At 39.4% G+C, this 288,358-nt stretch overlaps 5 protein-coding genes across 7 annotated transcripts in view; 2 read left to right on the top strand and 3 right to left on the bottom strand.

Annotated features, from left to right (window-relative positions):
- Nucleotides 1-48,278: 48,278 nt before the first annotated feature.
- On the bottom strand, nucleotides 48,279-63,259 carry LOC130095524 (uncharacterized). The gene is made up of 13 exons (XM_056262279.1): nucleotides 63,142-63,259; nucleotides 62,849-63,011; nucleotides 62,534-62,726; nucleotides 62,101-62,208; nucleotides 61,492-61,599; nucleotides 60,883-60,990; nucleotides 60,274-60,381; nucleotides 59,665-59,772; nucleotides 59,134-59,202; nucleotides 56,584-58,558; nucleotides 56,415-56,483; nucleotides 51,401-51,529; nucleotides 48,279-48,624 (listed from the first exon to the last, which is right to left on the bottom strand). Exons 1-13 carry the CDS (start codon nucleotides 63,242-63,244, stop codon nucleotides 48,404-48,406), a joined length of 3,462 nt encoding a protein of 1,153 aa, XP_056118254.1. The 5' UTR covers nucleotides 63,245-63,259; the 3' UTR covers nucleotides 48,279-48,403.
- A 45,798-nt stretch (nucleotides 63,260-109,057) lies between these two features.
- Nucleotides 109,058-280,163, bottom strand: pou4f4 (POU class 4 homeobox 4). Its single transcript, XM_056262275.1, has 3 exons — nucleotides 280,160-280,163; nucleotides 111,543-111,808; nucleotides 109,058-111,086 (listed from the first exon to the last, which is right to left on the bottom strand). The coding sequence occupies exons 2-3, from the start codon at nucleotides 111,660-111,662 to the stop codon at nucleotides 110,178-110,180; spliced, it is 1,029 nt and encodes a 342-aa protein (XP_056118250.1). The 5' UTR covers nucleotides 111,663-111,808; nucleotides 280,160-280,163; the 3' UTR covers nucleotides 109,058-110,177.
- On the top strand, nucleotides 194,855-215,483 carry klf5l (Kruppel like factor 5 like). The gene is made up of 4 exons (XM_056262274.1): nucleotides 194,855-195,177; nucleotides 201,585-202,371; nucleotides 202,492-202,551; nucleotides 214,237-215,483. Exons 1-4 carry the CDS (start codon nucleotides 194,995-194,997, stop codon nucleotides 214,413-214,415), a joined length of 1,209 nt encoding a protein of 402 aa, XP_056118249.1. The 5' UTR covers nucleotides 194,855-194,994; the 3' UTR covers nucleotides 214,416-215,483.
- On the bottom strand, nucleotides 222,323-265,109 carry klf8 (Kruppel like factor 8). 3 transcript variants are annotated; one of them, XM_056262276.1, is made up of 6 exons: nucleotides 264,783-265,109; nucleotides 246,818-246,922; nucleotides 232,373-232,829; nucleotides 227,219-227,330; nucleotides 225,465-225,607; nucleotides 222,323-222,517 (listed from the first exon to the last, which is right to left on the bottom strand). In XM_056262276.1, exons 1-6 carry the CDS (start codon nucleotides 264,807-264,809, stop codon nucleotides 222,336-222,338), a joined length of 1,026 nt encoding a protein of 341 aa, XP_056118251.1. In that variant the 5' UTR covers nucleotides 264,810-265,109; the 3' UTR covers nucleotides 222,323-222,335. The 3 variants fall into 3 exon arrangements, with proteins under 3 accessions (XP_056118251.1, XP_056118252.1, XP_056118253.1); XM_056262277.1 differs by lacking the exon at nucleotides 264,783-265,109 and adding an exon at nucleotides 256,861-256,941; XM_056262278.1 differs by lacking the exon at nucleotides 264,783-265,109 and adding an exon at nucleotides 256,845-256,868.
- Nucleotides 280,164-286,030: 5,867 nt separating the features above from the next.
- rbm41 (RNA binding motif protein 41) overlaps nucleotides 286,031-288,358 on the top strand; it is a 17,817-nt gene continuing 15,489 nt past the window's right edge. Inside the window, exons 1-2 of the mRNA XM_056262334.1 lie at nucleotides 286,031-286,151; nucleotides 286,796-286,912. Coding sequence (XP_056118309.1) covers nucleotides 286,144-286,151; nucleotides 286,796-286,912 — 125 coding nt within the window. The 5' untranslated portion in view covers nucleotides 286,031-286,143. The remainder of the gene's footprint in view (nucleotides 286,152-286,795; nucleotides 286,913-288,358) is intronic.

Raw genomic sequence — 288,358 nt, 5'->3', positions numbered from 1 at the left:
CCACAGTGAAATTGTCTAAGGGGACGACATGCCCACTAGTGCCCCACATTGGGCTCATCTGAATGGATTCCCACCGTGGGACTGGCAACCACATATCGCTATGACCAATGGGCAAGTGCAGTTCTTTGATTCTTAATATTCCTAGCAATCCAAGGCCTAGCCAGCATGTATGGCCTCGCAATCCACTTTTCCTGTTCTATCCGCTTCTCTACTGCTCATGTCTTCCACTCACTGTTTCGCTGAATAAAAAGCTTTGAAGAGGAAAAAAGATAGAGAGGGTGGAAAAGAGAGGGAGGATCGATGCCCCCTCTGAAAGATGCAGGGCCGAACCGGGCTGCATTGTGAGTCAGGCCCCTCGTCGATCGATAGCGCAACTCGAAGTCAGGAGAAGGCTGAAATCCCTGGTTGAACGAAGCACAGTTAAAAACACCAGAGGAAAAGCAGGAATGTTGAGAGGAAAGGCAATTGACAGGCAGATTGATTGATAGATAATATAAATTCAGATTTTGGGGCAGCGAGCAGCACATGGTGCTTGGTGTAAATGTTAACATTTGTGTAGTGAGTCTGCACTTGGGTGTTCTTGATACGTTTGTGCATATATTAAACTGGCGATTAAAGGTAGATGCCACACCAACAGATACCGAATGACTGATTCAGATTGTTTCAGTGAAGATTTGGCCACCAGCGCAGTGTAGCAACAGCGATGGGGTAGAATAATAATAGCCAGAGCAAGACGGCAGCCCGCCTAGTGGATTATGACTTCATCTACTGCTAATGAGGGAAAGACTGCTCTTTGTTCTTCTTCAAATCAATAGACAGATCATAATAAGACCTGGCTCATTTAAAGCTTTCCAACAGGATCAGAGCAGCGTGACTTTTATGAGGACAGACCCAAGCTGTTCCACATTATCTCAGATAAGAAGGCCTGAGCAGACCTATGGGTATTGGGGTTCTTTTGTGTCTCCAATCATTTGCCGCCCTATCAGGGCACAAGAATGTGGACAAATTATAGTACAAAGATTCAATTACCCAGGAACCTTTAGAGACATTTTAGCACGTTGGAGTCTTAACGTAACATTTTTTGATTTTACAGTCTGATCTTGCTTACCCTTGAGTTTTCAAATCGAGTCTTCATGAGTTTATTTCTTTCATGTTGGATTCATTCCGATTCTACTGAAAAACGTTTGTGTGACTCCATGTACGCATCATACGCTAGGCCCCGCCCACACTATTTCATCGAACAATGTACATTAGTCTTTGAATTAGCATCTGCACCTCCCTGTGCCTGAACAAACACTTCCTCGTGCAACCCTGCCTGACTCTCCAATAGACCCGTCAATGCTTCCCCATCTCTGGGGCACTGTTCCTTGATAACCCATTAATCTGGCCAGGCATCCGAGAGCCTGGGCAAACACCATCTCTATATGGTAAACACCCTCCCCTCTCCCCCTCTGTTGCCCAGGTGGCTGGGCACGGGAGCCTGGCGCCGTGGGGTTAAATTCTTTCAGATCATGTACACATAATAGGCCCGGTTAATATTCATGACAGGGGCCAGGTACAGGGAAGGTTAAATTTGACTTACTTTTCAAAAGCGCATTACTAATGCATGATGCCAATAAGAATATTCAAAGAGGCTGGGTGACCAAAGGTTGATGAGATCCTTACCTCTCCACTGACATTTTAAACACATTACCATGTGGGCGCCCTGCCTCTCAATTGTGGGGAGAGAATAAATTGCTGGCTAATCATGGCTAACCCCCGGCCTGTCCGAGCACAGACCTGCATGATGATGTTACTGGTGAGAGGGCCACTTAAGGGTTATGTGGGTATTATTGTGGAATCTGGGTAACTGGAGAGGAATAATCTCTTATGATGAGCAAACTGATTCGTCTTGAACGTTCCTCCAGATAAGAGTCAAAGTCAAAACCATAATATGGCAACGTTGTTTACAATCTGTTGTGGCCACCAGCATTAAAAGCACCACAGTTATGTTAATCTCATGTACAGTAGCTAGGCTTTTGAGTATCATCATGCAATCTTGCTTAAGGGGTCATGTGACACCTTTTTCACATGACATTTAGGGACAAGTAGATCTTAAATTGAATACAAGTCTGAAGGGAAAGCAGGATATACTGCGTTCTCATGGATATCTTGTTTACTTTGTACCAAGTATCCAAGTAAGTAGTCTTATGTAGCCAGACTTTTGCCTGATGAGATGTCCGAAATCGCATACTCTCTTGAGTAGGTACTTATTTTGAATAAGTAATTAAAACATACCTTCTATATAGTATGAATGTAATCTGGACGTACTACATTCGCTATGTTGTCATTATCATGTGACCTACCAGCGTCAGTTGCGTCGCTTCACTGCCATTCACAACTCCTATTCCGTGGTCTTATGGGATAGTAAAGTGTCCATTTGCACAATTTAGAATCTCGCCGGAAGAAGTAGGCCATCAGGGTACTTTTACCCTACTCTTTTATGAGTACTGTGAATTCGGACATACTTTTTTTGTCACATACTCTTTTTTGCCTACCATATAGTTGAGAAGAATGCAATTTTTGCAGCCACGGTCTGGGTTCTATAGCCACTGCAATTGGCCATGGACCACCTATTTAGACAGGAAGATGCCATCTGACTGACATGTAAAGTGACTAATCAGAGTTCGTTTTGCTCAGTGTCAAGTTTAGGGATGGGTTAATATCGCTACAATGACCGGCTTGCATACATTCATTCAAATTCGGCATAAAAGTTAAAGCAAATGATGCTGCAACAATCTGCATTAAAACATTTAATTATTTAGTCGGAGATGTCTGTAAAGTTGAATGAATAAGCACCAGTTATTTCTAGTGTGAACTCCAGTCTATCCTGGTACACGTCTGTTTGGAGCATGTCTCCGGTCAATGCCACAACTCGATCTTCCAGTGAAAACGAACATACGCTACTTCCTTTTAATTGCAACTTTGATTGCATTGAATGCTCAGGCGTGTGCCCGACAATGTTAGCTAGATCTAAATTCGGAGGATTATTTATATTATTGTTATATCGTGACCTAAAACTGCTCAGGGCATTATAGAACATTACGACTTTGTGTAAAGCTTGCTTTTGAACTATGTATTGTGGTCGAAAGTGGACAAACAAGACGGATTAAAACACCCAGTGTAAACAGATATTTGTCTCCCTCGTCCACCTGGTATTAAGATGCATTTTGGTTGATATGATCACAAGTGGATGAGGGAGACGTTTTAATCCGTCTTGTTTGTCCACTTTCGACCGCTTCTGTCCTGATTACTTCGAGGGGAGGGTCTATGAGCGGGTCCCTTTGCTTCCGTCAAGTTTAAATGCCGTCTGTCAAGCGCGCTTCCCAATAACACGTCCTGCAATGAATACGCATTAGGTCAGTATGCGGAGAGTAGGCGGTCTTTGGTGGCTGTTAGAACTCATTCAAACACATGAGCATTTCCACTAAGAGAGCAATCTGGTTGAATGCGTTTTCGACTACCTCTGGAAGTGGTCGGAAGTGGACAAGCTCAAAACGTTTTACATCCCGTTTCCCCTTGTATTTGGTGTCGTCCACTTGTGATCTGATCAACCAAAGCGCATCTTAAAACCAGGTGGAAACAGGACCTGTGAGCGTGGTATCTGAGGTTGACACTTCTAATAACTGAGTATCTTTCAGACGTTTCAGATTGACCTGGGTTGGGCAGCATTCAGAATTGAATATTTTGGCGTTGTTTCAAATCATCATTTAAAATTTGAAACTGTGAAGAAATTGAATGGGAATTTAAGAAAGTTAACATAGCATTCTGGGAAATTAAGTGTTCTTACACTCTGTTCTATAAATGAGGTACACATTTATAAAGGGGACATTTCAAACTCAATTACCATTTTGTCTGGCCTGTTAAACCTTCAAGACTTTTTAATCTTCATAAAATTTTCAGACAAGTCTTTGTCATTTGTTCTAAGCCATTAATTCTTGACAAACCCTCATTTTTATAGATAATAAATTGTGGGGAGAAAATAAATTGCTGGCCAATCATGACTAACCCCCGGGCCTTTCTGAGCACAGACCTGCATGATGATTGGCCACTTAAGGGTTGTGTGGGTATTGTTATGGAATCTAACAAACCCTAAGTTTTAGATTTAAAAAAATCACACTGAATTCCAGTTGTTTTATTTCTTTTTACTTTCTTTCTGTGAATGAATATTCATGATTTCTGTTTGCTTCCTCAGTTCATATTCAAGAATAAAATGTTTAGAAGCAATCATAGCAAAAACAGTATCATATTAATATGAATATGTTTTCCGATAGACCAATAGAAACAACGTGCAACATGATTTTAAGAAGTTGAAATTAATTCAACTCTTGTCAGTTTTGTTTGTAATATACATAAGCCTGTGGGTTTTTTTTCAGCTTATTTTGCATAGTCCTCTTCGAGGGAGACGGTTAATGTGGGAAGACCTCTCTCAGGGTGGACTCTTGATGTCTTGGCGGTGAGCAATGTGTTTCTTCTCATTCTGAAGAACTGAAAAGCCATTGTCCTGCTTGGAAAGCAAAGCCATATCATAAATTATATAAAATATTTCAGTCACTCTGGATGTGAATGAGGTAACAATGAATACATTAAATATAACAGACATTTTTCATTGAAGAAATTCTTTTGTCTTGATGCTGCTGTATCAAACCTTCCCCCATAGTCCAGAATGGCTGTATACCAGAGGTAGTCTCTCATGGCTTGTCACAGGTTGGTCACCCGCAGGCATCTGATGGACAAAGCGATGTGTTAGATAACAAACAGAGGGCAAACTTTCATCTTTCAGACCTAATCAGTGTCAGCGGCAGCTGAAATGGAGCTGTCTGTCACCCTGAGGCACAACAGAGCTACAGTCAGGAGGTAAAGGAGCAGCACTGGGGGCTTCAGGTGACACGCATGCATTACTGGCACTCGCAATGCCCTGTTTGCTCCAGTTGTTTTTTTCTTATCTGTTACCAACAGCACAGGTATACAGCACACACACATTTATCTCACAATCCTGAATATAATCTAAACCTGGAGTCTAAAAAGTTGAATTTTATCAAATTCTCCATCAAAGCTTAAACATCATGCTAACACTTGTTTAGCTGGTTGTGAGTAAGATAGACTCACTTTCTAATAAGGTTTTGTTTTTCTTCACCATCTTCTCTGATCAAAGTCAAGTTTGCAGGGTTATTTATTAGACACCACATTTGGCAAGGGGCGTGTTGTCCTTTCTTAAAACATGTTGATGTGTCTCGCTTTCCTTCTTTGGCTTTTTGTTACTAAAAGACTGACAGTCCAGGGGCCTGATGTATAAATATGATGTATTTTCCACACACATATTGGATTTATAAAAAATAAACTTCGCATAAATATGTGTGCACAGTCCGCACACTCCAGACCAAGCGTACGCATACTTTTACCGAGGTGAGCGAAGTAATGGAGAAAACAGACTGATTTTAAACTCTGTTTTCATTTTGATACACATTTATATTCCGCTCTTCTTTAATGAAGTTAAGTACTTAAATTAGGCTACATAAAGTCATTATCCAAAAGTTAAACAAAAATGTTGAAGTTAGAATTGAATTTCGATATTTGTAGTGAATACACTGCTTTTGAACACCTTTCCAATGGCATGCTACCTTATAATGTTTTAATGACAGCAAAGTGTGCTATGCGCATGATAGACTTATGTCCTAAGAAAACATTTCTCGCAAGAACAATGATCAATGATGTACAATTTCATTTGGTGGTAAAACGGTCCATTGGCCGGTATGTATAGTATTTATAGTCCGTATCTCATATTTCCCTAATAGGAATATGCATATGGAAATAATATGCAGATGAGGATATGCATAGTAAAAATAGGCTCCATATATGGTGATGTCGGGGAGGAGATGTGATGGAGATACATATACGCACAAACTTCTGCTGACTGGGTTTTATAAACGCATCCTTTTATAAATTTGAAAACTTTTGTGTGAATCCAAAATATATAGCTTTAGTGCGTAGGCACACTTTTAGGATGAAATCCATAAAGTTTTATACATGAGGCCCCAGGTTTTTAGGCCTTTAAAAAAATTACTAGTGGATGAATTTTTCATCTAATCTCTTTCTGTAAATGATATTATCTAAGTCTTTCCAGACCTTACTCCCAATGGATGTCTCCTCAGACCTGGGCCCTGGTTCCTTCTTAAACGGTGGTAAATGGCTCTAGGCACAAATAATGCATAAACAGCTGTTTTGCCCAAGTAAGTTATCCTCTTAAAAGATTTAGAAGCCTCTCCCGCACTCTCTCCCACTCACTCTCTCTCTCTCTCTCTCAGTTAATTCATCAATTTCTTATGATAGCAACAGTTCGGAGCAGCGCAAGTGTTTAAGTACCAATTAGGGGCCTGGTTCCCTTGGTCCTATTTGCCACACCTCTTCTCCTCCCCAATCTCTATTCCTCCTTCCTCCTCCCACCTTCCTCACTGTCCATGTCCCTTCACACCTCTTTCTGCCCCCACTGACCGCACATCCATCAAACCCCCTCCCGTCTTCTAAGATGCCTTCTACTTAAATTATGAGGTTCGTCATATTTTCTTTATTAAGTTTTTAGTACCCTAAATTATTTATCCTTGATAATCACTGATCATAAGATTGAAATAAGAGCACATCAATCAAAAGGAGTTTTAGTAAAAGCTCTCTTTCCCTCGGCCAGGGACAGTGTCTCCACCCTGAGCAAACATCATGCCAAATGGTGGTGTCCTGAGCTGGCACACCCCAATCTAAGATGAACCCACTGGACTCAGTCAGCTCAGTCTGAAACTCTAAACAGGACATTCACTTCAACCTTAAACACACAGACATATGCACACACACATATACACATCTTGTAATAAACAGGCCAGAGACAGATGGTGTTCATCTCTCTCATGTCGGAAGATCTTAAGTTGTATCCCTTGAGGTAGAGCTCGACAGCCGTATCTGGGTTTATAATTAGCCTGTAACTGATTGGTCATCACTTTTAATTCTGATGTCTTGCCACTTCTTGGAAAGAGGTTCAAACTTGAGATTTGAGAGTCCTCATGATTGAGAAAAGGGCTGGACACATATTCTGTAGTACCATATTCTTGTACAGTGGGGTTTCTTTTCATACAAGGCCAGGCCGAAGCATAGGCAACTCTGACTCCTGAAGAAAGGAATAAAACAGATGGTAACAGCCTAAGAAAGCACTTGAGAGAAAAACCTTTTGGGACATAGTCTGAATTCATAACTTTTGCATGTGGGGCATGTGACATTCTAGGAAGGAATACAGTCTTAGTATGTGCAATGAATTTGCAAACATTTGATTGTCTAAGTGTTTCTGCAGATTTCTTTGAGTTGTCTTTTCAGGGGTTTAAGTACAGCTACAGTTCTCACATTTCATTCTGTTCTTGTGGATTTTTCTGGCAGTCATTTAAAAATTGATGATCCTGGACAAGCCCCTAATTTATGTTACAGCCCAGGATTATTTCAATGTCTAGGAGTTTACAGAGTCGAGCTCTAAACATACTTTAATAGACATACTGTAGGTAATGCTCATACAGGATCTTGGTTCTTTCAATTGCGTGTAAAATTTTGTGACATTAGGTCAGGAATCAAAAAGCAGAAGGAAACACCTGCTTTTAGATCCCTGACCTAATACCACACAATTACCCACAAGAGCACCAGTATCATATGCAATGGCATATACACTCACCGGCCACTTTATTAGGTACACCTGTCCAACTGCTCGTTAACACTTAATTTCTAAGCAGCCAATCACATGGCGGCAACTCAGTGCATTTAGGCATGTAGACATGGTCAAGACAATCTCCTGCAGTTCAAACCGAGCATCAGTATGGGGAAGAAAGTTGATTTGAGTGACTTTGAACGTGGCATGATTGTTGGTGCCAGAAGGGCTGGTCTGAGTATTTCAGAAACTGCTAATCTACTGGGATTTTCACGCACAACCATCTCTAGGGTTTACAGAGAATGGTCCGAAAAAGAAAAAACATCCAGTGAGCGGCAGTTCTGTGGGCGGAAATGCCTTGTTGATGCCAGAGGTCAGAGGAGAATGGCCAGACTGGTTCGAGCTGATAGAAGGGCAACAGTGACTGAAATAACCACTCGTTACAACCGAGGTATGCAGCAAAGCATTTGTGAAGCCACAACACCCACAACCTTGAGGCGGATGGGCTACAACAGCAGAAGACTCCACCGGGTACCACTCATCTCCACTACAAATAGGAAAAAGAGGCTACAATTTGCAAGAGCTCACCAAAATTGAACAGTTGAAGACTGGAAAAATGTTGCCTGGTCTGATGAGTCTCGATTTCTGTTGAGACATTCAGATGTTAGAGTCAGAATTTGGCGTAAACAGAATGAGAACATGGAACCATCATGCCTTGTTACCACTGTGCAGGCTGGTGGTGGTGGTGTAATGGTGTGGGGGATGTTTTCCTGGCACACTTTAGGCCCCTTAGTGCCAATTGGGCATCGTTTAAATGCCACGGCCTACCTGAGCATTGTTTCTGACCATGTCCATCCCTTTATGGCCACCATGTACCCATCCTCTGATGGCTACTTCCACCATGTCACAAAGCTCTAATCATTTCAAATTGGTTTCTTGAACATGACAATGAGTTCACTGTACTAAAATGGCCTCCACAGTCACCAGATCTCAACCCAATAGAGCATCTTTGGGATGTGGTGGAACGGGAGATTCGCATCATGGATGTGCAGCCGACAAATCTGCGGCAACTGTGTGATGCCATCATGTCAATATGGACCAAACTCCCTGAGGAATGCTTCCAGCACCTTGTTGAATCTATGCCACGAAGAATTGAGGCAGTTCTGAAGGCAAAAGGGGGTCCAACCCGTTACTAGCATGGGGTACCTAATAAAGTGGCCGGTGAGTGTATATATACTGTCCTCCATAAGTTTCTCAGTTACAGCTAGGGCCTATGTTTCCCGCCACAAGTTCTCTGCCCCCTTCTTAAAAAATTTGTCTTCTTATATTTCTTTATGATTATTTCATTTTCCCTCACTTTGATCTGAGTTGCATGCCAAGGGACACCATTTTTTACACGTTCAATGATGTTTTGGAGCCAACTAACTTTTTCTGTTTTCTATTTCTCTAACCCTCCCACCTCCTCTTTTCCTGAATGGCAGGAGAGAGGGGCTTTATTCTGATTTGACACCACTAGTCGGGTATGTTTTTTTTTGCTGACGTTCCACATCAGAATTGCACTCTGAAGAGGAATAAAAGATCATCTTTGAGAGTCTCCCAAGATTCCGAGCGCCCTTTCAAGATGCGCTTCTCGATTCATTTACTTGCCTTTCATGTTAAAAATTCGGTTTCATTATGGCAATTAGCTACTTTATCTCCATGCCAATTATTGCATTAAAATAACCACCCTTCTCATCTTAACTACCATCTTTTTTTCTTGGTTTTCTCTAATTGATTCTTCTGGATAGCACTGTTTCCCTATTGCTTTGTATGGTGATTTGTTCTTCCTCGGTTGAGGAGCATTTGCTTGCTCATTAATGGTAGCTTGTTAAATTTCAGGATTGTGGTTGCACCATGAAATTTCCACTACTGCCAAATCAGTAGTGCAGTCATGTTAAGTAATTTGTCAAACATGCCAGAAAATGGGCTGTACCACGGAGCAATGACACAAATAAACTCCTGTCCTTTGTTGCATGCTTCATGCCTGGTTCGAAAGACAGTCTTTCATAAAAAGAAAGAATGAAAGAAAGACAGAAAGAAAGAGCAAAAATATGATGTGTGTGTGTGTGTGTTGCATGCATGATTTATGAGGTCCACGGAGAAAGGGAGCGTGGAGAAAGAGAAACAGAGGAGGAGACAGCTTCAAAGGGGAACGCTGTTGATTTTCTGCTCCGTCCAGAGATCCGGGAGGTCGGGCAGAAGGGGAGCCCAGGGGAAAGGCTCCTTGGTGGTTCATTCGTCTCTCTCGCACCCCCAGCCCCCACCGCCCCCGATATCCAGAGATTCCTGCACCCCCCTGATCTGTGCCCTGCGGCAGCCAGGGTCAGCCTCTGGCTCCCTCTAATGAAGCCCCCGGCCCCCTTGCCTGCAGACTGAGTGGCATGTGTTCGTTTCACCTCCTACTCGACACATCCCTGTGCACCTTCTGAAGCCAAGCGCATCGAACTCTACACACACGTACACACCAACTACCAAAGCCTTTGATTTGGACTTCTCCAAACAGACATAACCATTTCCAATCCACCTTCAGTCACAATGCCCCGTTGTATGCCAGTTCAGGCAGCTGAGTTAATAGAAAATAATTTGGAGATGATTGTTGGTACCTTCTTTTCATTTACTATAGCTTTTAATAACATGATTGTCACTTTGATTGATCCTATTCACTTGGAATTATGTCTTTGCACAGTGAAGAAACCAGGATTATTGGCTCCATTACACATGGAACAGTTTCTATTCATTTAAAAAATTGCTGTGACATTTGATAACTGAAGTCGTTTTAAGACTTTAACTCTTATCTTTGCACGTTTTAATATGACCATCCTTCCCTTGCTTTCTCACTAAAAAGAAAATTGGAAGAAAAAGCTTCTGGGAGGCTTAGGGGCGGCTTTGGCGGCTAATTAAATTAGCAGCTAAATTAAAACTTGATTATTCCCATGGTGTATGGTGCAAATATATTTACATACTACCATTTTTTTTTTCAACAAGACTGTCTTTTTCCTGGGGTTCTTTTTTGCCTTGCAAAGAATGTTCTTCAAGGCCATGTCTTGAGGGGATCGTCTGGAGGACGGAGATCTTTAACTCGCTGCTAATTGCATTAATCTAAACACTTTCAAAGTGCTTCTGATGAGGCTAATTCTGTCTCAAGCTCCTCTCTTTTTGCCACAGTTCCTTGAAAGGGGACAGTGCTTACGGAGACACAAGCAGCAAAGTCTTTCAAAGGGAATTTAAACGACCCTCCTGCCGCTGTCTGACGGAAGATGTCTCTTGGGACTGGAGTATGGCTGTGCATTTTGACAATGCTGTTGTTGTGGATTTATCCTTTAGTGTTAAGGATTTAATACAGTTTGGAACTGACATTTTAACAGTTATTTGTTGTTGTGGCCGATGGGTTGGATGAGCAGTTAACACTGCAGCTGGTGTAGATTCAGAACTGAAGTTCAGGTGATACAGTATCTAATCAAGGGTTATTGATGTGGTCAGTGGTGTGAGAATAACAGTATAGCTGGCATAATAGATACCATTCCTTTACACAGCTTTTTCCATTTTTCATGGTTTTAAAGTCATTTTTGACTTTTCAAATCCATGTGGCATCAGGAATATTCTGGGTTTATGGTATAGAATTACCACAGAAAGTTGTGACTTATACCTCAGTTTGTAAAAATAAATAAAAAAACAAATGATGTGATCAGTTTTTCAGTTGCAATGGAAGCAAATCAATTAATCTTGATTTATTATAGATGTGGGCAACGGTTCCTTTTGAATTTTAATTGGATTGTTGTCCGTATCTAACTTGCTGATTAAAGGATATTTAATTTACACTAAACCGAAGCAAAACTTCTAGTCTATAAAAAGTATGTCACAAATAAGAACCTTTTTTCACATGCCTTTCTGGAGATTGTTCATTAGGAGCATAGGGTAAGTGATGCATCGTCAAAGGTTAAAAAATCCTCCTGTTTTTTCTTGGCCTTGGACCCATTTATGTCACAAGCATTTTTCATTATGAATCTATCACTGCACTTTTGTGTGGACAGCAGGCAGTGACTTGGAAAACATAACCCTCCATTCATAATTTACTAGTATAGCATAGGACCAGTTCCATTAATGGTGTATTCTGGTACTGAGGTTCTGGACATAGAAGCATTTATAGAGCGTGGACTTCTGGGAGCCCAGGGCTCTTTGTCTTTCTGTTGCTCCCAATGCCAGGAATCAGATGAAGGCTTCCAAGGGCACTTTGTTTTGTTTAGTATTTTCATGTTCTATCCGTTAAAGTAATGGTCGTTCATGGTCATTCACGTTATTATGTTTTCTATGGCCTTGATATTTTATGTAAGGCCTGTTTTTGTTTGATTTGAAATGTTGTCCTGCAGTACCTTAAAAAAATGTCAATGTATGTTTATGGTTGTGTACACATGTACTTGAATACTTTGGCTTTGTAAGTAAGGCTAGGTATGACTGACTACCTCACAATACGATACTACATGATGGCGCTTTTCACACTTGAAATAGTTAACCCAGGGTTATTCCAGCCCCGCGGGTAAAAGGAATCATTGGTTATCTTGCCTCATGTTTCACATTGTGGTGTTCATAAGCTGCCGTTTCACTCCTAAACCCTGGGTTAATGTTCTTATTTGCATATTTGCGATGTCTGTGTCATTGATTGAACAAATGCAGTACGTGACCTGTTTACATAAACGCTCTAGAATCGCGTATCCATGTATTGCCGACTGTACTATCAAATTTATACTGAATGGACTTTTCGGACTATAAAAGTAAGAATGAAACGATCTCTTCTTTACTCTAATTGTCACGTTTTCTGTCACCATATGACAATTTTGTCACCCCACTGAAATGACTGTTTATATAGAGTACAACACACAGCGTTACCATGACTGTCCAAAGCACATGAATATGAGCCACTCGATTGGCTGTCAATTGCCTAGCATCTAGCTGTAACTTTCTAGCACCACTGCATCGTTTCACACTGTACATGTTTGGCACCGAAATGCAGGGTTTTAACACTGTGGTCCTAACACTGCTCCGGGGCAGGCTTTCATAATTGTGGTGATATAGGCCAATGTATAGTTCACCAATTTGCCTGCTCCATGTATCATGACAATAACCACATGTAAAAAACAGTGCTAACCCTGCTTCTAAAATACAAGTGTGAAATGTTCCTTTACCCAAAGATGAAAGATTGGTTTAGAACGACGACAGGGTTAACCCAGGGTTAAGCGTAGTGTGAAAAGCCCTGATGTGTCACAATTCAATACAATGTGATGCATCACAATATTGTGACACTGTCACACATGACACATGTTTTAACCACTCTATATATTCTGATGATTTTATGTATATTAGAGTTTTAATAGGTTTACATGTAGTAAACCTATTAACTGCAAGCTTCTGTAAGAGTGTATTGCTGATCGCTAATCGATTGCTCCTGTCTGCCTCGCTGCCTGCTGTGTCTTTGTTTGCTTCAAGGTTTGCTCCGAGGTTGTAAGCTCCACCTGAGTGGATCATTTACTATCAAGTTGTTTATACTACTAAATACAGCTTACCCAACATCTCAGATTAACCTTACATCTCTAGCTTCCATTATTGGTAACACAGCACGCTAGTACCTCGCTAACGTTAGCCTGCTAATGCGCCACCCGTGCGCTCATTTATTTAATTATTTTCTCGCGCGCGCCCGCGCCTTTGAGTTCATAAAGCCCAGGTAAGTAAGAATCAGTCAACAAACACGGTGAGTAATGTCTTCTTGTCCTGTTATTGTCACCTGTGTCACGTGTCATATGTTTAGTATAGCCTTCTCCGATGGCAATATAGGATTTATATGTGATAAATGCAAGGAGACAGTCAGGCTGACGGAGAAGATTTCAGAACTAGAGACACGCAGCCAAACTTTGAGGATGGTAAGAATGCTAGATCTTTAGATACTGTTTTGGATGCGCCTAGCATAGTGAACTCTTTACATGATTCGGTTCCGGCTGAAGTAGAGCCCGTGCAGCAGGGCAGATGGGTGACAGTGAGAGATCGTTCTAGTCGCGGATCAAAGAACCACTCTTCCGTTCCGATTCACATAACAAACCGATTTGCCCCACTCAGTGAAACACCCACTGAGAATTCTGTTGATTGTGCTCTGGTAATTGGTGATTCGATCACACGGAACGTGAAAATAGAGATACCAGCCACCATAGTCACATGTTTGCCGGGAGCCAGAGCGCCTGACATCAAAGAAAATTTAAAAGTGCTGGCTAATGCTAATCGTAAATTCTCTAAGATCATTATTCATGTTGGGACAAATGATGTTCGACTCCGCCAGTCGGAGATCACCAAAATTAATAATAAAGAGGTGTGTGAACTCGCAAGTACGATGTCAGGCACTGTAATTTGCTCTGGCCCCCTTCCTGTACGCAGGAGTGATGAGATAGTTAGCAGATTGGCCTCACTCAATGGTTGGCTGTCGAAGTGGTGTCCGCAGAATAATATAGAATTCATAGACAATTGGAAAAGTTTTTGGGGCAAGCCTGACCTGTTGAAAAGAGATGGTATCCATCCCTCCTGGGCTGGTGCTGCTCTTCTCTCTAGTAATTTGGCTCATAGTCTTAGAGATAAAACATGACAATCTGGGGCTCAGGTCAGGAAGCAGACAGACTGGCTAAACTGACCGTCTGCTAGCGGCTTCGCGTAACCAAGGTCAGATAAATCCCATAACATAGAGCCTCTTTCACCTAGATATCATCATATAGAGACTGTGTCTGTTCCCCGAATTTGGAAATCCAAAAAACGTCAGGGTAAAAATTTAATTGATGTTCAACAAATAAAAAACAGATATAATACAGATGAGCACATGATAAAGCTTGGGTTGCTGAATATTCGATCCCTTATTTCAAAATCTCTCATAGTTAATGATATGATTTCAGATTATAATCTAGATGTGCTGTGTTTGACAGAAACCTGGCTTAAACCAAACGATTACATTATTTTAAATGAGTCAACCCCACAAGATTACAGTTATAAACATGAACCTCGTCTGAAAGGCAAAGGGGGAGGTGTTGCTGTAATTTATAGTAATATTTTCAAAACCACTAAGAAATCTAGTTTTAAATATACTTCTTTTGAAGTCTTTTTAATGTAAAAATATATAGTGTAAACGATAAATCACATTTGAGAATTATGCTGGCTACTGTATACAGGCCACCAGGGCACCATAAAGATTTTATCAAAGAATTTACGGACTTTCTATCAGAATTAGTATTGGCTGCCGATAAAGTACTAATTGTTGGTGATTTTAATATACATGTAGATAATGAAAAAGATGCATTGGGATTGGCATTTAAAGACATTGTAAACTCAAGTTAGACAACACGTGTCAGGAACTACTAATTGTCGTAATCATACTCTAATATTATCACATGGAATAGATGTTGATGCTGTTGAAATTCTGCAGCAGAGCGATGACATCTCAGATCACTATCTAGTCTCATGTAAATTACATTTAGCCAAGGCTGCAAAGCCGACTGTTATAAATATGTTAGACCTATAACTTCTGCCACTAAAGATTGCTTTATCAATAATCTTCCTAATCAGTTTCATCATCTCAGCATCCTGGATAGCTTAGAAGAACTTGATATTGCAACAGAAACTTTTAACTCTCTCTTTTCCAGCACTTTAGACGCAGTTGCCCCGTTGCGCTTAAAGAAGATTAAAGAAAATAGTCCAACGCCGTGGTACAACGAGCACACTCAGGCCCTTAAGAGAGCAGCCAGAAAAAAGGAGCGCAACTGGAAGAAAACGTCTCAGGTTACGACTGTAACCGTAGTTCCCTGAGAAAGGGAACGAGACGATGCGTCACTTGACGCTTTGGGAACGCCCCCAGCGTGCATGCGTCTGAGCATCAATGTCAACTAGTCCAATGGAAAGAATGAGCGTCACGGGCGGGTGACGTCATGACCAGGAAGGGATAAAGGCTCACCCGGTGAAACGCGGCATTAGCTTCAAAAAGTCGAAGCAAGCCGATCACAGGGAAGCAGGAAGTATGGCAGGGTGACGCATCGTCTCGTTCCCTTTCTCAGGGAACTACGGTTACAGTCGTAACCTGAGACGTTCCCTTTCGAGGGAACTCTCGATGCGTCACTTGACGCTTTGGGAACGAGAATACCCAAAACGCCAGAATTCCAAGTACCTGAGTGTCAGTCTGTTGAAACTAAGCACTAAGCACCTGAGAACCTGGGGCAGCATCCAGGTCTAAGCTGTAAAACCTAACGAATGTGAGCGGTGAGGACCAGCCTGCCACATCACAAACGTCTTGAAGAGAAACTCCAAATAGTAAGGCTTTAGAGGCCGCCATACCCCTCGTAGAATGAGCTCTGACCGCCAAAGGACACGGCAGGTCAGAGTACTCGTATGCAAGTGAAATAGCCTCAACTATCCACTTACTAACCGTCTGTTTAGAAGCAGGAAGACCCTTCTTAGGTGATCCAAAGCAAATAAATAACTGGTCGGACTTCCTCATTGACGATGTCCGATGAACATAAGTATCCAGTGCTCGCACTGGACACAAGAGGTTCAGCCTTTCCTGGTCCGCAGATGTAAAAGGAGGAGGACAGAAAGCCTGCAGCACAATAGGCCTCGGAGTCAAGGTCGGCACCTTAGGGACGTATCCCTGTTTTGGATATAAGAATGCCTTGACCATCCCCGGTGCAAACTCAAGGCAAGTGGGGGAAACCGAAAGGGCCTGAAGGTCTCCAACTCTCTTAAGGGACGAAATAGCTAGCAGAAAGATAGTCTTAAAGGTAAGAAACTTCTCTGAAACCGAATCTAAGGGCTCGAATGGAGCCCTAGACAGGCCTTCTAGTACTAAAGCAAGATCCCAAGCTGGCACCCTAGTGCGAGTTGCAGGCCTTAGCCTCAAAGTGCCACGAAGAAAACGTGTAATCAGGGGGTCTCGACCCAACGATGTACCCCCCACCAGGGCGTGGTAAGCCGCAATGGCCGCCACGTAGACCTTGAGCGTGGAAGGACATAGACCTGACGTAAAGCGCTCCTGCAGGAACTCGAGTACTGTGTTCACAGAACAGTTAACTGGATCCCACTGATGTCGGTGACACCATACAGAAAAAACTCTCCATTTAAGCGCATATAGTTTCCTAGTAGCTGGAGCTCTGGAGCTTAGAATGGTCTCAGCAGCCTCAGCTGAGAGACCACTCTCTATGAGTTGGGCCCCCTCAGAGGCCAAACCCACAGGTTCCAAATTTCTGGTCGAGGGTGAAATATTGTGCCCCCGGCCTGAGACAGAAGGTCTCTCCTGATCGGGATCTCCAAGGGAGGACCGTCTAAGAGATGGATCAGGTCCGCAAACCAGATCCGACTCGGCCAGCGTGGTGCTACTAGCAGTAGGCTTATTCCGTACTGGCGGACTCGTTCCAGAACTCCTGGGAGCAGAGCAACAGGGGGAAATGCGTACAGACGTAGCCTCGGGGGGCTGGGTGAGTAAGGGAGAACCAAAGTGGACAGTGCGTCGTATGCTGAGACGCAAACAGATCCACCTCTGCTTGGCCGTAAAACTCCCAAATTTTCTCCACCGCCTCGGGGTGGAGTCTCCAGTCCCCTGACCTCAGCTCCTGCCTCGACAGGATGTCTGCCCCAATATTCTGGTCCCCAGGAATATACACTGCCCTCAGGGAGAGTACCTTCCCCAGAGACCACAGGAGGATCTGGTGCGCCAGCTTGCAAAGCGGACGCGACCGCAGACCCCCCTGACGGTTCAGATAAGAGACCACCGATGTGTTGTCTGTACGGACGAGCACATGATGGCCCCTCAGGTCTGGGAGGAATTGTTTCAACGCATTGAAGACGGCCATCATCTCCAGGCAATTTATGTGCCAAGAAAGATGATGACTCCTCCACCGACCCTGAACCGAGCGGCCTTCCATTACCGCTCCCCAGCCGGTGAGGGAAGCATCTGTCGAGATCGTAACTCGATGGCAGAGAGCTCCCAACACCGGACCCTGGGTTAAGAACCAGTGTTTTCTCCATATAACCAAGGCACGAAGGCATCGCCGCGTGATCTTGATCATACGAAGTGGGTTTCCCCTCGGGGAGAACCCTCTGGTCCTGAGCCACCACTGCAAAGGTCTCATGTACAGCAGGCCAAAAGGAATCACGTTGGACGCTGCCGCCAAAAGACCCAACAGTCTCTCGAACTGTTTTACAGTGCGTGACTGGCCTAGCTTTAGCTCTTTGGTGGCTGTCAGGATAGCAGCTACACGAACGGGCGATAGAGTGGCCCGCATCGTCACTGAATCCCATACCACACCAAGGAAAGTGGTTCTCTGTACTGGAGAAAGCACACTTTTCTTGGCATTGAGCCTCAACCCCAACATCTGCATATGAGCGAGAACGACACCTCGGTGCCGAACCGCCAACTGCTCTGATTCCGCTAGAATCAGCCAGTCGTCGATGTAGTTCAGAATACGTATGCCCTGAAGCCTGAGAGGGGCTAGAGCTGCATCCACGCATTTCGTGAACGTGCGGGGTGATAAAGCTAGACCGAAAGGAAGAACCCGATATTGGTATTCTTTGCCCCCGAAAGAAAACCTTAGGAACTTCCTGTGCTGAGGGAGGATGGAGACATGGAAGTAAGCGTCCTTCAGATCTATCGTGACAAACCAGTCCTCGGATCTGATTTGAGTCACGATCTGCTTGAGTGTCAGCATCTTGAACTTGAGTTTCTGTACTGAACGATTTAACAGACGAAGATCTAAAATGGGACGCAACCCTCCATCCTTTTTTGGAACAATGAAATAACGGCTGTAAAAACCCGACTCTCTGTCGGGTGAGTACACCTGTTCTATAGCTTCCTTTGCTAACAGGGCCTTTACCTCTTGCTCCATTACCAGAGCCTGCTCGGGATGCACCACTCTCAAGGCTGGTCTCTGGTGTTATCGAGACGGCTAATTCCGGAGCCTGAAACATAATGGCAGGAACTACCTGAACTGGCCGCTCTAAGGCCCCCCTCAGAGGGCGCGAAACCGATGCTGTGCCGCAGCATAGCATCAGCGACTCGCTGGAGACCGCTGCGCCCTGAAGCACCGAGGGTGGCAGGGTTGGCAGAACGGTCTCGTGAGGACCCCGAAATGGAACGGGCACCGTATAATGAGGTGTACACCGCTCCACTTCGGTCGGGGCTGTCCTCACAGGCCTGATGCATGAACATCAGGACCTTTTTTTTTTTTGAACCGAAGTCTTCTTCGCCTGAAGAACGGTCCTCAGATCCGGCTTCGACTTAGAAGACTTCGGTTGAGAGGGTTGCGTCCGTCTCCAGTCTCTACGTGGAGGTGCACGAGATGCAACACTCTCTTTCTGATGCAAACGATATGATGAGCTCGACGTCTCAGGGGGCTGGACCCGGCGAGGGATACACTTTTTAAAAACGTCAGCTTGTTTCTTTGACTCCTGAAATCTCTCGACGACCGCGTGGACTGCGTCGCCGAAGAGACCAGAAGGTTCAAGCGGAGCATCTAATAAAAAAGCTCGATCTTTTTCTTTAATTTCAGACAGATTTAACCATAAATGTCTCTCAGTAGCTTCCAAGGCTGCCATAGACCGCCCAATTGCTCTGGCGGTCTCCTTAGTAGCCCTGAGAGAAAGATCGGTAGCCCGACGAAGTTCACGAATATCGTCATGACTGACTCCCTCACTACTATCCAGATCCCCCAGCAGGTCAGCTTGATAAGCCTGGAGCACTGCCATAGTATGCAGACATGCTCCAGCTTGACCTTCTGCCGTATAAGCTTTGCCCACTAACACCGAAGTGGCTTTGAGCGGTCTAGTGGGCAAAGCCGAGGCTTTCAGAGACGATGCGGGACCAGGGGAAAGATAACTGGCTAAATTCTCTTCCGCCTGGGGCATCGCCTCATAACCATACTCTTTCAGCCCTCTTATTCTCGAATAAGTGTTAACTTGAGGGCTGAAAAGACGTGATGAGTAAGGTTTATTCCACGATTTAGATCTTTCATTGTGCAAATCGGGAAAAAATGGAAGCCCTCGTGGTGGAGATAATGTGGTGGAAGATAAAAAGCGCTCATCTAATTTGCTTTTAGGACGAGCGCCCTTCTTCTCAGATGGCCATTCAATATTTAATTTCTCTACAGCCCGCGACATAACATCCACCAGCTCATCATATGCTGGGGAAATAAATTGTGAATCTCTTTCCCCCATGTGTGTGCTTTCACTCTCCAAACTCATCGCATCAACCTCCTCGGAGGAAGAGCAATAAAGTAATGGAGGGCTCTCTCCCCGGGCGGAAGAAACCGCAGAGCGTGCTTCCGACACCGGGGGGAGAGCGTTGGATCTCTCGGGTAAGGAAGGAGAAAGAGCCCTCGGACCCGTCTCCAACCCCTCCGAAAGTTCCTTTTGCGATCCCCAGGAATGCAATCTCCGCGCTGCCTCAGCAGACGCGGGTCCTGATCCCTGCGGATCGCGAGCCTGCCCACTCTCTTTATCAAAGAGTGACAGGCGAGAGCGGAGCATGCGAAGTGGTAACATCTCACAATGCTGGCACTCAGCCCCCTCGAAGGCTGAGACCGCATGCTCCACTCCCAAACAAACGACACAAAGCTCGTGTGTGTCCCCACCCGTTAAATAACGCGGGCAGGGAGAAGCACACTGTTTGTACACTTGTTTAGTTTCCATCCTTTTCCGCAACAGACAACAGTAAATAGACAGAGACAAAATGACACAGATCGCTTGCTGAGACACAGAAGCTAATGCCGCGTTTCACCGGGTGAGCCTTTATCCCTTCCTGGTCATGACGTCACCCGCCCGTGACGCTCATTCTTTCCATTGGACTAGTTGACATTGATGCTCAGACGCATGCACGCTGGGGGCGTTCCCAAAGCGTCAAGTGACGCATCGAGAGTTCCCTCGAAAGGGAACTAAACTAGAGGTATTTCGGATTTCATGGAAAGAGAGCTCGATTGCTTACAGAGAGGCTTTAAAAGCTGCTAGATCTGCTTATTTTTCAACCCTATTAGAAGCAAATAAATATAATTGAATTGAATTAAATTGAATTGAAAAACCTTTATTAATCCTGATAGGGAAACTGGTTTGCCACCAACCATACAGCCATCAAACAAACACAATACACAACTAACAGACAGATAAATAATTCTGCATTACCAGACCAATAATAATAAACCCTGATTAGGAGACACAATGTGAATAGAAATCAATTTCACAGTTCAAATTAACGATGTTCATTAAAATATCTAACCGCTGCAGGAACAAAAGACCTTCTCATGCGCTCGCTAGAGCACCAAGGCATTATCAATCGCTCACTAAAAGAGCTTCTGAGTCCTCTGAACAAATTGTGTAGTGGATGGCCTTCAAAAAGCACGACAAGTTTTAATTTCGAACTTATCCTCTTCTCCACAGTAACCTCCAATACATCTGGGTTAAGACCAATTACTGAACCAGCTCTCTTGATCAGCTTATTTATCCTATTCTTATCTTCAACAGATATACTGCTGCTACTGAATCTCCCTTCTATAAACAAGATCATCCCCCTGATTTAGTAGACCCACTAATGCAGTGTCATCAGAAATTTTTTGGACCCAGCCAAATGGCTGATTATACCTATAATCAGCAGTATATAATGAAAATAAAAAGGGAGATAAAACTGTACCCTGAGGTGCTCCGGTATTAGTTAAAATGATATCAGAATGTTTGTTACCAATCCTAACAAACTGTGGTCGTGCTAAAAGGTACTCTAAAATCCAAGCAATGGTTGTATTATGCAATTTAAAATCAATTAATTTATTAGCTAAAATATGTGGCTGTATAGTATTAAAAGCACTCGAAAAATAAAAAAACAAGATCCTAACGGAACTGGCAGTAGTTTCAAGGTGACTATAAATATTGTGAACCATAAATAGTAGTGCATCATCTACCCCTACACCCTTCCTATAAGCAAACTGCAAAGGATCCTGAAAAGCAGACACATGCCTAGTCAGAGGATCCAATACTACCCTCTCGAAGCACTTCATGATCTGCGAAGTCAAAGCTATAGGCCTCAGTTCAGAAAGATTATTAGACACCTTAGCTTTTTTGGGAACAGGGACAAGACATGATGTTTTCCACATAGCCGGGATTTTGACAGAGGACAGGGACAAAGAAAACAATTCATGAAGGACGGAGCACAGCTGGTCAGCACACACTTTTAGGGTACGTGGAAAAACACCATCAGGGCCTGCCGCCTTATTTGATTTAATACGCCTTAACTGCTGACGAACCTCTTCAGTTTTAAGAATAATGGCTGGACTACAGTCCTCAGAGCTGCTCTGCCTAAGATTAGGGAGAACACTCTCATGAAGTGAAGAAAAGTCTAATTCATCGAACCTCGCAAAAAAGGTATTGGCATCGTTGGCCTGTAAACCCGGGTTACATAGACTGGGTTTACTGGTCCCATATCCAGTGATAGACTTCATACCATTCCATAACCCTCTTGTGTTGCTAGAGGACATGTTTCCTTCAACCTTTTCCTTAAACTTAAATTTGCCCTGTCTGATAATAACCTTCAACTCTCTTTGAGCATTTTTAATTCTTTCTTTGTCACCACTGTAAAAAGCAGCTTTCTTCTTATTTATAGCAGCCTTAACTTCTCTGGTGACCCATGGTTTGTTATTTGGGAATATTTTAATTAGTTTACAAGGTATTATAGACTCAACGCAATAATTAATATAACAAGTCACTTTGTCGGAGATACTGTCCAGATCACTGTCTCCATCAAAGAACACAGTCCATTCTGTGCAATCAAAGCACCCCCTTAATGTTTCACAGGCATCCTCCGACCAAATGCGCACAGTCTTTGTCGTTATCGGCTGCTTCCGTATCACCGGAGTATATTTTGACATCAACGTTATCAGGTTGTGGTCCGATTTACCCAGTGGAGGAAGCACTTTAGCCACGTAGCCATCCTTAACGTTCGTATAAAACAAATCTATAGTTTTGTCACCCCTCGTCGGACACGTCACCATTTGTTTAAGGGACGGCAGAGTGGTAGAGAGAGAGCTGTGATTAAAATCCCCATTCAAGATAACCAGCGCATCTGGAGAGGAGCGCTGTAAGTCATGCGTGATTCTTGAAATAGTCTCAGTGGCACATTTCCCATTACCCGATGGCGGAATATACACCACCATAACAATGACATAGGAAAACTCCCTAGGTAGGTAGTAAGGTCGACAACTTACTGCAATGAGCTCAATGTTCGGATCACAAACTCTCTCTTTTACCCTAACATGTTGGTTATGACACCACCGGTCGTTCACATACAGACAAACACCTCCACCTTGCTTCTTACCCGTGTTTGCTTGATCTCTGTCCACTCTATGTAGTGCAAAACCTTCCATCTCCACATGGGGATCAGGTATCCTATCGGACAGCCACATCTCAGAAAAACAAAGTAAACTGGTCTGCCGGAACATGTGGTCGAACTTCATACAAGCTGTCAACTCATCCGCCTTGTTGACAAGAGAGCGGACATTCCCCATAATAACCGAAGGTAGAACAGGTTTATATCCCCTCCGCCGGTTTCCTACACGAATCAATTATTTATTAATCCAAAGTATTTATTTGAAACAGTGGCTAAACTAACGAAAAAGAAAGCTTCAAGCTCAGAAGTGTCCAAGCAACACACCAGTGATGACTTTATGAACTTCTTCACTTATAAGATTGATAATATCAGGGACAAAATTATAACTATGCAACCGTCTACCACAGTATCGCATCAGAGAGTGCATTGTAGTCTCCCTGAGGAAAAATTTGATTCATTTGTTGCTATAGGTGAGGAAGAATTCTGCAAACTCGTTAATTCATCTAAATCGACAACTTGTATGTTAGATCCTGTACCGACTAAGCTACTGAAAGAGATGTTTCCAGAGGTCATGTATCCTCTTCTTAATATCATTAATTCATCTTTGTCTCTAGGATACGTCCCAAAAACCTTTAAACTGGCTATGATAAAACCGCTTGTTAAAAAACCACAACTTGATCCTACAGAATTAGTCAATTACAGGCCGATCTCAAATCTGCCTTTTCTGTCAAAGATATTAGAAAAAGCAGTATCCTCACAACTGTGTTCCTTTCTAGAAAGAAATGATATCTGCGAGGATTTTCAGTCCGGATTTAGACCGTACCATAGCACTGAGACTGCTCTCATTAGAGTCACAAATGATTGGCTTTTATCATCCGATCGTGGTTGTATCTCTCTATTAGTGTTACTCGATCTTAGTGCTGCATTTGACACAATTGACCACAACATTCTTTTAAATAGACTAGAAAATTATGTTGGCATTAGTGGAATTGCACTAGCATGGTTTAAATCATACTTAACTGACCGTTATCAGTTTGTAGCAATAAATGAAGAGATGTCTTATCGATCACAAGTTCAGTATGGCGTACCACAAGGCTCAGTACTAGGACCGTTGCTGTTCACTCTGTACATGCTACCATTAGGAGATATCATTAGGAAACATGGAGTTAGCTTTCACTGTTATGCCGATGATACTCAGCAGTATATTTCTTCAAAACCTAACAAAACTTACCAATTCACAAAATTAACGGAATGCATAGCTGATATAAAAAATTGGATGACTAGTAATTTCCTACTACTAAATTCTGAAAAGACAGATATTCTAATTATTGGACAAAAAACTTCCACACGTAATAACCTAGAATACTGTCTAACACTTGATGGCTGCTCTGTTAAGTCTTCGTCGTCGGTTAGGAACCTGGGTGTGCTCTTTGATACCAACCTTTCTTTTGAAAGCCACGTGTCTTGTATCTGTAAAACTGCATTTTTCCATCTTAAAAATAAATCTAAAATACGCCATATGCTCTCATTGGGAAATGCGGAACAATTAGTTAATGCGTTCATGACCTCAAGGCTAGACTATTGTAATGCTCTACTGGGTGGTTGCCCTGCACGCTTAATAAACAAACTACAGCTAGTTCAAAACGCAGCAGCTCGAGTTCTTACCAGAACCAGGAAATATGACCATATTAGCCCGGTTCTGTCAACACTGCATTGGCTCCCTAATAAACATCGTATACATTTTAAAATATTGTTGATTACTTACAAAGCACTAAATGGTTTAGCTCCGCAGTACTTGAGCGAGCTCTTAACGCATTATAGTCCTTCACGCCTATTGCGATCTCAAATTCCGGCCAGTTGATAATACCTAGAATATCTAAATCGACTGCTGGCGGTGGATCCTTTTCCTCTCTAGCACCAAAACTTTGGAACCGTCTTCCTACCATTGGAATTACAAACCTGCGGACATATTTTCAAAAGCACATAACTATAGAATCAATTCTGAATGTGCATGTGAACGCCGTCAGCGTTAATCACAGGTTCGCGTTTAAAGTCTGATCATTTCGACGGAGGTGAATCAATCAAAATTAACTTTAGCTAGAAATAATATTATTCAAGAGCCGCTATAAAACCAAAACAATCTCTGTTACCTTAAATTATATGTTTATCTCTGTAAAGCTGCTTTGAAACAATCCATTGTTAAAAGCGCTATATAAATGAAGATGACTTGACTTGTCTTAGTCATTTTAGTCCATTTTATTCATCTTATCTGTTTTAATGTGTGTATGTCTTTAAACCATTCTGGGTCTGCCTGTCATGTGACTGATTACACGCAAGGACTCTTAAGGACTGTTTTATGGTATGGAACCAATGGACTCTATGCTTTTAACAGCCCAAGGCTTCTAGTTGTATTGGGTTGTTTTAAGTTCCTTGTAGAAATTGTAAATACACTTCATTTATTCACTTTATTTCTGTTGTCGTCTCATCTTTTAAAACACTTCCCATACTCTCACAGTTTAATCTGACCCCATTTTTAGCTCTTGTAACTCTACTGATTAGGCCGATTGTTACAATATCATAACTGGTCAAAACTGATATTGTGATAATGAAGAAAAAACCTCATTAAAACAATGGAATGAAGTAGTTCTGCTTCACTATTGATTTTTGAAACCCCTTTATCCTCCAAATCAAGTCATGAGGTCCAACTAACATGCCGTTTTCAGGCTGTCAGGTTTATGAGATTAATGTTACATGAGATTAATGGAAATAATTCATATTATTTGTTAAAAAGAAAAACGGGTTTCAAAGTGCACGTTTTTGAAAACGGTCTCCATGTAAACAACAAAAATGTCAGTGTTTCATTGCCATCTAATGGCCTGGCAGCAGAATACAGTGTTTTTATTCGTTTTCGTGGATCAGTGTGAATGGGGATCGTTTTGACAATGACAATTGTCTTTTTTCCGCCTGTACGCGGAAAACTCAAAGGAAAAACTTCTCAGTTTTAAGCATATCGTTGTCGTGTAAACGTACCCTAAATTGAAACATTTCTTGATGATGGTTTTCAAGACCGTATGAAACCAACATGAATACAGAGTGAGCAAGTTTGTGAATTAGAATAAAATTACTTTAATCCATATGGACATTCTTGTTTTTTCTTGCCCAAATACGTGTCTAAAAGATCTGTGGGATCATTTTCAGGACATGATATAAATGCACAAATAAATTGTAAAAATATCAATCTTATGGAATGATTCAAAGATGATTTCAAGTTTTGTGACACATGATTGTATCGGCACAACACTGTTTGTACGAGTGTGTGTTTGCAAGTTGGTGGTGGAGATTGGGGTATGGTGTGGACCCAGAGGAGTGAAGCAGTAGGACGGCTGCTGTCTTTCCGCTTTGCTGAGTTTTCCTTTTGCCCCTTTAGTGGGGATCCTAACCTCCCTGACAAAGACACGGCTTTCTCATCGATTCTCGCTCACTGACTCTCCCTGTGGCCTTGTCCTTTAAAGCATGGTTGTTATGAATGCTCTGCCCTGCCCTGTGTGTATGTGTGTTCACAGAACCATGATTTTGAATGCCTGAGTGGATCTGTATGTGCGTGTTTACCAGGTCATATCAGGTGTGTAGAGAAGAAAAAAAATCGTAGAGGTGGGGACAGGCAGGGAATTTGTTTCTGTTTGCTTGCATCTCATCTTGAGAAGACACAAAGAAAACACCCCTCCTTTCTCATTCTCTTTCTTTATTCTCTCTCTCTCTCTCTGTCTTGACAAAACTTTGCTCTGGTTGAGGTAAAGCCTCCCTTGGCCCCTGTCCTGGCCCTGCTGAGTAGGCGGATGTTCATCCTGCCCACTTGTTTTTACGTGCCATTGGCCTTCCCATGTAAGAGGACTGTCTGGTAGCTTCTGCATCATTTAACAGGCTGTAGCAGCGGGATGCCAGGTACTGTCCTGACATGGCAAGGCCCCCAGGTGAGCCGTCTTACTGTTGGCACCTCTCTACAATGCCACTCAGGGCTTACTGAGTAAAACTCATTTCGCTTGCCTCTCTCTCTGCTCTGTTATCTTTGCAATGGCGAAACAGCACACAAAGAAAAATAATTATTTTTTTCCAGCATTTTTCAGAACGAAAAGTTGGCAACTACAAACACTTGCTTGGTACTTGCTAAGATTAGTTTTCTCCCTTTTTCCACATTTTTTTAAACAACCTCAACCTAGTGTGAAAATACTTGCAACACCACCAAAAAAAATAAAAAAATAATAATAATAATAATTGTGAGCTATTATGGCGGTGTGTCTGGTAATATTCTGAATTCCTGTATGGGATCTTTCCCAGAAGATTTATTTTCAATTGCTATAGATTTAGTTATATTTTAAACGCTGCCCTATCGGTGATTTGTTTTATAGATGATTCCACACACATGGTCCAGTTTCAGATAAAATGCTTATTTTTGAAATATTATATTATATTTATGGCTGTGCAATGATTAATCGTGATTAATCGCATCCAAAATAAAAGTTTGTGTTTACATAATATATGTGGGTGTACTGTGTATAATTATTTTGTATACATAAATACACACACATGCATATATATATTTGAGGAATATTTGCATGTATATACTGTATATATATTCATATATAATTTATATTATAAATATTTTATGTAGAAATAACACATTTTTCTTAAATATATACATGCATGTGTGTGTATTTATACAAAATAATTATACACAGCACACACACAAATATTTTTCTTTTCTTTTGGATGCGATTAATTGTTACACAGGCCTGATTATATTATATTAAAGCTGCAGTAGGGAGTTTTGAGAAAACGTTGACTTAGCCTGAAAATTTGAACAAGCAGAACTTACAGGTCCCACCCCCTTGCTCTCTGCTGCGCTACAGCCCTCCCTCCACAGCTCGTCCTCCACAGCGGAGCCTGTCGTGAACGCGCAGGCTAGTAAACAGGGCCACCGATAACAGTGGATAAAAAGTTATATGGCACATTCACTAATAGGGACTAAACGTCAACAATATGCTTTACATTGACTATGGCCTGCCCATACTTTGACTAAAAACTTGGTCCTCAAATCATTATGTATTTTGCAATAGCCTACATGTAACTTTATAATGTTGCACTCTTTCTATAAGTTATAAATAGCTAGTAAGATAACGTTAATATAACGGTAACTAACGTTACAGTATGTAAGTAATTATTCTAGCGATATATAATGCTAGATAAGGTATGCTAGTACATTATTTCAGCAACATGACAAGCCAGTGAATTAGCAGGTTTCAATTGTTGGTTAGCAGAGTGCGTGACATTTTATCTACATGTTATGCGGCTAGAGTTTTGACACCGTCAATGGGCTCTGTGTAATTCTTTCTTTTTCGCTTGTTTATTTTCATCGGTCTTTTTCCTTTTACCTCTTTGTTTTATGAGCAGGTGTCACTCGAGAATTGGCAGTTTAAGTTGTTTCTCCGTCATAAGCACAGCTGAAGCACGCCGGCAATCTTGAGTTTGAACGACGGCTCGCGCTGTGCAAGAGAGGGGTGTGATCAGCGCGTACACGAGCGTGATTGACACTGCTAAGACATTCCTCCTGGCTCTGATTGGTTGTTTCTGACCAGGAGCGTGTATTTCTGCAAATGGCAATAGGACCACTGGGAGGAGCCAGAAGAGCTTGATTTTTATCACAGATTATCTGTCTTATATTCTACTGTCAGGACATAATGACAGTTTTAACAAATATGTAAAAAATATTTTTTACAAAAGTTACCTACAGCAGCTTTAAGTTATATTATATTATATTATATAAAAAAAGAGTTTACTGCTTATTTAGTGTATTATTAAGATTCTCAATGCATTTGTTGAAAAAAAAGCTAGATCTCTTTCGAGGGAACTCGTGCTACGTCGATGACGCATTGGGAACCCCCCTGCGTGATTGCGTCTGAAGCACGTAACTATGTCAACTAGTCCAATGGCGAGAGTTAGCGTCATGGGCGGATGACATCACGACCAGGAAATGATAAAAGCACATCCGGTCTGACCGGCATTAGCTTCTGTGCCTCAGCAAGTGCTCTATGTCAAAACTGTCTGTCTATTTACTGTTGTCTGTTCACAAGCATTTTCAAGTATATTATGGCGAAACATTTATGTGTCTTATGTTCGGGACCGGAGCATGATATGTCAGCCTTCGAGGGGGCTGACTGTCAACATTGTGAGAGGCTTCCGCTTTTTAAGGAAAGTGGCCAGGCTCGCGATCCTTAGGGATCCGGACCCGCTGCTGCTGAGGCAGCACGGAGAAGGCATTCCTGGGGATTGCAAATGGATCTCTCGGCGGGGTTCGAGACGGGCTCTGCCTTTTCTCTTCCTTTACTTGAGGGATCCAGCGCCCTCTCGCCGGTGTCCGAAACCCGCCCAGCGGCTTCTTCCGCCCGGCAAGAGAGCCCAAGAGAGTTCAGAGGAACTAGATGTACTGAGCATTGGTGATGAACAAGATAAGGGGGAAGAGGATTTGCCACTTCTTTCCCCAGCATATGAGGAGCTGGTGGAGGGGGTAACTCATTCCGTGGCAAAATTAAATATTGAGTGGCCGGCCGAGAAAAGGGGCGCTCGTCTTAAAAGCAAACTAGACGAGCGCCCCTTTTCTCGGCCGGCCACTCAATATTTAATTTTGCCATGGCACGAGTTACCACCTCCACCAGCTCCTCCTATGCTGGGGAAAGAGGTGGCAAATCCTCTTCCCCCTTATCTAGTTTCCTATCTTCTAATATATCACCTCCATCAAGGGGCTTTCCATTTTTTCCTGATCTGTACAGCGAGCTGTCTAGATCATGGAATAAGCCATATTCGTCCCGTCTTTTTAGCCCCAAAGTCCATGTATATTCAGATATAAGGGGGCTGAAAGAATATGGCTATGGGACGATGCCCCCGGCTGAACAGACTTGCGAGCTATCTGTCTCCCGGTTCAGCATCGTCCCTGAAGTCCCCAGTGCTACCCACTAAGCCACTCAAAACAACATCTAATTTAGTGGGTAAAGAATATACGGCAGTAGGTCAGGCCGGAGCATGCCTTCACACAATGGCATTGTAACAGGCACATCAGGCTGATCAGCTGGAGGATTTGGATAAGAGCGAGGGAGTTGTAAGGCTACAGATCTCTCAGGGCCACAAAGGAGACCGCCAGAGCAATAGGGCGGTCTATGGCAGCCCTGGTGGCTACTGAGAGGCATCTTTGGCTGAATTTAGCGGAAATTAAGGACAAAGACAGAGCCTTTTTATTAGATGCCCCATTAACTCTTCAGCGACTCTGTGAATACGGTCGTCGAGAGTTTCCAGGAGGCCAAAAAGCAATCGGAGGCATTTAAAAAGTATCTCCCTCGCCGCACCCAAACCCCTGGGTGTGAGCAGCCCCAGCCGTCCAGCTCCTCATATAGAGAGCAACAAAAAGAGAGTGTCGTGTCCCGTGCTCCTCCTCATGGGAATCATGGGAGCGGGGCCAACACTCTCAGCCGAAGCCTTCAAAGCAGAAGCCGGATCTGAGGACTGTTCTTCAAGCTAAGAAGGCTTCGGCTCATAAAAGGTCCTGATGCCACCGGCGTCAGACCGCTGAGGGCCGCCCCAACCGGGGTGGAGCGGTGTACACCTCTGTATACGGTGCCCGTTCCATCTCGGTGCCCTCAGGTGGCCGTTCTGCCAACCTCGCCATCCTTGGAGCCTCGGGGCGCAGCGGTCTCCAGCGAGCACATGGCTCAGTGTCAACTCAGGGTTTTGGTCACATTAGTGCATCCCGAGCAGGCTCTGGTAATGGAGCAAGAGGTGAAAGTTCTGTTAGCAAAGGAGGTTATAGGGCAGGTGTACTCACCTGACAGAGAATCGGATTTTTACAGCCGCTACATCCATTGTTCCAAAAAAGGATGGGGGGTTGCGTCTTATACTAGATCTTCGACAATTGAATCGTACAGTCCAGAGACTCAAGTTCAAGATGCTGACACTCAAACAGATCGTGACTTAAATCAGGTCCGAGGACTGGTTTGTCACGATAGATCTAAAAGACACATACTTCCATGTCTCCATCCACCATCAGCAAAGGATGTTCCTGAGGTTTTCTTTCGGGGGCAAAGAATACCAATATCCGGTACTTCCATTCGGTCTAGCTCTATCACCCTGCATGTTCACGTAGTGCATAGATGCAGCTCTGGCCCCGCTCAGGCTGCAGGGCATACGCATTCTGAACTACATCGACGACTGGCTGATTCTAGCGGAATCGGAGCAGTTAGCGGTTCGGCATCAAGATTTCGTCCTCGCTCACTTGAAGTAATTGGGGTTGATACTCAATGCCAAGAAGAGTGTGCTTTCTCCACTACAGAAAAACACTTTCCTTGGTGTGGTATGGGATTCAGTCACGATGCGAGCCGTCCTATCGCCCGCTCGTGTAGCTGCTATCCTCACAGCCATGAAAGAGCTAAAGCTAGGCAAGTCACGAACTGTGAAACAGTTCGAGAGACTGTTAGGCCTCATGGCAGCGGCGTCCAATGTGATACCATTTGGCCTGCTTTACATGAGACCTTTGCAGTGGTGGCTCCGGACCAGAGGGTTCTCCCAGAGGGGAAACCCACTTCGTATGATCAAGAACACGCGGCGGTGTCTCCGCGCCTTGATTATATGGAGGACACCTTGGTTCCTATCCCAGGGTCCCGTTCTGGGAGCTCTTTGCCATCGAGTTGCTATCTCGACAGATGCTTCCCTCACCAGCTGGGAGCGGTAATGGAAGGCCGCTCAGCTCAGGGTCTGTGGAGGAGTCAGCATCTTTCTTGGCACATCAACTGCCTGGAGATGATGGGAGTCTTCAATGTGTTGAGACATTTCCTCTCAGACCTGAGGGGCCATCATTGGCTTGTCCGTACAGACAAAACATCGGTGGTCTCTTACATAAATCGTCAGGGGGGTCTGCTTTTGTGTCCACTCTGCAAACTGGTGCACCAGATCCTCCTGTGGTCCCTAGGGAAAATACTCTCTCTGAGGGCAGTGTATATCCCAGGGTGCCAGAATATAGGAGCAGACACCCTGTCGAGGCAGGGGCAGGTGCCGGGGCTAGGGCAGCCCCCCTAGGGCTGGACGCTATGGTGCAGACGTGGCTGAGGCTACGTCTGTACGCATTTCCCCCTGTTGCTCTGCTCCCAGGTGTTCTGGAGAGAGTCCGCCAGGACGGAATTAGTCTACTGCTAGTAGCACCACGCTGCCGAGTCGAAATTGGTTTGCGGACCTAATTCATCTACTCGACGGCCCTCCCTTGGAGATCCCGATCAGGAGAGACCTTCTGTCTCAGGAAGGGTGCACAATACTTCACCCCCGAACAGAGATTTGGAAACTAAGGGTTTGGCCTCTGAGGGGGCCCAAATCATAGAGAGTGATCTTTTAAATGAGGTTGTTGAGACCATCCTAAGCTCCAGAGCTCCAGCTACGAGGAAATTATATGCACTAAAGTGGAGAGTTTTCACTTCTTGGTGTCACCAGCATCAGTGGGATCCAGTTAACTCTTCAGTTAGTACAGTACTTGAGTTTCTGCAAGATCGCTTTGCATCAGGTTTATGTCCATCCACCTTAAAGGTCTACGTGGCGGCCATTGTTGCTTTCCAACGCCCTGGTGGGTAGTACATAATTGGGTTGAGACCCCCTGATCATATGTTTCCTTCGTGGCACCTTGAGGCTGAGGCCTGCAACCCGCACTAGGGTGCCGGTTTGGGACCTGGCAATAGTTTTGGAAGGCCTGTCAGGGGTTCCATTCAAGCCCCTATAGAGTCGGTTTCAGAGAAATTTCTGACACTCAAGACTATCTTTCTTCTAGCTATTTCGTCCCTCAAAAGAGTCGGAGACCTTCAGGCCCTTTCGGTTTCTCCCACCTGCCTTGAGTTTGCACCCGGGATGGTCAAGGCATTCTTATAACCTAAACAGGGATATGTCCCTATGGTGCCGACCAATATTCCGAGGCCCATTGTGCTGTAGGCTTTCTGTCCTCCTCCGTTTACTTCTTCGGACCAGGAAAAACTGAATCTCTTGTGTCCAGTGCGAGCACTGGATACTTATGTCCACAGGGCCTGCCCCGTGGAGAAAATCTGAATCTCTTGTGTCCAGTGCGAGCGCTGGATACTTATGGCGAGACACGGCAGGCAAAAACGTTGATTTTTCATGCAGTGATCAGTTTTGAGATTTTGGGCTAATTTACTCCTTCAATATGTGTTCTTTCAAGCTGCTATAAAGATGAAGGTCATGAGACAGAAACGTTGCTAATAAAGAGTTTTTAAATGCAAGTTCTGATAGTGTGCGGGAGTTTCTCGTCTGCAAGCTGCTATGAAGAAAACGTTGAAAATATACATCAAGATGTTTATTTTATTACATTTTGTTTACTTGTGGCAGTAAGTTTCTCCCAAATTTACCAAGAAGTTAGCATTCCTGTTCACTGTCTCTCATGACCGGTATCGTTGTAAAGCTCTGAGTCCCCTGCACAACGCTATGTAACCCAAATATGGGCATTTCCTTTCTATCAGTAACCAATCGTGAATGTCCGAAGGGTGATTTAAAGCTAATGACGAAATCTCATTGGCTACTGCTGGTTTCTGTTAACGTGATTCGCTTCACGTGATCGCGCATCACGCATCACGTGGTGTACTCTGCCAATGTCAATTCATTGCGTTACTGCAGTTGTAGGCTTTATATGCCTGCCATGTTATTAAATAATCAGTTTTGAAATATTATATATTATTATTACTAAGGGCCTGAGCATTTATTCTGTTTTTGAGCAATTTTTCCCAAAAGAAATGTATTAAATTCCCTACTTAAATCTTTAAATGCCTTTTTCGCAAATTGAGTTTTCTGTCATTCTCCAGTACAAACTTCTCAGCCTATGTAGCACCTATATACACTTTTATATTTATATTTTTATAAGTATAGTTATACACTTAGCAGTATTCTGAAGATATTTTCAGAGGGATTTGTTAATAAATCATTCCTGGCCTGATTTATGTGACATTTTAATTTAAAAAAATGGCGAAAATCGATTTTTTTAAGGCTATGGACAGTATATTTTGATTTCCTAGGTAATGAAAGCATATATCCTGAAATCCCTCTGAACTTTTTTTTTCATCTTGTGTGTAAACAAAATGAAAAAAGAATTTTGCACCTGGCTTTATCATATGTTCAGATCTATCTACCGAAAATACATGCAAAATCGTGCATATTTAATGAGATAATGCCTAATTTGCATAATTAATCATGCAAATTTCAAAAACTTGTAATAAATTTTTTTATATACTTGTGTAAGTAATCATCTGAGGAAGTTTCATGGTGATATTTATTATTTTAAAATGTTACCCTATTCACCTGTAGTGTCTCGCCTTATGTCCACAGGGCTGCCCCGTGGAGAAAATCAGATCAGTTGTTTGTCAGCCTCTAAGCAGACAATCAGCAAGTGGATAGTTTAGGCTATCTCTCTTGCCTATGAGTCCTCTGGCCAGCCGTGCCCTTTGGTGGTCAGAGCTCATTCTACTAGGAGTATGGCGGCCTCCAAAGCCTTTTTATCAGGGGTTTCCCTTCAAGAGGTTTGTGATGCGGCAGGGTGGTCCTCGCCGCTCACATTTTTTAGGTTTTATAGCCTGGACCTGGACGCAGCCCCAGGGTCTCAGGTGCTTCATACTTAGATTGCCGACAGTTTTACATCAGGCAATTGTAAGTATGGCGTATTGGGTATTCCCGTTCCCAAGGCGTCATCGACACAGCGCGACTTCCCTTGAAAGGGAACGTCTCAGATTACGACGGTAACCCTAGTTCCCTGAGAAGGGAACGAGACGCTGCGTCGCCCTGCCATACTTCCTGCATTCCTGTGATCGACTTGCTTCGGCTATTTCAAAGCTGCCGGTCAGACTGGATGTGCTTTTATCCTTTCCTGGTCGTGACCCATCCGCCCATCCTTCACTCTCGCCATTAGACTAATTGACATACGTGCTTCAGACGCAATCACACAGGGGCGTTCCCAAGGCGTCATCGACGCAGCGTCTCGTTCCCTTCTCAGGAAACTAGGGTTACAGTCGTAACCTGAGACGTTTTTGCTCACAAAGATGCTTTCAGGTGTGTCATTAAAAACTGCAGTATAACAGCTACTAGTCTGTTTTGTTAAAGGAAATTACCACAGCTGGATTATCTATCACAAATAATGTGTGTGTGTGTGAGTGTGTGTGTGTGTGTGTGTGTGTGTGTGTGTGTGTGTGTGTGTGTGTGTGTGTGTGTGTGTGTGTGTGTGTGTGTGTGTGTGTGTGTGTGTGTGTGTGTGTGTGTGTGCGTGTGTGTGCGTGTGTGTGTGTGTGTGTGTGTGTAGCAGAATTGTTCTCTTTGTAAATCTTGAGTTGAGTTTAAACTAAAGCAGTTATGAAACTTGGAAAGATGCTTTGCTTGTTTCTCTGGATCCCTCTCCTCATTGCCTGTTTTAATCTGACTAAATACGATAACCTGCTCTTCATAAAAAATGGATGCTACTTCATTCAATGGGACCACCGGGAGCCCCAGGAGGCCCCATAAGCGAGAAGGTTGAGGGGTCTGCTCGCCAAAATCACCGGGCGTAATTAATTTTCCCATAAATGAAATTTGGTTAAAAAGAAGAAAAAAAGAAGCCAAAGTGGGTGGTGGTGGGGCAGAGCGACGGAGCAAGGGGGAGCAGAGACGCTCTTGCCCAATCATGTGGGAGAGTTTGTCAAGCAGGAGATTGCAGTCTAAAATATTTATCAGCCTCCCTCCACCAAGAATGAGTGAGCCAGCTCCAAGAAGGGACACGACCTCTTAATATTTCATGAAGCAGTCCTGGCCCAGACATGGGGCCCGCAACTGGGCTGCCTTCCCCTTTAACGCTACATGCATCAGCCGTCCCTTTAATGGACCCAGAGGTTGAGGCTGGCATAGGGTAGGATAGGGTATGTATTTTGATGGGGGGGGGGGGGGGGGGGGGGTTTGGGGGGGGGGGGTGGTTAGGTAAATAGAGGAGTGGGTATCCAGGCAAAACATGACCTTTAAAACTACACACAAAAGAAGAAGATAACAATGACCTCTTGCCTGCTTTAAATGTTAGTTGGGATAGAATTAGAATTAATTCAAACTTGATTGAAAATGCTTTTCCCAATATACACTTAATATTGGTTGTTTCAGACCTGTGCCTGCACAAGCCCCATCCCGTATGCAACAATAATGCAGACTAGTGTAGGAATTCACCCTGAACTTGAGCTCTGGCCTGCTGTAAAGCACCCACTCCACCTTAGCTGTGGTCAGAGGAAACCCAGTGTTTAAGAATACAACAGATCACATGAAGGACAAGATACACCCCATCTTCTGTGGGGACAAATTAACACATACTTAGCCCATGGCTTCATAAATACAAAATGGTAACACTTTATTTTGATGGTACCTTTTGAACATTTTGTTGACTATAAGTAACTTTGCAACTACATGTCATCTAACTCTCACTATAGTATTAGTAGACTGTCTGCCTAATATCCGCTAACACTTTATTGTGATTGCCCTACAACAGACATTCTACTGACAATAAGTAACTTTGCAACTGTCAACTTATTAAGACCCTTACCCTACCAGTCTACTAATACTCTACTAACACTCTAATAAGAGTTAGCAAACATGTAGGTGCAATGTTACTTATAGTAAACTGAATGTGTTCAAGGGACCATCAAAATATCTCATTCAACTCTGAAATATCCATGGCAGACTTTTACTATTATATATTACTTAAAGAAATGGGTAAAGGATTGAAGGTTCAGATTCAAGCAAAGTGTGACTGTGCATGTCTGCATGATTACCATTGGTTGTGCTCCAAAAGAGGTGATAACATATTTAACCTTAGTTCTTTTACCTTCCTAACTGCCTTAAATCTATCCTGACATTGACATACAAGAGATCAAGGCATGAAAGGTTTTACTTATGAAAGCTACCCGGGACCAATGGCATGAACAAAAAGTTCATGCTGGGCAAATCGAAAGAAACAGAAGTGCAATGAAACTCAAAAGCTTCCTGGTGATCGCTTGCATGTGGGAGGTTGAGTATTTGCATATCCCCAAAACCACATTTGAATGATTGTTGATTTTACATCTGATATACTACAGTGATAGAGCAGTGCTACTGATCCATACTCATATGTATGCCTGAAATGAAGTACTTGTGGCATGTTGATGGCAACAGACTAAGTTGATGAGGAATGTTGCCTCTTATTCTCACTCAGATCAGACTGTGCGGTCTATTGGGTGGTGCAACAAATTCAGCAGAAGCTCTTCAGGGTGCAGTTCTGACCATTTAGTATTTTTTTTTAAAACAAGTTATTTTAACGTTTAATGTCGAGCTTGCTGAAAATATCTAGCCTATCATTACAGGTAAACATGGGTAACATCATTTCTGTTTGCTTTGGAGTGTCGGACCTTGAGCACCACTGGGTGCTAGTGTTTGACCTTTGACCTTTCATAGCATTGCATGTGCCTGGACTGCTCAATTATTGATGTGTGTGCATCATCCTGCCATGGGAGTTGGGCCACACCTCCTGTAGGCCTGGTTTCACACGCACACAAGTATTGATTTTGTTAACTGAGACCATTCAGCCAAGTGAGGACCATAAACACAGCCCACTTTCCTCAATATCAGTTTGATGTTTTATTTTTGAGCATCATTATTTTTATTTTATATACAGCAGAGAGAGAAATATGAGAGATGTAATGTCCTTATCTGTTATTTTGGCACCAATACTTTTCTAAATGTTGTGGGTGTACTGGCTTTGCATATTTCTATTCCATGTTTCTACAAATACCTACCTAATCAGTAGAGATGCACCGTTCAACCGGCCATGTAATTTGTGTGGAAATATTACGAAGTCTGTAAACAGGACATTAACACAGGCCAGAGACGGGACACGCCGAAGACGGACGCAAAGAGGAGAACAGAGACGCACCAGCAGAGAAAATACAGTACCAGGCACAACAAACTCACTGTTCTTAGTGCACGAACTATAGGAAGGACTTGTATATGGAAATTCAGTATATTATAACAATCTCAACAATCATGTGAAAGCATTAAATGAATTAAATATACGTTCAAATACATGTATGAAAGAAATTGCATTGAAAAGATTCACTTAAAACATATTATTGTCACAATTAATCTGTTAATGAGTTAGAACGTGAAAAATCGTACCCACAGCAGCCACACTCGAATCTGCTTGCGGTATGGCAAGAGAAGAGCGACAAAATACCCTGTCTGCAGTACCATTAATAGCCACAGGAGGGGAGCCTTCGACCACCAATGAATATAACCAAATGCTTATTTAATGAAATTCACATATCAAAACTCTTTAAATTAAATACTCTTTTTAACCTCGTTACATCAGCCTTTCTCGGCAAGTATGTTAAAAATAAGCTGATCAGATGTCGTTCCTCTTCTGACATAGGAAGGGGATCTTATTATAATATTACCACCCCGTAATCTGCACGTTACCACCCACAGCGCCGCCATTTGGTTTTCGCAAGCGACAACAGACTACATTTACATGCAGCCAATAACACTTTCAAAACCGGGATATTAGCAATAATCCGGTCGCGCACGGCCATGTAAACACCTGCAAAAACCCGAATATGCTCATATCCCGGATTTTAAAAACCGGGATATGATACCTGGGGTACCCCTTTTATAACCCGAATTTTTGGTCATGTAAACGCGCATCGGCATATCCCCATAGTGATTTGTGTTCTGCGCATGTTCTATTCGCAAGGAATCTTGGTCTTTTGAGTAGAGGAACTTCTCGGCGCATACAAAAACCTGCGTGCAGTATACCGGAAGTAAACATGGCGAGACGCAGCACAGCATACTTTTGGAGCGAGGTCAGTACCAGCACCAAAGCGCAAACAAAGGCGATCGCTATCTGCCCCGAACTATTCATTATCCGCGTGCTGCTGTTGTTGTTGTCTTTGGATACAGGAAGAAGAATCGGAAATGACTCATATTGCGTCTTAAGGATGTCCGTATGTCTTGACGCTAACGCGTCGCCGTTTACATCGGGATATTGCAATTCCATGTATACCGGAGAAACTCTCTCTGCTCACGCATGTAAACGGGTTATTCCTAATGTTTCAGAAACCCGAATAGTGACCTTAACCCGACCATAACCCGAAAATTGGCTGCATGTAAACGTAATCTGTAACCAGTTCTAACGCGATCATGGCAAAAGTTCGAGCAAAGCATGCAAACTGTTCTGTCGTTGCCGCACAGACGAGCACTGAACACTATTTAATCAAAACAATGTCACAGCTGTCTTATAGAGACCTCATGGAACTGTGTCAACTTGTGTAAAAGTTAAACATGACAGTACATGCAAGTCGATTAGAATTAGATGAATCAATGTAACTCCACAGCAACTACATAAATGTATCCACTAACCATTCAGAAACGTCCAGGCGTGTCTAAAAGTTGCTTCCTGAGTCTCTCCGTAATGCTGCACTCCACTACTGATGGTTAGTGGAGTTTTGATTTGGTTACTGATTCGCGTGTTTTGCCGGAGTAGGCTATGAAGCTTGTGTAAAGGATCGCAGTCTTCTGGGCGGGGACCAGAAGCTCATTTGCATTTAAAGGGACACACACAAAAACAGCGGATTTGTGCTCACCCAAAAAGGGGCAAATTTGACAAGCTACAATAAATTATCTGAGGAGTATTTTGAGCTGGAATTTCACAGACACATTCTGGGGACGCCATAGATTTATATTACATTGTGTGAAAGGGGGCATAATATGTCACCTTTAAAGTCAGACCATTCTGTTTTTGCTTTAAATCATGAAATTATGCAATTTAATTTAAATGCAAAAACAACTGCTCAGGCTGCATGTGTGTAGCATAATGTGTAACCCCTCACCCCGGTCCTACTCGGCCTGCTCTGCGCGGGCCTCGAACCCGGGTGTTCGGCGTGGGAGTCAGGCGCTCTAACAAGGAGGCTAAAGACTGCAGCGCATCTGTTGCTAGAGCGCCTATTGAGATCAGAGGAGTGGGGTTTTTTCGCACAGCAACAACTAGCTGGCCTCCGTTGCAAATGCAGTGGTTGCCTATAATTTTAAATGGCTACAGATGTTTTTCTGTGAAAGGCCAGTTTAGCAATAGAGAAAATAAACAGCAAATAAATTTACTGAAAGAAAAAAAAATAGGGAACTAGTATCAGATTCTGCCATGAAAATGAATAATTGGTAAATCGCTACTAAACTATTTTAAGGCAACACATGTACTACCAGCATTTGTTTGTTTCTAGGCATTTTTTTTGCTTAAAGTATTGAGTCATTAGCTTAACAACATGCTGATTACAAACTTGAATCAATTATGTTTGCTGTGTGGAGTTGCTACCTATGTAGAGAGTTTCAAATGGTTATGATTTTTCAGTTAAATTTCATGGGTAAAAGAGGTCTATTGTCAATAGTGTAGTGATGCATGAAGCACCGACCACACAGAAGTCACTTTTGATCCAAGCCGCTTTCTGTTGGCCAGTGCAGAGAATTCGCAAGACCGACTTGAACACAAGCTAAATCGGCATGGAGAACTTTTTTTGCCTTTTCAATTGCACACAAAAATTTCTGCCTTTATTTTAGCTTGACTAATGGAATATGTCAGTTATTTTGGTTTAAATCATCAGTCAAATGTGTAATTGTGTGACTTTAGATAACGTTGATAAGTAATCATATCATGCTATAGTGTGATTATCAATGTTTATGTCTTGTCTTTTAAAATTGTATTTATAGGTTATCCATACATTAACAATAATGTAAATTATTTTCTATCCAACAGGAAGCGGCGTTTCAGGATGAGTGGTTAAATCTTAGATGCTGTGCTTCAGTGCATTGCATGAGATATTATTTTTTTGCTTGAGGTATTCGTAGAAAAACTTCACATTTTGTTGTCTACATACAGGCTCTGGTTCAGATGTTTTTCTGGGTCAGTTCTGGCCCCATTGGTAAGACTGACCCTATCTTGTCCTCATGAGATCCCCTCCCAGTCCGCCCCAGGTGCCCCTGGCATGGTCTTCACTCAGTTTTGTCCGTTAAGTACCACCTCAAATATTGATGAGTCTGTGTAGGTCAGGAGGTGGTGCATGCATGAAGTTACTGTTGACCACTGAGGTTTAGCTAACCCCCTCTGAAAGTGCTCATCTACAGAATGTTCAGCTTCAGAAGCCTCTGAGGAGAATGTACTGTAGGTCTCCATAACGCTGATGTTTTAACATTAGCCAGTAGGGGTGTAACGGTACATGTATTTGTACAGAAAAGTTTTGGTATGGGCCTTTCGGTTCTGTACCCATGTGTACCAAACAAATACAGTGTTGTTTTAACTACTGCATGTTCAGTCTGTCTCAGTGTGCGGAACATAATATCAAACTCAGAGTTTGCCCCCTAGGATGGGACAATATTTTTTTAATCTTATTTCTATTAAATCTGAAAAATGACGAAGGACATGGAGCATTACACTTCATGTAATGCTTCATTACATGAAGCAATGCAATTCATAAACCTTTAAATCATAAATTTAAAGACAAGCATAGTTTTTTTTTTTTTTTTTTTTTTTTGTCCCTGTACCGAAAACATACCAATCCGTGACATCAGAACCGAGGTCCATACCAAATCATAATTTTTGTGTACCGGTACACCCCTTATAGCCATGCCCTTCTTTTTCGTTGTTTTTTGGAAATAGGAGTAATTTAAATTGTTACAATTAAAATTTTGAAATGAGGCATTAATATGTGCTTTATAAGTACTAGTAAACAGCCAATATCCAAGTTATATGCATGATAATAAGCAACTAGTCCATTAGTGAGAATTGGACCCTTACCTAATTGGACCTTGTTACCTAAATTCTTTGTATATCAAAATTTGTATCCGTTTCCAGATCAGTAAGGGTTTATTTAAAAAAATAAACCCTTTTCTTTCTTTCATACACTTGGAAATTTTCATGACGGTGAGTCTGAAGACATTTGGTAAGATATTATCAGACTGTAATGATGGTGTGCAAACATAACATAACATAGGTTGGTGCACCATTTAATATAGTGCATATTTGCAAACTATGAATCAAACGTTACATATGCATAATTTTGTTAATCTTTCTGGACATCTCTTACCTGTCTTTGAGATAAAGATCTGTTTCTACTGAAATGCAAATGGTATGGTTACTGCTTGATTTAGTTTTTTATCTTGGTTAGTTTTTACCCTGCCTGAGGTTAATACTTTCACACAAACTATCACCCAAACAGCAGAACTTCATTGTCAATTGGCATGTCTCGAACCCAGTGTGGTGAAAGTGAGAAGTTGTGGGGGAGGAAGCACCTTGTACACATGATCTGACTCGTGCGTGTTTGTGTTTAAAATTCAGAACTCTGCTGATTGACAGAGCCTTGCGTGTGGCTATTAAAGAGGATTCGGGCAGCCACTCGACGGAGTGTGAAATTACACCTGTTCGCTGTTTGCACACACTCTCATATCTGCATGAGCCCAAAATCACCATCAGAATTATATTCAAATTCCTCCATGTGACAGCCAGTGACATGTGAAGGTCAGGTTAGAAATGTTTGTTTGGGATTTCTGTTGTCTCATTATAAATTGGATATTTATGGTTAAGTAAAAGTAGGACTAGGACTTTTTACACTGACAAGGGAAATGGTAAGTAAATAAACCAATGCTACTGTATCTCACGACCAATTCGTACAAAGTAGCTAACTTGTACAAATTCGTACGACCTCACTTGTAAGAATCCGTACGATTTCTTTTTTAAACCAAAGTGATGGGTAGGTTTAGGGGCACGGTCAGGGTATTGGTAATTCGTACGAATTCATACGAATTGGGCAAATCGTAAAATATGTACGATTTAGCAAAAATTGTACGATTTTGTACGGGTGGGGTCGAAGGAATTCGTACGAATTAGCCACCTCCTAAAATATGTACGAATTGCCGTGAGATCAGGTTGAAATTAACATGAGAGAGCGTACAAAATTTAAACAGAAGAGCACAGAAAGTAATGTTTACATATGCTAGGATGGATGGATAGATAGATAGATAGATTTAGATAGATAGATAGATAGATAGATAGATAGATAGATAGATAGATAGATAGATAGATAGATAGATACTGTAGATGGATAGATAGATAGATAGATAGATAGATAGATAGAATCAACAAATAATTTAGCCTTTCTTGAACTCGTAACTGCTCAATATTTGATCAGTTATGTATTTTTTGAATTTGTGTCCTCCTTTTCCACACGATTGATCTACCCGTTCTCATGCGATTACGTTATCCAAACCATCTGTGCACATTGTCTTCCTCAGTGCATAGACGTGGATGAGCCGGGCCGCTCGACTCTTGCGTGTTTTTACTTTAATTTGTCTGTGCTGTTTGTTGAGTGGTCCAGTGGAGCGCGTGGTGACAGATGATGTGAATTATTGATTGCAGCCTTCCTGTAGCTGAGTGTAGCAGGCCTTGTTCTCCTCCTATCCCCACCCATCAGCCTCTCTCCGGCAGCACCACTCTACTCCGTCTGCCCTTTGCTCCTTCACCACCTGCAGACTGAGCACTCACTGAGCACTCTGGGCTTCAGAGAGAGAAAAGATAGATGTTCACTTTGGCTCCAGTTCTGTTCACCAGATCCATTCCTTAACATTCAATTCAGGCGGATCTTTGCACCCTACCCTACAGCTGTTCACAATAACCCTTTAAAAATGGCACTATTGTTGCAGTAGTATTTATTTACAGTTAAATTGGTACAAAAGTTGGAAGATGTAGAGAATCTTGACTTTTAGGGGACTTTAGGGAATCTTGACTTTAGGGGACCTAGTACAAGGTGTTAAAAACAAAAATACAATTAAGAGTTTTTGTTTTATGTTTGTTTTTAAGTATCCTCTGATCCTATCCACAGCATGGACTCCACAAGGTACGGTAGATATTCCTTAGTTGCCCATGTTGATGTAATGGCATCAGGCAGTTGCTTCAGATTTGTCAACTTTAGATTCATGTTATGACTCTTCCATTCCACCACATCTCAAAGGTGTTCTGTTGGATTGAGATTTTGTGACAGGAAGCCAACAGAGTTCCCCAAACTCTTGTTTATGGCTTGTAAATGAACCGGCTTGAGGTGATGTATGTTTTGTGACATGGGATGTTATCCCACTAGAAGTAACCTTTAGAAAATGTGGTCATAAAGGAATGCAAACCACCAACAACCAGCAGAAGGAATTCCCCCTAAAGTCAGTCATGGTAACCATAGACATTAAAACAAGGTGGGATGGATCTGTGGATTCAGGTTGGTAATGTCAATATATTCCCCTACCAACTGTATGTCAGAATAAATCAAGAATTAACAGTCCATGTAACAATCTTCAAGTTGTCTGCTGTCCAGTTTTGGTCAGCCTGATGTGTCCAGGTTAGGTTTAGTTTCCTGTTCTAGGGCTGACAGGAGTTGAAGCTGGTGTGGATTTCTGTTGCTGTTGCCTATCCATTTCAAAGTTTGACATGTTGTGGGTTCAGAGATGTTCTGCTGCGTAAGTTTGTCCGGTACTGTCGTCTTCCAGTCAACCCGAGCCAACCCGGCCATTGTCCTCTAACCTCTCTCACTTATTAACAAGGTGTTTTCACCCACAGAACTGCTGGGTTTGGCTTTATCCTGTTCAAACAGACTAGCCTGTAATTGTGAGGTAATCCTGAAGACCTTGATTAGCTGGATCACTGGTGTTTAATTAGGGTTGGAGCACCCCTGGCTCTGAGAGCATGGCAAATCCTGAAAGGTCGGCAGTTTCTCTGATCTAATACTCTAAGGCCATGTTCAGACTGCCAGCAAAAGTCAGATTTTATCCAGATGGGTTTTTGAAAGCCTGGACAGCAAAAAACACATGAAATCAGAATTTTTTCAAGTCTGATTCAAACCACATTTGAAGGTGGTTTGAAATGCGATTCCAATCAGATTTTTGAAGATGCGTCTCAGTCTGGATGCTCTGGCTGCTCAAATCGGACTTCAAATTGTCTTTTGAGTAACTCTTAACACGACACACACAACGATAAAGTCAAAACCGGTGATGGAAATGCTGGAAGTATTTAAACAGTATTCAAACGTTTTTTTGAACAGTATTCAAAATAAATTGCAGTGACTAGGGCAAATTCCACACCAGTCTATTATTTTTCTATAATCAATTTGAGATGTACCCATCGCTAAATGGCATTTAAAACAAAACATATTGGATTGTTTTGGAAGCAGATGGTCGCTTCCCGTCAGGCTCTTCCTTTCTAAGAAAGACTGTTCTTGGCAAGAACAAGCTACAAAGTGTGCCAGAGTTTGTACTTACTAAGTAAAGGAAAATATCTAAACTCAAATCATGTTCCACAATCACAATATATACCAGTCTCCAGTTCCAGTCTACCAGTTCTGCACGGTGCCTTGACAGGGCGTTTATTTGGAGAATGAGATGATGCACCTCCATTTTTCATGTACAGGTATATGTTTTGAAAGCCTTGTCACATACGTGGGTATGCCTACGTTGTTACCAAAGCAACCCAAGCAGATAGGTTGATTTATGTCTGGACACACACATTTTATTTGTTCACTTGCAGTTAACAGTGCAGACAGTCTACCTGAAAAGAAAAATCCGATTTGCCTACAGTCTGAACATGTCACTTGGATCACATGTCTTTACTATTCTGTTGTTTGGCTAGAACACGTCTGGATGCTTTTATATGGTACATTGAGTTGTGGAACATGATTTAAGTTTAGATATTTTCCTTTACTTAGTAAGTACACACTCTGGCACACATTGTAGCTTGTTCTTGCCAAGAACACTCTTTCTTAGAAAGGAAGAGCCTGACGTGAAGCGACCATCTGCTTCCAAAACAATCCAATATGTTTTGTTTTAAATGCCATTTAGCGATGGGTAAATCTCAAGTTGATTATACAAAAATAATAGACTGGTGTGGAATTTTCCCTAGTCTTCAGGAATATTTATACTGGTTACTGGTGTATCTTAGTTCCATAGTGTCTCTAGGTCCCTTGAAGTTAACCAAACCATTGTGACAGATATAATGGCTTTGCATTACAGCTTAGATCCCAGTTGAGAGCACTATATCAGTCCAGTTTATTACCTAAACCCAGCATTTCATTTGTTGTACATCTGTGTAGAGTCCCATGGTGAATTCTCAACTTGGAAACAGAGTACAGATTTTTTTAGAGCATTTTAGCATGTCTTGCACTGCACAGGCTCTTTTTTAGGGATGCAAAAGCTTTGCTTCTGAATATAACCTCAAGCCCTGACTTAGCCACTGTCTTGGCCATTAGCAGGGACTGTTGCATATTTTTATATAGCATGGTACCGCTGCTGTCACATGTGTCAGGGGCCACTTTTGGCCTGATGGATCGGTGCAATGGAGATACCATGAGTCGAGGTGATGGCATCCATAGTAGCAGGCGGGGGGGAAAAAGAAACAATTACCTTGCTGCAAAAACGTAAAAACCTCATCAATATTTCAGCTTGCTTCTCATTGTACAAGACTGTTGTTCCTCTTCACTGGCTGAAAATACTTTCTTCCCAGGCTGCTCTTTACCTGGAGAGTCTCCAGCTGCCATGGCACAGCCGGCTCTAGACAAGAGGGCAGGGGAGTTAAAAGTGGCCATACTCATTGAGTAGTTTCTCCTCAAAGCACCCCCATCTCCCCTGCCCAGGTCCCCATCACACCACCAACATCTCAGGAAAGCTCCTCATTTTGGTGATGATTAGCTTATTACTAATTCATGAGGCCATTCAGCTGTATGGTTGCCCCTTCCTATCCTCAGACCCCTTCTACCCCTTCCTCCCCATCTTGGTCAAACCATCTAGTTACCCGTCCCCCCCCACCCCACACACACATACACACACACACACACACACACACACACACACACATACTGGTTTCCATGTTGGATGGGGACCAACTTTATGACCATCACCTGTGGGGACCACCCTTTCTAAAGGTTCTAGAGGTATAAAAAAAATTAGGGATACTTACCATAGCTTTGATAACTTATACACGCCTTCAAATATCTGAATTGATGAAGTAATGATTTGACCATGCGCAATGGGGACCTTTGAAACATCCAGTGGACATGTCTTATAGGGACCTACTTTGCATAATATTTGCATAATTCACACAACCTCCCATTTGATTTGTGGGGACCTAATTTGCATAATTCACACAACCTCCCAATTGATTTAAGGGGACCTAATTTGCATAATTCACACAACCTCTTATTTGATTTGTGGGGACCTAGATAGAACAATAAGTATATCACTATTCGACAAATAATAGGCATTTATATAAAGTAAATCCTCAGATTGCATTTTTCCATTTGCCCTTAAAAATGGGTTGAATCTACAACCAAGCAGAATTAAAATATACAGTAGTACAAAACAACTTCGATTAGTTAATGTGGAGAGATAGTGAGGACTGCAAATGGTGCCAGTGATGCAAAGCTTCACTCTTGCATAGAATACCTATGGCTGGTTTCACAGACCTGGCTTAAGATAGTCTCAGACTAAAGTCCGTGTTTAAGCCTACGTTTGATTGGAATAGTAGTGTGATTGAAGTGGATTGTGTGTGAATGGAGAACTGCAACAAAGGATTGCATGCAAGTAGTGAATTTTTTTCTGGATATTTTCCAACCCATTTCATAACCACAAGTCAAACATTCAAACCATTCCACTTCAAAATATTCTTTCTATAATTGTAATTTTTCAGTCACCCTCCCAGCATCAGCTGCTACTCATTCACCTGATACTTATTTAAAAAATCTACTACTAATTGAGCTTCAATACATTAATTTACATTACAATGGCTGAATTCAACTTTTATTGAGTTCAACTTCACAAAATAACTCAAATGAAGTCATACCTCAAAACAAAGTCCTGATATTAAAAGTATAATATATATAACTTTCACACATGCTTCCTTTCACATACATGTGAATTTAAACAAACTACAACTTTAAAATAACTTTATTGTTCGACCAATGCTTTCCGACTGGTGGTCATCACAGTCATCATAAAACATATGGCAAACAATTTCAAATAAAGTTATTCTATAGCCTACACGTGTTTCTGTAGTTTTAAAGGGTTAGTAAACCCAAAAACATCTTTAACCTTTTAACATCTTTGAACAAAACCTGCCACGACAGAGTTGGATCTTCACATTATTATTATTTGCACTGGAATTTCTTTTTGTAAGCTGTAATACGATTATAAATGTAAAATTTTACAGTCTTCCAATCGCGGTTCTTAAGCGCTCCTGGTTCAGCTTTCAAACATTTTTCACAGTCACTCTTTGCTGGTACAGTGAGCGATGTGATGAATCGCTGCATGTGCCTTTCCACCGCCTGCACCTCTGTCTGCTGCCAGGGTGTCTTCTGGGTACTTTTACCTAAAAGTGGACAGAAAAAACTATTGAAATGAGAAAGTGTGTGTACTGGAATTCCAATCCAAAGTTCTAAATCCTATTATCAGTATTTATTAGGTCTGCCCTCTAATAGTTAACCACGATTTTATTAGTCGGTTAGTCGCAGGGAAAAAAACCCCCGCAGGAAATCACGCAGGCTGTGTCGGACAGATCAATAACGGCAGTCGGCAGGAAATCCAAACATTTGCCTATCAGTCATTGACCTTAAATATGGCTTATCTCTTGAAACATGCGAGTAGTATCAACCTTACAAGTCGCTCACTCTAATGTTAACCTGATAAATGTGTTATTATTAGACTCATATCTGTGCGTGTGTGGAAAGACGCTTTACATAGAGGAGCCGGCGCGATCATTTTACTTAAAATACTCTTGTCCTTTTATTCATATAGATAAGAGTAATGCAAACTGTAAAGGGTCAAATTTCATTTTCTATTATTTCTGTAAACTCACAATAACTAAAAAATGTTTTGCTTTTGTAAAATAATGAAAACAATAAGGATGTGCTTTCTGCTGTCTCAGTAAACTTGAGCGTCACAGAAATGAGCCGAAACTCAGCGTGTACTCACCTCACACACGATAAATATATCTATAGAAAGCTTGAAATGTCTGCTTTTAAAGGAACCAATTCAAGTGTAAAATAATTATTCTCATTATGTAATCCATATGAAACGTGCATATATGCGCGTCACTGCGGAGATGAGTCAGCATCGTTGACTTAATTTATTGGTAATGTTTTTGGCTGCAGAGATTACAATGTTTAGTAATGATGGTTCAATGTTTGCCAGTGCGCTGTGGAGCTTTATGTGCGCGCTTGAGCGCTGATTAGGCTTTGTATTATATAGGCAATTAAAGGCTCATTATTATTAGTTAAGGCTTATTAGTATAAAAATGTGATTAGTAGTCATTCATTTTAAACTATTAGTCAACTAGAAAAATCTTTAGTCAGCATCTATATTGCAAAACAAATTATTTGCACTCTATCTATAAATAGAATTACACTGTCAATCAAACAGTGATTTTTGCATTGTCACTTGGCCTGAAATGATCATTGGGGAAAAGGTAAATATATTAAGATCAATGTCTTGGCTGGAAGTTATTTTTATGCATCCATCCACTCAAACTTCTCCAGGAGATACCCTACGTTCACACCGCCGCCGCTCTGCCAGCGACGCCATGGAAATATTCGTGGACGCTCTGATGTAGATGAATACTTGGTCTTTTTTAAAACTATATTTAAAGGGGCCGCAAAGCAAACAAGCATGTCAATAGTTATTTTTGCAGAAAATTGATCAATGGAAAGAACTTAATTATAGTGACATTCCATTGATCAATTTGCTAATGAAATAAACCAATTAAAAGCTATTTGTGTGGTGTGGCTTTTGTGTTCATGGTTAAGTGCTATTCTAATTTGCATTCCCGCTGAAAAACAAGTGTTCTAGCGCAAAATTTTTGCCTATAAATAGTGTTGCGTGCCTTCTTATCAAATTCAAATGATCAATCTCTCCTCTATTTTGCTTGGGAAATAATGTGGTTGGAACCAAAAAGTTACAGGACTGCGTTCTCTGGAATCCTCTCAAACGGAGCACTTCTACATTACGATTGGTTGCTGCCGAACCGCGTCATTGCTCATTACCATAAATTTGACCTGATTTCAACTTCTCCTCGCCGCTCTCACCGTCCAAGACTCGCCGCCCTCTCCGGAGCTCGCCAGATAGTTATTCCTGATATTTCAATTATTAGAACAGCTACAGTTCCTACTCGTGCCACAAAGCACCTAGTAGATTCTAGAATCAACCAAGTAACCCTCTAAACAACTACTGATGGGTTCCTGAGCATTATGATATTGAAATTCATGTATAGAGGAACAATTTAGTTGCAAAGTGTTCAAATCGCTAACATTTTGGTGGAAACGTCTCAAAAAGGGAAACAGCAAAAAACAAAATCAGCATTTAGTGATCTGGTCTAACATCTGGGTATCAAAGTGCTCCTAAATTGTCTAATTTAGTCTTAAGCCTTGTTTATACTCGACGCGTCCGCACGAGCGCGAGTCTCCGCTGACTGCGCGCGCACCTCTCCAAACGGACGAGGCGTTTATACTTGACGCGCTCGCCGTTGTGCTATTCTGTGAAACGACAGGGGGCGACTCGGAGTAATTCTCCTCTAAACCACCAGGAATCAGCAGTGAAGAAGTAGTTTGCCGTTTATTAGTAGTTTATTAATTTCTGATTCATATAAAAAGAGTAATAAATGCAGTAGGTTTATTGCACTTTCACTGAATGTAAACTAGTAAACAACTGAAGCCTTATTGAAGAGTGTTTAAACCTTAATTTCATCAGCAGGGCTTACTTCTGCTATTGTAGGCTTATTTTGTAAATGTAAGCAGTTACTTTATACAAGTGCAAACTGGGTGCTTAATGTAAATGTGTTCCTATTCACAAAATGAGAGGCTTTTATGGTCGCCCATCAATACAAATGTCTCTGTGTATAGAAGGATCATAAACATGGTGGTACAGACATACCAGTTCGGCCAGATTCGGCTCGAAGTCGTTCATCTTCGGATGCGGCGCCACGCGCGATGTTACAAAAAGTGCTGTGCACACCGCCAGCCGAAATGGGGTCTTGCGCACCCAACGCGCACGACCGCCCACACCGCAATGACGTCATTTTTGCCGCGCGCACTTCGCGCTCTTGCGGACGCGTCGAGTATAAACAAGGCTTTAGAAATGTGTAAAGAGTTCACCTTTGGAAGAAGGCCTCACAGCACTGGCTCCTGAAGGCATCTCTTCATCTGATGGTGGTCTGCGTCTCTTGGGTGGTGGCGGCATGTCATTCCTCTCGGTAGGAGGAAGTGCCACCTCTGAAGATGGTTCTATAGAAAATAATCAAAGTTCAACATTTTCAGAAAGATATACACTTTAAATGTACTATAGAATGCTGATAATTGTTGTGTTACAAATTTATTAAATGTTTAATTTAGGTTCCAATAGAATGGTATATAAACTGAGAAAGTTTAGTAGACTGAATTTTGCATTTGAGTTATAAATGATTATATCAGAGTTTTCCAGCAAGAGATTCCTGCCAGTCCTGTTTCTCTCTATTGTAGGTTAAATTAGTCCGATTACTGAGACTCACTCTTTGGCTCAATCCCAATACACCCCTTGGCCCTAACCCCTCCGTTTTGCACGTTCACGTCTAGGGGTAGGGTGTCCCGATTCTTGTTGAGATCGAGGGGTAGGGCTAAGGGGTAGGGCTACATAGCCCTTGAAACGGAGATTTCTTAGAGGCACACTCCAAACGGAGGGCTACGAGATGGTTCACAGAATGCATCGCGAATCACCGCGAGATGGGTTCGCAAACGGTTAAACATTTAAATTTAGCCCCAGATGACACCACCATGCAATTTAATTACTCTTATAATAATAATAATAGAGTGATTTGAATTAAGAAATTGTATAATAAATTACCTTTCCGAAACAGAAAAGACATACATTGAGGAAGGAATGTTATAATGTTATAATGAATGTTATATCATCATGTTTCCTCAAAGTTAAGAGCAGCTGCGCTGATTGTCAGTCGTTGTCATGTAGAAATCCTGTAAAAACTCTGTAACGTCAGAGCCATCGCCGACGACTGATGATGTATTGGGTTCATGAAGGGTTGTTCCATTTCGCAGGGGAATATTTCAACCCCATGGCCCTTGTAACTCTGTTTTAAGGGCCAAGGGGTACACTCGAAAACAAGGGGTAGGGGCAAGGGGTGAATTAGGATTGAGCCTTTGTCTTTAAATGGCTCTAGGAGCCCGTTCCAGTCGTTAAATAGTCAGGCTGAGTGGATTATCACCTATGCATCTGAATCACACTGCTATGCTGATGAGATCAGGGCTGGGGAATTTCCGTTAACGAGCAGACTTCCGTACTTCATTTACATGCTTTGTTTTAGAGTGTCTCCACCTCTATGTAAATCCCTCCCCCTTGAAAAGGCATATAGACTACAAGGTACACTGGCTTAATTAGACTAGACTGGGATGACTACAGCGATGCACAGCGAGTTCTCAAAGAATCCTGCTTGAAAGATGTCCCAATGTCTCCTGGTCTCTGCTTCGACAATACACTGTGTTATTACACTTATGCACTAATTATTTAAAATCATTAAAGTACAATAAACCCTAAACCTGTGCAATTCTTCATTATTGCAAGTATAATTGAACTGCATCTTTACAGCAGACTAGTGTTGCACGATATACCGATACTAGAAAGGTATCGCGATACCCAGCTATTAAAATCGGAACGATATGAAATTTTATTAGTACCGGTACTTTAAGAGTGACATCACTCTAAACAATAAGAGCAGTATTTCTTTATTTTGCGTCGATGTGTGACAGTCGGAGTCAGGACGTGTGTGCAGAGCTCTGCTTCCACTGTTTACATTCACTAAACAACGAAAGCAGAACAGTAAAATACACTCACCGGCCACTTTATTAGGTACACCTGTCCAACTGCTCGTTAACACTTAATTTCTAAGCAGCCAATCACATGGCGGCAACTCAGTGCATTTAGGCATGTAGACATGGTCAAGACAATCTCCTGCAGTTCAAACCGAGCATCAGTATGGGGAAGAAAGGTGATTTGAGTGACTTTGAACGTGGCATGATTGATGGTGCCAGAAGGGCTGGTCTGAGTATTTCAGAAACTGCTAATCTACTGGGATTTTCACGCACAACCATCTCTAGGGTTTACAGAGAATGGTCCGAAAAAGAAAAAACATCCAGTGAGCGGCAGTTCTGTGGGCGGAAATGCCTTGTTGATGCCGGAGGTCAGAGGAGAATGGCCAGACTGGTTCGAGCTGATAGAAGGGCAACAGTGACTGAAATAACCACTCGTTACAACCGAGGTATGCAGCAAAGCATTTGTGAAGCCACAACACGCACAACCTTGAGGCGGATGGGCTACAACAGCAGAATACTCCACCGGGTACCACTCATCTCCACTACAAATAGGAAAAAGAGGCTACAATTTGCAAGAGGTCACCAAAATTGAACAGTTGAAGACTGGAAAAATGTTGCCTGGTCTGATGAGTCTCGATTTCTGTTGAGACATTCAGATGTTAGAGTCAGAATTTGGCGTAAACAGAATGAGAACATGGAACCATCATGCCTTGTTACCACTGTGCAGGCTGGTGGTGGTGGTGTAATGGTGTGGGGGATGTTTTCCTGGCACACTTTAGGCCCCTTAGTGCCAATTGGGCATCGTTTAAATGCCACGGCCTACCTGAGCATTGTTTCTGACCATGTCCATCCCTTTATGGCCACCATGTACCCATCCTCTGATGGCTACTTCCACCATGTCACAAAGCTCTAATCATTTCAAATTGGTTTCTTGAACATGACAATGAGTTCACTGTACTAAAATGGCCTCCACAGTCACCAGATCTCAACCCAATAGAGCATCTTTGGGATGTGGTGGAACGGGAGATTCGCATCATGGATGTGCAGCCGACAAATCTGCGGCAACTGTGTGATGCCATCATGTCAATATGGACCAAACTCCCTGAGGAATGCTTCCAGCACCTTGTTGAATCTATGCCACGAAGAATTGAGGCAGTTCTGAAGGCAAAAGGGGGTCCAACCCGTTACTAGCATGGGGTACCTAATAAAGTGGCCGGTGAGTGTATATACGCACAGTGAAACATGCATGATGAGAAAAAGCGCGGGACATGCTCGCGCTGCCGAGCTCAGACCTGAAGAGCGCACACACGCCTTTCACACAGCATGCGATCGCCACTTCAGTTCTCTTTCGTGGATTATTTGGATTGAATAATCAAAATTCTAGGTAAAAATGTACATCCTGATGAGTATTCACGTAAACACAGTCGGGTATGTCTTTAGTGAATGTAAACCATTTGTAAAAATAAATCATATGTGTTCCATTGGGTAGCCTACGTGCAGGTCTTAAAGGGCCGGACCAGCAGCCTAATATTCTGTGTAATTAATGTTGATGAAACAACAGAAAATAGAGAATCACCCAATGCTTGACTGAATAAATGTATCTATTTATTAAGAATCAGTCTATAGTTAATTTATAGAGTGAAGACTTTATTTTTTTCAGCTACAGTACTAGGTTTATTTAACAGTAGCATTCAAAAAAGAAATGAAGCACTGTTTATTTTATTTGTCTCTATTGTTTGTAATTTGCTTTTTTGCTTATTTTAAATAACAAAAATAGAATTAAATATCTGTATTGTCATTATAAAATTACATTTAAAATATATTAAATAACTCATTTCATGAAATATTTTGGTCATCCCAACCTGTTCAGAATTGTGAAAGGTTAGCAAATGTTAAAGGGATACTCCACTTTTTTTGGAAATAGGCTCATTTTACAACTCCCCCAGAGTTAAACTGTTCAGTTTTACCGTTTTTGAATCCATTCAGCCGATCTCCGGTTCTGGCGGTACCACTTTTAGCATAGCTTAGCATACATCATTGGAGTGGACAAGACCATTAGCATTTCTAAAAAAAAAAATGACCCAAAGAGTTTCGATATTTTCTAGGCTGATATGGCTTGGAACTATACTCTCATTCCTGCGTAATAATCAAGAAACTTTACTGCCGTACCATGAGTGCAGCAGGCGTAATGATATGACACAGCGCCTGAAAATAGGCTACCTTCCGTCAACACAACGGAACTATTTTCAGGCACTGCGTTATATCATTACGCCTGCTGCTCTCGTGGTACGGCAGTGACGTTTCTTGATTATTACGCAGGAATGAGAGTATAGTTCCTAGCCATATCAGCCTAGAAAATCACAACTTTACATTTTCCGTCGGTCTTAGTCCACGATGTAACTACAGAAGAGTCAAGTTTTAAATAGGAAAAATATCGAAACTCTTTGGTCATTTTTTTTTTTAGAAATGCTAATGGTCTTGTCCACTTCAATGATGTATGCTAAGCTATGCTAAAAGTGGTACCGCCAGAACCGGAGATCGGCTGAATGGATTCAAAAACGGTAAAACTCAACAGTTTAACTCTGGGGGAGTTGTAAAATGAGCCTATTTCCAAAAAAAAGTGGAGTATCCCTTTAACATGATTGATAATAATGCCAATGTTGCAAACATCTTTGTAAGGACGTACACACGGGCACTTGCTAATTATTATTATTATTATTATTATATTTAATAAAGGGAAGGTAATGGTAAAAAAAGCATTGAAGGAACACATTTTAAATCTTAAACTTTATAAAACAATGAATTGTAAGTTCTGTCATATTTTTCGATCGATATCGAGGTATTTTAGTCTGGTATCGTATCGAAGTCATAATTTTGGTATCGTGACAACACTACAGCAGACATTTAATCAAACAATAAGCTCAAGCTAACTAAGACATGAAATAAAATGGTTAAATACTCAATCTGACATGGTTCGTTTAGTGCCATGACACAACCAACACGAGAAGAGAGCGGATCAGCTAGCATTTTACGACAAATTTGCACCTTTCTCTTATGAAAAATTATTTTTATGGTAGTAAACTCCACAAAAAATATTCACTCCATAATAAATGTTTAGTGTAAGACATTTTGAAGAATAGCTTGGAGGCATTTGATTCAGTACACAATGAGCAGTTTCGTAAAAAACGTTTGTTCAGCATACTGAAGAATCTTTTTTAAATGTTGGCTATGATGTTTCTTCACAAGTTAAGTGACTGAAAACTATGAATAACTGCAAAATCTAGTAGTGTATTTTGAAAGTAATACAAACCGTCAACAGTAGATGAACAGTGTCCCTCTTGTATGCTCCCGTCTTCCTCATCACAGTCAATAACTTTTTCTGTGGAAGTTCAAAGTACAGCTTAGCAATGGTAAACCACATGGTATATGAATAGATGGTAAACAGAAAAATCAAACAAAAGTCAAATAAAATACCACACCATCAGGAGCTATCCCAATTTCATCCAAGTTCTTGCCATGGAACTCAGCTAATCTTCCTTGCTCAAGAGCCATTAGAACTTTGCTGATCTTGGCAAGTTGCAGGGTCTTCTCAGGGAGACGATAGAACTCACGATGGATTCTTATGTCGTGTCCAAGAAAGTTTGCCAGCTGGTCCATCTCTGTGTCAGTCATATTCAGCACGGTTGAAAGTGTTGCGGCATGCTTTCGCAGTCTTGTAGATGTCAGTGACTTGGGACACTTTGCGCCACACACCTTAGCAAAGCCACGGAGGCAGTCTGACCCTCGAAAATGTGTCATGGCTTCTGGTCTTGCAAACATATAGGGATTGTCTTTCAGAACCCCACAAGCCTCTCTCTGCTTAACAAGGATTTCTAAGGCAGATAGCATTTTTGGAGTCAGAAGAATTGGAACTGGTCGACCACGCTTTCCCCTTGTGATAACCCTTGTGAAGTGTCTGCAGAGTTTTTTTTCCACTTCAGAGAGTGCCCAGTCCACATCTTCATGTGGATCAGAAGTGTCTCTTGATAGAAATGCAGACAAAGGCATGCTCGAAACCTCTCCTTCCCTGCGGCGGTTAAAGAGAATCATCTGGGCTAGACACACCTTTGCCAGATCCATCCAGGCTTTAGTAGAGGGACTTTCAGAGAGTGTTTTGAACCACTTGTCTTGCACTTCACTGAGATAAGTATGCATTTTCTGGACGTCTTCGGTAAAGGGCATGATAGTGGGCACATTCCACTTTGCTTCACTGATGTTCCTCAATGCTGTAGCCGAGATCATCTCGTTCCACTTGCTCTCATGGACTTCTAGAAACTCACTGGCGTTCTTTACAAGCTGTTTGTCATTTGAGATTAATCCCTGAGCTTTTAAGAGTTTGCTCACTTTAACCAGGGAATTCCCAAGCTTGTTTGCAAGCGATGGAATCATGAACTTGTCCGTTTCACTGTCATACCCACACGTATACTTCACAGCTTTGACAGTCTCCATGTACTTCTTTGGATTTACACAATCTTCCATCGTTTTTAACGAGGTGACTCTCCTCGCCTTGTGAATCAACCTTCCCAATTCTCGCATCTTCTCCCGCACATACTGTTTATTTTTGGCTGATAGCCCTCCTTTGTTCAACAAGTGCTGCCCAATTTCAGTAATTACTCTGTCATTTTTTATTATATCTGTGATTGGGTCAGGAGTCATGGCACTGATTACTCCCCACAGTTGTTTGGTCATGTTTGAAGGCACAGGACCTGTGTATGTACACATGGACTGAACACGGTTTTTTCCTGGTTTGGGGGGGACTGACTGAGGTTTAAGTCTACAAGAACGCATATGACGCCACAGGACCTTTCTTGTAAAAAGTCCTTGACAGTACGCACAATGCATAAAATCCTCTCCCTGCGCTTTTTTAGGTGGTCGTTTAAATGGCACCAGTTCCCCCTTTCCTGATTCCATAACAGCAGCATTGTGGGCATAGTTCCCTTTGTTGCGAATATAATCCAGCTGTTTTTTTCTCTCTTTTGAACCTTTTGGAAAGCTTAGAGCTCTAGCCACATCAGATGTATTTGCATGTGAACTTTCTAGATGCCTTGCCATCTTAGCGTAAGGTTTGGAGCAATACAAGCAGTAATGTCTCTTGTTATACACTCTACCGCCATCTCTTTTTTGGTATGCATTAACAAATACGCAGTCTGAACTGGGCTCTTCTACTGTTTCAGATGTTTTAGATGTAAGGCTGTGCATTTTGTCTGACGTTGTTGTGTCACAGTCAGGGGAGCTTACAGAGGCAGATTCATTCATATCCAGTTCATCAAGAAGCTGATGCTTTGTTGGGTTCAGTGTAAGGCTAACATCACTGTCACTGTCACTGTTGGAAGTGGTATCTGGGACATAATTATCTGAACTCTCTGGTGTAGAATCAAAGAGCTCACCAGAATCTTGAAGATCCATGTCTTTCATCTTAAATGAAAAAATATATATATTAAAAAGTTAATTAGAAATAGGTAGAACTGCTGCATTTAATTAATTGATCATTAACAGACATAAATTGGCAACTATTGTGATAATCAATGTACTGTTCAAGTATTGTTTTGTTTTAAATTTACAAGTTACATGTGATGATTTGCTGCTTCTTACTGTTTGTTATACTAAAGTTCTTAAGTGTAATAAAACGTTTTGGGCAGTTGATCTGACAAAAATAAGGACATCTGATGGGTTTTGGGTTTAATGTAAAGGGGATGCAAATTTTTGATTCTCTGATATTTTGTAGTCAAAATGATTTATCACATAAGAATATATTAATTACATAAATTAATTGATATTGCCTTCATATCCAAACACCTTAATCATATGTAAAGAGTGAGCAGAGCGAGCTTCCATAGGAATGAACTCAAATTATGAATGCCCGTGCAGTCGTGCACATTTAACTTTCGCTTTTAAATTATCGAGGATTTTAAAATTTAAAAGAGAGAAAAACTCCAACGTGTGCATGTAAACATAGCCATTGAATCTCTTGTTGCGACTTGAGAACTTACCATGATACTTTTAGTCCGTCTCAGTCTTGGTACAAAAATGTCATTTTCATTTCGGAGCTGTATCACAATCTGTAAAAAGAAAAGAGTATATAAACAACATTTTACATTATTACAGTATTTGAAATGTAAAAATAAAAAGCGCAAGAAAAAAAATAAAATTACTGTCCAGCAAACCTTGCTCGCACACATCTGGATTAAAACCAGCTTCATGGGGACCTTTCACACACAACGTTATAGTTCCTTATGGGGACCAGTTTCATCAAATTCAAAACACAGGTTTGAGCTCAAACACTGACTGAAAGTGTGTTGTGGGGACGTCGTGAGTGTCCATTTTAATGCAACAATTAACGCAGAAAAAAATCCTCTTGAAGGATAAAACTGGCCCTAAATACTCCACTGCCACTAATCTACTGGACACATGTCCTAAAACGGTTTAATGCACTAATTTACAGCAGATACGCATCAAAATATGCTTACAAATCACTACACCATGACAAAAACCTAAATCTTTAGTGATGAATGTGAACGTACCTGTTGAGGAGAGTTGATTTGAGCAGATTCATCATCCATCTGAGTCTCTGACTGGAGAGAAGGATCAGAGTTACTCGCTGTGCTGGTATTAACAGGAGCGCTGGTCATCTGTAAGAGACAACATTCAAAATGACAAGATGTTAGATCATGGAAACACAAGAGAGAAATCTGAAGCAGATACCACATGGTTTGAGAATGAGAGACAAATCAACTACATCTAAAACATGCATTCCTGTCCAGTCCAACTCTGTGTGCGCTCACACACATCTGGATTAAAACCGGCTTCATGGGGACCTTTCACACACAACGTTATAGTTCCTTATGGGGACCAGTTTCATCAAATTCAAAACACAGGTTTGAGCTCAAACACTGACTGAAAGTGTGTTGTGGGGACGTCGTGAGTGTCCATTTTATTGCAACAATTAACGCAGAAAAAAATCCTCTTGAAGGATAAAACTGGCCCTAAATACTCCACTGCCACTAATCTACTGGACACATGTCCTAAAACGGTTTAATGTACTAATTTACAGCAGATACGCATCAAAATATGCTTACAAATCACTACACCATGACAAAAACCTAAATCTTTAGTGATGAATGTGAACGTACCTGTTGAGGAGAGTTGATTTGAGCAGATTCATCATCCATCTGAGTCTCTGACTGGAGAGAAGGATCAGAGTTACTCGCTGTGCTGGTATTAACAGGAGCGCTGGTCATCTGTAAGAGACAACATTCAAAATGACAAGATGTTAGATCATGGAAACACAAGAGAGAAATCTGAAGCAGATACCACATGGTTTGAGAATGAGAGACAAATCAACTACATCTAAAACATGCATTCCTGTCCAGTCCAACTCTGTGTGCGCTCACACACATCTGGATTAAAACCGGCTTCATGGGGACCTTTCACACACAACGTTATAGTTCCTTATGGGGACCAGTTTCATCAAATTCAAAACACAGGTTTGAGCTCAAACACTGACTGAAAGTGTGTTGTGGGGACGTCGTGAGTGTCCATTTTATTGCAACAATTAACGCAGAAAAAAATCCTCTTAAAGGATAAAACTGGCCCTAAATACTCCACTGCCACTAATCTACTGGACACATGTCCTAAAACGGTTTAATGTACTAATTTACAGCAGATACGCATCAAAATATGCTTACAAATCACTACACCATGACAAAAACCTAAATCTTTAGTGATGAATGTGAACGTACCTGTTGAGGAGAGTTGATTTGAGCAGATTCATCATCCATCTGAGTCTCTGACTGGAGAGAAGGATCAGAGTTACTCGCTGTGCTGGTATTAACAGGAGCGCTGGTCATCTGTAAGAGACAACATTCAAAATGACAAGATGTTAGATCATGGAAACACAAGAGAGAAATCTGAAGCAGATACCACATGGTTTGAGAATGAGAGACAAATCAACTACATCTAAAACATGCATTCCTGTCCAGTCCAACTCTGTGTGCGCTCACACACATCTGGATTAAAACCGGCTTCATGGGGACCTTTCACACACAACGTTATAGTTCCTTATGGGGACCAGTTTCATCAAATTCAAAACACAGGTTTGAGCTCAAACACTGACTGAAAGTGTGTTGTGGGGACGTCGTGAGTGTCCATTTTATTGCAACAATTAACGCAGAAAAAAATCCTCTTGAAGGATAAAACTGGCCCTAAATACTCCACTGCCACTAATCTACTGGACACATGTCCTAAAACGGTTTAATGTACTAATTTACAGCAGATTCGCATCAAAATATGCTTACAAATCACTACACCATGACAAAAACCTAAATCTTTAGTGATGAATGTGAACGTACCTGTTGAGGAGAGTTGATTTGAGCAGATTCATCATCCATCTGAGTCTCTGACTGGAGAGAAGGATCAGAGTTACTCGCTGTGCTGGTATTAACAGGAGCGCTGGTCATCTGTAAGAGACAACATTCAAAATGACAAGATGTTAGATCATGGAAACACAAGAGAGAAATCTGAAGCAGATACCACATGGTTTGAGAATGAGAGACAAATCAACTACATCTAAAACATGCATTCCTGTCCAGTCCAACTCTGTGTGCGCTCACACACATCTGGATTAAAAACGGCTTCATGGGGACCTTTCACACACAACGTTATAGTTCCTTATGGGGACCAGTTTCATCAAATTCAAAACACAGGTTTGAGCTCAAACACTGACTGAAAGTGTGTTGTGGGGACGTCGTGAGTGTCCATTTTAATGCAACAATTAACGCAGAAAAAAATCCTCTTGAAGGATAAAACTGGCCCTAAATACTCCACTGCCACTAATCTACTGGACACATGTCCTAAAACGGTTTAATGTACTAATTTACAGCAGATACGCATCAAAATATGCTTACAAATCACTACACCATGACAAAAACCTAAATCTTTAGTGATGAATGTGAACGTACCTGTTGAGGAGAGTTGATTTGAGCAGATTCATCATCCATCTGAGTCTCTGACTGGAGAGAAGGATCAGAGTTACTCGCTGTGCTGGTATTAACAGGAGCGCTGGTCATCTGTAAGAGACAACATTCAAAATGACAAGATGTTAGATCATGGAAACACAAGAGAGAAATCTGAAGCAGATACCACATGGTTTGAGAATGTGAAACATTCATTTTACATAGTTAATTATTGGGTTTTTTTTGTGATTATATTTCACCCATTAGTTGCAACATGGTCATTGTATGCCACATTGGATATGGATATAATTTATTGGAATAGACATCAATTAGATTCATAGATTTCTAATAGATCAAATTATAATCCATTCAACCAACTTGTTTGCCACATGTTGCCAAAATATGAGCTATTTTGTCCACAGTGTGCTTTGCAACATACTTGTGTTCTCCATGGGTAGTTTTCTCCTCCATAATCATAGGCAATTTCTTCTCCTTCTTTAATGTCATCCAGGGCAAACAGACAAAGGTGAGGCTTTCCATTGACGTCAATTTTCTTCATCTTACAATTTGGATGTTTGTGACAATCATTAACGATCCGCCCATACGATCCATCTTCTCTTGACGCATCAATACTTAAATATGAAACCATGAGAAAAGGATGATTACAAGTACTACAATATACCACCACAAATCAGTTTATTTTTACTATCTTTTTGCATAAGGAATATAGCTTTGGTACAACTTGACTTCTTACCACCATGTTTTCCCTCGCCACTTGAAATCAAACATAAATGCAGCACAGGATGCGTGGTAACGTTTTCTTCTTCTCTGCAGTTCTGCATCATTTATCATATCTCCCCTGTACTCAACAACAAAATCACCTTTGCAAAAGTCACCCTTTGCAAATAGACCACGTCCTGCAAAATACAGATTTTTTCTGATTAACAGATTTTTACAGATTTCAGGTCTGATTAATGTGCTCATAAGATTATGGTTAGGACATGCATATCTTGGTAAATATTGAATGATAAAATCACACCACCTTACCTTTCACTGCATTGATATACTTCACATCTAATTTGAATGTTTTGTCAGTCTTTGAAACAACATGATGCATGGCATCCTTAAGGGGGCTGATTCGTGGTGGCATTTCAAACTGAGAGGAAAAAAATAGTGTGAAAAAAATTACACTGAAAATGGGGACACATGCAGAATTCAACTAGCATGTTCAATAAGTAGCCTAGATAAGAATGTTATTGTAATGTTACTGCATTACAATGATATTGTATGTATCAATGTAAGACAAGAAATCTGAACTCTACAATATAATATCATCAGATTTATTGACTGGCACAATGCTAGCCTTGCGGGCATAAACTCACCATTTTCACTCAGGCTCTAATCTCTCACAAAACCAACATCTGTAAAATCCCAGGTAGCCTTGGCAATTATTTAACTATTCATTTGGTCCTTAACCTAACTAAGTTACTCTTTTGAACGAGCTCACCATACAAACCCCAGTTTATTTTAACTACAGTCATAATTAAAACTAAGTTTATTCATTTATTCTTTTAAAGCTACTTTCCATGTCAGTTTTTGTTTTATTTTAGCCTAACGTTACTTCATTTCTCTGTGAAGCACTTTAGTCAAGATCTGTGGCTTGTATATGTTGCCTATGAGTTCATTTAAATGTAAAAACAATTTCTGATCAGTCAAACATAAGTGCTAACGTATATAATATATATATATATATATATATATATATATATATATATATATATATATATATATATATATATATATATATATGCCTATAAAACATATCTTTAATTTAAAGTATAAAATAAGCCACCGTCCAACGCAAACTAGACAGAGAAACAAACTTAATAACCGAATCCCTCCATTAGCAATCAGTCAGACTAGACGACACTTTTCAGTTAAAATTAAGTCCTTAACATTAAATTGTATGATTATGTGATCGCTTATTGGAAAAACAGAGAAAATGTCAGGCCACACTTACCGTTAGCCTCAACAATTAGCACTAACATTAACTAGCTAGCCCGCTGCCTAATCTAATTAACCTAACAGTTAACTTAATTGGTTTAATATATGTGCTTACCTTGAGCTTCACTTTTATCCTCTGTAGAAGTTCAGATCCTTAGTTGGCATCTACAGTAAATAATCTTCTTTGTCCTCCATGTGAAGTAACGTTATCAATTTAATACTTGTATTTTCAAGTTGCTGTCGAACTCCTTCCTAACGAGGACCCGGAAGTGGGCGGTACCCAACCATAATTGGAAAATGTGTGTGTGGAAAAGTGAGTGCATTACCAGCCAAAAATGTTTGGGGGCGCAGCAGAGCTCCCGCTACACACACGCATACTACCTGATAATCATGTGTTATGGGCCAATGCTAAAACTCCGCCCAGAACCTTCAGAACAGTTCCACTATCCAATTAAATGGGTTACCCTTATGGGGACCTGATTTTTGGTCCCCACAACGCAAGAGGTCCCCATTAGGTGACTGTGTAAACAGATTCTTGTCCCCACAAAGTGATGATTACCAGAACACACACACACACACACACACACACACACACACACACACACACACACACATACATACACAAACACACTTCCACCTTTTTGGGCTCTGAAGCACATTGATTTCTCCATTAAGCAGCACTCCAAAGCCACTCTGTCCCCCCATGGATTCTGGTCTCCCTTCCTTCTCTTTGACTCACCCTCGGCCAGTCATCTGGGAACAGCTGAGAGACAAAATTGCTGTCAACACTCTGATTCACATCACATCTCCAAGTGCTCCACAAATGATCCATGCAAAGCACTATAGACATGGAATGGAGACTGTCTATCCATAGTGCCTCCTGCTGGATGGATGTGAAACTACTTAGTAGGCTGGATTTCTTCTGCTTATGGGAATGTCACTAGAAGAGGTACACCAAGATGTGTTGGAGCTAAAATTTACAGGAGCAGGTTTTAACACCCCTGAACTAGATAATACAGCAATAGTTTATATTACATGACGAATATAGGTTGGGACAAGAATCTGTTTTTTTCAGATTCAATCCATCCCTTTTTTATTGTGTTTATATTAGGCCATGTGTGGGGAGAGCTGTATAAACTGTGCTATGCATGTTCTTCCGGGCGAGTGAAACCCAGGGCCACAGGCTTGATGGATTTTTGCTGAATTATGTTTCAACATGTTGAACCTGTGGGCCTGCTGTATTGTATCGGAGCAAAGCTCTTATGGTGGCAAAGGCAAAGTGCACTGCTGCATCTAGGAAAATCAATATGGATCTGCCATGGGTTTAGGTTAGAAAAAAAATTCTCAGATATGCATCCTGATGAAATATTATTTTTCCTCCCTCCTCTTTTTTTCCCTGTTAGAGTGATCATAAAAACCGTGTGCCCTCTTTATTGTATCGATCAGTCAATAAATGACTTCTCCGACCAAATGGTGAGTACATTATCAGGTCATAAGTACACCTTAGCAGAAAAAAAGCACAATTTGCCAAAAAAAAAAAAAAAAAAAAAGATTAAAATTTTTTCTTTTGTTTTGTTTAAAATACATTTATAACACTATTATTTGTTATATTGCCTTAGCATTAAATTACAAAGAACTAGTTAACATTGATGCAAAGGTTTCTAATACATCGGCTGAGGGATGGTATTTGACATCTTTCTTTTTTCTGACTGCCGTAATCAACCTCTATACTTTCTTTTGCTTTTGGAGCTGAGGACGCAGAAATCATATTTGCTGACGTCTCCTTTCACCACTAGTTGAGCTATGATGAAATGTGAAAAAAAGGTCTGTTCTAAGTGGCTCACTCTAAGTGCCACAACAAATAGATTAGCTCTTAGATATTCATACTGTTGGTTTGATTGTTTTTCAGAGTAAATGATGTGGAAACCACGTCTAATGTGAGTAAATAAGGCAACATCCAATTTATTTCCTGCCATTTCACATATCATTGATCCTTCCTTGGATGTACATTCATTAACATGCATAATTAAATTTTCTTCAGAATATAACACCTCTCAAGAGGATATGATTTGAAGGCAAGTTATTGAGTAATGTGCAACTGATCGTGAGGTCATAATGAGCTACGATTGAGAGTTTCAGGTAAGCTAAAGGACACTTTACTCCAACTGAGACCCCTGGACGTCTAATTTTCCAGGGTTGAGTTAGTGGTTGAGTGGGAGGAGGTTGTGTTCTACTTTGAGGAGGTGCTTATTTACATGGCTGACACACTGGGATCACCTTCAAAGCAGCTCGTAATGAGACGGGACGAGTGAGGAGGGAGGCCTGCCGCTGCATGTGGTGCAGGGGACGACCAGGGAATGCACTGAATTATAAATGAGTCTTCTGCACAAGAAATGTGACAGTTAGCTTTAATTCTACGTTTAGCCGGAATAGGCTTAGACAAGACTGTGCTAACTAATCAATAGAGCCCCTGCCGCAAATGTTCTCGCTGCTCCTCTACTCCTCAAGCAGGCCAAGACTCAGATGCCTTGAACTCTGCTCTGATTCGTCTTCGTGTCACTCTGTATGAACATGGCTTTTACGTATTTTTGGATGTGAAGTTTAAGAGGTAAGCACTCCACACCATGAATATGGATTTTACAGATCACATCACCTTGAAGGAGCTTATACTGAAACTGAACTTTAGCCAGTCCTTTAGCCAGTCGGTGTATGGAGATGCAAATAAGATGATCAAGAGCATTAATGAGTGAAATTAGACATAAATACCTACATTTCCCAAATTTCTGCAGATATACTGTACTGGAATCAAAATCCCTTTATGACATGTCAGTCACTCTGTAGCCATCTTGTAATGCCCCATGGCAGCTATTTCCTATACCGCAGAACCTGATTTCACACAACATGTTCCTGAGTCAACATCTTTGTTGATCCTGGTCTGGAACACTATTCCAATCAACCAATCAGATTTGAGGGACAGTTACAGTTTATGTCAAGTTTAGGCTTACAACCAGGGCTGGGTGCTTCTACATCAGTGTTATTCACCTATCTTTTCCCTCTGAATTTAGGGATAACTGGGGTTATGTTTAGGGATAAGGTTAGGACAGGAACATGTCTAACTTGGCAAAATCAGGACGTGCCAATATACTACAGCTCCTATCCTTTCATATTTGAAAGACCAAAATCTCCAAAATAGTTTGTCTGTTTGCAGCCAAGTCTTTAGCCGTTTTCGAGAAACCTTCATTGCATCTTTTTCATCAACACTTGAACCATTAATACTAACACTTACTGTTCTATTGTATTCTATATATTTATTTATGGGGTTTTTTTGCTTGTCACAGCACTTGCATATTGTTGCCATATTGTTGGTTTGATTGCTTCTGTTGTTCTCCTAATTTGTAGGTCGCTTTGGATAAAAGCATCTGCTAATATTATAAATGTTGCTTTTTTCCTCATTCATTTTTCTACAAGTATTATCTCCCCCTTATATTTTCTCTGTTCATTGTAAAATGTGATCAATAAGGCGAAGACAGACATAAGGTATGTGACTGTTATTTATAATACTGTTGAAGAGTGCATACATGTTTCACAATGTGGAGAGAGACGAGGGAGTGTTACAAATATGCTGCATTTACATAATAGTTCTGAACATAAGAGCTTGCCTTGTTTCTATGTGTGTACAGACAAATAGTGCAGTAAAATTGATAAAAAACCATTTTAAAATCTATTAAAGCAACAACAAAATGTATTATTAAAAAGAAAAAGAAATGCGGACAAATACATTACATGGCATTAGAACATGAAAAGTGAAAATTTTACTACTCTCTGGTAGATAGATGTGGCTGTATTGCATAAAATTAGGTTCAGATCACTTCTTTTGGCCAAGATCTGCCAACTTAGACAAGAAGATACATTTATTTATTTACCTGTTTGTTTGTTTGTTTGTTTGTTTGTGGGTTTATTTTTAATAGTACAATACTGGAACTGCACATAAAGATTGTACAGCAGTTTCTTCAAATGATTGTTCTAGGAAAAAAGAAGAAATTATGTATAGTCTGTTTGATAAGAATTTCTGCCTGTCCAGAAGTAAGATTATTTCACAGACATAACTCTGAACACACACTGGTATATACAGTTCTTGAAATCTAATTCACTTTTTGTGAAGTGCCTCAAACTAAATTCTTTTAAAGATTGATGGCAACCTGGCAAACTTTAGCAAATCCAATACAAAGATTTTATTTTATCATCTTGGAACCATGTAAACATTTTCCAAGCAGACTGATAGAAAACAAAAAACATGTCTTCCACATTTACGGCTGGAAGTTGTGCATCACACACAGTAGTGTGGGTGGTCCCTTCTTAGGCAGAGACTAGATAATTTTACAAACTTTTCATATCAGTAGAGGTTAAAATGTTTTGTGTAATTCACTTTTTGGCCATTCAATTAAATACAATTGTTTTTAAATGGAAACACATCTTGATAATTGTTCTGATTCTTTCTTGAAATCAGGTCTATTTTAGTAAGGTGTAAAGGGGCCAAACATCCTTCATAGTGAAACATGCAAAAGCTTTTCTCTGACCTTGGCTTTTCAGTTGGGGTTGTGGGATGTGTAGATGCAGTGGAGGGAAAAACTTCATCAAATCTCCAATGACTTTTGCGCTCCTACAAGCACAAGAGATGAAGCAGACTGGCATTCGCAGGGATGAGTGATACGGCACCCAGCGCTCTGACAGGACGACGATCGATCCCTGCAAACCTTGTCTTTATAAAAGGCATGCGAAGATAAAGGGAAAAAAGCTCTAATAAACATCTCTTTTACTTGGCTTGCTTACAACAAAGCTACCCTTTCTGTCAGCCAGAGCTTCCTTAGAAAAAAAGATGCACATGTGATCAATTATGGATGCGCTGTCTCCTACCCCTGGAGTTGGCGAACACATTAGGTAATGCAGGAGCTCAATTTAACTAGATGGGCTTGTTAATGTGTCCCGCTGGGAAAGGCCTCCGGTTCCTTTGAGTTTCCTCTTGAGCGGGGAGGGAAAATAATGTTTGGAGATGGTAGATGAGAGAACGCTTGGAGTTGGCACAGCGTCCCAAAGAGAGGGCCACCCCTTCCATGCTCGAGTCAAGGACACACGATGTGGGCATTGGGTATAAACACTGGTTGTGCTCTGGGAACCGGCTGCTGAGTAGACTGTGCTTTGCAGTCATTGTGCTCCTAATGCAATGGAGATTTAAATGATGTCAATGCTAGGTCTTGACTTCTGGTGGTTTTAAAATGTTGTCAAGTGTTTGGTTCCATTTATTCATTGTTTCACTTGAGCTTTTAAAGTCCCCCTGTGGTGAAAATCAAGCTTTTAATGTTGTTTATATGTCTATGTGGTGTTTTTAATATGCTTTAAGACAAACCATGTGCAAATTCATAAGTCAACACCATTGCTGAGTATTTTCTCTTTAAAACTGCAGTGAACCAAAGACAGTCTCAAAAACGCGGTTTGAAATCGCTGTTGTTTCTGACGTCACAAACTCCCTTGTAAACCCTTGTAATCAGGTCAACGTGTGATCGTCAACGTGTGGATCTCTGAGCTGCTGTGAGTGAGTGGAGGCGGGGCTAATTTGCATATTCATAGAACCGTGTATACTAAATGAGAGTCACGTTCAAGCTATTTTAAGGCATGAATCATTTTTTTTTTCAAGGAAAAAACTTTTAAATATGTAATTTTGGTGATCAAAGATTTAAGGGATACAATTATTGACAACAGGGGGATCAGTAATCAGTTACAAGTTAAGAAATGAAAAGTCTAAGCAGAACTTGCAGATTATTATTTTGCACTCATGCATTTTAATTACTCTTAACATATTTAACCCTCTGGGGTCCTTCGGCCCAAATGGACCCGAAGCATTTAAATATTTTTTTTTTTTTAATCATTGCTTTATCGGAATGGTCCGAAATTTGGTGACTTTGTTGGTACTTGGCATATGAACACCCCAAAAAATTGGGGACAGGATTTGAATAGTCTAAGTGGTTGTAAAAAAAATAGTCACACTCAGGACCTTCGGGTCCAAATGGACCCGCATAGGAAATGAATGGGAAATTGGCAAAAATGTGAAAATACAGAGTTATTTTGTGCGTACAAACTACAAATCAGCCACGATCCAGACAAAAAGCACACAACAGTGAAGGGGTGAATCTATAAAACATCAAGAGTGCAAAACAGACACATCCACACACACACACACACACACACACAAACACACTTTTATACACATACACACTAATAAATTCAGATTACATATGGGTTTTGAATTTTTAAAATGCTCAGTTTGTCCACCAGATGGCATCCATCTCATTTCAAAAATTGCTTTCATGAGGCCTAGGCTTGACTCTAAAATGAAATACAGCTTTAAAAAAATAAAATAAAAAAATATATATATTTTTTTAATTTCTATTATATTCAATGGGGAAAAATGGGTCATAATTATTGCATTAATATTAATTATAAATCATTTTTATTTTTGAAATTATCTCAAAACACCAAAAAAGAAAAGAAAAAATATTATAAAAAACAAGTAAAAAAAAAAAAAAGATGCTTTTTTTTTAATAAATATTAATCCCACCCTTCCGGCCCATTTGGACCCGAAGGTCCTGAGTGTGACTCTGAAATGAAGGACCCCAGAGGGTTAAGTAAGATAATTCCTACATTTAAAGCTCCAGTAGGGAGTTTTGAGAAAACGTTGACTTAGCCTGAAAATTCGAACAAGCAGAACTTACAGGTCCCACCCCCTTGCTCTCTGCTGCGCTACAGCCCTCCCTCCACAGCTCGTCCTCCACAGCGGAGCCTGTCGTGAACGCGCAGGCTAGTAAACAGGGCCACCGATGACGGCGGATAAAAAGTTATATGGCACATTCACTAATAGGGACTAAACGTCAACAATATGCTTTACATTGACTATGGCCTGCCCATACTTTGACTACAAACTTGGTCCTCAAATCATTATGTATTTTCCAATAGCCTACATGTAACTTTATAATGTTGCACTCTTTCTATAAGTTATAAATAGCTAGTAAGATAACGTTAATATAACGGTAACTAACGTTACAGTATGTAAGTAATTATTCTAGCGATATATAATGCTAGATAAGGTGTGCTACATTATTTCAGCAACATGACAAGCCAGTGAATTAGCAGGTTTCAATTGTTGGTTAGCAGAGTGCGTGACATTTTATCTACATGTTATGCGGCTAGAGTTTTGACACCGAGTCAATGGGCTCTGTGTAATTCTTTCTTTTTCGCTTGTTTATCGTCATCAGTCTTTTTCCTTTTACCTCTTTGTTTTATGAGCAGGTGTCACTCGAGAATTGGCAGTTTAAGTTGTTTCTCCGTCATAAGCACAGCTGCAGCACGCCGGCAATCTTGAGTTTGAACGACGGCTCGCGCTGTGCAAGAGAGGGGTGTGATCAGCGCGTACACGAGCGTGATTGACACTGCTAAGACATTCCTCCTGGCTCTGATTGGTTGTTTCTGACCGGGAGCGTGTATTTCTGCAAATGGCAATAGGACCACTGGGAGGAGCCAGAGGAGCTTGATTTTTACACAGATTATCTGTCTCATATTCTACTGTCAGGACATAATGACAGTTTTAGCAAATACATGTTTTCAAAAGTTACCTACAGCAGCTTTAACTTAAAATTATCTTGTAATCTCAACTTAAATATTTTTAGTAGTGGAAACTTGGCAAGCGTTAACTAGCTAATACAGTAAATGCTAACTTGCTAATTGGCAACAATTATTTGATTGCATTAGCATAGCATAGCAATTGCTGAATGAGTATGGCAATATAGAACTTTTTACATACGTACAGTATATCTGTTCTACATACTCATAAACGTTAATTTGATTTAACTAATTTGTTCATACTGTTCATACTCAAACCAATTAATTATTTTGAGCATTAGGGATTAGTTTAAACCCACAGGGCTTGTAAATTATTCAAAAAGTGTTCTTATTGTTTGTGATATATTAAATCAAACATGACTGGAAGGTAATTTGTTGTGTCGTTCAAGAGGAACCGGAGACCTCTTGTTCGTCTCTTCTGGATCATTTTGCTTTGTTTTACAGTAGCATGAGATGGAGGGTTTAACTCCAAGTATAGTGACCCAGACACGTGCAGATTCAGTCCTTGCCGAGAAATGTATGATCTTTCTCCTGTGCCCTGCACTCCATGATAGGCCTTTGTAGAGAATCTAAAAGGACCTCAATTAGCGGGCCGAGGAAGCGTATGATGGAATGAGAGTGCCGTCCGTGAACTCACTCTGCATGCGTCCGCTAATGCAGGCAGCGTTCGGGTCTGTGCCCTCAGCTCTAATGTGAGCCACGTTGCTCTTTGAGTGACACAGCGTATGCAAAAAAAGAGAGCGAGACCAGACTGGTCTGGGCTTTTTAATGTGACCACTTCCTTGGGACCAGGACCTGAGTGGTAATTGCAGACTGACGGAGAGGAGGTGGCAGGTGTGACTGTCAGCTCTAATCAAGCCCTCGTGCCCAAAACCCATGATCCTTCAGGAGCAGAAAAAATAGAGCGCTCACTTTCCACCGCCACATCCATTTCCTCTCACCCCACCTTCGCTCGTCCCCTGACTCTGTTTTCACCTTTCTCTTCTCTACCTTAGCCTGTGCTCTTTCACCCCTTTCCACACCTGTCGACTCGATTATGGAAATTAGCATTTGTGACGGGGCTCTAAAAAGCAGATTAGCAGGAGGAAAGGCTTTTTATTGTGACATGACTATTCCATTGGGGGACCAGAGGGTGGAATTTGCACATCATTTGGAGGGGGTCCCTTATGTTTGCTTATTCTCGTTGGGAAAGAGAAGTGGATTGTGAATATTGTTTTGTGTTTTTTTTCCCCCCAAGGGGGCAGGGTATGGGTGCACAACAGGACGTCCCGTGGAAGGAGTCTTGTTTCAGCAATATCCTGTCAGATGTCTATGACCTGCATAACCTCCAACATGAACACAATCATTAAAAGCCACAAAACAAGTCTTCTGATATGCATTTTATAATGTTTTTCGCTTCAATGCAAGTTCAGGTCAATTGACAGCATTTTTGGCATAATGTCGATTAGTGCAAAATATAATTTTGTCTAAAATATAATTTTGAAATTTTTAAGACTCAAAATTAATTCTTCCATAAAATCTTGAAAGTTGTTCTTGTCATTTTACGGTTGTTTTAGGAATTATGTTGTCAGGGCAATGAAATTGTAAATTTGGATATAACTTTACACAGAAAAGGTTAGTAAGTTTTTTTTTTTTACACCAAAATAATTTTTGATAATAATAAACGTTTAAAACAATTTGCATTTTAACATTCCATTTTAAGTGCCTCACTGTGTTTGCTCTTTTTTTTTTAAACATTCTGTTAAAAAAAAAAAAGGATTAAACAGACTTTTTGTGGTAATACCATTATGTCATAAATGGTGTCGATTGAGCTCAATATCACATTTGTTGTTTTAATCTACTTTGGTATTTCACACAAGCGTTCAAGTCCAAGAACTTGTAAAGGCAAGACAATGAAAGATGAGATCTGAAGTCTATTTGATTGATTAAAAATGCACTTTGTCCCATTTCGCCGACAGTGTTTAAATATTGTAACTGCCATATATCAGGTTGCATTTCACTGTATTATGATCCAGTACTTGAAAATTGCTTAACGCAGGGTTACAGGAAGATCTCTCCCACGTCAGCAGCTCCTGCTTCTCAACATCTGAGGCCTGAGTTCTCTTCTTCATCTTTTTGAAGGCAGTCACTCAGAAGGAGGGCTCTGATCCGCTGGTGAACGCAAACTGTGAGTCAAGCACACAGTTTAACTCCTGATCTGACGTCAGTATTCATGGCGGTGAGTAAAGCCTTCCATATAGGATTTTAGTATCATGTAGTATCATGTATTCATGGCCGATTCCAATTCCTATTGTTCTTTACAAGCAAATTGGCCAATTCCGATATTGGTTGCCAATTTTTTTCTTTGTTTAAGCAAATTTATTTGTTGTTTATTTGCTCTATAACAGGTAAACTGGCCTTAAACAAAAAAAAATATCTGTAGCCGTTTGAAATTAGAGGCAACCACTGCATTTAATCACGAGCTGTTTTTTTTTTATTTAAATTCCATTGTATAGTATATAGTACACTCTGTATTTCTCAGTAAGTTTCATTATTTATATGTTTTATTTTATCTTCAACATTAGCCTATAATACATCATTTTGTTGATTCAATGAAATTCAAGTATTTCTATGGTAACACTTTACAATAAGGTTCATTTGTTAAAATTAGTTGACTACCTTAGTTAATATGAACTAATGGACAATACTTCTACAGCATTTATTAATCTTAGTTAATATTAATGTCAACATTTACTAATACATTATTAAAAATAAAAGGTTGTATTTGTTAACATTAGTTAATTGGGATGAACTGTAACGTGATGCGGTGAAGGCAGAGAGTAGGCTGGATCCAAACGCAGTGCACACGCTTTATTTAAACAAACTATAAACTTAAACAGAGACTCAGAACTTGGAACAGGAATCTTTACACAGGAACGACCAACACTCACGTTAATCCTGGAACAGAACATACATTCAACAACTCACAAAGACAGGGCAGAAACACAGGGCTTAAATAATCAGGGACAAACGAGCTAGACAGGATAACAAGGGGGCGTGGTTAACAAGAAACACCTGGGATAACTAATGGACAAGACAGGGAACCACTAAACATGACAAGACACAAACCCACATCGTGACATTAATGCACTGTGAACTATGAACAAACAATGACTACGTTTACATGCAGCCAAATTTCGGGTTATGGTCGGGTTAAGGTCACTATTCGGGTTTCTGAAACATTAGGGATAACCCGTTTACATGCGTGAGCAGAGAGAGTTACTCCTGTATACATGGAATTGCAATATCCCGATGTAAACGCGACGCGCGGTTAGCGTCTGGACGTACGGACAACCTTAAGACGCAATATGCGTCATTTCCGATTCTTCTTCCTGTATCCAAAGACAACAACAACAGCAGCACGCGGATAATGAATAGTTCGGGGCAGATAGCGATCGCCTTTGTTTGCGCTTTGGTGCTGGTAACGTTACTGACCTCGCTCCAAAAGTATGCTGTGCTGCGTCTCGCCATGTTTACTTCCGGTATACTGCACGCGGGTTTTTGTATGCGCCGAGAAGTTTCTCTACTCAAAAGACCAAGATTCCTTGCGAATAGAACATGCGCAGAACACACATCACTATGGGGATATGCCGATGCGCGTTTACATGACCAAAAATTCGGGTTAGAAAAGGGGTACCCCAGGTATAATATCCCGGTTTTTAAAATCCGGGATATGAGCATATTCGGGTTTTTGCCGGTGTTTACATGGCCGTTCGCGACCGGGTTATTGCTAATATCCCGGTTTTGAACGGGTTATTGGCTGCATGTAAACGTAGTCAATGAACAGCTGCATTTTTATTAACTAACATTAACAAAGATTAACTAATACAGTCTCAAATGTATTGCTCATTGTTAGTTCATGTTAGTTAACACCTAATGTTAACTAATGAACCTTACTGTAAAGTGTTACCATTTTTATTTTATTTAGCCTTTTTATTAGACACGCAGTGGGGAGAGGTCAGAAAATAATGAAGGAACTGAGTCAGAAATTCTCACAAATTATATTCAAACTCGCGGTGCCCACATGACGGGCTACAGTATGACTCATTTTAGAAATCTGAGAAAGCCTATATTTGAGCCATTAAGATGATTTATAAAAGGAAATGCTATAAAGATTAGGCTATAATTATACTAACATTGCAGGAAGGAGTGTTTCAGTGCCTAATTTTATATCTATAGCTTTCTATTGTATTAAATCTCTCTCCTTCACACTGTCACAGGATCATTCCCGAAGGGTTTGGGTGTCTGATTGGCCAGGCTGGTCATGTCTGGTGCTTCGTTGAACAACATGTGGAGGAAAGCTAGTATTGTGTAGAATATTTTATTTTTCTGCTGAGGAAGCCAGAAGGTCAATATCTCATGTCTTTGAAGATGAGGAAGTGGAGTTGTTGCTGTTTTGGTTTGGTAAAGTTTTGTTAAGTTACATTCCTGTCTTAACTTTAATTTTAAAGTTTTTCCACGACGTATTTAACAGCGCTATTTATTTAAGAAAAACATACATCTGTCCAGTGTAGTCCTAAACATGTTATGACATTTTTAAGGTTTGTTAATCATGGTGTGCAAGTCTAGGTCTTTGGTTATGCTTATAATCTGCAAAAACATTGTTTCAGAGCATTCAAGCAGGTGGCAGTTTGGTGTTTAATAAAAATAGAAATATTGATACAAGTTACTATCCCAATACTGTCCTATTTATAAAAGTCGCAAAAAGATTAAAATAGAATAATAACCTTATCTTGGGTCATATAATGCCATTTTTGTACAAGTTAATATGAATCTTTAGGGTCTAAATAAAAACTTTGTAATATACTTTTATTAAAAATTCTCAATAGTATTGTAAGAAAACACTAATCTTACATGGTCAAAAACAGCTCTGTTTTCAGCACGCCGTTTCAGTGCATATGCCTTTAAATGATAATGAGCTTCGCTCACTCCGCCCCTCTGTTCTGTGGGCGTTTTGATACAACGCACGTGGAGTGTTGCCTTGACAACAGTTGAGGGTATATTTTGGAGAAAGAATGGCAGCGGGAGTCTCTGAGGACACATCTGTGCAACCGTATCAGTTTGAACAGGAGTCGGACCGGAAGATGGCGGCCCGAAGAAGTTCGAGAATTAAGGGTCGAACAGGATGTTTCTGAATGGTTGGTTAAGGTAATGTCACTTTGATCTATTTTTGTATTTACTGGCAGGGTAGAGTAGTGAGATATGAACGCTGTGTGCTTACTGATGTATACGTTAGTTCATTGACAGATTGATGTTACAGCTAATGGTCATGGAAAACTTTTTTTCGCGATTTGCAAAGATTAATATAAAGGTTAATACAACTTTACACTCACTTCTTCAGAAGGTGCAGCAGGAACACGAATAGTTGATACCGATTCTTTTTTCATGAGCAGCTTCTTAGCAAAACCAGCTTTATACTGACCCTCGTTTATAAAGCAGTCTGCTGAGAAATGATTCGAGCAAACATGAAAGCATTGAGGTTGTTCGTGGGGAATATTCCCTTCGAAAACAAAACTCAGCCACTGCGTCTTCAGCGGTTCGGATTTAGGAACATCAAAATGACTGTTCGTTATTACACCCAAGAAGAGCACACCACAATCTATGGAAGTAAAATAATCCCAAATGTTTTTGAAACAAAAAGCCTTTTGAATTGTACTACTTGAAAAAAATATGCATTGCATTAACCCTGCTTGTATTTTAATGCATTGCATTTTTAGGGCTTGTATTTTTATAGGCTGAAATTTAGCATGGTTGAATATTTAAAGGGATACTCCACCAGTTTTTCTTATTAAACTATGTTATTCCCTTAACTAAGACGAGTTGATACATACCTCTCTCGTCTCAGTGCGTGCACTATATCGCTCTGTATTGCCGCAAAACTATGTTAGCACTTAGCTTAGCCCATGCATTAAATATGGGCCAAGCAGAGAAGCGACCAAACACTTCCACGTTTTCCCTATGTAAACACAGTTACTCGAGTAGTGTAACTTGACCTGGGCTGGTGACACAAAATAAACCGTTGCGCTTTTCTAAGCGTTTAAAATTGATGACTATATTGTATGGCGGAATACCATAACAAGTGCTTTTGAGCAGTTCGACTTGGCGCAATAATATCTTCACTAGTGAAAAGTCCTCTTACCGGCTCCCGCTTCCTCTCCCCCTCCCTCTGACATTTCCGTCAATACAACCAACGTGGCTTTTACTACCTGTGCTATTAGCAAACTGCAGATCATTTGCAATGGCGGACTTTGTAGATGATTATGACTTCTTTGTAGAAGACCCAGAGCCATATCTGTTTGAACCCGAGTACACGGAGGAGGAATTAGCTCTTATGGACCGTGAGAGGAAAGAAAGATATGATCCAGAACAGACCGGAGCTGGCGAAAGACCACGGGCAAACAGCAATTGGTGGTGCAAGTGTGACTGTTGCGAACAGATGCCGACCGAAATTGAGAGCCTGTGCTGTTTAGAATGCTAACTAGCTTCCAACAACCTGTTACTTCGTCAACTCCGCTCGAACTACTACTACCGGCGCATGTCACGTTGGTTGTATTGACGGAAATGTCAGAGGGAGGGGGAGAGGAAGCGGGAGCCGGTAAGAGGACTTTTCACTAGTGAAGATATTATTGCGCCAAGTCGAACTGCTCAAAAGCACTTGTTATGGTATTCCGCCATACAATATAGTCATCAATTTTAAACGCTTAGAAAAGCGCAACGGTTTATTTTGTGTCACCAGCCCAGGTCAAGTTACACTACTCGAGTAACTGTGTTTACATAGGGAAAACGTGGAAGTGTTTGGTCGCTTCTCTGCTAGGCCCATATTTAATGCATGGGCTAAGCTAAGTGCTAACATAGTTTTGCGGCAATACTGAGCGATATAGTGCACGCACTGAGACGAGAGAGGTATGTATCAACTCGTCTTAGTTAAGGGAATAACATAGTTTAATAAGAAAAACTGGTGGAGTATCCCTTTAAGCTGTGAATATTTCAAATCAAAACATTTCAAACACATTTTCATTAGTAAAATTTCAATAATCCATATTCACCTTTCATATTTCATTTCCCAAATATTCAAACTGATTAAAAATACAACCTATAATATTCAACAGGCGGCTTTCGGTCGATTTTATTTCGCTTTGCAAATTCGCTTCCACAAATTCAGTGGTTCAAATTCGACAGTAAATTCAACGTTGACATCCAGGAGCTGCAGGAAAAGCAGTAGATTACCGAGCAATATCTCCATCTGCTGTTAGTCGACCTCACCAGCAGGGGGTGCAAGCGCGTGTTGTTGACGAAGACCAGAGCAACAGTTAGCGCAAGCCGATTCATTCATAAAAACTCAGCATGCATTATGTTTTTTGTGACGATTATCTGGGTCAGTATATATGCGGAAAAGATGATAAAGGCACAAAAGCTGTTTTTATGTTTCATTCATTGTTACTTTCCCTGTGTAGCCTTATGTTATCAGCCTTTTCTACAGTGAACGGGATTATAATCTGTTTCCCTCAATACATCATCATACTCAAAGATTCCCCGAATTCCGTCAGGACAAAGCGCTTAACGTAGCTTAATGGACTACAGTGATATAAAAGACCAAACTCGCACCTTATTTGGAAAGTATGTATTGTACATGTACTGCATTAGATTAAACTGGGAAGTAGCACTTTCATATTGTTGTTCTATATTGTTAGTTTAACTAGTCGCTTTGAATAAAAGTGCCAGCTAAAAGACTAAATGTAAAATTGGGTTGACATTCGCACATTTAGGGACCGTCTCTAAAGTAACAAGTCCTATAGGCCTAAACGTTTCTAACTTCAATAGCAAACTTCAATCTATTTGAATAAATTGCGCATTATGCCTGAGCCTGACACCTACATGAACACTTTACAGTTGGTTTTATGACTGTAAGTCGTTCTTTTCAAATGGTATTTAAGTTAGAAACGTGTATACCAATTTCGTATGTAACTTTGGAGACGGTCCCTAAATGTGCGAATGTCCAATGTCAAACCAAATTTATGCCAGTATATCACTGGGAAACGCTCAGCATTAAACTTTGCGCGTTAAATTAATATTCTGAGTCCATCTGCTAGCCTGCGAGTTTGGTCTTTTATGTCCATTAAGCTACGTTAAGCGTTTTATATGTCCAGCAGGGGAATCCTGTCATATTGAGGGAAACCAAACCCTAGTAACGTTACTGCATGCAGCACATCGCTGCAATATAAGGTTAAGGCAACTAAACAATCAAGAGAAATTTGTCAAATGTAACACTGGATCTGTACATCCGCATCGGGGGAATAACATTATCGTTCATGGTAGAGAAAGATGCATGTAGGCTACACAGGAAAAGTAATCGTGAACACACTGAATTTCACATAAAACAGACGTCATAATAATCACAAATACACTTACATTTTTGTAAATAAGTTTTTATGAATGAATGGCTTGCACTAACTGTTGCTCTGGTCTTCGTCAACAACACGCGCTTGCACCCCCTGCTGGTGAGGTCGACTAACAGCAGATGGAGATTATGCTCGGTAATCTACTACTTTTCCTGCAGCTCCTGGATGTCAATGTTGAATTTACTGTCGAATTTGAACCACTGAATTTGTGGAAGCGAATTTGCAAAGCGAAATAAAATGGACCGAAAACCGCCTGTTGAATATTATAGGTTGTATTTTTAATCAGTTTGAATATTTGGGATATGAAATATGAAAGGTGAATATGGATTATTGAAATTTTACTAATGAAAATGTGTTTGAAATGATTTGATTTGAAATATTCACAGCTTAAATATTCAACCATGCTAAATTTCAGCCTATAAAAATGCAAGCCCTAAAAATACAATGCATTAAAATACAAGCAGGTTAATGCAATGCATATTTTTTTTTCAAGTGGTACAATTCAACAGGCTTTTTGTTTCAAAAACATTTGGGATTATTTTACTTCCATAACAATCGCTTAGACGCCATTCTGCTCCAGCGCATCAACAATGGCGGACTATGATGACAGCTCGCTCAGGGCGAGGATGTGTTGAAACGCTGCTGTCAATCAACGATCTTGGGAGGGGCTTCCGACCGTGTGACGTCACAAAATCGAACGGCTCGATTTGAGACAGAGGAAAACATATAAGTAGATTAAAACAAAAACACTGGATGGATTTTTATCATTATATGATGGTTGTGTACAGGCACTGCCAACACACATTTCAGTACAGTCAACTTGTAAAAGTGCATGTACCATTATATGACCCCTTTAAGTAAGAATTATCCATACATGTACTAAGTGGGTTATATTCAAGAGGACGAAATAAAAATGTCCCCTCCCATCCCACACACATTTTGTCTGCATCATATGTCAGACCTGCACATCCACAGAGTGGCTGAAGTTTGAAGAATGAATAAACCCTGTGAAAACGCATAAGAAGAAAGACGGCTGGGAGGAGGAGGAGGAGGAGGAGGAGGAGGAGGAGGAGGAGGAGGAGAGGGGAACGACACGGCTGTTAATTTGCTGACATGGGGGCGATGGGGAGGTTGGCCTCTGATAATATTGTTTTTTTGAAGGAGCAGCACAAGTAGTGAGAGGAACAAAAGTAACTGTGCCCCACAAATCCTGTAGCCAATTAGTCTGTATCAATAATTAATAGGCATTGTCTGTATGGGCCACAGCAGATTGAGTTTCTCTCTGCCTGCCTAGATTGTTATGACAAGTAGTGACTACATAATGATATTAGCGATTAATAATTCAGCGCAAGCAGTGTTGCTTCAGGTGACTGGGCTGGTCGTGCCTCCACTCCAGACCACACATGTGCGGGGTGGTCAAAAATACTATGTGTTTGTTTTTATGTGTGTGTGGTTGAGGAAAGCATGTTGATGGACAAAGTAAATCTAGCAGTAAATCAAAGTAAGTAAAACTCAAAGCAACACAAGAGTTGACCCTGAAAGAGATTGAACACAATCTCTTACATTTAAAGGTGACCGTTTTTTTAAATGTTTCACTGGCTGACATAGCAGTCTTATTTTTATAGTGCCACCTAGTGGTGTGGATGCAGAACCATGCTAAAGTTTTCTTTTTTTGATGCTATTGTAAAAATGGATTATTCACAGGTATTTGAGATTAATTTATTCGGCAAGTTAATGTGTCTGATAAAAGGGAGGTAAAGTGAGTTGTAGTTGGCTGGTCATGTGACCTCAAAATGGCCGCCCCTATGTAGGGACCCGCTGAATCAGCTTTTATTGGACTACTGATACTGTATGACTAGTGTCTTTATCCAAGTGAGCAAGGTTATTATCGTTAAGTAAAACTAAAGCTATTAAAAAAAAATAATAGCTTTAGTTTTAAGCAATACGCAATTAATCTTATAGGCATAAACACAAGAAGTGCTAGTTATACAGTGATACCATTCAGAATACAATTAAAACAGGGAGTGATTAAGGAATTAAATACAATTATAACAATTTACTTAATAATAAACTTAATAAAATTAAAACTTAAAGGGTTAGTTGATCCAAAAATGAAATTCTGTCACCATGTACTCACCATGTAGTTCCCATAGACTTTCGTTCGTCTTCAAAACAGCAAATGAAGGTATTTTTAATAATATCTCAGAGATTTATGTCCCTCCATTGACAGTCCATGTTACTACCACTGTCATGATCTCTGTCTTGTGTTTCCCTCGTCTAGTGTGGACCGTTTGTTATTTCCCAAGGGGGATAACATCGACCGGAAGTTGAAGCCCGCCGGGTGCCGCCATGTTGTAGCAGAACTTCACTTGCGTTAGAATTTCCATTGACTCCCATTCATTTTTGCGTCACTTTGACAGCGAATAACTTTACATCTGAGGCGTTTAAAGACTCCATTTGTCCATTATTTATTTCTAAAGAAACACGACAATGTATAAAGGGCTCCATTACCTTCTATGTTACACTATGGCTCCGTAGAAACAGATTTAGTAAAAATAGGCTAACGATTGCGTCATAACCACTCGACTCTCTGTCGCGCTGTACAGAAGTTACCGTACAGACAGGAGGAGAAGCTCGCAGGCAATCGGGGGGACGTCCCGTCAAGGGAGAAGCCCATAGATAATGAGTCCATAAAAGCAACGGAATTCTTACTCCTGCTCACTCACGCCAAATAACTCTTTGCTCAAGTTCCCCGTCTCTGCAAGATTAACGTTGGCAGTTTTCACGCACAGCTACTAGAAGATTAACGTCTGTCAGACAGGTTGCTCACGTCATCAAGCTTAGTTTGAGTCGGTCTGAGTCTGCGCGTCAGGAACGGAAGTGCTCAAAAATCGCTAAAAGTGGGCTTCAACTGTCTCAACTGAGTTCCAATGAGATCGCTCTGTCCATTTCTTTTACTGTCTATGGTTATTTCCTGTCTTGTGCCATGTTTTGTCATGGCTATCTGTCTGCTCTGATCGCTGATTCTGGTCTGATCGCTGATCGATTGCTCCTGTCTGCCTCGCTGCCTGCTGTGTGTTTGTTTGCTTCGAGGCTGTAAGCTCCGCCTGAGCCTCGTATTTCTTTATGTTTTGAGCCATCATTTACTATCTAGTTGTTTATACTACTAAATACAGCTTACCCAACATCTCAGATTAACCTTACATCTCTAGCTTCCGTTATTGTTAACACAGCACGCTAGTAACTCGCTAACGTTAGCCTGCTAACGCGCCACCCGTGCGCTCATTTATATATTTATTTTCTCTCGCGCGCCCGCGCCTTTGAGTTCATAAAGCCCAGGTAAGTAAGAAATCAGTCAACAAACACGGTGAGTAATGTCTTCTTGTCCTGTTATTGTCACCTGTGTCACATGTCATATGTTTAGTATAGCCTTCTCCGATGGCAATATAGGATTAAATATGTGATAAATGCAAGGAGACAGTCAGGCTGACGGAGAAGATTTCAGAACTAGAGACACGCATCCAAACTTTAATTGAGGATGGTAAGAATGCTAGATCTTTAGATAGTGTTTTGGATGCGCCTAGCATAGTGAACTCTTTACATGATTCAGTTCCGGCTGAAGTAGAGCCCGTGCAGCAGGGCAGATGGGTTACTGTGAGAGATCACCGCTCTAGTCGCGGATCAAAGAACCACTCTTCCGTTCCGATTCCCATAACAAACCGATTTGCCCCACTCAGTGAAACACCCACTGAGAATTCTGTTGATTGTGCTCTGGTAATTAGTGATTCGATCACACGGAACGTGAAAATAGAGATACCAGCCACCATAGTCACATGTTTGCCGGGAGCCAGAGCGCCTGACATCAAAGAAAATTTAAAAGTGCTGGCTAATGCTAATCGTAAATTCTCTAAGATCATTATTCATGTCGGCACTAATGATGTTCGACTCCGCCAGTCGGAGATCACCAAAATTAATATTAAAGAGGTGTGTGAACTCGCAAGTACGATGTCAGGCACTGTAATTTGCTCTGGCCCCCTTCCTGTACGCAGGAGTGATGAGATAGTTAGCCGATTGGCCTCACTGAATGGTTGGCTGTCGAAGTGGTGTCTGCAGAATAATATAAAATTCATAGACAATTGGAAAAGTTTTTGGGGCAAGCCTGATCTGTTGAAAAGAGATGGTATCCATCCCTCCTGGGCTGGTGCTGCTCTTCTCTCTAGTAATTTGGCTCATAGTCTTAGAGATAAAACATGACAATCTGGGGCTCAGGTCAGGAAGCAGACAGACTGGCTAAACCGACCGTCTGCTAGCGGCCTCACGTCACCAAGGTCAGATAAATCCCATCACATAGAGCCTCTTTCACCTAGATATCGTCATATAGAGACTGTCTGTTCCCCGAATTTGGAAATCCAAAAAACGTCAGGTTAAAAATTTAATTGATGTTCAACAAATAAAAAAACAGATATAATACAGATGAGCAAATGATAAAGCTTGGGTTGCTGAATATTCGATCCCTTACTTCAAAATCTCTCATAGTTAATGATATGATTTCAGATTATAATCTTGATATGCTGTGTTTGACAGAAACCTGGCTAAAACCAAACGATTACATTATTTTAAATGAGTCAACCCCACAAGATTACAGTTATAAAAATGAACCTCGTCTGAAAGGCAAAGGGGGAGGTGTTGCTGTAATTTATAGTAATATTTTCAAAACCACTAAGAAATGTAGCTTTAAATATACTTCTTTTGAAGTATTGGTGCTTAATGTAAAAATATATAGTGTAAACGATAAATCACAGTTGAGAATTCTGCTGGCTACTGTGTACAGGCCACCAGGGCACCATAAAGATTTTATCAAAGAATTTGCGGACTTTCTATCAGATTTAGTATTGGCTGCAGATAAAGTACTAATTGTTGGTGATTTTAATATACATGTAGATAATGAAAAAGATGCTTTGGGATTGGCATTTAAAGACATTGTAAACTCAATTGGAGTTAGACAACACGTGTCAGGACCTACTCATTGTCGTAATCATACTCTAGATCTAATATTATCACATGGAATAGATGTTGATGCTGTTGAAATTCTGCAGCAGAGCGATGACATCTCAGATCATTATCTAGTCTCATGTAAATTACATTTAGCCAAGGCTGCAAAGCCGACTCCGTGTTATAAATACGTTAGACCTATAACTTCTGCCACTAAAGATTGCTTTATCAATAATCTTCCTAATCAGTTTCATCATCTCAGCATCCCAGATAGCTTAGAAGAACTCGATATTGCAACAGAAAAGTTTAACTCTCTCTTTTCCAGCACTTTAGACGCAGTTGCTCCGTTGCGCTTAAAGAAGATTAAAGAAAATAGTCCAACGCCGTGGTACAGCGAGCACACTCAGGCCCTAAAGAGAGCAGCCAGAAAAATGGAGCGCAACTGGAAGAAAACTAAACTAGAGGTATTTCGGATTTCGTGGAAAGAGAGCTCAATTGCTTACAGAGAGGCTTTAAAAGCTGCTAGATCGGCTTATTTTTCAAACCTATTAGAAGAAAATAAACATAATCCTAGGTATTTATTTGAAACAGTGGCTAAACTAACGAAAAAGAAAGCTTCAAGCTCAGAAGTGTCAAAGCAACACGGCAGTGATGACTTTATGAACTTCTTCACTTATAAGATTGATAATATCAGGGACAAAATTATAACTATGCAACCGTCTACCACAGTATCGCATCAGGAAGTGCATTGTAGTCTCCCTGAGGAAAAATTTGATTTATTTGTTGCTATAGGAGAGGAAGAATTCTGCAAACTCGTTAATTCATCTAAATCGACAACTTGTATGTTAGATCCTATACCGACTAAGCTACTGAAAGAGATGTTTCCAGATGTCATAGATCCTCTTCTTAATATCATTAATTCATCTTTGTCTCTAGGATACGTACCAAAAACCTTTAAACTGGCTATGATAAAACCGCTTGTTAAAAAACCACAGCTTGATCCTACAGAATTAGTCAATTACAGGCCGATCTCGAATCTGCCTTTTCTGTCAAAGATATTAGAAAAAGCAGTATCCTCACAACTGTGTTCCTTTCTAGAAAGAAATGATATCTGCGAGGATTTTCAGTCTGGATTTAGACCGTACCATAGCACTGAGACCGCTCTCATTAGAGTCACAAATGATTTGCTCTTATCATCCAATCGTGGCTGTATCTCTCTATTTGTGTTACTCGATCTTAGTGCTGCATTTGACACCATTGACCACAACATTCTTTTAAATAGACTAGAAAACTATGTTGGCATTAGTGGAATTGCATTAGCATGGTTTAAATCATACTTAACTGACCGTTATCAGTTTGTAGCAGTAAATGAAAAGATGTCTTATCGATCACAAGTTCAGTATGGCGTACCACAAGGCTCAGTACTAGGACCGCTGCTGTTCACTCTGTACATGCTACCATTAGGAGATATCATTAGGAAACATGGAGTTAGCTTTCACTGTTATGCCGATGATACTCAGCTGTATATTTCTTCACGCCCCGACGAAACTTACCAATTCACAAAATTAACGGAATGCATAGCTGATATAAAAAAATTGGATGACTAGTAATTTCCTACTACTAAATTCTGAAAAGACAGAGATTCTAATTATTGGACAAAAAACTTCCACACGTAATAACCCAGAATACTGTCTAACACTTAATGGCTGCTCTGCAAGTCTTCGTCGTCGGTTAGGAACCTGGGTGTGCTATTTGATACCAACCTTTCTTTTGAAAGCCACGTGTCTAGTATCTGTAAAACTGCATTTTTCCATCTTAAAAATATATCTAAATTACGCCATATGCTCTCATTGGGAAATGCGGAACAATTAGTCCATGCGTTCATGACCTCAAGGCTAGATTATTGTAATGCTCTACTGGGTGGTTGCCCTGCACGCTTAATAAACAAACTACAGCTAGTTCAAAACGCAGCAGCTCGAGTTCTTACCAGAACCAGGAAATATGACCATATTAGCCCGGTTCTGTCAACACTGCATTGGCTCCCTATTAAACATCGTATAAATTTTAAAATATTGTTGATTACCTACAAAGCACTAAATGGTTTAGCTCCGCAGTACTTGAGCGAGCTCTTAACACATTATAGTCCTTCACGTCTATTGCGATCTCAAAATTCCGGCCAGTTGATAATACCTAGAATATCTAAATCGACTGCTGGCGGTAGATCCTTTTCCTATTTAGCACCAAAACTTTGGAACAGTCTTCCTACCATTGTCCGGGAAGCAGACACACTCTGTCAGTTCAAAGCTAGACTAAAAACACATCTCTTTGACCTAGCATACACATAATACATTATAGACTTCTATAAATTCAATGTTAGGCTGCATAGATTAGGTCAGCCGGAACTGGGAACACTTCCCTTAAATCTTGATGTACTCGCTACATCATAAGAAGAATGGCATCTACGCTAATATTAGTGTCTTTGTTTATCCCGAGGTTTTCCTGCAGCCTGCCGGATCCAGGCCGTATCCAGATCTGACGAAGGAGATTCGCCTGGACCCGATGACAATGCAGTGCTGAAGTATCCACTATCCTCCCCCTATGGAGGATCCCTTTCCCACTCTACAGATAAAGCGCTGTGAATTCCGGCTCGCGTACCCCGAAGTGATAAAATGAAACAAAATTCTGTATCAAAATTTATAGGCAAGAAAGTAGTTTGTTTAGGCTGGGTTGTATGAATTACAAACCTGCGCACATATTTTAAAAAGCACATAACTATAGAATTCTGAATGAGCATGTGAACGCCATCAGCGTTAATCACAGGTTCGCGTTTAAAGTCTGATCATTTCCACGGAGGTGAATCAATCAAAGTTAACTTTAGCTGGAAGTAACATTATTCAAGAACCGCTATAACGCCAAAACAATCTGTTACCTTAAATTAAATGTTTATCTCTGTAAAGCTGCTTTGAAACAATTCATTGTTAAAAGCGCTATATAAATGAAGATGACTTGACTTGACTTTGTAGTTCTTTATAGTTTTTAATGTTGTCGTCTTATTCTTCCCCAGGCGTGTCTTGTTAACTTGTTAAGCTTGTTTGCCCCTGTGTATTTATAGCCCTTGTGTTTCACTTGTTACTTTGTCAGTTGTTGTCTGTGATCCTCGTGGTTTTGTTCCTTGAATTCTGTGTTATCTGTTTAATATATTACTTTATTAAAATTTTACCCCTGCGTTTAGATCCTCACCTTCTCCAGTTTTCTCCAGCACCATTACAACCACTTTCTCTACACTTTTCTTTTCTTTTTCTAAAGAGACACAATCTTTAAAGGTGCTCTATGTAACTTTTAGCGGCCTCTAGTGATGATGTTTCAGATTGCAACCAAATTTTACAAGAGCGCTCATGCTCGAACTCATAGACAATACCGTCTATTACGCAAATATCTCGGCGAATACTAGACGGATTCGGCGAGCACCGAGCTCGTTGGGACCATCTAGTCGAGCTGAAAAGAACCATATAAGTTCCATAGTTTTTGGTGGTGTTTTCGCGGAGATATTAGCAGAAAACCATCGGGCGCGCTGCAAAATTGCGGACGCCGGTGACGTCACGATCTCAGAAGAAAATCGCTCGTATCTCTGGAACGCAAAGACCCAGAGAGCTCAAATTCGGGGGAGGAGGTCCCAGGGGAACCCTTGCCCGAATGCTAGAGTGGCGGGCCTCGGGGATGCCCCCTAACGGATCGCCGTTCGCTGGGACCCCGATTTCGAACGGCTATAACTCGGGGAGCCGGGCGAGTTGGACCTCGGGGGTGGGCTCGTTCGAAAGGGCCCGTCCAGCACTACGAACGATTAGAGTCTTGGGAATATTGATCAAAGATTGACTGAGATATAAGCCAAAAAACGTGCGCCTTTAACCGGACGTAACTCCCTGACCGTCTACAATAGACTGTATATAAGGAGAGAGGCTCGGGAGCGCGCATGCACGTCACATCCGTTGGATTTCGCGGTAAATCCGACCTGGAGACTTCACATAGAAATAAGAATACTGGCCTTCAGATGTAATAGCAAAACTCGACAAGTGGATCATTTTAATGTGTGATTACAACCCCTTCACACACAGGCAATAAAAAAGGATTCATTTTAGTAGAAAAGTTACATAGAGCACCTTTAATTTAGGCTTTTATTCACATATGGGACAGATTTCTGCGATTTCCTTTCAAATATCGTTTGGAAAGACGTGAGGGTGAGGTTAGGGTTAGGTTTAAGTAAAATATATAAAAAATCCAATTCAAAATGTGGTTACACTTTATTTTGAGTTAGTCTACTAACTATAAGTAACTCTGCAACTACATGTCAACTAACTCTCATTAGAGTATTAATTGTTAGGTGTTAGGGTTTGGGTTAATAGAATAAGTTGACGTAGTTGCACAGTTGCTTATAGTTAGTAGAATGTCTAAAGTGGACCATTAAAATAAAGTGTTACCCAAAATATTAATAAAAACTACACTATATAAAATGAATATAAACTATACAAGCACCTCATGTGAGTGTATGTAACTTAAAAACATATCTTCTAAAACTGTTTAAAAAGGAAAAACTACCTTTAATGTGTGAAGAAGTGCAGTAATAATATTAGTTTACACTTTGAAGCCAGTGGCCACTGCGCTCCTGCCCATAAAGCCCACACTAATGGATTCAGAGCATCAGAGCTGTCTGCTCAGCCCACAGGGGGAGGATCTGGGACTTGCCTTGTTGAACCCACTTATGTGCTCTACTGTCAATGTGACAGATTGGTGTGTGTGGTCGCCGTCCCAGCGGTGCAACTCCACATCTGGACCATTTCTGGCTGTTCTGAATTGCTTTTAGTGCTTTACGAGGTTGCCCAAGTGACAACCCTTAGATCAGGTTTGTTTGGTAGGACTGATTTCAGATTAGCATTTGATTTAGAGCATCTTTCTGGAAGTCTGCTGCCATGCTGATCGAATGATGTCAGTCCAGTGTCTCAGCGTTTGAACATGCCTTTTTCTAGCGCTGGATTGTTATAATTATATGTGAAAATCAGTGCTGGAGGAGGTCGAAATGGCTTAGTGTTTCAACATCACTCTTGGAGAGCCCTTAAAAGATGTGGTGGTTTATTCAAAATTCTTTTTTTCCCCTACAGTTTTAAAAGCACACAATCCTAAAGTTTTGCAACATGTTCTTGAGTCATCACACTAATTTCGCTCTAAAAAAATGAACCTTTCTGAAATTTGCTTGCTCCCCACCATGTTAAAATCTTTGTGAAGTGTGCATTTTGTAGGAAGAAATCAGTCACATATTCTATAGCGTAAAATATAACATTTAAATCACATATATGCTCAGTTTAACATTGAAGGTTTAATCATTTGTTGTGCATTACTTTTTTTTCTATGATCATATGCCATATATTCTCTTCATGTGCATTCCTGTAAAAAAAAAAAAAAAAAGTTTATTTAACTTGGATGAATGTAATTAACATTTCCCTAGCAGATTTGGTAGGTTTGCTCCGACAGTTTATTTCCGTAATAAATTAATGACTTCCTCTGATGTGCTAGTGAGGGCCTCTGATATTGTCTGATTGACGTTTAACACTCTCCATTATTACACAGGGGGTAATCAATAAATAAATGAGTCATCAATGTGAATTAATTGCTTAGCAATGCATTATTCATCTGCAGAGTTCATTTACGAAGAGAAGATCCCAGTGCTGTTTATCAAGTTGAAGGAAGAGTGTAGCAAAGAAAATCTTCTGCATTGAAGTTACAAGAAGACTTCTACTTTTTCAGGTACCCTGTGCATATATTATACTACAAATAGGTCAAACTGACTCTGTGAGAGTTTATTTTAGTTATTCGCTATAAATTCAACAGCTCAAAGTAGATTGCTCACTTGTCAAGTCAAGTCAAGTCAAGTCACCTTTATTTAAACAGCGCTTTTTGATTGTTTCAAAGCAGCTTTAGTGATAACAGGAAAATAATGCAACAAAGTTTGTTTCTAGAATAGCACACTCCAGCCTAAGCAAGTTCAGTGATGGTTCATTTTTGTTGTAAAAAAGTTTGTAATTTAGTTCATTTATATATCTAGCAGCTCTGGAGAAAACCGTGATGTCATCATCCAGCTCAGTTCAGTTCTCATATAATGGTGTGAATGCAGGCAGATTAATATTGTAGGCAATAATATTGTTGAATATTAAATGTCCCCAACTAAGCAAGCCAAAAGCCAAAGGTGAAAATGGCAACAGTGGCAAAGAACCAAAACTCCATCAGGTGACAGAATGGAGAAAAAACCCTCAGTCTCGTTCTCCTCTGGCCAACGAACAAACAGTGTATGATTATGATTCAGGCAGCATTACAGGTCAGAAGTCAAATTGGAATAGAACATTCAGAATATTTATCCAGTTCCATCTGGTTGAAGATCAGAGTCACGCCGGTATGGAGACGGGTTTGTTGAGGATCAGTACCGATGGCTGTCGTGTCGATGAGGTCTTCACAGGGGAGAGTCTAGTAGACACAATCTCTGCTGACACTTCAGGGATGCGTTGTGGTCGTGTCTAGGCGCAGGTCCTCCATCTGATCGGGATACGGCCCGGATCCGGCTGACTACATCATGCGTTGTGGTCGTGTCTAGGCGCAGGTTCTCCATCTGGTCTGGTTACGGCCCGGATCCGGCTGACTACATCATGCGTTGTGGCCGTGTCTAGGCGCAGGTCCACCATCTAAACTGGATACGGCCCAGATCCGGCTAGGAATCCACTTGCTCAAAGGAATGTTGCAGGTTAAATACTACTATTCCTATAAATAGCCCTAATAATGGCATCTGTGTCATTCTGTTGATTATTTAACGTTTTCCTTGAAACTAATTCTTATTTTAAATAAAAGCATTTGTCATAGTCTGCATCAACATTTTCATTGAGCACCTATAACTGGTGCTAGCCTGTTGTGGTGTCAGGTAACTTTATCTTTGTGATTAGTTTTGATAGTTTTCAATAATTGAAGATTTCATGTCTACGTGAACGTATGTTGATCTCTGATTGTAATGGAAATGTCACAGATACAGGGTTTGTACCAGGGGCGTATAATTTAGTAGGGACGCTAGGGACGTGTCCCTACCAATATCCAGTGACACTGATATATCTCTAGCAATAATTTCGATCAAAACTTAAAATTTATTTATATATTGATGTCCCCGTCCCCACCAATTTCAAAATCAAACCTACGCCACTGGTTTGTACCATCATACAGGTTGGCTTGAATATAACAATTAGATAATCAGCTTGCAATATCAGTGTCAGCTACCAGGATCAAGCCTGAAGTGTCATAACCAGAAGTAAGTATCAAACTTGTTTGAGTTAAAAAGTTTTTTGTTTTTTTTTCATAACATGTCACAAGCAATCATGTCTCTGGAATGTGCTTTTAGCGAACAACACTGTGTAGCCTCTAGTGGTGTTAAAAAAAATATAAAAAAAACAGTACCCACCTAAATAGGCCTGTCAGCGTTTCCAAACCGCAGAATCAAAGAAACAAGGTTCAGGTCTCCCCTGTTCTGGCATTATTCATTCGCAAGATGCATTATATCCTTTTAGGCACAGCATGTTTACTTAGACCTCACACTACTTTTCTGTGTAGCCGATACTCAGCAGCTGTTGCATAACATGAATCGAGTCATATCGCAGACGGGTACAATGCGCACACTTGCAACATCAGACTAAAGCGCTTCCCCCTGCTGTTGTTGATTTCGATTGATTCATTCAGTGAGCGTATTTACTCCCTCCGAAGCGAACGGGGTATAGAGAAGTGAATCAGATGTGTTGTGCTCAAGCCTCCTCTAATTGCCATGGACCTCTCCCTCCACTGGCTTTCTTCTGTCCTGCGTAGAGAGAGAAAAAAACACTACGTTTGTACCTCACTGTTCAGCTTTTATCTATATTTTAAGCCACACACAAGGTGTAGAGTTGAGCTGGAGCTTGTTACAGGGGCCTGAGACTGCATAATTCATGAGCGGGAGCGGGTTGCAGCAGCAGCTAAATAAAAGATCTTTCTTTCCGTGGCAGGACAGCAGCAGATACCTGTCCGTGGTGCTAGCTAGTGTCGTGGAACATGCAGGAAGATCAATACGCATTTGTGTGACACAAATCGCTCAGTCGACTGTGTGCCTTGAAAGTGATCAGTCCCCCAATGCTTGTCCCTAATGTTGATCCACTCTGGGATGCCAAAAATACTCACGTTTCAAGCACAGCGGGCCTCCTTTACCCGACGTTCCGCAGTAGAGGCGAAGGAAACTAATTTGTCCTGTTTATAACTTCCACCGTCAATAATTATCGTGATTTTAACGGTAAAAGACTGTAAAAATGCTATGGTGAAAAAAAAAAACTGTTAATTGGTTACGGTAAATAACTGTGAGAGATCTAATCGTACATTTAATTTAATTTTACAGTAAAATACCGTTAAAGCTATTGGAAGTGAAAAAGAACAAGTCATTATATAATTTACAGTATAACAAACTGTAAATTGACATTCCCACAATTCCCTGCGTGACACTTCACAACTGTTTCTTCAAAGTTTTTCTTAGTTTTTTCTAATCAGTTATGTACATTACGGTTTTATGTTACATTTAATGTTGTTAAATTAATGTATATTGCATTTTTAAAATTACCATTATGGTGTTTATTGTTTGTGTGATTCACACTGTGCAGCTTATCTTCTTATCTATTAACCCTTTTGTGGAAAAGCTGCTTGTGATGAGTCAGCATGTGACACTCACCACCACCACTGTGATTGGTGGTTGTCCGTGTATTACAATGGTAAAACAGATATTGGAACTTCAATAAGTCAGTAAAATTAACACTATCTCAGATAATGAAATTATTTTTTTTACTGTAAATTTAAGTTAAGTCTGTTAAACCTAAAATGTTGCTACCGTATTTTTTACGGTATATTTCTGGCAACCACAGCTGCCGTTTTTTTTACCGTACATTTTTATTTATTTATTTATTTTTACAATGTACAAATGAAGCCAATAACAGGTTATGTGACTGATTTTTAATGTCATTTCCAGTCTTTGAAACTCTTCAACACCTAATGAGCGTGAAAGAGTCAGAGTAGGTTGGGAAGTTCTTTCTTTATTTGAGGCAGCACTGAGCCACTGTTCCACTTTATTAGCCATCGGCACTGAGCCCATTACAGAACACTCCAGTTTGCAGGACTCAAACTCTCAAACTCCCTCTGCCTAGATTGCAGTAGATGGTGGATAAGGTAAGATTAAAAAATCATGTCAGGAGAAAAGACTTGATGTGCAGGCGGAGGCATAAAACCGCATACAGAAGGCGGCAGCTTCAAATTGGACAGCAGACTGCGCTGTATCTTTACAAAATGCATGAATCCACTGAAGACCCGAGATCAACCCCCTGACTGCCTGTCTTGGTTTCTCTTTTTGGACAAAGCAGCCGTGGTTCTGATGAAGGGCTTCGAAGGAGCATCTCAGGGAGCGACTGATCACGTTCTGAATGTGAGCTGGAGTGAGGGTACGAGCTGGTCAGTACAGGGGGTGTGGGTTCACATCTAAAGGCACGTGCGATGCAGACTGAAGCGTGCGGAGCTCCACCGAACAGACTCTGGCTATGACTGGGTGGAGAGTTGGGGGGATGATCTTTTAAAAGCCTTCGTTCTCAACCAGTGAAATTATTACCAGTATGTGAAAACAAGGCTGGCTTCAGGCTAGCCACCCAGGAGAGTGCTCAGCCTCAGGGTGATTTCAGAAGAAAGTAACTCAGGAGAAATAATGGGGCTGGGAGTACAAGGGGAAGGTAAAGGGAATTTTTATTCGGTTCACTCAAGTCTCGCTCTTCGTTTTCTCTGAAGCATTCACGACTTGCTCACCACTCCACATCTTGGCCGTTGTTGTGGAGTAACAAAGCTTAAAAAAAAAGAGCCTGATGTGTGTTCACAGGGGCAGACTCTTTCGTTGCTTGGCGGTTCACCCGCTTTCAGACCTGCAGGGTCTTTTTTTTTCCTTCTTGAGTTTGTCTAGGGCCAGTGTTTACATGCTGTACAAATGAGAAATGTAAAGCAGACCGTTCACATCGCAAACACATTCGGACATCATGCATGGATTCATTATATTAACTTTCATATTCAAATTTGGACCAGAAACTAAATCTAGTAACATTTCGACTCCTTTGATTGAAACTGAATAAGCATTTTGTTAAAAAAGGATCACTCCAGCAAAGAGACCTTAAATATTTACTGAAAATGTAGCTGACTCTCAGCAAATATAAATCTTGCATAACATCATGAAGCAGAAGGAAATCTATCCCTTCTCCCCCTCATTTTCTGAATGAGCGCTGCCCGTCTTTGACCTCATACAGATGGATTTTTTACAACAAAATATTAAATTTAACAGAGATATATCTGTTAAAGTGGTATATTTCAGAGTAAAATAAATTTAAAAATTCATTGTATAATCCAGATCATGATATGTACAGCTCCCGTTCCATCAGGATTTTCGTGATGGAATTTTCCTCACATTTTATGCACTTAAATGGGCCTTCCTTAGTGTGGGAGTTTGTGAAGTGTACAGTGCCCACATGCTCAAACTTGTATAGCAGGACCAGCTCTGACTGTTATCAGTTTTGACATGTCAAAGGCAAGGCAGGGCGTTAGCCTGTGGCGTCCGGGAAAACATGCTAATAGTCAGATGCATTAGTGCACTCAGGGGCTCATGATGATCAAAAAGGATGTGTGTTTTTCAGCAGCCCCATCTCATGGCCTAGCAAAGGTACAACTCGTACAGACAGCTCCTGCTCTCCGTACACATCTTGTACATTTTCAGAAAACTTTACCTTTAGTCTTAGGTTATTTAAGTGCACCTTGAGAGCAAAAGAAACTAGAGAATTTTTGTTGTTTTTTTTTAATTACACTTCACAGTGTTTATGTGTAATTTGGAGCTGGAGAGTTTACACAGTTGATGATTAAAACATTAAGCAATGTAATGTTAACATTACTGGGTCGTCTTCGACAGACAGACAGACAGACAGACAGACAGATAGATAGATAGATAGATAGATAGATAGATAGATAGATAGATAGATAGATAGATAGATAGATAGATAGATAGATAGATAGATAGATAGATAGATAGATAGATAGATAGATAGAAATATTAGACAGACAGACAGACAGACAGACAGACGATAGATAGATGATAGATAGATAGATAGATAGATAGATAGATAGATAGATAGATAGATAGATAGATAGATAGATAGATAGATAGATAGATAGATAGATAGATAAAAAAATATTAGACATACAGACAGATAGGTCGACAGATAGATAGATAGATAGATAGATAGATAGATAGATAGATAGATAGATAGATAGATAAATAGATAGATAGATAGATAGATAGATAGATAGATAGATAGATAGATAGATAGATAGACAGACAGACATAAATATTAGACACAGGCAGACAGACAAATAGATAGATAGATAGATAGATAGATAGATAGATAGATAGATAGATAGATAGATAGATAGATAGATAGATAGATAGATAGATAGATAGATAGATAGATAGATAGATAGATAGATAGATAGAAATATTAGACAGACAGATAGACAGACAGAAAGACAGGCAGATAGACACTACAGACAGACAGACAGACATAGAGACGATAGATAGATAGATAGATAGATAGATAGATAGATAGATAGATAGATAGATAGATAGATAGATAGATAGATAGATAGATAGATAGATAGATAAAACATATTAGACATACCGACAGATAGATAGATAGATAGATAGATAGATAGATAGATAGATAGATAGATAGATAGATAGATAGATAGATAGATAGATAGATAGATAGATAAAACATATTAGACATACTGACAGATAGATAGATAGATAGATAGATAGATAGATAGATAGATAGATAGATAGATAGATAGATAGATAGATAGATAGATAGATAGATAGATAGATAGATAGATAGATAGATAGATAGATAGATAGATAGACTAACACTGAAACAGCATTGACTCAACATTAGCCAATGAAATATCTGGCGATTCCATCTATCAGTACTGTCACTGAGCATTAGTTCTCGTATTTTTTTATTCCATTAGAAGACTCTCATGAATATGCTAGTGTCAAGCTAATAAAATCCATTAATATTAAATCCACCATAATACGCACCCTCTGCTCTCGTAATGGAGGTCCTGCTTTCACTGATAATTTAAAGCCACTGTGACCAGCAGTATTCCTAGGTTTAATTGGGGCGATTCATTTCAGTACAAGGAATTTGGGCTATACCAGCATGATGTTCCAGTTAATATCTCAAGTATTCCATTATTTTTTTTTTTAAATAAACATTGCATTTAATTGATTCTGTTGGAACATGCATTTTTATATGAGGTGTCAAATTCAATAGAGAATGTTGGGGAGACTAGGAGTGTTACACCCTGTAAAAGGGAATGCACAGTAAATTTAGGGTGAGGTAGCAGTTTAAACAATTAAGAATGAGTTAAAGAGGTGATATCACTATCACACATCACAGTACAAGTTGCAAGTCTCTGTGTAAAAATATAAAATAATTGCAGGACCACAAAATCTATACAAATCTAAAAAAAATATATATTTTGAGGTAGGAAAGTAAAATTTCACTTTGTTCATAGTTTAAACATGAATGTTAAATGACAGAACGGGTAGTGAGTTGTTATGGTCTCCCATGTACCTCTAAAGAAGTTTATCCTAGTTTACTTCCGCTTTCAAACCCGGAAAATACTAAATAGACTGCGAACAGAGGTCGTTTTGTAACCAGGTAACCATGGCAATGAGTATTTGGTGATAAATCGACGAAACTTATATTCCTCATTCGCCAGAGAAACAATTTTGTCTTTGAATTTCTGTTTTTGCTGCTCTTTCTATGGCATCGCTCTCGAAGAGTACTGTAAAAAATAAACCGCAATTTTACGGTAAAAAACGGCAACAGTGGTTGCCAGAACTTTACCGTCAAAAATACGGTAGCAACATTATTGGTTTAACAGACTTAACTTAAATTTTACAGTAATAAACTGTATTTTATTATCTGATATAATGTTAATTTACCGTCCTATTGAAGTATTAATGTCTGTTTTATACCATTGTAATACACTGACAACCACCAATCTCAGCAGTGGTGAGAGTCACATGATCAATAAAAGCTCATCACAAGCAGCTCTTCCACAAGAGAATTCATACTATTATAGAAGCTGCACAGTGTAATTCACACTAACACTAAACACCATCATGGTAACATGTTGAAATTTTTAAAATGCAGTAAACATTAATTTAACAACATTAAATATAACATGAAACCCTAATGTACTTAACTGATTAGAAAAAGAAAACTATGAAGAAAGTTATTTTAACAAAAATACATCAAATGTGAAGTGTCATGCAGGGAATTGTGGGAATGTCAATTTACGGTTTTTCACTGTAAATTATACAATGAGTTTGTGGGAATGTCAATTTACGGTTTTTCACTGTAAATTATACAATGAGTTGCTCTTTTCACTTTCAAAAACTGTAAATTTAACGGTATTTTACAGTAAAATTACATTAAATGTACCATTAGATCTATCACAGTTATTTACCGTACATAGTGGAAACTTTGTTAACCAATTAACAGTTTTTCACTGTAGCATTTGTACAGTCTTTTACCTTAAAATCACGATCATTTTTTACAGTGCCTGGTGAAGGGGATTTACTTATTGTAGAGCATTGTAATGTTTGAAGCAAATGTCAGTAGACCGGGAAGATTTTAAAACGAGCGGTTCATTCATAAATCCGTAAGATCTCACCTTCATGCTGTGGAAATACAAACCAGAAGACAGAACACAACGGGAGAAGAGCTCTGAAAAGAGGCTGGGCTACCAGCCTGTTCTCGCGCGTAAATGCGTCTCTATAGCACGCATTATGTTTTATCGTGCAATTTATACGCGAAAATTAGTTAATTTGTGCATATGATATGCAGTTTTCGTGTGCATTTGATACGCAGTTCATTTGTGTGTAATACACACCACTAATTCTACCCAAACGTAAAATACACACGCACCCCACACCACTACTAAACCTACCCTAACCAACCCATCCGTATCCTATGCACGTAAAAACTAATTTTCGCGTATAAATTGCGCGATAAACACACTGCGTGCTGTGCCGTTATTTATTATTCTATTAGTGTTATTAGAGTACACTATACTGTTAAGCACATGTCCCAGGGGCACTAAAATGGGAAAAAAAATTGTATATCAAGATAATAATAATAATTTTAAAAAACTGGCAGAAATTCCATGAAAAGTAAGCTCCCTGGTCTGGAAGTCACAAACTGATCGAAGGCAATGCGTGTTTGTCGAGTCCAATACTTGTTTAATATATTGATCTCCGTGAAAGAGTTTGGCAAACTTAATTGATTCTTTAATCTAGAGACAACGCTCAATTTCAACTCTATTACCTATTGAATAGGCTACATTTGAAGGAGGATTTCCTCCATCATGCATATAGGGTAGGCTATTTCGCACGCCTAATCCTGGTCTTTTCAAAAGGGTGCATTTTATCAGTGCCCAAAAAATCCGGGAAAGGTGTGCCGTTGGCTGTTTAAATTTTCATGACAAACCAACAGACTTTCGCACTCTCCGTGGCCTCAACAGGTCGTTGAGTAAATCTCCGTTGGCTGTTCAAGCAAATACACTTAGCTACTGAAATGAACTGAATCCTGTCAAATCTTCAAAAGGTCTGCATGCCAACCCCTCGTCATGACAGCCATCGGCACGCATGCTCAGCAATGGCCACAAGAACCATGCCTATGACCAGCCTCGGCTCCATACCGGCGTGATGAATCTGATCTTCAAGCAAAATGAACTGGATGAATATTTGAATGCTACCAAGGTTTTTTTTCTCCATTCTGTCACCTGATGGAGTTTGGGTTCCTCGCCACTGGCTTGCTTCGTTGGGGACACTTAATATTCAATAATATTATTGATCTGACTGTACTGACACTGTTGTGAGAACTGAACTCAACAATGACATCATTTGTTTTTGGTTTTGCAGAACTGCTTTATAGATGAAATGAACTAATTGAATAATTGATGATCTCGACACTGACTTCAGCAGAACAACAGCCGACATGCATCATTTTCCTGTTATCACTGTAAAGCTGCTTTGAAACAATCTGTATTGTATAAAGCGCTATATAAACAAAAGGTGTCTTAACTTGACTTGACTTGTCAGATTTGATATTCACATTGCGTCCTTCCATAATTCGTAATCCAAAGCATTCCATTTTGAAAACGTTCTGCCATGGTGTAGTCAAAGGCAAGTTTTCTCTGTTTGAAATCGGGTGTCCAATGTATCTCAGGACTAACTGTGTAGCGTACACACATTTTTTTTTTTTTTTTTTTTTAAACATTGAAGTCATTGCTCCTGATTTCCTCTCCAAACATGCCCAGAGCTCGAGTAATTACAGAGATCGTCAAATCCTTTAGTCATCGCTGATTTTCATTAATAGACAGCGTGCTCATTAATCTGACTGTTGATGCACTTATTAGCGCTCATCAATTCATTATTCATGGCCTGAGTGAATACAAAGAGAGCGAGTGTCTGTACGGGACAAGGCGGCCAACAGCAAAGCGTCCTCCTGAAATACCAGCAGCACCGCCAGAGCTGGACGGAACCCCTCGTTATTATTGCAGACTGTCCTCACACCGACAGGTATAAAACACACACCGGCCCCACAATGCCGCGGGTAAAATGTGAATTCATTGTGGAACGCTTGTTGGTAATTCTGTTAACAAAAGGTATCCTTAGAAGGAATTAAATATTTATTCGTTCTATGAATAACAATTGGTTAGGGACGACTGACTGTGTTTACTCTGTATGGCACATTTGGCTGCATGCGCCTATCTGTCGAGCGAGAGATACAGTAGTAGGCTACGTGCGAAAGAGTGGAGCAGAGTCTATCTATCTATCTATCTATCTATCTATCTATCTATCTATCTATCTATCTATCTATCTATCTATCTATCTATCTATCTATCTATCTATCTATCTATCTATCTATCTATCTATATCCACAGGCCTGATTGCTTGACAGTGTTACCGAACGGTTGGGTATCTGTATTTATAGTACAATTTATTCTAACGCTCATACACTGTACAGATTATATGATCGATAAGTTATGACAACATATGGTTTTACTCAAATAAATTAAGCAATTTTTTTAAACTTTTTTATGTTATACAAGATTTACATTTTCTTTTATGTCAGTTTAATGTAATTTAAGGTGAAATGACTTAAACTTCCAAGTTCATTGCTTAAAAATTTAAGGTAGCAACTTTTTTTTTTTTTTTTTTTTAGTGTATTACATAGTCATATACTTTTCCCAGTACATTAAGGGTTTTTATTTTCCCAGTACATTAAGGGTTTTTATTGATGCAAATGAGAAGGGGGTGTTACAGTCAAATACTGACCATCAACTGCACTTTGTAATGTGCTTAAAATGAATGACATTTCTAATCGTCACTGTCACTTTGCCTGAAAGAGATGGGGCTCCTCCTGTTATTTTATTTTCCATAACATATTTATTTATTTATTTAGTTTGTTCTCTAAACGTGTGTCGTGATAATGGTGACAGCACTACTGGCTAATGAATGCATATCATTAACGTCAATATATATAAAAAAAAATAGGTTACACTTTATTTTAAGGTGTTATTGTTACAGTGTAATTATATATTTAAGTAGGCTACTGAGTAATATTAAGCAACAACATGTACTTACTATAGGGTTAGGGTAGGATTAGAATTTGGTTGAGGGTTAGTTCCATGTAATTATGCATAATTTACTGTTATTACTATGGTAAGTACACATATGTAACAAGGACACTGTAAAATAAAGTGTTACCAATTTTTGCTATGTATAATAAGAATACGCGTGGAATTGAATTTTCCACATTTCAGCACTTTAAAGTTCCCGTTATAGTTAAATCCATAAAAAAAGTTTGGAATGCAATCAAATTTGAAGGAAATGATATGCTTTATAACACGATTGCAGGTAACAAACAAGCTGCTACTCTTCTGAGAACACTTGCGCTATAAGCAAACGCGATTGCGTTAATTATCATATTCCTCTTGTTAAGGTGTTTGCCTTCCTCGCTGTTAATTACCAACACGAAGTCCCCATGACTGGGCTGAGTGGAGCTGGCGGAGGGTGAAAACACTGGTTAAGCAAATTGGTATTTAAATGTATACTCGCTGGCCTTCATGCCTTGCATTATTCATTGCCGATACAAAAAAAAAAAGCGTTGCACTTCAAGCTGGGGTTCTGCAGCAGGCGGACATGAGGCCTGTCTACTGGGAAGTGCGAAATGTAGGGCAGAGAATTGTGGTCCGTGCACTCGGCACTCACTCCTCTGTATATCTGTCTGTGAAGACTGAGCTAGCTTCTTTTTTTTTAATATAGGCTACACTATAACTATAGCATAATCATAAGTCAAAGTTTATGTTAAATGTCAATATTTGATTTAATATTTCGTGTATTTAAAATTGAAATGCTAACTGATTTTTTTTAAACTCTTTATTTTGCTGACTTTTCTGGTTTTGATTATTGACCGTGTATTTGATGAATGAATTGCGAAGCATGCATGTACTTGAGGTGCATCAAAAATACCCACCGTCAGTGTATTTAATTTCATTAATTTTGTACCTCAGCTAAACGAATCTATTTAACTGGTGTCCGGCTACAAACGGGATTTTATTTTGTAGTACCGGACCGTGTTAGGGTATCTTGTCAGTTTAGAATAAATTATGTATGGGACATGATTAGAAGCTTATACGCATTACTTTGAACATATTTCTTTGAATTAAATGTGAGAAACTCATTTCATCTGTTTTGATTTACATATGAAGTGGAATTATTTCATCACCATGGACGTATAGATCTAATAACTGATCGCCTTTTGATTTTGTGACATTTGGGAAAACACTTTTGAACAGAAGGCCCAATAATAGGCCTACACATACCAGCATTATCTTAAATATATATATATATATACATATATACATATATATATATATATATATATATATATATATATATATATATATATATATATATATATATATATATATATCATTATTTGTAGGCCTATATACGTACTAGACATTTTCGTTGTCACTGTATTGTTTATACATAGCCTATATGTGTGTGTGTGTGTGTGTGTGTTTGTGTGTGCGTGCGTGCGTGTGTGCGTGTGTATGTTTATTTCGTTCATTTTGCAGACATTTTTATATTTCTGATTTGATATGTATAAAGAACACAACACGTGTCTTGTTTTTTTGTTTGTTTTTTTAAATATAAAAATACATGTATAGAATAGAGAAATGTCTTGAGATGTTTTTGACATTACTCATAAAAAAAAAACGTTATAATTGAGACATTTCCAGCACTGCGTTGTGAAGTTAACTTTTGTTAGGTGCTGTCCGTGGTCCTGAAGGTCCTGAATACTTAAGTTTTATACTTACATTTGTCTTAACTGGATATTATTTGTAAGATTTTTTTAATTTTGTTCAGAGCGGTTACATTACAGCAGTAAAGATAACGAACAAGTAAAATCATAGTAGCCTATCTTTACCATTATTTTACTAATATTATTTTATTATTATTTTGTACTTTTCTTCTCTGTTGATTGCCGCTTATTTGACCGAATTCAAACAACACAATTCTACCCTAAGTACTTCAATTTACATTTACATTTGGCAGACTCTTTTATTGAAGAAAAAAAAAAGCATAGGCTAAACACTTAAGGTTCACATTTTAGGAATTAAAATATGCCGAGTTCACTTCAGAACTAAACAATAGCATTTTGATGAATTGTTCTCTCTGTGACGTGCACAGCCTCATTGTCTTCCGCGCGTGTTGTAATGAGCACGCGCCCGCGCTCGAGGAGAAGCGTCCTGCACGCGGAGGAGTCGCAAATATCGTCATTAAAAAGTCATGCTTCCCACGCTTTAACTCTTCAGCACTCGTATAATACAGGCTTTCGGATTTTAGAGAGTTCTCGTGAACGTCTCCAATCTGCAATCTCCATCATGCGTCAATGAAGACATTTTAACCAATGAGGCATTTTATTACATTACTTTAAAAAAAAAAAGAATCAGACTACTTACATTTGTCTTAACTGGATCTCTTTTTGTTAGATTTTTGTCCTTTTGTTTAGCCTTATGCGGTAAATTTGTCTTTCGTTTATACATTTTTTGGTGAAATAAAACGTCACGTCACATCATATTCAAAGAAAACGGTTCATGGGTTTAGGTTTATATAGATTAATAGGGATTGGTCCTTCATTGGCTCAGAATATTTGATTTGCATTCCATTTAGCAGAGCGAAGACTAACATAAAAATCTAAATAGTTTTACAAGAGTCTCACATTTCACCCTCTACACCAAGGGATGAATAAAATATCCCCTATTGTAAAATGTGTTTAATCTGTAATTGTTTTTGAGTTTTAGGTGACACTTTATTTTACAGTATCCTTGTTAGGCTATGTTACATGCACTTACCATATAATAAACCGTTATTATATGGTAAGTGCATGTAACATAGCCTAACAAGGATACTTATGCATAATTACCTGCCGTCAACCAAACCCTAATCCTACTATAACCCTATAGTAAGTCTATACATGTTGTTTTATTTTTGTATAATTTTGTATAATTATAAATAATTAATATACTTAAATATATAATTACACTGTATGGCCTTAAAATAAAGTGTAACCCATTTTACATTAGTGTTCATATTACATGTAAATAAACATTACAATAATAATAGAACAAGAACAAAGTGTATAGAAGACGTGCAACTAAATTTAATTAATGTATAACGACACATGTGAACACTAATGTCAGGTCAGGTGTGACCTTTAATGGGTTTTAAATGAAGACTTTTACATCTAAATAACATGAAGCTGACCATTAATTTTGACCAGTGACATCATTCTTATGCAAGCTGGACAAGAGCCAAATGACATAATAGTACTGTGCTTCGATTGTTTTTGATGGTCTATCAGTCAGTTTGTCTCAGTGCCAAATGTTCAGATCTCTCTGTCTTTTGATCATCCCCAGCTGCTTCTGTCATTCATTAGGCTTGATTAAGTATACAAGATTCTTAATAGCAACAGCCATGTTTTAATTCTCGTCGAATATGCATAATTCCAGTCTGTGATGTGGCATGCTCACACAGTTATATATGTATATATTTATTTTAATCCGCTGTTAAAGACAGCAAGTGTTACATAGATTCCCTTGTTCACCTTGTCAGGATCAATTTGAGTTGCTCTCCCTTAGACCTTCATTCAGGACTTTTGTCTTTCAGTTTCGCACGTTGGTTATTTTTAAGTACAAATCCACAATGATTGGCTGTCAAAAACCAGCCCAGACTTCAGGTTAGGCGCTTTCGTAAGTTGCGCTTCTCTCAGTGTGAGAACTCTGATATCTTGAACGCTGTATTGGGCTTATATATTAACGCGCTTGATAAATATTGCATTGTACTGATTTAGAGCTTCCAGTGCCGGAGGTGTGATCTGACCGTAAAGCGCGCACGCGCGGATCAAAACATAGGGAGCGCACAACGCGGATGGAAACACTGAGGGAAGTTTATTTACCTCGCTCGAAGTCGGCTGTAAGGCTGGGCTGAAATAAATTAAACGTTGCTGCTGTAATTCTCAAAAAAAAAAAAAAAATACTACACTCGCGACTACTCTCGACGAGCAATGGACTGAGCCGGTCGAACGGGCCTTGTTGCTGCAATGTTTGTGAGGAAAGAGGGAGCCATAGTCATGTACCAGAGAGCTGATTCTCCAAGGCCCTCAGTCGAGCAGCACTCAAGACTCTGGCTTCATTAAAATTTTATACGCAGCGCTTGGCCAAGGTCTATTTATGAAAATGCGCTTTCCACTCCATGGAAAACACAAGACTGTAAGGAACCATGGGGAGGAATATAAATCTAAGAGCGGAATTATATACACTTACACATATTTTTCACTCCAGCTGCATTTTACAAAATAAAGTAACCAGTGCCACAGTGAAAATATTGCCTCGCATTTTGACGTCTATATGTTGCTGGCTTCAACGGTTGATGAATTATGTAGATGATTTGGTGAGAGATATGCAAATCCTCAATTGTGGGCACATTGAGCACGATAGGCTACCAATTTGAGTATATTGTCTCGCATATTTCAAGATATTGAAGCAAGAAACAACTGTAGCTAGCCAGTATATGGTTTCCTTTCACTATGGACAAACTGATTTGTGCTGATGAAAACACTTTAAATATAATAGCGTCACAATATTGGGTTACACATTTTGGTAACACTTTATTTTACAGTGTTCTTGTTACATATGTTACATGTACTTACCATAGTAATAACAGTAAAATGCATAATTACATGCAACTAACCCTCAACCAAACCCTAATCCATACTCTAACCCTATAGTAGTTGCTTAATATTACTCAGTACGTAAATATATAATTACACTGTAACAATGACACATTCAAATAAAGTGTAACCCACATTTTATGGGGTCCGTATTACAGTGTAATTGAGTAATAATAATGAACTACATACTATAGGGTTAGGAGTAGGATGTTAGTTGTATGTAATTATGCACAATTTATTGTAACATGTGTAACAAGGACACTGTAAAAAATGAATAGTTACCCAATATTGTAGCTACAATCGCTCTCATATGCACTATAAATGTGTTTAAATATTATATTTCAAATAGGCCTAAGTTTTCCACTGCCTTCATTCTTTAAAGACATGGGGCGGAACGATTCTGATTTGCGTAACTTGTCTCTTGCCTTTTGTATTTTGTATTCAGCAGGAAACGAAAAAGAAACGATGACCTCCAGTATGTGAATTATTCAAATCAAACAATTGACGCACAGTGTCGTGGGAATAGGCTTTACCTCGCGCGTCTACTCAGCCGCACTGTTTTCTGTGAACGAACTTACTAAACCAAGCCTAATGGGATCAATTGTCTTTTGATAAGAATCTTAAATCTTTTTGTGTAGGTGTCTTATTATATAGATTAATCATTTAATATATAGCCTACTCGACATCTTCGTTTATATTTGCATTTATTTATAGTAGCCTATACTTACTTTTCATTTATTATGGTGCGTTCAAGTCATGTCGGAAAATCGCATTTACGAGTTGATCGCACGTGAACGCCACCGCAATGTTGTTAAATACGAGTGGGAAGCTCGGGATTCTCTTTTAGCCCACGAGTTGGGGGCGTGTCAGTGAGAAACGTGGCGAATTACTTTAGGCTTATTTATTTGCAACAAAATAAGCTAACCACCTGCACAAAACATGATTGTAATAACATGAGGCTATGCAGCCTAACCGCTTCATAAATTAACGGTAATTAAAAACATAAAAAGCAAAACACACTTGATGCACATTTTTGTTCTTCATTTTATAAATAGAGTTTAAAAACCATGCTTTTGTGTGTGTGTGTGTGTGTGTGTGTGTGTGTGTGTGTGTGTGTGTGTGTGTGTGTGTGTGTGTGTGTGTGTGTGTGTGTGTGTGTGTGTGTGTGTGTGTGTGTGTGTGTGTGTGTGTGTGTGTGTGTGTGTGTGTGTGCAAGTATGTGGCTACCGACATCTTGCTCCGACTTCCCAAATCGTAAAAACTAACTTCGCAGGAGTAGGCCTACATGAACGCACTATTAGATGTGTGTGTGTGTGTGTGTGTGTGTGTGTGTGTGTGTGTGTGTGTGTGTGTGTGTGTGTGTGTGTGTGTGTGTGTGTGTGTGTGTGTGTGTGTGTGTGTGTGTGTGTGTGTGTGTGTGTGTCTGTCTGTCTGTCTGTCTGTCTATTGTTATTATAATATAAAATTTTCTATATGACAAATAATTAAAAAGTCTTTGGTTGTTCTTTGCCGCACTGATTAGGACTGACTTCTTTTTTCAAATAACTTTTTGTAGGAATTCAATTCCTGTTTATTTGAGGATAATGAATGAATGAGTTTAGGCTACTGAACTCCATGGGGGAAAGGACGAGAACTCTTGTTGTACATCCGTTCAGCAATAGGATATCTTCCTCTTAACAAACACTTGCAAAATCGATAGTATCATAACACTTCATATTTATTATTCATAAATAACTAGATTTATGGACTCAAAGCCACCTGCTGAACAGCAAAGATAGTCCGAACTTGACAACTCCTAAAATAAGCGAACTTGTTTTCCTCTTACAATGACCAATTTAATAGCGTAAAGTGTTATAAAAGAAACACATTCGGAGTTTCCTCATATGATGGATTTATCGGGCTTGTAGAAATGCACATGAACGTAATTTCAAGGTTTTTGTTTTTTCCTAATTATTTTAATCAGTTCGGCTAACTAACATTGAGGATAAACTGGAACCTCGCCATATTTGAGGAAACTACAGACATGTCACTGTTAAAATGAGTTTATTCGTTCGTTATTAATGTGACATAATCAACTGCTTACTTAAGCTTGCTCCTGATAATACACAGCAAATAATCGCGTGTTTATGAGGCATAATGACAGCAACAACTGAAACGATAATAATAATAATCATCATGAAGGTCGGAGATTTTGATTTAAAATAAGCCTGAAATTATTAAGGGACGAAAAAAGCTTAGTACATCATTGCATGTGTGTCCTCTAATTTAGAGAACGGTGTACCTAATAATTATTGTTATACTAAGCACAATAAACAAAGAAGACTCAACAATAAAGCAAGTTCAGGGTCATAAACACACTGCAGTAACTGAGGTAAGACGTGCATGGTTTATTGAAAATTCTGTCGCGTACACAGACACAGTTAAGCACACTTTCACAAATGAACCATGTGTGGTATTCAAAATAAATTAAGCTCAAATAAATAAGTAAACGACAATATCAACGAAGTAGAAATATAAATAGGCAAAACAAATAAGAAAAATCGGAATCATATCTACAAAGTGCAATGAATCTCTGAATATGTAATGAAATGTTCCCATCTACAAACTTAGTGTAATAATAATAATAATAGTAATTTAGATTAAGAAGTACAGTAGAAGGGGGAAGTCACAAAATAATTATTAAATAATTTGATTGTCAAAGCATCGTTGAAGTGAAATTAGTTGCAACACACAACGCTTGGTGTTTTCTATCTAATTTTACCCAAAATGTGTCAAAACTGATAACTATATAAAAAAAAATCTAATTTTATGCCCTATTTCCAAAATGACCATGAATGTGTCAAGACGTCAGGAATCATGAGGTAGACACAGAAACGTATATTAAGGATGTCCGTGTGTACGTGCGTTCGCCTGTGCGTGTTCTCTCTTATTGCAATACATCAAAATGAATGGAATTTTCAAACGGTAAATGAACACTTAACGCCTTGTAAACCATGCAAAGGATCACAGCAGAACCTTCATGAATTTCTTCAGGAGCATATAGAATAACACTAGGTTTCTAGAATGGGACATCTTTTGCACAACAGCGTTTTTAGCTTTCTTTCTTTCTTTTCATCCTTAAAAAAACAGAATTTTGATGCGTTCTTCACACAAAGAGGTGCAGTGTATTCACAGATATGTACACAGATGAATATAAAAAGAGTTGTTTTGAGTTAAGAGAATAATCATTATTATTCAATTCTCGATTTTTTGTACAATAATTGCAACGTTTAGTTGATGTTGGTTGTCCTCTCGGTCGTCTTCCAGAGCGTGTTGTTCTTGACGTAATGCCATGACAAACTTTTTGGGACAGTTTCTGTCTTTGGGATGTTGACACCCAGCTCCCAATTCCTGCGTGGGACGCGTTTCGCCTCACCATTGAAGAGTTTTGTCGGCTCTGTTCACCTTTATTTAAAATGTAAGTTTATTTAAATGCGTTATTTCTGGCCTAGTGCGTAGCCGAAAACTTCATCCGTTTCTGCTTTTGCCTTTGATTACAAAACCACACGCGGACCACGTTTTTTTTCAGGTCCAGTTTCTCGGCGATGGCAGCGATTTTCTCCGACGACGGTCTCGGCTGGACGGCAAAGTAAGCCTCCAGCGATCGCTTCTCTGGAGCAGCGATCGAAGTGCGTTTTCTCTTTTTGTCCCCGCCGTTAAAAATCTCCGGTTTGGCCATTTTCTCTCTCTGAGCCCGTTCTGCCTCCTCTAACCACGCTTCGAGGATAGGCTTGAGGGCGACCATGTTATTGTGGGACAAAGTAAGAGACTCGAACCGACAGATAGTGCTCTGGCTCAGGCAGCCGACCCCGGGGATTTTAAGATTGGCTAACGCCGAACCCACGTCGGCCTGCGTGACCCCGAGTTTGATCCGCCTCTGCTTGAAGCGCTCGGCGAAAGATTCGAGCTCCCGGGGATCAGGCTCGGAGTCTCCAACGCCGCCAAGAGAGGTGTGCGAGCCCAGGCTGTGGTGGTGCATGTTCATACTTTGCTGGTGGTGATGCTGCATGTGGTTAATTGCTGACATGTGTGAGTGCGGGTGGGAAGCGGTGGAGCAAACGTCGGAGCCCATGCCTCCGATGGAGATGCCCGGGGTGAGGTGGTCGAGCAGGTCGCCCTCCAGGCCCTGCGTCGGCTGGTGGTGGGGATGATGGTGGTGAGAGGTCAGCACTGACGGGTGATGAAGGTGCCCAGAAGATGATGTGGGAGTGCAGGTCATGCTCGTCATGGTGGTCATGGTGTGGTAGGTGGCATCTGGCTTGAACGGATGACTCTTTTGAGCCATGTCCACCGCCGCCAGCGCCTCTGCTCTCTGGAGAAGGGTCTCGTCAAAGCCGGCAAAGATGTTACCCTGCAACTGCGTGACAGAGAGCAAGCATAAGTATCAATGGTAAATTCATTTTTAAGTTTCCAAATCATCTTCTTTTTTTTAAAAGAAAACTTAACAACCAGATTATGCAATCTGCATTAGTTTTTTATTTTGGTAAACAGTGTTGTAAAAAGTTTATAGGGCCAAATTGGGTCACTTTTAGAAATCATCTAAAGCGGCATTCAAATGGATATTCAATTCAATTAAACGCCCATTTCTAAAGTGCTGCTCTAATTTCTAATGTGCTAATTTCTAAAGTGCCGTACAACTTCTATGATTCTATGTTTTAAAATACACGCATTAAAATAAATATAGCTAAAAGTGCAAGATTTAATTAGATGCACTTCGATTTTTTTGTCACGCGGAGAAAAGTTTAGACCACTTATAATGCAAACGACTATGTGATCATGAATCGCAAACATCAGAATAAAATATTAAACTTACCGAGGGCGTGGGCATACATGCTCGCCGGATAGCTTCAGAGCTGGAATGCAGAGGTGTGTATTTAGGCTCGTGCAAAATCGGATGCATACTAAACGGCTGTTTGCTATTCATGGACATCATTTTGGCAGAGGTGTGAGGGGGTCGCTTCTCGTCTTCCTCGTTTATCTCCGGTTTACCCCAGTACAGTGTCGAATCTGGATGATAAAAACTGAAAAGGTATGCCTGAGAAAGTCTTCTTTTCTGGCTGAGCTGTAGCCAGGCGCAAGCTGTCAATGTCTGTGATACAGTAGGAATTTACGCAGGCACCTAAAATATAACGCTGTCTCCTTTAGCCCCGCCCAGATAGGTACAGGTCCCGCCCAACTACTATTACAGTACCCTCAACTGTTATTGGTAAGTTTGGGATGTGAACACGCCTCCGGGTTTTTTGGTCCCATTCCCCATCATTGTGCGCTGGAGCAAAGAAGGCGTGGCTTTGACTCTGAGACTCTCATGGTGTGTTTTCATTGGTGCTGTGATTTTGACAGGTCGCCCTAGATTGGTTGTTGTGAACACTGCGATCTTTATGTTCACACATGCTCTTGGTTTAAATGTCTGTCACCATATCTATGAATTGTCATGATCTTCATAAAACATACTTTAAAGATTCAAATGAAAATAACGGTTAATTAGTCATTTTAAAAATACATTTAAACCCTTTTTATAAAAATTTATGATGACATTTTATCATATGATCAGGGAACACAAACTAAGGTCATTCTTAAATGGACTTTTTCTAGTCATTTTGGGAAAGAAAAAAAAAACACCTGCCAAATAAATAAATACAATTGGATTTGAAATATGAAACTCTCTTATCATATAATTTGTTCGTTTTTTATATTTAAACAATCGAATTAATGACTGAATATATACAAGTGCTAAATATTTCCTTTAATTATGATCTGTTTTGTTGTATTGTGTGAAGCAAGTGATTTTTTTTTTTTTCTTCATGTGGCCAGCCTTAACAATTTGGTATACATGAATTAATTATTGTTCATTTACTTTGTGGTATGCACCACAATATGGATTCTCAAATAGAGCATAAATAGGCTGGGATGATAAGAGCCCATGTACAATTAAATATTGATAAAAAAAAACAAAGGTCAAACAAATGAGAGCAGTCAATCAAATACCTCAGTCTGACAAATGAAATGCTGGTACCACCATCCATTTGCATGAATGAATGATTGAATTAATTTCATAAACACTTTTTGTTATATTGGTTGAAACTGTTTTCACGCCCTGATACTGTAGCAAGCATTAACAGAAGTGGTCTAAATATAAAAAATGAAGTCTCAGAACCAAAAATAATTCGTCCAATCATTGCATTCGGTCCAAATGCATTGATTGGATGTCTTACCTGCTTGTCAACCTATGTATTTCGACATCACACATCATCGAGGCCTTCCATGATGAGGCTATGCAGAGTTGTAGACAGACAGTCACAGAGCACCGCAAACAAACATAGCCCCATTTTGCAGTTCCTCCTGAACCAAAACTTATGCTGCTTTCATGCCATGTGGTAATTACCATAATTAAGAGATGGCAAAAAGTCTTGGTTCAGTGAATAGATCACATCACCCTTCATGCAGTGAAGCTGCTAAAATGGGAACTTCATTACTGGACCTTGACTGTTTGATCAGCACCTCTTCAAAGTGCCATGGGTTGTGTGTAGCACAGGTTTGGTAGTGCATGCAAGCTGCTCTGGATTGGCTTGTATAGAGCCTATATCTATCACTCTAATTGGTGCTGAAACCCCAGACATGGACAATAAAGTCCCACAATGGGAGAAGGAGTCTCTGCGAGTGTGACTCAGAAACCTGAGATGCAGACGCAGATAGCAACATCGTCCCCTCGTGCCTTGCTCTCCGGCAAGGCCTTGGCACCCGCTCATCAAATATGCATCAATGCTGCCATCTCTCCCCCAGCAACCAATGTCACTGGGGACTCCAAATGCTGTGGGACGGACAGAGAGGCACAGCAAAAGTGACAGAACAGAGAGAGAGGCAGTCTGGAAAAGAGAAGAGGGCTCAAAGAGTGAGCTTATACATGTAGATAGAAAGACAGACATGCATCCGAGATGATACACAAGCCATACTTGTTGAATCTATTGAGTCGTTCCCTCTTTTCACGTCATTCCTTCTTTCTCTTTCAGACTGCCGACACGGAGTCACAGTCATTTTCCTGATGAGTTTTCTGCAAACAAGCCTGGGGAAGTGCTTGATTATTGCTAATGGAACATTTTCCTCAATGAATATTAATGCTGAAATGGGGAATTGGTGGTATTGGCTGTTAGGATTCCTACTGCAGATGATAAGTTGAGGTGTTGAGACTGTTATTTTCTGTCATCTATAGTTCACAGAAAACAGGAAAAGAGTCCATGTCATACTAACTACAAACTATGCAACCACATGTCGAGAGCTGTAGTTCCAAGACAATGCTGTTTGCGAATGTTCACTGGAACTATGGCTAACAACAGAATGTGTGACCATAGTTGACTAATGATGCTTTTGGGAAACGCACCTCTGTAGACAAAATTGTGGATATTTGTGTTTCACAGTATAAATAAAAATCGTTGTGGAATAAATTGGACAGAATTCGATATGTCTCTGGACTTTAAATGAATGGTTCACCCAAAAATGAACATTCTGTCAATATTAACTCACCCTCATGTCATTCTTTCTTCTGCAGAAGACAAATGTTTCAAGAAAGGAAATCAGTAGGGTCCAAAACAACACTGAACCCAATGACTTTCAATGCACGGGGGAAATTATTATTATTTTTTAAATATCTTCTTTTGTGAAGAAAGAATTTCTAACCGGTTTGGAATGATGTGGGTGTGAGTAAATGATGACATCATTTTCATTTTGGGTGAACTACCACTTCACCTTTTATCCTTGCTTCTTGTCTTTACACTTTAAAATGGTTAATCTAATTTATTTGTTTTTCTGCTGGCCCTGATTAATCGCTCAATTTTTACTGTACACCAACTACTGTATATGAGTACAGCCAGATTTTTTGTTTGCGCAAATGCAGTGGGAGTGTGGGTGTGATGCCAGAGCTCTGAAGAGAGAGTGAAAGCAAGACGTCAACACAAGTAAATATTTCTGGTACGTTAAGCAAATGGACATGCACATGAGCGCGTGTACCTCGCTTTTCCTTTTTCTCCTCACTTTCTTTTTTCCATTCTTGCCCCCTCAAGCCTCCCCCATTTCGTGATTGATGAATTATTGATAGCGTGTAAAATCTAACATTGTAGATATGTGACCATTCACCAAATCAGCGGGTTCACACTGTGGGGCTGCCGAAGGGAAGGGGTGTCTAAGCACACACTTTAATGTAATTGCCTTTAGGGTTCCTGGTAAATATTTTATTGTCTGCCAGCACAAATTAAAGGTACAAAGTTACCGAAACGGGGTGATTCCTCACTCCGAAGCTCTGCAGAAGATGTCTTGTGCTTGTCATTTGACTTGACTTTTTGGGTACTTGTCTTATAGTAAGTTTTATATTCAAAGGATCGTGCAAGATGCTCACCTGGGAAATAAAAGAAAATAGAAGCAAGCATGCTCCTCGGAGAGCTGTGTGTGGTGGTTGTTGGGGTTTGCTGTTTGGTTCCGTTCACTGAGGCTGAAAGAGCTCTTGATTTAAGTGATTTTGGTGGAAAGAAAAGAAAAAGAGGGATGGGTGAGGGGGGGGGACTCGTACATTGCCAGTCCGAGAGGAAAGTAAGCAGAAAGATGGGAACAGGAAAACTTCATTACCTGATGGGGCAGTGGCCAAAAAGACATTAAAAATGAATGGTAGCCGACACAGATGGTAAGCTGACCTGGATGGGATGTGAAGCGTCGATGGGAAGATTTGTATTTTTCTGTTCCACACTTAGAGAACAAATTCTCAGGTCCAGGTTGTTTTTCTCCTCTGGGATTTCTGTCTGTTATCGCTGGTCTAAATTAAATGAAACTATTTACCCTTCGGCACTGATCCCTGTTTTTACTTTTGATTCCTTAAAGATACAATCAGTGTGTCTTGCTAACCTTTTCTAGGCCTTTTCAAGTTGTTTGGTGTAGTCCCTTTCCATGCCTCATTTCTATCTCCTTAACCCGATTTCTTTCTCAGAATCCCTCCTGTGTGCACATACTATGATCCGCATAGTTTCCTTGGCACCCCGTAATTCTCTTTGCACCATTCCGCTGTTACCTGCCGTTCGCCGTCCAAACAGGATGGGCTGCACTAAGTCTGGATCAATAGATTAACTGAGTGGTTATGAATTATGCAGAAGAGCCCTACAGCAGTTGAACATAAAGAGCTTGTGCTCTTGAATTGGCGTGTAAAAGCTAAGTACAGGCCTGTTTACTTGTTCCCCGGCATGCTGGGTGCTGTGCTTCAAGATCCCCCCTTTAGCCAAGGCCCCTGGGACCTTAGTCAGGTAAAAACAATGTGATGGTATTGATGGGGATGACTTGAACTCAATTGGAATTTTTTTTTTTTTTTTTTAACTAGTTATAGGTTGGTTTGCTCTAACATGCATGTGTTATGATGGCAACGGTTGAAAGGCAGCGCAGAGAGTTTGCTCACAGTGTCTTGTCGATCTCTTCTGAATCAAACCTCCGAGGACGCAGCTACAGCAATAGCATTAGCTTAATATTCCACCGCGCATGTAATTTTACATTTGCATACAATCAAACTTGGTGTCACTCATGTTTTTTTCTTTTGTTCTACAACAGTAAAACAAAGGAGGGAAAAGAATAAACAAGCAAAATGCTGTAAATATGATAGTGAAGGCATATTCATGATATGTAAATCTCAGTGTAGTTTTAGAGCAGTACAAAGGAAAAAAAGGATCTTTTTATGCGTACCAGGAACTGTTTTCGAGAAGACAAGTGTGGCATATTGAGACAGATGCGTTGTGTGACTTTTACATAACCGTCAGCCGCTCGTTCAGTGCCAAATAAGAAGCTATGAAAAGAGGAAGAAGGCCCAAAGCTGAAACATTTGTCTTGGATCTCCTTTCTTCTTTATTTATTAAAATATTAATGTCTTTGCTTGAGGCCAAGTGTGTTTATGCATGCCGCTCAGAGCGTTGACCGAAATGCCGACTGATGCTCTCTCATTGATTTTTTTTTTATTGTGGGTGTATCTGTCTAAGTAGAGGCTGCCAGTCACCCTACCACCCTCCCTGTTCTCCTGCTCCCTCTGCTTCAGCGTGTGTTCCTCTAAGTCCTGGCCCCATTCCTCTGCTTCATCTGCCCTTATTAGACTCTTCAAATGGAGCTGCTGCTTTAACTCGGTGTGTCGGACTCTTCAAAGGACAGCTGTGTTAATTGTTGGTTTGTTTGGAGATGCTTGTAGAGGAGGGTGTGTAAGGGATGTTGCAGACATGCTGGAATCTTTATGATGTGAGTAATGAGCTGAGAAATGAGTAAATAAAGAGAGCAGAAAAGGGCAAATGAGTACTTTCAAAAGCTCTGGTGGATGCGAGATGACATATGCATTTGTTTATCTATGCATGTCATTTAATTCTCTCCCATTAGAGAAAGTATCACAGGATTCCCTTTATAAGTTTAGGGACCCGTCGTCTCAGGTCTTTTGGGGCAAGCAGGCAAATTCTTCTTCTGTTTTTCCAAGTGTTTTACAGTATTGTAATACTACATGGTGTAAGTGTTTATCCAATACTTTAAAGACAAAGTTGTTCCATCAAAAAATAATTTGCTCAAAGATTGTAGGCCAAACTCTTGGGAAACTCAATGAATCCTATTTTGATTATGGGGCGGCAGTGGCTCAGTGGTTCATGTAGGTTGTCTACAAACCGGAAGGTTGGTGGTTCAATCCCCAGTTCCACCTGACCAAGTGTCGAGGTGTCCATGAGCAAGACACCTAACCCCAGCTGCAAGAATGGCCAACAATATTGTTGCTGATCCTAATCATTTCCTGAGTAATGAACTGCTACCATCATACAGTAGATTTGGAAATCCATGATTTAATAAGGTGTGTTGAAGGACTTGTTTGTAAGGGCCCCAATATACTTTGAAGATATTTTTCGTTCTTCGTTTGGGGGTAAAACGAAGTTCGAAATGCGTGAGCAGTTGTTAGCTACTGTTAGTAGCCAGATGTGTAAAGTCCAGGGGTCAGAAAGTAAAAGTCCTGCCATATGTTTATTCCACCCATGAACTCAGCCAGCTGAACTCAGCAGCCACACACCTATTACGTAATCGCCACAGAACATTGGTAGTACAAGGGTGTTTAGCAGCTGTAGAAAACTTTTCCGGAAGTTCGCTTTTACAAGCTTTTTCGAACTCCCAAAAAACTCCAAACGTGATTTTGATTCCTGATTTTATTCGAAATGACGTCACATCAGTTTGTTCTTCGATTTTGTCTGAAGTATATGAGATGTTGATGGTCCCTTAAGTAAAGCTGCTGTGATGCAAGACAAATTTGTGATGCAAAAAATAAAAGTAACATTGATTTTTAAGATGGGAATTGAGGTCTTTGAAACCCTGACCCCTCTTGTACTTGACCTTTATGGTGTCTAGATGTATTTTGGGTTCTTTAGCAGACACGTACACTTCTCTACTGATATGGGCAGTTGATGCCTAATTGTCCTAGTCCACTGAGTAGAGGTAATGGGGGTCTTTGCAGGTGGTCTGGTGAGCAGCGCAACACCACGAGGAACATTGAAGAGCAGATTTTGAAAGCCTCTGGGGAACAGGGGGTGGGTTTGCATCGGGTAGGAGCGCTCGGGACCCCAGCTGGTGCAGGACGGGGTCCCATTGTGCTCCCCACCCTCCTCCTCGCAGTGCTAACAGGATTAGGCGACGGAGAGCACCCTCTCCTCAAAACCCCAAGCTTTTCCTTGCATGTTCTGTCTGATCTGGGGTTTTAAGGGTCCACTTGTCATGCTTTAATAAACCAGAAACCTCTCCCACAGGGAGACTTTGAGATTCAATCTTCAAGACTCCATCTGAAGCACAAGTTAACAGCACATATGAAGATGGCTTTTGGATGTTATGGCTCCTCAACATGGCCTGGCTTTCATTATGACTCATAACCATGCTGAAGAAACACACATAAACCAGCCTAAGGTGGTTTGCTGATCTAAGCTGGTTTAAGATTCCAACCTGGGGTGCGTTTCCCGTACAACGTAACTCGCTGCTTAACTACCATAGTACGATGCATCGTTGAAGAAATCATGTAGCAAGTCACGACTGTTTCCCAAAACCATATTGTCGCAAAGTGGTCGTTCAACCACATTGGTTAATGATGTCACGCACGTGCTGGAGTAATCACTTCTTTTAATGAATCTGTTTGAGATCGAATTAATGCTAGATGTTTTGCTATAAATTTCGGATATGGCATCTGAGAACTATTTCAAAATGTTCTTAATTATTTTGCTGACATTTAATTATTCTTGACATTTGTATGTAATATAAATAAAAGATACAGATTGTACTGAATGTCAGCTTGCTCATTTTGCTCAAGATAAGGATTTATTGAGTCCACATGTCATGAAAACAAGAAACTATGCTTCTAACCACAGGTCGAGAGCTGTCGTTCCAACCACACAACTTTGCTATGCTGCTTGCGAATGTTCATTGGAACGATGGTTTCGGAAAACGCCGACTCGTTGAACTATGCTGATAACGACGGAACTTGCGACCATAGTTGGCTAACGGTGCTTTCAGTAAATTCACCCCTGGCTAGGCTGATACAATAAGTCTAATACTAGCCTAACCAAACTAGGAGAACAACTAAGACCAGAAAACGAGTTTAACCTTAGAATGCATTATCCAAAAAAACCTACATGAATACATAAAATGGGTCAAACCTTTTTTTTTTACACAAAACTGACATTGTCCTAAACCATAATTTTGAGTAATTCATGCATTTACAAAGATGTGGAGTAGTGATAAAGAAGTGTTATTTTTTTCTGAACCTTTGACAAATAAGCATGTCATGAAATGAAATGATGTTATAGAAAAAAAAAACACATCTGAAAACCATACCCTATCGGGTCAGTTTGATCCTTTTTGCATCCTAAGATTAAGATGTCATTGTCAGCACGAAATAAAAACTTCTCCAAGGCTTCAAGGTTGGTGCACACTTGTCTTCATGAATTGAAAGGAAAATGGATGCACACGAGTGTCCTGACCTTCTTTTCCAAGACCCTCCCCTGTGGACTTGAGCCTGACTTTACAATGAATCCCAAGCAGTCTGGCATTCATGTCACCACAGTACAAAAACTCCCCATATCACTTTCTCACACCAGATACCACACACGTTCAAGAGGTTCCTTCAGCTTTCACCCTTTAACCTCAACCCACACCCAACACATGCTGTGGTTGGCAGCATTTACCTTTAGTCTGTCTTTTTTTTTTGTTTTTTTTTAGTGTCTTTACACTGTTTTTAACCTATTCTTGATATCAGAGTGAACAGGTCCGGTGTAAATGCAGCTGTAGTCCTGATGGAGGCACAGCGCTCGTACCTGACAGTGCAGCGGGACACCGCTCTCATTACCACAACAATGAAATAATTATGAATGCCGCAGCGAGACTTCATCAGAGGAATATCTATTGTATTATTTATTCAGTCCCCTGGTTCAGGGAGAACACATATAAACTTCCAGCCATGCTCTACCCCATGCACACACTCTCCTGTCTGCCTTTCAAAGCGGTGGCTTGCTCCTGCCCCTGTTTTATACTTCATTTCTTCAGGCCCTGGGATCCTTTGCATGGACATTGCCTCTGATATGTATTCATGGCTGACCCTAACCGTCTCAAAGGACTATTACAGTCTGCACAGTGCCAGTTGGAGGATGTTCATTCACCAGTAAGCGGTCAGTACTCTGATGGGTTCATGGCTACAAGCGATTACTCAACGTGGAACCAGCTGCCTTCGGATGGAAGGCCAAAGCACGGGCCCAGTCCATCCATGAAGGGCGATGCCTGGAGAATCGGCTCTATTGAAGATAACACTGCAGCAAGACCAGCCACACGAACACACAAAACAGGTGAGCGCTGTCTTCTAGCTTGCTGGAAGGGTTTGACTGATGTCTCTCATCTTGCATGTGGTGAACTCGGGCAACAAACGCGTGTGGGGTACGTTCATGCCCCTGTGTTTTTTTTTTGCTCCTGTGTCCGTCCTTTGCAGTGAGGTTGCAGGATGGTTGTGAGAGAGCAACACAGCATCATAAATAATGCAGCACCTGCCTGGCAACGCCATTGCTGGTGCTTGGCAACTTCTAAAATGCCGTAGCGTTGTGGGGAAAGTGGATGCAGTGGGCGGAGTCCTGCAGGTGCTCGGCTCCTCTTTCTCATCTTTCTCATCCGTTCATCCGATCCCGGCTTGGGAGATTGCTATAGCGTACCAAGCAGATGCACCTCCTGCTCACTCAGCTGAAACAGAGGAGGCCTTTGTTACTTTGCACTGTAATACGTCACATATGAATACGTCGACGACACACTCCTCTCAGCCCGAATTGAAAATTACCATATTTGTATGTTTTTTTTGTCATATAGTAATGAATGCACATATGATTCAAGCCAAAACATTATGGACATTTCTAATGTCTTGTGCAGTGCATACACTTACAGAGGCCTGGTAAGATTCAGTTGTATTACATCATAAGAGATAAAGTTAAAAAAAACAGTCGATATAGAGAATTTTTGGACATTGAAGATTGGCACATGCCAAGCAAATGTTGCCTGTGCATTATGAATCAAGGTCATAATAATTGTAATTGTAAAAATGAAAAGATGAAATGAAAATATTTTCAGTAATCTGATAAGTAATTCTATTTTGAAGCCAATAACTGATATAATGGCCAGTACTAGATATCACGGTAACGCTTCATTTTACAGTACAGTACTTACGTGTACTTACAGTACAGTGTACTTACCTAGAAAGTACTGGCTAATATAAGTACATGGGTTAGGGGTAGGTTCAGGGTTAGTACCTAGTTATTACCCAGTAATTATAATTACTATAATAAGTACATAGTAAGTACCTGGGTAACAGGACTGTAAAAGGAAGCGTTACCGATATCACTTTTACGCTTATCTTCAAAACCAAACGTCTTGTGGAAATCTGCTTTCAATTTTTAATTTGGTCTTTCAAGTTCAAGTTCTTTTATTTATGTAGCACATTTTAAAACAGCCACAAGACTGACTAAAAGTGCTTTACAAAAGGCCACAAAAAAATCTAAATTATATACACTTAAAGGACATAGTATAGATCCACAATAAAAATCCAACTATAAGAACACAAAAGACAGTTAAATAAGAAAAATGTATATTTTTTAAATTGACGGAGAATGCCAATCTGATCTCTAAAAGAAGGGACTAAAAGAAGTTTCTGATTGTATATATAAGGATGCCACGGTTCAGCTAGAGTTGTGAGCTTGGTTTTTAAGGGATTTGTACAAAAAATAGAATTTTAAGAATGCACTCACAATGGGAGTCATGTGGCCGCTTTTATGGCTTTTCTGTAGAAATCTGGCAGTGGCATCATGGACCATTTGAAGGCGAGCAATTTGTGACTCAGATGTACCACAGTTTAAGTAATCTAAACAAGTAGTAATAAATGCATGGACACCCATCACTAAAGTTTTATCGGTTAAAACGCGTTTAATTTTAGATAGTTGACTTTCATATCCCACAGTTATGTAACAAAGTCAGGCCTAATAAACATATATAGGTTGGCCAACCAGAAATATTTTGTTGTGCCCCATAATCATTTGGCCATAATTTACTGCATCAAATATATCAGCTTAATTTTTGAAGCAATACTGATAACATTAAATATTCACATTGATATGGCGACCGATATATTGTTGTGCTATGTTTTTTTCATGAAATAAAGTAAATGACGATTATCTTTACATTTTTGTTTCCTCTCCTAAAGATAAACGACCAGTAAAACCAACTTCACCGACTCAAGCATACATTTATGTTTGCATATGTGATTCTTAGAATTGATCAGTTCAGTGATGTGTGACATAGTTCCCTTTTGATGGTCCTCAGATACTCTGGATTTCAGTTAGTGTGAATATCTGTGGCTTATCGTGGTGTGTTTTCAACAAGTGTGGTTCAACCGTTTTGTCTGTATTGGAAATACGGGGTCTCCTATACCCTCCGGCCTTGGGCCTGGCCCTCGCACTATGGTCCGTTTTCAGGAAACATCGGCCTGTCGGGCTAAGGTGTGCAGCTGAAAGATTAATAACTTACCACCTTCTCTGATTTGTTCATGTAAATTATTAACCATCAGCTCATTATCAATTATTTAAATATCAGACTTTGTTCTTTTTTCCCATGCTCTCATTCACAGAAAGAATTGCAGTCCCTTTCTCTGTTTTGGACACATTTTTCTCAGTGGCTCGTGAGAAGTGGGGGTAACTTGTCTATAGTTCTGTTCCAACGTTTCTGTCTCCTAAAACATGGTTAATACTTCATGATGACACAGCGGATATGGTAACAGGGTAAGCAATGCTCTCGGGGCAGAAATATGCCACTGTTCAACGGCTTGATGAATTCCAGCACAATATCCACAGAAAGTGCTGATGCAAGCATTTATTATGGAGAACATTACTTAACATAACTTTGCAATCAACTTTGAAATTCTTCAGAATAAAAGTGAATGATTTGACAAAAAAATTTTTTTAAAGTACCATATTATTGTATAATTTATTTATTTAAGCCTTTGTTAATTAATGTTTTCCTAAAATAATAATTTATAAATTAATACAATATTACATAATTTGATAAATCTAATACAATCATTCGATTAGCAATAATTTTGATATAAAATGATTATAAATATTTTAAACTACTTACCAATATTTAATAATATAATAATAAAGTGGTTATTTAAATAATCATTTCTGAAATAAATATAAAATTATTAATAAAAATGTGATTCAGTGTGAATTTCAGGAATTAAATACAAATACCAGTCAGAATTTTCATCAGACATGCATTTATTCTTTGATTTTGAAATAATTAACTGCATAACTGAAGATGGTGACTGACTGTGCCTTTGTGTGATTCCATATATGTTGATAGTAATTAATGTGATTGCCATGTGGCTCAATTCATAAAAAATATTATGAAGGAATAAGCAATTAGAGCAATTAGGTGGAATCAGTTACAATGTGTGTGTGTGTGTGTGTGTGTGTGTGTGTGTGTGTGTGTGTGTGTGTGTGTGTGTGTGTGTGTGTGTGTGTGTGTGTGTGTGTGTGTGTGTGTGTGTGTGTGTGTGTGTGTGTGTGTGTGTGTGTGTGTGTGTGTGTGCAAATTGACCTTGTGGATATTTTTTTTTTTTTTTTGGTCCCCATGATGATTCAAGCTTATAAATCATGCAGAATTATCTTTTTTTGAACATCTAAAATAGCAGAAAGTTTTGTTTAGATGTGGGGTTGGTGTAGTCGAATAGAATATACAGTTTGTACAGTATACAAATCATTATGTCTATGGAAAGTCACCATAAATCATGGAAACCCAACATATATGTTTTTGTGTACGATGCCTCATGCCTCATGTGAAATAACCCAGAACAAGACGGGAAGTATGAATATCTCAGTGAAATCTTAAACATGTTTAAACACGGTTTAACATTTGAATGTTATGTTTCAACATTTGTCTATGTAAATTTGACTGAAAAATCCAAAAAAGTGTTGTACCTTTCACCAACTACCTGATTGAAAGGTCAGAGGTCAGACATGTATGCCACCCTACCTGCTTTTCTCATCATTTCCCAATGAATTTCACCAGAGGCAAATAGCGCTCTGCTTCATCCCTGTCAAAATCAACAGCACTGTAAGTCAATCTGCGCAGTTAACCGATGCAGAACCTCTTCGCTCAGCGTTGCCGCCAATTTGATGTGTTTATGATGTCAAGAAGAAGCCTCATATATTTTGCATGACATTTGCTGTTTCCTGTGATGGTGCCTCTTAGGTGAAGACAGACACACGGAGGTATAACAAGCCACCACTTTTGCTCTCATTACGTCTCAGAGGCGAGATGGAGGGAGATAGAAGAAAAGAGAAGTTTAGCGGCACACCCCACTCTCTCTCTCGCTCTCCCTACTCCTCAGCATTAAGAGCTGCCTGGGGGCATGCGAGCAGGGCTTGGGGGGGGGGGGGGGTCGGTTAAGAGCTGTCATTTAAATAAGCGTTTACAGAGAGAGGAAGAGAGCTGGGGGAGGAGTACAGAGTCATGGAAGGCAGAGAGAGAGAGAGAGAGAGAGAGAGAGAGAGAGAGAGCGAGGGGGAAGGGGAAGGGGTGGGGGAACAGTCGCTTTAATGTGTCTCTGATCTCTCGCACCAGTCCACAGCTGCTGCAGCAGCAGGCTGTCCTGCTCGGCCATATGTTCCCTGCGCTGCTCCAATTATCCTCCCTGGAGCAAGGGCCCACTCACAGCCTGTGTGGCTGGCCCGCCAGGGTCGGCTACTGTTTCAGCACAGCTCTCACTGCTGTCACCGCGCTCGCACCCAGAGCCCCCACCCCCCCACCCCCCCACCCCACGCGCCCACCAGCCCGACACACACACACACATCTCTATCTCTGTCTTTTCCGTTCCACCCCATCAGTGGCCTGTTGTGTTGAACGTGGACTTTATTTGTGGTTCCCCGTTTTAGAAACCAGTTAGACGCGAACAGTTTTTAGCTAAATTAGCCCACTGTAAAAAGTGATCAGTTGACTTAACTTAAATTTTTTTCAGGAAACCCGTTGCCTTAAAATTATTAAGTAAATAAACGTCATGCTTAATCGAAAAAATTAAGTAATGTGGAATCGTTAAGTTCACATAACTTATTTTTTTCAATTAAGCATGACGTTTATTTACTTAATAATTTTAAGGCAACGGGTTTACTATGTTTTTTTAAGTAAGTGAACTGAAGTCATCCTAGGTGTATATGACTTTCTTCTTTCAGACGAATACAATCGGAGCTATATTAAAAAAAATGTCCTGGCTCTTCCAAGCTTTATAATGGCAGTGAATTGCTGTTTCTGTTTTGAAGCCCATAAAAGTGCATCTGTCCATCATAAAAGTGCTCCACACGGCTCCGGGGGGTTAATAAAGGCCTTCTGAAGTGAAGCAATGCGTTTGTGTAAGAAAAATAATCATATTATCATGTTACAAAGTATAATTCTAGCTTACGGCCAAACGGACATACTTACACTTAAAGCGCAACTTATGACGTCGCAAGTAGCGTATGCATCATGGCGTAGCGTAAATATCAGCAGTCACATTACTCGCATAAGTTGCGCTTTAGACTCAAGTCGAATCCGTATGTTCGTTTTGTCGTTTACTTTATTAAGTTTTAAATAAAGTTTGCTTCAGAAGGCCTTTATTAACCCCCTCGGAGACGTGTGGAGCACTTTTATGATGGACAGATGCACTTTTATAGACTTCAAAACAGAAATGGCCATTATAAAGCTTGGAAGAGCCCGGACATTTTTTAATATAACTATATAAAAGAATGTCATATACACCTAGGATGACTTGAGGATGAGTACATCATTGGCTAATTTTCATTTTTGGATGAACTATCCCTTTAATTGGGGTGGCCAGAAGCCATTTTAAAGGCATCTTTCAAAAATAAGTTATTTGCATTTTTTGGTAATTAAGTTGAAATATTATTGAAGTAAAAATATTTTTGGTTATGTGGAAATCATTAGTTCACAGGTCTAAAATCGGCATGATCAATACAGTCGGAGGTTGATTACTGTAGGCACTCATATGTCACTCATAACACATTTGGCATTTTTCCCAGAAGTTTCTATTAAGATGTCAACTTTGTTCTTTTCCATACGCAAACATTCATGCTGATCGCTGGCTGTCGAGTTCAGTTGTATTTATATTAGATAATTAAATGAATTATAAATTAGGGTGGGATTTGAACCCAGGTCCCCCAGCATGCTGAACAACAAGTGCATAACTAACCTAACGCGTCGGTCGCTGACATAAAGAACTACTCGTTGTTAAAAAGTGCTTTTTTTTCTTTGCTCATGTCATATTTTGCCTAGGGCACCGAGTGAGCCAGAACTGCAACTGCAACCCCCTTAAAAAAAAAAAAAAAAAAAAATAGATATGAGGAATATTATGATTACTATTATCCATGTTACTGTTTTTATTGTTATAATAATAAGCATTATTATTGTTATTATTATTTTTGTAACATTTTACAATGAGGTTCATTAGTTAAGATTAGTTAACTGCATTAGTTAGCATGAACTAATAACTTACAGCATTTATTAATCTTTGTTAACATTTACTAATACTTTATTAAAAATAATCATCGTAATCAGCATCATTTTTACTCTTTATTATTATTATTATTATTATCATCATAACCATTATTATCATTATGAGTTTAACCATTATTAAACTCATTGTAATGTGCTGAACATAATTTGTTTATTTCAATGAAAGAATGCATTCATTGTCAGATTTGCATGGCATTTAATATGATGGAATGTTATTTTATATTTGGATAAAGCACACATTTACACAGTTGGCTGCAAACCTCTGAAAGGGTTATATTAGCGTTTGCATGAAATAAAACGAAACTAATCAGGAGTTCAGCATCTAAAGAAAAAAAACAACAGAGCTAAAACCCTTCAGAAAGGCAGAACAGAAGCTTCTATGAGGAGTTTTCATTGAGGCCCTGTGCCTTTGATCGTCTCATTAGACAGAAGACGGATGGTGAGGCATGTTGACATATTCATTTTCATTCAACTGAACAAACAAAAAGGAGAATTTCTACTACTGGTGAATAAAGGAGCTACAATCATTTGGCTGTGTTAAACCAGAAATGTGCTCACCATAAAGCATCACTGGAGATTTAAAATGAAGCTCCTTCTGTATCAAAACAGAGAATATGAGTGACAGGTGATGCTGCTGGGACAGAATGGAGGTTGTATCTTACTATAGTGTTTCCCAAGTATCTAATGGTGCCACAGGGGCCGAACCACAAGCCGAAACCTGTTCTCAGGGCAACTCTGTTCTCTCTCCAGCAACTCACACCCCTTCATGACTCTGTTTACTGAACTTTCCACCTGTGAAATATTTATTAGAAAAGGAAGCATGGTTGAACTCAGGAACAAGAGAGAGATGTGGGATAGAGGCGAGGGGCAGGACGAGGGATTTCTGTCTTCTGTCTGACAGTGGTGGTTATAAGGACCGGGTGCTGCTTAGCTTGAAGAAATTCCGTATATATAACTCGACACGCGTACAAAATGTTTGAGCTCCTGGTTTCATAACTTCTCTCTGTGACGCGTTCACCGCTACTTCATATCTGTGTGAGGTCATGGGGTCGCGGAGAGCACCATGTGCTGTAATTTAAGATGGAGGAGCGAGACGGGGGTCATAGGTCAGAGAGCAGGAACAATATTGCAACTCTCTCTGTCCAGCTCTTATTCGCCCATGCATGTCTTTTATTTTGCTGCCAGTCTGCACGAAAAAAAAAAAAACAGTTTTTCTGTGTGTTATTTTGCCGAAAAACAGCATCCTTCAGTTCCTCGCAACGTTTGCATTGGACAAAAGAATAGGAAGTAAGCCAAGCTGGCTCCTCATGAATCTTTAACCGGGAGTTTGTTTTGTCTTATGAATGTAATTAATGCATAATTAATATTTAAAGATTGCCTCATTTATCAAATTTAACCACTTTACCCACTCACCACAACAGAGTTGACTCATAAAACTCCGAGAATAAACAGCAGAGAGATTTTTGGAGTCGGCGAAGACGAGGAAAGCAAAGACTAATGAGGTTGGTGTTTAATTAGTGGCAGGTTGCAGCGGTTTCTTTTATCGAATGCGGATTCCCCTGGACCGTCAGGAAACGGGTCAGTAGACCAGGGTTCTGTTCAGATCGGAGTCTGGCACGTGAGAAGCCAGAGCCGGGTCTCCAGCGAACCTCTTGTTCTGTCTCCCCTGTGACAATACAGAGAACACTGACACATTTATTGTCCCTCTTTCGTTTGTGGCCCTCACGCAAATATATAAGAGATCGTTTTTTTTTGCTGTTATGAAAACTGACACGTTTTCTTGGTGGAATGCATGGGCTGAATGCTGAATGAAAATATTAAATCAATGATTCCTCGTTAAAGATGTACCGTGCAATTTCTGCAACACCATTATTGGTACCAAAAAGAATCTGATACCCATCCTTTGTTTGGATTGACAGTTAGTCTCACCCTAAACTCATGCTATTATTTGTGCCAGATGTTGACAAGTCAAAGACCATTGAGGGGGAAATGGTTTACTTATAGTTATTTCACAGCAGATTTAACCCTTAAATGGGCAAAAACATAAGCTGTTTGTGAATGTAAAAGGTCTGCAAAATGTTAAAGATCAAAGTGCACGATAAATGGAGTGATTGTCTCCCAAAAGAAAGACCCGATTCGGAACTGTAACAAATTTGCATAATGGTTTTCATTGGCTGCCCGTGAAAAACATCTTTGACCTGCCATATTTTTGTTGTATTAAAAAACAATCAAGCCCAGCCCAGGTGAGAAAAAGTAACGCAAGCGTAACATAACACATTACTTTGCATGAAAAGTAACTAATGCAATTAGTTACTTTTTAGGAAATAATGCAGTATTGTGATGCATTACTTTTAAAAGTAACTTTCCCCAACACTGCTCATTGTTGTATTTTACTGTATCTGCGCTGTAATTTTACAAATTTTACCGTAATAGACATTGAGCTGCCAAATTATTCATGAATCCTAATACAAGGTTTTCATTACAGTTCTATGAATTGATCTCACTGACAAAGAATGTTTTTGACTAACATATTTGATTTTGATGTGACACTTTTGTAAAAGTTTGTGTGTGGTTCTGAGATTATGTTTATAGTTGTGAGAAAATGGTGAATTGTTTCATGATTTGTGTTAGCAATCACGAAAAACTGTAATGCCAAGTTGTTTTCAGTAGATGTTTTTATTGCATTATTTCTTACACAATTAATGAAGAACATATATAGCAGTTACTTTAGAAAAAGTTCAGCTATATCCGGTCTCCAGCATGTATATACAGTATCTGTGCATACGCCATATCAGCCCTGCAGTGACTCGTGTGATGGTCTTGTCTCAGTCCTCTTTATCTGGTCACTTGAGACCAACGTAAGACTTCTTCCATCAGGCTGGCTAAAGTGGGGATTAAGTAGGGCATTTCTCCCTGTCAATATATAATCATTGAGCTCAGCTGGGATGACATAGATCTGTTTCCTCTGTGAGTGAGTGATTGTGCTAGTCTATCAAAGGCTGTAATGCACCAAACCACTGATTTATGCCCCCACTTCTGTCACTGTTGTTGTTCTTTTTTCTGCGTGTTGATGTCGAGGGAGTTGCAGTGGAACAGTAGCATGCTGTCTCGTTTAATAATCACTGACAATAAACTTAGGCTGCAATTGAAAAAGCTCACTGAATTCCCAAGTGTGTGTGGGGGGTGACACATTGGGGTGTTTGGATATGACCCAGTTTACATGTATCTAACTGAACATGACAGAAAGTATCATAAATGTCTGATTTTCTATAGACTTACAGTGGCAACCCATTGGCTTTCATTGTACGGACACAAATGGATGAAACATTCTTCAAGGTTTGGAACGACATTAATGTGAGTAAATGACTGCAATAAGGTGAGTAATCGAAAATGATCACAGCGAGGGGAAAAAAACTAAACAAAATGCAAGTAATCAAATTGATATAAACATCCTCAATAAATATCTTTCAAAAGTGAGGAGAAAAAACACTCCCCTTTTATTTGAAACTCTTTGGAAATGTTAAACAAGCAAATGAATGAGAGTGAGGGAGAGAAAAAAATATGCTCATGAACCAACTAGGTTCCTTGAACTAATGGAGACAGCAGCTAATGGGTTAATTTAATTCCGCTACGCAGCACACTCTGTCTTGTTGCTAACAATTAGCCGGGAATGGAGTTGTTAATTTTTAATGATGAGCAAGGTAAAGGGAAAAAACAGAGGAAAAGCCTTCTGCACTTTACAGAACTACCAGAGGCCAGTGTGGCACTAGCCTTCTGCTTTTTGTACACAAAATATTACAAATAATAATAAAAAAAAGAAAAATGTTTACCTCTTGCTTTGGCTTTTAAAAAAAGTTTAGAATATGTTAAAACAATAGGACTTTCCTGATCTCACGGCAATTCGTACGTATTTTACGAGGTGGCTAATTCGTACGAACTCACTTGTATGAATTACATATTTCACAAGTTGCTCAATTTGTATGAATTCGTATGAATGACCTACCCCTGACCCCGCCCCTAAACCTACTCATCACTGGGTTTTAGACAAATCGTACAAATTCGTATGAGTGAGGTCGAACAAATTCGTACGAATTAGCCACCTAATACTCACTCGTACAAATTCGTACGAATCTATCCATCCATCTGTAATTTATCTATCATTGCTGCCCAGGTTAATGGTCTCTATCTCTGTGGTAGCTATCTCGCTCACAAACTCAATATTGTTGATTTTTATAACATCTACAGTGATGCTCAAGGCCTTTCACTCACTTGCACATTAAAATGCTGTTATTGTAGATACTGTATCAGCACTTCAGAGACCATTAAGATGGAAGGCATTGACAGAAGCAGAGGGGAAGACAGGAACAGAGGGACTCCAGTGTCTCCGTCCTCACTGTTTATTCACAAAACCATTAGTTATTTTCTTCTCCAGTTTATTTTCTTCTACAACAGTTTATAAAATGATCAGATACCTGAAAAGATAAGGAAGGAACAACAGCAGTAACATTAGAGTAAGCAAACACATGCAACATGCAGCACAACGGTCTATATTTGTACAAGGATTCTAATGCAAATTTGGATTGATATTCAAACATATGTGTGCTGTGGGAGATCATTTTTGGAACAGTGACATGAAAGCATTTTAGAACACTAAAGTCTTTTATTTTATTGCGATTTTCTCCAAATCATTTGATAGTCTTTGCAACAATTGGGACAAAAACATGGAGATGTCTTGTAATTTTTCCTTAATTCTTTATTCTAATTTTGAATACTGATGTGCAACAGTTTTCTTTGCTACATCAGTGATACTTTTCATTGTTTTTTTTCTGCCACCTTGCATTCAGAAACAACACCTTGTGGATACAGATTGCCATTGAACAAAACCTCAATAGAGCAAACTTGGAATTATGGACTATATGTACCCTATATTTATGTATGACAAATGATTAAGCTCAAACGTGATGCGTAACACGAGAATGAACCTCATTGGTTCTTGCTGAAGCTCAAACGTGCTGCGTAACACAAGAATGAACCTCATTGGCTCTTGCTGAAGCTCAAACGTGCTGTGTAACACAAGAATGAACCTCATTGGTTCCTGCTGAAGCTCAAACGTTCTGCCTAACTATTAACATGCGTAGTAATTGAAATTAATCTTTATCTCTCAATAACCTTTTTTTTTTGCTCTGAGGCAGAAACGCTCCATACATACAGTACGTGTGAGGTTGTTATTTGATGTTATGTGCATTAAAATAAAACAATTTCCGTTTTGAGTAAACTGTTTTGACTGGTTATTGAAAATATAATTAATCATTAACAGTGCTATAGAAATATTGAGCATTATTGACACTTTTTGTTTATGCTAAAACAATTATTCGGAAAAAAATGAAGTGCTATCATTACAACGGCTAAGTTCCTTTACAAGAGAACAAATCATTCATGTTCAGTCATTCATGATGATTGAGCACTTTAAGCAAGCTGGATCTTTTACCAGTTAGCTGGATAATCCGAGGATAAGCTCGCATAAGCTTCCTTGGATTTGACCGGGAAGCGCTGGCAGTGGACTAACCTGCCAATGCAGTTCCCTAAAAATGACCTAAAAATTACTGAGATTCCCACTCATCCGATCATTTAACCCTGTTATCTCCAGAATGTCCTATTCCAAACAACTAGCCAGGCAAGGGCACATACATCGAGCAATGCTTTTCAACTTAAACTGTAAACAAACAATGACTTTATTGGTTTGTCTAAATAATTAATGGCACTAACTCCAAGACTTTATCTTGGCAAGCACAAATATCTGTTGAAGAAGATGCTGACAACATATTGAACCATCTGTAGCTCAAACAATACAACAGACATTTAACAAAATGTGTATAACACAGTGTGAATTCACTCACTTTCTCCTAAACACACACACACACACACACACACAGGTTAGGCCTGTGTCGATCAGAGGCTGTTGAAGTGTTTACAGACAGACAGGGCAGATGAATAAGTGATGCCGTTGATGTATAATAAATGGCATTGCTTCGTTACACATTCTCACAATCAGGAGGGCATTCCAGAGGGCAGTCAGGGATGGACGCCGTGAGCTCCAGCATGCTAACATCATCAACAAGCGCCTAACAAGAGCTCTGCCTGGGCCGAGAAACCTTGTTGTTGTGTCCCGCACTGGGATTTGGACCTAATATAATGTCTAAAGGAGATGACCGTGTAAATACATCGTCAATACAGCAAATATGCTGCTAAAATGAGTGTGTATGGAAGGTGAAGAATAGTGTAAAGACTGGATTAACTGATAACGTGTTTTACCAACGCTATCTCACCACCAATTTGTACGAATTCGTACGATTTGTCTAAACCCCAATGATGGGTAGGTTTAGGGGCGAGGTCAGGGGTAGGTAATTCATACAAATTCATACGAATTGGGCAACTCGTAAAATATGTGCGATTTAGCAAAAATCGTACGAATTCGTACGAGTGAGGACGTATGAATTCTTAGCCCCCTCTTAAAATACGTACCAATTGCCGTGAGATCGGGTTGGTTTTACCTTTACTGGATCAAATTGATTTGCTTAACATGAACACCCTAGTGCAACTTTTCGAAAATCTTTATCAGTGCTTTGTTTTAATACGTTTTATTTTAACTATCAAACACGTTACAATGTTATGAGTGCAAAAAAACTTTTTAATAAGTATCTAAAATTCCTTGAAACAAGATGCATGTGCTTCAAAAGCAACACTACATAAGAAATTAAGACTTAATTAATTTTATTAGATTGATTTGCTGGACATGAACACCCCAGTGCAACATTTAAAAGATCCATTGAATCGTTTTCACAGTGCTTTATGGTTTATTACATGGTATTATGGCTATCAAACATGTCATTACACTTTAAAATCCTATTTTTTTATAAGTATTTGAGTTTAATTCCTAGTTAAAGCTGCAGTCTGCAGTTTTTCCTCTTTGTCGCCATCTCTGTTCGAAATCTGCAATTGCAGTTATTCGCGGAATTATCAACTTTACGTGGGTTGTGCCTCGGCACGTCACAGCGCGGATGAATCCAATGTTTGAGGAGAGTGTGTGGCTGTCAGTCACCGTGCCGGTGTGGATACTGGCATTCAGAATCACAGATTATTCTTTTTGGAAGTATGACCAACATAATAATTTTCACCGGAAAATGTCATCTGAACAAGTAGCATCCACTTTTGTTCTGGTCCTGACATTGCAGTAAATCTCGCTGATTAAATCTAACAATCGCTTATCATATCACGTAAAACCCTGCAAATTATACTTTTTTCTCAAATTGTTAATGTTTAACATCAGCATTGCGTGACTCCATTTAATGCCCTTCCGATATTTAACCTTGTTTTCGCATTGGCCGTTGCAGTCTCTTTTTTTCTTTAGCCACTCCGAAGTTGTTTGCATTTTACAACGTAGAATCTCCAGTTGTCACTGGTGATTGTCGTTTGAACCTTTCTGGATCCGCCATCAAATTGCTAAGTTTAATTATATCAAGTGGTGTGAGAAAAGGCTATAAACCTCCACCTCCAGCATCCTCACACGCAATATAGCCTCCTAGCCGAGACTCTTCTTTATGTGTACAGATGTGATGTAATGACGCAAAGACATGCTCGAATCTCCCGCGGAAATCCACCAGTACCACTGGTATTAAAAACATTATTACAAGCTTACCGTTTTGAATCAAGCTAAGGCAAGCAGATAGTTCTGAACACTGGCTGGTTATATATTTGCTCAAAAATTTATTTGGGATAATTTTTAACCCAAAAAAGCTACGGACTGCAGCTTTAAAAATATATCTAAAAAATCCTTGAAACAAGATGCATGTACTTGAGAAGCAACACTGCATAAGATATTAAGGGAATTTATTTATCTGTTTTATTTTTATCTTTGAAAGATTTTTTTTACACTTGTTTTATAAACAATTTTAAAAAAAATCTGCCAGTGCTGCAAGACAAACTATGCTTATATTCACGATACTGTATATTCTAATCTATGAAAACAAGCCTTGATATCTTATGCAAAGTTGCTTCTCAAGAAAATGTATCTTGTTTCAAGCATTTTTTTGCTATTTTAACTGAAATTAAACTAAATATGTATTTATTTATTTCGCTAGCATATATTAAATCCTGAATTACTGTCCTGCAGACCCTCTCTTCAGGGTGTTTGTGTTGTGGAATGCTCTTCTCTAAAAGCCGGTCATTCTGTCGCTCTTATGTCTTTAATCTCTCCACCTCCTGCTCTCATCCTTTCCTAATCCTCTTCACTGAGAGAACAGAGGAAACTGATATTCTCTTCCCATCTGTCTGTAGTTTAGAACTTCTGTAAAGCATGAGCAACCACCCAGCATTTTCTAACTGAAGAGATCCAATACAAGGTTGCAAATCTGCAAGAAAGAAAGAAAAAACATTGCCAACGTCTACAAATAAATGTTTCACACCTGCTCAACGACCGTGCGTGCCTGTGTTTGCTGAGGAATATGATTTCGATTTGCATGGTTTTGGAAATGTCATTTGAAGTATTTGTGTAGCAGCTCAAATAGTGTTCGATTTGGTCATTTCCTCCTCTGGAGAACAAGAACGGGCTGTTGTCTTTGCATGCGGCTGTATCAGTGTGCATCTGAATGACGAGGCCTGTGTTATCTGGGGTAAGCTTCATCTAAAGCTTCATAAAAGAATTTCAGGGGAGCTGAAATTCTTGCATCAAACCTGTTTTATCCGTGAGCACCAGCGATGTGATTTTGTGCTGTTATCTCTGTATGAAAGCATTTTTACCTCCTTTTGTAGAGCTTGCACCTGTGCAGAATGTTTAAACGCTGTTGGATGCTCAAGGCTTTTTGGAACAAGTAGAAATTCTTTTTTTGAGAGGTAATCCTACACTCTAAAAAGATGGTTCTTTAAAGGTTCTTTACACATAGTAACAATTCTTTTTAGTACCATATCGTCCTGAAAACCCTTGTATGCTGAAGTTTAGGGTTCTTTATTCCCGCCCTTTTGTTGTTTGAATCTGTAACTGTCAAAACGTTCCGGGTTACTTGACTGTAACCCTGTTCCCTGAAAAAGCGGAACGAGATGCTGCGCTGCTTAGCGCATTGGGAACGTCTTTAATCGTGACCCGCTGTGAATATAGTGTGTAAACACGTCGATAGAATCGACCGGAAGTAATATTTCGCGCCGCAAGGCTATAAATAAATGAGCCGCAGGTGCATTGTCAGGATATTTTGTCTGAAGAGCTGTCCTGGGATATCATCAGCACGGCAAAGTAGCGCAGCATCTCGTTCCGCTTTTTCAGGGAACAGGGTTACAGTCAAGTAACCCGGAACGTTCCCTTTCAAAAGCTACAATCGATGCTGCGCTGCTTAGCGCATTGGGAACGAGAATACCCACACCACCGTGCTTGAAGGTGTCTGGACTCCTTATGGTTGTGTAGGTGTGCTCACAAGAACGCAAGAAAGCCCTAGACATTAGCTTGTGATGTCGACTCAAGGACGTGAGAGCCTGGAGTGGCATCATCTAAACTATAAAACCTTATGAATGTGTGCGGAGAGGACCAGCCTGCCGCGTCACAAACATGCTGTAAGGGGGCACCCCTTGCCAAATCAGTAGAGGAGGCGACCCCTCTGGTGGAGTGAGCCCTTAGACCCGTTGGCGAAGCTTGGCCGCGCGCCTCATAGGCAAGAGCAATAGCATCCCTGACCCAATGTGACATGGTCTGTTAAGTAGCGGCAGCACCCCTGTTACTGCCCCCATAACAAACAAATAGTTGCTCTGACTTACGCCACTGGCTAGTGCGGTGAACGTAGGCCTGAAGAGCACGGACTGGACACAGTCTGTGAGATCTCTCCTGCTCCGGCGTTGTGAACGGTGGAGGGCAGAAGGCCTCAAGAGTGACCGGATGTACAGCCGAAAACGGTACTTTAGGCAGGTAATCAGGATGAGGATGCAAAATCACTTTTTAACCATTCCTGGGGCAAAGTCTAAGCAGGATGGCGGTATTGACAGAGCCTGCATGTCCCCGATTCTTTTTAGAGAGGTTATAGCCATAAGAAAAAACATCTTTAGGGTCAGAAGTTTGTCAGACGCTGACTCTAGAGGTTCGAAGGGGTTCTCAACCAGACCCTCTAGGACTATAGCTAAGTCCCATGAAGGAATCTTGGTTCTTACGGGAGGCCTCAGTCGTCTGGCCCCACGAATGAAGCGAGCGAGCAGAGGATGTCTCCCGAGTGGCACCCCGTCAACCAAGGCGTGGCAAGCCGAAAGAGCGGCCACATAAACCCTGAGAGTGGCGGGGCATGTGCCTGTTGATAATTTTTCCTGCAGGAAATCCAGAATTGAAGTAATCTGGCAGTTGACCGGATCTGCATTATGTACAACACACCACCTTTCAAAAACACCCCATTTGTTGGCATAACTCTTTCTAGTGGAGGAAGCCCTAGCACTTAGAATAGTCTCAATAACGGCAGGCGAAAGCCCAGTGTCCCTCAGTTGGTACCCATCAGGGGCCAAACATGAAGGTTCCACAGGTCGGGCCTTGAATGGAATATCGTGCCCTCCGCCTGGGACAGAAGGTCCCTCCTCTCCGGAATCGCCCATGGCGAGCCGTTGAGGAGAGATATTATCTCCGAGAACCACATTCTGTTCGGCCAACGTGGCGCTATCAATAAGAGGCAAGACCCTTGCTGGCGAACTCTGGCTAGAACTCCCGGGAGCAGAGCCACTGGAGGAAACGCATACAGGCGCATTTTGGGCCATGTGTGCGCCATCGCATCCAGACCCAGGGGTGATTCAGAGAGAAGTAGAGGAGACATTTGATGGGAGGCGAAGAGGTCCACTTCCGCTTTGTAAAATCTGGTCCAGATCTGATCGACTACTTCTGGGTGGAGTATCTGCTCCCACATTCTGGTGCCCAGGGATGTACACTGCCCTGAGTGACAGGAACTTATCCTGGGCCCAGAGGAAAATCTGCCTCGCTATTTTGTTTAGATTGCGTGAGCGCAGACCTCCCTGGTGATTTACATAAGAAACTGCCACTGTGTTCTCCACCCGCACTAGGACATGGCAGCCTCTCAACTGAGGGAGAAAGTATTTCAGGGCCAGAAATACAGCCATCAGCTCGAGGCAGTTGATATGCCAATCGAGCTGATGACCCTCCCATTCCCCTTGAGCTGGACAACCACTTAAGACCGCTCCCCAGCCCAACAGGGAGGCGTCTGTCGTTAGCAATCTGCGACAAGACGCCCCTAGAGTGGGACCCAAGGCGAGGAACTGGGGTCTGAGCCACAGAGATAGTGTACGAAGCCCGCGGCGCGTCATTTTTATTTGCCTTTGAGGATTGGCCCTTGGATGAAATCCCCTGGCTTTTAGCCACAACTGAAAGGGTCTCATGTGCAATAGCCCCAAAGGAATCACCTTGGATGCTGAAGCCATGTAACATAACATCTTTTGGTACTGACGAACAGTACAATCTTGACCCAGCCTGACTTTGCTCATAGTTAGCCGAATGGTCTCGATTCGAGCGGGGAACAATTGTGCCCGCATCGTGATTGAATCCCAAACGATTCCGAGATAAGTCGTTCTCTGGGCAGGACAAAGAACACTTTTCTTGGTGTTGAGTCTCAACCCTAGAGAAACTAGATGAGCCAACACGATGTCTCTGTGTTGAAGCACCATCTCTTGCGATTGTGGTAGTATTAACCAATCGTCGATGTAATTCAAAATGCGAATGCCCTGGAGTCGCAATGGAGCCAGTGCTGCATCCATGCATTGTGTGTACGTGCGGCGTGATAAGGCTAGGCCGAATGGAAGAACCCGAAATTGGTATGCTTTGCCCCCGAAAGCGAACCTCAGGAACTTCCTGTGTTGTGGCAATATTTGTATGTGAAAATATGCGTCCTTGAGATCGATCGTGACGAACCAATCGTGATGTTGAATTTGCGACACAACCGTCTTGACGGTTAACATCTTGAACTTGAGCGCTTTGACTGTACGGTTTAAGCCTCGAAGATCTAAGACTGGACGCAACCCCCCGTCCTTTTTGGGGACCAGGAAGTATCTGCTGTAATAGCCCGACTCCCTCTCTGGCAGAGGAACATGTTCTATGGCCTCTTTGCTCAGAAGAGTTTGTAGCTCTTGTGATAGTACATACATCAGCTTTGGTCTTAAAGAAATGGAGACCACGCCGTTGAAACGCGGAGGACGATGAATAAATTGGATTCTGTATCCTATTTGTACTATGCTTAATACCCAAGCAGAAATGCCTGGCAGAAGTTGCCACGCTGCCAGACTCTCTGATAGTGGTATCAGTTTTAATACTTCCTCTTGAGGGGATGTTAGATGTTCCGTGCCCTGGATGAAAGCAGGGAGAAACGGAATATCTAACATTTCGCTGGAAACCGCTGCCCCCTGAAGCACCAAAGGTGGCGGGGATGGAGAGGTTTTGTGGGGGTAACGAGAAGGGGCGGTTAGATATAATACGCGCCGCGTCCCGCGGGGGGCTACCCCCACCAGACTGGGCGCCAGACCATCAGGACTTCTTCTTTCTGTTGATGATAGTCCTGAGGTCTGGCTTGGGAGGTTGCTGAGCCTGACGAGCCTGTCTCCAATTCTTACTAGGAGGAGCACAGCTCGCCATGCTCTGCTTTTTAACCTCCCTAGGTCTTGAAGGACCAGGGAGAGGTTGGGTGGCCGATGGCCCCTCCCCTTGAGTGCGGCGAGGAAGGAACTGAACAAACGCCTCCTCATGCTTCTTGACCTCCCTGAACCTGGTGACTACTGAGTTGACTGAGTCGCCAAACAGGCCAGAGAGAGAAACCGGAGAGTCAAGAAGAAAGACACGATCTTTATTTTTGATGCCTGTAAGGTTGAGCCACAGATGCCTCTCCGTGCTAACTAAAGCGGACATAAAACGGCCGATGGCACGGGCCGTTTGCTTAGTGGCACGAAGAGACAGATCTGTGGCTCGGCGCAGTTCAGAAAATGCTTCCTCATCTATCGTTGTACCCGCACTCAGGTCCTTCAAGAGGTCAGCCTGGTATTCCTGTAACACAGCCATTGTGTGCAGTGCAGCACCAGCCTGACCTGCAGCTTGGTAAGCTTTACCCACAAGCGAAGATGTTATTCTACACGGCTTTGAGGGGAGGGGAGGTTTTTTAAGTGAAGATGCAGACCCAGGCGAGAGATAGCTGGCGAGCGTCTCTTCAACCTGGGGCATCCCCACATACCCTCGCGCCTTTGCACCCACGATAGTCGAAAAAGTCGACGTCGAAGGCACGAAGACACGAGAGGTATATGGTTTTCTCCATGATTTAGATAGCTCATCATGGAGGTCCTCGAAGAAGGGGAGAGACTGATGTTGAGGTCCCTCCCCCTTGCCACCGGACAAAAACCTATCCTCAAGCTTACTGCGCTTGGGGGTCTCTTGTTCACGAGGCCAGTCAAGCTGCAATCTGGCCATCGCATGAGTAAACACCTCGAGAAGCTCCTCGACAGATTTATCGACGCGCGAGGAACGCTCAGAGGTTGGCTGCTCGAAGTCCGCAGACCCAAGAGATTCATTATCGTCCCCTGCATGAGCTGAAGAAGCACTGGGATGCGCTTCGGGATCATGCGAGGGAACGAGTTGATCTGGTGAACAAGCAAGCGAAAGGGACGGACCCGTCTCTTGCTCATCAGCCAAATCCATTCGGGAGCCCCACAATGATAATGCGGGTGCGGACTGAAAGTAGCCAAGACGAGCGCGAAGCATTTTAACAGTGAAAAACTCACAATGCTCGCACTCTCCTGACTCCAATGCAGCGGCCGCATGCTCCTCCCCCAAACACACAAAGCAGTGAGCGTGGTCGAGAACATGGAGGGACACAGCGCTTAGCTTGCTGACTCATTTCTCTTTTTGAACTCTTTTAAATGACGTTAAGAGATGAGAAAGAGTTAAAATTCTGCACACTGTCAGGTATAAAGCTAAATAACTCCTAACAAAGATCTGTAGCAGAGAGAAAATAGATGCTTGCACACCAACACAGAGAGGTCTCTGAAGACAAAAGACCTGACGATGCACCTGCGGCTCATCTATTTATAGCCTCGCCGCGCGCACCGATGACGTCACCGACCGAGGCTATATTACTTCCGGTCGATTCTATCGACGTGTTTACACACTATATTCACAGCGGGTCACGATTAAAGACGTTCCCAATGCGCTAAGCAGCGCAGCATCGATTGTAGCTTTTGAAAGGGAACAGTTATTTCAAAACCACCTCATTATTGATTTCCAGGAGCTCAATGGTCCAAGTATACTTTCAACAGGTAACTTGAAATCCTTCTTAAAATGTTTATAAATATCAACTTTCAAATTGTAACTGGTTTCCTGTAGCAGTTGTACTGTCCTTTTTTTCTTTTTCTTTTTTTTTCTTTTTTAACAAAACTCTAAGTGTGACTATGAGTTGAGGGCATTTCCCTCCTCTTCTCCACTAATCAACCAAGTTACAGAGATACTAAATTTATTATCCATATTGTTAGAGTTCTCAATTATAACTTGGGTTTATGCATAAGCACGCGCAGTCACAAAAACATTAAAGCTATACCATTTATATGACTGTATATCACTGTATATTTTTCCTTTTAACATTGTGAAGGGCTCATATAGTCAATTCACAACAGCTATGTTTGGTCTTTCAAAGCATGGTTCTTTATATAGAACCTTATAAAAAAGGATTCTATTTAGCACCAAAAAGAGTTCTATAGACTTTATGTAGCCCCACCCCTTTTCAGCACTGCACTCGTTGTGTTATGTCTTCCCGTTTGTATTTCCACAGCATGAAGGTAAGATCTTACGATTTTATGAATGAACCGCTCGTTTTAATATCTTCCTGGTCTACTGTTTCTCTCGCTGTGTTCCGAACTGTTGGCTTTAGTCGGACGCCGGCGGATTTTTTTGGGCCGATTCAGCATGTAGAATCGGCGTCGGGCCGTCAGTGAGAGAGAGAACTCTGATTGACTGTTCAGCTTAGTGAATGAGTCAGTGTATGAGAATAATAGCAAAACAGCAAGCAAAGAAGTCAAAACGGTCAGAAGGCTGTTCTAATTTTGTTATCTTTCCTGAGTGTTCCTTTCAATATGCTAGTTGATGGTGTGTTCAAGCGCAGCTTTTTTGCCCCAACGCAGGCTAAGCGAGGCGACAACACAGTCGGCTTTCATCAGCGCCAGGTCTTTGGCATCGGTTGGGTGTGTCCCTACCTTAAGATCTATTGTTACAAGCCGAAGAACCCAAAGCTATCTCACGACCAATTCGTACGAATTCGTACAAGTGAGTAAAAGGTGGCTAATTCATACGAATTGGTACGACCTCACTCATACGAATTTGTACGATTTGTCTAAACCCCAGTGACGGGTAGGTTTAGGGGCGGGGTCAGGGGTAGGTCATTCATACAAATTCATACGAATTGGGCAACTCGTAAAATATGTACGAATTAGCAAAAAACGTACGAATTTGTACGAGTGAGGTCGTATGAATTAGCCACCTCATAAAATTCGTACGAAATGCCGTGAGATCGGGTTGGAGGAACCCTAATCTTGTACTTTTTAGAACCATTTTTTGGTAACACTTTATTTCAAAAGTCCCCACTTTAGACATTCTTCTACTTCAAGTAACTGTGCAACTACATGTCAGCCACTCGTATTAGTAGAATGTCTGCTTAATATCTGCTAACACTTTATTTTGATGCTTCCCCAACAGACATCTGACTAGTAACTTTGGCAAGCATGTCAACCTATTCCACTAACCATAGCCTAAGAGTCTACTAATCAGAGTTAGTTGACATGTAGTTGCAAATTAATGAGAGTTAGGTTACATGTACAGTAGTTGCAAAGTTACTTATAGTCAGTAGAATGTCTAAAGTTGACTTTCGAAATAAAGTGTGACTTCATTTTTTAAGAGTGTACTATGTTGCCTAGTAGCACAGCTGGACACAGACCTAAAATGGCTGCTCAAAATGGAGCGAGTGCTGTAAAAGAGGGCCAGATGATCAAAAAAGCTGCCCGAGGGGAAGTGGAGGACAGGGTCTGACTGTAACTATCTCTATTAGTTTTATTGGCTTGCCCCTGTAGTAACCACCTCCTCCTCTCCCCTCAGGGCTGCCATATGATGGGCGTCCAGGGGGCCTCTACCCCCACGGCCATCCATATAGGGTAACGTGGGGCCTGTCAGCTGGGAAGCCTGACACCAGTTGCCCGGACGAATTGGGGAAACATAGACCATATTGGGGTGGTGTTTCTCCCCATCTAATTAGATGCTTAGCCTTGTCATTAAACTGCAGTTGAGCTGACACAGAACAAAGTGTGTTGCTGTGTTTTGGGTCTCCTCTGAAAAGAACCTGTGTGAGAAGGGTAAAAAGGGTCAGCTGTGGAACAAGGAGTTTTTTTGGCAAGACCTGTTTCAACTTTGACCCCAGGCTCTCGCTTCTCAGCGGTGAGAACAGAGAGACAATAGGACCCATGGGCCGCTGTCAGCAACTACAAGTGCAGAACAAATCTGCCACTGCAGGAGTCCATGTGGAGTTGTTATTCACGTTCACTGCACCAAAGCCTTTTATAGAGACATTTTATGTTAATCTGTCGTCGGTATTTATAATTATGCATGCATATTTTTAGGTTTGGAGAGATGCACACAAAATTCCTTACCCTCACGAACGGAGCTTCTAAAATGTAAACTTTTTAGAGTCATAAATATTGGACTATCTAAAGAGAGAGAATTTGCAAGATAACAAACAGAGATGAATGGCTTTAATATTCAGATATATATTCAGAGTTGTAATATCCCATAATGAAACATGTAATCGTTTAAGCTTAACTATTGAGCAAAACATCAGTGTTGTGCATTTAAAAGTTAATATCAAGTATATGTATTAAAAAAAAATGTTGTGTATTAAATTATTTTAATGGAATTGAATGCAATGGAATAGATTAAAATATGTAATTGACTGCATTTATTATGATAAAAATGAATCAATGCATTCCATAAATTAAATATTATGAACCAAACCAGAATTCATAAACACTGTAAGAAAAACAGATAATGTCCTGGCAGAAAATGACCAGCATGTTTTTCGTTAAGTTTATAGATTGTTCCTTCAACCCTATGATGCACGATTCAAGATACATGTAAAACACCTGTGAAAAAAAAAAAACAATACAGAAAATTCTTTAACACACTATTTGTATAGACTTTCTTAGAGACAGCATTTTCAAAAAGATTGAAGTTATGCATCCGTAAAAAGCTTTAAGTTTTAGAAGCTGTCCAATACACTGATTTTTATACATTACATAAAAATGCACAGTATGTGTTCCAGAACTACACTTTGCACACTTAACTGCAGCCATGTACAAATTCTTACAAATATTAATATAGGTCATATTGAATAGGAGTAACTTTATATTGCATTCCTTTCATGGGGTGGATCAGATAAACTTTTATTTATATTTATTTTTTATATTCATTTAGCCATAATATAAACCATCTAAATTTACTTTACTTTGCAGACCCTCAAACCAACCAATACAAAAAAAGGTTTTTGTTTTATTTTGAAATGTTTCACTAGTAGCCTACATTTGTTGTACGACGTAAACTATAGACTGAGGCATCTCTTTGATTTACGTCATACAGTGTATTCAATAACTCCCAAAGTTCAATAGTCTTGATCACCAACCCTTGAGTAGATCCGCAATATTTTTCTTCTCTATTCAGATTTCATATTTAACTTGCCTCTGGCAACTGCTTTCAAACACTGTGGACAAAACAGTAAGAGTGCCACAATTAGAGAGAATGGCAAATCGACGAGAAGACATAAATTGATGAGCTCAGAAATGCCTGATCTCTCTGTGCGTGCCGGCCAAGCAGCTGTTGCAGATGCATGAGCACTTTGAAGCCTGACAGTGAATGAAGAGAGTCATCTCCCTTTTCCTGCTGTTCTCGTTCTCTTTCTGTGTTTCTGTCACTCTTTGTGTGGGCAAACGGACAGTGTGCAATGTTACACCCTCTGTCTTGCTGCGCGTGGCTTGCAGCATTGTCTTGGGTTTTCTTTCGTTGGTGGGCAATTTAAACTGCACTTTTTCAAGGACTTGCCCTCTGTCTGTTTGCTTGTAAAGTCAGTCACATGCATTGTTCCACATTGTTCCATTGTTGGGCCCTCAGAGTTAACTGTTGGTCAACAGAAATAATGCTTTGGCGGACAAGACCATATGCCTCATGCGTCTCGTGAAGACACTAATTTTCTAAGTACTGTAAGGAACTTAGCTATAGGAAATATTAATAATCAATAATAACTGATTTATGAGTTATGATTAAATTGGAATATTTGGGTCAGTTAATTGGATTAACTTGACATGGCTAAATTAATATTACAATCAATTAATCAGTTTGTCCAACGAACTCTTTTGATTATTAATTTATTCTAAGAAAAGGGTATCTTCCATGGCCACAGAAGAATAATTATTTCTTAGCATGTACAGCGCTTTGAGCATGTAGCAAGATCAAGATCGTAAAAGAGACTTGTTTGCAAGCAGTGAATCAGAACCAAATACATAAAGTGCACAAGTTTTATTAACTAAATCATAAACATGAATAAACTAAACCAACATACATAAATACATAAATACATGTGTAGGAAAAAGGAGTGAGAGATGGAATGATGTAACGATGGATAAGGTCCATCTAACTAATAAGAAGAACCAACAGCATTTCATTTTCACATTTCATTGAATTGAATACTTGCATTTGTAGTGGGAACAATTCTTGAAGTTGTGGAAAATTGAAGTCGTTGAGGGTTCCGGCAGTGGCAAGTGGAAGTTGTTTGAAAGTTATCTTTCTCCATAAGAAAGGTTTGGCTTGGTCACGGCCTGGGGCCCTGGGCCCTGTTGAGGCCACGCCGAGCACCCAGGAGAAGTGAGGAAGTCGGAAGAGTGGGTGATTGGAGTCGTTGCTGGTTGGAGTCGTGGTTCCAAAACTCCTGAGATTGTCCTTGGTTCTTTGTGAGAGAGAGTCTTCACTCTCTTGCATGTCTGCATATTTGGTTGGATCAAGGCCTGCTGAGCCCTGGGCCCCCGTGAAGGGGAGGGGGTTCCCCAGTATCACCAGAAACAGTGTTGCGGCTGGATGAAAAACTAAGAGAGGGAGGTCACATGTGGACTGTCCCAATAAAGCCTGAGAAAGATCTAACCCCTAAGGGTTGACTGGACCAATAAGGAAAGTGAAATGTCCGAGTGGGAAGGTTGCTCTAGTTAATTTGCGAGTCTTTGTCCCAAGCGTGGTCATACCTTCGTTAATGCTCAGATAGATATAACACCTCCACACTGCATTCTAGAAGAAGGTGATGTACATCAAAGTGTGAGTCATTAAATGAGGATTAATTAGGTAGGAGGCATGATACATGTGAGGTTACATTGACCGTTAGTTGGTTGTATACCAAGGTACATACCATAATATATACATAATAGTACACAAGACAGTAAATCATTTACACAATGCTATGAAGCATGTTCATTTATAGATCAGTTAGTCTATGATTAATGCAGCAAAGTCTGTTTTAAAGAGGGTTTCTGTCTTCCCATTGTCTCTCTCTTGTGCATGTGGCTACATTCCTTGGAGGTCGTAAAATCTCCTTATCAGCCCTGTAACATGACACTGTTTCTGCCCTTGTGTTCGTTTCATTTGGGATGTTAGTTTTGGAGTTTCATAAACCTTTGTATATAATGAATAATTTGTGTGTCTGATGGGTCCAGACCCTACAGTACTATCCTTCTGTATATGTCAGAGTTATATATAACATTTAGTACCAGGTTGTAAATTTCCTTCTACTGTAGATTTACACCACCGGTCAAAAGTTGAGTAGAATAATACATTCTCCTGTAGTCAATTGTATCCCTTAAAACTCATCTCTGATTACCAAAATGGCGTATTTAAATGTTTGTTTCTTGAAAAGAAGTTTCTTCATGCCTTAAATTAGCTTGAATGTAACTCTTCACCCTTGCCTCATTTAGTATACGTGGTTCTATGAATATGCAAATCAGCCCTGCCTCCACTCACTTACACCAGCTCAGAGATCCACTCGTTGACGATCACTCGTTGATCTGATTGGTTACAAGGGAGTTTGTGACGTCAGAAACACCAGCGATTTCAAACCGCGTTTTTGAGACTGTCTTTGCTTCACTGCAGTTTTAAGGAGAAAATACTCAGCAATGGTGTTGACTTATAAATGTCGACATGGTTTGTCTTAAAGCATTTTAAAAACACCACATAGACATATAAAGACTTGATTTTCACCACATGGGGACTTTAAATGTTTTTGAAAGAAGTATCTTATGCACACCAAGGCTGCATTTATTTGATCAAAAATACAGTAAAAACTGTACCATTGTGAAATATTATTACAATTTAAAGCTGCTGTCCGTAACTTTTTTAAGTTAAAAATAATCCAAAATAATTATATTAAAAAAAACATATTCTGCCAGTGGTCAAAACTATCTGCTTGCCATAGCTAGATTCAAAACGGTTAGCTTGTAATAATGATTTTAATTCCAGTGGTACTGGTGGGTTTCCGCTGGAAATTCGAGCAAGTCTTTGCGTCATTACGTCACACCCGTACACATAAAGAAGGAGTTTCGGCTAGCCTGCTATACTGCGCGTGACGAGATGTTTAGATGTATAGGCTTTTCTCGCAGCACTTTACATAATTAAACTTATGGCATCCAGAAAGATCCAAACAACAATCATCAGTGTCAACTGGAGATTCAGCAGTTATAAAACCCAAAAGACTTCGTACTTCGGATTTAAGGTGGCTAGAGAAAGAGAAAGAAACCGTCTCATGCGAACACAAGGATTTAAACATCGGCGGGGCTTTTGAAAAGTGCGTGAACTCCGTGTTTTGAAGGGGTTCGAAACGGAAGAAGAGACGGCTTTTTTCTGCTGAACAAGTAAGACATTTCAACAGTTCAATCGTGTACAGTACGTTTTCTTAATTCACACAGTTACGGAGTTTCCTTTGTTGTGCCTTTCTCGTTTTGCTATTATGGAGAATATGAATTCTGAACTACAGGTAACCATAAAACACATTAAATTTAACATTAGTCACGCAATGCTGATGTTGTTAACATGAACAATTTGAGAACAAAGTAGGCTATAATTTGCACGGTTGCTGTAAATCGCGTTGATTAAATCTAACGAAGCTTATCATGTCGAATGCTTTTTCCCCCTTAGTTGGTCAGAACAAAAATGGATGTTACTTACTTGTTCAGAAGACATTTTCTTATGAAAATTCTTATGTTGGTCAAACTTTCAAAAAGTGAATCTGTGATTCTGTATGCCAGTATCCACACAGCGCGGTGACTGACAGCAGCACTCGCCTCAAAGCACTGTGTTCATCCGCGCTGTTTCATGCCGATTTACAACCCACGTAAAGATGATAATTCCGCGAATCACTGCAGTTACAGATTTCGAACAGAGAGATGGCGACAAAGAGGAAAAGCTACGGACTGCAGCTTTAAAAGAACTGTTTATTATTTTAAAATATTTTAAAATGTCAGTTATTTCTGTGATGCAAAGCTGAATTTTCAGCATTATTACTCCAGTCTTCAGTGTCACATGATCCTTCAGAAATCATTCTAATATGCTGAAAACATTTTTTTAAAAATCCAAACTTTTGACTGGTGTACAATACAATAGAATACAATACAATACATTTTATTACCAGCATAAAAATAATCATTTAAGAATTAATTAGCATTTGGGGCTATCTCCCTTGTGCTTCAATGAAAGCAGGACTCAAAGCTACATTTTGCACACAGGAATTCACATGATCAATATTATAACATTTGTTTGATTGTATTTGATCAGCCTATAAATCAGAAATATTTCTTCATTGTATGTCATAACTTTGTTTAAAATTGATCAAAATGATCAAAGTTTAAATAAAAAAAATGTCTAATTTGAATGTGGTCTCAGACTTTTGTCGGATACTGTCTTGTATGAGTTTATAGAAAATGTATATTAAAAAATAACCAAATTTGTCTCCTATTGTGATGGCCTCTTTATAGCCTATATTGCAGATTGTTTCGGCCCTATTCCCAAATGCCCAGAGCTGTTGCCAGATTGGTTTGAATGCATCAAACTGTTAGCTAATGCATGGCTGATTAGCCACAAACAAATGTGGTATCCTTCGGTCCATATCCGAAAGTGATTATTCATGTCATCCAGAGATCCAGCCAGTCAGTCTTTGATAGTAAGAAAGACTGGCACTGGTCCTAACCTGTGGTTAGTGATAAAGCATGCTGATTAATGCCGGTATTTTATTTAAATCCACTCATGCAGGTTTATTGAAGCTTGTGTCAATAAGTACTTGTGCATCTAGATTATTTGTGACCGCTATCGACTGGCCACGTGTGATTTGTCCACTTTGCTTAGAAGGAATCCTGAGTCCTGACATGGGAAGAACATCCAGAAACCTTCCCCCAAGTGCCAGGGCATTCCTCGTCGTCTCTGGGACAAGGAGAGACATCTCCAGAGCCTTGTCGCCACGTGCCCTCGGTAAGAAATCCGTCAAGGAACAGCTTTCATGGGAGTTGCGCCTTTGCCGGATCAATACGTCTGTGGAACACTTCCCAAGATGGATGACACAGTCCCCTCTTGTTAGCGAGACTTCGTCAGCCAGCCGTGATCCGGCATTACCTGGATCACAGAGCAAGATCCTTAGGGACCCTGATCCGACTCCATCACATAGCAGTCATTTAAGGCGTCTAATGAATGTTAGTGTTGACAATGATAGATCTAAACAACGCTGATTTGAGCAATATACGGGGGGGTTGGGGGGGGGGGTTGGGTACTCTGAACCCCGTGTTCAATCAGGGACGTTTTTTGGGCACGGGACCCCGCGGCAAACGCGAACGGACCGAGCGGGACACCCCATAATACTTTCAATTCCAAATACTTCCCAATTCTTTCTTGCTTGCTTTCTTTCTTAAAAATAATAATCAAATAGGGTCCTATTCTATTAGCTAACTATTAACTACGACTTTTTCTTCAATAAACTCTTGATTACTGCTTATTAATAGGTATTTAGGTTTAGCTATTCGTATCTAATAGCTAATTGATTAAGGGTAGGATTATAGAATATGATCATGCAGAATAAGGCATTAATATGTGCTAATAAACAGCCGATATCCTAGTAACATGCATGCTAATAAGCAACTATAGTTAATAGTGAGAATTGTGTTACCTAAAGTGTTACCTAAAATATAAAATAGTTAAAATAATTTTGAACAACTCATGTAGATTTGTATATTCTCCTTAGTAATATCATGTTTGTTCATAGCATTATGCTTTGCATTACACAAACTTGAGTTGTTTTGTGTTGTTTTTAATGGTATTTCTTTTATAAAAGATAAGATACAAAATACACTGCCGTTCAAAAGTTTTGGATCGTTAAGATTTTTTATGTTTTTAAAAGAACTTCTGCTCACCAAGGCTGCATTTATTTGATTAAAAATACAACAACAAAAAAACAGTAATATTGTTAAATATTATGACAATTTAAAATAACTGTTTTCTATTTTAATATATCTTAAAATGTAATTTATTCCTGTGATCAAAGCTGTATTTTCAGCATCATTACTCCAGTGTTCAGTGTCACATGATCCTTCAGAAATCATTCTAATATGTGGATTTGATGCTCAAAAAACATTCATTATTATTATCAATGTTGAAAACAGTTGTGTAAAAAAAAAAAAATTCACGATTTTTTTGACGAATAGAAAGTTCAAAAGAACAGCATTTATTTGAAATATAATCTTGTGTAACATTGTAAATGTTTTGATCAACTTTTGATCAATTTAATTCATCCTTGATGAATAAAATTATTGATTTATTTTTTTTCTTTCCCCCAAAAAATAAAATTAAAATTCTTACTGACCCTAAACTTTCGAACGGTATAATGTTACAAAAGCTTTCTATTCATCAAAGAATCCTGAAATAAAAATGTAAATTACTGTTTTCAACATTGATAATAATGAGAAATGTTTGTTGAGCATAAAATCAGCATATTAGAATGATTTCTGAAGGATCATGTGACACTGAAGACTGGAGTAATGATGCTGAAAATACAGCTTTGATCACAGGAATATATTACACTTTACTATATATTCACATAAAAAACAGATATTTTAAATTGTAATAATATTTCACAATATTACTGTTTTTTATTTGTATTTTAATCAAATAAATGCAATTAGCAAACACCGTCCCACACCTGCAGGTGATACGGTTCGTGGGGAAAAAGGCCATATAAGTAGGTCAAAAAATCGACAAAAATCGAGGAACTCCCGCACACTATCCGTACTTGCAAATGAGTATCAACATTTTATTAGCAACGTTTCGGTCTCACGATCTTCATCAGGCAATCAAATAAATGCAGCCTTGGTGAGCAGAAGAGACTACTTTTAAAAACAATAAAAATCTTACCGATCCAAAACCTTTGAACGGCAGCGTATATTAAAATGAAATAAAAATGAATGATAGATTTCGAGACTGGCTGGAAGAGGTATGTAGATTCGTGCAGACTATTTTACATTAAAAAATCATCTTGCTTTGCGTCACATGAACAAGCCATTGTATTCGGTGTGGCTTCATATTTTTTAAAAAGTGCCTTATAATAGACCACTGACAGATTTTAAATGGGAGCTGTAATCTTTTTGTGGTGCCTCACTGGAAAAGAAAACAACATGCCACATTTTCATTGTCATTCCCACCACAGCAGATGTGGAATATAAAGTGAGTTCAGGGTGGCATGTTTAGGCCCTGAAGCCAGTCAATCCCTATAGCACAACAACAGCGTGAGAGCTGCACGGTTAATATGGCCATCTTAACTTAAGTTGGACAATGCTTGATAAAAAGTTGAGATTAACCTTGCAGAGGAACAAAAAGAGGAACTGCCACCACAAACCTGTGTTTCCCCGGAACACCCTGACAGTTCAATGAGTCCTCATGCAAATATGTTGGCCACTAACGGTTTTTGGGTTATAATTTGTTTTGTCTTGTTGAGGTGTAGCATATCTGATGTTTGAATTTTCAATTCAAAGTAAATCATCTGTGGAAGGTGCAACTTCAAGTAGACTGAGCAAAATACAGTATATACACTCACCGGCCACTTTATTAGGTACACCTGTCCAACTGCTCGTTAACACTTAATTTCTAAGCAGCCAATCACATGGCGGCAACTCAGTGCATTTAGGCATGTAGACATGGTCAAGACAATCTCCTGCAGTTCAAACCGAGCATCAGTATGGGGAAGAAAGGTGATTTGAGTGACTTTGAACGTGGCATGATTGTTGGTGCCAGAAGGGCTGGTCTGAGTATTTCAGAAACTGCTAATCTACTGGGATTTTCACGCACAACCATCTCTAGGGTTTACAGAGAATGGTCCGAAAAAGAAAAAACATCCAGTGAGCGGCAGTTCTGTGGGCGGAAATGCCTTGTTGATGCCAGAGGTCAGAGGAGAATGGCCAGACTGGTTCGAGCTGATAGAAGGGCAACAGTGACTGAAATAACCACTCGTTACAACCGAGGTATGCAGCAAAGCATTTGTGAAGCCACAACACGCACAACCTTGAGGCGGATGGGCTACAACAGCAGAAGACTCCACCGGGTACCACTCATCTCCACTACAAATAGGAAAAAGAGGCTACAATTTGCAAGAGCTCACCAAAATTGAACAGTTGAAGACTGGAAAAATGTTGCCTGGTCTGATGAGTCTCGATTTCTGTTGAGACATTCAGATGTTAGAGTCAGAATTTGGCGTAAACAGAATGAGAACATGGAACCATCATGCCTTGTTACCACTGTGCAGGCTGGTGGTGGTGGTGTAATGGTGTGGGGGGTGTTTTCCTGGCACACTTTAGGCCTCTTAGTGCCAATTGGGCATCGTTTAAATGCCACGGCCTACCTGAGCATTGTTTCTGACCATGTCCATCCCTTTATGGCCACCATGTACCCATCCTCTGATGGCTACTTCCACCATGTCACAAAGCTCTAATCATTTCAAATTGGTTTCTTGAACATGACAATGAGTTCACTGTACTAAAATGGCCTCCACAGTCACCAGATCTCAACCCAATAGAGCACCTTTGGGATGTGGTGGAACGGGAGATTCGCATCATGGATGTGCAGCCGACAAATCTGCGGCAACTGTGTGATGCCATCATGTCAATATGGACCAAACTCCCTGAGGAATGCTTCCAGCACCTTGTTGAATCTATGCCACGAAGAATTGAGGCAGTTCTGAAGGCAAAAGGGGGTCCAACCCGTTACTAGCATGGGGTACCTAATAAAGTGGCCGGTGAGTGTATATCATGCAACTTTTTATTTGGGAGCTAAATAAATAGGAATGGAACTGGTCAAGGATAATTTGTTTTATAAAGCATTATTTTAGCTAGCTCCAAACATCAAGAAAACATTTGTATTTAAAAACCTATTTTCTTCCACAGAGACAATGAGAATGAGCTCCAGTCGTCGACGCGGTTCATTTATTGATCGTCTGATGGTTGGGTAATGACACTAGTGGCTTAATAATGAGGGATTGATGGAGAGCCTTGCTGAGTGTGTGTTCAAAAGGAACAGAATGGGTGTAAAGTACGCAACTCGTGGGAGGCTGATGACTTCAGTGAACGCTAAGAACAGTTTGGGGCCAATGAAACATATGCTGAGCTGCTGTCTGTCTGTCAGCTTTGTGTGGTTATCTGACACACCTTTTATTCATGCCTGTCCTTCTTTTTGAGTGTCCAAACTCTCTATTATCGGTGTCAACAGTCTGTTTTGGCATATTGATGGAAAACAACATTTTATCATTTGAAATCTCTGATGTCCTGAACATTCACATCTGGCTTCATTTGAAAAGATGGACAAGGAAACACACACGGTTTCAACAAATTCAAGTTTTTTATTTATTTTGCCTTAGGTGGATGTGATATTTCATATAGCCTTATCAGAAGTGACATTTGAAAGATATACAGCACAAAATCAATGAGGCATTAGCTAGAACACATAACAGGCAAAAACATTTCTTTCATGCGCTGGTCAATTTTTTAATTTTGGACCGTTAGGCTTTTAATAATGTGTTAATTTAGACTAGTGGGAACCACTTATATGTTTATTAAATGTTCCTTATATTGCATTTGATCTTGTAGATTTAAACAACAATGCATATATGTAAAAACTATTTTCTCGAAATTCGTTTTTTTTTTTTTTTTACAGTGCCATAAATCTCCACTGCAGTAGCTCTATATACCAGGCTTACCAGGTTTTCCTATTTATATGCTGAAGTTTTTTTGTTGTTTTTTTGTTTTTTTTACAGAGGAGTTTGTTAATATACAATTTGTCTGATTTTTTACATCATTTTATTCCTAAAAGAATGTTTCTGTCTGTTGATAGTTTTTCTGAATCATGAAGTGATGAGATTCCCTCTGCAAAACCTTTAACTCAAATATGTCAACAAAACAAACAAACAGACGGACAGACAGATAGACAGATAGAGAGAGAAAAATAAAGTATTATAGAGGTCAGGTTTGGCCTTCTAACGAGACCTGAGACCTGTGGACCCGTGTGTGTGTTAATCGCGGGGCATACTGCAGAGAGAGTGAGGTGGAAATGATTCACTCTGCTGTCTATGCAATATTTAAGGCCCTTAGCCTGGGTCCCATTAATGGAGCCTTTCGCTGCTGTTTTCTGCCTCTCGCTCAAGTAAAAAAAAAAAAAAACTCTCTCTGACATGAATTGCATTTACATCTCTCCAGACTGGATAGATCAGCAGCTTTTGCAGCTTCTTTGGTGAGGCAGAAAATGATTTTAGGCGTTATTAATAGTGAAACTGCTCGTTGAATGTGTATCATAAAGATAATCCATTAATTCCCTTTTCACCCATATGAAAAGCAGTGCACTTACTTAGGGCAAAAAAAAAATCCAGTGAAAAAAGTGTAGAGGGGTCTTTTGATTACTTACTAGCTGATCTTAAGTGTCAATGGCGATTCCTACGGGATATTCGGTTTAAGTATTTTAAGTATAAGTGGTGCTCTCCACATTATTCTGCAACGCGGAAGTAAGCTGTTTTCTGTTAATGAGCGAGACTACCTGTTCATTAGCCACCATAGGTGATTAACAAATAATAATAAAAAGTGCAGTGAAAACTATTTGCACTTCCCAGACAGCAACATAGTGTCGGCCCAGATCCGGCCCACATCTGGTACGTTTTGAATCCACATGTACCAGTTGTGGCCCGGATCTGGGCCGACACTATTTTTGCCGTCTGGGTTCAAACCAGTGTGTTTACTATTTTGATAATAAATTTAAATAATATGATAACAAATACCAGTTTGCAGTATCAAGCAGCATAACAAACTGTTTTTGTAAAAAATTCAAAGTTCTGTCATGAAACTCCAGATGGCGCAGGTTAAAAAAATGATTCTCTATAGGGCACAGCTGATTGGTTCTTGCTGTATTGGTAGCCAATAAGCTTGCTGCTCAACATTCAAATCCTTGCCTATTGTTTGCTGTTAGCAGTGCAGTGCGCTTTCAGTAACCCCCCACCTTCCCCAGCTCCACCCGTATAGATCTGCATACGGAGGGTTGCTTGTACAGCTGCAGCATGTCTTATTTACTCATTGCAGTGTTTCCAACCCGATCTCACGGCAATTCGTACACTGTAAAAAATTGCTGTAGTTATGCAGCTGTTTGCCAGTAACTTACTGTAGATTTAAATTGATGTATATTTACTGGCAACAGTTTGTTCAAAGTTAAATGAACATTAAACATTAACAAGTCTTTGTCTTTACAGAATAAAATTATAAAATAACAATCTAATGCAAAGCATTCTGGGAACCAGAAATCTTCTTCAACCTTTTTCTTTTTTTTTTTCTTCAGATTTTGGTTTCCAGAATGCTTTGCATGAGGCTGTTATTTTAGTTTTATTCTGTAAAGATAAAGACTTGTTAATGTTTAATGTTCATTTAACTTTGAACAAACTGTTGCCAGTAAATAACATCAATTTAAAACTACAGTAAGTTACTGGCAAGCAGCTGCCAGTAGGCTAATACTGTAATTTCTACAGATTTTTTTTACAGTGTACGTATTTTACGAGGGGGCTAATTCCTACGAATTCATACGACCTCACTCGTACGAATTCATACGATTTTTGCTAAATCGTACATATTTTACGAGTTGCTCAATTCATATGAATTCGTACGAATGACCTACCCCTGACCCCGCCCCTAAACCTACCTATCACGGGGGTTTAGACAAATCGAGGTCGTACGAACTCGTACGAATTAGCCACCTCGTAATCACTCAGAATTGGTCATGAGATAGCATTGGCATTTCATGTATTTTTGTATTTAAACCTTCCAAAAAATTGGCCCCGTTTAACTTTTTTTGTGCAGTAAGCGCCTTGTTTGTAAGTGCTTTGATTATTTGTAAAGTTCGTACATTTATTTTCAGCTGTACTCAACAATATGCCTCAAATGCTGTCGATTGATCTTAACTTTTACCGAGCCCAGAATATTCCTTGTAGAAATAGTCTAGATTTTTAGAAGTCAGTGTTACTACTATGCACAACAGGCCACAGTTTGAGCCCCATCTAGTGTTATCGGAGTGTGTGAAAATCCATGCGTTTGTGTGGCAGCATGTCAAGCTCACGCTGCAATTCATTTTTGATGATGCTCAGTGAGTCAGCTCACTATTTTGACAGGCTGTTGTGTGTGATGTGACAAGCTACATTGGCCTCCATTTTCAATTCACCAGCATCAGCATGACAAATTCACTACAGCACATGTTGATCCGCTCCATCCCAATAAGGCCTTTCGAAATCCCGGTCCCGAACCGCAGAGAATAATGACATCGCAGGAGATCATTAGGCCTGGATTGACGGACAGGCCATGTGATTTTCTTCCTCCAAAGTCCACAAGGCAGTGACCCCGGCACCCACCCCTTGATCTTGGGGCTTCGGCCCCTTTCTTTTGAGACTGCCGAACAAGTGGCTCCTGGTGTTGTGGAAGAGTGAGACTTAAATATTTAATCTTTCCTTTTTTCGTCCTCCCTCTGCCCTCCCCTCATATAATCCTGTGGTTCCAATGCCCTGCAGCTGTGAGTGACAGAAAGGCACATGGTGCCCTATGAAAAATGTATCTTCAGAAGCTGAAACTGTATGGGAATTTTACTACAGGGACAAGGCTTGATCTTGCGATGAAATAAATATGTTTCCTCGGCTTTGTGCCGTAGCAGGCTCTTCTTCGCGGGATGCCAGCACAGGTGTTGAGTCGGACTTATGTAACATCAGATACCCGCTGTGCTGGAACAAAGAGGCGCTCCATCTCCATCTGTGTCTGCGGCCATATATAAGACAAGCTGTTGTTTTGAAGCATTAGATCAGAGAAGTTTTCAAACTCAATTCAATGCTTTGGGATGAGCCAATGTTGCCGTTTAGATCCGACAAAGGTATGATGTCTATCATGAAAGGGAGAACTTTTTGATAAAGGTTTTGCAAAAGAATAGACTTTTGCTTGTCTTTTCTGGTCTACAACTACAATTGTCTACAATTTTTGTATGTCCCTCCCTCACTAACTTTCTTCCGTCTCATTCATTCGGATGTAAGTGTCCGACCAGAAGATATGTATCGAATCGTGACATGAGGGTATCGTTACACCCCTATCATCCATTCATTCATTTTTGATTCAGTTCAGTTTCAGTTTCACTTTATTTATCCTTAGAAAGGAAATTTAGAGTGCAGCAGGATCTAAAAAAAAATAAAAAATAAAAGCACCACCAGATGCCAACAACATTGTAAACACAACACAAGACACACATCAACACATAAATCAATCAATCAATCAATCAATAATTGATTATTAAATTGTTTGATTAAGGTTAATACATGACAGTTTCCATGGCAGAGATCAAGATAAATCCTTTCATTACTACTGGAGCTGTTTGGTATGTTCCAAATGATTATTAAACAGCAAGTACAAACTATGCAAAAGCGGCAGACCTTCCGGCGCACTCAGTGTCCGAATTTACTCATTCACTCCTTCAAGTAGATATTAGTGGAGTAATGGGAATAGTAAAATGAGAGTATAGGGGGTGATTTTGAATACAGCACATATCGAATACAGTTATACAGATATTATAATGCATTCAAGTTTTTTTATAAATACTTTTTACTCAGAATTATATGCTGATAATAGAAGTTGCATAGTAACTTGTATAGTATAAAAATTGAACGAAATGAGAAAAACAGAATTTTTGGATAGACAAATCGCACGTGCAACAAAAAGAAAGCCACTCGAGCACCTGTTTGTGTGCTGTGATCTGCAGTGAGTGTCTCAGAGGTGCTCTAAAGAGAGGGGTGGAGGAAGATGGAGAATGAACAAGTGCTCTAATGGATCTGTGCTAATGGTGCCGGAGCGATTAGAGCAGGAAAGACTCTGGACTTCCAGCCCTTATGAACCCTCACTGACTGTGCCGTGCGTGGAGTGAATTACCGTGTGTGCTCACATTTTGTGTTTTTAAATGTATGATAGAAAGTTTCTTTTTTAAATCATACATATGTTTGACACTTGTGAAGGGAGGCTGGTAAATGAGGTAGTTCTTATCTGAATTTGGGTCATTTTTTTATAAAGCACAAGCAGTTAAAATGTATATTCACACAACACTAATTAATTTGGCCTGCCTCACCTCAAGATATCAAGCAACAAGGCAAAGCAGCAATGTGACGTATTATGTGTTTGTTTATGTTTATATGCGCATGTGTGTGTTTGTGTATGTGTGTGGTGGGAGTTGGGGGGGGGTGCTCTTCATTAAGCAGCTCAGCATAATGATGACAATCTGTAATGTGATGCAGAGTATCGCAGTGGGACTGCTTGAGTGATCTTAATAAAGAGAACATCAGGTGCTAATTAGCACACATTTAATGTCACTAATATAAAAATGGCTGTTTGCCAAGTGCGTCTTTGACAAACAAGAAGCAACTTTCTGCTTTCGGTCCAGCCACTGAATTCTGGTCATCTACTGCCACCTGGAGACATTATTCTGGTAATGCAACAAAAGGTTTTTGAATCTACACATACCATGAAAGTCTGGGGTTAGTAAGATTGACCGATCGATTGCTTCATTCATTTATGGATTGATTCGGAAATTAATACTTTTATTCTGCAAGGATGCATTAAAAATTGATAAAACATTTCTATTTTCAAATAAATGCTGTTCTTTTGAACTTGAAAAAAAAGTTTCATGGTTTCCACAAAAACATTAAACAGCACAACTGGTTTCAGCAGTGCTAATAATAGGATATGTACCAAATAAGCTAAGCATTATAGATTGATCACGTGACACTATAAAATAATGAAATGCTTATGAAAAAGATAAATTATTAAAACCTTAAAGTTAACTCCCAAAATGTCTAATAAAGCTGTCAGATCTGTGCTTGTTTGTGGAAAAACTTGCAGCCACGTGGACCTTTTTCACAAGTTCAGGTTAACTACTACACTGCAATTATTTTTATGATCAATAAGTTATGACAACTTATGTTTTTACATTGCTTTAACTCATCAAAATAAGCTATTTTCAACCTTTTTTTATAAGTTATACAAGATTCGACTCATTTTCAGTCAGTTTGATGTAATTTAAGTTGAAATGACTTAAACATCCAAGTTGACTGTACTGTACTGTACAATCTGCACAATAGGTTTGTTTGTTCAAATGTATGAATAATAATAATGATGGTTTCCTTGACTTATCAAGCACCACTTATAATACATTGTACAGTTGTTATTTTTCATCTTTGTCATGCTCGATTGATGTTATAATTATTATGCCATTCTTTTGTTTAATATTATTATATTATGATACATCATTCTCATTTATTGGACCATCGTCATCTTGTATTTAATTCCTAAGTCTACGCCGTAAACACAAAATCCAGACAGTGATATCAGATGACAGGCTTCCTCATCTGTCCAGACCCCCTGCTCTTTTTACCTGAACCCCATGGGGGTGAAGGGTGTCCAGAGAGGGAGGAGGCAGGTCACTGGATCTTTAGATAATCAGTGTGGGCTAATGACCCCTCCAGAGAGAATGTGTCTAATCCATTGAGCCTTAGGGAGCACTTCTCCCTACCCCCTCATTTCACAGACAACCACTGAATACTGAATCCAAAGCATGTTTGTCCCAGAGTTACATTTAAAAGCTATCGCCGAGTCTACACTGCAACACTACAATTTTGAACCAATATCAGTAAAACCATGTACAAGCAATGACCTAGGAATTGACTTTTTAAACTAAAAATTACTGACACAGTAAATTCTGGGTTACTGTATAGTGATTATTTCTCTTTATAACAGACATACATTTTAAAATGGTTATTTAGAGTGTACATTTAAGAATTATTACCAACCTTGGTCACTGTGATATTTAATCACAGAACAGAACTCAATACTTAAAATTGAAACTATTTCAATCGTCTAGTTCAAGTCAATTTATTGAATAGAATATGTTTGTCTATCTGTCACTGCGTGTAAAACTTACGTAAAGCCTCACAACAAGCCTACGATTATTTTGATAAATAGGTTTATAGTGCATTTTCATCACATTTTAACAGTTTCTCAGACAAGGCTTACGTCTAGTCTCAGACTAAAATGCATGATTGAGCTGTTTTAACTGATAGCAACATGCACTCACATATTTTAAAATATGTCAGTGTCATTGTTTTGTCTCAAGATGCACACCAGTATGTTTAAGGCAATTTAATATAAGCTACTTATATGTCCTAATTTAACCTGGCTTAATCTAAGACCTGTCACAGCGTGGTGCAGGCAGAAGAAGAAGAAAAGGCAAGAGCTCCAATACAATTACTTTTACTTACAAAGAAACTTCAGGCAGGTACAGACAGGCAGGATAACACACGCTAAACACGACTAACTTCAGACAAAGGACTGACTGAACTGAAGGAACTAAATACAAACACTGATGAACTGAAACAGGTGACACAGATGATGATAATTAACAAGACACAGATGACAACGATGATGACAGGCAGGTGCGAAAACATGAGGGATGCTGGGAAGTGTAGTGAAGAGGCGGAGACAAGACAGACTGTGACAAGACCTGTCTGTGAAACCAAGCCTATGTCTATTAAATAATCTGAACTTAATTACTTTTAGATGGACATAAGGTGTACAGACATTTTCCACTAATTTTCATGTGTGTATTTATATTTTATTAGATTTATCTACCCTAAATGTCACATAAAACATAACAAACTGATGGTAGTTTCACATGTCAGAATCACAATCACTTTATACATTTACATGTATAAGGAATATTTCTTGATGTTTGGTCAAACATACATTATAGATCTTAGATAACAAAACACAATCACACATATATTGCACCTGATATTGTTGTGGAAAAAGTATTCTCCTCTTTGCAAAACATCACTCGAGTCACGGGTTCCAGGTGCCAAAACTTAGACTTTATTATTGGAGACAAAAAAAACAGACAGCAACAGTCTTGACCCAGATCCGGCCCACATCTGGTAAGTGTTTAATCCACATGTACCAGATATGGCCCAGATCTGGGCCAACACTATGTCGTCTGGGAAGCCAAGATGCCTGCAGAACAGCTAACTTTCCTTCTTATACAGTCTCTGACTAATGAGCATACATTTATGTACTTTTCAAAATCCCTTTTTTCTTAAAGCCCATCCTCCTTCACTTGCCCAAATTAATTCCTGAACTTTTCAGGCTTCTTTTTAATAGTGGCGTGCCGATTGTTCTGTTTTTTTTGTTTTGTTTTTAAAGAAACATTTATCAAGAGAACATATTGATGGCAATGTAAACCAAAAGAACAGCTTAATGTAAATGTACAGTTGCAAGTTCATGGCAAGTTCAACTAAAGTGAGACATACAGTGTAAATCACAGGCCTGAAATCATGCTTTCATTCATATCATTGTGCAGGCAATTCTAGAATCATATCTTAAATGTCTAATAAAATATATTATAATGTACAAGTATATCTTAAGAAACAAACAAACAAATATCCTGTATAAGTGGAAAGCTATTGGAAATAATAAGCTACAAAAGTGGACCAGACTTGATGCCAATAGTCTAAAGTCTGGTAATGTGAGAGCAACCAAATCATGTAATAGATTACACACAGTAACTTGTTCCTCACTTCTGACTGAACGATGGCATAGCTTCCCACCAAAATATATTGAAAGAGCAGCAGATTCTAAATTAACTGATTCATAAACACTAGCTAGTCAATACTCTCAAGTGTCCCATCATCAGCACCACATTGTTAGGAAAATTCCACCCCGCATGGAATCCGAATTAGTACATGCTTCTTAAAGTGTTTGAGATCAGTTTATCTTATCATCTTTCTGTCTGTCTTTCCATTCATAATTACACTTTGTCTGGATGATAGATTTAGTGCCAGGTCAAAGTCCCTTCTTTAGACTTCCCTATTCTTACAGTACCTTCAGTCATTACTACATCACAGGATATGATTCCTTCCTTATAATGTAATCATTTATAACAGTTTTATTTAACTGTGAGTTATGTTTCTTCATTACTAAATCACTATCCTTTGCTATTTGAAATGAATGTTTTTCTTATTTTATTTTTATTTATTTGTGAAATGAAAACTTGTTTTGGACATCTCTCTATATTTTCTGTATAAATTAAAAACAATATTGAGAAAGGATAGAGTAGTGCATATTGCTTACTTCTTGCTTTGTGGGTTTTAGTATAAAAGATTAATATAATGATGAAGTGTAAAACTTGCTGAGTGATGTATGCTTTGAACCTTGGGCTGATATACAAACAAATAAACCAATTAAGCTCTTTAGATCACACAAAAATGGACTGGAAAACCACTTTAGATATTTCAGCAATAAAGTGTTGGCAGAAGCGAAGCGAAGATATTGAGGGACTGAATGGTTTCCTGTGATGACTGTGAATGTCTTTCAACATTTTGTAATGACTGACATTTTATCTGATTGAGTCATGCAGGACTTGTAGTTAGTGTTTAATGTGTGTATTCAGCATAGCTGAACAGAGTTGAACGTTTCAAGTTAGCTTTGGCACAGATCTTCATGTTGAGTGTCAGTTGATTTTGAAATTATGAAATAGATGTTTTGTTTCAGCGTACAGTGTTTTGATTCAGCTTACAACAAGCCAACAAAAGGTAATATGAAAATATGGTTTCTCTGCTGTACAGCAGAGGGTAGTATCAACCTTGAAGAACAACATTTTGGATACTGTTGAGTTTTCTTTTGAGTTTTTCAGTTAAATCTAATATTTATTATGAAATATAATGACTGGATATGAACAGAATGGCACAGTGCTATTGTAAGACATGATATGCCAATAATGGCAAAAGTATATGCTCTACTTTTCCCATCATCACTAGTAAACATTTAGGGGTTAGTAATATGTGAATTGGCAGAATTGATTCATTTAAATTAGCTTTTCTCTCTATAGTTCTGGGCTAGTTGGAAAAACAAACTATATATCAAAAATATAAAAAAATATATAAGAAAAAAATATATATTTCTGATTAAAAACTTTTAAATATAATAAAACAACAACAACAAAAAACCTTACAAAAATGTCTCGGTTACTGTTGTAACCTCCATTTCCTGATGGAGGGTACGAGACGTTGTGTCGAGACTGACATTAGGGGTCGCTCTTGGAAGCCCCCAAACACCTCTGACATATTCAGAAAAGGCCAATGAGAATTGGCAAGTGGAATTTGCATTCCACCCACTTCCCCGGACATACGGCTATAAAAGGAAGCTGGCGTGCATCACTCCTTCAGGCTATAATAAAATCAGGAACCGAAACAGCATCTCAACCATTTCAGTGGGCAGTTCAGAGTTGTGGCAGGAGGGACACAACTTCTCGATGTGTGCCACGGAGCCATGCCCATCTCGGGACTCGAGCCTGAATCTCTGAGTCTCATAAGCATCAAGTTTTGTGCTTGAATAGGTTCAAGCAGTTCAGCACTGACTGAGCAAAGTCTTGTAAAAGATGTGCTATCATGGCAATCGAGTCTAACTCCACAACGAAAATAGAGATGTTCTGCACGGAGGAGAGCTTGCTCTTTTCCCAGTTGACCCAAAGTCCCAGTCGGGATAGGTGCTCGAGGGCCAAGTCCCTGTGCACACAAAGCAACTCTCGAGAGTGGGCTAGGTAGTTGAGGATGCGAATGCCCACTTCCCTTAAATGGGTCAAGGGCAGCCTCTGTGACTTTCGTGAACAGAATGCGTTGTATCTGGCTGGGTGCCTGACGAACTGGATTGCATTGCTGAGCCGGATCATTCTGATGAGCCAGCATAACGGGTTGGTATGCGCTAGCTAGTCGTCCAAGCTCTGCACCAGCGGCACCAATGGAACAATGTCCGGCGTACCCATGGTGAGTAGTTCGCAGTGAGGTGCAGCAGAGGCTGCCATGTCAGGAGGCCTTGCTTCCTTTAAAACTCATGGCGAATGGTGTAGACTAGAGGTCTACACGGGTCCGAAAATTCGTACCCGAAACCGAAGGGACACGTAATGTGCTACACGGAACCAACCCTGACCTGTCTATTATTTTAAAAGCTGGACCCAGACCCAAGCAGATCCGAGAAATGCCATAAATGTACTACCCGGACCCTACCTGGACCCGTTTATTATCACATATTCCACACTAAATTGCTATTAACAATTCAATAAACCAGTTGCGAAAAATACAACTTTTTGTCTTGCCTAATTTTAGTAGCCACGGGTGTTCTCCCGAGTCCGATCGACTCGGGTATTACACACAATGTTAAACAGACCCGGGACCCGAAGTAATAGATTGGGACCCGACCCGGACCCGGCTGACCATTTTAAATATAGACCCGAACCCGTACGGGTCTCAGGTGTTCCGTGTAGACCTCTAACCAGAACAGCTACCTTGCTCCGGAGGCCCGCAGTTGAGGGGGTAGGTGACGGTTGAGGAAGCTGTGCTTCTTTGTAGCTCTGTAGCTTTGTAGCTTGGAGCACTTCGAAGGCCACTGTCACCGGGTCGGGGGAGGAGTGGACGCCAGATGACCGGCCGTCCCAGCCCCCGACTCACGTACCACCGCGAGGAGCCAACACCACAGAGGACACAGAGGCAAAGTAATGTAGAAAAACACAGAATCTTTATTGAATAAATTAGGTAAAAACAACCTCAAGCCAACTGGAGGAAGGTGAGGTTTCAGCCGTATAACTGGTCCTTCTCAGGACTCGGGCAGGCAAGGAACAGGTAAGAATTATCAGCGGAACTGTTCCTCTCGGATTCACAGTAGAACTGTCTCTCTTGTTACAGGATTCGGATGACGAAGAGGAGTACGGAATCAGCCACAGAACTGGCCCTCTTCTCGGGGCTCAGACAGGCAGAGAACAGGTAAGAATTATCAGCGGAACTGTTTCTCTCGGAATTCACAGCAGAACTGTCTCTCTCTTCCCAGGATTCGGATGGACGGGGAAGAGTACGGAACCAGCCACAGAACTGGCTCTCTTCTCGGGGCTCAGACAGGCAGAGAACAGGTAAGAATTATCAGCGGAACTGTTTCTCTCGAATTCACAGCAGGCCTGTCTCTCTCTTCACAGGATTCGGATGACGAAGAGGAATTCGGAATCAGCAACAGAGCTGGCTCCCTTCTCGGGGCTCAGACAGGTAGAGGACAGGTAAGAATTATCAGCAGAACTGTTTCTCTCGGATTCACAGCAGAACTGTCTCTCTCTTCACAGGATTCGGATGGACGGAGAGGAGTACGGAATCAGCAACAGAGCTGGCTCTCTTCTCAGGGCACAGGCAGGCAGAGAACCGGTAAGAGTTATCAGCGGAACTGTTTCTCTCGGATTCACAGCAGAACTGTTTCTCTCTTCACAGGATTCGGATGGACGGAGAGGAGTACGGAATCAGCAACAGAGCTGGCTCTCTTCTCAGGGCACAGGCAGGCAGAGAACTGGTAAGAGTTATCAGCGGAACTGTTTCTCTCGGATTCACAGCAGAACTGTTTCTCTCTTCACAGGATTCGGATGGACGGAGAGGAGTACGGAATCAGCCACAGAACTGTCTCGCTTCCCAGGGCACCGGCAGACAGCGGACACAGGTGGGCGTGCAACAGTATAACGACTTTACTCACAGGATCCAGATGGATGGAAAGGAATAAGGATTCGACAGCAAGGCTGGCTCTCTTCACAAGGCCCGGGCAGACAGAGGGAAGATGAAGGTTCAACAGCAAAGCTGGCTCTATGCACAGGGCTCAGGCGGAGAGAGAGAGGATGAAGTTTCTACAGCGAAGCTGGCTCTATTCACAGGGCTCAGGCAAACAGAGAGAAGATGAGGTTTCCACAGCAAAGCTGGCGCTATTCACAGGGCTCAGACAGAGAGAAGATGAGGTTTCCACAGCGAAGCTGGCTAAGGCTCAGGCAGACAGAGGGAGCAGATGAGGATTCCACAGCAAAGCTGGCTCTATTCACAGGGCTCGGACAGAGAGGAGATGAGGATTCAACAGCGAAGCTGGTTCTACTCACAAGGCTCCGGCAGACAGAGAGAGAAGATGAGGATTCCACAGCAAAGCTGACTCTATTCACAGGGCTCAGACGGAGAGGAGATGAGGATTCAACAGCAAAGCTGGTTCTACTCACAAGGCTCCGGCAGACAGAGAGAGAAGATGAGGATTCCACAGCAAAGCTGGCTAAGGCTCAGGCAGACAGAGAGAGAAGATGAGGATTCCACAGCAAAGCTAGCTCCATTCACAGGGCTCAGACAGGCAGAGAACAGATGAGGATTCCACAACAAACTAACACTTCACAATGCCCCGTAACGATTAAAGAGGAGAAAAGGAGAATTTCACCACTAGATGACTTCTTCCAACGGTCTCCATCCAATGAGTCGCAGACGATGTCTCCACAGCCAGGACCGCTTCCCCAATGTCACTGCATTACACCTCCACTCGTGCTCAACTGCAACTCGCACAAATCTGCACACGTGTTTACATTAATGAACAACACTGCAAAGTCTCGTCACTCACAAACTAGGGCGGAGACAGGGGGTCTGGTCCACTGCACCTCTTACAATCTTTTGGACTTCTTCCAATGGAGCGTGGGACATTCAACTTCCTCCAAAAAGACAAAATTACACTTCATGCAGTCTCATCACATCCTCCAAACAGATTTCTCGTATCACAGTCCAAACATCAACAGCACTTATCCTCTCATCACGTCCTCCACCAGATTTCTCGTTTCTCAATCCAAACATCAATAGCACTTATCCTCTCATCACGTCCTCCACCAGATTTCTCGTTTCTCAATCCAAACATCAATAGCACTTATCTCTTATCCACCACAGTCCTCCGGTCCGCATCTCCACATCTCCACATCTCCAGATTCACCCGAATATCTCCCGCCGCTATTCCTCTCTCCTTTCTCCCCTTTGTTGAAGATGAAATGTCCTTTTATCCTTCCCAACTGACAACGCGTCCCAATCGCGATCGCAATCATCCTCTCCCGCACCTGTTTTGTATCAACTAATCATCCTCCGTCTCTGCTCGGAGTTTTCCGGAACTGGAGTCTTCCGGGTCCCACACCGGAAATCCCTCCCCTCGGAAACCCGGCCGTGATTAAAAGGTTCCGCCTGCCTTTGTCACCCCGGTGACACCACCTTGGGCGATGGAGGCGTCGAGAGAGTGCACTTTCTCTGCATCCCGCATCACTGCCAGGTTAAGCCACAGGTGGTGCTCCTGGACCACGAGTGTGGACATAGCCCGACCCAGAGCCTTCGGCCGTGGCCTATGTGATGTGTAGGGCATAGTCGGTCACTCAATGCAGTTTCTGCATAACCTCTGAATAGGAACTACCCTTGTGCAGATGTTTCAATGCTTTGGCCTGGTAGACTTGCAGGATTGCCTCAGACGATTCCTCCAGGAATTGGGAGCCTCGGACGATTCCTTCAGGTGGTGGCGTTTTGACAAATGTATTGCAATCAGATTATCCCCGCACCGCCCCACCATTGAGGATAGTGACTGTGGAGGAGCCAGCAAAGAGTGTTCTGGTAGAAAAACGTGCTTTTCAAGACTTTGTGATCTTCCATGCATTTCCAGTAAAATATATTGTGCTCCAAACCAGGAACCAATCGTCCAACCACAAGCTTTCAGGGCAGGGAAGAGGAGTCCACTCAAGCCTGATGCTCGCGACCGCCTGGGCAAGCATGGCTGCCAAATTGGCGTCAGCCTAAGACTGGGCCATCACACCCGAGAGTGGAAGCCCAGGAGAGTATTCCGCTTCAGTAGTCATAAGCCCGCACTATTGTAGCCTAGAAATCTAGACGCACCCTAGCGGCAGCAAAAAATATTTTGCAGCAAAGTGTGGTCTAGCAACTCTCTGTTGGCTTTTCGAGATGGAAAAACCAAACTCTGGTCAGGCCAATCACATCGTGTATAGAGTTGGTGGGCAGGCTTAACAATGACGGCAGAGATGTGACGGTTCCGCGTGATTTCCATAGGTGATTTCCCTGTTAACGTTACTTGAAAACAAAGAAGATGCTGCTGGCGAACAGCGGTCTTTCAAATCGGATTTGGCCGCGACTCTGGAGGACTTGGAGTTAAGAGAACGTAACTTAAGTCATTCTTAAAAAAGGAAGATGTGTTCGGAGTTTTGACGATCGGATACGGCAAAAGTTTAATATATCAACTAGCTCCACTGGTGGAAAAACTCATGGGACTCACACAGCCACAGCCCTCTTGTACTCATAGCACTCTTGTGCTGAGACAGCTCATCCAACTCCTGAGCCCTATATGAGAATTAAGTTCACCCTTGGATAAAGCGCCTAACTCATCCGGGGGACACGAGCATGCTGAGGAACGGTTACTCCCATTGAGACCAAGGGGGTAATCCACCAGCCGGAAACTGAAGTCTCCCTGGGGGCCACCATTGGCTAGCAAGCCTTTACCTGCTGTTAGCATTCCATTGATTCCCATTCATTTTGGTGTCACTTTGACAGCGAATAATTTTACATCTGAGTCTATTTGTCCATTGTTTATTTCTAAAGAAACACGACAATGCATAAAAGGCTCCATTACCTTGTATCTCACGCTATGGCCCTGTAGAAGCAGTTTTTGTAAAAATAGGCTAACGATTGCGTCATAACACGTGACTCTCTGTCGCACAGTAGAGAAATTACCGTATAGACAAGAGGAGAAGCTCGCGGGCAATTGGGGGGATGTGGAGGCATAAAGTCAAGGGAGAAGCCAATAGAGAGTCATAAAGTTTATCCTGCTGCTATCTCATGGACAACTCCTACTCACGCCCTCCGTCTCTGCAAGATTCGGAAGGGAATGATTCAGATTCCTCTTGGCACAGCTACTAGAAGACGTACAGGTTGCTCACGTCACATCTACGTCGTCAAGCTCAGTTTGAGCCTGCGCAAGTACGCTCGGCCGTTGAAGTCTATGGGGTCGCTGTGTCCATTTCTTTTACTGTCTATGATTGTGACCCCCCGTTCGCCCTCAGTGCTCATCAACGAGGCCTCATACCTGGAGAAGGAACAGGAGGTGAGGTGACTCTCTGGCGTTTGAAAAAGTACGAGAGTCAAGACCACAATATTCTCATGGCCATGCTCTCAAAGTAATAGCATGAGCCATCCACAAATGCTGTCTCAGTGTGAGCATGGCTCATGTGAATAGGTTTTATATACAGTAGTTCTGTTGTGTTTGTTTTATGTGTGTTCTAAGAATAGACATGACTTTGTTTTCTTCACTGGAATTCCTAACTTGCAACATTCTAAAACAACATTCGGACACACTAAATAATACATTAAGGCAATTCTAGATGGCATTCTATGCGTTTGTCGTGTGTACTACAGTATGTCAATCATCATTAGAGCGCCACCCTCAGGCTGAATAATGCAAGGACATTAGAATTCTGCCAAAAGTGTGTCTGATGTGTTCAACGATTAGAATATAAAACTTACAAAATGTTTATTATAACTAGCAGTTACAAGACCCAGAATCTGCCCTACCTAAATTTATGACCAGGAGCCGCTACTGGAACTAATTATAAACATAATTCAATTTCACACAATTCTATAATTTAAAAAATTCATTCGACAATGCACGGACATCGAATCTGACCATTCATGTCTGTACTTCTTCTACCAAAACATTTCATATATCAAATATCAATATCAAATATCAAATATCAATATCCCATATCAAACAAACAAAAGACATCATGTTTTAGTTCAGTGGTCGTTTCACTAATGTTATTCACTCTGTTTTTCCACTATGCAAGAAGACAAGCAGTCCCAGTGCTCACGTGTCTTAACGCAATGAAATAATTCATTCAGGAGTCAGGACACTAAATAAACAGTTTAAGTCACAAACCAGCACCTTTAAGCTTCTCCGCCATCCAGCCTGAAAACTGTTGCCTGTTTTGTAATGTTTTTACATATTTATATCCTCATGTTTACTTTGATTGACAGTGATGCTCATTATCTTCTTCAAGTGTTTCATTATTGTCTTAACTTTGCTGACTTCTTGAGATTCTTGGGATTGAGGTTGTTATAAACTACATTATAATTGTACATTAAAACACAACTTTGATAAACAACATATTTAATACCAACTCTTGCCAGTTGCCAAATCAGATCAAATTAAATGATGTGTAGAATTTTTATAGTATCTTGACTTGGGAAGATTTATTATAGGTCTTTGTCACTATCAAGTTCCGTCCTTTTTCATCTAGAAAGTCTTTTTTATAGTATTGGGCGTTATCAACTTTCACTAATCTAAAGGCTGTGCAATTTTGCACAATGTAACTGTTTTTCAAAATGGTTGTTTTGAGAAGGTGTGGCTCTAATTTTTACTTGTTATTATACTTTACATTGTTTCGCTGAATGGAAGCAGAATTTTTGTAGATGGGCACAACCCAAGGGTGTAGCAATCATGGTTTTTACATATGAGGTTATGCAACCATGGCAACTAATCACACAGTTTGGATTTTGAAAGTAAATATTTATAATTTTTATGTGCAATATGTAATATTTACATATTTACTTCTAGATATTTACTCAACTTAAGCAGTAAAAAAAACTATCCTATAGTTATTTTATTTTATATAGTTTATTAAACTATATGTTAAAAAATTTTAATTTTATAAAGTACATTTTTACTTCATATCAGATATTGAAAAGTTGACATGAATGTTAGTAACTATAAAACATGAATCTTAAATTATGACAAAATAACTAAATTAAATATACTATACTATAGTATAGTATATTCAACACTATAACCATCAAACAATAAAACTATATTAATAACAAATTATTACATTATATTATATTATTTTATATTATATTATATAAAGATTACTGTGTTTCCAAATAGATCATCATTTCTGATTACTCAAGAGAATGTTCTGAGTATTAACAGTACCGTTTTTTTCTTTCCTGTGTAATATTTTAAATAGTTTTAACAGCACTTCACACACACCAAATAATTCATTTTTGCAAAAGCATATTCTTTATAATCACATAGTTTAGTGTATAGTGCTTTATAAACTATTAGGAATGTTCACACACATATTTTTTGTCTACAGCAATTGCTTCAATGATTTACAGCACAGCTATTTCTGTGCTGTGTCATAGTTACAGTGAAACAAAGAGAAACTGCTGAAAATCCCTGCAATTATAGAATACAGAAAATAATTTAATTACAACTATGTTATAAATGAATAGTAATAGAATGATATCAGACTAGTATTTTGTTACTTAAGTGCGTGTGTGTGTGTGTGTGTGTGTGTGTGTGTGAGAGAGAGAGAGAGAGAGAGAGAGAGAGAGAGAGAGAGAGAGAGAGTCTGTGCTGTCTTAGAAATTGTTTGTATTTATAAGCTCCATCTTCACTGCGCATCCACCCCGGGGAGAGGCCGATGAAGGGCTACGCTGTGAGAACGTGCATTATCAGTGTGTTGGTTTTTTTTTACGTGTGTGTGTCTGTGTCTAGTTCATCTACATCTGTCACTGATGGAGCTTATGGCATAAAAGCATCAGTATAAGTGTGCATGCCTGGACAGTCAGCACAGTGCGGAACTGAATGTGTTTGTGGGTCAAGATTAGATGAAAACTGATTCATGAATAGAAAAAATAATGTTAATTCAAATGTAACAAATAAAATGGAAAGGTTTAGATGTTGGTATATAGCAATTGTTAAAATAAAATAATATATAAAAAAATACAACAGTTTGAGTTATAGTTTTAGTTCTTTGTCGGCTATTCACATTGTTTACATAATCATTTTAGCTGCATACACACAGAACAATGTTTCCACAGAATTTAGCACAGATCATCTTTCTCTAAAGTCGGCTCTATGATTTCCATTTTGGCTCTGTGTCAACAGCATTGTGTTAATCTTTGGCAAAAAAAAAAAGTCCTCTTCACTGAGAGCTACAGTCTTATGGTGGCCCAACCAAAACCACACCCTGAAATATCCTGCTAAGGATATTTTCACTACCTAAATATTCACTCTACATCTTTGTGGTCAAACCCAAGGTGGACACAAGCACATGAGAACATATGCACATTGTAAACATCAACAACATAATGCCTTCTACAAAGGAAGCTATAGAAGCCTTTCCCAATTATTAATATAATTATTATATTTTTTTAAACTAATTTGCAATGTTCTAGGAATGTTCTTTTTAAGTTTTTTGTGACACCCTAAAAAGAACCACCAATGTTTGTTTGTTTTTTGTTTTTTTTCCAGGTTGTATTTCTCATAACCAGAAACTAAGTTCCCAGAAAGAAAGTTTAGCTGGGTGATTGATATCTGCGTTTCACTTCATTATTGTCTTCAAGTGCTGATTCTATTTTCCATAATTTACAGAGTTCTCTCAGCCTACAAATTTAATGCTTTTATGATGTTTGGCTGATTATAGATTTTAGATCTTTGTAAACCTCAGATCTCTGTTTGTGTTTTCAATTAAATTGTAGGCTGAGTTAAGGTAAAAGGCACATAGAGGCTAATTGTGTCATTCCGTACAGTATGATTACAGCATTACACGTAAGCCAACATGTCAAAGTAAGACGGAAAATAATATTTAGAGTTCCCTGTCAGTCACATTCGACATTACATCAGAACTGAACTGACAAATTGGGATATCGGCTGAAAGCCCAATCATCTTCGAGTGTAAACTAAACGAGCCAATGCATATTGGCGTGCGAGATTTGCATTGCAAACTCCGCCTCGCGAAGCGGTTATATAACGAATTTCCACCCGTGTGTTTCTGGATGCAGTCGTTACCTGGCCCCGCCTGACAGTCACGATCATTGCCTCACGTGTCTGGGCTTAACGCACGCTGAGGTGGCATTCGTGGACGAGTCTTATACCCACTGCAGGAAGATGACCATCATGGTTCTGCGGTCAAGACTCAATTACCTCAAACAAGGTGGAGTCCCCTCTGCTTTATCTCAATCTAGTTCCTATTCTCAGAATAGGGCTACTTCGCTGAAGAGCCAGGGTGACCTTAGGATCACAGCGGGGCATTACCCGCCGAGCCAATCTCTGTGGGCCCCCCACTCCTCTAGCTGTGGAGCTTCCGGGTGAGATTGCTGGTCCACAGCGTGGAGCTAGCCGCAGGAAAGAAACGCAGAAACCCGTCAAGCGTAAGAGCAAGCGGCCCTGAGACGTCCCACTGGCGAAGGACGCGATATAGCCGGTCCCTCCAGTCGATATGAAGTCAGGGTTCTACAGCCCCTACTTCATTGTGCCCAAGAAAGGCGTTGGGTTACGGGTTAGTAATCTTGGACCTGCGCGTTTTGAATCTGGCCCTTCACAAGCTCCCGTTCAAAATGCTAATGCAGAAATGCATTTTCAAACAGCATCCATCCTTGAGATTGGTTTGCAAAGATCGACCTGAAGTAACATATACTTTCACGTCTCGATTCTCCCTCGACACAGACCGTTCCTACTCTGCGTTCAAGGGTCGAGCATACGGTACAAAGTCCTCCCCTTCGGGCTGTCCCTGTTGCTCCACATCTTTACTAAGGTCGTGGAGGCGGCCCTCGTTCCGATGAGGCAGGGTGTTCACATCCTCAATTATCTCAACTATTTTATACTGGCCCACTCGGGAGAGCAGTTGAGCGAACACAGGGACATGGTGATTAAACACCTCATCTGGGACTTCAGGTCAACTGGGAAAAGAACAAACTCTCCCCCGTGCAGAGGATCTCTTTTCTCGGTATGGAGTTGGACTCGGTCAACCTGATGGCATGCCTCATGCATGAATGTGCTCAGTCTGTGCTGAACTGCCTGAACTCCCTCAAGGGCAGGATGGCGGCCCCACTGAAAAATTTTCAGAGGCTCCAGGAGCATATGGCATCCACAGCCGCAGTAACGCCGCTCGGATTGCTTCACATGAAGCCATTTCAACACTGGCTATACGACGTAGTCCCGAGATGGGTGTGGCAACGTGGCACACACCGTGTGACAATCACCTCGGCCTGTCACCAAACCTTCAGCCTGTGATCAGACCCTTTGTTTCTACGGGCAGGAGTTAGAAAAATCCCATAGAGCAATTGTCCAGGCATGCTTTTGTCTCAACAGATCTCTCTCTCTCTCCACCACCGGCTGGGGTGCCACATACACCGGGCATGCAGCCTCAGGCATTTGGATGGGACCCCGACTGCATTGGCACATCAACTTGCCAGCAGTACGGGTTGTACTGGGCCACATTAAATCGCTGCTACAAGGCAAGCACATACTGGGTCGTACGGACAGCAATGTGGCCGCTGCATACATCAATCACCAAGGAGGTCTACGCTCCCGTCGAATGTCACATCTCCTCCTCTGGACACAGAAGCATCTGAGGTCGCTTCGTGCCATTCATATTCCGGGCGTGCTAAATCGTGCATCCGACGAGCTCTCACGGCAGCTTAAGCTTCTGGGAAAATGGAGACTTCATCCCCAGGCGGTCCAGCTGATCTGGAGATGGTTCGGAGACGCACAGTAGACCTGTTTGCTGCTCCGGACATGTCCCACTGCCAGTTGTTTAACTCCCTGACCGAGGTGACCCTCACCACGGATGCACTGGCACACAGCTGGCCCCAGGGGCCTACTTGCACAGACACTGAGAAAAGTCAGGGAGGACGAGGAGCAGGTCTTGTTAGTTGCGCCCTACTGGCCCAACCGGACCTGGTTTTCAGAACTCATGCTCCTCGCGACAGCCCCTCCCTGACGTATTCCTCTGAGGAAGGACTTGCTTTCTCAGAGACGTAACACCCTATGGCAGGACTTAGGTGATCTACCCCAGGTGGGGCTTACGCCTTGAAGTGGAACCTGTTCGTTGAGTGGAGCTCTTCACGCCGAGAAGACCCACGGGAATCCCAATCAGAGCTTTGCTTTTCTTCCTGCAAGAAGGGCTGGAGCGAAGGCTCTCTCCCTCCACCCTGAAAGTGTATGTTGCCGCTATTGCCGCATCACTATGCAGTAGATGGCAAATCTGTGGGAAAGCACGACCTGATCATCAGGTTCCTTAGGGACCTTGTACCCTCTTGGGACCTGTCCTTGGGGCTAACAGCCTTGCAGAGTGCGCCCTTCAAACCACTTCAGTCAGCAGAGCTTAAAATCTTGTTGTTTAAGATGGTGCTCCTGACTGTGCTGGCTTCTGTTAAGAGGCTAGGTGACCTGCAGGCATTTTCGGTCAACGATTCGTGCCTGGAATTCGGACCGGCGAACTCTCATATAATCCTGAGACCCCGGCCTGGATCCATGCCCAAAGTTCCCACCACTCCTTTCAGGGACCAGGCTACGCTAGTTGCCCATATGTTGTGATTCCTACATCGATCTCATATGTGTATTCTTCAATGGTGCGTATTTCCGGTTGGCGAGCCTGTGTGTTTCCCTGAGCAGAGTCTGCTCTGCCGTCTCTGACGGTATTGACTCCCACCTAACTAGGCCAGAGCTACCCCAGAGACCTTCCATATGTTGTACTGCCCTCTTGGTCAGCCCATATGTGTACTCTCCACATGTTACCTCCCTCCAGGCAGGATGTGGTCTCCGTAGCATTCCTTTCCGCTTGGAAAAGGCAAGCTTTCCCAGTGTTATCCAATAGTCTCACTGAATGGGTTAGAAGGAACAGCAGTGATTGACCTCTCTGCATAAAAGCCCTGTCCCATCTTCTGCCCCAGCAGGTGTGGGGGGATCAGGTGGCTTACACGGAGCGCTGGAAGGGGCAGCAATAGTGGTTCTTTGGTAGGGATCCCAATTTTTCAAGTTAGTTCTGACGTAACGGCGAACGTGACTGACTAATAGGGAACATCTAGGTTACTAATGTAACTCCCGTTCCCAGTCCTGTTCCCATAGAGGCATAGGTAGGCGGCTGCTTGGGGCCCCCTACCAGCGGTCGTAGTAAGGGGGCCCCCAACCAACCTAAAAAAAATAGAATAGAAAAGAAAAGAAAAAAACCCTTATCATCATGAACACTTCAAAACCATAGTAAATGTTATTAATATTCTTAGGAAATACATTGAAATGTTGAAGTAGTAGTTAAAATGTCCAGTTCATGGTTATCTGTCCCTACACATAACACCCCCTAGTTTCACAATGAAATGGACTAGACCGTAACGGTGCATGGTGCGAAACGGCGAAAGATAAACACACAGGACTGGGAATTACACAACGAAGCAAGACGAGTCTAAACGCGAAAATGAAACGAAGTTACCCAAGCGGCTGAAATAAAAGAAAAAAGACGCCAATATGTATTTGGCAACGCTGCCAAAAATGACAAACTTTTTTACGCCTACTGTTGTGGATACATGCCCCTACAGCAGCAGCTGTGAAGTGACGCTAGTTGAGGATAACATGTATACATCCTGCCTGTTAGACAGAAAGGGCAAAAGTAAATATGACATTTATTATGGGTTTATGTGATGATTATTTGAAGTTCACGTAAAATAAAAGTTGTTATATATTTTTTGAAGCCTAATAAATGTTCATTTTTATCCAAAGCGACTTACAATGGCTATATATGTCAGAGGTCGCACGCCTCTGGAGCAACTAGGGGTTAAGTGTCTTGCTCAGGGACACATTGGTGTCTCGCAGTGGATTCGAACCCGGGTCTTTCACACCAAAGACATGTGTCTTATCCACTGCACCATCACCACCTGTAATGTTGGATGGCTATAATTATTGTTTAAAATTAGGGGACATCAATAGCTGTATTAGTATCAGTGATACTGACCTTGCTTCATTCAAAGATGCCATTAAACAAATTTAAAATATACTGTCTTTATGTTGTCTCTACATTCATTTGTAGATTAACTGTGAAATTATTACATTATAAAATATATAAACTAATATAAACCTATAAAAATGTTTGTTTGCAGAATGTTTGAAATGTCAATCTCAAGTGAAATGCCAATTGCAACCTCACTCACTCACTCACTCACTCATACAAAGTCAATTATTCATCTTGGCAATATTTGCTAAGTAGTATGGCTGTTTGGGATGTTTTGCTAAGTATATGACTGTTTGTGGGGGTTTACCCTAACTACTTGTCTTGCTGGTTATTTTGATATTGATTTGATCTTAAAAAAAAGAATAAACAGTGCTAGTTTTCCTGGCATTTTGGCAAAGATGTTATCTGAATTCTTATTCTCTGTTGGGTCCCATCATGACTAATAGTTTGTGTAGTGCTACACTTTGTGCGCTCTCTGCTTTCCATCTTCATTTTGGAGTAAAGAAGTGTATGCAAGGTTTAAAGGGGAAGGGTTTTTTTCTCCTCTCCAACCTTTACTTCCCCGTAGATTAGCTTTACCTACCATTCAGTCGGTACATTTTGTTTCTGTTCTCTTTTAAAGATGGGATGGCCCCATACTTACCTTCGCTTTGGGCCCCCAATTTGCTAAATCCGCCACTGTCCGTTCCCTGAAGGAGGGGGAAAAAAGACGTTACGTCCCATCGCCCCAACTGCTGCACCACTGCTGACCGGTGGTCGCCAGCTCGGCTCCTCAGCCCAAACCTGAAGGTGCGTTGCACGCACTCTTCCTTATATACCCACTTCGCGAGGCAGAGTTCACGATGCAAATCTATTTCTATTTCCTGTCGCTGTACAGGCTCATTTATTGTATATGACAGTGTAAACAGCTCAATAACCATTTTATTTAAAGGCTTAGTTTATGTCCCGTAGACCGGTACGTTGCATTACGATTGAAAGCAAAACAGTATCAATAATGTCAAAAATGTGATGTGCAGGCAAATGTCCGTGTGTGTGTGTGTATGCGATTTAAACGAGTGTTCTCACCGATACGCTTGTTGTGTTTCGCTGAGTTTTGACGAGTTTTATAGACTTGATAATCCCCCCCTCCCCCTTCCCCCTTTATAGATGCCAATAAAGAACCTTTATTTTTAAGAGTGTAGTATGCTTGAGATGATTATTATTTATTTGAGATGGTTAAATATTGTGTTACAATTACCCCAGTATAGCCTAATATTTGCAAACCACATCTTTCTCAATTTAAATGCATGTTTCTTATATCAAAATGAGGCAGGTATACTTGCAGTAGTTAAAAAATAGAAAATATATTGTATAAATTACCAAAATCTATAAATTACCTAAATCTTTAAATTACCCAATCACCTCTCAAAGAGTTTTGCCTAATTAAAAAAACCTAACTCTATTAATTGTTGCACAGTATTAAGTCTGTTGGCAAGAGGGAAACCTGTTACTTGTACCAACACATCCAATGTGCTGTATTACCCGACAAAATTTCCTTAATATCAAAGTCTACACTTTGTAGAATGGTAGGTAAAGCTAAAACGACAGAATCACAGACTGCTGTGGTTTCTTTGATCCAGAAAAGAAATATTTAACCTCGTGTCCAAACTTGTAACATCTCCTTCCTTCCGAAAAGTGCATTTTCATACAGCAGGCCTGAATTGTCTTTAACTCTCTTGCCATGATCTATCAACACAGGGTGATTTGTTTAAAAAATCAGTAACAAAATGAATGTGTTTCTGTGGTAAGACCATCATGTCCAGCAAGGCAGGCAATTTATATTTTAATCAAAACCTTCCTGTATAGCATATGATCAATGAGCATGAAAAAAGTCAATAAGAAAGGAAATGCAGTGATAAAATATACTCAGACATATGCTTAATAGATGTATATCCTCTTAACCTGCAATTTGCCATTGCATGTTTAAAACAATAATATCTTAGTAAAAACCTAAAGTAATATTGCCAAACTATATATCATTTGAAAGCTTAAAATCTCTAGTTTTCATATTTGGTGGCTGTTATCTAAAATAAATTACAGAGGAGCAGTAATTTATCAATTTTCAACAAGAATATTTCATATTCATTAGGAGTATTTAGGCCTTTATTTTGAAATAACAATAAACACGAAAAATCATGAAAGATTGGTAGAAACCTCAGTTTGTTTTCATGCCATGAGTTCAAAAGATAACACCAATTCCATTTTATGAGAAAAAAAGGTCTGAAAATGTTTTATATATAAAGAAAAATGTATGGATTCTCGATTTCTGATTGGCTGCGAGCTATAACGCTATAACGTAGTCTTTTTATGCATTTATTAGAGGTTGAATTCAAATCAAATACTGCCAAACCACCCATACTACTTCTGAATAGGATGTCTACTTCATAAATTGTATGAAAATTATGGAAATACATGGTTCAGATCACTCAAAACATATATGAAAATGGAGGCGCCCTTATATGGGCAGTAATTTATTTTATATAAAATATTAATAATTATATTTTTATATTACACCATTTCATAAACTCAAACTTATATAACTTTTTTTCTGTTTCATTTTTTATCATTTCTAGACTTCTACAATAATCTGGAAAATGTCTTCTTTAAAACAAGACCAGCCATAGGTCTATATTCCAAAGCATTCCTGAATTACAACCATTTAAGTTTGGATAGTGATTTTTATGTCTATGCAAAAAAAAAGGGGGGTGCCAGTTAACAGGATATACTTTAGATTAGGGTCCTATTCTCACTATTCACTAACTATTAACTACAACTTTTTTGTCAATAAACGTCTAATTACTGCTTATTAATAGTTCGTAAGGTAGTTGTTAAGTTTAGGTATTGGGTATGGATTAAGGGATGTAGAATATGATCATGCAGAACAAGGTATTAAAATGTGCTTTATAAGTAAACAGCCAATATCCAAGTAATATGCATGCTAACAAGCAACTGGTTAATAGTGAGAATTAGACCCTAAACTAAAGTGTTACCCAATTTAAATTACTTTTGAGGATTTGTGATCTGACATACAGTAGTGGTCAAAAGTGATGTCTGGCCCAGGAAAATTGACATGTTCAACCTTTATTCAAATATCATTAAAAATGTCGGTTTCGCTTTAATTTGATTGTCCTTTTAACACATTTTGTTGACTATGTAATGTTGCACCTACATGTCTTCTAACTCTCATTAGAGTGTTAACAGATTGTTAGTAGACTGGTAGGGTTAGGGTTAGAATAAGTTGACATGTAGTTGCAAAGTTACTTACAGTCAGTAAGTACAGTCTGTTGGCGGACCATCTCAATAAAGTGTTAGCAGATATTAAGCAGACAGATGACTTGTATGCATACTGTAGCTTAGCTTAGACCAGAAAAGCATGGATTTTTGGTGAGTTTTCTCCAAAATGTTTGTTAGCACTCTTGATAGATAGATAGATAGATAGATAGATAGATAGATAGATAGATAGATAGATAGATAGATAGATAGATAGATAGATAGATAGATAGATAGATAGATAGATAGATAGATAGATAGATAGATAGATAGATAGATAGATGGATGGATAGATGGATAGATGGATAGATGATCCATTCAGTTCATTCATCTCAAAATCCCACCAAATCCCAAAGGTGAAAATTGACACCCCAAATCAAAAGCTAATTCAGACCCTTCTCGTTTTCAGTTTGCTGTTGTGTCGCATTCTGCCGTTAGAGCTTTTGTTTTACCGTGTTTTGTGTGGCACCTATGGGAAAGCTGACCCCACAGATGCAGGTGCCGAAATAATTTATCACTTCTGGCACCTTGTGGCAGAATCACAATGACCCGAGGCTCTAGTGAGGAAAGAGCATCTCGCCACTCGTGCTGCGAGACAAAAGCACAGGTGAAATTCCACACTAGTTACCGCTTAGTTGACTATGTTACCACGCATGCAGCTCCCAGAGGTCCTGCCGCTTGAGTAAACGCTGTTTGGCTGTCACACGTTGCCTGTCGCCTCGGTTTACCTCGCGTTTTGTGCGTTTCGTGTTCATCCGGATGTTCTTTGGCAGTGATGTTACCATATCAAGATGACGTAGGTAGCCATGTTCAAGCGGAAAAGATGATGACATCGTGTTTTGTTTTTAGATTGAAACAACATTATAATCAAACAATTCATCAAATTTGCTGAGGCTTGTTTTAACATGTCTGTTGCAACCTTAAAATTAGTTTGGGTGTGTTTTTAATAACTGTTATTTAAATTGAATTGTATTTATTTATTTATTTATTATTGTTTTTTATTTAGCTTCAAAGGCATTTCCAGCTGAATCTGACCAGAACAAACACCACAGCACTCTTCTCACGTCAAATTATTTTTCCATTTGCTCAGCAAGTCGTCTGTTGACACTGTCATTGAGCCTGTGTTTCTCACGTTGCCGGGCAACCATGAAAAAAGACATCCTAACATTTAAATCACACGCAAAACTCAAACCGCAAGAATGTACAACTGCTCCCGCCCACTGCTATTAGGTCTGAATGGAGTCTCCTGACGTAAGTCTGTTCTGGAGCAGAAAACCAGGCGGACCATCATACCTCCAGCTGTGAGAAACTTCTGTGAAAAAAGCTGTGATTGACACGAAACTCCTTCAATGAGAATGAGTCATTGTATTGCACCACTGCTATGGCTACCCTGTAAAATTAAATTAAATAATGTGTTTGTTAAATGGTTTAAAATAGAATTTATCTCACCTTTAGAATACAGTCATAACAGGTTTATTCACTTATTTCACTTATTTAAAGGCCCCCTGAAATCAAAATTAAACGTTTTAGCTTTTAGTATGAAAATGCTATAGCCTTAAAGTAATGAATAAGCGGGTGTGTTCCAAAACAATGACATAATTCGCATTTAGGAGATATAAGCATTCAAAACTTACAGTGTCTCAATTCTAAAATGGATCACAGATTTTTATGACATCACCGTGGACTTCAGCTTCTCATCACATCTTCTGTCCAATCAAATGCTCTCTAGAATCTGCAGCTCCGCCCCTATGCTATAAATACTACCTGGCCATAGCGACCGTCGACACGTCCCAGAGCAATATGGGTTGGAGATTTGTGTTCGGTTGCTCAAACGCTCGAGTTGTAACCGGTTTTCTAACTGTACGCTGGTTAAGAATGAAATTTCTAGAATTTATTCACACCTCTACTATTGAATCCAACGCATTATCAGCGCTAGGATTCGCTTCCATGGTGCTGTCAAGTACGACTTGCAGTCTGTGAGGTGAACCAAATGCTATTGGCCATTTGAAAAGGGGGTGGAGCCATTCAATATGTCCCGCCTTAGCTTCCTGTTTCAGTGGAAATTACGGCAACGCATCATACAAAGCTGCGCATTCCAAGGCACTTCAGTGGGCCTCTAATAACTGATGATCTTAACAATGGAGCTGAATCAATGAACTGACTTCAGCTGAACAATGACACTATTTTCTTTTAGAGCTGCTTTACAGCCGAAATGAACTCTGGTGCATCATTGATTCATTTCCTTGTTATCACTGTAAAGGTGCTTTGAAGGCGATGTGACTTGACTTGATTGTCTTATAATAAACATTGCTGTCATTTAAATCGTTATAAGGGACATTCTTCAAGTGCCATCACTCTACTTAAAGATTTAGTTTCTAATACGTGTACTAAAGTCAATATTTGGCCTGTATGGTTGCTGTGTAGTGATATGCACAGTAACGTGGAGAAAAGGAGTTTGCGTCATACCTTTTACAATTATGTGTGTTTTAGCAAGACTAGAACACTACACCAACTGGCACCAGAACTGTATGGTTTACTGTTACGGTTTAATGCTTATCATTGTTCTTATACTGTAATATCATATCACAAAAATTCTATCACCACTTCTGATCTGAGGAATAAAAAAATATATATATAAAAAAACTTCACTGATTTCTCAGGTACTGGAGATCTGGCCGAATGATATACTCTTACTGTAATCGTTTACCCTCAGTCATGATTCACACTTAAACAACAGACCGCTCTTTGTTCAGTGGAAAGTCCACATGTCCTGTCATTTTTCAAGAACTTTCTCGACCCTTTAATTCTAAGTCTCAACAGGAACCAAAAGAAAGTCTTTTCATATGGTAATTTAAAGGGGGTAGGTCCGCCTGCACTGCAATTTTCTTAATATTTGTTTTATTATAAACTGCATGAGATTTTTAGAGAATAGTTATAATTCTGTCATAATGTGACAATAAGTTTCTTTCTTACGCCACTGTTTAAAAAAAAAAAAAGATGCATAAACCTCAATAGATTTTGTGAAAGACAATACTAGTCTTAACAACCCTTGTGAAAAAAAATCTACACCAAAAATACATTTATTTCATACTAAGTATACTATAAATCCATTAACATATTTACTGACATATCGCTTAAGACTTACTGATATAAATATTATAATTAAACTTTATTTGGAGTACTTCTTTATTGCACAATGCACATTTCTTAATATTAAGCCTAAAATGTGTTTAATATCATTATTAGAAAGGATAGTTTGATCTCTGTTTAATATCAGTCTTTAAATGCAATATGTTTAATACCTAAAGTATACTTGCAATAGTTCCACTTTAGCACAATCGGATATACTTAAGTATATATTTAGTTGAACTGAAGCACTATTTCTTGATAACAAAAGTACATTAAGCACAAAATTATTTGTCCCAGTCAGCCCAGTCTCATCCCAAGACGTCATCTGTCTGACGCTTTTGACCATACGTCAACATCCGACGTTTTAGGGTACCCTTTAACGTCAGTTAGATGACGCTATCTAATCCTAACCCTACCCCAGACCTAAACCTACCCGCGTCATCTAACTGACGCTAAAGGTAAAGCATCAGTTAGATGACGCCCTGGGATCGTCATCTAACTGACGTTAAAGGGTACCCTAAAATGTCGGATATTGACGTATGGTCAAAAGCGTCAGTCTGATGACGTTTTGGGATGAGACTGTGTTATTCCAGTTTAGACAGTATATCAGTTTAGTATACTAAAAGTACAATTGCAATTCCTGGTCTGTTTAGCATTCACATTGGCATTTTAACACCGAAATTAAAGATATCGAACCTAAAGGCATAGGGATATGTTTACAACCTGATTGGTCGGCTTTCATTACATTTATTTTGAGATGGAACATTCAAACCGATGCTGTGTTCTGGGCTAAATGCGCGCGTTGTGTGTAGCCTGCATATGATGGTATTTTGACCAGCTGAGAACTCGTGAAGAGCTTATAAAAAGAGCTTGAAATGTAAAGGAATCAAAACAGCGGCAGGAATCCCTGCGTCACACACACAAACGAAGATCTACAGTGAGGAGGGGTATGCTTGGGCATTCTGTCCTTTTTAGGGTCGCATCTTCTGACATCATGTCCCGTTTTTGGTTCGTTTACATGTCTTTGGTCCGTGTTGCATTCCTATTTCAGGACATGATGACACAAGATGTGTCTCTAAAAGGGACAGAACGCCCAAGCAAACCTCCTTTTTCTCGTCATAGTCGCGATGTTGCCCATTACAGTTTAGTACAGGCATCAGAACCACATCTCCTCACAGCAGATCTGTGTGTGTGACGGAGGGATTCCTGCCGCTGTTTTGACTCATTTACCCATTTTATTAACTCTTCACGAGTTCTCAGCTGGTCAAAATAGCATCATATGCAGGCTACGCACATACAACGAGTGCATTTAGCCCAGAACACAGCATTGTTTTGGATGTGTGGTAAGTTCCGTCTCAAAATAGGCAATATGTCATAAAAGCCAACCAATCAGGTTGTGAACGCATCCCTATGCCTTTAGGTTTGATATCTTTATGTTTGGTGTTAAAAATGCCAATTTGAACGCTAAGCAGACCAGGACTACATTTTTTTATTTTGGGGGGGGGGGGGGGGGGGGAGGACCAGATGAACCAAGCGAACCGTACTACAAATGTGAACACACCCTCAGAGGTCTCAGTCCACTTGTTTGGTGCACACCAGGGTTCGGATGGCAGCGTTCACACTTATTCAAATGAACAATGAACAGCACTAACCGAGCAATCGCACCAGAGTTCGCTTTAATCAAACCAAACATGCCAAGTGTGAACAAACCCTTAGTCTCACTACTTTTAATGAAGACGATTGTGTGTCTTCCTTGAAATCTTTGACATGGAGTGTGCAATACAAAACCATCCAAGCATGAAGACAATAAACACTCATTACAGTTAGAGATATTGTTCTTTTCTGCTGGTGCAGAATGGAATGGAATGTCATCCAGTTGATGTGGGAGGAAAGACAATGCAGGTGAAAAGGGAAATAAACGATCTCTGTAAGACACAGAGTGTGGGAATCTCCTGGTACAATTGTTGTTTATGGAGTGACAATAGAGAGTTGATCCCAGAGCCTTCTCTCAGACTGGACTTAAGGTAACCTGACACTGTGGGACCAAAAAAAAAAAGCAAATGCAGACACACACACACACACACACACGTAGGTTTATAGATATTGCGGTAACGGCATTGTACAATATTTAACTGTTCTCCTTTGGTCCTTGCAAAGCTGGTTTTTAGTTTAAGTATCAGCATATTAATCAGTCATGCCATAAAAACGTACCATACGGCTACATGCAACAGATGGTTACTAGCTGTGCTGGAACAGAAGACTATTTTAAAAACCTCAGCAAACAAGGCAGTCACTATAAAAGGTGACATACTGTGGGCTGAGATCATGTTGAAAGCATTGGATTCAAAATGTAATTTAAACCTGCTATCAGGAAGTTTAAAAAAAAGTAAAAGAATTGTTTTAAGTGAATTGGAAATATCGAAGATTACAGAATATTAATAATATTAATAAAATAAGTTTATAATTTTTTAATAACCAAAAATGAAGTTAAAAATATGTACCTCCTTTCAAAAGTTTTGGGGTTGGTAACTTAAATATTTTTTGGGAAAAAGTCTCTTCTGCTCCCAGAGGTTGCATTTATTTGATCAAAAATACAGTAAAAACAGTAATATTGTGAAATATTATTGGGATTTAAAAAAACGTACCAATTCACAAAATAACGGAATGCATAGCTGATATAAAAAAAAATTGGATGACTAGTAATTTCCTACTACTTAATTCTGAAAAAAAAACAGAGATTCTAATTATTGGACAAAAAACTTCCTCACATAATAACCTAGAATACTGTCTAACACTTGATGGCTGCTCTGTCAAGTCTTCGTCGTCGGTTAGGAACCCTTGGTGTGCACTTTGATACCAACCTTTCATTTGAAAGTCACGTGTCTAGCATCTGTAAAACTGCATTTTTTCATCTTACAAATATATCTAAATTGCGTCATATGCTCTCATTGGGAAATGCAGAACAGTTAGTTCATGCGTTCATGACCTCAAGGCTAGATTACTGTAATGCTCTACTGGGTGGTTGCCCTGCACGCTTAACAAACAAACTACAGCTGGTCCAAAACGCAGCAGCTCGAGTTCTTACCAGAACCAGGAAGTATGACCATATTAGCCCGGTTCTGTCAACACTGCATTGGCTCCCTATTAAACAGCGTATAAATTTTTAAATATTGCTGATCACTTACAAAGCACTAAATGGTTTAGCTCCGCAGTACTTGAGCGAGCTCTTAACGCATTATAGTCCTTCACGTCTATTGCGATCTCAAAGTTCCGGCCAGTTGATAATACCTAGAATATCAAAATCGACTGCTGGCGATAGATCCTTTTCCTATTTAGCACCAAAACTTTGGAACAGTCTTCCTAACATTGTCCGGGAAGCAGACACACTCTGTCAGTTCAAAGCTAGACTAAAAACTCATCTCTTTGACCTAGCATACACATAACACATTATAGACTTCTATAATTCAATTTAGGCTGCATAGTTTAGATCAGCCGGAAGCGGGAACACTTCCCTCAAACCCTGATGTACTCGTTACATCATAAGAAGGATGGCGTCTACGCTAATATTAGGCTCTATGTTTATCCGAGGTTTACCGCAGTCCGCCGGACCCAGGCCGTATCCAGATCTGATGCAGGACCTGCGCCTGGACACGACGACAACGCATCCCTGAAGTGTCATCCAGTCCCTTCCCTGTTTACTGAAGTCAGCCGGATCCAGATCAGATGGTGGACCTGCGCCTGGACCCATCCATGACGCATCCCTGAAGTGCCAGCCTCATCAGCCCTGTGAAGGCCTCATCGACACGGCAGCCATCAACAAACTCGTCTCCATACCGGCGTGATGACTCCGACTTCCAACCAGATGGAACTGGATAAATATTCTGAATGTTCTAATCCAATCTGACTTCTGACATGAAATGCTGCCTGGATCATAATCATACACTGTTCGCTCGTTGGCCAGAGGAGAACTGGCCCCCGACTGAGCCTGGTTTCTCCCAACGGTTTTTTCTCCATTCTGTCACCTGATGGAGTTTTGGTTCCTTGCCACTGTCGCCTTGGCTTTTGGCTTGCTTAGTTGGTGACATTTAATATTCAACTATATTATTGATCTGCCTAACTTAAGGTGGACGATGACGCAATTTTCTTCTAGAAACAAACGTTGTTGTATTATTTTCATGTTATCACTGTGAAGCTGCTTTGATATAATCTGTATTGTAAAAAGCGCTATATAAATAAAGGTGACTTGACTTGACTTTACTACTGTTTTCTATTTTAATAACAAATTAAAATACAATTTATTCCTGTGATTCAAAGTTGAATTTTCAGCATCATCACTCCAGTCTTCAGAGTCACGTGATCCTTCAGAAATCATTCTAATATGCTGATTTGCTGCTCGAAACATTTATTATTATTATCATTTTTGAAAACAGTTGTGCTGCCTAATATTTTTGTGGAAACCGTGATACTTTTTCAGGTTTCTTTGATTAATAGAAGTTCTTGCTGAATAAAATAATTCATTTCTTTCAATCTTACTGACCCAAACGTGTTAGTGTACATATAATTAGTTATGAAAAATATTACATTTGAATAATGCAAAATTGAAGCATTAGTTTTTTCACACTTTTACACCCCATATAAAATTAAGTTGCTTGGTCTTAAAAAAAAGGGTCCTTTGCAAACATAAAAGCACAAAACACACATTACATCATCCAATATCACAAGTCAACGTTGCTTAAAATATTCGTTTTTGAAACATGTCGACAGTAACGTTTCCTTTTTCTCACGCAAGGTCATTGTGACTTTGCGTACTGCAGATAGGCGTATCAACAGTGAATGACTTTGGAATTGCATATTTTATTGATAGTGCGCAGAAATGGATTAACTCCATGTTCTCTGACCTCATTCCACTGAAACGTCATTCTCTATCTCACCTGAAGGAATTCCAGCATTTCCTGAGCCCATATATGGTCACTTCCCACTGAATTCCGTTGCTCAGAATTGTGCAACTGCACTCTAAAAGTTACATGCAACATCCTGTTTGATCTCAAAGACTGTTTTAATGGACAGGCACATACGTAATTTTGTTATAAAGCAAACATTACAGATGTCACCTTTAACCCATTGGTTTCCTTAGTGATTCAAATAACAGATATTAATATACAGTAAGGTCTGTGGGAAGTTGATAGATTTCTGTGCGTTGTTATTCTCTTTGTCTTTCAAACAATAGGATCTTTGACGTTTTATAATCAAAAGATCTTGGGCAAACAGTCTGTTTAAAAATCACATTGGTATCTGAAAGTAAAACTGTTTTCTAAAGATAATCAAATTTCAAAGATGATATTAATATTCAGTGTTTAAAACTACATTTCTTGACTTTTATGTCACAACAAATGCCTTCATTTCGAGCGTTACAACAGCTCACATTGTTCGCAGTGTATTTGTGAAGTTTCAAATGACCCATGTGAAGTTTTGCCTTCTGCACTATTGTGATTTTACCATTTTGTTTATCCAGGTGTCTCTTTTCAGAACTGCAAATTATGTGAAAACTTGTCTGTGTTCTTAAGGAAGACTTTTTGATGAAATCAGAGAGATTTCTGTCCCTCTATTGACAGTCCAACTACCACTTTGACTTCAATCCCTAACAATAACAAAGAGATCGTAAAAAAATGCATACGAATTGAGCTGTTTAGTCCTAAATTTTCTGGAGACACGCTCACTTTATATGGAGACCAGATTAAATGTGGGCTTTTATTCACATATTGATCAGTGAACATATAGAAGACATATATCAACCGTACTTTTAAAAAAAAGCCAAAGCTAGCATTTTTGCATTAATTTTAACAGAATATTTTGTTACATGAATATCTGAACATACACTGTAAAAAAAAAAGTTTGTCATATGACTTATTAATCGTGTAATTTTTACAGTGTAGGCAAGAATAAATCTAAAGAAAGAACTGAGCCTCTGCTTTTAAACAAAAAAACAACATTTTATTCTAACTTTGTGGATTCTTTTTTTATCAACACTTGAATATGGGTTATGAATTCTATATCACCTTGTGTTGTGTTTGTTTCCTTTTTCTGTTCAGAAGTTAACTGAGCCTTTAAATCTCCTTTGTAAAAGCTTTACGAGGCATAACTAGTCCTCACTTTAGATGAGCTCACAAAAATAGTTAACTTACAATTACTAAACTACCTGAATTAATCATAAATTACAGTAGGAATACATGTTAATAAAGCATTTATTTACACACTGGGTAACTATTACTATGTCTAAATAATAAGATGTATAAATGTACTTTAAATAGTTTATTAATCATTTACTTATACACTTTCTAAATGATCTTTAATCATTTACTTACACTTTTTAAATGATCTAAATGATCACTGACAACTCCTAAATAACTGGTTTGTAAATAATGTAATAATTTAGAAATGATACATTGATCACTAATAAAGTATGAAAATATAATTATTAAACACATTATAGATATGCATATAAATCAAGAATAAAGCATTTATAGCTGTATTTGTTAACTACTTACTAATGTCTATTAATGTTGGCACAATGCTTTATAAATGATGAATTAATGCTTAACTAATGACTCATAGCATGCAGTTATTATATAGTGTTACCAACATTTTTAACAAAAAGCTGAGAATTTTCTTTATATTTTTTTTCAAAGACTATAACATGCATAAGCAAATCTCCTATCGCTTGTTTTCAGAAGATGCGTAATTGCGGAAAATTCGGTCAGTGAAAGAGTTAATAAAATAAGAGTTAAAATGCTCGGTTGTTTTAACCCAATTTTGGGTCAAATATGGTCAAACCCAAATGTTGGTTTAAAAAATGTAATTAAAAAATTTAACCCAACGGCTGAGTTTGTCCATATTTGACCCAAAGTGAAACAACCCAGCATTTTTTAGAGTGTAATGTTCTCAAAACGTCAGCACAAAAACATAGATCGTTTGTGAAATGTTTTTCCTGACACGTTTTCTAGTGTTTTTTAAATGTTGCTACTTGTTTCAGAACATTTAGAGAACATTCAAAAGTAATGTTCCCATTATGTTTGAATAATGATAAAATGGAATGAACATATTGTTCACAGATGAGTTGTTAGCTTTAATTTGAGCTGTTTTGGCTCTAAATCCAGTCACTCAGGTACTAAGCCAGAAGCAATAGGAAGTCATATTTTATATTTGTATATGTATGTATTTATATGAGACAGCATGAAAGAGAGAAAGAGCCATACAGCTTATGTGCTGATAATTTCTCTAAATGCTCTTAGCAGACAGCATAATAACCCAACAGTGAGTTATAGAGTACTGTGATGATTTTTTGATGTTTTTTTTTTTTTTTACATACGAGCATTGTGTTTTAGAAAGTGGCCATAGTTTGTATTCACTGGAAGAACAAAAAAATCAATTTTTCACCTTTTGTCACACTACTCATTCTGTCATTTCACAATGAGAGTCTAGGCGTGTACACGGTTGGTTGGCGCTGCACGATTTGCTTAGATCAATGCTGATTCTTACCGTATTGAAAAGTACACATTTTAGCTGCAGTGCTGTAATAGCGGAGAACAATCAGGGCCTATTCAGGGCTGAAGGACACCCTCCCTCAGTCAACATTTGGCTCTCAAATCCATAGCCGGCACTGGCTCTCTGGCCCCCGGAATGCATCAGTTACTTTCAATGCTCAGATATTCATTTACAGAGTTGTTGTGTGGCCACTTTAAGCTGTTCACTGTGAAAGTGTACTGAGATAAGTTTTCCAGCAGTGAAAAAGAAGATGCTAAATGTTAGCATATCTGTCATACTGTCTGACACGGCGATTGAACAATGAAGCAAAATGGCATCGAAACACAGCGTGAGTGGATAAGTGTGTTGCCCCATAGCACACGTGTTCAGGAGTGTGTGCGAGAGCTGCAGCTGTAATTTGACCTCAGGAAGGTGAGCAATTGCAGGCAGAGCGCTACACACTGAAACTCACCGCAATCCATCAACCAATTGCCCATGCAAATCTGATACGAACCAGGCAAAGACAGGTCTGTTGATTACACAAGCGCACATGCCGCTCTCAAGGTGCTCAGGTGAGATTCTTTAATAGTTAGTGTACTTAATTCTGCATAAGTACACATCCAGTCTCCCAGTGATTCTTTCTCCAAATGTTGTCACGGCACTGGCAGTCTTAGAAGAAAAAGGTTCTATGTAAAACTGTAAAGGATTTGTAAGATGCAGGAATGAATGAATGAATGAATATCTATCTATCTATCTATCTATCTATCTATCTATCTATCTATCTATCTATCTATCTATCTATCTATCTATCTATCTATCTATCTATCTATCTATCTATCTATCTATCTATCTATCTATCTATCTATCTATCCATTAACCTCTCAAACAATGATCATAAATTACAATAATTTTTGAAGTTGTATGAATATCTTTTCATTTTGATTCATTTCAATTCTACTTTTATAAAATTTTAAGGGGACCTATTACGCCCCCTTTTTACAAGCTGTAATATAATACTCAGGTGTCCCCAGAAAGTGTCTGTGAAGTTTCAGCTCAAAATACCCCACAGATCATTTAATTATACCATGTTGTAAATGACCATTTTTGAGTGGATGAAAAAGCATGCTGTTTTTCATGCATGTATCTTTAAATGCAAATGAGTTGCTTCTCCCCACCCAGCTTTCCAGAAGAGGGCGGAGCCTGTACAGCTCGTGCCTCAGATACTCTGCCAAAAACTAAAACATCTGTTTGGTTTTGATTATCATCACGGTTACGCTCACGTGACACTGCAGTTCTTCATCATCATGAAAGTTTATTATCTGCATGTGTTGTAAAGCCATATCTGTCTAAACATCTGATACATGGTTTTCCAACGCTATCTCACGACCAATTCGTACGAATTCGTGCGAGTGTGATTAAAAGGTGGCTAATTCGTACAAATTCGTATGACCTCACTCGTACGAATTTGTACAATTTGTCTAAACCCACATGATGTGTAGGTTTAGGGGCGGGGTCAGGGGTAGGTCATTCGTACGAATTCATACGAATTGTGAAACTTGTAAAATATGTACGATTTAGCAAAAATCATACGAATTCGTACGAGTGAGGTCGTATGAATTCGTATGAATTAGCCACCTCGTAAAATTCGTACGAATTGCCGTTAGATCGGGTTGGGTTTTTCTGAGCGCACACATCCGAAGCTCGCGCACAGAAAGCTGGATGTCAGATGGCACGTCCCGTGAGAATTGAACTAAGTTCTCTTTCACGTCTTATTGTGGTTAAACTGTCAAATACACACAAGGTTATGTCAAAAATAAACAAAGTGCACATGAACACAGTCGGTTATGTCTGTGAACATAAACAGCAAGTAAAGAAATCGCTTGTGTATTTTAGGTCTGTGTATTAAAGTGAAAACAGCGTAATATACAGTACTGCTGTTTATATGAATCAAACAACAAAAGAAAAACAGAAAATAACTCACTGCTCTTGATTGAATAACTATAGCTTTACATTTCTTACTCAAATGCTGCTGTTAAATGCTCTGTCGAGGAGATAAACATGGCTGACTGTGTACAGCTCACTGAGGGCGGGGTCTGTCCGAATAGGGCAGAGTCGTCAGCAGTCGTGGGCGGGGCCTAAGCATATGTGATGTCACTCTGCTAGAATCTGAAAACGGTTTGTTCTGAGACACTGCTTATGATTTATGGGGATTAAAAAAGGAGGTGTGGGTGTATTTTTACCATTCTAGGGTGGTTGTTTACACGCATTGCCGACACACATTTATGTTCAAACACCATGTAAATGTGAATTTTGCATATTGCATATATTAAATTAGAACTGCATCCAGTTTATTTTACCCCAATTCGATTTCCATTCAAATTCAGGAACCAGAGAAATACAAATCACTCACACTAAGTAGCCTACTCTGTATACCTTCTTCTCCAAATATAAGTTCACGTCGTGCAAAGATCTCCAGAATGCTCTGGAAAGTTTGAAGTGATGTAAGATTGATGGATGCGGAATACTTTATGTTCTGAACTGGGAGGTGTTGACTCCTAACAACCATCATTTTGCTGCAAATTATTATAATTAAAGTCTATCACAGCCTGTACTGTCACCAAGGTCGTTCCTTTCCTCACTTTGTATGCCCATAACATCCAGGAACAAAGAACATTCAAATAAAACAAAGAGTCTTTCATTTTTAAGAAGCGGGGGTTTGTTGTAGCACTCGTGTGTTCTCTTAACAAGATTTTAAATAAAATTAAGCATTATTATGCCTTTTGCATGTATATTATATAATATGCACATTACACAAAGCATTGTGGGTTTTGGCATTCTGCACTAAGCTCAGTGAATCTTTCCATGATATAACATTTGTAAGGTAGCAACCCAATTTAAACCCATGAACAGGTGTTTTCACCTTGTCTGACCTTTCTCACAGCGGCAGTTCCCTCCGAATTGGCCCTAAACAGTAACACCTGCAGTGGCCACATCTGTTTTTGACTGACCCCGTCTGTCCTCGGGCTCTTTGATAAAAGAGGAGGAATGCAGATGATCCAGTTTCCGCCCCATCACTTTTTCTCATCCTCCGTCCACGTTGCTGTGTTAAGTCTAGGAAATTCATGGAGCAATGGAATGGCTGCTCTAAACCTTTACATCAAGATAAATTATTAAAACTGGTTGGTTTGGTGCTTCCTGTGAGGTATCTGGTGGAAACAGATTCATGTTCAGATATGTTTGAGTCCGAGATAGGCTTCAGACAAAACAATAACAGCTTAACAGGTGAAGTGGGATTTACAGAGTTTCACTGGTAATAAATGGGCATGTTACAATATGCACTAATACCTTATGTAATGTCTGTGTGGGTTCCACACAACACAAGAGCTATGGAATTATGTTGTTATAATGATTGAGAGAGCCAGACATTGTAGACTGAGACTGTGGCATATAAAAGCACAATAGTTTGGTTCATAAACTAAACAGGGTTAAACCTCAAATACAAATCGTTTATATAGATAGATGTAATGAGGGGGAAACAACTGTTTACAGTATGATAGCATCGGTGTCATTTTCTTGATGGATAAAGCCTCCATGTTATACACCTCTCAGGTGAGCCACGCCCTCCTGCACTGTGATTGGAGAATCCGCTCTTTCCTTCGCTCTGAATGGCTGAGGCACCTGTCACTCATGCACTTCGTGTTCTCAGTGTGATACTTTACAACAGGTAAGGCTACCTGAGGGACACAGGGAGGGCTTTTGGATACACCGCGCGTCTGGATGTACCGACAAGGACGTTTATAATAACCCCACATATGTGTTTTCGTAATTGAGAATAAGTTTTTAATATAATATTCGTCATATGCATATAGAAATGGCAAGTGTAGGACTGGTCGTTAGCGCTCCGAATACAGAAGAGAGAGCAGTTTTCACGCAGCTTAAACCCGTGCGGATGTGTGGCGCGGATGGGCCGGAGGACTCGTCCGTGTTTGAGGACGTCAAACCCGCGGTTAGAATCGCAACAAACGCTGTTGAAATGGCTCAGGTATGACCGGCGCTCTGTGGTGTCAAGACTTTCGATATTTCAATATCTAAACATCCCAATAAAGATAGAGCAGATGCAGTGTAAGAGAAAGCACCTGGTCAGTAATAGAAAATAATCTTTATGAAAGGCTTCCTGCAATGCAAGTATTTGGTTCATATATATAATGAAACATTGTTGATAAAATATTGAATGTATTACAGGCATCTTTTTGAGGCTGTGGAACCTGTGTTCTCGTTGCAGTGTGCATCCTCACATAAGAGGCCACTAAATTACTGTTTATTTGTCTCGCATTGCTTTTACATTTATTCATTTAGCAGGATTTGTATGAAAAGTTGCTTACAAACAATACAATTATTATTATTATTAATATTAACACAGATAACAATTAATCTCATATTTTTAATCGTATATCTTTTTTTTACTACAGTGCAGTTGTAGATGCACTTAAGGTTTTACTTTAAATAGTTTATTTTACCTAAAAACACATTTCTCTTTAAATTTGCATCTAGGTTTTGCAATAAACATTGACGTCATATTATTCTCATAAATGGTGTAGCTTATACTTGACTGTGACTTGGCTTGAATATAATATACTTGGTCATGAATATATTATTCCAGATAAATTGGAGCTCAACCTGCTTTACAAGGGCACTATGACATTAATACTTAACTTGCTAGTAAATGCACAAGTTTGGCCCTCAACATAACCTTCTTTATAAGAGTGAAATCTAAGCATTGGAGAGTGTATTGAAAAGCAAAATAAATCATCAAAATAGAAACATGTACCTTGATGTTTACTGGGGTACAACAATACACAAATGCTCAGCAACTGATTTGAACTTATGTATAAAATCATGGAGACAATTTAACACTGGGACAGTGATGGTGAGAAGTTTAATGTATTAGTTTCCCCAATGTATTAGTTTCATTTCAGATTTCTGTTTCTCTATAGTTTGCTCTTTGGCTTTGGTCATCGCCTTCCGTACTTCACATTTCTATGATGTTGTATTTTCTGTTTTGATGATCATATTCGGAGTCCGCAATGACACCTGAACATGCAATGGGTCTGAATGGCAAACTGAATGTGCTCTGTTGGATCGTATGGGATCCTAACTAGAACACCAGTGTTTATGACTGGTTTAGCCAATGACTGAGGACCTCGTTGCACTCCTTCAAAAGCTGAAATGGCCACAGGGCTCACGTAGGTTGTCAGCTTCAATGAAGGAAACCGCCTGGGCCTTCGCTTTGGCCTTGTTAACTTGTTGACGCCTGTATTGTGTTGGAAGCACATGCATCGAAACACACCTCGTGTGCTTTCAAGAATTTAAGTAATTGTTGGGAAAAACCTGCTATTAAAAGAGTAATAATTACCCATAATCATAGTCTAAATGAAATAAAATTGCTTAAATAATCCTAAAAATAATCCTTTTAAGTTAAGATTATCTTAATTACTGATTGATTTTTCACATCTAATCAAAAGATCCATCCATCTCTGAGTGATACGTCCATCTGCAGCTCTCTTGCAGTATTTTACTTAAATTTTCGGTCTGGTTTCTTCACGGCATTTAACAAATCCAGCAGTCACTTGTCATATCCACTGCTGTGAAGAACAGTCAAGATGGTTCCTTCACTATTCATTGGCCTGAAAAGCCAAAACAACTGTTATCTATTTCCCCCAAAGCCATAAAACATCATTTTCGTCTCAAAGGTTTTGTTTTCTCTTGCTTCTGCCCTCGAATGATTTGTGCTGTTATGGCTCTAGTAAACAGACAAGAAGCCTATCAGTTCTGGTTTATTGGGATCTGTGGAAATCTCAAATTTTTTTTTTAAATTCCTTTTGGGCCATAAAAGGCAATTATTTCAAAGGGAAAGACCTTTTGTGTTGTAATTCGTAAAAAGGTCTTTGGGCTAACTGGCTACTTGGACCCTGAAATAGGCTGGGAAATTTTAAGAAGGACACACACCGGGGTGCGTTTCCCAAAAGCAATCTTTGGCCAACTATGATCACAATTTCCATTGAACTCTATTGGTAACAACGGAACTTGCTACCATAGTTGGCTTTGGGAAACGCACCCCTGTCCGGGTTTCTAAGGCTTCTGAGCCTTTTGTGTGTGTGTGTGTGTGTGTTTTTGATCTAAGCAGTAAAATGTTGTTTTGGGCCCCATTGACTTTCATTGAATGGACAAATCTTTCTTTACAGTGTCTTTGTGTGTGTGTGTGTGTGTGTGTGTGTGTGTGTGTGTGTGTGTGTGTGTGTGTGTGTGTGTGTGTGTGTGTATGTGTGTGTGTGTGTGTGTGTGTGTGTGTGTGTGTGTGTGTGTGTGTGTGTGTGTGTGTGTGTGTGTGTGTGTGTGTGTGTGTGTTTGTGTGTTTGTGTGTTTGTGTGTGTGTGTGTGTCATAAGTCATACATCTTTGGAACAGCATGTGGGTGAGGGAACTGAAAACACAATTTTTCTTCTTGGGTGAATCCCTTTAAGAGCGAATGAGATTTTTCAAGAAAGTGAGCCGTATTTTTAAAGAACGTTGATACTGAGGAGCACGAAAACCTCCATTTTATTTATCTCAAAGATTATGTTTATGCCTAACTCGGCTCCGAAGCGTTATCGGTCCCTAAAATACATAACTGAGCAGTTGTAAATGTTCTCCAATCATTAACTCAGTTCTTGGGCCAGGGTTCAGCTGCTCTTCATTCCCCTCACACATACCCAGTCAACAGAACCGGGTCTCCAAAGGCCAACGGAGGCCATGGCCAAGTGCACTTGCCTCTCTGCCAGTGCCACCACAACACAAGACCCGTTTGTGCCCAGGACTAAGAGCAGGGGCAGTACGCTTGCCAGGTCTGGAGATAAAGCGAAAGCTATTTTCCATTAATTACCTAGGTTTTAACTTTACAAAGCTGGCCTGATGGGGATGAAGGTGGAATTGTTGAGGTTAACACTGAGAGTAGTACAATCGTCTGCAGTGATTGGCCCGTCCGCTGCTACGCAAAAAGCTGCAGAAGCGTCAGCATTCATTGTACATTCCCCGAGAGTACATGACCTCACACGTTAGGGTATGAGTTACCTGAAAGGATGAAGATATTTGTACATGAAACCACATCTACAAGGAAATGCGCTTTGACAATACGTCGCTCATTGTTGACATAGCTGCCACTTCAGACAGCTGGACATTGCAGTGCTTTTGAAATGTTTATTGTCTAATATAATGACTGCAGTGAGAGGACAACAATAAAGGCAGTTGTGTATTTAATGTGGGGTCCAAATGTCTGTGATCACATTAATAGAATTAAAAAGAAATCTATAAGTAGTTTAGCATAATCTCGTATTGTTAAAGGGATACTCCACCCAAAAATGAAAATTCTGTCATCATTTACTCACCATCAAGTTGTTGCAAACCTGTATGAGTTTCTTTCTTCTGCTGAACACAAAGGAAGATATTTTGAAGAACGATTGGAACCAAACAGTTGTTTGGCACCATTGACTTCCATAGTAGAAAAAAAAAATACTATGGAAGTCAATGGTGCCAAAGTTCCAATCGTTCTTCAAAATATCTTCCTTTGTGTTCAGCAGAAGAAAGAAACTCGTACAGGTTTGCAACAACTTGAGGGTGAGTGAATGATGACAGAATTTTCATTTTTGGGTGGAGTATCCCTTTAACAAAACTACTTAGTTTGTATATATATAAATGTAGTCAAACCAAAAATTATTCAGACACCAGATATACATTTTTATATATTTTTTACTAGTGGGTGCAGGACACTATAGTTATTTTATGTAAGTGAGGATAACAAAATAAAGTAAACTGTGACATATTATATTCAAAAAATCTTTTTCAGACACTTTGACCTGACCATGTTTTGCTTACGTGTTTTTTTAAAAATTGTTAATGCAACCTTTTTACACCACAGACTGAACAATATTAATCATTGCTTGGTAATTGGTTGAGCTAAATTGGTATTATCTAATAGTGTACTTAAATTTAACAGCTGAAAACTGACAGCTATTCAACCTAATTCATTTGTGAGACAGTCTAACAGAAGGACGGCCAAAACCACTGAAATATCAACTGATTTGATAACTCTGAGTTCTTTTCATATTTATTATTACCATTTTCTAAACTATAGAGAATAAACTGTGATAATGTGAGAAATGTTGAAGGTGTCTGAATAAATTCGGGATATGTATATATATATATATTGTTAATCAAAATAATATTGATAAGATAAAACAAAATCTTGATGGTTACTAGCACCACATCGAAGTTTAGAGTTATTGAATTGAAACTTTCCTTGAAAATGATGGCGCTCGTTTTTGAAAACCATATGAAACCAACATGTCTACAAAGAGTAGTTACGTTTCAAAGACCTTGAAGCTTGAGTGCTGCTGTCCTTTAAGCAAAAAGATGACATAAATAATCATTCTAAAATGTATTCATTTTTTCATATATAAAATAATATAAATATAATTTATTATGAAACATGTGTATTAGAGAAATATGAAAAATAGAAGCATTCTCACTAGTGGCCTTTATTTTGGTTACACGCTGAACTGTATGAACCTGGAACGTTTTGTTCAAGACAGGTATTTACGTTGTTCAGGTTTTTGCATGTGCTTACCATTTCATCATCGCACATTTGACTTGTCAATTGACTGGTTTGGTAGATCTGGTTCTTTATTATCGCAAAAATGCCCTCATTTATCAGTCTCGGGGGTTTACAGCACCGTTGCACCTGAATGGCTCTCCAGGGTGCACTCGTTTTTTTAGAGTTCTATTTTTGTACATTGTTTGTGCCCATATCTCCTCTTACTATCACATGTCACTGTTTTGGTTTTGCTTTGTGTTCTATAGTCCTTCATGGCCGCCACACCTATGAGGTTTCTGTTTACTCTGTGCTGCATTAGAGCTCTATGCAGAGCTCTTGGCTTTGTGTTCACGGTTACAGCAGGGAATGATCTCCCACTGCTTGTGCCAGGCACTGTGATCACAAATCAACTTCATCTAGTGTGAAAGACAATATAGTATATTCTAGCCAAATCTCTTCTCTCAAAACAATCTTTTTGAACAGCTGCGGTGAAGTGAAAGGAGCAAAATGGCAGAACAGATATCTCAGTGTGATGCCAGCTAATCCAATTACCAAGACACACACAAAGATAACTACCTGGACTGCATGCTAACAAATAAATAATAATACAATAAAAATAGAAACATTCAATAAACTGAATTAAATTGAGGAAAACTTTTCCAATCCTTTACAAATAATAATAATAATAATTTGGGTTTCAGTTTCAGGTCTGGTCTTGTTATACAACTTAAAATAATTCAGTTATACCTAGTATATACCATGCTAATGAAGTAAATGAAGTCTTTTTTTTCTTCCAAAAATAGAGAAAGTCAATGGCTATTTTCTGGCATATAGAACAAGTCATGAATAAATTACTGTATTTTAATTTATTAGAGTGCTAAATTAAATAAACTACATAAAAAAAAATTTATCAAATCAATTTCTTGTCTTTTTTTGGGGGATGTCTGTACATCTGGTTATGCCAATGATTTACAGGTGAAACTCGAAAAATTTGAATATCGTGCAAAAGTTCATTTAATTCAGTAATTCAACTTAAAAGGTGAAACTAATATATTATATGGACTCATTACATGCAAAGTGAGATATTTCAAGCCTTTATTTGTTATAATTTTGATGATTATGGCTTACAGCTATGAAAACCTTTTCACAATATTCTAATTTTGAATTTGGGGCTTTCATAAGCTGTAAGCCATAATCATCAAAATTATAACAAATAAAGGCTTGAAATATCTCACTTTGCATGTAATGAGTCTATATAATATATTAGTTTCACCTTTTAAGTTGAATTACTGAAACAAATGAACTTTTGCACGATATTTTAATTTTTCAAGTTTCACCTGTATATTAAAACGGATTTATATTAAAACGGACTTCCATTTTTACAAATTTAGTTTATTGCATATTCAACATATTCAATTGAAGCGTAAAACTTTTATTGATATTATACAAATATTATAACTATATAATATTATCACTATTATTATGGGCAAATATTTTGATGTAAAAGAGTTTTATAGGTATACTCTTAAAAATAAAGGTTCCAAAAGGGGGTTTTCGCAGTGATCCCACAGAAGAATAATTTTTGGGTTCCCTAAAGAACCTTTCAGTGAGCAGTTCTCAAAATAACCTTTTTTTTTCTTAGTGTGAAGAACATTTTAATAATATAAGGAACCTTTTTCCACTGTAAAAAAACAACAAACTTTTGTGCAATGGAAAGATTCCATGAATGTTAAAAGTTCTTCATGGAACCACCGATGCCAATAAAGTAGCCTAGCTTTATTTCTAATAGTGTACTGTATCCCAATCATCTTCTATTCATTTCAGACACGGATGGAGATGGATAAATATTTGCCCCAGAGTGGCCCGGTGCTTACCCTAAACATGATGGATACGAAGTACCGACGGGAAAGTGCCTCAGTGGTGGATGAGTATTTTGCAGATGAGAAGCCTGCCCCTTACAGTCTTAACATCAACGTTATCCTGCCCAATACCACACATCTTCGCACTGGCCTTTACCGCCCAAACAAACCTCCGGTGCACCAGATCAAAACAGAGCCTGGCGTGGACGAACCTTGCGGCATTCAGGCGCTCCCCGAATTCACCTCCGTCTTCAGTGTGCCCCAGACGGTCAACAGCCTCTTCATCAAACCCGACATGTCTGTCGCAGACGAGCTCCACATCGGCCCTCAGCAGCCGTCAGTCTACCAGATGCCCGTCAGCAGCAGCGACCTCACCACAATGACCTTCTCCCAGAGTCAATCCATGAACGGGATCGGCTCGTCCGGCAGGACCATGCTCAACCTGAACACTGTGGCCTTGACAGCGCAATCTGGAGAATTTGTAATGCCCGAGCCGTTCTTCACTTCACCCCAGCCACACAGTTTGCCTCCATCGCCTCCCAACTCCCAGCCCAGCAGTCCGGAGAACCAGGCAGATCTCATTACCTCCCCTCCCCCACCGTACCAGGGTAGAATGGGAATGAAGGTTGGACAGATGACCCCTCACTCCATGCTAATGGCCCACGGTCAGGGCATCCTCACGGGGCCCAGATACAACCGACGGAACAACCCCGAGCTGGAGAAGAGAAGAATTCACCATTGTGACTTCCCAGGTTAGTGTGCCTTTCCAGTAAATAGTTTGGATTACATGATGTGCCATGCCTTCCTGAAGATGAGCAGAGATTATCAGGGACTTTTGTGAACTAACATTTGGGCAATTTTCTCTGTACCAGGATGCACTAAAGTTTACACAAAGAGCTCTCACTTGAAAGCACACCAAAGGACTCATACAGGTAAGAAACCAAACACAGACACCCCAAAAATGAAATTGATGCAATTCTTTATTCACCCACATGTCGTTTCAATGGCATATGATTTTCTTTTAACTCCGTGGAACACAGAGAAAGGAGATATTGAAGAACGTTTCCATCTCATTACAGTTTATGGAGACTGAGGATTTTCAAGCTTCATAAACGGTGCAAAAGCAATTTAAAAGTATCCCACAAGTATTCTGAAGTCATACAATTGCTTTGTGTGAGGAACAAACAAAATGTAAGTCGTAATCTTGACATCCGTCCCTTGTCAATTTTCCTCAGTCGGAGTGAATCCAATCTATGACTCCGAAAGTTTGGTTTATCTGAACCTTAAACATTTCAATCCCATTCACATATTACATGTGCATTACTTGTATTCTGAACAAAACATCAGTCAAAAAGTGTCCAGTCAGTGCGCTCAGAACCTGAGCTACTGCAAGCATAATTGTCATTTTTGCCTTTGTCTCCTCTACTGACAAGTTCATGAAAATACAGACACAAATATGCAAGCATACGCATCACGGTGCTTAGCATGTGCACAAGATGTTTTTGAATCTAATTGAGAAAAAGTTGGATTTAAAGGTGCAGTAAGCGATTTCTGAGACACTGTTGAAAGTGGATCAGCCCGAGTACCACAACAAACTTGTAGCCAGTCAGCAGAAGGGGGCGTGTCCACTCATGATGGGGAGAGGAGAGAGAGTCAGGCAATCAGCAGGAGGCGGCGTGTCCACTCATGAGAGATATTGAGCAAGAGGTAGATTTGAAGAAAGACTGTTGAAAGAGAGATGGCTGAGAGACATTACAAAAGAGGAAAGCAGAGGAATATCGCTGGAAAAAGACGAGTTCTGATCAGGCAAGAGCTTTAGGACCCGCGTAAATAATAGAAAAGCTTCCCAGCGCTGGAGAGACCTCAGCGGGAAGGCATGAAAACGGACGCCGAGGTGTTGTTTCTGCTCCATATGTGAGTAGCATTGGTTTTGAGTGTGTGCTACTTGTGTACTGTTAATTTTTCGTTCTTTCTTGTCGTTCGTTCATCTTTTTCGCAAAGCTTTATTTTGCTTTGCTTTTGCTATGATGAAGAGACATAAACTCGCGCATTGTGAGTTTTATGCATTTTGGGGGCGGAGCAATGAAGGGAGGGGGAGTGTTTGTTTGGATTGATTTCATATATCAACAGAGTTCAACAATGCTTCTTAGAAATTGCTTACTACACCTTTAAGCATTTAAATGCTTATATTTTCCCCATTGATCAGATTTTTTCAGATCTACACCATCTCTTTCAATCGAATCAAGCTCGATCAGATCGATTGAGGGGCTTACATGAAGGCTTTTCAGTCCAGTTGAGCCATCGATCTGATAATAAACAGATTATTTGGATCCATGTTAACTTAGATGCAGTTGCATTGGTTAAAAGCTCACTGGAAGGGAAGATTACCAGTGAATAGTGCCTTACATTTGGTCTGTTTCTCACACAAAGCAGTCGTATTGACTTCAGAAGACTTGGAATATTACTAGTGATTCATAGTTCTTTTGAATCACCTTTTTGATACTTTTATTAGTTGTAACGGCATGTTAAAGAACGGCAGATCCATTATTCAAAACTTCTTATTCTTGTGTTCCACAGAAGAAAGAAAGTCATACAGGTTTGGAATAACATGAGGGCGGTTAACTATTCTTCTAAAGTTAGAAGCAGTTGTTACTGCTTGACCAGATGCAATGTACCATCAACACAAAAGCAACAAATACAGCAACAGCTTGCAGAGAAGATGACAGCCTAAGGACAAGCGATGTAGAAAGACAGAGAACAGGGTGGAGGGAGAGATTAATTGACTCTCTTTTCATGCTTTTATACACATTGTGTCTGCATGCCTGTACAAGCCCTGCATGCTTTCCCGAGGGTGGAATAGGCAAGTGGCGGAGGAAAAACCTGTTCCTCCTGCTTTTTCTGTCTGTGTTCGGGGGGGGGGGGGGGGGGGGGGGGGGGGGGGGTGAGTTGCCGGGAGGAAAGAACTTGGCAGTTTCAGTGTGTTCAACTCTGTGTAAGATGAAACCCACTGCAATCCCAGCACACTTTAGAATTAAACCGAAATCTGCCCTCCCAACATCAATGGGTGCAATTTTTTTAAGCTGATAAAAGCACCTTTTCCGCCTAGTTACCTCTTTTTTTTTTTTTTTAACCATTTCGGGGTGGTCACCGTGAATGCAGAGGGATTCCCTGTAGCCTGAGGTATCATTATTGTTGTACTCTGACTCACTGGTGCCCTAGAGGTATCTTCGTAACTTTGTTTAAGCTTATACGAATGCTCATGTGGTACGTTAGGAAATCGAATAGGTGTTGGCGCAGTGCAACAAGTATTAGCATGGATGAAACTAAAGCACTTAGCCATTTGAGATTGTGCCTTACTACGTATTTTAGTACAGTTAAGGGTCAATCCTTGGCATGATTCAAATGAGTGCCTAAAACTACCTTAATTGTGGTAAAAACATGGTTCTTGTGTGGTTTATTGCATTATTTTGGCGAACAAAATCATTGAATATGTCGCATCTCACTGCTTTTCTTCTTAGACCATGAACAACAATTAAATATTTAAAAGTGTGTTTTGAGATTTTTAATTTCTAAATTTTTGAATAGGTTTTTTTTTTTCAATAGGCCTATTAATTCCACAAAATTTAAAAACAGCCTTGAGTGGCTTTTTGCATTATAATAAAAGACACCAGTGTTTAATAAATAGCTAAATGTATTCTAATAATTTGGCCTGTCAAAAAAAAAAAAAAAAAAAAAAAAAAAGATTTAAAAAATATAAAATAATTACATGATTAATAATCACAGTAAATAAATTGCTTTTATTCGCGCATGTAAACATTTGCTGAGAAAAGTCCCTAAATGAAGGTCATTTAAGAGAAAAATGCATTTTGGGATTTTTTTTTATATATTTTTTTTTTATAGGGTTCTTTTTTAAAACAATTAATTCCACTAAACCAACACATTAATTTCACAGCCCACATAATACAAATCTAAATAAATGATCTGGCAGAAGAAAAGTTGAATTCAAATAGCCTGTAGTCTGTAAACGGTTGCCCAGCACATGAGTTGGAGTTTTAATATAGAATGTAAAGTAATATAGAACACAGCTTTTGAAGTCATAACCATGTAAATAGTATTTTCACATTATTTTTAAATGGAGTATTGCATTAACCTTTTATGAACCTTTTAAAAGCACCGCTCACCGGACATTTCATTTTCAAACTACCGTGATACAACAACCAACATAATAAAATATTGCTAGATTCACTTTCATCAGTTTTGGATAAAACCGAACGTTATGCAGGAAGCGACATAATATCATTTTGAGGAAATGTCGTCTGGGTTATTTAACCCTCTGTCCATCAGCATGGTATGTTTCTGTTGTTCACGTCAGGTCATCATTCCTCAGGTGGACATGGTGTGGAGTTGTATTTCAAAAGATGTCGGGGGTTGGGAAAGATCCCGCCGCACTGAAAGCTGTCAAACAACAGTTAAGAGCTCTAGAACGTTCTGTGCTGACAGATGAAAGTGAAAACAGCTCTATAACACTGGTAATTTTAATGTCTTCAGGAATGATGTGTTCTTTTCATAAGATCAAATAGGCTATGCACTGTAAACCCTGATAAGTTGAGACTACTCAAATGATTTGAGGAAAGTGATTGCGTTTAAGTTTAATTGAGTAATGGGAAAATTGAAAACTCAAATAATTGAGTTGACCGAATGTGGTCTTCTCATTGAATTAACTTAGATGTTTAAGATAACTTAAAAGGCAAATGGACTAAAGTCAAACTTGCCAGTTTATATTTTGTTGTTTACTTATTATTAAATAAATTATAAATCATTAAACAAAGTTTTGTTTTTCACATCAACAGCTTTATTAGGTTTACATTACATATCTTAACTTCTATAATGCATACTGACTGAACATCGTATGTTAACATTTAATCAGTAAAAAATACAATTACAATACTTTGCAGTAAATTAAATCAATTGATTAAAAATGTCTTTAGAATCGGTCATTTAAAAGTGAAATCGACCAGATCAGAACAATTAAAATCACACTGTAATGAACAACAACAGACATATTTGTCATCTACTTTAACTTATCTTTAACTTAACTTATCTTTCACCCTTTGTAATAGTTGTGTGCGAGTCCCTCAGTTGTCCTCGGTGTGAATAGATAATAACACGCTTCTTCCTTGAGTGCTGTTTTTGAAGCCTCTGAGGACAGTTGAGAAGAAAGTGTCTGCTGATTTGTCAAAGGAGAATACGTCAACAACTCAAGCACACTAGCTAGGCTAACATTAATTAATAAATGTGAATATTTAACCACTGACTAATTTCTTAGAAATGTATGTAGCAGTTGCTAAGTAACGTGCCAGTTAGCAGTAACCAAACTAGCTAAGATAGCTAATTTTACAACATAACCGCACTCAATTTAAATCAACAACACTTTTGGTAAATACTCTATTTTAGGTTTTATGAATTTGCACTTACCTTCGTCTGATATAAATGTCTGAAAATACAGGACGCTGTCGGCGCATGCAGTAACTGAAGGCAGTGGGCTAGCAAATACGGTTCAGAAAAAATATGACATTGAAAAACGTTACTGTTATTTACAATGATTTTTTAAATTAACACTTACCTTCGTCTGATGTAAATCTCACAGAAAATACCGGACGGTGTCAGCGCGTAAGATTTGAATGGAGCAGGAGGGGGAATAAACGGCTCGAAAACAACGTCGGGCTAGAAAATACAGTTTAAAAACTGTTACAACATTGAACAAATTGTGATGTTATGTTCTGGCAAACATTAAGCGTAGCGTCAGTTCTGGCAGGCCACGTTAGTCAAGCTCGCATCAGCTGATCCACGTCTACCTATAGGAATACAACGCCTATCACTGTATACATATAACCTCCTTCAGTATTATGAGCAGCTATCGCGTGATTCGCGTCTGTCAGGAGCTAATTACCCTCCTCCCTCCCCAGCTCCTCCTCTCGCCCAGTCAGGAATTGGCATTCTGATTCCCCCTGAATCAGACTTAAATTCTCTAATTATGTCGTACATTCAAATTAATGAATGATATCTGCAATACATTTATGTTGGTTCTGTTCTGTTAACCCTAAGGGGGGTTATTGCTGCGGTCCCTGCTCTTATCCATGCTTGGCTCGAGAGTCGAGAGACAGTAGTCGATTAAAAAAGATTCCATTTACAGGCGTCAGGAATTAAAAGTCTCGTGTGATTCAGCTCCAAATGCGAGGCCTGAAATGTCCGTACGTGATGGACGGGCCGGCTCTGGTGATACACCATAAATATTCATCCACATCATATTAAACAGAGACATAGCGAATCATTTAAATAGCTTTTTTTTTTTGAGTTTATAACACTTAAAATCTTAATCCGAAAGCCCCTGTTTAATTTTTGATGCAAAAACTTGCTATTATAAGTAATGTTAAGTTATGATAACTTGATTTCTTTATTAATGACAACATTGGGGTTTTGAGTGTGTCAGGATGTACAAGATGTGCTCTGACTAAGCAATTAAATACAAGCCTGCAAAACTTGCTGTTAGCTTTGTAACCTAAGTAGTAATTTAAGCAGTTAGCTTGTATGGTGGAGCATATCTAAACATGCTTCACAGGAATTGTACAGGATATATTCTAGCAGCCTTATCCTGTATATAAAATGCTAGCCTAACAGCTTTCACAATGCAAAACTTTCACAGGGGCAGTTTACACAAAACCGTTTTTAACTAAAAACCTTGTGTTTTGGCCATTCATTTACACGACAACAGCATTTTGGGGCCTGAAAACGCTACTTTTGAAAACTGGTTTCGAAGTACACGTTTTTGGAAATGATACAGTGTAAACAAAAGCGCAAATCTGTGAAAACTGAAGTCATGCGCATGCGTATTACGTGTTCAGTCTAAATGCGGGTAGTGTTTCTTTACAAAGTGACGTCGCCAACTACTGGCCTGGTAGAATAATACAGCGTTTTTAGTCATTTTCACGAATCCTGTGTAAACAGGGATTGTTTTGGTGACGCGAAAAGTGCGAAGGGAAAACTTTTCTGTTTTCAGTACATCATTCCGGAGTAAATGTACCCTAATTACTTTGAGGGTAATTGGTGCGTTTGTGAAAGCCTGTATTATCTTAGTAATGGAACTTGTTGCCACCTTCCTCAAACAAAAGCCACTGATAAACACCTTACAATGGTGATTTTATGGCTATCCCTGTGAGTTGTGGAGGTTATAAGCGATAATGAAGTGTTGTAATACTGTTCTATTTAAGTGAATCCGAATTAATGCTAAAATTAGCATTTTTTTATGTCGATTTACGTGGTTAGCCATATTCAACCTCCACATTTTTATGTCTTTATAATGGTTGTGTGTGCGCAGTAAAATGCTTTAGCGATAACAAATTAGCCGTTGCACAACCTCCAGCTAACCAAATAATATCTTTGTTGTTTGAGCTTGTTGGCCCTTAAACACAGATTCCACAAGCTGACGTGTTTGATAGGGGGCATTACCTTGTTCAAGACCCTGAGCTATTGGAGTCTTTTGTCAGAAGGGCATTTGTTCATCTCCTTTTGAATTCTGGTTTCATGTTTAGAAAAAGAGGAGGGATGAGCGCTAAGCTTAAAGAGCTTTCCGGACCATTCAAACGGCCAGTCAAAGAGCTGAATTTGTGCGCTCTTCAGTTATTTCCCATATCTGAGAGCTGTGTAGTTTCACTGTGGTAAAGTTAGTAGCTGAACTGAAACATGATATTTCAGAACAATTATTGTTTGATGTTATGTGGTTAAACAACTCTTATAGAAAACTAGTGTTTATTGGACTATAATAAGGTTCCAAAGTGACAAAGGAAAGGTATTTTTTTATTGAAAATTAATACTTTTATTCAGCAAGGATGCTTTAAAATTATCAAAAGTGACAGTTAAGGCATTTATAATGTTACTAAAGATTTCAATTGAAAATAAAGTCCTTGAGAACCTTGAAAAAACTGTTTCAACAAAAATATTAAGCAAAAAATATTGTTAATAATAATAAATTCTAATAAAGCATATTAGAATGATTTCTGAAGGATCATGTGACACTGAAGACTGGAGTAATGATGCTGATTTTTCTTTTTTTTTCTTTTTTTTTTTTGCCATCACATGAATAAATAACATTTTGAAATATATTCAAATAGAATTATTTTTTAAATTGTAATAATATTTCACAATATTAATGTTTTGCTGTATTTTTTATCAAATAAATACAGCCGTGGTGAGCATAAGAAACTTTCAAAAACATTTTTAAAAAATCTTGCCAATCCCAAATATTTGAATTGTATGGATTTATTTAAATAAATAAATAAAACCATGGCCAGTTATAAGTATTTATGGATAATAATACAAATACACACTTTTGTGAGGTGTGGTTAAAAAAAGGTTTTGGACCTTGCTCACAGGTAATGCACAACAACAATTGCTTTAATTCAGGTAATGCACAACAACATACCTGTGCTAAATAAAGATTTTTTTTTCCATATTGAAACACAAACCGATTATACATGAAAAGCGACCAAACAAAAGCACCTGCTTACTCCAGTTGTCATGAAATAGCACGTTAACCAAAAGAAAGGGTGGGAATTTCGTTTGACAGCTTCTAATGGAACAGATTTAAATTATAACATAAAAATATATAATAAACAAACTCTTTCTTTCACTTTCCCCTTTTTCTCTCCATCATGCACAAACATACAGATACACGTTATTTAGTCTATTCATAATATAAAGTGATTTGGTGTGGATTTTGTGGTGGTAGTAACAAAAATGTGTTGAATGAGCATATCTTTTCACACTGAACGTGGCTTTTCAGGATTCAGTGCTGTGGCAAACCTCACAATGTCAGATGTTATCAGTGTGTGTTAAGCGCCATGGAAATGACTTCCGTGTTTACACATGGGAGTTGTATTACTCTCCAAACCTCAAGCACATGCATGTCTAATTCCTCTATAACTGCCATTTAAAAATGTGACAGCACACATTGTAACATGTTCAAACTGGACTTTGTATGAGCCTGGACTTCGAAAGGTTGCCTTGAAATCAAATAAATGACATCGTTTGTTTTAAGTTTGCTAATTTTGAAGCTCACAGCCCATATACATATTTTCTTAAAAGTTTCGTAGTTTTGTAACATTTTGTATCGTCTTTTAATGCTATTCTGTGGTGAGGTAAATACTACAGGAAAAAAACCCTAATGTAATTTCTACATGAAAAAGTTAGTACAGGCAATAATTAAAAAAATAAAGTAAATTCTGTATTAGTACTCAATTCAAGCTTGTAGAAATTAAAGCGTAAATATCAATGTTATAAAATTAAGTCCTTAACTTTTTTTTTGCTTTCAAAATTGACAACATTTAATAAGTAAGTACATCATGAATCCATATTCCAAACCGTGTTTATGTCTTATCCTGAATCACTAAGGTACATACGCCTAAAAAAAGTGTTTATATTCGGACTATTTTAGACAGAGCGGGCTGCGGGACACCAACCGGCGCGGATTAACCCAGTACTACCTACGTGATTCGTCATAGAAATAAACAAAGAGAAGTAGCTCCGGCTACAATGTTCTTCCGAAAGGCTCATGCAGTTGTGTTTATTAACCACTACAGCGCCAAAAGTTACGGACTGCAGCTTTAACTTTTCTGATACTGGTGTTCCCATCACGGACTGCGGCATGAATAAGTAATAAGGTTGATTTTTCGCTTTTTCACACTGTTTTACCATTTCTTTTGTTGTTAGGTTTAGTAACTTGCCATTTTGTGACATATGTTAATTTTCTTCTTAAAATGACACATTCATACTCAAAAACAATCCATCAAATAACGCTATCTCACGACCAATTCGCACGAGTGAGTTCGAGGTGGCTAATTCGTACGATTTGTCTTGTTTAGGTTTAGGGGCGGGGTCACGTGTACACTAGTGTCTTCCAGGTGTACCAAGTATTGAGGTCTCTGTGTTAAAGGGGTCATATAATGCCATTTTTGTACAAGCTAATATGATTCTTTAGGGTCTAAATTAAAACTTTGTAATATACTTTAATTAAAAATTCTCATTAGTATTGTAAGAAAACACTTATTTTACATGGTCAAAAACAGCTCTGTTTTCAGCACGCCGTTTCAGTGCATATGACTTTAAATGATAATGAGCTTTGCTCACCCCGCCTCTCTGTTCTGTGCGTACACCGTTTGTAACACAATAACACAATAACCATAACGCGTTGTTAAGTATAAACGTGGGATTATGAATTATATTGAGAACGTCGTACATAGAAAACATGCCGTAATGTACCCTGAGTGTAAACCTTAGCCGCATTCATTGTGAAGTGTGCAGCTAGCGATTTGCAAAGATATAAATATTAATATAAAGTTTAATAAAACGTTACACTCACTTCCGTTCTTCTGGAGATTCAGCAGGAACACGAATATCTGGTACCGATCCTTTATTCATGGCAGCTTCTTCCTTTATTCGAGCAGCTTCTTAGCAAATCCAGCTTTATACTGATCCTCGTTTATAAAGCAGTCTGGTGTGAAATGATTCGCGCAAACATGAGAGCATTGACGTTGCTCGTGGGGAATATTCCCTTCGAAAACAAAACTCAGCCACTGCGTCTTCAGCGGTTCGGATTTGGGAACATTAAAATGACTGCTGTGTTCGTTATTACACCCAAGAACAGAACACCACTATCGCTTAGACGCCATTCTGCTCATAGACAGTGCTCCAGCATATCAACAATGACCGCGCCGGTCCGCGCAGACTATGATTGACAGCTGGCTCACGAGCGAGGGCGGGTCTGTGTTGAAACACTCCTGTCAATCAACAATCGTGGGAGGGGCGTCCGTTTTATTGACGTCACAAAAACAAACGGCTCAATTTGAGGCAGGGGAAAACATATAAGGAGATTAAAACAAAAACACTATAATTATATGATGGTTGTGTACAGGCACTGCCAACACACATTTCAGTACAATCAACTTGTAAAAGTGCATGTACCATTATATGACCCCTTTAAGGTGCCGCATAACTTCTATTGTGTAGATACCATATCTACACAATAGAAGTTATGCGTAATATCTTTTGTATTATTTACTTAGATGTTTCCAAGCACACACTAAAAGCCTGGTTTAATTCAGTGTTCATTTGTACTTAAACAACATATTACAAAGAATTACAACAAACTTTTACTGGCCAAGTTAAAGTTACTTATTTTCTTTGTTAATTTGACTTAACTGAGTTAAGTAGAGTTTACTTAAAGGGATACTTCACCTCTGGGAAGATGAATGTGAATTTAATATTGGTCATTTATATTATATAGTAGAAATGTGAAATTATTTTTGAAATTGAAGCATTCTAGACTGAGAAAAGGCATAAAATGTATTTTTTTTACTCATGTGGCTGAAAGACAACAACTCCCAGAATACACTTGCTTTGCTGCCCTTACGAGGCCACTCCCAAACCTCGCCTACCGGTTACAGGCGGCAGAATCCGAAAAATGGATACAACTAGGCTTGCTTTGATACATCGTGAGCTATTTGATCAATTTCCATCGAAATGGTGCTAAATTGCGTTGTACCGGGATGTACTAGCCTAATGTATATAACACAACTTAGACTTTCACATTAAAAATATGATGCAAGGCAGGACCATGTCAACAGAGTAGCTTAGTAGCTCTGCATATGAACTGTTTTCCTCCAATTGAAATCACTATTTCTCTAAGCTAATACATTATCTAGGCTAATCCATACTCTAGTAACACTAAAGGTTTATAAAAAGAACCACAACCAATGTGAGTTATAACTTTTAATTAAAAAAAGAATTAATATTAACACTTTTACACTCAAAGCACTGCGGATTCAGCGATCTCGCCCAGAAGAAAAGATTTGCGACAGCAATAGGACTCTATATCTGTTACCATAGGCGCACTGACACCGCCAGTCCGCCCCAGCTCGAGTCTGGCCGGCCTCAGGTCTCGCTCCGGCCGCCTCTTGTTCCTCCATCTCCAGCAACTGTTTATCGCTGTATTGCGGCTCGTACAGGTAGCCGCGAGCATCAGATTCTCGCTACAGATCTTCGAAATCCCCTTCTGCCATTTCAACTTCAAAACTACCTTCCGCCATCGTGATTAGCCTACTATACAAACTTTCTACACAGACCAAGAGGCAAGAGCCTGTTAGCTTAGCTTCTACAGAAATATGGCTGACACTCTCTTTACATTCTGTGGGTGAGATCATATGGGCGTGGTTAAAACATGCGGGACACTGGCTGTAGTCTTTAGCCTCTGGCACAAAAATCCTCCGATGACGCAAAATGACGATTTTTGTGTCATCGGAGGATTTTTTCCAGACTAAAAATGTTTTCTCTCATATCAGGGGGATATGAGGGGGGGGGGGGGGGGGGGGAGCACGGTAATTCGAAAATACTACTGGTTTTCTACTGATACAAAGCTTAATGCTAAATCCTGAAGTATCCCTTTAATTCCATATGTTAAATTTACTTTTAAAATCTGTGTGCAAAAACTTGCGCAAGAAAAGTAAATATTAGTTCTTTTTTTCAGTGAATGAGATTTAACTCTGTTTTCTTTTGTGCGTGTGTAGGTGAGAAGCCATACCGATGCAGCTGGGAAGGATGTGACTGGCGTTTCGCCCGCTCGGATGAACTGACGCGGCATTACCGCAAACACACCGGCGCGAAACCCTTCAAATGCATCGCCTGCAGTCGCTGCTTCTCTCGTTCAGACCACCTGGCACTGCACATGAAGCGCCACCAAAACTAACAGATTTCACATCAACTTTCATAACAGTTTTATTGTTCTAAATATTTCACAGTCATTCACGTATACGAAGATCAAACTAATGAAAGCTCTCCACACATTTTGTCATGAAGAGGACTGGACATCACAGCAAAGAGCTCCAACAGGATGTATACTAATGTACATATGTTTTGTATGTGTTTATGTCTGTAGATTAATGTGAAAAGATGTTATGGATTTTATACTTGACCTCCATCCACTTTGTCTGACTAAATTTGGAAATGTTCCTTCGGGACCGTATAGTGTCTTCCAAATAACTTGAAATGTAAAGTTTGATTTATTAATTCCAAGGTGATAGTTAATTGCTCATTTTAGACAATGCTAGTCTATGCTATTTATATGGAATTTCCCACTCACAAAAAGTTGTTTGCTTTTGGCTAAGATGCTGCGATAAAAAAGAAATGTTTCCTGTTCTCACAGTTGTGTATCCATGGATACAAATCTTTATGAGATTGTAAAAAAGTAGCGCTCAGATCAGTCGACTGTTTGACATTTCGGCTCTTTGTATGACTGTGATGAATGTGAAAAATGAGCTCACAAGAGCCCCATTTGACCATGTGTGCCAAAATTTGTATTTCACACAACAGTTGATTGTTTTATAAAGGTAAGGAACTTAAATAAGTGAAGAGAGTGCGATATGTGGAAAGTTTTGAAACTTCACAACAATCCCTTTCTTTTCCCAAGAACAAATTTGTATTTGTTGTGGACACCGTAGCATTTGCTTTTGTAATGGGCTCCAAGTTGGGTCTTAAAAGTTCTCCAGTTCCCTTTGTACATGTCCTGCTCTTATGAAGGGAACTCTGATGGATCAAAAGGTACTGTACATATACTGTTGTTAAAGTTTAACTACATGTAAATACTTTTCTCTTTGAAGCTGATTGTTTTTATTATGAACAAATGGGAGTTTGCTACATTTGTCTTGAATGTGGGTGAATTGAGTGTGTAGGTCTTGCATACTAAGTGATCAGTTTAACATTTTTATGTAGTAGTTTGAATACAGAATTTTGAAAATAAAAGAATAATCACATTTCATAGCTAGTGTCTTTTCAAAGTGTTCTGTATGTTAACATGCTTCCTTGACTCTGGATGAGTGGAATGACATTTGAATAGTACTTTACAGATATTTCCATGTTATATTTATGAGGGGCAATAGTTCTTGGAACTATATAAGGTGGACTTTTACTTACTCTCTAAGAAATGCTGGGTTAAAATAACCAATGCTACTGACCCAGCTTGTTGGGTATAATACATTAACTCATAGTGCTGGGTCAAACAACCGGATTTTGCATTTATGCATATCATATTGTATGAGACAAGTGGAATCTACTTTTGCAAAATTGGTGTGATGTTCAATTCAGCTCCCGAGATTCAATTGAACATAAATTCCGCTTGTTATTTAGAAACTAGAACGCAGTGTTAGAACGTGACCACAGTCGTCATAAACATTCAAACGAATTTAAACTGTTCAAGCGCAAGAAGACGCAAAAGAAACTCACGTTATCTTGAGTTTGAGAAAAGTTTTATCGCGGTTAAACGGACGAATACACTGAAAATTACGTTAAAATGTCAGTTTTGGTGGGTATCCTCGTAACAGCAGTCTTAAATAAAAAGTCTTAATGAACGTAAACGGTTGGGAAAAAATATAATGTGTATTTCCATGCATTTGTTCTTAAAGTGACAGTAGCTTAAAACTTTGCTCTTTAGTAGTTGCTCTTTTAGTAGCTCTAAAACTTTAATAAGGATTAACATATATCTAATTCATACATTATAGTGTTTTGTATACTGTTAGACCTACCTGAAATCTGTTTGTTTCTACTTTGTTGTATTGTATTTGTGCTTATTGCTAGTCATTTGTTCATAAGTGTCTTTATTTAACGCTATTTAATAAAATACTATTTATTTATTTATTTTTGTGGTGGGGCCAGTGAACATTTTGGCAGGGCAAGTAACCAGTAAACTCCTAATCATTGAGCCCTATGTGTTTATATATAGAGTACCTTTTAAGACCGGCTCCTTTTGTTATAAAAGAAAGTTACAAAACCTGTTACGAAAAAAAAAAAAAAAAATGTTAAAGGAGTCACTTACATCTCAAAGCTGGAGCCAGGCTTTCCACTTGACTATAGGTATTAACTTGTATATTGTTAAACGCTGTATTGTTAAAACAATGAGTCAGCTTGTAAAAAAGAAAATGCACCAACAGTTGTAGTTACCGAAGGACTAAAATTGGGTGGGGAACAACTTTTAGCTGAAACAGAAAACTAATAATTATAGTCTGACAAGATAATTTACAGAATGAAATCCAGCCTACAACAAAAGACGATGACTGATGAGGGGAACACCCATTTACAGCGTGTTCCGTGGAGATGAAAAGATGAAAATATGTAAACCATTTCAAAACAGTGAGCGCTACTGCCCGGAGTAAAAGTAAAACTGTCTTTATTGTTGAGATGGGTATTCTTAAACATATGCCTATTTAAGCCTCGCTCATTCCTGAGGTGTTAACTGTGCTTATCGCGGTAGCGCGAATCCAGTTAAAACTTGCCCCACTTCTTATACCGCTTGATAGAAATGAAGAGACCAGAGATAGACTTTAACATGTCTTGAAAAAAATAATGAAATAACGATATTTCAGATTATTTTAATGTCATCTGTTTTACTTTTGTTCGCTGAAATTGCTGAAGGATCAATGAATGCGCATCGCTCAAAAACCAAGACCTTGTAGGCTACTAACCCTTTTTAGTTCGCTTTACTTAAACCATTTTATTTTGATTTAATTGTAAAAAAAATTGTAATATACTATTCACTTACGATGCCTTTGTGATTTAGAAAATCCAGGTTGAGATTACTTGACTGGTTTCTGTAGGACTTCTATTTTGTCAAGCAAAAGAGTTTGAAGTGGGGCAATTCTTAATAGAATATTCCTCCACTTCTGCACTAATCTTTCTCCCTATAGTTGCCTTTGCTCATTTTCCAGTCATCTTGAATGTTGAATTGTCAATACAACCAACAATTTTGTGAGAACAGCACTTCATAAATTGATGTTGATTTTCTTAAAATGGTTTTGTCACCAACCCTTGTTATGGTGATTTTTGTTCCCTTTGGTTGGGCACTTGGAACTTCATTTATATGACTATAATTATTTTCCATTGATGCAAAAACAAATCAGTTATTTGTGGTTTGTGTCAGTCAATCTCGCTTGAGTCACACAACATTTAACATGTAAATAACAACCAATAAATGAATGTGTAAATTAATAAGACTGACCATTACAAAACAATTTTATTTCCTGTCTTTATTATGCTGGTAATGACACAATACAGCAAATAAAATGGTCAAATAAATCAAAAAGCAATTGCTTATTTGCAATTAACTCTGGGAGTGCAGTGCTACTCAGTAAATTAAGTCAGTAAAACTCAGAATCCAAGTTATAAAAACTTAAATATATTGATAAACTTTATATTTTTCTGAGGCAATAAGTTTTCAAGATTTTTTTCAAGTAAAGTTAACTAATTGAAATGTACTATTGTGTAGCCTATCTCAGGGTCTGTGTTAATCATTATTGCACCAGTTGAGAAGTGAGTGTCATAAAGATTGTGTTTTGACCATAATTTAACCTCCCAGACACTAGGGTAATATATTCTCAGGAACAAACAAAGGAAGAGCACCAGTTCTTATGAACTAAAGTCCTGACCGAGTTACAGTGTTGGACTTTGACTTTAATGGTTAGACCATGCCGGGCAATTTTATTGACAAAATGATAAAATATTTCTTCATAATACATATTTACCTATTTGATACTAGTGGAATGATAAGACTTTAAAAGAGTCCACCGCACAATGCTTTGACATGAGCTGTTACACATATGCACCTGCACCACTAGAGGGCGCCACACCGCTGCAGTCGCTGAACCCGAAACATCAGCAGAACATCTCAGCACCGTCTCATGGTTACACAGCAAATTTCTTGAATACATTGACCGCTGGATTGTTTTATTAAGGCCATTCATATATTAAACACACAAAATGAGTATATTAACCCTCGGGTATAGTGTTTTGAGTGAGATTGATACCAAAAGTGAGGGACTTGCCAAACATAAATCAAAGATGTTGATCCATAGGAACACGTCGTACTTTCGTCTTAATAAATTAGTCACCTTTAAAAGGGTAGTTCACCCAAAAATTCATATTCCGTCATCATTTACTCACCCTCATGTTGTTCCAAACCTGTATGGGTTTCTTTCTTCAGCTGAACACAAAAGAAGATATTTTGAAAAATGTTGGAAACCAGACAGTTGATGTAAACCATAGAGTGGCGCAGGTGTGACATCACTTTGTTGGCCAAAACGCTGAGGCAAGTGAGCATTTTAGCACTTCCGGTTTCATCTTCCAGAAGTCAATGTTTTTTTGGGGGGGTTTTTATGGGGTTTTAGTTAAATGGCTGAAACAAGGTCTGTGGGGAACACAATCTCAAGACACTTTCACGTTTAATTCTACAACATAAAATACATCAATATTACCCCACTCATGATTTTTTTGAAGCTGCGCTAAAATGCTCACTTGCCTCAGCGTCATCACGCCGAAAACTCAGTCCGCTTTTACAGCATCGTTATGCTTATAATTGTGCACTTACAAACTATTCTTACTCAAACGTTCTGGGATGTTTTTAGATTTAAAAAAAAAGCTTAGCTTGTCGGAAGCTTAGTGGTGGTGACGTTGGTTGAAGTCGTGGGACCGTGGTGTAGTTCGTTTATACACTACCTTAAGCTTTTTACTTCTGGCGACTGCATTTAGGCTTCAAAATTTATAAAAGTTGTGTTCATCTGTGATAATAATCTTGATGGACAAAATGTGCAAGTATCATACACTTTTGTTGATCACAGAGCTTGTTTTTAGCGATAATCCAAAAGCCTACGGGAAAATCCTATTGGGTTTTTGTCGAGGGAACCAGCATGATGCTAACTGCCGGTTGGCCTACAAAGTGACGTCATACCTGCACCACTCTATAGACTTCCATAGTAGGAAAAAAAAAATACTATGGAAGTCAATGGGTACCGTCAACTGTCTGGTTAGTGGTCACCAACATTCTTCAAAATATCTACTTTTGTGTTTAACAGAGGAAAGAAACTCAGGTTTGGAACAACTTGATGACAGTAAATGATGACAGAATTCACATTATTGGATGTTCAAGAGACAGATCATAATGAAATGGGCATGGGGTCCATTTTTGTTGGAAATACTGTTATAAAACTATTAGGGGGAAAAAAATAGACAGGACTGGAATAACACACAATGCACCGTGTTGCACCAAAACATTTTATTCTATAAAAGGAGTGGGTAATCACAACTGTACAAGGGAAACTGACTTTTAACACCATTTCTCACAGTATCAAAAAGCTCGTGTTTTCCTCGCTGATCTTTACAGACTTGTTCTGTACAAATACAAAAGAAATAACATTAATTACTTGTTTTGTTATAATGATAACTGCATTGCACTGAGTAATATAGTACTGGCCCATAAGTTACTGCATTCAATATAAAATACCTATGATTCTGAAAGTTTAAAAGAGAATTTAAATGATAACCACACTTGCACACATACACATACACTCACACGAAACCCAAACTCTTTCATGATTTGAGCACAAGGTCGCACACTATTTTAAACAAATCATATGCAAGTAATGAAAGCAAACATACTTTTAGATAGACAAGCATGTCACAAGATTCAGTCGTGGGCACTTCAACATTGATAAGAGGCTGACTCCTAACATTACGCCATCTTGGAATACAATAATTTCAATTTAGGATGGTATGAAGGTACATGTTTTACCAGCATGTCTTGTAGTAGTTATAAATAGGCCATGCATATGCTACGAATGGCCATGGTTGCACACATTTCATGTGGATTATCAGTGCTTATAGGCCACATCTGTCAGGGCACCAACGCTTTGACATGCTCACCGACTTCACAAAGAAAACTCTACTCTCCATGCAACACTTTAGGGGTGTACAACACATTAGGGACTCATTTCAAGGGATAAAAAAAAAGAAGATTCAAAGAAACAACAAAAAAAAAGAGAAAGAAAACGAGTATTTCACATTATCTAGTCAGTGTTAAAAATAGAAATCCACCCGTTACATTTATTCAAGAACTTTGTAGATTATATACAGTATGTACATTAACTCTTTAATTATTCATTGTCTGTAAGTCTATGAACAGTTTTTAAAAAAAGAAAGGGATCGCAATCAAATGCATATACTCTTCTAGAAAGATGTGCTTAGTAACTTTGAGTTGAAGCAAGAGAACAATACAAAATCTTACGACTACATTGCTCTCTGGACCAAATATCGTGCAGCTGCTGCAGACATGCACTTAACTCTCAAAGGCTGGAATCGAACAAGCGTTTCTTCTGAAAAAAAAAGGCATAATGCGCACTTAATCAGCTGCTAGCGATTGAAATTATGACCATGGCAATGAGTGCTAGTTAGAGGGAAGTGGTGTCCAGGATACCCTCTCCTCGCAGATTTACATGGACTCATGTACAACATTTTCATAATATCTCTGTCCAATAACTTAAACATATTTTGGGTGGTTGAGGGGGTATTTTTGCATATCATGCATATCAGGGCAGGAGCTGTTAAGACATGTCTGTCACTGTGAACTAGGTGCAAATAGGGATTTTCAGGGTGCCTCACAAAAATAGGGGTCCCAGTATCGAACCAGATTTGCACGTTTACTTCAATTAAGGCTCTGATGGGCTAGAAGTAACAATGCATCTAGACATCTGTACTATTATATCTCTGATTATGTCTTTTGTTTTTTACAAATATGCAAACAAGTGTGCTTATACACAGACATACACACACACACACACATACCAATTTTAGTAAGCCCCCCCCCCCCCCTTTCCCTGCCAGCTATGCTGCTTTTTTTTTTTTAAATGTTTTTTTTTTCACAGCCTTATGAAATAATATCTGAATGTTAGATTAACACCCATCAAAAGGTGTTCTTTATGTTAGATGCCATTATTGGCAATAAAAATGTCTTTTAAAAAAACAAAAAGAAATACTGTTTTTTTGCGCCAAACTATTTTTGGGAAGATGCTTAGACAACAGATACTAATCAAGAAAAAATATTTTACAAAAATTCACAGTCTTGTCAGCCCCCTGCCTCTACTTCTCATTTGGGTTAGGGTAGATATAAAAACTGATTTGTTAAATAAAATTTAAAACAAATGTAAAACAAGGGAACATCTTCAATGCGCTCTACGTTAACTTCCATCCACACAGAAACGTACAGGCCCTAAGATGCATGTAGAGCTTGTGTATACAAATTTAGGACAACAAAAAGTTCGGATAAAACGTAAGAATTCAACTAGGCAGCTGTAGATGTATCTCCAACCCACCTATCTCATTAAAATGACTAAATTTATTACATAACTTTACTTTTTCCAAACCATCTTGCATAAAATCCTTTGCTTTCATCTTTTTCTAACTTTCAACAACTCTCAATAAGGGGTACCTTCCCCAATCTTCACTCTCTGCTTATAGCAGTGGTGCGTGCGGTTTGCCTTTCGTGTAGTCCCTTCAAGTATTGGCTAATGATCAGGCATGCATCTAGACATCTGTACTAGATGAAGGTGGAGGTCACCAGTGGACGGGTGGTTTGTGGCGTTTAGAAGCTTAGCTGAAAACTGCAGTCATGTTCTGACCAGGAGGGGTAACCAATATGATTGCGCCACCCTTTCTCCATACCCAACACATGTTCTTATCCGGAGACTGGGGAGGTGACGTCACCATCGTTTGGGCTCCCCAGATGGGCGCGCATGTCTCCTGAGGAGCAGGCAGGGAGGTGAGGGCTGGGGAGGGTGGCGGGAAAAGTGTTTCACATCATGACGTGGCGCCGTCGGTGAAGTGCCAGGTGGTCAGAGCGGGAGAAGCTGCGGTCGCAGTCGGTGCAGCGAAAGGGTTTGATGCCGGTGTGCTTGCGAAAGTGTCGCGTCAGCTCGTCCGAACGGGCAAAGCGCCAGGTACAGCCCTCCCATGTGCACTGGTACGGCTTTTCACCTGTAAAAACATCACGTCAATCAATATGCCTGATATATATATATAAATTTATACACACTATTGTTCAAAAGTTTGGGTCGATGTCTAATGCTCACCAATGCTGCTTTTATTTACTCAAAAAGAAAGTAATATTGTGAAATGTCACAATATAAAATTCTATTTAAATATAATTTAAAATGTATTTTTGTGATGGCGAAGCTGAATTTTCAGCATTACTACTTCAGTTTTCAGTGTCATATGATCCTTCAGAAATGATTCAAATATGCTGATTTGGTAATCAGGAAACATTTCTTAAAGTCCCCTTGTGGTGAAAATCAAGCTTTTAAATGTTGTTTATATGTCTATGTGGTGTTTTTAATATGCTTTAGGGTTAGGGTACAAACCATGTGCAAATTCATAAGTCAACACCATTGCTAAGTATTTTCTCTTTAAAACTGCAGTGAACCAAAGATGCGGTGTTTGAAATCGCTGGTGTGTCTGATGCAACAAACTGCCTTGTAACCAATCACGTCAATGTGTGATCATCAAAGAGTGAATCTCTGAGCTGGTGTGAGTGAGTGGAGGTGGGGCTAATTTACATATTCATAGAACCGCGTATACATATAATGAGGCCAGGGTGAAGAGTTACATTCAAGCTATTTTAAGGCATGAAGATTTTTTTTTTAAGGAAAAAGTTTAAATATGTAATTTTTGGTGATCAAATAGAGTTTCAAATTAGAGTACCTCTGCACATACTAACCTAGAATACTGTCTAACAATTGATGGCTGCTCTGTCAAGTCTTCTTCGTCGGTTAGGAACCTGGGTGTGCTTTTTGATACCAATCTTTCATTTGAAAGTCACGTGTCAAGCATCTGTAAAACTGCATTCTTCCATCTTAAAAATATATCTAAATTGCGTCATATGCTTTCAATGAAAAATGCGGAACAGTTAGTTCATGCGTTCATGACCTCAAGGCTAGATTATTGTAATGCTCTACTGGGTGGTTGCCCTGCACGCTTAACAAACAAACTTCAGCTGGTCCAAAACGCAGCAGCTCGAGTTCTTACCAGAACCAGGAAGTATGACCATATTAGCCCGGTTCTGTCAACACTGCATTGGCTCCCTATTAAACAGCGTATAAATTTTTAAATATTGCTGATTACTTACAAAGTACTAAATGGTTTAACTCCGCAGTACTTGAGCGAGCTCTTAACGCATTATAGTCCTTAACGTCTATTGTGATTTCAAAACTCAGGCCAGTTGTTAATACCTAGAATATCAAAATCGACTGCAGGCGGTAGATCCTTTTCCTATTTAGCACCAAAACTCTGCTTCCCGGACAATGTTAGGAAGACTGTTCCAGACACACTCTGTCAGTTCAAATCTAGACTAAAAACACATCTCTTTAACCTGGCATATACAAAAAAAATTATACATTCCTATTATTAAAATCAGTTAAATGATTATTAGGCTGCGTAAGTTACGTCAGCCGGAACCGGGAACACTTCCTATAACACCCGATGTACCCGTTACGGTATGGTCTCGGTATGCTTTTAAACGAACTCTGGAGCAGTTCGTTTGTGGTGAGAACGTGATCCGACCTCGAACAGACCCAACTGCCGAAGAACTGCGCATTTTTGGACTAAACCAGCTGCCGTAGTCAAACAAAATGATTATTTAGGTTGTCAATAGCGCTCCCTTTAAGCCATGACTGACTTACCGCGTTCTGCACTCTCACTAAAACTCTCATCATAAACATAAAAAGTTGTCCACACTGCACAGTGAATCTCTTATTTATATCGCGTCTAGACTTTGTCGTCTATGAGGGGATTTGCGAAAGGATAAAGCTCGTGCTGATTCTGAACATACATTGTGAGCGAATTCTAGGGAATTCTCATGTCTGCCGGATTTTCCTCCTCTTTGTTTACTTCCGGGAGTTCTTTTGGAATTTTCCCGCACGTTAATTCTGACCAATCGAAGTGCAGTTGTGGAAATATGTTCAAGAAACATCTGGCCAACAAGTGATGTGGATGTTGTCACGTGACTGCATTTTGATTCGTTTCATCAACTCATCAACTGATTCGGACCAAAGCAATCAGTGTGGTGTGAAAAGGAACCAAAACGCCTGAAAATGATACAAAGTATCATTTTTCGCCCTTAGTCCGGAGCAAATGAACCAAACTACAGATGCGAAAGCACCCTAAGGTTCACTTGCCACTGTCGCCTTTTTCCACCTTTGTTGCCATTGGCTTGGCTTGCTTAGTTGGGGACATTAAATTGAACATTTAATTTAATATTCAAAAATAATATTGATCTGCCTGCATTGACACTATTATACAAGAAATGAACTGAGCTGGACGATGACATCACGGTTTTCTCCAGAGCGGCTATATACATAAATTAACTAAATTAATAACTTTTTTAAAACAAAAATGAAACATCACTGAACTTACTTAAGCTGGACTGTGATGCTATTTTCTTCTGGAAACAAACTTTGTTGTATTATTTTCCTGTTATCTCTGTGAAGCTGCTTTGAAACAATCTGTATTGTAAAAAGCGCTATATAAATAAATGTGACTAATCAAAGATGAGTTGATAGTGAAGTGATAAAACAGAGGGACTTTAATATCATCAATGTTGAAAACATTGTAATAGCCGTTTAATATTTTTGTGGAAACTGATATATTTTAAAAATATATATATATTTTAATTTAAAAGCACAGCATTTATGTGAAATATAATCGTTTTTAACTTCATAAATCAAATTCTTTAGTCACTTTTTATCAATTTAATGCATTCTTGCTGAATAACAGCATTAATTAATTTCAAAAGTACATATCTTACAGACCCCAAATTACAACCCTAACCATATATATATATAGGTAGATAGATATTATACAAATCATTTCTATAAGTTTTATAAATAAATTACAATTCTGCCAAAAATAACGGCAGAAAAAGGCATACCTGTGTGTATTCTCCGGTGGGCTTTCAGATGCGAGCTCTTGGTGTAGACTTTGTTGCAGCCGTCATAATCGCACATGTGCACACGTCTTCTCTTCATGTCCGGCGAGTCGGGGTCAACTTGGATGTCCACATCTGTATTCATACTAGGAACAAAACGTGAAACGTTTTCGCTATTAGGGTGTGGCGATCAATTCAACCCATACCAAACCTATCCCTGGATTATCTAAAGATTAAGAGCGCATTTGAGCATGTCAAGGCAGGTACAAACATTCAGCATGATCTTCATGAATAAAACAGAGTAATCCATCACTTGGATTACAGTGATCAAATTAGATCAGTGATAGAATAAAAACTTTTACTGCAACACTCTTAACCCTATAAAGCCAATAGTATGATATTCGATACTCAAATTTTTAAGGCCTCTAAATTATCAACATGATCAAAAACCTGAAAAATTTTTACATATTGGTCACAAGAAACTGGAGGGTGAGTGTCACAGAAAGGTAATACCAAGTCTCCAGATGAATCACCCCTTCTTCAGGGAAATTTTATCAACTTGACATTTCACTAGTTTTAAGTAACATTTCAAAGTGCAGTGTTTTAGACCTGTGGCGCTTTCCCCTTCTACTTCTTCTGTATAGACTCAGCTCTAATCGAAAACAAAGGCACAAAGCCCCGTTAAAAAAAGATGATAAAAATAAGTGGACTGTGTATTTTATTTGCCATTACATAGTTTCATGTTTGGCTTGGGACTTCACATTTATCTGACAACAAGAGAAAGGCCAATAGTGATGTAATCAAATTAGTGATGTAAAAACCAATAGTGATGTGATCAAATATGTGCCTCTAATTTATATGCATGTGTAAAATAACCTAGCTGTATAAAAACACTACCTAAAATGATTCTAGCATCACAGAATTATAGATGTAAATGGCACCATTACGACCCCTAGAGCAACAATCCAAACTGGCCAGCAGGGAGAGCTAAAGAGCAAGTGTGTGTGTGTGTGTGTGTGTGTGTGTGTGTGTGTGTGTGTGTGTGTGTGTGTGTGTGTGTGTGTGTGTGTGTGTGTGTGTGTGTGTGTGTGTGTGTGTGTGTGTGTGTGTTTGCGTGTGTATCTAAATTCCATACAGCTGGAGAGCTTCCAGTTCAATGCCGATCTCTCTCCCTTTCCCTTCCTGCTCCAATCCCCCTCCCCCTGCCATGTTTTTTTTTTCAGCCCATCTCTTTCTCCCCTCCTTTCCTTCCTCTCTCTTTCTCAGCCTCTTCCTTTCCCCTCCCTGGCTGCAAACCAGTTCACTCCCTTTCTCACCCCCCAACTCATTTCCATTGGATTTCTCTCTCCCAGCAATCATCTGACCGCATGTCCGAACAATTATACACACACTGGCAAAAGACCCTCTTGCTCTCCATCCTGCCCTGTCACCCTGCCACTTCTGTTTGTCCTTCTTTGCATTTTACTCCCTCTTTCAAAGGTGTGACGACATTGCAAGTTATGTAACATTGTTTACACCCAGTTTGGAGAGAACCCTGCCCAGCAACACACACACACCCAACAGAAGAGGATGCATCCAGCTTGAAATCAACGCACAGAAGAGCCATGGGCCTCCAGTGTGTTGAAGGTTACATAATCATCCAGAGGAGTGGGGTAGTGATGCCATTAGACCAGGATGTTAGTTACACTACCACACACTGTACATATCCCGGGATTGAGATATTCAGATGTATATGGGATATGGGATCTCTCTCTCACCTGGGATCCATCCCTTGCGTGCTGAAAGAGGCCGATCCAGACTCTGTGCCGCTTTCAGCATCACTGTCAGACTGAAACTCCACTGGAGAGGTTGAGCCTGGCTTTATACGCACTGAAATGACAGATATAAAAGAAAACAAACGAACTTTGAGTGAAATGCTGAATTGAAAAATCAACATGAATTTTGACATATTTAAGTGTTTAACCCTTTAATGACAATAATTGTATATTATTAAAGTGCCACTATTATACTATTTTTAAAGGTTCCTAATTTTGTTTTCTCCTACAATATGTCGTTTACATGCATCCAAGGTCAAAAAACAGTTTAATTTTCTCATAAAATACATTGCAGCATCACCACTTTTCTCACAGTGTCTGAAACGTTCGATAAATGATTCGGTCTCTCTAAACGCCACCTTTCCGAGAGCCTACTCTGCTCTTACTGGTCAGATGGCACAGTCTGTTGTGATTGGTCGACTGCTTACAGCACGTGTCGGAAACTAAACACATCTCTTATCCATATCTGAATTTCAGCGCTTTCTCAAAACTTGTTTACACAGTAAAACAGTCAAAATGGCGTCAGTTTTACTGTGGCGTCAATTCGAGCGCGAGTCATCCTTTGGAAGTGCATTTTATTTTGCTCTCACAGCACGTAAAACAGTGTCTTCTTGAATAACATGTCGACAACATGAACCAAAATCTTTCAGGCTTTAGCTACAACAGCAGTGTTTGAGGACGGGTCAAAGTAGATGTGTTTAACAGGCAGCCAATGAAGACAATAGGGAGACATTGTGTAAACCTAAAAGATGTTTACACAGACTTTTCACTCTCTTTTTTTAGAGGTAGCATAAACTGGCCTTACTTAACCAGTTAGTTTCATTGAAATTATAGTTATTAATTTTTTTAAAAAATATTTATTTAACTATAATAACCTTGGCCTTTACATATTAACTATTATTTTTGTAAAATACAAATTATTTTTGTAAAATACAACAATGAGCATTTTTACTGTATCCATCCATCAACAAATGTCATTAATTCTATTTATTAAAACCAAGTATAAATCTCATCAAGTTAATGTTTTTAAGCATTTTTACATTTATTCCGAAACAACTAAAGGCTGTAACAATTTAAACAATATCTGTGAACTGATGTTCAATAGTCAACTTTCAAATCATCAGTCATCAAGCTCTGTATACACTTCTCACAGACGTCATGAAGATGCACCTTTAATTTCACCAAGCGAATTGCTCTCTAAAAAAACCATCGTTACGCTAGATAAGACCCTTATTCCTCGGCTGGGATCGTATATAGCCCTTTGAAGCTGCACTGAAACTGCAATTTGGACCTTCAACCCATTGGTTGCCATTGAAGTCCACTATATGGAGAAAAATCCTGGAACGTTTTCCTCAAAAAACGTCATTTCTTTTCGACTGAGGAAAGAAAGACAGACATAAACATCTTGGATGACATGGGGCTGAGTAAATTATAGGGGTGTAAATATTAATCGATTCGTATCGATCCATCGATTATACAGCCGCCGATTCGATGCATCCGCAAGAGTATCGATTAATGTGTTTATTTCGCCGCCTGTCTATTTTCAGCATCAGCTCCGACATATGCGTACAACCTATTTCTAAGCTGCGGGTGGCGCTAACCTCATTATTGTCTTCTACTTCACACGCGTTACTTACGTTTCACAGTCTATCTATGTTCACACACATTGTTGAGTCTGACTTTCAAGAGCGATGGAACCGTCAGAGCGAGCTGGCAATGAAAGTGAAATGTTACACACAGGATGAAGAAATAGAGAAGAAAAATGTTCCATGTGGGTGTGGCTAATTGAGTATTGGGTTGATATCTCTTAACGTGACCTTTAACCACCGACAGAGGAGATGATTTGGAGATGCCCAGGAGTTTGCAAAGACTATCTTCTAAATGAAAGGAGGAAGGGGGCTGCCCATTCATTAATTGTCTACTCTCCCTAAACCCAATTGTCCCAAGTTACTCAAAAGAAAGAAAGAAAAAACATCTACAGAGATACTTAATCTACAGCCTCTCATTGGAGACAACATGGGGTGCTATGGGCCTGTTCAATAAAGCATGCGGAGTCCTCCACCTCGGTAGTTTTCCCATAAATTGAATCCAAAAGAAACTGATCTACATTATGATTTCTTTGAAGATGAACCCCACCCAAATAACACAATTTACTGACCTTCATAATCTCTCCAATACATTACTTGGTTTCAAAGAGCTACATACAAAGTTAATAACCGAAAACAAAAGGAGCCAAACACAACTCCTCCCTGAGTTTAAACTTCGGGGTTGAATCAGTGTGTTAAACAAGCATTAGCATTTTTTTCCATAGTGTTATTTGGGTGGAGTTCTCCCATTAAAAAACATTCAGTAAATTTTATTCATTTTTGGTGTGTTTTAATGTTCTTATTACGGTCCAAGACCTGCATGATGTCTTTCAGGGGAGACAGAAAGCTCTGATATTAAAAGGGCAATGGTAAGGAAAAGACCCAGGCGGAACAAACCATTTCATTCTTTAGAAAATGGGGCAGTCGTGGCCCAATGGATAAAGAGACTGGTAATCCGAAGGTTGCGGGTTCGATTCTCAAGGCACCTAAACCCCAATCGCTCGCTCCCCGGGCGCCACAGCAAAATGGCTGCCCACTGTGTGTGTGTGTTCCCTACTCACTGCTTCTAATGTGAGTACTATTCACTAACTTGAATGGGTTAAATTCAGAGGACAAATTCGGAGTATGGGTTACCATTCTTGGCCTTGGGTTACATCACCTCAAAAAGAGGGGTGAAGCAAAGGTTCTTTCAAAAAATATATTACAGTTTAATACTTAGTCTAAGGGATTTGTTTGAAATCCCCAAAGACTTTATTGATACAAAGACAGTGCACTTATATCACTATGAATGGAGAACGTGCAACGCGCAATAAGGTGGAAAAATCCCGGAAAGGTGGAAATTATTCCTTCTAAATAAAAGAACCAGTCGGCATTTGGTAAAGTTATTGCTTTTGGTTCTATAAAAACAGTCAGTGTTCTGAGACGCACATGTGCATTGACTGGACCATTCTGAAAAATCCAGTTTTCGGTCATGATTTGAGCATTTAGAAACTAAATGAATGAGGTCGTCAGATTTCATTGGTGATTTCAAATATGAAATTTAATCATCAGCTTAGTGAGCAGCTTTAGAGAATTTGATGTTTCCAATTACAAAAAGATAGGAGCTGTTCCAAAGATGGCCACCGAGGGAAATGACTTGCCTTAAATCGATAACCCCAAGTATGAGCAATAGTAATAATACAAGACCACTAATTACCATTGTAACTATGGAATTGAGGGAAAACTGTGGTAAAGTTTTATAATTTGTCCTGCTTAAAAGTTAAATGCTATGTCAAAAGATGATGAAACAAGTCCATGTTCCAATGTTTCTTTAAAAAAAAAAGAACCTTTTTTTCAATCAGAAACCTAAGGAAAACCCTTTTCGTGAGTGAAACTGTAACATGGCCTGTACTTGTATTGCTTTTAAATAAAGGCCAAAAAAAAATTGAGTTTCAAAAGTTTCATTATCTCCTTTAATTAAAAGTTTAAGCTTGTTTCTGCCTCACCCTGAAATCCTCTTTTGTGTCTTTTATACGCACATCTATATGTGTGGGAAGAAGCTGCGTCTGAACACAGATAACTAAACGGCAATTGCACGAAACTGTAAAAGGGCGAGACCAAGGGTGTGACCACCTAAAAGAAACGGGTAGAGCTAAAGGAGAGAAGATCAGCAGTACCATATGAACAGTTTTAAATAGAGGAGACAAGATTCGTCCCAGGCTCATATTTGCATTCTTACTTTTGACCAACTTCAAAATGCCACTTAAAACAAAACATTTGTACTTGCGAGAGCATGCCACTCTCAATGTGATTTGAACTCCTTAACTGGTTCTTTAGTAGTTGAGGATTAAAAAAAATAAGGAAAATAAGACTTATTGGAGCCTGTCAAATGACAAATGATTAGATTTTTAATTAAGACGTCAACAAAACAGCAAGAACGAGAGCTGTTAAAGTTAATGATGCAGTTAAAAGGGTAATTAAAGGGATAGTTCACCCAAAAATTTAAATCTTTCATGCAGGTTTGGAACAACATGAGGGTGAGTAAATGATGGCAGATTCTTTTTTTTTGTTTTGTTTTTTGGGTGAACTACCCTTTAACACCCTTTTACCAGCATTAACAGATTCGTTAAATTTGACATTATAACTTCTGGATTCTGTTCTCTATGGTTTATAAAAACTGATCTGAACCTTCAGAGATGATTGGAACTGATGTAAGATTACATCTATAAAGTGTAGGGAAAGTTTTATCATTGAATTAATGCAGATTTAATTACAGCATACACCGCTGTTAAAAAATGTGGGGTCCTTTTATGTTTTTTTGTTTTCTTAACTGTAATATTGTGAAATATTATTACAATTAAATAACTTTTATTTTAATATGGTAGAGTGCATATTGTTTTTCCTTAAAAAAATAAACTCAAATGTTTAAACTATGAAAATATTATGATAAATAAAATGTAAATATTTAATCAAATTATACTTTGTATATTATTAATTATTATTTTATATTTTAATTTAATTAAATATTTGATCGATTCACAGTTCTGGTAACAAACAAGTCAAATTAATTACACAATTAATCGTGATTAATCGCATACAAAATAAAAGTTTGTGTTTACATAATACAAATGTATTGTGTGTACTGTATATAATTATTTATATACACACACACACGCATGTATATTTTTGAGAAATATTTGCATTTATATACTGTATATATAGCCCTATATATATATATATAATTTATATTATAAATATAAATATTTTATATATAAATAACTTTTTTTTTTTAATATATACATGCATGTGTGTGTATTCATAAATACAAAATAATTATACACAGTACACACATATATTATGTAAACACAAAACACACATGAAAAGGTTTTTACACTGACTTTTACCATTAATGACTCATGCTTAAAAGCTACTACACTGTACTACTACTGTAGCTATTATACAGATGTATGTGGTTTTAAGCTGATTCTATATCTCTTTCAGTTCAAAAGGTCAGAGCGCACGGCCATCTCACCTGATCCCTCCGACCGGCCGTCGCTCCCGATGAGAGGTACAGTGATGGCGGCGGTGGCCACTCCATCCGTGGGTACGGTTGTATAGACCACCGGTAAGGATTGCACCACCACGGGGATGGTCTGCAGCTGCCCCATCTTACTGGGCATGCTCACAGAGGGTATGGTGTGGATGACATGGAGGATCTGTTGACCTCCGACCCCTTGCGTGGACGCCAGTATGGAGCCCGCCGACAGCACCGCCGGGATGGTGGCGCTTATGTTCTGGAGAGTCGGGTTTGCAGGGGTGGAGGTCGTCGTGGCTATCGGGAGGGAGGGGCGGGGCTTGTTGAGAGACAGGTCCACTGGTTCCGTCTGGTCGTCATCGTTGTGTCGGGCGCTGATGTCACAGAGCGGAGGGGGGGAGGATTTGATTTTGAGGTCTGTGGGCTCAGGAAAATCGTCTAATGGCTCTTCTTTCTGTAGAGGCAGAAAAATAGAAGAAAATTTGACGAAAACGAGGGTATAAGGGAGATAAGGAAGGAATATGGAAGAGCAAACGAGGTGAGGAAGGAGATTAGGAGGGACGGAAAGGAAAGGGAGGGTACAGAGCAGAAGCTCCACAAAACACATGGACAATGGCTGGCCAGATTGGGCAGAGGAGAAGGCCTGAAACTGGCACGAGTCCAGCTCAACAGCCAAATGTCGACACTCCCATTTATACACACAGTCAAAGCAAAGATCTGTGTGTGCATGTGCACAAGCTACACCCACTAAACTCCCTCTGCAGTAAGACTCATAACAAACCTCTTTTGGTAAAGGTAATAAAACAAATGGAACGTTTGAAAGCAATTCTTGAATGATGCCTCATGCAAACAGAGATGTTAGTGTGTTTTTAGCGCCAGCAAGGGAACAGTCAACTTAAAAACGCTAACTTGTGGTGCTTGTTTGTGAAAAACTTACTGCCATGATGCTAGGAATTCGTAGGTGGTTGTCAGGGCATTGCTATGTGGTTGTAGCCTGGGAAAACCCAGACAATTCCGGCAAATTTAGATTTGCTCTGAAAGTTAGTCTGGCAAAGAGCTCATTCAAGCCCATTTCCAATCCGTCGAAATCGAGGCACCAATCAGAAACGTTGGGGCGGGCTTTACACGATGACGACAGCGCTGGGATTTTGAAGCAGATTTTGTAGCATACATTACAAAGATGGATGCCGCCGTCGAACATCACTCGTTCGAATCAGCTATCGCGTCTGTTTTAAGCGATTTGAACGTTTCCTTTTTGTTAAAAACCGAGCAAAGAACAACACTCGGAGATGTTTCTCCGCCGCTCTGCATACGTCATCTCCTTCATCGCTCTGATTGGTTTTAGGTCTATCCGCGACGTCCGTTGGTGACGCCCCTCTGGAAATGATTTGTCTATGACGCTTTGGTTTTAACCAGGCTAATGTGGTTGCTAAGGTGTTCAGCGTGACTTTTAGCACATTGTTTTGCATTGTTTCTGGGTCTATATACACTATTCAGACTATTCAAAATAGTTTTTTCATAGGCATTAATTAAACATTTTTCAGCCTAATATTTTCTCCAATGGCGGCAGTCTACTTTTTAACCCTTGCATGCATGAATGTTTCGCCAATCATTATTAATTTTCGGGTCTTTAGCGAGCCGTATCTATATCTAGCATGGATGGATATCTACCTGATGCGGTAATATAAAACTCTCCTGATATTAGAGTAACAATTACAGAAAAATAAAATAAAGTATATTTTGTTACCTTTTGGAGCTTTGGGAGGGTTCAGTTTGAGCAGAGGTTTTATACCATCATCACTGTAATCATCAGAGCTCATTCCCGTATTCAGCATCTAGCTCATATTCACGATCTCAAACATATTCTCAAAACCACCATTTTCAACATCTTCAAAATCAATATTTTGATCGCTGACAGCTTCTTCACCAGATCCACCATCTAGTGACAGTGACACTAATATTTGATTGCGTTCAGTACTTGCTCTGCAGTAAATCACTGAGCCATTTCAAGTTTTGCTGATGATACTTTCTATTCTTTTGTTCTCTGCCTGTGGTAACTATGAGTGAAATGTCACTTCATCATTGTGTATCAGACCAATCTAAATACAATTTTGTATTTAATCCTTGAGAGCCTGATTACAAAAACAAAAGTCTCACCATTAAAAGCCATGTCCCAAGCACACAATTATAATATTCTCATTTTTAATTGTATATAGCCTATATGATAGACTTGCGCTGCACATGCTGTATCTTATATTCAAGTGATTCCAAATACATCATGGCGAACCGAAGGAAATAATCCATTATCAGCTGTAATAAAGCGGCCAAATTTTCTCATCGGGCAGTTAACGATAACATCAAAAATGTACATATATCGGCCGATAAAGATATTGTGGCCGATATATCGTGCATCCCTACTTAATAAAGTTTTTGTCAATTTGTTGTAATTTAAAGGTGACGCATGTATGATTTTTTATGTTAAAATACATTCTCTTAACCGAGTTTATTGTTCATTGACTACTTTTGGTATGGGCTTATCTCCTCCAAAAGTGTAAACATTGAGCCTCCCAAACACAATGAGAGCGGTCTGCTCAGATCTGTCAATCTCTTTCCAGCTCAACCAATAGAGTTTGAGGCTTGGCTACTGTAGCAGGAAGAGCCAGAGGGTGTTTAGCTGGTGTGGGACCAAAGCTGACGCATTACATGGGAAAAGACATTCAACTTTGGTTGCAGAAATGCAAGCTAAAATTAAACAGATTTTGAAAATGTCAAAGCAAATGGGGCATTGCAATCCAACACACTACAATGGACGGCACGCTTCAGTACCATACAGCATCATCATGTACTCATTCAGAAAGACCAATGTACCACTTTATAGTCTTAGCCTTAGCCTTCTCAATTGTTTACTTATGACATATAGCAACACAGCTAAAAGTATTCAGAATATGTTGGACCTTTATTGAAAGTAGCCTACTTTTTTACCTGTGCGAAAGGAGCGCTTGCAAGGTTGTTTGAAAATATACCATTTGTGTAATGCTGCTAGGTGCCACTCACAGAAACTACATTCTTCATCTTTAATAAGGTCTTTCGACCTGTGGCATCCACACAAAGTAATAAAGATGCCTGGCTTTTGAAATAACATGCTTAAATGAGATCAAAAACATAAGCAGCATGGCAAATTTTTATGACGTCCAACAATAAAAAGCAATAAAAAAGACGGTGGGTGGTTGACATAAGCCTGAAAAAAGTTTTTTTTTTTTTTATTCAAATATTAGGCATACAAAATATTGAGTTGTGTTGTACTGACTCTTGAATTTCCAAAAATATATGTGGTCTTTTAAATTTTGCATTGCAAATAATTGGATTTATTCACCAATGTTGCATTCGTGCCTAAAATTGTCATATGGTGTGACCGTTATTCTATATAAAGTGAAAATGGGATATACTCTCCCTAAGTAACTAACTTCACCATAAATCTTTATCATTACTATCTTAAGATTTCATTTTTTTTGTGTGTGCAGATTCGTTCGATTTTGAATTATTTTTTTAAATCATAATGCAAAGTAAGACATCTCTCCTCAGCCTTTCCAGATATTTTAGATTAATTATGTTATACCCCGTTATAAATCTATCAAAATGCTTGTGACTCTTGCTGATATGGTTTTTCTTGTGTTCTGTTTACTTTTTTATGATTTATAACAAAAAAAGACTATTTATAGTGACAATTCTGAATGTCACACCAAATGCTTTAGTGTCACACTATACGATGAACAGCAGCATACCACATTTGTCAATGCAAAACAGTGTATTTTATATGCATTCAACATCCAACTACTTAAATCCAGTTAACATTAATAAGAATAAAAATCAAACATACTAACATCGTTTTAAAACTTTTAAAATGTTATTTAAGAAACTCAGAAATATGAGTAAATCAACCATCTCACGTCAAGAACATGAACATTTTAAAATTAGAAGAGAGTGTGTGTTGTAACAACAATTATAATTGTTAAATAGTAAAAATATTATCAATCTACAATTAGTCAAATGTTGGAGACATTTCAAATGATATCAAACATGTATAGTGTTGTATGATAATTGTTCACATTAAACCATATAGATTTTTGGGCGAATTTCAGGTTGTTTCAACATCTAGAGAGAAGAGATTGGGGAAGAGGGGTGAAGGGAATGAGATTTAAATTAAGACAATACTGAGGTGATCGGATTTGGACTGACAGTGTACAAGTGTTTATGACCGTATGAAATTTATGAGGCTATGATATATAGATATATAATATATAGCATATATAATGAAAACAAGACAGGGCCCAAAATGGACCCTTGTGGAACCCCACTGGTGATAGGTCCTTTTACCTACAATTACCAATTAAAACGATTACCAATCTTCACTGTAAAATATCTTTGCTCCAATCAGATATCAAATCTGACACAAATCTGGATATGAAGATTTGCGATACTCAGTATGGACAGTTAATAATTTAGATCAGATTCCAATCCCTATAGAAGGTGTCTGTTCTGTGTGAACTGGCATGATCTCTTTACTTTTTCCTCCTTTCCCCCAGGACCTCCTCTCTCCTTGCATGGTCAGCATTGGGTTTTTCCCTGTATTTTTGTGTTCTCTCTTTACTTGACATTTCTGCCTGACACAGACAAAAAAATTGCATCTTTTAAAGGGTTAGTTCACCCAAAAATGAAAATGTCATTAATGACTCACCCTCATGTCGTTCCAAGCCTGACCTCCGTTCATCTTCGGAACACAGTTTAAGATATTTTAGATTTAGTCCGAGAGCTTTCTGTCCCTCCATTGAAAATGTATGTACGGTATACTGTCCTTGTCCATTGAGTCATTAATGACATAATTTTAATTTTTGGGTGAACTAACCCTTTAATATGCAAAGCATGGCAAACATGGTGAAACATGGTTAAATTAAGTATAAAATCGAAAAGGGAATACATTAATTGTATGGGTAATTTAATGTTCACCATTAAATTCATTCAATATGTTTTGAATATTTATTTATTTATCATTAAAAAGGTGTATGTAATATTGTGTGACAAATATATCATATAGTGTTACTTGGAAAACTGGTCACACCATATGATACAGTGTCACACCACATGATGTTTTATTCAGTTCAAGCTAATCTCTTGGTTAACTAAAAACATCTAGCTTATACTTCGCATGTAAATTGCCACATGGTAGCAATGATTTTTAAGAATTAATAAGTAAAATTTGTAAAAAAAAAAAAAAAAGTGTCATTTTTTGGTAAATAAAAAAAGAGACAAAACATTGACCACTAGTGAGCATATCAGATACAGAACTTTTTAATTAAAAATTAAGAAGTCAGAATTCACCTCTTGAACTTCCAAACCACTCCAGAGATGACATCGCAACTTTCTGGTTGAGTGTGGACCTCTTCATCATAATGATGTCCAAATTATTGCCCGTTCAAAATATAGATTGCAGTGTCAGACCATATGACGCCCATTTTACGGACAAAATGTATTTGGCCAGAACTTGCTTTAAAATCATGCACAGACATCAACACTTTCTGAGTCCATTAAAAATGCCTAATTCTGTTACTTAAACTGTAAATCTACCGTACCAATTATTTATACTTTGCTGAGATATATTGTCATATTATGGTCACGCATAGCCCTGACAGTCACACCACATGACAATTTTGATGTTTAGATAAAAATTTGAAGTAGAGGTCTTTATACACCAACTACAGCTATGGTATGCTGTAATAATATCTTGTCAGAGGAACAACATAAAGGTAGTATATTTTTATTAGTATATGACATCATGGACATGTAAAATTGCATGTCATGTCATCCACCCAGGTACAGACAGAGGTTGTACAGCCGAGTTGTGTAACTGGAGGTGTTGGGAGGAAACGAGTGAGAGAAAACGAGAGCGAGTGGGCCGGGGTGGGAGCGAAACAGAGAATAAGGGGAGAGTGGGTGGGAAAGGCCTCCGGTTGTCATGGAAACTGGGAGGTATATCAGCTGGCTCATTTTCCCTCTCCCGATCCCGCCCACCTCTCTCTCAGTCTCTCTATGGTTCTCCACCTTGCTACCTCGCTGCATCCCCACCCTTCATCTACTCCACCTTTCTCGTTGTTGTTTTCCATTGCTCAAACCTAAAGAAATCCCGTAAAGATGTGTCGCTGAAGTCAGGTGAACGACATCCATAAGTGACCCAATTATCACTAGCGCTGTGCGGGATGATAATTGAGTGTGTTCAATATCTATTAGCAGTTGTAGGGAACGGTCTCGGCCTGAGGCGGCGAGTGAGTGTTGTGATAAAGACAAGCCTTGTGGCTGTCATTATCAAAACGAATTGTGTTTGATCTGTGTGATGTTTTTACTATTTCATATTAGTTATACGTTTGGATTGCGTTAACCAGAAGCAGACACAAATGTAAACTAATTGTGAGAAACACACAACACATCATACGGGTTCTTCACAAATCAACATTGCTAACAAACTGCTTACAAAACATTTGAGATATATATATATATTAAACAGACAACTTCACAGGGACATTTGGGTTAAGGTCCCAAGTGTAATAATAATTATGGTGTGTATATGACCAAAATCTAAAATGATTTATACCAGGAATTTTTGGTATCATGTTAACTGTATACAAACCGTTATTTTTGCAGGAAATTTTTCATATATAACATACATAACCAGAGTTTTTTATTTCTTTTTTTATTTAGCGACTTAAAGCAACACTATGGAACTTTTCAACCTTCATAATATATCTCCAAGACCCTTGTGATGGTACATCGACTTACAATAGGTTAAATGACACGTCTGCCATAGCCTGACGTGGTCTGTATCGCTTTTACTCGCACTATGTAACTTCGGGTTTCGGGTAGTAACCCGAGCACAAAAAGAACTACAAAATTCGACTGTTTTACGGCATACGTCACTTCCCCCACCACTTCCTCAAAATTGTCTGTGGCCATTGCAGACATCCCAAGTGTATACCGTCTCCCTGATGCCCGCAAATTAGTTCAAATCTGCCGGAATCTAGAGTGCGCATGCGAGACAGAACATACTGCGCGCATAACATACATAGCGCGAGCACGGCAGAGAGGGAGAGAGCGAGAGACCTTGCGAGTGTGCCTCACGAAAGCTAGTCAACCCGCCACCCCCCCCCCCCCGTCAACAATCCAGTCACCAAGATATACCTCCCTGAAATGATTTCTTGCAGGTTGGGATGTCTGCCATTGTTGATTCCAAAGCCGGTGCTGGATAAACAGCGAGCGTGCGCGTGTGACAGTAGGCTGCGGTAGGCTAAATTATTTACGACAGCGGTAATGGACAATTCTGCTTCCAACCTGTAGGGCGACCGCTGAGGAAAAGTTCCTTGGTGTTGCTTTAAAAACAGCAATATATTCTGAATATCAGACAGAGTTAGATAAGCCACGTTTGAGGCCATTATGAAACACCTGATACAAGCATAGTTAGTCACACACTCCATATTAATGTGCCAAGTTGCAACATAACTGGCAACAGTAAACAACTGGTTACACAGGTTACACTATGGCGCAGTATGGCATGACATGTCAAAACAAAATTGTGTATATTGTGTCCATAAGTTACACACTTTCAAGTGTATGCTATCATTTTTTTCAGATTGTCATATTTTTTAAAATCTCGCCGTGGATATACTGCAATATAAACAAATCAAAAAACAATAACAGCCAACTTTTAACATATCAGGGACACACAAAGATCCAAAGTGAACCGAGTAGTCCAGTGAGAAAGTATTGAAAGCATATGAACGAGGACAGAGGAGGAACTGCTTATGGTAAAGGCTGGCAGTGCAGAGAACATTGATCCATGTTTCTCACAGTGTAGAAAAGCAGAACAAACTGGTAGAGCAAAAGAGAGACTGAAACTGTAAACATGAGTTTCTGGTGAAAAATGCTTCCGTTTAATATTGTTAGGAATGATGAACTGATGGCAGTATGACCCTCTGCTGACCTTACTGATGACCATTAATGGGGAAATTGGCCATTAATTATATTCCCAAGGCAGTGCACCAAATTTACATTCCACCGCAGAAAGGAGAGAGTAAAAAGCTGTTTCGGTTACAAATCAATTATCAGTTGTCTAGCATGTTAAAGCAACTATTTGCATTCCTGTCTCAGAAAATGAAGTTGTTTGTAGGGCTGGAACGACGCGGCAACGTAATTAATTATGTCGATTAAGTAAATTAGTCGGTTTGCATGAAATGCGTTGATTCGTCGAGATAATTATGTTCCCCAATGATGGCGGCTCCAGGGCATGCTAAAAATCAGCCGTTATTACAAAAATATCGAGCACCATCTAAACTTTAGAAAAGTTTAGATTCTAAAGTGTGAATTTTTTTTACATACAGCATTGGGGGGGTTTTTTCGAGCTGCAGTGGCTACGCGGCTCAAACTTACTCTCTGCAACTGGACACAAAGCATAAAACGCTGTTGTTGTTGAAATATCTAAAGAACGCGCTTCGATTGGACTAATTTATTTAATTACGCACTGTCGGTCATGGCAAAACTTCGCGGTTTTATGGATACCGCCGCCATGTTCGACACTGTTGCTATGGTTAACGCTATGGTAAGTTAGAATGTGGTTGTGACTTCAGCTGTTGGATCATACAGCTGAATAAATATATATTAAAGCAGCTATTTTAATCTCCTGAATGAGCAAAACATTTCAGGATTTACACTTGTAAGCAGTTACTGCTGTAAACCCCAAAAATTGACTGAACGCATCCATAGTAAACACCTTTCCTAACTAGGCCTGCAATAAACCTTGTCTTTTGTGATAAACAACATAATTAGGTAAAAGTCCATACATAAAATAGTTACGTTTATTATTTATTGGTAAATTATTGGTTATCATTTATCAGTAAATTAACCGAAGGTTTAAACAATTATTCAGAAAAAAAAATTATAGATTAACTAGGAGGGGGGGGAAATCATTCGATTATTCGATTAATCGAAACAAAACAATCAAAAGATTAATCGATTAAAAAAAAAAAAAAAAATTCCAGCCCTAGTTGTATGTATTAATAACCCTTTTTTTATATATATAAAAACAGCAAAAGTTACAAAAAACAGCAGTAGACAGGGGCAGCCACTACTACTAAAGTTCAAAGACAGGATGATGGTGTCAAAATTAGGTCCACAAAGGATGACAAAAAGAAAGGTATCCATTCAAATAGTAGAGTAGCTTTACAACAACACAAAAGAGAGAATCAAAGTAACTGTGTGTACTGAAACCAACCAACCAACCAACATCAGATAATGAGGAACTGAAACAGGGCATATACTGTATACACAAGATAAACTCAATATCAAACAGGTGTGAGAACTTCATCAAAAACCATAGTAACTAATGATGAGCGAGAACATGGGAACAAAGACAAGCAAACTAAAAGTCCAATATGAAACGAAACAAAAACAAAGGCAAACCATGACAGTTGGTGTCGCACTATGCCAAGTTTTTTAGGCATAAAAAACAAAGCTGCACCACCAAATAGGCTCATTAATCTCAGTAGTCTAACTGAAACAAATGTCATTCTATTCTGCTAGTTGAGACCATTTCAACAATATGACAAGTCTATCTGTTATATGTACTAGGATTTTACATTTTCATGTAAAGCAGTTATTTTTAGAGCACTTCTAAAATTCAGCAAATGTGAAGTGTTGATCATATTCTCTATTATCACTATAAAAGCCAAGCTTCTAAGCTTTGAAACAGCACATTTTGTGTTGGTTAAGCAAGTAGTTGTTAAGTAACATGATAACTTAGAAGCGCCTCCTGCTTCGAATTTAAGAGGTTATGGTTAACGTTTAATGGATTAATTGATCATTAAAGGGTTAGTTCACCCAAAAATGAAAATGCTGTCATTAATTACTCACCCTCATGTCGTTCCAAACCCGTAAGACCTTCGTTCATCTTCAGAACACAAATGAAGATATTTTTGATGAAATCCGTTGACCCCTCAATAAGCAGGATCATCATTGCAACTTTCAAGGCCCAGGAAGGTAGTAAAGTCATCATTAAAATAGTCTTATGTGACTACAGTGGTTCAAATGTAATGTTACAAATAGTGCTGTCAAACGATTATAATATTTAATCGCGATTAAATCGCATTGATGTCATAGTTAACTCGCGATTAATCGCAAAAAATCGCACATTTTTATCTATTCTAAATGTCTCTTGATTTGTTTTTGTCCCATTATTTTTTTCTCATTTTAATGCTCTTATCAACATGGAAAAGTGGATCGGCTTGCTCTGTGCAAATGTTTTTTTTTATTGAAAACAACATTGGCATATACTGTGTTCAATTTCACACTAACATTCTCACTTGGAGCAAATAATCTCTCACACAAATGTAACACTGTCCATCAATAAAAGGGTGAAAGAAATACTGACGAGTACTGATATTGACGAGGGGGCGGAGAATTCGCATCAGCTGTGTGTGTGTGTGTGTGTGTGTGTGTGTGTGCTTGGCTATCATCAATTCAGTGGTATTTCAGACTGGACGTGCTGCGATGATGATAGCTTAGTTCACAACGACAAAACACACAGATCACTTTGGTATTGTCAATGGAACCATTTGGCAACTTTTTAAAAGTAAACTTTCCATTCAGAATCTTATTGGCATCCATTTCGACGTCTCGCGCTCGTCATCCACTCAAAACGTTACGTTAACCTACTATTTGGCTAGCACGCAAGCCTAAACAAGTGTGTGCGGCGTGCTAGTTCTTTTGTTTCCGGTCTAGCTAGATCCGCTTGCGCTTTGGTCGACGAAGCAACAAAACGTCAACAAAATGTGTTTCATAGCGCAGCGCCGCGCATGCCGCGTCCTGTTGCAAAAGCATGTGAAAAAAACTACAAAGTTTGCTAGGCCAAAAAGACCGTTAATCGCGCGATTAAAAAATTGACGCCTATAAAATGGGTTTGCAATAACGCCGTTAATAACACATTTAACTAACAGCCCTAGTTATAAAGCGACGAGAATACTTTGTACGCAAAAAAAAAAAACTACTTTATTCAACAATCTTTTCTCTTCCACGTAATTTTCCTACTCTGTTGACGTAGTGTAAACAGTGCAGCGCTTCCGAGTTCTACGCCAGAAAGCCGGCTCTCTATTGGCTAGCTCCCGTTTCAGCATCACACGCATGTGTCGTGGTACTCACGTGACCAGCGTCGGCCAATAGTGAGGCGACGCCCTGGTGTAGAACCCGGAAGCGCTGCACTTTGTTTACTGTGCGAATAGCATAGGAGATCTGACACATAAGAGAAGAAATTGTTGAATGAAGCCGTTATTTTTGTTTGTTTTTGCTCACAAAAAGTATTCTCGTTGCTTCATTACATTTGAACCAGTGTAGTCACATGGACTATTTTAACGATGTCTTTACTACCTTTCTGGGCCTTGAAAGTTGCAGTGCCGTTGCGGTCTATGGAGGGATCAGAAAGCAAAAATATCTTCATTTGTTTTCCGAAGATGAACGAAGTTCTTCCGGGTTTGGAACGACATTTTTGGGTGAACTAACCCTTTAATTTAAACAACAATCGGTTATGGGAATTTAAGTAAATTGACATCCCTAACTCCCAAAAACAATACTACCCGCCCTGGGCCTCACCAGCCTACCGGGTTACAATATTATGCTGTTTACAGAGATTTATTTGATATACAAACGGTTATGTGTTTGTGCACAAGACTACCTGAAATACCTGGCAACCGACTGCAAGCCACTAACTTCCCTTTCACAACTGCATGGCGTATCAGATAGCGCATGTGAAATGGACAACAGATCTTAACGGAAGCTACAAGGTACTTTTTGCCCAAACTGAAAAACTCAATCAAGATCAGCAGCTGACTTGGACTTTTCCCCATTGGATTTTTTCCCCAGATGTTTCACCAGTGCCAAAGCTGTTCTATAATAAACACTGGTAGTGAGTCGAGTCTTTATGAAGTGCTGGCTGGGTAAAAGCGCATTAGACACAGAGAAGGCTGTGTGTGTGTGTGTGTGTGTGTGTGTGTGTGTGTGTGTGTGTATATATGTGTGTGTGAAGAGTATGTGGATAAAAGGGTGTGGAGCACATCTTTTTGCATGAGTGCTCCCATTAGTTCCAGAGTGAGCGTGTGCATGTCGGGCATGTATGGCGTATGTGGATGTGAGCATGTCTGTACCCCTGCAGGTATGTGGTGTTCCGTGTGTGTCTTACGGCTTAAGGAGTGTATTGTGCGGGAGTGGGAGTGTTGTGAGGGGGTGGGGTAGTGTGTCAGTGTGTGTGTTCAGGCGGAGGGGTATTGGGGAGGCTACATCACAGTCGTTCCAACTCCCGCCAGAGCTTCGTTGCCATGACTACAGTAGAACGGAAGCCTCCCTCAATATATCCTATTATGGCTTTGGCGAGACTTGGAAGAAAAGGACAGATATGATAGAAGGACAGAAATAGAAAGAAACCACCAAAAAGTGGAGGGTAAGAGTAAAATATTAACTGGCATGTAAAAATATTACGTAATGCTTCCTTATGTGGAGCTTTGGTCTATAAGATACCACAGAGCAGGGAATGCCAGTTAATGATCATTCTTTAATTTCCTCATGCTCTCTTGTATATTTAGTAATGGAAGACTTTCCAAGTTCCCAAACATTGTTCTAAGAAATACTGATAGGTGGAGCTGTATTTAGGTCTTTCCTACTCTCTTGCTAGTCTATGGTATGCATTTCGGCTTCATTTTGAACGCAAAACAGGAAGTGCTTTACAAAAACACAAATTTCAATTTGATTTGTTGACTTCGCACAATTTCCTGGAGTCAGGGTGCACGGGTTTGTATTGGTCTACAGGGAAAACAAAGTTGTGTTATGTTGCAAGGCAGCTAGTGTGAGCTTTTCCGAGAAAGTCAAGAGTTAAAGTTTGCAAGGTTAATGGTAGAAAGTAAACATCACACAAAAATCTATGGCTGGTCATCTTGCATCTCAGTCAGACAGCACCTTCCTGTCTAATTTAGTGGTTCTTCACCAGGTGAATTGTGCGATTTATTTTAGTTTTTGATTGGACAAAACGTTTTTGGTCTGTTTTCCCAGAAGAGAAAAACTATTTTTCAAAGCATATATAAAAAAGACGCCTAAAAGCTAGATTTAAAAATATATATATATATTGCCCTATATATATTGTCTAAATGCATACATATCATTGATTTTATTGTGAATGAATCATTTATGCATGTTTAATTTTTTTATCTTTTTATTTTACCACATAATTTTTTATAAAAAGAAATAAGGTGAAACAACTTCCCTCTAGTGACGTATACTGGACTTCTCCAATTATTTAGTCCGCATAACCTTTTATCCCCCGAACCTCCTTTCCGACAATTGATTCCATGCTTGCATTCAGATCCGTCTCAATAGGGATGTTTATTTCGTTTTTTTATACCAATGCTCCTAAACCGATCATTAACCGACAAGATTTTGTTAAATTAGAATTAAATTAAATAAGTATGGATAAGAGTCTGTGACCCATTAAAAAAATACCAAAATTTGTTTTTCAGAGCATGAGGATTTAAACATTGTCACATCATGCACCTGGAGCACTTCTGTGAATTCATATTGATGTAAAAGGAATAAATATGTGAAAAAATAAATAAATAATAATAATAATAATAATAATAATAATAATAATAATAATATATATATATATATATATATATATATATATATATATATATATATATATATATATATATATATATATATAATGTACACACAGACATATATATATATATATACATTATATTATTATACATATATTATTATACAAATATATTTTACTTAAAGGGATCATGAACTGCATTTTATTTTTATAATGTCATCATTATATGATGCAGATCATTATGATCATTTTTAATTTTTGGGTGAACAATTCCTTTAACTGATAGCATTAATCAGTCTGTCGCTTAACAGTTCACCAGTTAATTATGCGCATCCCTAGCCTCCATCCAATCAACAACCGATAGATAGAACCCCACCCTACTTTTTTTCTTTTTTTATGATCCGTTTCACTCGTATTTCAGAAATCTTCCATTTCATTGTGACTTCAACTACTCAATGTACAAATCATATAATCCAGACAATCATTATGTAAAACTAATATTAAATGCATTTGTAGCATAAAGTAAACATTGGCCTAACATTTAGATTATGCCCTGGCCTTATCTTGAGAGAGGAGATCCAAGTTCTCCCAGTCTTGAGGAACCCTGAGGACCACTGACTTCATTCTCACAACACTGCAACCACACCCCTTTCCAATAACTCTAGGCTTCATACTCCCAGGACTCTCCCACTAGGAAGTTCAAACCCTGCACACATACATACACCAAATTACAAAGGCTCACTCACCACCATACACTCCACCTCCTCTGGCTCAGACTTGATTTGTATGGATGGCATCTCCTCAACAGGCTCAGAAGTGGCTGCAGTGGATTTCTTCGGACTCGTCTGACACTGCAAATGAAAAACAGAGAACACTTAAGGGCTAATCAGAGCATTGAGATGTAGTTTTACCAACAGTCTGAGAAGTTAGCAGAATGCTAACCTCTGAACAGATTTGTAAAAACCTACAATTTGCTTGAACAAAATTACCTAAGTTATCCAAAAAGAAAGAAAAGTTAGCAGGAGGTCGCAGAGGCTACAGAGAGATGGAATCCACTATCCTCAACAGACTGATGTGAGAAGAGTTAGAAGATAGTTACTCTCTCTTAAGCTAAAGTTAGTTGGGGGAGGAGGATACAGAGACATCAAGGAACAAAAGAGATGATTGGAACTCAAGTACAGGTCAATCAGATGTGGGGGGATGTCTGAAAATGGAGGGAGAATCACAGAAATGGGAAGACCTCAAGGAAGAGAAAGGCAAAAAAAAATGGTTCTAAAGGTTAAAGAGATGGTTCTAAAGACTGACCAGCTGGAGAAAGACAAGATGAGAGAAAGAACAACTGAACAAGCAGGGAGGAGTAGTCAGCAATCCTGTGTCGCCTCCCTCTTCGAGCAGAGCAGTCACACCCAGTTCTTTCAGACCGAATAGCAAGGGAAAGAGGCCTGTCTCACAGAGTAGAGCAGCGGTATTAGTGGAGAGAGAGGGAGAATGTGGTAATGCTTAGGCATGGGGGTGGGAGTGGGGGTCATGTGACCCAGCTGCAGTGGATTCCACAAAGAGGTGTGGCCCCCCATAAGCTGGGGTGTGGCCGTCCTCAATCTGCCCCTCCTCTCAACCTGGCACAGACAAACAGCAAACACGTGCACGGTGAACAAAATGTCTTCTGATGGCTAATGTTGTCTGAGATAGCTGGAAAACAGATGCTTCATTCAAACTGAATGAGAGCAGAATGTCTGTAAACAGGGTCCAAAAAGTAATCACTAAGTGGCTTTGGTGAGTAAATAAAATTGTGGTACTCGCACCTGGCCAGTGACTTTAATTGGCACATTTAAGACAAATGTTATGAATAATAGGCTGTCCTTTGCTGAAGTAAACTAGAACCACAACGAAAGGGGACATTTTTTTTAAGATTAATCCTAAATAAATACACAGTACATTTTCTATTATTTCTAATTAGGCACTGAATAATGTACCCATACAAAGTTGTCTCGGCCAATGAAATCGGTTTGGTGTCCAAGGGGAATGGGTCTCTGCAGGGGATAGGATCTTGCACAACACATCTTTCCATCCATCAAGGAGTGTTTGGTCTGAAGAAAGTTAAAGACCCTTGTCTTGGAGATTTTATCATCAATTTATTTGTCAATTTATCAAATTATCAATTTATCAAGGTTTTCTTTTTTTTAAACTCCTTTTGAACAATAAATATTCCTCATATAGAGCCACCAAGATAAAAATATTATATGTCTTAATTTTTTTTTGTTTTAGTTGCAGCTAGACTAGATGACGGAGAATGGCTCATCTCAAGAGTCACAATGAGCTGCACTGTCACAAATATGCAAGGAAGAACACAGCTAAATAATACCAATGTCAACAATCCCAAAGGATAAAAATATTTGTAAAAAATAATGTAAAAACAATTGCATGGCCAGTAAGTTGTTGCCAATGCTATTCTATTGGCAAAAAGTAGCTTTTGGATACTGTCTGCAAGTTATACACACACAAGACTGGCTCCGGCAATATAAAAGTATGTGAGCACTTCAATGATTGAGAGTAGTACTCGTCCACTGGCAAACCCTTTGGAGAGATGATGATGTATATCGGTGAGGAAGCATTACCAGAGTATGTGTGCGTATGTAAATCCTCCCCAGGGAGCTTGTGCTGAGGGTAGTTCCAGGAATAAAAGAGGGTGGGGTGGGTGTGACCCCAGTCCCTCTATACCCCAGCAGGAAGTTATGGAGAGAGGAGGGGGCTCGCATTACTGAGAGAGGGAACATCAAGGATTAGAGAGAGGAAAGCACAAAGTAGAGGATAGCAGAGGCAGAGAATCAAGCTAAAAAACTGAAAGAACGAAAAAGATGTGAAGAAGCGAGAGAATGAATGGGGGTGGAGGGGGAGAGGAAGAGAGAACCATCACAATCTGGGTCATGGCGTTCTCCCTCACTCAGTTGCTCCCAAGCCCCCGTGGCAAACCAGTCCCCGCCTCAGTGCAGCGTGGGTAGAGTGGCCGTCTGGGACTGCATTGCTCACCACACACACCCTTTTGTCCACCCCTCCTTCTCCAAAGAAAGTCATTCTTTAGTACTCATATTTAGGATTTATTGGCTTTCTTGAACAACTATAGAAATTCTACCTTAAACAATCCTCATCGTCTTAAAGCCCCCCCCCCCCCCCCTGTGGTGAAAATCAAGCTTTTACTGTTGTTTATATGTCTATGTGGTGTTTTTAAAATTCCTTAAGACAAACCATGTGCAAATTCATAAGTCAACACCATTGCTTTAAAAGGAGAAAATTGCTGAGTATTTTCTCCTTAAAACTACAAACGTGTGATAGTCAATGAGGGGATCTCTGAGCTGGTACGAGTGAGTGGAGGTGGGGCTATTTTGCATATTCATATACTAAATGAGGCAAGGGTGCAGAGTAACATTCAGTCTTTTTTAAGGCATGAAAGGGAAAATTCAAGGGGAAAAAAACGTTTAAGTATGTCATTTTGGTGATCAAAGACAAGTTTTAAGGGATACAATAATTGACTACAGTTGGACTTTAAGCATTTTAAAAGGAAGTGCTGAAACTTGGTTGGGTGTAGAGGTAACCTATAATCTACATGGTATAAAACAGTTGTTGTTGAAGAAACAGTTAGCAGCACATACCCAGCCCTAGTGCCATGGAACATTATATCTCTTGGGCACTTCATAAAAATATCAGGAGCTTCCAAACCTTGAATCCCAGTTCTCCAAACTTGACCATCAACTGAGGCATGTCAGAGGATCTAAGGTCAGCAGAACCTTATTATAAACCCTATTTCTCGTTGAGAATGAAGAATCTGATAACAGAAAACCATGAGACTTACTAGGACCAAAAGGGGCTGGTCCTAGCATGAGGCCCTGAGAAGGAAGTTAAAGGACTTCAGCTCTGAAGGGCCGAAAGGGTGTTCAAAGCCGCATGTTGCACAATCATGTAACCAGAGATTGGACGCTGGCTCATGCTCCATACCACTACTAGGCCCGACTGGACCCCCCTGTGAGGAGTGGTTGAGAGGGTGCAGAAGTAGTACATACAGAGGGGGTAGGGAGGTGTGTGTTGTTCTCTGAGTGGTGTGGGACAGTTTTCCTAACAGCGGGGAGGGAAGGCAGGGCCTCTCCATCTACCCTGCTGTTGTGTTACAAGTTTCTCTGACCACTGTACACAAGCAAAACCTTTGCCCAAATTCCAAAGTGCAAGAGCTGCCCCACTCTTTCTTTGGATAATGGAGGCAAGTGGAGGTGGAGTTTAAGAGTGAATTTAAGAGTGAACCCATTCCGAGTTTAAGAGGAGATTTGTTAAATCAATGTCCAAAATTGAATTCAATCCAAGACTCCTTTTTGGTTTTGATAAATGGGTATCTAAATAAAACAGGATATGGCATAACCACCATCTCCCAACATTGTACCAAGGACATATCACTGCTTTAACTAGTGTTATTGTAGATATTAAACCAACTATGCACATTGAGAATTCACGAAACTAAACTTAAATTCCCAATTTATACTTTACACAACTGCATTAACTCTTGTTAATGGTACTTGTTAATGTAACTTGTTGTTACATAAATAAAAGTAGTCCGGGTGGGGGGATACTAGGCTGTGTTAGTCTAGAGAGCATTCAGCGCATAAACATTGACATTCACACACATTGGTCTACCATCTAGCACAATGGCCCACAATGGGGAAAAAAGACCAGCTTTCTTCTACAGAGTGAGCACAGAAAATACAACAGAGGAAACTGATTTGAGATCAGATTTTGACATGGGGTATAGCAAAGCTTGAGGATAGGTAGTGAGGTGAGATTCTGTCTCCAATTATCCTGCTCATGGATTATTATACACTAATTACCTTATTGTGAAGATAGTTTCCCTAACCTTTTACCTAATCAGAATAAGTAGGACAAAAAAATATTGGTTGCTTGTTAAAGCTCTTTTGTTTTTGTTTATTATACATTTTGGTATACATTTGCACTAGTTTGCATGTTTCTGTCCAATTATTAGTTTGCACAGTTCCACTGACAGTGCTTTTTTGATCTTAGCTCTTCTATAGGAAGTCAGGTAAAACGATTACTACGTTTGTGTGGGACAATGTGGGACATGTTACCAACACTAAAACATAACCTGAAACTGTTATATAATGTCTATCTAACATATATAACATATCTGCCTTCAGCTGATTAAAAAATACTTGTTCTTTAGTCTCTTCCAGAAAACTCCATTACATCACAATGTAACATAACATGTCTTTATTTAACATGTCATTTAAATTCAACATCACTAAGCACAAAGGCAGCAGGCATCATGCAGATAACTATTTTTGAAACAGTTCTGACCAAGTCCAACTAAAATCCAACAAAATAAATAATGAACAAATAAAATATAAAACGACATGAAATTAGTTAATTGACAGTCTTTTATATTAAGAATATATTAAACCAAAAACTTTCATATTTTTAGAAAGGATGTGAATTAGAACAACCACAGCAGGTAACAATTTGATAAATTCCTTTAAATTAAAATTTTAATTTACCGAATTATCCATTTGTTTTCTGACAGGGAACACATGTAACGAATCACCGCTCCACATTTTTATTGACAGCCGTCACAACCTACTAGTGACCGTGTTTACTCCTTTCTTTTCAACCATTGGATAGGATTTTAAAAAACGGCTGTTGTATTTGCACTTCTGACGAAGCGCTGTTAAATATAGGTGAAAAACTACACTGCAAAAAGATCACGGCAAAAGAACGCATGCACGTTTTCTTAATATGATAATTAAAAACCAACAGACTGATGAAAATGCGGGACATTTTCTCAATATGCAACATGTGGGAAATGGGGTGAAAATGCTGTGCAGTACAATGCAAAGCGGGATGGGTGGTCACCCTTGATGTGACACAGTGTTTAGGGAGCAAGCTGGTGGTGTATGAATCTGGTTTGAACAAAGAATGTTCTCACATGGTCATATTTGAAAAATATGAAAATCAAGATAAATTCTAAATCTACTTAATTTCCAAGATCTGTCCCTAAAGACTGTTACTAACACCATATAACAGGACAAGATTGTTTGACTGATATGTACACTTACCAACAGGTTATGTTAAATCTGCCAAAGAATGTTGCAATGCAAAAACATCAGACTTTTTTTTTGCTTTGATGCATCTATAAGCTAAATGTAAATTAACATTTAAGAGATATATAAATATATCTTGATTTTTTTTTACACTTTTGATATACACATTTAAAATGCATGTGTTTCTCTTCTAGACCAAAAATAATGATGAATCATCTTGCACTCAGTGGAGTATACAAATTTCTGTCTAGTAAAATTAGCAATAGCAAGTAGCAAACCATGGTTCACAGCTGTTACATAGGCTAAAGGCTATTTTCTTATATAAAAACTCACCCTCCAATGTTCCACCCTGATTATTTGTTTCAATTGGAAATATGTTAGCATAGTAAACTTAGCTTATAAGCAATTTCATCAGGTCTTTAAAATGTCAAACATCTAAATTCCTCTCTTGTTTCTATAAAAAGCTTCTGTGAACTGTTTTATGTGCTCACTCTCTGTCATCTTCATGTAAAGTAACGGTATCTAAGTCTCCATACTTGCTGTATGTGCTAGGATGCAAGCTCCTCTTACATGTAAGAACTTTGAGCAGTTGTCATTTTTGACATTTGATGTAAAGCAAAATTTTAAATTGCCCTTCCTATATGCTGTAATTCTTGAATGCTGTAAAATAAGTTGTGGCATGAGTGTGAAGTGAACCAACCTCTAAGAGAGTAACTGACTGACAAGTAAACTTACTTTGTCATTGCTTTTCTCAGAGTCGCTCCACTAACTCCATGTACTGCCAAATAAGGTGCTCGAGGATCAACTACGAAAACAAATGAGATGTTCCTTTAGTGTTCATTGGAGAAGACGGCCTGTACATCACTTGGGGGGTGGGGGGGGGGGAGGGGGGAAACTCCTCTTTTTGTCAAGAAAACAAGATCTGTATGTGCATGTGCAGATCTGTGTGTATGTGTACATGTTTTCCGCTGCTGTTTAAATATGTCAGAACAGTGTACTTTTAATGCAGTCTGTTGAGGCCTGGGGCACATCTTGTTCTGTGTACCAGCCAGTGCTGTCACTGTGTCCCTCTATGTAATCAACGCATCGGTCCAAGAGCGAAAGAAGAGAAAGAAAAAGAGGGAGAGAGACAGGGAAAGAGAAAAGAGGCAGAAGGGGAGGATACACATGTAAGGTCACAGCTGCGTAGGGTGTGTAAGGGGGATAGTCAGGCAGAGGGTTCTGTGACACACACTGTGTTGCAAGGACTCTGTCCAACCCTTTGGTTCTTTCCTTTACCCTCTTAAAGGTACATCGCCTCCCTTTGGCCAAAGACCACCCTGTGTGTCGGGCTTCTCTCCTTTACAGCACTATGCCCTTACAGAGTACAGTTGTGGTAGCAGTGATGGTTTCAAGTCAAGTCATCTTCATTTATATAGCGCTTTTAACAATGGACTGTCTCAAAGCAGCTCTACAGAGACAAACATATAATTCAAGGTAACAGAGATTGTTTTGGCCCCACAGCGGTTCCTGAATAATGTTACTTCCAGCCGTTTCAGATGGTAATGAAATTAGTCTCATAAAGCAAGACTTTTGAAAATTGTCATAAAGTCTGGTCCACTTTGCAGCTTATTTTAGACAACACTTCCCACTAAAGGCGCTGTTACATTTTGTCAAAATCGCATAATATGCGTTGGGAAATGTTTTGCCCTGACACGATCAGGACTCTTTATTGTGTGGATTCTTATTGAAATGATTGGATTTTCTGCGCAGAAATTCACCAAACAATGGTAAATGTGACTGCGCCTTAAGGACAGGAGATTAAGGACAGGATGAGGTTGTTTGACCTATATGTCAAGTGACCAACGGTTCATGTTAAATCTATTCTGCAGAACTTTGCAGAGCAAAAACAGCATAGAAAATGCAAAAAAAAAAAAAAAGTCAGCCAATTCGTTTTGAACCAGCGCATGGGTTGATTACAAAAATAGGAAGTCGTTAGATTCAGTTCGAGGTGTCTTTAGGCCTGTGTCCCCCCAAAGCAGAGACTGTAGAAGCTGGCCTTGAGGGAAATCTCTTCTCTTGGCTGCCTACAACTCCACCCTTCCTCTACTGCAAGATGTGTGAGACAGAGCCATGTCACCCTCACGCACAGAAGTCGTGCTGGAACAAAAGGGCTGTGTGCAACTGAGGCCCTGCCTCAGAGGAGTCTACTGAGGGATGAAATGAGAGGAAGTGAGCACCGAAAAGAGAAACTAAGGAGTTTTTGAGGTGAGAGATAAGACCAATAGAGAATCACCTGATTAAGTCAAGGCCAACTGGATGACTGAAGTAGGAGCGTCTGGGCTACAAAAGGTCTAAAAGAGGGGCAACCGACTCCATTTCAACACATATCACCCTAAAACAATGCATTTCAGAAAATGCTAATTGCAAAAAGCATTTCAAGGAATAGTTGTTGCAAAAAATTTTATTCTGTCATTATTTACTACTTTGAAAGCTCACATGACTTGTACACTAATGTGTTTTGAAGCCATATGATAGATATTTGTAATGAACAGACCAAAATTTAAAAGCCATTATTTACTGAGCATCTCCACAGTAGTTCTCAAATCAAACACGGCGTCATTGATGTTAATGAGTTTTGGCCACAAAACATGTTAAAAAATAATTCCAAAGGGTGTTAAATAGCATTAGCACTTCATATTGCAATCTAAAAGACTTTTGCAGATAATTTGGCGGAAGGGAAAGATAAGTGAATTTCAGTGTGTTTATCATACAAAACTATTATATGGCTTCAGAAGACTTGGAACGCAGTGCTGCTTTTAGGCCTGGTTTACACCTGGTATTAAGATGCATTTTGGTCTATAGATGAGGTTGATACATTCCCGTTTACACCTGGTGTTACACCAAGTGGTCTCTTTTATCCACTTTCAACCACTTCTGTCCTGATTTCTTCAAGGGAAGTGTCTTTGGCCGGGTAAATGTATGGGCGAAGGAAAAGCATTCGGAGAACAGCTTTCTTTTCTGCTCTGATTAGGGTTAAGTATCATGTGAATTTTAGCGATTTCGATTCCAATTCCGATTATGCTTATCGATTCACAGTTGATTCCAATATGGTAAAAAAAAAAAAAAAAGAGGCAAACATAGATATCAAACATATTTATTCTGTGTTTTTTTGCAAAGCGTTCTGTTGCAGCTGAATAGGCCTACTATGAAGAAAAAAAATCAGCAGCCATTTTATGTTATTTAGTTAATGTTTATTGCAATATTTTAGCATTATGCATGTTACCTTGATGGTGTTGAGCCTTTGTATGTATGACTCTGTGCAGCGCCTATATACAAATATTAACCATGTTTTATGAACCGCTACATTTAAAGGTAAAAAGGAAGATTTTGGTAGTTTAAGTTGGCATATTAACATATTTAATACAATATACGGTTCTAAGTAATAAGTATTTTTTTACAGTAAATTTATGGCAACAACAGTAGCCAGTTTTTTTACCGTATATAGCTTGTTTTCATATGACGTCACGCCACTGCGTTGCCATGGCGCGAAATGCAAATGGAGGGCAGGAAGTGATTTGCTGTATTTAGAAAGCACTATAACAAACTCAAAATGCCTATGTTTTGCGTCGTTTATGGTTACTTAAATCGATCAAACCACAAGGAGTTTTTATCGTGTACCAAAAGTTGTTGTTCATAAGAGGGGAAAATGCAAGAAATTGACCGAAAAACTCCGGGAAAACGGCTTGCAAACCTACGTCTGCGGTCGGGAGGAGCCGAATGGGAAAATGCCCGTGTGTGCAGTGATCACTTCGTCAAAGGTGAGTTAATACAACTTAAGTGGCTATGTTTGTGTAACGTGTAACGTTTCCGAACTTTGTAAAGTCAAAGTATGTCTATAAGACGAGGTAGTTGCTGATATCTACCGCCTCGATGGCAGGAAAATCTTTCAATTCAGTTGAAAAATTGCTCCTCTTCATAACGTAAGGATCATGTCCAACATATGTTTGATTTTTTGTTTATATCTTTCTCTTGTAATAACGTGTAAAGTAGTACAGTACGGACTTTCCTCCATCTCGTCCATTGCGCTCTTCACTCCCTCCCCTCCATCTGAATTTCACGAGTCATCACAATCACGTGACTGAAACCCAGCTATTAAACAGGATATTTTAACAGTGCTTTAGCGTTTATACTATGAAAGCAATCCAGTCAAATGCGTTTTTGAATAACCCTGAAAGTAGACAAATATTACACCCCATTTACACCTGTATTTAGCATCATCCACTTGGGATCCGATCAACAAAAACGTATCTTAATACCGGGTGTAAACAGGACCTTAATATCTTTGTGGTCCTATTTGGAGCTTGACAGAGTGGTTAAACTGAACGTTTTTCAGAATTCTTTGTGTTCCTCTGAAAAACTAACATCATAAGGGTTTGGATTCGGAACAGCATGATGAAGAGTAAATAATGACATCATTTTGGGGTCTACTGTTTCTTTAAGAATACCAGTGATGGTATATATTAGCTGCAAATAAATTCAAACAAGCGCACAAGTAGGACTTTCTCTTCATGGTTGGCACAGTCACCATAGCAGTGAACTTGCCCTTATCTCACCACACCCTTCTGACGCAAACTCTGCTGCTACTTCTCATAGCCCTCCCCACCCTAAAACACACACACACACGCACAATAGTCCAAACCTGCTCATTCCTCTACCTTCAGTTCATTTCCAAAGAAAGATCTGTCCTGCACACCAGCAGAAATAAAGTTTCTTCACATGACGCATCGCTCAAATGTGTCAATGTGTAAACCTAAATGTTTCTCCTCGTCTCAAGCCATTAAATGTCTGTGAAGCAGACGAGCACCGAAGACAGGAAGGAAGAAGTTTCTATCTTTCTGTAAGGCAGCTCATCTCTGCTGCAGAGCTGCACAGAGATAGAAAAACAAAGCAAGAAAGAGCTGGTGATGTCAACTTTAAAGGTATAGGGGCGAGCTGCAATTCCCAAAGCACATACCTGAGCGGATAGCCTTCACTTCCCTGGAAGAACGTGGTCGAGAAAGACACATTTTCACCTCACTCCTTATAATTACGCTACAGTAAAAGGCTAATTCAAATGTCCAGCATTTGCATTTGTTTAGAGGGGGTTACAGAAACAAAGGTTCGCAGCTAGTTTTCCAAATCACGTAATTTTCACATTCTGAGCAATTGCTTGCATCAATAGTCACACACACACACATTGAGACACACCCTCCCCACCCTGAGCACCCCACCCCCGCTCCCTCTTTTTCACTGCAGACAGTTTGGCAGAACTGCAGGGGTTGCTATGGGGACGGGATTCTTTCCCTGGTTAATGATTGTGCTGCAATGGTAGGGGGTCATTCTGTCACATCGGCTCTAATCTGGGGAGACATGGACAATATCCTTACAGTCCCGTACCATACACACAAACACACCCCAGAGCCCCCACTCATCCAAAACCTCACTTCCAACTTGGTTTACTTCTTTTAGGTCTGGGAGCTAAACTACATAAGGCTGCAAGTCCCCTTTAACCCCTTTCTTACAAGTCTTATTTTTCCTTCCAGCCAGTATGATGGTGTCTCACTTCCTATGCTCTCTCGGACAACCGAATCCTCTTCAGACAGCTCCCAAAGTAAAAAGAAACCCAGAAAAACCCTTCTTTGGTTATATCGAAGGTACGTTTGTTTCTTCCGCCACCAGCAATATAGCCAACACAACCTCTAAAAAAAGAAGTCCAGAACAATCTCAAGGCTTTACCTGAACTTGTTTTTATTTTAAAAAGAAATTAAAATCAAATGTATCTTATTTACTTTTAGGGATGCACCAATACCTCTTTTTCCAGAACGACCAATACTTTAATTTTTGGTACTTTGCAATACAGAAACTTGTATTTTCATTGCATTTGTAATTTTTACAAATATTGGGTTGAGAGACCAAAAGAATAAGAATGATATTAGATGGCTTAATTTGTTTAGTTAACAAATGTACTAATACAACTATCTGTACTAGTTTTGGTACCAGTTCATCCTTATATAGGCCTAATTTATTAATTCATGTTTCTGGTCATATTTTGTTATTGGAAAAAAAGTCATACATTTCCCAACTCTGAAAGGACTTTACTCTTTGGCTGACATCAACAAATTAATTTTTCACATACATCATATACAGAATTTTTCATCACTTGAAAATGTCACACTAAAGATGTAAAATGGGTTGTGAACTCTGCTTCATTACAATGTTAAAAGTGGAGGACCAAAAAAACAAACTCAAATATGTCCACTTTGTTCATTAACTCAATACTGAGAGGCCTTTCAGTATAATAATGTACCGTGTGCACAATCAGTGAGCTGAAAACGGTGGATATTAGTGTAAAATATAGATTATTAGAAACCAAGATGCTGAGAAACCGAACTAAATGAAGGGGCAGATGGTAATATTGAAGTCAATGGTCCTAAAATTCATTTTTGGAGCTCAAGCTAGGACTGGATTATTGCATTTAATGAACTGTCATTTCTACAGATGACATGGAGGGCGGATTCATTTGCGATTTCTTTGAGAATATAAGGTTTCCTTTTCTTAAGAACATTAAAAAAATGTTTTAAAGCCTAAAACCCTCATAAAACCTGTCAGCAGGCTAAAGAATTTGGAACATTCAATAACTAGGTTGGACCGCACTGGCCGATAACCAATTAATCAACCATAATTTTTTATTTGGATACTAAATGAAAATAAACATAACACTCAAATTAAAACACTGCTGAACTTTACTACAAAATAAAATAGTACTGAACCATGAACATTTAATGTACTTTTAAAATGAAGAAACAAATGATTTATATATATTTATGAAAGCCTATATTACAATTTATTAAAGCCACAGAAAGACAAACATTTAGCTTAATGCACAATTTTCCTGTCATTATGCACACATTAACAACTATTTGGGACAAATATTATGTAATTTAATGGAAAACTATGAGTGGCGCGGCAGGATTTTGAACCACCTACTGAGTCATAGCTGGCCGCCGTCGGTGTGTGTACATTCAAAACAATGCGTTTCAATTTTAAAGAACTGAAATCGCACATATTTCTGATTTGTTTATGTTTCTGTCAATTTGCTTTCTAACATTACTAGCTTTAAATATACAACTTCGCTGGCTAACAAATGCATAAAAGTCACCAGCTGGACATAAACTAATGCAAATAGATGGTAACAACCGTGTCATTAAACTTTTGGTTAGACTTCCATGCGTTTTTGTCACACCGCTTTAACCGCTTGAAGTCACTAATGTTAGTGTCCTCTCAGTCTCGATGGCAAACATACTGCTGTTCTTTCTCTATTAATGCTACATCTAGTCAACAAATGAATAGGCTATATGCACGCATAAGTTCCGCATTTGACGCAAGGCTGCTCTTCAGTTTCCGGTTGGGGAGATTAAAGCGGAGGAAAACCGAGGAAAACGGGATTATGGCAAAGTCTTCCAAATTTACTGTCCTCCCGTCTTTGAAACGAAACTTTAATACGTTTAGATGTAATTTTATATATAGTTATGTTTATTTAATATAATAAACAAAGAAGCATAATCAAAATGAGGGGTGTCTGTTTTGTCTGTTTTTGTGACTAACGTTTCTTTAGTATAGCCATAGAGTATAAAAGCCAATATAAATTCTCGGTATAGCATTGGACTCTACGATCGGCGGAAGTAATCCAGCATCCTTAGACCTTCACCGGAAATACCGCCGTGCATAGAGCCCATTGCTTTATAATGGTATGACAACATGTACTGTGCCGTTTCATTGACCGTTTTAAATCTGCATCTGAAGTGTACCACTCTATGCAGCGAAGTCTCACGTGTCAAAACAAACTCCATTAGGCATCAGTGATTTCCCTTAGAGGTCGCTCTCGTACTGTATAATGACAGCGGACACTTCTCAGCCGCTCCAGTAACGGACGCAACATGGAAAAACTATCGCTATAGATTTTTGCCAAAAACAGATTTATCGTGACAATTAATCGGTCGAGCTCTACAAAAATGTGAATGTATCTGTTCGAAGCTTATCAATTTACTGTACGTTCACACCGCCGCCGACTTGAGCGTCAAAGAAGCTCTGGCCGCCCTGTCAAGGACGCTTGTCAAAAAGTACAGGGAAGCTTGTTGACGCTTTGGACGCTTTGAACGCTCTGACGTTGCAGGGAGAATAGAAGTGTCACAACATAAAATGTAATAAACAGAAAAAAACTAGCAATACATTAAAGAAATCTTTTATAATGACAACATTTTTATAACCGTTTTGGTCACATTTGGTCGGGGAAAAAAGAATAGAACTATTATTATTATTATTTGCGGTCAAATCGGTGTCACCGTGAGCAAATGAATTGCATTCCCGCTTTAAAACGAGCGATCGTAAATATTTCAAATAAAAGTTGCGCTCTCACGGTCCCTATAAGCAAACAACGTCATGTCATAAATGATAGGAAACCCAGCAACGGCGATTATTGGCTTCTCTTCCATTTTCTCGGAACTAATGTTTTGGTAGGAACGAAAGTTTACAGCGTGTGTTTCTCCGGAATCAGCCAGCGCGAGGGACGTCTATATTCCGATTGGTTGCTGGCGTTTTGCCGCTGCTTGCCGCTGAACCGCGTCACAGCTCATTACCATAAAGTTGGGCTTCTTTCAACTTTCTGATTGACGACGCTCAAAACGCCCAAAACGCGACGCCGATGGATTTGACGCTCCTTGCAGCTGAGAGAAGCCAGCTTCCATTGAAAATGAATGACTTCCGGCCGCTTTGGAAGCTCAAGTCGGCGGCGGTGTGAACGTACAGTAAAGCCCAAAGCATACTTTGGTTTTTACACGCACGCTAGGGTATACGTACAGTGTGCGAGAAACACATTTAGTCACCAGCACATGACCTTGAATTTTTTTATGCACTAATTAGTTTTAATCCAAAAGGTGGCAAAACTGGCCCAGACCACTGTTAAACATAAAAGAAACATAAAAGACTACGGATTACTGGAGACGGCAACCGGCAGAAGTTGAAGAGCACTTGTGTAGTGTGAGAGGGTTAAAAGACACTGGCGACTCTAGTTTAAAAAAAGTGCAAAGACATTTTTTATCACTCAGAACTTTTGGAGAAAAAGACACTGGACAAGGATGAAACTAGTGTGCATGTGTTGACCTCCAATCAAGTATACTTTGAAAGGCTGTGCATTCAACTGTGTGTACTTTGGGCGTAAATCGTACTACATTCATTCAACTTAATTCATTCAGACCCCCTGTGGTGAAAATCAAGTTTTTATTGTTGTTTATATGTCTGTTGGTTTTAATATGCTTTAAGACAAACCATGTACAAATTCATAAGTCAACACCATTGCTGAGTATTTTCTCCTTAAAACTGCAGTGAACCAAAGACAGTCTCAAAAACGCGGTTTGAAATCACTGGTGTTTCTTACATCACAAACTACCTTGTAACCAATCATGTCAACGTGCCGGCAGGTTTGTGCATCATTCCTTTCCTGTGAAGCACGGGAATCTCAAAAGCAGCCATACCGGTATATTGTTCCTTTTGATATGAAAAATCGTGTACATTTAACAATATAGCGGGTGAATTATGTATGATGTATATTATGATGTTATGAAGAACTATATGCCTTTCTCCACTGACATTCTATGATGTTCAAAGCATTTTTAAGGATGGTGATTTTTATAAGGCAGACTGAGACTCTGAGACCGCAAACGGGAACATGGATTGTGTAACATTAGCAACACATTATTAGCCGTTTGTCAACGTAATCAAGCAAAAGGCTAATCATATTACCGTTATGTGTCCGACGTTATATAGAGTGATACCTTTGAGCAGAGTTTACTACAGTAACTTGAGTAAAAGTTGAGCGAGTGGATCTCTGAGCTGGGTGAGTGAGTGAGTGGAGGCGGGGCTAATCTGCATATTTGTGGATCCACATATACTAAATGAAACAAGGGTGTAGAGTTACATTCAAGCTATTTTAAGGCATGAAGATTTTTTTTTTCACAGGAAAAAAACATTGAAATCTCATTTTGGTGATCAAAGATGAGTTTTAAGAGATAGAATTAATGACTACAGGGGGACTTTAATGTTTATGTTCAACCTTTCTTGAAATGTTGAATATTTACTGAAATACAAGCTTTACAATAAAAAGTTTTTCACTTATGACTAATTAAACCTGCAAAAAGACTATTTATATTATACCAATGATTAACCACTCATCCATGTATCCACAACAGCAAACAAGTGAACAACAGGAAGAACTTCAGATCTGCAGGTGTAATGTTGACCCTAGTCTGCAGGCTGTACGAATATAAAAGGATTTTACACCTGACTGAGTGTGAGAGTCTTTTATGACCTTGTATTAGTGGATCATAAAAGACATGCTGGACTTATCCCACCTGTATCTGTATTCACACACTGTACTGTATTCAGAATAAGGCCTAAACTGAAGGTGTCAGAAGATCCAGCTTCATATGGTCAACATTCTTGACAATAGAGGAGACAATGGTCAACAAAGCATGTGATGTTGAGGCACTACACCATATTGTTGACTTACCTGAAATATCTAAGGGAGGAAGAGTGATACCAAATCAAGTTTATACAAAACTGAACACTGACTAATTGGTGTTGGACCTTTAGAGCTAAGCTTTAGGACAAGTTAAGGGTGTGACTGAAGTGCAGTCAAAAACACGAGAGGCGATTTAAGACAGGGAGTGAGAGGAACTGCTAGGCGTGGACCATAGCCGCCCTGCAAAAACACAACCTCAGTCACACCCAGGGCCGACTGCACCCTTCTCCTAAAAATAACTGTGCTCTTGGACCGTGACAGTCCCTAACTGTCTCAACTCCTAAAAACAGATACACTTTACATCACCCCCTGGCTAGCAGGCTTGATTAGGCTGCCAATGGATGCCTCAACCTAGAACACCCTCCTGAAACGATGTCACCCTGACAAAACCCAAAGGCTGAGACCTACAGAGGGTTAGATGAGTGTTAAACCACTTTGACCAAAGTTTGTCCACAGATGTTAATGATTACCAGCTGTCTGGCACGCCCAGAGCACTCTCTGTTCCTCCAATGATAACGCCTCAGTCCACTCACCTCCCTGACTCCTTCAGTAACTGCTCCTGCAGGAGACGCTGCTCCAAAGAAATGAGCTCAAGTGCAGAACACACCAACAGAAGATATTAAAGGCAAAAAGTGGTGTGCAATTACATTAATTATGTATTTTACACTTACGGGTTGCTCTAGAGTAGATTCAAATGTGCAATACCTTAACAATGCGTCTTTGTAGAGAGGGATCAATATATCGGCAAGACATTTAGGCATATTGAGACGATCACATCCAATAAGCTGGATGGTTTTTGTTTTTCTTTTAATAAATGAGACTCTCTATTTGATTCTGATTTGCCAATCACTGCATTCTGCAGTCAAATATTTTGGAATAATGACTTGTCCAAGGCATTGCTATACAACTGACCATTAATTTGGGAAACCACTATAACCATTCATTACCTTACCTGATGGATGAATATATTGGCCAGGCTGATTATTGCAAGATATTTGGACACTTTTAGATGCATTATATATGTATATAAAGCATCTAAAAGTATACAAATATCTTGCAATAATAAGTCTAATATATGTAATTTCACAGCTCTCTAAAATACTTGATTGTGATTGACCAATCACTGCATGCATTCTGCTGTGAAATAGTTCATATTTCTGAATAATGACCGTTGTCTTGGCCATCACATATAAATGTTCATTTGGTAAACCATTTTCCAAAATAACAAAATAACCTTTTTGCTGTGTGCTGGGGTGCTAAACATCCGGTTAGGCTGTTAATTTGTGATAGTGACAGGCATTATAGCAGCTCTAGATATCAATATTACCCTTTAAAAGTTCCAGAACATACTTTCTTGCAACAATAACAAATAAACAGACAGTTACAAATGCACACAACAAATGTGACCCCCTCCTTGTCATGGGATGTTCATGACAGTTTCCAGTAGCCTACAGTCCTAGTTGAGTACAAGCTGCAGTCTCTTATTAGGCAATGCATTGCCGGCCGGCAACACATTAATATTTAGCCCTTTAATAACTGAGAGCGGAGGACAAAAGACGATAGAACATAGAATTAGACAGCAGCAAAAACAATTTCTTCATCGCATGCATATTCAAGGCTGCTGTCCCTTTAAGAAATCAGCTAAGATGGTGTCTCTCCAGCAAGCGGCACTCGGCGCGCTTCCTTCCTGCGTTCACAGCTTTAAAACAGCACTGCAGATAAGACGACCCTGACGGATGTGACACACTGACTTTCTCACAAGTTGCACAAGTATTTCAAATGCACCAGCATTATCGTTAGGAGGCTTTCGGATAAGGGGCTGGCTCAGAGGCGCATGCACAGGAGTGAAGTAATCACACAGCAGCTCAGCTATTAAAGGCTCGTTACGGTTAACGGCGAGCAAACCGAAACCGGGTAACTAAGATGAGGAACTCCTGCAGAATGGAAATAGGACAGCGAGTGCCGTCTAAAGCTATCGGCTACGTTGCAAATGAGCCTATAGCGAACGATAAACGGACTTACTTTTTTGTTCCGAGTCTCCGTGTGCATCTCGGTATCTAAGCGGCGGCGGAGGGGTGGAGTGGAGGGGGGGTCGATCGGATCGGGCGGGGTGATATCTGAATTACAGTCGATGTCAGTTTTTCCACCTCAGTATTAGAGGAGAAGGGTGCACTCTTTGCCTCGGCGGATCACAGAAATCATATCCCCGGCGTCGAGAAATAAACCCTCTTTCCGTCGCCCCGGTCGTCTTTCAGTGTGTGTTTGTTGCCGTGTTTCAGGGTTGGGCTCGAGCTGTGAGTCTCTCCTCCGCCTCTCCCTGCTGCTGACCCCACCCTGCGTCCCCACCCCTTCGCTGTGTCAATCACAGCCGGTGTGTGTGTGTGTGTGTGTGTGTGTGTAGCCCGAACCAGCAGCGGCGCGTTGATAATAGGACTTCAGAATCATCATCATCATCATCACACAACCCGTGTCACCTCACCTAATGACGTCAAGTTGCACCGGATGTTCGGAGCTACTTGTGGTCTTTTTGCTAAAGATGATGCCTCATATGTGCATTCATTGCTGTGTGGAGGTTTGGAGACAAAATTGCACCTAAAGTAAGAAAAATCAGACATTTAGGGGCCCAAAATGATTTTTAATTTTTATTTGATCTGAGTCTGCTTACTTTAGGGACAATTTTGTCCTCAATTAAAATGATTCCGTGTTTTTTTTTGTGTGTTTTTTTTTTTTATGCAGAATAGTGTTAGGATTGAGACTTTATATAATTAGCTGTATTTAAAATAATCAAAGTCCATAGAGCGGTGCAGGTATGACATCACTTTGTAGGCGAATTGGCAGTTGGCATCACACTGGTTTCCTCAACAAAAACCCAATAGGATTTTCCCATAGGCTTTTAAATGATGCCAAAAAAAGCTTTGTGACCAACAAATGTTTATGATATCATACTTACATGTTTTGTCCATCAAGATCATTTTCACAGATGAACATAACTTGTGAATTTTGAAGCCTAGATGCGGTCACCTGAAGTAAAAAGCTAGGCTATAAACGAACTACACCACGGTCCCACGGTTTCAACCTCACCACCACTGAGCTTCCAACAACTCTTTCAGTTTTAACCTAAAATACATTTGTCTAAAACGTTTGAGTAAGTTTGTAAGAGCACAATTATAAGCATAATGAGGCTGTAAAAGCAGACTGAGTTTACCTTTTCTGCGATGACGTTTAATCTGCTCGACAGCCTCTGTACTCACATTTAGCCACTTGTTAGCAACTGCCATTTTCAAGTCAAGTCACCTTCATTTATATAGCGCTTTTAACAATATAGATTGTTCAAAGCAGCTTTAGAGTGATAATACGAAATTAAAGTAACAGAGATTGTTTTGGCTTTACAGCAGCTAGAATAAAGTTATTGTCCAGCTAAAGTTAGTTTTGATTGATTCACTTCCGTTGCAAAGATCATTAGTTTTTAAAGGTGCAAAACGCAGGTTTCTGAGTTTTTGCAGAACTACGCCCCCTCTGGCGACAAGCAAAACTGCAACCAGAGTTGTGCACGCTCATAGACCACACGCACGCATGCACGAGCTGTTCATAACTAAAGGAGCATCTGCTGTACAGATCTTTGGTGTACAGTACAGCCAAAATGTCTTCAGAGGTAATAAAGTTATAAATCTGCAAGTCATTTCAAATTTATGGAAGGAAAGACATTTGAGTAAATTACTCTTATGTGTGAGGGGAAAACGGGGGTAGTAGAAAACTTTTCTACTGTCTATTTACTGTATCCACCTATGATTGTATTGTTATGAAAACACGTTCATGAACAATATAATTGATTACTTCGCAATAGTTCAAAATAATAATCATACCGTACACGGTTGGTCAACAACGTTCACTCAAATGTCACAAGGTAATAAACAATCAAATGTCACCATGACGTTTTCATAAAAGCCAAAACAGGCTAAGCTGCCGAAGACTTGCGGGGTTCAGCCTGTTGTATTGATCTGGGAATATTCCAATAACAATCCTTTTTCTGTTAGAATTTACTCAAAATTTGTGTCTAATTATCGGTCATATTTTTCAGCATGTTATCTCACACTCAAGAATCTTGAACTGTTTTGCTAATCACTAAACTACATGTAGCGCTGATTTATTTAGTAGATATTTTGACAGGGACAATACACACTGACAAACATTAATGTGAAATTATTGACACATTAACATGTATTTTATCACAATACCAAAATATTTTACGTTTTCCTCGTTTTGATAGAATACGAGCTCTGACCAATTTGATGTTACTGTGGAGAGAAGCACTGAGGATAGCAGTGACAGCAGTGAAAGGATTTACAATTTACTATTTTTACCGAAAAAGACAATATAGCCAATGCAACGGCGTTCTTCCTTGTTGGTCCGAACACAATTCCTAGTTTATGAAACTGTTCACTGACAATGGTATAAAATCAATTCTGATTGTATATGTATCTAGCTTACGCTAAAGCATTACACATTTTACGCATCGTCATTTGTTGTCATACATAGATTGGCCGTATCAAACATTAGAGACTGGGCTATATCTTACCGTTTTATCAAGAAAAAAGCCAACTGAGGATCCCGTTTGAGACCAAGAGCAGACCGGAGATCTCGCCATTTCCCGAGGTTGACTATCGTCTTACTCCGACGCCTGTCTGACTCCAATTTGGGCCTTTTGGTGGCACTAGACAATTTTTTGTATTTTTTTTACTTTACGTGGAGTTTGCGTTGGGGTTTGGAATGGACTACAAGCCGGTCTCTTTGAATCCATCTTCTACTTTTGACGCACGAGTTGTCCGCTGATGCGGAGAATGGCGGCGCCGGCGAATACACAAACTTGCGAGACAGCCTGGTGAGCGTGAACGCGCATGACGTCACGCCCAGTCTCAAATTCGAGCCCCAATCCCTCTTATATATTTTACTGTACAGGATTATAGAGGCAATCTCAGTAAGCAGAGAAGGGCTCATTTAGCCCATCAGGCAGTTCTTTAAGCATGTATAGGAAGAAAAACAGGTATTTTTAACATGAAAAGTTGCGCAATGCACCTTTAACTTAATAATGTCGCTCACACTACACCATTTCAAGACACATAACAGCTTAAAAAAATCACAAGTGGGGTGATACTGATGTGTCTTAGAATAAAACATGAAAGTATCTTGAGCTTGTGTTCTCCACAGACCATATTTCAGCCATTTAACCAAAAATCCATTCAAAAAACCCTTTGACTTCTGGACGATGGAACTGGAAATGCTAAAATGCTACCTCGCTTCCGTGTTCTGGCCTACAAATTTACGTCATATACCAATCTGTATCAAGATTTTTCAAACTGGGGTGAAGAGGCGCACTAGGGGTCTTTAAAAAAAGATATCACCACTCACCGAACTTGACACAGTTATCATTTCATTCTGCATCTGCTTAATTTAAAACCAAAATATATTTCAGATAAGATCTCTTTCTTTTGGCTTTAAATGAAAATATTGTTTACTAATTTATTTTTAGGAAATGTCTTTTTTTTATCCTAGTTATTCTCACAGAATTTCTTGGCAGAGGATTGAGGAGTCTAGTTTATTGGCTCTCAACTACGTTTCCCATAATCCTTTCAACCTCGGCTACTCTACCTTTTTTTACAGTCTATGTACACTACACGTGATAACCGGAAGTCTCCTTACAACAGGAAACATGAAGCGGTAAGGGACAAATCTGAAAGTGACAGTTCAAAACGTTTTTAAATAAATTACTCGCAAGTTGCAGGGTTAAATATTGTCGGCACTGCCCCATTATGAAGGTAAATCAGTAGCTAAACTCGAGAGCACGTAGATGTGAATTTGAGAACTTGTACAATAAATATTCGTACTTGTATGTGAACATTTACACTCACAGCTCCGATGTGAAAACCTGTAAAATAAAAATCTGAACTTGAACGCTGAGATTTGCACTCGCAGACAATAGTCACAAACCTGTATTCTGAAGCTGCAGACAAGCAGTCACAAATGTGTAAAATGCCATTCACAGAAATACAATGACAATCACAAACATGTAAAATATATTTGCACTTCTTCTAACATTCAAATTCGCAGTACAACCTCAAATTGGCACTTGCAACTTCTCAAATCTGTCACTGCAAGTTCAAATTTCGCGCCTTGACTTTTGCTACTCTTTTCGCAATATATGAGGTGCAAAACTGATTTGTGCACTTGTAACTCGGTGGCGGCGAGAGCGGAAGGGGGGCGGGAGCGGGGGTGTTCGAAGGAGCCGTCTTATTGGTTGGCGCCTAGCCAATGAAATGGGACTTCTATTGTATGCGATAATGTCACGAAACCCGCCTCCTCGTGGATGTTCTGAAACGCTAAAGCCTTGTTTTGAGGCCCTGTCCCAAATGGAACCCTAAGCACTCGCGGTCTTCCTCTGAGTCCTCACTTTCGCGACGTAACGCCGCTTTGAATGTCGGGAAGAAGTCTGCTGTGGAGTCCTCATCAGCGTGGGCTCGGCAAAAGTGCGCATCAAGGGCGCAAATCGACCGCAGAGGGGGCGCTCGCGAGCACCCTTCTGAGATCTAAAAATGACAAATGGGACACACTGCGGTCTCACGGACTTAACGGACACGCGCACGCGGCAGCCATTGTAAGTCCACAAGACCGAAAGTGCACATGAAGTGTGCCATTTGGGACAGGGCCATACTCGACGCGTCCGCAAGAGCGCGAAGGTGCGCGCGGCAAAAATGACGTCATTGCGGTGTGGGCGGTCGTGCGCGTTGGGTGCGCAAGACCCCATTTCGCCTGGCGGTGTGCACGGCACTTTTTGTAACATCGCGCGCGGCGCCGCAACCGAAGATGAACGACTTCGAACCGAATCTGCCCGAACTGGTGCGTCTGTATCAGCATGTTTATGATCCTTCTATATACAGAGACATTTGCATTGATGGGCGACCATAAAAGCCTCTCATTTTGTGAATAGGAACGCATTTGCATTAAGCACCCAGTTTGCACTTGTCTAAAGTAACTGCTTACATTTACAAAATAAGCCTACAATAGCAGAAGTAAGCCCTGCTGATGAAATTAAGGTTTAAACACTCTTCAATAAGGCTTCAGTTGTTAAGTTTACATGCAGTGAAAGTACAATAAACCTACTGCATTTAATACTCTTTTTATATGAATCAGCAATTAATAAACTACTAATAAACGGCAAACTACTTCTTCACTGCTGATTCCTGGTGGTTTAGAAGATAATTACTCTGAGTCGCCCCCTGTCGTTTCACAGAATAGCACAACGGCGAGCGCGTCAAGTATAAACGCCTCGTCCGTTTGGAGAGGTGCGCGCGCAGTCAGCGGAGACTCGCGCTCTTGCGGACGCGTCGAGTATAAACAAGGCTTAACATGGCTTAATGCATTAGACTGATTTAAACGACATAAATTATATTATCAAACTTAGTGATATTAACACCATACTAATAATGCATACTACAGAAAAGCAGATGAGCACAGAATATGAACGCAACACGTTAACTTAAGACAGTGGTATTAAAAGACCAAACTCAAGAAACACCATAAATAAAGCATACAGAAAAGCAATTGAGCAGAAAATGAATGCAACTCGATTAATTGTACGTTAAGCATTTTCCTCTCATAGAAAACCAAGAAAACGCTTAATGAGGCTTAATGGACCAACAGTTATATATATATATATATATATATATATATATATATATATATATATATATATATATATAAATTCGTTATACATTATTAATTAAACAAAGGCAGCTGGTTTATTTGCACTGAACACAAATTTGCTTTCTTTCGTCATATTCTGATTTCTGTAGTATGCATTATTAGTATGGTGTTAATATCACTAAGTTTGATAATATAATTTATGTCTTTTAAATCAGTCTAATGCATTAAGCCATGTTAGCGTTTCAGAACATCCACGAGGAAGCGGGTTTCGTGACATTATCGCATACAATAGAAGTCCCATTTCATTGGCTAGGCGCCAACCAATAACACGGCTCCTTCGAACACTCCCGCTCCCGCCCCCCTTCCGCTATCGCCGCCACCGAGTTACAAGCAAGGGGGTAATCCATCGACCGGAAGTTGAAGCCGGCCGGGTGCCGCCATGTTGTAGCAGAACTTCACTTGCGTTAGCATTTACATTGACTCCCATTCATTTTGGCGTCACTTTGACAGGGAATAACTTTACATCTGAGGCGTTTAAAGACTCCATTTGTCCATTTTTTATTTCTAAAGAAACACGACAATGTATAAAGGGCTCCATTACCTTCTATGTTACATTATGGCCCTGTAGAAACAGTTTTAGTAAAAATAGGCTAACGATTGCGTCATAACCACTCGACTCTCTGTCGCGCTGTACAGAAATTACCGTACAGACAGGAGGAGAAGCTCGCAGGCAATCGGGGGGACGTCCCGTCAAGGGAGAAGCCCATAGATAATGAGTGCATAAAAGCAACGGAATACTTACTCCTGCTCACTCACGCCAAAGAACTCTTTGCTCAAGTTCCCCGTCTCTGCAAGATTAACGTTGGCAATTTTCACGCACAGCTACTAGAAGATTAACGTCTGTCAGACAGGTTGCTCACGTCATCAAGCTTAGTTTGAGTCGGTTTGAGTCTGCGCGTCAGGAACGGAAGTGCTCAGAAATCGCTAAAAATGGGCTTCAACTGTCTCAACTGAGTTCCAATGAGATGGCTCTGTCCATTTCTTATACTGTCTATGGTTACAAGTGCACAAATCAGTTTTGCACCTCATATATCGCGAAAAGAGTAGCAAAAGTCAAGGCGCGAAATTTGAACTTGCAGTGACAGATTTGAGAAGTTGCAAATGCCAATTTGCTGCGAATTTGAATGTTAGAAGAAGTTGTTTGTGATTGTCATTGTATTTCTGTGAATGGCATTTTACACATTTGTGACTGCTTGTCTGCAGCTTCAGATTCAGAATACAGGTTTGTGACTATTGTCTGCGAGTGCAAATCTCAGCGTTCAAGTTCAGATTTTTATTTTACAGGTTTTCACATCGGAGCTGTGAGTGTAAATGTTCACATACAAGTACGAATATTTATTGTACAAGTTCTCAAATTCACATCTACGTGCTCTCGAGTTTAGCTACTGATTTACCTTCATACCCCATCCTTTAATATCAGCTTCTTTGCGAAGCCTGCATCGAATTGTGAGCGGTTCACAAATCAGACCGGGGGAAGAACATTTTAAGACCTTTTAAGGAAGAACATTTATTTATTTACGATACATTATTCATTCACAAAGAAAATTGGTGTCCTTAAAGATTGGAGTTTTCCTCATTTTTTTAATTATGGCATTAAGATCAATTTCCAAAAGATGATTTTTATTCCTCTTTTTAGTTAACTTTAGCATGGGTGTGTTCACTTATGCTAAGCACTGTATATCATAACACAGTAAATGCTCAGCTAGAATAACTGGACATTTATTGGGAGTGTTTTTTTGTTTGTTTTTTTTCATCCAGTGTTTGTTTGCAGGTCTGTGTGTATTTAGGTTTTCTTTTCTTTTTTTCTTTTTTTATGAAAACCCACTTCATAGAGATGCTTGGATCAACTCTAACGTCTTCTGACTCTACTGTTAAAAATAAATCATCTGCACCCAACCATCACATTACAATTATTCTAATTCTCAGTGTTAAAGGCAGGGTAGGTGATTTGCTCTAGAAACGTTTTTTTGTTATCCTGGTTGAAAGTATCTTCACATCCTGATAGCAATCACTAAGTTAAGTGGTCTAAATGTTATATGCATTATAAATATATATGTATATATAGTATATATAAAAAAATTGGTCCGAATGCAACGATATGATGTCTTACCTGCCTGTCAACGTATGTATTTTCATACCTCCTCCACGCACCCTGCTGGCAAATACATCACACCTTGCAGCTAAAACGGTTATAAAGATTTTTTTTTTTTTTTTAAATCTCCAGCTTGGTGATATAATATGTATTGTTATTGGATCCGTGCAACCGGTCTTAAAGTGACAGCAGCCTAATAGTCGTCTGTGTCATTAATGTTAATCATACAACATAAGACAAAGAGAAAATCACTCACTGCTCTTTAGTAGATATAGTACGATTAAAGGTGCCATAGAATGCATTGATACAATATTTTAAATTGTTCTCTGATATCTACATAGAAGGCATGTGGCTTAGGTAAAAATTAGGGCGAAAATTCTCCAGATACAGTTTTACATGTCCATTTACAACCCTTGATTTGTCCCAAGAATGAAATGGCCGGTTATTACCTTATTTGGAACGGTCATGAATAATAATGTTGAGCTCTGCTCTGATTGGCTGTTTCACAGATTTGTAGTAGTACCCCAGAGAGCAGTCTGGACGATGGGGTGGGGCAACACATTGGGGCGGGGTGACACATGTCCAATTTAATTGGTTTATAATACAGCAATCTTATTGGTGTATGCACGCTTCAAGCCTGAGCATGCGCATTGTGTGCGATTTTGTGAATGATTTGGCCGTATTAAATAAATATAATTTTTTTAAAGCACAACCGTTTTGTTGGGTTTTTTTTAACGATATTTGTTGCCCAATGCTTGCATCATTACTCTCACCTACATTTCAGGCGAGGCAAGGCGTATCTCAAACAAGCCTACCAAGTTACCGACAAAAGGGATCGCTTAGATCTATACAGTTGTATTTTGTAGATTTATTTGACAACACCGGCCGGAAATAATATTAACCTCCGTGTAATAATAGGTAGGTCGTCATACTATTTAGTTAGCTATGCTCGTTACTTGAGCTTGCTAGTTGGTTACCGTACTCGCATCTTGCATTCAATCTCGACAACACAGGGTAAATTATCGTTAGGCTATGTTGTTAGCTCACTAAACTTTCAATTTAAACAGAAATGGCTTCAACAGTCAAGAAGTGGATAAAATCACCAACGTTACTTACTGCTTGCGGTAGGGGTTGTACTGGCGATATAGTTGGAATTGCCCCCTTCTTCAGTATCAAACGCTGAGCGAAGCCTGCCTGATATTGTCCCAGGTTAGAAAAACTGTCAGTGGTGAAATGGGCAGAGCAAACTAACAACTTTGAATTAAAATGTTGCGGTATCCTGTTGTAGATAAACATCACCCATGCCTGTTGACAGTTCTGTTCTGTGGGAAGGGTATGAAAAGTGCTCACATCCCCTGCACAGCCTGGAACATAACATTTATATCCATGATCAGCCATTTTCCCTTTTGTCCTTGCTTGCTTCTTCACAATACCTGCAGAACTTCTGATGATTCGGCTGTGCAGGTCCACGTTAATACTGCTTGGCCTAGAACATGGGCTGGTATATGTAAATTTTGGGGGCATAAATATGAATGATCCTGACTGCAACGTCACAGTCGGTGTTATGTTGGGATTCGCCCGTTTTTCAGCGGTCTTTTGCAAACACGAGATTTACATATGAAGGAGGAAACAATGGTGCTTGAGGCTCACGGTCAGTTATACATAACTCTTATTACAGAACTCTAGACTGTTTTTAGGGGCCAAGCACCGAAGGTGCAGAGGCACCTATTGTATCTGTTGGTTTTCTTATTATTATTATTATTCCGTGAATGGGAGTCTATGGCAGCCCTATGAACCGTAAGTAGGAAAATGATGAAATTTGGCACACTTGTAGTGATGCTAGTGAATAGTAATTGGACCAATTTTTGACCCTCTAGGACCAACTCTATAGCGCCACCAGCAGTTCAAAAATTCAACATTGAAATGGTTATAACTTTTGAACCCTTTGATCTAGAGACATGAAACTTAGTACACCTGATTCCACTCATCATGCTGATCACAACCAATACCTTACATTAAGACCCCGCCCATTACAGTAGTGGCCATTTTGAAATGTACAGTATTCAGTTATTTCGCTACTCCTCCTTCAAATTTTGTCCAATTTTCTCCAAACATGCACTCAAATGATCTTCAGACTGAGCCGCATAAAAGTACTGTTCCCGATTTTTTTGTTATACTGGAAAAAAAAAGTTATAATGTCGCAAACTTAACGAGGTCCACCCAAAATTGGCTAAGAGGCTGTATCTCGGCCAAAGTTTGATCAATCGAAACGAAAATTGGTACACTTCATCGGAAGCATGTTCTGAGGTCCCATACCAAAGTTGGGAATAGCGCCACCTACGGGTCATGAGATATGACAAATTGATATTTTGGCCAATAACTTTTGAACAGTTTGTCAGAAATTCATAATTGTGGTATCTATGGATTCCTTGCATCATGCCGAATCCGTGGATATCGATTTTGCCATGATGGGATGTACCACGTGTCCGCCATTTTGAATTTTGTCATAATTTGCAATATCTTTTAAACTATTTGAAATTTCCTCACCACATTTGGTATGGATCATCATTAGCATGGCCCGAAGGTACATGAGAAGTTTGATCACAGCGCCACCTAGTGTTCCAGAGATATCATTGTTTTTTGAAAAAACGCTTATAACTTTTGCTATCATTGCTTGAAATTTGATTTCTTTATGTCAATATATTCCTTGGCTTATGCCGATTTCAACGATATCTCATATGCTATTTTCCAACAATGTGACTGGCCGCCATATTGGAGCGAATGTAAAACAGTTTTTTCGCTACTCCTCCTTCAAAATTTGTCCAAAATTGTCCAAAATTTGCTCAAATGATCTTCGGACCGAGCCGCACAGAAGTACTGTTCCCGATTTTTTTGCTATACTGGAAAAAAAAAAGTTATGATGTCGCAAATTTAACAAGGTCGACCCAACATTGGTTCAGATGCTGTAACTTGTGAACAGTTTGTCACAAAATCATAAAATTGGTGTCTATCGATTCCTTGCATCATGTCGAATCCGATGATATCTATTTTGCCAGGATTGGATGTACCATGTCATAAGCTAAATTAGCATTAAGCTAGCTTAGCATGCTAATCTGGTTAACATGTCATGGAACTTTTTTGTGAACTCATTCTCACACTGAACTCTCTCCTCTGCTGTTTTGAAATTCACGTCCTCTGAGTGGCGCAATCAGCTAAACCATGCATCTCGAATCCCGAACCATTCTGGTCGTGGGTTCGAGTCCCATATGGGATGACTATAAAGTTGTGTCATTTCAATTTCTTTATCATACTGAAAAGCATTGTACTATTCTTTCTTCCTATTAAATACAACGTGTGTTTCATTTATATGCAAAGTCTTTATTTTGAGTCCATTCTCTTTTTTACTACTGAACCTCGGCAGCTGGATGATCTCATTTCTTTTATGAGGTAAGAAGTTAATAAGTAAGAATACTTTGGTTATTAAAGTTTCTTTTAAAGTTTGGAAAGCAAAGTATTTTTAAGTACTTTTTGAACCCATGGAACCATTGAAGGCTTGGCCCCGTAAGGCTGCTTGCAGCTTTAATTATTATTATTCTTCTTCTTCTTCTTCCGCAAATGGAAGTCTATGGCAGCCCTATGAACCGTACATAGGAAAATGATGAAATTTGGCACACTTGTAGTGATGCTAATGAATAGTAATTGGACCAATTTTTGACCCTCTAGGACCAACTCTATAGCGCCACCACCAGTTCAAAAATTCAACATTGAAATGGTTATAACTTTTGAACCCTTTGATCTAGAGACATGAAACTTAGTACACCTGATTCCACTCATCATGCTGATCACAACCAATACCTTACATTAAGACCCCGCCCATTACAGTAGTGGCCATTTTGAAATGTACAGTATTCAGTTTTTTCGCTACTCCTCCTTCAAATTTTGTCCAATTTTCTCCAAACATGCACTCAAATGATCTTCAGACTGAGCCGCATAAAAGTACTGTTCCCGATTTTTTTGTTATACTGGAAAAAAAAAGTTATAATGTCGCAAACTTAACGAGGTCCACCCAAAATAGGCTAAGAGGCTGTATCTCGGCCAAAGTTTGATCAATCAAAACGAAAATTGGTACACTTCATCAGAAGCATGTGTTGAGGTTCCAATGCAAAGTTGGGAATAGCGCCACCTATGGGTCATGAGATATGAACAATTGCTATTTTGACCAATAACTTTTGAACAGTTTGTCAGAAAATCATAATTGTGGTATCTATGGATTCCTTGCATCATGCCGAATCCGTGGATATCGATTTTGCCATGATGGGATGTACCACGTGTCCGCCATTTTGAATTTTGTCATAAATTGCAATATCTTTTAAACTATTTGACATATCAGCACACAATTTGGTAGGGATGACCGACACCATGTCCTAAAGCGACATGAGAAGTTTGATCACAGCGCCACCTAGTGTTCCAGATATATCATTGTTTTTTGAAAAAACGCTTATAACATTTGAAAATATTGTTCAAATTTTGAGTTCTTTATGACATTATGTTCCTTGGTTTATGCCGATTTAGACGATATCTCATTTGTCATTTTCCAACAATGTGACTGGCCGCCATATTGGAGCGAATGTAAAACAGTTTTTTCGCTACTCCTCCTTCAAAATTTGTCCAAAATTGTCCAAAATTTGCTCAAATGATCTTCGGACCGAGCCGCACAGAAGTACTGTTCCCGATTTTTTTGCTATACTGTAATAAAAAAAGTTATGATGTCGCAAATTTAACAAGGTCGACCCAACATTGGTTCAGAGGCTGTAACTTGTGAACAGTTTGTCAAAAAATCATAAAATTGGTGTCTATCGATTCCTTGCATCATGTCAAATCCGACGATATCTATTTTGCCAGGATTGGATGTACCACGTTATAAGCTAAATTAGCATTAAGCTAGCTTAGCATGCTTATCTGGTTAACATGTCATGGAACTTTTTGTGAACTCATTCTCACACTGAAACCTCTACTCAGCAGGCTGGTGAACGTGCATGAGTGATTAGCTCAACGTGTTACACCACGGATCCCGATGTTCAGCGTCGTGGGTTCGCCACTCAGTGTGACATGTGCCCAGACCGCATGAGGTACTGTGGCAGGAAAAGATGCAGAAGTTGCATCTGTTCCAGGCATTGTGCATAAGAATGATCTCATCTGAAGCTGCCACACACAACATGCAGTGCTTTTACGTCCAATTCATTGTTGTTCTTCTTCCAGAAGGGTAGTCAATGGCAGCCCTATGAACCACAAGTTAGAAAATTGGCACACTTGTAGTGATGGTAATGAGTAGTAATCTGACCAATTTTGGATGATTTAATCTAAACTTTTTAAATACAAAATGTTCTCCATTTACTTCAAAATTCTTAATTTTGACTTGATTCTCTCTTGAAAATATTGAATTTCGGCAGCTGTGTGGATGCATGTCTGGCAAGTGGCTCAACGAGATGAGTGACAGGCATCTAACCCATAGATAGTGGGTTCGAGTCCCGTGTGGGACAACTTTAAAATTGTGTATTATGAAATTAATTGATTATGAAACACTTGTAGTGAGTAGTCCAACGTGTGATCAGATGATCTTTGGACCGAGCTGCACAGAAATGATGAACAGGTTTTTGATAGTAGCCCCCATACCAAAGATCTTCCTCTCTGCAGTTGATCTAGCCTGTGTTTGTTGCCTTATCTTAGTTAGCTTAGCATACTAATTGGTTAGCATGCTAGCCAGATGCCATTCTTTCTAATGTGGCTCTTCAGTTATCAGGCTAAACCATAAGGCTTTAAGTGGTGGACAAGTTGCTTCTGTTCCAGGTGAAGGAGCTAGTAGAATAGAACACACAGATAATTTATTTAAAAATTCTTCATTTTGAGTTGCTTCTCACTTGAACTATGGATCTTCTGCATCTTGGCCAAAACACAACTTCCAAGTGGTGCAATGAGATGAGTGACAGATATCTGACCCAGAGATAGTGGGTTCAAGCCCCATGTGGGACAACTTTAATTTAAAAAAAAAATGTGTTAAGTTGTCATTTCAATTCCTTTATTATCCAGATAAGCATTGTTGTAATCTTTCTTTTGGGATTAGAAATGTGTTTTTGTTCATTCTATGTTGATTCTTACCTGAAGTCTTAAATATCCAGAAAGGTTTGTGAACAAATGAGCAGTCATTGACTTTCAACTATTCTAATTGCATTGTAAGCAGTTACATAAATTGGTTGTTTTCTTCCTATGTATAGTCGTATCCTCTTTTTTTTTTTGCCTCCATGTGTTAATTCTCAACTTCATATATGTGTTTGTGCATTGTGTGTAAAGTAGTGAACTGGAGAGCAGAAGGGTATGATAAGATGTTTGTGGTGGTCTAGGTAAACCTCTATTTTTTTAAATTGTGCTGCCTTTTTTACATTTCAAGTTAAATACATAAAGCTTCAAACAGAACACAAATGCCTATTCAATTGATCAACCACTGGCAACATTTTATTGCAAAGTATATAGTAAAGAATACTTTCAATTCCATACAAGAAATGGTTTGACCAACTCCACAATATTAACTGATCTGACATTAAACATTTGAATGTGTACATATGCATATCTTTTAATTATTTTAAGTCCCATAAACATTAGACTTACTTAGTGACTTGAATATCAGTTTTTCCTTCTCGTCATGTGGACAATAAATAAAAGTAATTTTATCATAATAGTAAACCATAAAATCACATTAAAATACATGAACATTTTTGTATTATCTAACATTAAGAATTGTTTTAAAAAATAAATTGTAATTGTAAATAGAAGTTAATTAGTTACTACATGAATGTTAAATTACAAATAGTTACTATTCTAACAGTACATTATTTGGATCAACATCAATTAGTTGAGGTATATTGCCAAAAAGACTAGTAAAAGCTAACCTAAAGAATTTACATAATGTATACAATTATTTATTCTCAAATAAGCAACAAAATATCATTACACATCAAACAATACACTATCATTATACACAGAGCTGCACTCCAGGTTTATTGCTGCTCCTGATGCTTTGAATATTTTCCCAAAACAATCAGAGTAAAGCTTAATTAAGTTCAAGAGGCTTCATTTCTCCATCCCTAAAAGGCATTATACAAGTAAATTTACCTTTCAATTATTTCCAGCAGACTTTCAGATCCATTTCTTGCCTCCACTAAACCAAGCTTCCCAATTCTAAAATGATTAACTCAGCAATTTGATGAATGTATTACTAATTCCTGCAATCACCCTAATTGAATCGTTTGTTAATTGCATACCAAGCATTGTCAATTTCTGTTCTAGTAGGCCTAATCTACTATAAATCACACCACTTGCAAACCTCTTTTTTCATGCAACAGCAAAAATGAACAAATATTTAAATAGACCAGAGACCAGTGAATCTGACAACTGCATTTATGTTTACATTCATGCAGTTTCCAGAGTGCAACTGTCTAGAACAAACTCAAAGTTTTTTAATGCAACTTTGCAAACAGGTCGCAGTGAATATCACCAAGCTGTCATCTTTGCGCACGAAAAACATCAAACTTGGACAACATTAGCATTAAATCGGACAGCGGTTAAACTGTCAAACATAACAAAAAAGCCAAGTAAGTGGTAGTCTAGCTATTTAATCCTGTTTTCTATCTGATAAACTTTCAGTAATCGTATTCCTTTCAAATTCATTGTACAAACAAGCCCATATCAATTCTCACTTTTTTCATTCTTTAGGCCTCAATAATTCTGAATATTTCATTCAGTGTGATCGGAGTACTGCTGTGGAAGTCGCAACATCTACATTTCCCCACAAACCACCAAAAGAGATAGAAAAACTCACTGTAGAAGAAGCAAAAACTCTGGGATCACGACAATTGGTAAGCTGTTTTTTTTTCAACCTTCTCACTGTGTAAATAGCCTACAGGGTTGTTTACTTGTTGTAGTAATGCTCTGGAGAGTAGTACAATCACATATATTAGCCCCCTGTAGATTGTGCAAAATCGTTTTTATGGGGAGAAAAACATTTTAAAGTAGCCTGACGTTCAAAAAAATGCTAAAATGTGAAAGATTTTTCAGATGCACAGGCAAAGATTACTCTGCTTCTCAGTTATCTTTGCTAGATGCTTTACAAACATGATTAATGCGTTTCAAATTGGTTAATGTGTGGAAAAGTTTGGCTATTTCCTCTTCTTATGACCACAACAGCAGTTGTATACATTTCCCTTGTAATCATGTTTATTGATGTATATTTTTGATTGTACATGTACGATTTTCTTTAAATTTTCAGATCACTAAAATATCTGCAACAGTATGCAAGCTAAACAACGCAACTACTGTAAAGGCCTGGGGTACAGACTGTGAGATCCAAGAATGTTCCTTGCAAGATCCATCTGGAGAAATTCAACTTACTCTTTGGGAAAACCAAGTTTCAAAACTGCAACTAGGTAACTCCTACACCTTTACCAATCTTAAAACTAGACTGTACAACAGCCTTAAGAGCCTCACAACAACCCTGAAAACAACCATGGAACCTATTGCACAGGACCAAGTTTTCCCACCTGGTCAAGGCCCTAAAATCAGTAAAGAACCCTCTCTACCTAATACAGTGGTGAAACAAAAGCCAATAGGGGTGCAAATAAACATTAAAAAACAATGTCCAAAATGCCACAAATCACAAGAACAATTCAACATCAAACAGCAATTTCACCGTTGCCCGACTTGCAAAATTCTACGGAACACAAAAAGCTATATAACAAAATGCAATGGAATAATTGAGATAAATCAAGACAGTCAAATAACTTCTCTTACGGTTTCGAACTCAACTTTGTCAAAATTCATAGCACCAGAACTTGAACTGTCAACTTGTGATTCACAAGATATAGAAGAACTCTTTCTATCCTCCGATGAACTGACTTTAACATATAATAACTGTTTGGAAGTCACCAATATTGAAAACGCTTCATCCGCTCATCCCAGTGATGAGGATTTATTTGAAGTGAATATCGATGAAATCAACCCTGTCCTCTGTGTCACAGAGACACAAAGCACTCCAGAACCCAAGTCTCCAGTTAAAAGACCATCTGAGCCAACAACGCCTCCTATTACACCAGCTAAAAAACCTTTGACTAAGAAGAGTGCTGTAAAAATAATACAAAAATGACTTTGTATTGAAATGCACAACTAAGATGGTTGTGTGTGTGTGTGTATATATATTGAAATGATGGTATTGGTGTTTTTTTTTTTTTTTTTTTTTTTAATGAATGGCAAATATTGATTTAAGTCATGTTTTCTATTGAAATTAGGTTAATTTTGTCCATTATGTTCTGAAATGCTACTGATTGATTTTTATTTCATTTTTATGGCAAAGCTTTGTTAAATGTTGTTTAATGTGTTTTTTTTTTATTAAAACAAATGTGTGTCAATTCTTGGAATATGTGACCTTTATTGCATGGGCTTATCTTGCATTTGGAAAGTTGCGTGCATTCTTCTAGCCATTCTTAACTAGGCACTAAGTTTAGTTTCACAAACCATACTGGGAAAAGCAAGTAGTGTAACCATAAGTGTCATTGTGAATAACTAAAGAAACGGTTGGTATTCTGTTCTGTAAAGATTTAAATATGCAACAATGGTGCTTTAAAATCACTTCAAAGGCCCCCTCTAATTTGCTTACTTTATCCAATGTGCTAAATGGTATTTAAACTAAAAATAATCGTTATTTTTAATTCACATTTTTATCACCTCTCACAATGTTTTTTCTAGGCAGCATAAAAAAAAAAACTTAATTGTACAAGACATTATCAAAGATGACTGTCAAAGTAATGTACTTGTAGCAAAAATATAGGTTACAGTTGCATATGGCAGTTAACCCATGTAATTCCAATTTCTTTTCCCTGAGATAACATGTATGAATACATAAGGATATTAAACAATCTTTAACAATTACGTCAAAAATATATATCAAAATCCATACAAAAAACTTGATTATTCGTCAGGTCACAATTGTGACCATTAGTAGAACAAAGGGAGGCTAGGTATATGGTGTTAATGGATTTATAAACTGACAAACTTCTACAGTTTAAAGACCAGGTTCAATAATTGTTTTAAGCTTTAGTTAATAGTGTTGTATTACATCAAAGACACACCATGCAAAATTTCCATTTGTCAAACAGTGACCCCTAGAGTCGCTGTGGAGTACTTGTATTTTTTCTGAATATTAACTTAATGACCTAATATCTAATATGCCCATGACAATTTAGAAACTGAAAATAGAACATAAAAATATGTATTAGATCTAATATAACAAAATTACAAGATTATAAAATGCATTGCGTGAATTCTTGTTTAAAGAGAAGTGTTTAATCTACAATTAAACTAGGAATGTTTGACAGAATAGTGAATATTATCAGGAAACCTGCTCCAGACTTTAGGACCCACATGCAAAAACAAAACATTCTCTCCTTTAGTGCAGTTCAATATTCTTAGTAGTACCAAAAGTCCAGAATTGTAAGATTCTTACAAGAACCTGTTAATCTTAATGTTGTAAAATAATATTTTATCGATCTATATACTGCATCTTGGACTAACTTTATTTGTTAAAGGTGCAGGACAACCACCTAACAGTGAATCACAATAATATCAACTAAACTCATTAAACGTAACATGCTGTCCATTTAAATACTAAATCTTCATTTTGAGTTGATTCTCATTTGAACTATGGAACTTCTACATCTATGGAAACACATGACTTTCCAGGGGCTCAATGAGTGACAGGCATATGACCCAGAGATTGTGGGTTCAAGTCCTTTGTCTTACAACTTTATAAAGTTGTGTCATTTCAATTTCTTTATCATCCTGAAACGCATTGTACTATTCTTTCTTCCTATTAAATACAACGTGTGTTTCATTTATATGCAAAGTCTTTATTTTGAGTTCATTCTCTTTTTTACTACTGAACCTCGGCAGCTGGATGATCTCATTTCTTTTGTGAGGTAAGAAGTTAATGAGTAAGAATACTTTGGTTATTAAAGTTTCTTTTAAAGTTTGGAAAGCAAAGTATTTTTAAGTACTTTTTGAACCCATGGAACCATTGAAGGCTTGGCCCCGTAAGGCTGCTTGCAGCTTTAATTTTATTTATTATTATTATTACACAGGAATGGTATATTTATTAAGCTCTAAGCTGGTCCTAATCACCTCTAAGGGAATGGATTATATTGTTTGATGAATTTCCCCCACAAATATATCCTGGCTAATTTATTTGTTGAATACTGTTTCGCACGTGTACTGTTTTTTTTTTGTTTTTTTTTACAGCAGCATATTCCTATTCGCTTTCTTTTGAAATAAAAGACAGACTCATTCTGCCCCAATTTATGAAATCTAAGCTACAAAAATCTAGTTTGCATAAACTAAAAAAGACTAACATTAAAATTATATATACAATTATACTCTATAATAGCCTATATGGGCATGTATTTAAAAGTAATGTTCAACCGGGTACTTAGTAGGTCTACTCTGTTTTTAAATCAGCATAAAATACTTTAAATAAATAAGAAAATATAGCAACAAATGTGATAGGAAAAACAACAAGGCCAAAAAAACACATCACTGAAACATTGCTTATAGTGTCTCAAAAACCTGTCAGTTGTGGTTTTTTCTTCGTTTTAAAAAAATGTTTATTATTGATTAAGGGCTTCTATATAATCGTCATGTCAGTTAGGCTATCACTCGAACTTTTACCTTTTCCGTTGGTTTTAACCACATTCCCCATAATCCTCTTCACGTACTCTCACTTCCTTTTGAAACAGGAAGTTCTTGTACAATGGGAAACATGAAGCGATAAGGAGCAAAGCACTTTACAAGGTGTTTTATCGTTAGTGTATGTACGGGTTTTGTATGCTGATTACACCTGTTATCACCAGCCAACTTCTTCACATGTAAAAAAAAAAGAGTAAGACATCTTACTTACGGTTTGCGGGTTTGGTGTCGGGTCAAATATAGTCGGCACTCTCCCTTCCTTCAATAAGAGTTTACTTGCGTAGCCTGCGTTAAACTGTGACAGGTTCACAAAAGAGTCCGGACTGAAATGCGCTGAACAGATCGTTAATGTCGGACTGTAACGATCGGGAATATCGTTAAAGAGAAACTTCAGCCATTCGTTTCTGAAGTTGGGATCCTTTGGGAGGCTGTGCAGAGACGCGGGCTCGATCCTACAGCCGGGAATGCCACAACGTTTGATGGATTTACCCCACATCTAGATACACACACAAATAACACCGGGTTGTAACTTCTTTTTCTTTTTTTTAGAAACAATATTAATCTCCTTGTGGTTTCACCATGGGTGAATGTGGGCGATCATATGTTAATGTGCTCATGGCTGTGACGTCATTAGCCTAAAGTTACAACGACGGGTTCTGAGTGAGTGAGTGAGTGAGTGAGTGGGGTCAGTTGCATAAACATTACATAGCCTTAATGTAAAGCCAGTGTCTTAAGATCTAGTAGCCTATGATCCACTAGCGGTTAGTCATTGGACAGACAGTCTTACTTGTTGTTATCAAATTAGACCAATCTACGTTTTTATGTTACTGACACAAAAAAAGTTATGAACAGCCTTAAAAAAAAAAAAAAAAGATGACTTGTAGCGGTTTATGCAAGCAGACCCTGTTTTAGCAGCTAAAGCAATATGTTCTCTATTCAAAAGGACGTTTAGCAAACCATATGCCATTTCCTATTGGTCTATGTTTATTATAAGTATTAATTGGATAAATTGGTTTAACCTAGACAAAGTTAACCTAATTTCGTTTATTGTAGCCAGAAACTCATATTTTCTGGCATTGTCAGTATACAAAAAAAATAAAAGGTTGTGATGACAGGTTTCAAATTTTATACACGACAAATTGTTGAGAAATTTTATTTTACTGTATAAACATGTAATATTTGGTTTCTTAAATTATGGAAAAAAAAAGTTTGGGAAACGAGGCATGCATTAATAATCTTGTGGTTATAAATGTTTAGTTTCATATTCATCACAGTAATTCCAGCAATCAGAAACCTCCTGTGGTGTACTAGATAAGAAAATTGTAAAGTATAAGAGTATAAACTTAATAAGAGTATAAATATATAAATAAGAGTATAAATATATATATATATATATATATATATATATATATATATATATATATATATATAAGCATTAATTAAAAAAAAGTTTGGCAGCTTAGCCTACATTCTGCAAATGGGCAGTTCAATAAAACGTATTTTGTTGGCATTTTAATTAAATGGTTTATGGATGTTGGCTTTGATATGATCAATATATGTCCACATTTAAATGAAGTTGATCCCACATCACTGTTCTGCATCCCATTAGGTCTTGACACAGATGTACGTATTTGCAGAGGAAGAATGAGATTTGCTCGACTGGTCCTTTGATTAAAACTACATTTCCCATGATCCTTTCAACCGACGTTTCCTTTCTGCTGAAACAGGAAGTGTGGTACTGGTGTAAACATGAAGCGGTAAGCGAAAGGGTATTTTTATGTTTTCAAGTTAAACTTGTGTCTGAAACTACGTGAACGTTTACCGCATCATGATAAATATATGAGGACTTATTCCTACAGAGAGCCATATTAAATATGAGCAGAGAACTCTTGTACTGATATAGCAAGCCACATTACTAGCTGATTGCTATACATTTGTGAAGGGTTAATGATGAGAAAACGCGTATATCTGTTGACCTGGCGTTTTCTGAGACAGGAAATAAATAATATAACTAAAACTCACAACTAAACCTTCATATATATATATATACATATATATATATATATATATATATATATATATATATATATATATATATATATATCAATCAAGCATATTAAATATTTAAAAATGAATAAAAAAGGGGTTTGACATGGTCATTTTCAGCTTTCTACCTCATGAACAGGATTAAATAAAAAATAATGTAATTGTAATAAAATATTAAATTCTACGTGCGCATCATGATAGTGTTATTATGTACTATCTTTATTTTATGATGGTTAAAAAACCCCAAGAATAATTAGTTGCAAAACAAATCAGGATGCATTTGTGGTGGGGAGAGTTTAAAGTAATTGCATTTGGTGTGAAAAACAGTTGACAGAAATGTTTTGTGATTTTTCAGGGTTACACGTCTCGCCTGTGATGATGTGCCCATCCCTGAAGAACAGGAGACAGAGGGCCAAAGACAACTACACAATCTGCTGCTACAGCAACTGGATACAGATGTAAACATTGAGCGGTCAGTTTCTCATAACTAAGCATGGCTTTAGAATTGATTTTAATTTGGTCCACACACACATATATATAGCAGTAACTGACTTGATTGGTGGTGTCTGATTATTTAGTTGGAAACAATAGAGCATTGCAGGGATGACATATTTTTTGTAGGCCAACCTGTAAATAAGCACCACTCTGGTTCCCTCTGAAAAAAACACAATAACATTTTTCCATTGGCTTTATGGATTATCGCAGAAAATAAGCCCTGTGACCACCAAACGTTTACAAGTCTTGCATGTTTTGTTCATCATGAACATTATCAAATGAACACAAATTTTATTAATTTTGAAAATACAATCGCCAGAAGTAAAGAGCTAAACATAGCCTATAAATGAATTACACCACGGTCGAATGACATAAGTGTCACCGCCATTAAAGGGATACTTCAGGATTTAGCATTAAGCTTTGTATTAGTAGGAAACTGTAGTATTTTCAAATTACCGTGCTTTCCACCCTCATATTCCCCTTATGTATTTTTTGTCTGGAAAAAATCCTCCGATGACGCAAAAATTGTCATTTTGCGTCATCGGAGGATTTTTTGGCCAGAGGCTAAAGACTACAGCCAGTAGTAGGGGCTGTCCCGAATGTTTTCAACCCGCCCATAGAGGGTGGGATCTCACGTGGGATCTCACTCACAGTATGTACACAACATGGTGTCAGGCATCTTTTTTTGGAAGCTAAGCTAGCAGGCTCTTGTTCTGTGGAGAAAGCTGAGTAGTAGGGGTTAGCATCCTGTTTTTGCTGGACATGTCCGGCCGTCGAGATCGTACAAAATGTCCTGGATTCAGCTTTTGCTTTCTGCAGTCGCCATTCATTGTTTACATGCACACCTTTTGTTTCAATCTAACTGAATTCATTCTGATTGGTGAATCTGAATGTAGTGTTTACATGAGCGCTAAACAAGTGATCGGTTGATGTGCATTTTAACATTGCTAAGAAAATTCCCGCTCCCCGTGAGAGATACGAGACCGGTGCGTCTCACAGGTGGTGCTCATCAGTAATCACGCCACCGGCCTCGCGCCGTTCTCCCGCGGCCCTAGCCTCGTCCTGCTCGCCGCAGTAAACATGATGAATGGCGAATTTAGAACGCAAAAGACGAATCCTGGACCTTTTTGGGCGATCTTTGGGCGGAAGTTTGGGCATCACGGAGACTCACTAGTAGCCTAGACTTGTTGTTTAACTACTGCGCTCTGTTACCGGTACGTGTGGTCTCCTAGGGCAGCAAAGCAAATGCATTCTAGGAGTTGTCTTTCATCCACATAAGCCAAAAATACATTTTCTGGCTTTTCTCAGTCTAGAAAGCTCCAAATTCAAAAATAATTTCACATTTCTTATACATAAATGACCCATTTTAAATACACATTCATCTTTCCAGAGGTGAAGTATCCCTTTAAGCATAATTTAAACC

This window comes from Rhinichthys klamathensis, unplaced genomic scaffold, assembly GCF_029890125.1.
Source record: "Rhinichthys klamathensis goyatoka isolate OS25496 unplaced genomic scaffold, OSU_Roscu_1.1 h1tg000191l_1, whole genome shotgun sequence".
Classification (NCBI taxonomy): domain Eukaryota; kingdom Metazoa; phylum Chordata; class Actinopteri; order Cypriniformes; family Leuciscidae; genus Rhinichthys; species Rhinichthys klamathensis.
Note: the sequence above shows the minus strand (reverse complement) of the source record. Positions and strands in the feature narration are given on the sequence as shown.

What these genes read in the sequence shown, in the direction of transcription:
- klf5l (XM_056262274.1), top strand. Translation starts at nt 194,995, where the DNA reads ATGCATATAGAAATGGCAAGTGTAGGACTGGTCGTTAGCGCTCCGAAT. An exon ending in ACGCTGTTGAAATGGCTCAG is followed by an intron (nt 195,178 to 201,584) that starts GTATGACCGGCG and finishes TATTCATTTCAG; the next exon opens with ACACGGATGGAGATGGATAA. An exon ending in ACACCAAAGGACTCATACAG is followed by an intron (nt 202,552 to 214,236) that starts GTAAGAAACCAA and finishes GTGCGTGTGTAG; the next exon opens with GTGAGAAGCCATACCGATGC.
- LOC130095524 (XM_056262279.1), bottom strand. Translation starts at nt 63,244, where the DNA reads ATGCCACCACGAATCAGCCCCCTTAAGGATGCCATGCATCATGTTGTT. An exon ending in GACGGACTAAAAGTATCATG is followed by an intron (nt 58,559 to 59,133) that starts GTAAGTTCTCAA and finishes TTTTCATTTAAG; the next exon opens with ATGAAAGACATGGATCTTCA. An exon ending in TGTGAGGCCTTCTTCCAAAG is followed by an intron (nt 48,625 to 51,400) that starts GTGAACTCTTTA and finishes GTCCACTTTTAG; the next exon opens with GTAAAAGTACCCAGAAGACA.
- klf8 (XM_056262276.1), bottom strand. Translation starts at nt 264,809, where the DNA reads ATGCACACGGAGACTCGGAACAAAAAA. An exon ending in CGGAGACTCGGAACAAAAAA is followed by an intron (nt 246,923 to 264,782) that starts GTAAGTCCGTTT and finishes TTTCATTTGCAG; the next exon opens with TGTCAGACGAGTCCGAAGAA. An exon ending in AGGAGGTGGAGTGTATGGTG is followed by an intron (nt 232,830 to 246,817) that starts GTGAGTGAGCCT and finishes CTGCCTCTACAG; the next exon opens with AAAGAAGAGCCATTAGACGA.
- pou4f4 (XM_056262275.1), bottom strand. Translation starts at nt 111,662, where the DNA reads ATGATGTCCATGAATAGCAAACAGCCGTTTAGTATGCATCCGATTTTG. An exon ending in CATGTATGCCCACGCCCTCG is followed by an intron (nt 111,087 to 111,542) that starts GTAAGTTTAATA and finishes TCTGTCACGCAG; the next exon opens with TTGCAGGGTAACATCTTTGC.